Source organism: Salmo salar, chromosome ssa02, assembly GCF_905237065.1.
Source record: "Salmo salar chromosome ssa02, Ssal_v3.1, whole genome shotgun sequence".
NCBI classification, from domain to species: domain Eukaryota; kingdom Metazoa; phylum Chordata; class Actinopteri; order Salmoniformes; family Salmonidae; genus Salmo; species Salmo salar.
This window is the reverse complement of record NC_059443.1, coordinates 39,140,736-39,429,093: the sequence shown is the minus strand read 5'-3', so window position 1 is coordinate 39,429,093 and position 288,358 is coordinate 39,140,736. Positions and strand designations below refer to the sequence as shown.

The 288,358-nt window shown below is 43.7% G+C and overlaps 1 protein-coding gene and 1 non-coding gene across 2 annotated transcripts; one reads left to right on the top strand and one right to left on the bottom strand.

Moving 5' to 3' along the window:
• Positions 1-63,570: 63,570 nt before the first annotated feature.
• Positions 63,571-282,271, bottom strand: LOC106582899 (mannosyl-oligosaccharide 1,2-alpha-mannosidase IA). The gene is made up of 12 exons (XM_014166496.2): positions 280,550-282,271; positions 184,032-184,128; positions 150,109-150,224; positions 130,206-130,286; positions 84,881-84,975; positions 80,872-80,995; positions 80,258-80,351; positions 78,741-78,856; positions 76,579-76,798; positions 70,455-70,627; positions 67,678-67,793; positions 63,571-65,686 (listed from the first exon to the last, which is right to left on the bottom strand). The coding sequence occupies exons 1-12, from the start codon at positions 281,117-281,119 to the stop codon at positions 65,542-65,544; spliced, it is 1,947 nt and encodes a 648-aa protein (XP_014021971.1). The 5' UTR covers positions 281,120-282,271; the 3' UTR covers positions 63,571-65,541.
• trnav-uac (transfer RNA valine (anticodon UAC)) lies at positions 259,722-259,797 on the top strand. The gene has a single exon. It is a non-coding gene; the product is annotated as a tRNA-Val (tRNA).
• Positions 282,272-288,358: the final 6,087 nt, after the last annotated feature.

The following is a 288,358-nucleotide window of genomic DNA, read 5'->3' as shown; positions in this document are numbered from 1 at the left end:
TGCCTGACTCATTACACTACGATCAGAGCCGGCTGTAGACAATGATCAGCTAGGAGGAAATCAGATTTTAATCATTTTGATGCAATATTTATAATTATCTAAAATATATGCAACACATTTTTCACCAACAGCTTTCTGTGCCAATGCACCACACAACCAATAAATAAAGCATACTGACTTTGGGCACCCCCATATCATGGTTTGTATTCTGCCACCTCTGGTCTCTTGGCCCTCTCACCATCTGAAAACGTACCTCTTCAAAGAGTATCTTAAATAATCCAACAGCACCCTTCCTTGCATCACATCCTCACCTCCTCACCCCCCCCCCCCCCCCCACGAGTAAAAATAATTATAAATAAATGCATTTCATGAACTAACAATTGCACTTGAATTGTCCCCTCCTTACTGGCACTGACTTTGCTGATAGCTACTTTATTGAGGAAAAATGTACATACATGAAGATGAATGCACGAACAGTAAATCGTTCTGGATAAGAGCGTTTTCTAAATGACTAAAATGTTTAAAAAAATAAAATGTTTTAGGCTGAGGCTATCGAATGTAACAGATGTCTCTTTACATTCATCAATGGAAAGAGACACAGTTTGTATTGATTTATTGGCTGATTTTATTTGTCAGTCAAAAAAATACATATATAAACAATCAGTGGCGACCCGTCATTCAGGGCAGGTGGTCTCTTTTTTGTTTTCTTGAGTAAGCTCCAAAATGCAGGTGTTTCAGCGTAGCATAGTGCTTTCTGTGGTGTTGGGGAAAGCCAGCAGAAAATACGGAGTGTTGCGCCGTGATTGGCTCAGTATTCTGTCACTCATGGGGACACTACATCACCACTAAGTCTAAGGGTAGAGCTCTAAAATTCTAGGCCCTTGGGTGCTGCCATAGGGTTACATTAGAAGTGCCCATCCAAGAAGGCTCAAGGTCATTGGCCACAGATAAAATTACGTCAAATCACGTTATATCTACAGTAACTTTGATTGGACTGATCATGTCAACATCATACTTGAAAAATCCTAGCTAGCAGTCATCATCACGAATCAAGTCGACTATCTACTGGAAAATACTTTTTAATCCTTTTCATATGAATAGAAATAACGAAGAGAAATTAAAGATAAAACATGTTGGTGCTCATCAGCCATTGGACATAAAGATTACACAACAAGTTGGAAATCTCAAATTCAACAATGAGTGGTTTGGAAGGAATCAGTGGCTAACTGCAAGCATTGCAAAGTAATCATTCACCTGCTATTCAGTGGAATGGCTGTGTGGTCCCAAGTCTAAGATTAAGGGTCTCTTTTCCTAGTTTAAAATTATAAACATTCAACATTGGCCATGGTGTCAATGAAGCGTGATTTGTGCCGCACTCAAAATAATTGTTAACTCGGAACTGCAAAATCTGTTCAACTGGGAACTCGTGAAAAACGAGCCACGACTGGGAAAATAAGTTTTGAACTTTCATCCAACTCGGAACTCAGGCCTCTTTCTAGAGCTACAACCTGAAGATCACTGACGTCATCATGATTCAACCTTTTTTTCTTCGAGTTACCAGTTGTCTTGAATGTACCATAAATCCAGAGAATGGCAGACTTTGATGACAAAATTTGCCCTTGAAGGACCGCCGCACCACCTTCCTGTTCAAGTGAGCACAACACAACAAGGTGAGTCCAAAAACGTCTTGCATGCTGCTGCATAAATTATGTAATATGCCAGGGATATATGTATATAGTAGCTAATAAAGTAATACTAAGTGCATGTTGTGTAGTAAGCTGTTAGTAGCTTGTGTGCATCACCCTAATAATTTGGTCTATTTTCACCTCTTAATTTTGCCTACTGTTCTGACTTGGTGGTGCACATGTAGCCTATAACCTGTTTTTGAGAAATGTAATCATCAAATATTGTAAGAGCTTTCGTTGTCTGCTTTTATGCCCCCTTTATTTATCCTACAGTTCTGACTTGGTGTGCAGGAAGAACACTGTAAGAATGGCCCATGTTCTGAATTCTGTCGCTGTACATTTCAAAAGCGCTGAACAAATAGTTATATTGACTACGTCCGTCCAAGCTCGCTCATTAATGTCAATCAATCGAAATTACGGATTTCCTCTTATCGTCCCCTTTATGCCATAGTTTATACATCTCAATTGTCAGTAGAAACCACATTTGTTTAAGCAAGTCAGCCATATCAGCTATGTTTTAAAAGGCAGTAAATGAGGCTGAAGGAACTGTTTCGCTGCCAGACAAGGCTACGCTGATAGCCAGGTGTAGCAGTATTAAGGTGTTGGGACTGCTGTTGGGACTTTATGTAGGCCTTAACAGTTTGTGGGCACCGTTTGTCACCTTTATAGTGCAATTAATGTATTGTTTCGTGTTGTGTTGTGCAGTGGCTTTGCTGCCATGCATCCCACATAATTTATTTTGCCCCACCAAGATTTAAATGCTAAAATCGCCCACTGTACACAATACAAAGATTTTTAAAAGTGACCGAGATTGCACAATAAAGTCAGGGACTAATTTCCTTTGTGGTTGCAATTTCTTACATAACTACGCATACAATTACATAGATAGACTTGAGTCTTTAAGGTGTCTATAGCTAGGTTTCCGTCCAATTGGCGACAGATTCTCATCTGAATATTCTAAAATCTGCATAAAAACAACATGCAAATGTTCCCATCAGAGTTGTGTTTCCATCAAATGTACTTGTTGCGGTTATTGTCTGTGCGTAAATACGTAGTGCACATAAAAATAACTTTTGCAATTAAATTCCCATGTACCGAATACTGCCAATACCATGTACTGGTATTGGCACATGCGCTGTAGCCAACAGCTCGCATATACAGTACAGTGCAGGTATAGCCTACTACATAATACAATTATTATGGACAGAAGTGTGAGATTATGACAGCCAAGCTTCATTTATCAGCAGAATAAGACCCTCAATATTTATTGAAAGGAGCATCAAGCTCATCACCGTACACTTTCACCACCCTGTGAAGTTCATCATTTATTTCATCTGTAGCCTAATAAACTGCATGCCTTCTCATGATGTCATGACATTTTTTATCCAACATGTACTCACATAAAAAGGTTGGATGGAAACCTGGTTAATGCCAAGCCATTTCGAGGACTCTGGAATTACATTTTGGACGAACTTGCCCATGCCTACAGGAGATTTCTGAAGTAGCCGAATCAGATTCAAAGATTGTGACTGGTTGTGTTTATGCCACATATACAAGGTAATACATTTTAAAAGTTAAATAATAAATATTTAGGCGTTATTGAAGCATTAGGTTCTAGGTGTGCAAGGAATAGGTGCTCTGTTTGGAGGGGAGGCTGAGCTCAAGTTAAGCTTTCCTGAATATCTGGGCCTGCCGGGAGCGTATGCGGCCACATTATTAAAGGACGACTTGGGAGAATAATGATCTGCAACAGACAGCTCATCTCAGTGTCAGAAGTAAAAATGCAGCCAGTCTGGCCTGCTACTGTGCCTTTCTAGACCTTATAAACTGTTGAGAGTAGACCCACAACTGATCCAAATGGAATGAAACATTCAAATCATAGGGCTTTTACACTTTTATTCAAATGTTGTTCACTGCAGCCTAGTGTAGAATTTTGTACTCACTTAAAAAACACTAATGCAATTATTCATTGCGTTGTGGTGTTGTAGGATAGTCTAGGTAGGATAATTGTATTGTCCCTGAACAAGATCAAAAGCTTTTTGAGCAGAGTGTCTTGTGTCTTTCATGCTCAATGAGGCACCTGGCCTCTCCGCTGCCTATCAGCTATTCCTATTTGTTCTTGAGGATTCATATTGAAAATTGATGCAGCTTTGAATGCTTTTATGTGTGGTACGATTGCAAGTTAGCCTATCGCAGACCTGGACAAATGATCCACCTACCACTATTGTCACTACGAATGGTGGATAAAGGGCAGGATAGACAGTTAGACTGGTAGACTATATTGATCTGTGGTATAGTTAAGCAATAAGGCCCGAGGGGGTCATACTGTAGCATTCACCTGGTCAGTCTATGTCATGGAAAGAGCAGGTGTTCCTAATGTTTTGTACACTCAGTGTATAATGTACTAACTGATGAAAAGGCAATTGAGAAGTGAAGATGCTCTGAGATAACAAAATTCCCAAATTCATCCCTAAATTAACATACTTTTGGGGCACTGCCTCCAGTAAATAAAAGAAATTGCACTTGAGTTAGCCAACTGGCACTTTCATCTACACACCCTTAGGAACAGCTAAGGACTGTTCCCAAGCACGACGCAACGCGGAGTGCCTGGACACAGCCCTTAGCCGTGGTATATTGGCCATACATCACAAACCCCTGAGGTGCCTTATTGCTATTATAAACTGGTTACCATACCCATGGTATGCGGTCTGACGTACCACAGCTGTCAGCCAATCAGCATTCAGGGCTCAAACCACCCAGTTTATAACAAAAGTTAATGCGTGGAAAAGTAGATGAGGAAATTTGGCTTGGACGGAAGAAATGACATAGTAAAAGCTGCAAAAGAGTGAATGTAAACCAGGGAAAAAACGCCCTGTGCCCAATAAAAAAACAACACAACCCTCCCCATTTCAATCTGTCCCTTATATACAGTTGAAGTCGGAAGTTTACATACACTTAGGTTGGAGTCATTAAAACTCATTTTACAACCTCTCCACAAATTTCTGGTTAACAAACTATAGTTTTGGCAAGTCAGTTAAGACATCTACATTGTGCATGACACAAGTAATTTTTCCAACAATTGTTTACTATCAGATTATTTCACAAATAATTCACTGTATCACAATTCCAGTGGGTCAGAAGTTTACATACTGGGCCTTTAAATAGCTTGGAAAATTCCCAAAAATGATGTAATGGCTTTAGATGCTTCTGATAGACTAATTGATATCATTTGAGTCAATTGGAGGTGTACCTGTGGATGTATTTCAAGCCGTACCTTCAAACTCAGTGCTTCTTTGCTTGACATCATGGGAAAATCAAAAGAAATCAACCAAGACCTCAGAAAAAAAATTGTAGACCTCCACAAGTCTGGTTCATCCTTGGGAGCAATTTCCAAACGCCTGGATGTACCACGTTCATCTGTACAAACAATAGTACACAAGTATAAACACCATGGAACCACGTAGCCGTCATACTGCTCAGGAAGTAGACGCATTCTGTCTCATAGAGATGAATGTACTTTGGTACGAAAAGTGCAAATCAATCCCAGAACAACAGCAAAGGACCTTGTGAAGATGCTGGAGGAAACAGGTACAAAAGTATCAATATTCTCAGTAAAACGAGTCCTATATCGACATAACCTGAAAGGCCGCTCAGCAAGGAAGAAGCCACTGCTCCAAAACTGCATAAAAAAGCCAGACTACGGTTTGCAACTGCACATGGGGACAAAGATAACACTTTTTGGAGAAATGTCCTCTGGTCTGATGAAACAAAAATAGAACTGGAGGAGGCTTGCAAGCCGAAAAGGAGGAGGCTTCCAAGCCAAAGACACCATCCCAAATGTGATTCACGGGGGTGAAAGCATCATGTTGTGGGGGTGCTTTGCTGCAGAAGAGACTGGTGCACTTCATAAAATAGATGGCATCATGAGGCAGGAAAATTATGTGGATATATTGAAGCAACATCTCAAGACATCAGTCAGGAAGTTAAAGCTTGGTCGCAAATGGGTCTTCCAAATGGACAATGACCCCAAGCATACTTCCAAAGTTGTGGCAAAATGGCTTAAGGACAACAAAGTCAAGGTATTGGAGTGGCCATCACAAAGCCCTGACCTCAATCCCATAGAAAATCTGTGGGCAGAACTGAAAAAGCATGTGGCCTACAAACTTGACTCAGTTACACCAGCTCTGTCAGGAGGAATGGGCCAAAATTCACCAAAATTATTCTGGGAAGCTTGTGGAAGGCTACCCGAAATGTTTGACCCAAGATAAACAATTTAAAGGCAATGCTACCAAATACTAATTGAGTGTATGTAAACTTCTGACCCACTGGGAATGTGATGAAAGAAATAAAAGCTGAAATTAATAATTCTCTCTACTATTATTCTGACATTTCACATTCTTAAAATAAAGCAGTGATTCTAACTGACCTAAGACAGGAAATCTTTACTAGGATTAAATGTCAGGAATTGTGAAAAACTGAGTTTAACTGTATTTGGCTTAGGCGTATGTAAACTTCCGACTTCAACTGTATCTTGTAATGCTACTGAACTCTGACAGTTTCAGGACGTGATGGGAAACCAGGGGATCGCACTGAAACATACATCTCAGACATGATCTGAAATATGAAATGCTTTGCTCCAAAAACATCTATACGGACATAAATCTCGGTATCGGCCAGCTACACCAGTTCCAATGTTTTATACATTGCCTATGATGTCCAAATAAATGTTTCAACCTTTCAAAGACGCATAGCCAAACCTTCCAAGCACACCAATACACACTCATAAAAACAAAAGCCTCTATATTTTACCAAATGTTCTTTAAAAGCCAAATTCAGGCATTCTGCACCAAAATATACAGTAGGATATTTCGCCATTAAACTATTAGTGCCTATTTCCCAGGCAGAGATTAAGCCTAATCCTGGACTAAATGCTCTTTCAATGGAGAATCTCCACTGAGAATGCCTTTTAGTCCTGGACTGGGCTTAATCGGTGTCTGGGAATCCATCCCTAACGGTTTCCACATGGTAACTGCGAAGGTATAGCTAAGCCCTCTCGTTATTAACTCCTCTGGTACTTTCCTAAGAAAGGAGAACTGGATTTAAATGTCAGTTCCCTAAAATACATACACACAATGAAATCACTTGAACAACGCTTTGCTTTCACCTTTCACCCTGTTCCTTTTGGTCAGGGTTATTACAGTACAGCCAACTGACACCTAATTAGAGCACCATCTGTCCGCTTTTTCCGACCATATTTAAAACACAACAGCCATTTGATATTTTCCACTCCATACTGCTTTCTGAGGGAGAGGGAGAGGGATAGAGAGCGAGAGCAAGAGAGAAATGCACACGCACATGCACAAACACACACATGTCACCTACACACGAAGGCAGGCAGGCTTGGGGCATGTGTTTTGCAAAATAAAGTGGTGGTGGAGTAATTTAAAATTACAGAGTCAGTGATCTGTTAACAGGGAGGCCTCCAGTGAAGTCAAACCCAGCACAGTGTTTGAAAGCTGGGCTACTGGGGACTGGCTGTCCCCCTAGCATAAACAAACCCGGTTGTCACCCAACCACAACAACACAACTGAAGAGGAGAGCAGGCATAGCTTAAGAGTAGCTGTAGGGTCCTTAAACTGTGTAGATGAAAGTGCCAGTTGGCTAACTCAAGTGCAATTTCTTTTATTTACTGGAGGCTGTGTCCCAAAAGTATGTTAATTTAGGGATGAATTTGGGAATTTTGTTATCTCAGAGCTTCTTCACTTCTCAATTGCCTTTTCATCAGTTAGTACATTATACACTGAGTGTACAAAACATTAGGAACACCTGCTCTTTTCATGACATAGGCTGACCAGGTGAATCTTACAGTATGATCCCTTATTGATGTCACTTGTTAAATCCACTTCAGTGTTGATAAAGGGGAGACAGGTTAAAGAAGGACTTTTAAGCCTTGAGACAATTGAGACGTAGACTGTGTATGTGTGCCATTCGGAGGGTGAATGTGCAAGAAGATTTAAGTGCCTTTGAACTGAGTATGGTAGTTGGTGCCAGGCGCACTGGTTTGAGTGTGTCAAGAACTGCAACGCTGATGGGTTTTTCACACTAAACAGTTTCCCGTGTGTATCAAGAAACATCCACCACCCAAAGGACATCCAGCCAATTTGACACAACTGTAGGAAGCATTGGAGTCAACATGGGCCAGCATCCCTGTGGAATGCTTTCGACACCTTGTACAGTCCATGCCCTGACGAATTGAGGCTGTTTTGAGGGCAAAATGGGGTGCAATTCAATATTAGGAAGGTGTTCCTAATATTTTGTACACTCAGTGTATATCTTTTTGTCTATTAGACCTCTGACAACTTTGAGTGTGTAGATGAAGTTAAACTTGACGGCAAGAAATCTGAATATACAGTACAAAAGTGATTGACTTTGTTATGTAGTTTACAGCAGTTAAGGCCAACTATGCCAATGGCAATAAGTACACCCCAAGTGACAGCTTTATTCTGTGTGTTCATTATGTTAACTTCCATCTCTTACCTTCCCAGTGGAAATTATCTCTTTGATAAATCTAATGGGAAATTCCAATTAGAAAATCTAATCGTTTCAACAAACACAGGGGATACAAACTAGGTGGAATGAATGTGTAAATGATGTGAGAGTGATGCGCAGTATCTATCTATGATGCCAGTTCTAATGACTCATCTGACTCGAGAGCAGCTATCTAACAGCAGAGAGAACATATCAGTTTACCAGACAAGTCCACATCCAACTCTAGTGGTTTATCTCTTTGCAGGAACTCGGAAGGACAACGATGGACCTGAGGACAAAATCGCCATGCCTCACGGTGTCCATGCCTTACGCTGTCCATATTAGGACATCATCACACGTTCACGGCAAAGTATAACTTTTCCAGACACCATTTCAGGATGGCTTCAAATATTTTAGCTATATTGTTACGTACATAGTTTACAGCAGGTATAAAAGGTGCAATAATCAATATCAATAATGAAAAAGTCAAATAAAAATGTACAAGTAACAGGAGAAAGTAGCATGCATAGCAGTAAACTGATATGTACACAATGGGATATACAGTGCAGATTATGACTGTGATATAGATGCAGGATCTTAATTTGATCCAGTTTGCTACAGAAGGAAAATAATCCTGCAGTAACAGAAAATGTGAATTATTATGTGGATTATAATTAATGGACATTTTTGCAGGGGTTGATACATTTGTATCAACGCCGAACAAGGGCACTCACAAGTAAAAACATTCATGATTTGTTATTCCAAACGGGAGGTGGTTCGTGTGCAAGGTATATGATTCATGGGAGAATAGTTATAGAATGTGTTCACGATAAGTGTCCCTTTTTCTCTGTCTCTCTCTTTTTCCCCCTCTCCATCTCTGTGTAATAAGTTGTCATGGGCCTCCCGAGTGGCACAGTGGCCTAAGGCACTGCATCACAGTGCTGGCTGTGCCATTAGAGATTCTGGGTTCGAGTCCAGGCTCTGTCGTAGCCGGCTGTGACCGGGGGACCCATGGGGTGGCGCACAATTGGCCCAGTGTCGTCCGGGTTAGAGGAGGGTTGGGCCGGCAGGGATGTTCTTGTCCCATAGCGCACTAGTGACTCCTGTGATGTGCCGGGCGCAGTGCACGCTGACACGGTCGCCAGGTGTACGGTGTTTCCTCTGACACATTGGTGCGGCTGGCTTCCGGGTTAAGTGGCCATTGTGTCACGAAGCAGCGCAGCTTGGTTGGGTTGTGTTTTGGAGGACACACGGCTCTCGACCTTCACCTCTCTCGAGTCCGTACGGGAGTTTCAGCGATGAGACAAGACTGTAATTACCAATTGGATACCACGAAAAAGGGGTAAAAAAATAAAAACAAGCCGTCATATTGTCAGTCCGCTAGGGACTTTCTTCTCATATATTAAGTGTGTTTGTTATCCTGTTTTGTCATTTTAGTTAGCTAGTAAATAAATAATTAAACCAATTGGTGTAGTACTGAATCATGAGCAAGGCTGGGTTTTTTGCAGATGCATGACGTTACGACTGTTCAGAATGATGATATGATAAGAGGTAATGATTAATAAGATGACTGTTTATCGATGAAATAGGTAAAGACCTTATAGAGTTTAAACAACCTCTTCCATGGTGCCCCAAATCCCAATGAGTTAATTGTTACATGATTCATTTAATCGGGTAACAATTAAACATAGTTAGTGTATTAAATAAATAACAGTCATCAGATTAATGAAGTAAAGTATTCGTTTCAGTCTATGGATCATTAAAACACAAGAAATGACATAACCTGCATTATGGGTTCTCTATGCTTGCCCACTGTGACGCACACTTGCATGCCTTTAGACGTTTTTGCCCAATATGAGTGTGGGCTTCATATTAGGGATCCTTATTGCAATAATGAACAAAACGAGAGGTTGAGGTATTTTGTAGTCTCAGGATACCATTTGCCTACATCATTTGCCTAACACTAATCCTGGAGGCAGCACTAAACGATTTCAGCTTGATGTGCCAAGTGTTAAATGAAAATTGCCTATATTGTAAAAATGTATGATGTTTTTTGTTGTTGCTTTTCGGTCTTGATTTAAGGTTAGGGTTAGACAAAATCTGATTTTAGGAATTTGTGGCAGTGCCAGCTAGTGGCCACTGTAGAGCTGCCTCCAGAACATGAGTCCTCCCAATAAACGATAACCTGCCATCATAGCATGGTCCCATGGAATACCATATTACCATAATACCATAGAATATGTACATGTTCAGTGGAGGAAGTATAATTCCCAGCAAGACCATATCATAGACAGTACAGTATGAAGATATGTAGAAACTGCTTCTCCAATAGAAATCCCCGATCACACTTGTAGATGATGTCATGGCTACGTTAGCTAACATAGCTCATGCGCAGAAACACGTCATTGGGTCTAACAGGGTTTGTCTGAAAGGGATACAGCTTTTGTCAAAATGTACTTTTCGTTACATGTTTAGGAGAACTTATGCAGCAGGTTACAGGAATTAACGTAGAAGGTTAGGAGAATTGGGTTTAGGTTAGGAAAAGGGTTAGGGTTAGCGAAAATGCACCCCAATTTTTTTTTACGTTCAATTGGACAAAAGCGGTATCCCATCTAGGCCTGACCATCTAACGGTCGTGTCACGCTGAACTGCGCATGTGCAGGCCATCAAATGAAAAGCACTCCTTCGGTTTGTCACTTTCACGTCGTGCCAGGCTTCTTTCGCTATACTCGACCTGAGTGGGCTTGTGCTGTCCTTGAGCTTGTGTGGCAGGGGAGATTTTTGTGGGCTATACTAGGCCTTGTCTCAGGGTAGTAAGTTAGTGGTCTGTTGATATCCCTTTGGTGGTGTGGGGGCTGTACTTTGGTAAAGTGGGTTGGGTTTTATCCTGCCTGGTTGGCCCTGTCCGGGGGTAACTTTGGACAGGGCCACGGTTTCCACCAACCCGCCGTCTCAGTCTCCAGCATCTATGGTGCAATAGTCTATGTGCCGGGGAGCTAGACCCAGTCTGTCATATTTGGTGTAATTCCCCTGTCTTATCTGGTATCCTGTGTGATCTTAGGTATTCTCCCTCTAATTCTCCCATCTCTCTCTCTCGTCCCAGAGGACCTATTATTTGACCCTGCTGGTCATTTATGAACGTTTGAACATCTTGAAGAATGAACTGTCCTTAATGGCCATGTACTCTTATAATCTCCACCCGGCACAGCCAGAAGAGGACTGGCTACACCTCAGAGCCTGGTTCCTCTCTAGGTTCTTTCCTAGGTTCCAGCCTTACTAGGGAGTTTTTCCTTAGCCACCATGCTTCTACATCGGCATTGCTTGCTCTTTGGGGTTTCTGTATAAGCTCTTTGTAACAACTGCTGAATTAAAACGGGCTTTATAAATACATTTTGATTGATTTGATTGATTGTAGTAAAGACACGTTTAGCTACTTAAGACATTGGCACGAATCTAGGTTTTGCCTTTAGAATTCCAGACAATTAACAACTAAGGATACTTTTCACTTCTCCCATTGACTTGCCAAACCCCAAATCTGGTCTGCCGAGTCTGTCAAGTCTGCTTCTCAACACGTTGCCGGAAGTATCGCTATGATGTGCCTCTGGGTTTGAAAACTCTGTGACCATATTGTGTATGAATCTATCAAAGCAGTATGATCTTGGTATTAAGAAAAAGTGAAAAGGAGAGCTGCTGTTTGAATTGTCATCATTCTTATACTCTCTCTCCCTCCCCCTCTATCTCTCTCTCATTCCCTCTCTTTCTCTGTTCTTTTTATTTAATTCATGGAGAGAAAGGGGTGAAGGTAAGAAATAACCTCTAGCTAGCAACTGACTGTAAATAATGTTCTTGTCTGAAAGCCTCCAATAAAATAATGATTTTATTAATATGTCTGATCCTAAAATCTCTGCACCAGTTTTGAAATCCAGAATCGTCATACCAAGTGAACTGAACCCATTGGCCCTACTCAGTGCTTCATGTTTTATTGCTGGAAGGGGAAAGAAGAGCCTGGGTGGAGATAATGCTCTGTGGCGTACTCTTTTCTTGGATTTATTCTTGTTTTTATCTTCACATTTTTTTATTGAATCATGTTCAGCTTCCAAAACTCTTCAGTATGGTGGTCACAAGTTGCAAAATAATTTATCCTTCTGGCCAGCCCTGTTCCTATACCTTTCTCACTATGTTCACAATCATAGGCATAGTCATTATCTATTTCCTCAACATAGGTGACCTTCTGTGTGTTAAAGGTCCCACACAGTCATCCTATTTCTCAAGCCTTTGAATGACCAAAACATCACCCATAATATTTGTACAACATTAAAACACTCAGAATTGAAGACATTTTAGCTATTCTCTCATCTTTAACTACCAGGACGCCTGAAAGAACAGGCTGAGTGGGCGGAGAGCTTATCTTCATGATCTTGCCTTGATTGACAGCTCTGAAATGCACTTGTGGTCGTTGCCAGGTAACAAGGTAAACAATGGGCTACAGGATGTAGATGAAAACAGCATAAAACAGATGTATAGGACCATTTGAAACATGCAATATTTGGTTGTGCACTTTTTTGTGAAACTTTTGAATGTTTGTATTTGGAAATGTTTGTCTGCCTGAAATGCTCAACTGATGTAGATTTGAAATGAACGACTATAACTCGTATATGTTTTCACAGGCTTCACAGCATAACCCCTCGTCTTTGGCTGTGGGAAAGCTGGTTTTGTATCACAGCATTCCTGCTGCAGTGATTGCCTGGGAAGCTGTGCAGATAGACATTTTAGAAAGTTCAACACATACTCTATCATTACTGCTTGATGGTAGTAGAAAGACAAAAGGAGATGGAGAGTGAAATAATAATCCGAAGGGTTACATTTGAAATACTATACACACTGCAACTCCTTTTGTGGACAACATTCCTTTGTGCCAACTGTGTGCTGGCAGTTTTCAGACTCAATGTAGGGGCTTATGGATGGAGGAACAAAAAACATATAGGTGTGTTATAGAAAATATACAGTTCACAAGTCAAAACAGCCACAGCCACTGCTGTATTATCTAACGTTAGCCCCCCACCCTTCCCCCGATCCCCCCAAAATGTTGGCTACCGTGTCAGACAAATCAAACTCTGATACTTACATTATGGTCACCGCTTGCAAGATCCGCTGTCAAGGATGGTACAGCATCCGTCTTCAGGATTAGCTTCCTGGCAAGACAAAGCGAATGTGCTTCCCAATATATAAAGCAACTTCGATTGAAATGTGCACTGCATACGCATGACATGATCGTAATTTTCGGTGCAGCCCGTCCACCCTGAATGAAATGTCAGATGTCTTCATTCTTCAGAAAATAGTGCAACGTTAAATCTACATTACACAGTGTGCTTTAGCTGGCATGCTGGTAAGTAGCTTGCTCGCTAACAGTCACACCACAGATGAAAGGTTACCGATATCTTTTGTACTACTAATTTACGGTTTGTAAATAAAGCAAGGCATAAGCGCAAATGTGCTACCATTGGTACATTACATTTCCAGCTTTATGTGACGATGCATAAAGGCGGAATTAAATCCTTAGTAATAACTGCCTCCTGAATCCAAGTGTTTGACAAGGGGGAGGGGACCAGTAACTTTATGATCAAACTTTATCAATGTACAGTACCAGCTACAGTCATTTTTCATCTCTTGTGTCACCCTACTTTGAACTGGTTTCATCCAAATATCATCCAATTTGATGAAAAACATGATTTTCACTGTTCAGGACCTTTAAGATACTGTTACATTGCAGAAATCCCTAAATTCATCAAAATACCAAACTATTATGTATAGGTAGCCGTTTATTTGAAATAACCCATAATTGTGATGATTACCAACATAATATTTCACAGTAAAACCATTACAACAGACTGTGATCCTTAGGTAAATGATCTCTTGGGACAGACACATTTATTGATTGTTTTTCCAGAGCTCGTTATTGTCATGTGGGATAATAATCTAACCTTTATCGTTCATGTAGAGGAAATGAGTATGCAGCAAGATGGTTATAAACATTTAATCAACTTCATACATGTTTGTTTTTTTCTGGCTTGGGGCTTGCAGAATTCTGCAGCTCTGGAGGCAGTGCAGCAGCCTTGCATAAATCAATTTCTTGGGCTCGGCCACATCAAATTGGTCCAAGTCCAATTCAGGCTTTGGGTGACACACATCCCTGATATTCTTCTTCCACTTTGATCAATGAGAGCTGGGCTCCAGTGAGTGTGGGACACTCTTAGAAGAGCATGAGAAGGGGAGAGAGAGAAAGAGAGAGAGAGGTATACTTGAAAATACCTTCGGTAACCAACAAGTTGCATTAAAACTGTCTAGTCAAATCACTGCATGTATAAAACATCAGGAACACCTTCCTAGTATTGAGTTGCATCCCCTTTTGCCCTCAGAACAATCTCAATTCGTCTGGGAATGGGCTCTACAAGGTGTCGAAAGCGTTCCATAGGGATGCTGGCCCATGTTGACTCCAATGCATCCCATAGTTGTTTCAAGTTGGCTAGATGTTCTTTGGCTGGTGGACCATTCTTGGTACACACGGGAAAGCAGCATTGCAGTTTTTGACACACTCTAGTGCACCTGGCAGCTACTACCATACCCTGTTCAAAGACACTTAAATCTTTTGTCTTTCTCGTTCAGAGACGGGAGAAAGAGGAGGGGCAGAGAAAGAGAGGCGGAGAAAGAGAGGCCGGAGAGCAGGCTGCCTTCTGAGGATTCAGAGGCGATCGAATAAATATCCACTTCCATCAATTCTGCTAGCAAACATGCAATCTTTGGACAATAAAATTGATGAGTTACGAGGAATATTAAACTACCATTAAACATTAAAAACTGTAACATCTTATGCTTCACGGAGTCGTGGCTGAACGACAACAATATCAACATACACCTGGCTGGTTATACGATGTACCGGCAGGATAGAACAGCAGCGTCTGGTAAGACAAAGGGCGGCGGACTATGTATTTTTCTAAATAACAGCTGGTACACTATATCTAAGGAAGTATAGAGCTAAAGCTCGCCTGAGTTTGAGTATATCATAAACTGTAGACCACACTACCAACCTGTCACGGCTGTTCGAGGGAGCGGACCAAAATGCAGCGTGTTCGTAGTTCCACATATTTATTAAAAGTGAAACTGGATGCAATACACTGAAATACTTAAAAAAAAAAAACCGTGACACAGAGAGGACGACACACTACTGAAAAGACAATAACCCACAAACAACAATGAGAAAAACCCCTACTTAAATATGATCTCTAATCAGAGGCAATGAGGATCAGCTGCCTCCAACTAGAGATCAACCCCAAACAATCCCAACATAGAAATAGACAAACTAGAACCCAAACATAGAAATAGAAAACATAGATTAGCCCAAAAACACCCCCTGTCACGCCCTGCCCTACTCTACTATAGAAAATGACATCTTACTAGGGTCAGGACGTGACACAACCAAGAGAGTTCTCATCTGTATTCTTTGTAGCTGTTTACATACCACCTCAGTCAGAGGTTGGCACTAAAATAGCATTGAATGAGCTGTATTCCGCCATAAGCAAACAAGAAAACGCTCACCCAGAGGCAGCGCTCCTAGTAGCCAGGGACTTTAATGCAAGGAAACTTAAATCAGTTTGACCAAATTTCTATCAGCATGTTAATGTGCAACCAGTGGGAAAAGAACTCTGGACCACCTATACTCCACACACAGAGACGCATACAAAGCTCTCCCTCACCCTCCATTTGGCAAATCTGACCATAATTCCATTCTCTTGATTCCTGCTTACAAACAAAAATTAAATAGGAAGCACCGGTGACTAGATCAATAAAAAAGTGGTCAGATGAAGCAGATGCTAAGCTACAGGACTGTTTTGCTAGCACAGATTGGAATATGTTCTGGGGTTCCTCCAATGGCATTGAGGAGTACACCACATCTGTCATTGGCTTCATCAATAACTACATAGGTGACGTCGTCCCCACATTGACCGTACGTAATACCCCAACCAGAAGCCATGGATTAACAGGCAGCATCCACACTGAGCTAAAGGCTAGAGCTGCCGCTTTCAAGGAGCAGGACTCTAACCCGGAAGCTTATAAGAAATCCCGCTATGCCCTCCGATGAACCATCAAACAGGCAAAGCGTCAATACAGGACTAAGATCGAGTCGTACTACACCAACTCTGATACTCGTCAGATGTGGCAGGGCTTGCAAACCATTATAGACTACAAAGAGAAGCACAGCCGAGAGCACCATAGTACCTGTGCCCAAGAACACTAAGGTAACCTGCCTAAATGACTACTGACCCATAGCGCTCCCATCTGTAACCATGAAGTGCTTTGAAAGGCTGGTCATGGCTCACATCAACAGCATCATCCCAGAAACCCTACAACCACTTCCTGACGGGCCGCCCCCAGGTGGTAAGGGTAGGGAACAACACATCCGCCACGCTGATCCTCAACACAGGGGCCCCTCAGGGGTGCGTGCTCAGCCCCTTCTGTACTCCCTGTTCACTCATGACTGCACGGCCAGGCACGACTCCAACACCATCATTAAATTAGCTGATGACACAACAAAAGTTCAGATGATTGTGGAGTACAGGAAAGAGGACCAAGCACTCCCCCATTCTCATCAACAGGGCTGCAGTGGACCAAGTTGAGAGCTTCAAGTTCCTTGGTGTCCACATCACCAACAAACTAACATGGTCCAAGCACACCAAGACAGCCGTGAAGCAGGCATGACAAAACCTATTCCACCTCAGGAGACTGAAACAATTTGTCATGTGTCCTCAGATCCTCAAAAGGTTCTACAGCTGCACCATCGAGAGCATCCTGACTGGTTGCATCACTGCCTGGTATGGCAACTGCTTGGCCTCCGACCGCAAGGTACTACAGAGGGTAGTGCGTACGGCCCAGTACATCACTGGGGCCAAGCTTCCTGCCATCCAGGACCTCTATACCAGGCGGTGTCAGAGGAAGATTAAAGCCACCCTAGTAATAGACTGTTCTCTCTGCTACCGCACGACAAGCGGTACCGGAGCGCCAAGTCTAGGTCCAAGAGGCTTCTAAACAGCTTCTACCCCAAGCCATAAGAGTCCTGAACATCTAGTCAAATGGCTACCCAGACTATTTGCATTGCTCCCCCCACCCCCTTCTCCACACCACTGCCACTCTCTGTTGTCATCTATGCATAGTCACTTTAATAAACTCTACCTACATGTAGATACTACCTCAACTAACCGGTGCCCCTGCACATTGACTCTGCACCGGCACCCCCCTGTATATATTGTTATTTTTTTACTGCTGCTCTTTAATTACTTGTTACTTTTATCTCTTATTCTTATCCGTATTTTTTTGGGAAACTGCACTGTTGGTTAGGGGCTCGTAAGTAAGCATTTCACTTGTAAGGTATTCGGCGCATGTGACTAATACAATTTGATTTGAATGGCACACATACACAATCCATGTGTCAATTGTCTCAAGGCTTAAAAATCCTGTCTCCTCCCCTTCATCTTCTCCCCTTCAATAGTGGATCATAGCCTTCCCCTGGATTCACCTGGTCAGTCTGTGTCAATAAAATAGCAGGTGCTCATAATGTTTTGTACACTCAGTGCTTACTGGAATGTGGCAGTGATGCATCAAGACAAAAAATAGAAAAAATGTCAGAAAATAATTATAAAACCTCTGCCAGAAATGCACAGATAAATACTCAACAGTTCTAAGGTCATTTTCATCAATGAGGTAATATCACAGCAAAAGTTTTTGGCTTAACATAACATTTCCCGCAATCTTGGCTGGTGCAATAGACATGATATTGGATTCAAACTTACAAGTTTTACCATCCATGCTATTAATTGGCTAATTAACAGGGAGAGCACAAGGATAAGGCTTATGATTATTAAAGATTTAGTAAATCTGATGTCTCCTTTTGAACTCTGAATTAAAATACTTGAAATAAGGCATACAACACTAAAGGCATGATTTAGGAAACTGTCTAACCCCATTTTAACATCTAAAAACCACAAAGTTTCATTTTTGGTTCTGTCTCGTTGAGCGTTTCAGTCATTTCAGAAAACACTGTAAACGTCCTGCTGAGACTAAAGCTGATGTCATGCAGTTTTTAAACTGTTAAAGGGATTGAACCAGGACTCCATGAAAATGAACTGGACTGAAAACACATGAGTCTTCAGTGTTCATAAATCCCTCACATGTTCATTCTTTTCTGTATATCCATATCCAAAATCCAGCCTTATTCATTCAAGAGCAAACGTTGACTTGACAAGAACATCTGTTCCAACTTCTGAATGTCGAAACAGTTTACTTTCCTCTCTTATCCTTGTCACTCTTTCCTTCAAAATGAGGACATTTTGCAAGCTATCAAAACTCAGCCTAAACATTATCTTGTAGAGGTATTATTTTATGAATGAATAACAAGATAAAGCGTGATAAATTGACTGTCAGTGTTTGGGTCGTGTGCTTATAGCGCAAACGCATCTTTCCCCCAAGGTTTAATAAGTCATACAAACTTCACCCGCTCACAGTGCACTGCACAGCCTCCCCATAATGAATACATACCAGATATTTATCTTGCTTTTCGTACTAGCTGCCATAATTGCAGTAAATATTGATGCAAATGGGAATTTGAAAAGTATAGTCACCACGGCATTTCCGCGAGCAAGAGATCAAACCATGAAAAATAAGACTGCAGTTTGCAATAGGAGAAATGCTGATAGTCTGGCTTGTCTTAAAAGAGTGAGTTATGTTTGAAACTGTGCCTTCAACTGTCTGGGTCAAAGGTGATGACTTGAAAACCAGACACCGCCTCACACAACAATAGTTCATTTTGGAACCAAATTCTCTCATTGAGCCTTGATATTGCAGAGTTCAGTCAGCCAAAGTGAGATCCAAAAAAGTTTCCCTGTGGCTCAGACTTAAAATGCCAACTCATGATCTGTAAAATCCTAACTTAATAAAGATTGATTGGGGCTCTATTCAATCCGCATTGCGGAAGTTCAGCTTTAAAGTCCGCTGTAAAACTGAACTTCTGTGAAATTTAAAGGCAATGAACTTCCGTGAAAATGAAAGGCAAATAACTTCAGTTTCAAATTGAAAGGCAATGTTCCCGCTTTAGCAGAGACTGCATTCACGGTTAACGCTGCATATGTCGGCTTAATCGAAAATAACCTTTACATTTCTATTGTGGAATCTGTAATGCTTCAGCTTCACAGATTTAAATAGAGCCGTTGATCAATTGATTGGATAAGGCAGGTTCATGACTCAGTAAAGTAACAAGGTCCTAAGAGACATTGCTTTGGATCACCACCAAACCCAGTGAGATGATGTCAATAAAGACATCAGGGCTAATGTTAGTCGATCGATCGTTCAGCGCGCTGTTGATGTCTGACTGCTGACATTTTCGGTAATTCTACATGTAAAATCGGGTTACACTCGGTTCGCATGTACATACTCTCGGCAGGCAAACACTATTGGTGTGTTCGAGCCCTTACTCTGTCAATCTTCAATCTCCTCTTCTTAGGCAGGACCAGCCCAACTGCATCCCAAACAGTACCTACTGTATGTTGAAGACATGTCAGAAACTCCACTCAAAAATAATATTGTGTTATTTTTTTATTTGTCCACTGTTGATACAGTTCCAAAATGGAAAATGCATCATATGATGGGAAACGCATCATCAGGATGATGTGGCAAGGGACACTTTGTTTCTTGAAAGGCCAATATCTTGAAATCTTGACTGCTTACTAATAAAAAATATATATATGCTGTATATATTGTTTTTGAGTGGATTTTTCCTTTAAGAGATCAGGCAACAATAGCAGCCTTGCCTGTGCCCTAGTGTGGTTTCTAAATGACCCTTCTTCATGCCTTGTAATTTTTTTACCAGCATAAAACCCTTACTTACTCATATCTTACTTGTATCTTTTTGGTTTTGTTCATGGTACACCATATCATTCTTTAGAGTATACTGAAGGAATTACTATCTGGTGCAATGGTTTTAACAGTGAATCATCTCACAACCAGCTGATAGAACAAAATAGGAGAAAACACCCATGAATTAAAAACAAGGCCACCAGAGGAAGTAACAGAACAGATCTCAACATATATCAATACCTGTTTAAAGTGAAAAGAGGAACGCCTACACATTAGAGTGGAGGTCTGGAGAGCTAGGCTTCGCAACCTTGGCAGATTGAAAAGGCTCGATGGCATGAACTTTCCCGAGACTTGTATTATTTAATGCTTGAGTATTTACATTGAAAGTCTGAGCCCTGATAGCTGCTCAAAGCGGCAGCTTTGGAAAGCACAACAGGGGCTGTTTGTCTGATGAAAAATGCTCCCAGGGACACAGACAGGGGTGGAAGATGTAGTGGGAGACTGGGAGTGGGGGGAATGAACGAACGAACAAACGCATTATGAAAATGAAACACCAGAGTGTTAGGCTGTCTGGTGTGACCTTTAGCAAATAGATTTCTGTAAACTATGAGAAATGAAAAATAATGACTGTGACATTCTGATTAGGGAGTTATATTTGTGTGGCCTAGGAAAATGTAACACACGTTCAGACACTCATACACCGCTTCTGATTGAAGAGGGCTCTTGTGAACTCACACCACGTTATCATGGTCACTGTCACCACATTTCCTGGTAAAGGGCAAGAAAGGATGCAGTGTTGACATTACAATTAGCCAAAACTCAACTTGAAGTTCAGGACCTGCCTTCAAGTCGAAACAGTCCTAGGCCCACGGTGACGGACGAGGGATATGGCTTGAAAACGTATCTCAGTCCATGGATGGAAGGTGTCGCTGTACTCCTAATTATCCCATTATCCAGGCCACGAAATTGAGAAGATTAAAATACTGTTTTTTAATAAACTGCCTTTTTCATCAGCATGCTAGGCTAGCTAATGCTTAAGCAGCCTATTGGATTCCACAACACTTTTAGCAGATATTTATTTAAAAATACAGAAATACAGATGGTATGATGCATTTTGCATCATATGATACTGCATTTTGCATCATATGATGCATTTTGCATCATACCGGCTGTATTTCTGTATTTTGAAAGTTATATATCTTGATTGCTGACATGCAAAACATTTTGGGACTATATAAACAATGGACTAATGAAACAAATACCAAAAGCTAGTTTTTGGGTGGAATTATCCTTTAAATCAGTTCCATTCAGATCTTGGTGGTTCCCTCCTGCTGTGTTTTGAAGAGCTCATGAGATAGAGAGCGAGGCAGAGACAGAAAAAGAGACAGAGAAAGAGAGAGAAGGAGGGTTAGAGACAGATGGAGAGAAATAGAGAGAGAGAGAGAGAGTGAGTGTGAGAGAGAGCGAGGGAGCGAGAGAGAGAGAAAGAGAGAGATAAAGAACGAGAAAAAGAGAGATTGCTCACAGGCACAAGACAGACAACACTTGACTGGAAACAGCGGGAGTCCTGGGGAGACGTAAATAGTAGTGGCATTGCACAGGAGACGGCTGCCAATCTGTCTGAGACTTTGCCTGTCTTTCTGTCCTCCCTCGCGTCTGTATGTATGATAGGGAATCTGTAATTACAAGCCATTCTAGATAAAGTATATGAATAATGTGAATAATACTAAAGGCCCATAACCAGTAAATCACTAGCTCTCCAACGCAGATTCTGTTACACTTGGTATCTAACTTCTTGCGATACATGTCTCAGACCACCCCTCCGCACCCTTCGCCCCTAGCTGCCTTTACCATTTAAACTAGCCTGTCAACTCAGGGTGGCATTGCTGCAGTGACCATAGTGATAGTCCCATTGACTGACGGTAGCTGTGGATTCACCAGGCTCAGTGGAGTGGACATTTCTCCGCTAATGCGCCAGAGCCCTGGTCAGAGGGCGGCCTACTCCAGCCTCTCTATTACATTAAGTGGATTGAAGTGGGCTGCTCAGAAGAGCCCATCTCGTAGCGCTCTTTACTACTCTGCCAGGACCAGGGCAGCATTCCAGCGGCTGCAAACAGGCGGAGAGAGAGGCGCATAAAGAATTCTTAACAAGACCCAATTATCCTGCAAGAAAAACTTCCTCCAGACTTACCTACAACTACATGAGCTCAATGTACACCAGCACTCCTTTATACCCACATTGGCCCTGTATTCACAAAGAGCTTCAGAGTAACAGCACGTATATGAGATAAGATCTCCCCTTTACATCCTAATGAATAGGATTATATGGACAGATTGGACCTGATCCTAGATCAGCACTCCTACTCTGAGACTGCTCCTCTGTGAATAACAGGTCATTCTCCTTAGAACTGAGTTCAGTGTATACCAGCACTCCTGTATACCTTCATGCTCAGATGCTATACGAGTACAGTATACCTTATTGGGTGAAGAAGTGGGAACTGGAGAATAAGACAATCTAGGTAAACAGAGGGACATTGATTTACAGGCATGGAAGATCAGGGAGGATATTGAAGAATAGAATGTAGTAGATAGTGCATTTTCATGGAGGGCAAGTGTGTTGTGGGGGGGGGGGTGGTCTTATAAGTGCTTGTGGGGTCATGTGTGTACCTATGTGTGTGATGTCATCACACTATGTGTCCAGAGAGAGGATCAAGTTCCTCGTCAAGCGGAATTCTAAGTATGTATGGCATGGGAGGACAAATGATGATGCTCTCTATGAATAATGCAGCTCATGAGGGAGGTGCCGTGTACCCTCCTTAGCATTTGCTTTGCTGACACCTGCTGGTGCATCAATAACAAAAGCAATTAGAGCCGTGGCCCTCTAGGACATCCTGGCACGGTCTCAAACCCAGTCAAGCAGCTTTTTGTGTCCTCTTTCTCTCGCGCTCTCTTCTCCTCTCAGTGAATGTCTCTCTGTCTTTCTAACTCACACCCTTTGTTCCACTCTCAGAGTGTGCCTCTATCTCTCTCTCCATCTCCCACTTTCTTCTCTCTCTCTCCTGTTCTCTCTCTTTGTTCTTCTCACAGAGTTTCAGGGACACAACTTTCCCTCAAAAGATTTCCCTGCGGTCGGTCACCCTATTGTTGTTTATTTGATTGGTGGAATCGAGAGACCATCCTGCACTCATTTCACCGCTGTCTCTCCTAATTCAATTCCGCACTGTTTCCCCGAAAACAAACATTGCCTAGAATCTTAAACTTCTCTCATATATCCAGAATATGGTGGAATTCGTGTTCCCCTTGTAGACGGGATTCCTGTAACATGAGGTCATGGTCAGCATTTACTACAAGCTCTTTTTGATATTATCGCAAGACTGAGTTGAAATTGATAAAGACATTATCATCTTCTCTCTTCACCCCTTCTACTAACATCTTCTGACCTCTCAGTCAAATCTTCTCTACGCAAAAATTGGGTAAATAGACACGTTTCCAAGTGCATACTTGTTGTCCTTGGCCATTTAAAAACTTTGGAATAGACTGTTGGATATGCAATTGCCAATTGCCAGGATAGCCAGCAAAGTTTTTCAATGGGATCTCTCCATAGGGGGAGCTGGGCAACTGACATGTCTGACCTTTTCCAACAGGGAGACATAGATGCTTTTTACGTAAGATTTTCACATAATCATAGTGGTGGTGCTGAGGGTGCGGCAGCACCCCCTGAAAAAAAGATCTATATATACATATATATATTTTTTTTAAATAAAAAAAAAAATCACAAAAGTAGTGCTGGGCCTTTAATTGCACATTTCTTTAATAGTCCTGCATTAACAGACCGATATAGCTGTCTGCAGCTTGAGCAAAATTGTATTACATTTTGAGTTTGCACTTTATATACATCACAGGAGACTAAAATATAACAAAACTATTTGACATAGAAATACCAAAAAAACCTTGATTGATTACGAAATTCTGAAAAACAATAACATTCCACCCATGAGGCCAATGAGGGTGATTTTTGGTCATTGACTGCAGGAAAGCTGTCACGTCCTGACCAATATTTAGGTATTATTTGTATTATATTTGGTCAGGACGTGGCAGAGGTATATTTGTTTTGTATTGTGGGGTTTTGTGTGTGGTGTAGTGGGGTGTGTTAGTTTTGGTATAGGTTCTAGGTTTGTTTTTCTATGTGTAGTTTTGGGTGCTGGACTCTCAATTGGAGGCAGGTGTTTCTAGTTGCCTCTGATTGGGAGTCCTATAAGTAGGTGTGTGTTTGTTTGGTAGATTGTGGGTAGTTGTATTTTGCACTGCGTTTATTCTGCCTGTAAAACTGTCACTAGTCTTTATTCGTTTTCTTGTTTTTTCGCCGTGTTCACATTCATTTAATAAATTAAGATGATGAGCACTAACTCCTCTGTGTATTGGTCCACGTTCTCTGACGATGATTTCGCTATATCGTCTGACGATGAAGATTTCTGTGACAGAACTACCCACCAAACCAGGACCAAGCAGCGGAGGAAGGAGCAGGTCACGAAGAACAAATATATGGACTACGCTATGAAAAGGGATTTTGACATGGACAATCACGAAAAGTGGACATGGGAACAGATTCTGGCCGGAGAGGGCCCGTGGAAGAAGGCTGGTGAGAACCGGGAATGCTACCGGGGTACACGGCTGGCGAGGAAGCCTGAGAGGCACCACCAATAATTATTTTGGGGGGGCACACGGGTAGTTTGGCTAGGCCAAGGAAGAGCCATAAGCCAGCTACCCGTGATTATGTGGAGGAGCGTAAGGAGTGGAGGGCGCCATGTTTCGCTGAGGTGCGCACTCTCCCGCCCGCCAGTCAGGAGCTGCCAGAGCCGCCCGCCAGTCAGGAGCTGCCAGAGCCGCCCGCCAATCAGGAGCTGCCAGAGCCGCCCGCCAGTCAGGAGCTGCCAGAGCCGCCCGCCAGTCAGGAGCTGCCAGAGCCACCCGCCAGTCAGGAGCTGCCAGAGCCACCCGCCAGTCAGGAGCTGCCAGAGCCGCCTGCCAGTCAGGAGCTGCCAGAGTGGCCCGTCTGCCCGGAGCTGCCAGAGTGGCCCGTCTGCCCGGAGCTGCCAGAGTGGCCCGTCTGCCCGGAGCTGCCAGAGTGGCCCGTCTGCCCGGAGTCTGCCCGTGACCCGGAACCGAAGTGGTCTGCCCGCGACCCGGAACCGAAGGGGTCTGTTTGCGACCCGGAACAGAAGGGGTTTACCTGCGACCCGGAACCAAGGGGGTCGGCCTGCGACCCGGGACTGAGGGAATCTGCCTGTGACCCAGAACCGGGTGAGTCTGGCTACGATCCCAAAATATAATTAATTAACTGTGAATGTAATGAGTCTGCCTACAGCCCGGACCGAAGGAGTCGGCCTACAACCTGGAACCGAAGGAGTCTGCCTACTGTCCAAAGCCAAGCAAGTCTGTCTACGGTCTGGAGGGCAGTAGGCCAGAACCGGAGCCACCTCCAATATAGGTGGGTTGGGGAGGGGGGGTGTAGCACAGTGCCGTCGTTGACGGCAGCCACCCTCCCTTCCCTCCCTTTAGTTTAGGGGGTTTATTTTTGTATTGGGTTTTCTTTGTGTTGGTGCATTCGGTGTATGCACCTTTAGGGGGGGTAATGTCACGTCCTGACCAATATTTAGGTATTATTTATATTATATTTGGTCCGGACATGGCAGAGATATATTTGTTTTGTATTGTGGGGTTTTGTGTGTGATGTAGTGGGGTGTGTTAGTTTTGGTATAGGTTCTAGGTTTGTTTTTCTATGTGAAGTTTTGGGTGCTGGACTCTCAATTGGAGGCATGTGTTTCTAGTTGCCTCTGATTGGGAGTCCTATAAGTAGGTGTGTGTTTGTTTGGTAGATTGTGGGTAGTTGTATTTTGCACTGCGTTTATTCTGCCTGTAAAACTGTCACCAGTATTGATTCGTTTTCTTGTTTTTTCGCCGTGTTCACATTCATTTAATAAATTAAGATGAGGAGCACTAACTCCTCTGCGTATTGGTCCACGTTCTCCGACGATGATTTCGCTATATCGTCTGACGACAAAGATTTCTGTGACAAAAGGGCTACAGGAAATACAGTTGAAGACGGAAGTTTACATACACCTTAGCCAAATATACTGCTAAAAAAAATACAGGGAACACTAAAATAACTCATCCTAGAGTCACACTCAAATTAAAGTGGAAAACCACACTACAGGCTGATCCAACTTTGATGTAATGTCCTTAAAACAAGTCAAAATGAGGCTCAGTAGTGCGTGTGGCCTCCACGTGCCTGTATGACCTCCCTACAACGCCTGGGCATGCTCCTGATGAGGTGGCGGATGGTCTCCTGAGGGATCTCCTCCCAGACCTGGACTAAAGGATCCTGGACAGTCTGTGGTGCAAATGCAACTCAGATGGTGGATTGAGCGAGACATGATGTCCCAGATGTGCTCAATTGGATTCAGGTCTGGGGAACGGGCGGGCCAGTCCATAGCATCAATGCCTTCCTCTTGCAGGAACTGCTGACACACTCCAGCCACATGAGGTCTAGCATTGTCTTGCATTAGGAGGAACCCAGGGCCAACCGCACCAGCATAACAGTCTCACAAGGGGTCTGAGGATCTCATCTCGGTACCTAATGGCAGTCAGGCTACCTCTGGCGAGCACATGGAGGGCTGTGCGGCCCCCCAAAGAAATGCCACCCCACACCATGACTGACCCACCGCCAAACTGGTCATGCTGGAGGATGTTGCAGGCAGCAGAACGTTCTCCACGGCATCTCCAGACTCTGTCACGTCTGTCACATGTGCTCAGTGTGAACCTGCTTTCATCTGTGAAGAGCACAGGGCGCCAGTGTCGAATTTACCAATCTTGGTGTTCTCTGGCAAATGCCAAACGTCCTGCATGGTGTTGGGCTGTAAGCACAACCCCCACCTGTGGACGTCGGGCCCTCATACCACCCTCATGGAGTCTGTTTCTGACCGTTTGAGCAGACACATGCACATTTGTGGCCTGCTGGAGGTCATTTTGCAGGGCTCTGGCAGTGCTTCTCCTGCTCCTCCTTGCACAAAGGCGGAGGTAGCGGTCCTGCTGCTGGGTTGTTGCCCTCCTACCGCCTCCTCCACGTCTCCTGATGTACTGGCCTGCTCTGGACACTACGCTGACAGACACAGCAAACCTTGCCACAGCTCGCATTGATGTGCCATCCTGGATGAGCTGCACTACCTGAGCCACTTGTGTGGGTTGTAGTCTCCGTCTCATGCTACCACTAGAGTGAAAGCACCGCCAGCATTCAAAACTGACCAAAACATCAGCCAGGAAGCATAGGAACTGAGAAGTGGTCTGTGGTCACCACCTGCAGAACCACTCCTTTATTGGGGGTGTCTTGCTAATTGCCTATAATTTCCACCTGTAGTCTATTCCATTTGCACAACAGCATGTGGAATTTATTGTCAATCAGTGTTGCTTCCTAAGTGGACAGTTTGATTTCACAGAAGTGTGATTGACTTGGACTTACATTGTGTTGTTTAAGTGTTCCCTTTATTTTTTTGAGCAGTGTACATTTAAACTCAGTTTTTCACAATTCCTGACATTTAATCCTAGTAAAAATTCCCTGTCTTAGGTCAGTTAGGATCACCATTTTATTTTAAGAAGGTGAAATGTCAGAATAATAGTAGAGAGAATGATTTATTTCAGCTTTTATTTCTTTCATCACATTCCCAGTGGGTCAGAAGTTTACATACACTCAATTAGTATTTGGTAGCATTGCCTTTACATTGTTTAACTTGGGTCAAACGTTTTGGGTAGCCTTCCACAAGCTTCCCACAATAAGTTGAGTGAATTTTGTGCCATTCCTGCTGATAGAGCTGGTGTAACTGAGTCAGGTTTGTAGTCCTCCTTCTCACACACGTTTTTTCAGTTCTGCCCACAAATTTTCTATATGATTGATGTCAGGGCTTTGTGATGGCCACTCCAATACCTTGACTTTGTTGTCCTTAAGCCATTTTGCCACAACTTTGGAAGTATGCTTGGGGTCATTGTCCATTTGGAAGACCCATTTGCGACCAAGCTTTAACTTCCTGACTGATGTCTTGAGATGTTGCTTCAATATGTCCACATAATTTTCCTGCCTCATGATGCCATCTATTTTGTGAAGTGCACCAGTCTCTCCTGCAGCAAAGCACCCCCACAACATGATGCTCCCACACCGTGCTTCACGGTTGGGATGGTGTTCTTCGGCTTGAATTGAAGAGGGCAGTCCATAAGAGAAGATGGAGGATATCAAGGATCTGGAAAGATTCTGTATGGAGGAATGGTCTGTATGGAGGAATCCCTCCCAACGTGTTCCACAATCTCATAAAACATTTAAGAAAAAGGCTCAATTTTTGTATTACTTGTTAAACAATATCTCTTACTCTGATTGATTGTATTACTATAAAATAATATAATTTCCCAATTTTTTGGCTTCAATATAGCGCAGTATTTCTATTATTAATTTTACACAGTATTTTTTGGTCATCTTTATCAAGGGTGCCAATAATTATGGACCTTACTATATTGAATGTGCAATTCAATTACTAGCGCTGACACAAAATTGTTGACACTCCAGACAATTATGTCTCCCTCTTTCTGCCATTCCGAAACATTGGCTTGTAGTTGAAAGCAACGCCAATTTCAATGCATAGGCATCCTTCAAGTTTGGACCCCAGAGATCCTGAGCCATTCAAACTAAATGCATCCCATCCATTTGATGATAAGATCTGTTTGTCCCTGCAAGCCTGAAGGGTTTTATTTTCTCTGCATAATTAGCTCAAAAAACATCCCGAACAATCTGACCCTTAACAGCTCCCACCGCATGAGATATATGCTTGTGGGCTGTGGGAGTAAGACCCAAGGCCTTTGAAGATTTTTTGCACTCTAATGGTTTCACCCAAAAGGGAAATACCCCATGTAGATACAATGGTATGCCCCAGACTAAGAAAGCCTATTAGAACAGTGAAGAGAACAGCGGAGACACTGATAATTATAGTTAATAAAGCCCACTGGATTAAGTAATGGATTTTATGTGTGTGTGTGGTTGGGTGGGTGGAGTGGACTAGACATTTCCTAACAGATCATTCATCTACCCTCTCTAATGATGGATGCTGGTTCAATTAGAATTAGTTGAATGTGTGCTTGAGTTTATTCAATTGAAATGTGACAAACTTGATACCTACCCAGTTGTGAATGATTCATGATTCCTTTAGTTTTTTTCTAACCCAATGAATTAGAGTGAAAGGAAAGGACATGAAACACTTTCCAATTTCAGATACTGATCTGCGGTCTGTTACACAACGATCTAATTTGAAACACCACTTCAACCTGATTGACCATAATATTCCTAATCTAAAGTTGTTTTTACTGTTGAGCTCAAATGAACAGATATACGTTGACTGCACTTGATGGCTCAATCAGACCAGAAGTGAATTACTTTGTGTCAGCTGGAAGGTAACTCATACAGAGTTGGCGTCCTTAGACTAGGGCTTGGATACAGCGCTTCAGGGTCTACTTAAGTGCACACAGTACGAGTAGAGAGATGGGAGCGCCAGGCTAGTGGGTGGCAGCCTGGTAGAAACCTTATGTTGAGGCAGATGAAGTCCTTCAGTAGGTATTTGGGACCACAGGGCACAATGAGCATTACGGGAAAGTGTTCTCCTCACAACAGTGTCCAACATAATCAAAGGAACAGCAATAGGCGACAAAATAGAAACCAAATCAACAAACAATCGCCCCCATCGTAAATCAAATAAATCACGTTGTGTTGAAGAAGTCATGGTGGATAAGGGGACTAGACGAGTAGTCAGCAAAATAACTTTCATCTGGGTGCCTGAAAAATGTGGATTGAACACGAAGAAGAAATCATTCATTTCTTCCCATTGGCAATACCGTGGAACTGTGCAATTTTTAAAAAGTCCTTTGATTCCCGTCCTCTCTCAGTTTCCCAGGGCCCAAGTGAGAGAGTTCCTTTTCTTTAGAAGAAAAACTGTCTGAAACAAACAACAAAAAAGGTTACATCCGCTCCACTTAAAGGCTCCCTGAGGAAGGTGCCATTTAGTTCCCCCCTTGGCTGTGCGTGTTTCAAAAACTGTATTGCTTGTTCATTTTAATGCTATTTGCCTTTTTAAAAATGTTAATTGCTTTTTGTCCTTAAAGGACTTGGTGGCATGACAAGGTTGCTCTACTCACCCTACCGTGGCTTGCTTCTCTCCTGCTTTTATTCCACAAAGGCCACATCCTGTTTTTGAGAGACTTACAGTACTACAAGCTGGTGTTGATTTAGCTTTCCGAACATCAGATAAGGAACAAATAATGGGGTCAGAGAACCAGTGGTGTCTGCAATATTAAAATGAATAAGTGAACAGCAGGTGGCTTTAATCAGATTAAAGGCTTGTTGAAGCCTCCTTCTGTGTGACATTTGATTTATTTTTGATGAAGTTCTGGAATTGGCATTTGTTTATGAAGGAGGCTTATATTTATACTTTGTTTTGAGAATAGTGTGCTCTTGTTATAGGATTGTCCTGTGGCTAATTACTATCTGAACAGTGTGTTATGTTCGTACTCGCTACGGTTTATTAGGGAGAGCACATCATGATCATGTCTTATGAAAGTTCACCATGCAGCTACAACCGTAGAGCTGTGCTCCTGTCAAAGGGAGTCCTTAAGTGTGTTTGCTAGTAATACACGTATAATGGCAATGGACGCTATGAAGACTATGAAGGCTGGTGCAGTCTTGTGCCCAATACCGAAACATGCAGAGACGTTTGTCAAGACATTGAGGGGTACCACGCCCAACTATCAATAAGACGAAAGCCTTAGATAAGGAGGGCAATGAAGGACCATGGTGCCTTACTGTCTCTTCCCTTGCCAACGTGCCCAGTAGGTGCCCACTGTCCAGGCTCACTGCTGGCTTTGGGCACTTGGAGAGAAGTATCAGAGGGCTTTGAGAGAGTCCCACTCAGGCCCTTGGGAGAGGGCCACTTTAAAGTCCACATCACAGACCGGATCAAGCCGCCATCAAGCCTTTGATTAAGGTTCAGTTCTGTGGTGCTAAGTCAAGATGACACCATTCAAAGCACAGCCGGACACCCACATGAAAAGCACTAAATTGATCCTTTCCCCCGCACTGATGAAAACTCAGGGCAAAGCTCAGTTTAGATAAACAGCCGAAAGGCACAGTGCACAACCCTTAGTGTTCCACACAAGCGCTCCATAAAACCCACTCCGTTCTTTCAGAAGTAGCTGATGTCCTTGTTTGATATTTGGTTCTCGGAAAACAAAATAGATTTAACTATAAAGGTTGTAGATGAGGAGTTTGAAAGTGTTTGGGGGTTAATGAAGACTGTGGCACCGTGACCTGATAATTACAGATATTAAGCGAAGATTGAGCTGTTAACCAAGTGTCAGCAAATTCAGTCCGTTTTCTTGATAGTTTTTTTAAGCAATTATTTATGTATCACTGGAGTTTTACATCACTGTAGCAAAAGTTGATGAGAGGCTGTGTATAAAAGTGTGTGTGTGTGCACGGGCATGTGTGAGCATATCACCCTGACTAGTTGTATTTGCTGAGTCATAGTGTGGGTTGTGGGGCCCTGGGGATGGTGTGTGTGGGATGCTCCATCAGTTGGCATCATTGATGGGGTGCTGGGCTCATTAAATCCCCAGATGGCGCATGCACAGGCGTGGTGCAACAAATGGCATTATCACCCAGCGGGGTGAGCTAAGGACCACATGGGACCCTGCTCTAGCAGATGACCACTGACCACATGGAACCTGTTCTTGCTGGGAGCTTATCTGTTGTGACGGATCAACAGAAATAGAATGACAAAGGGCTGGCAGTATCTTTATTAAGTTTCTTAAAGCAATAGCCTAATTAAGTATTGTGACAGCATAACTAAGGGATTATTTGCTGGCAGTTTGTACACACACACACACATTTGGGTGCACTATTCAAGGAAGTATCAGATAAAAAAAAAAAACCTTGGCTTTAAATGTAGCTGTGATTATAGAGTAAATTGTGTACCCTCGTTTGAACTAATTTCACCCTGCATCCCGCACTGCATGTTTTGGATGTAACCCCCCCATTCAGACTGCTGAATCAAAGAGGATGATATGATCACATTTTACAGATGTGGTCTGGTAATGACTGAATATCATCCAGAAACAAAGCCGTTTCCCTCCTGACTCACTTCCCACTTAACGCGCCCTCCTATGAACAGACAAAGGCATCAATCCGTGATCAGTGGTCTAAAGAGAGAGATAATCAGATTGTTTTCCAATATCAACTCCAAAAGCCTGCAGTTTAACTCACTTGTGGACTTACCTACCTCTTACAGTTTCCCCAGAGACAACAGAGCCATTCTGAATGTAAACAAAGGAAACATAAGCTTGTTTTCCATTAAAAAGTCTCTCTCCCAGCTAATGCTCATTACCGTGGGTGCTCTTATTGAGAAGAGATGTGTTTATTTTATACATTATACTCTGCCGGAGATAATCAAAAGACAGGAGAAAGGGGGAAGAAGAGAATAAGAAACAGAGAGAGAGAGAGAGAGAGAGAGAGCAGAGTGGGTTTTGCTAACTCCAAGACTAAACTCAGGAAAAGCTCATAAAACCAGGGTAAATTATATTTGGCTTCGTCTTTATCTGTGGCAAGCAGGCAGTCTGGGAAGATTGAGAGGTTTATGGGTAATGGAAAGAAGAGAGCAGCCGTGTGGCCCGCCTTTATGAACAGGATTAAGCCTGAGTCGTCAGGCTGTAGGACAAGTGAGTGGGTCTGGTCTCACACATTTAGTAACTGTACAGCAAGATTGGCTGTCACTGCTCTCTCTCTCTGTCTGGTTTTGAGTATGCTGCACAGGGAATCATCCTAATTAGTGTTTGCAGTTGTCACCTCATCATCTTGGCTTGAACGTTTTGGTGTATGTCTGATTTTGTTTAGCCTATTAAGTCTCTCTGTCTGTGTCTGTCTTTCTTTCTTTCTTCGTTGATGATCCAACCCAAATTGAATAGCGTAAAAACTTGATGAGAGAATGTCGTCTATTTGCTTCTCTTGGAGGTAAGTCTTCTATAACATCTGTGGTGAGTGGGAGGGTCCCTGCCATCAGTGATCAGACACACCTCTTTCTCTTGGAGCATCACCGGGGCTGCCTGTGTGGCTGGCTCATTACAATACCAGCATGAGACACCAGGATTGAACTGGGGTGGCACTAATGTAGTCGTCAGGAACTGCAGACCTCCTGGTGACATCCACCACCATGAATACTGCCATACTACTGCCAGGCTAGGAGATTATATCATATTTCCATATTGAAAATACATAATTAAATCTTGGGCAGTTGGTTTAGCTAGCTAAATTGATGTCGGAACATAATTTTATTGACTGTATCACACTATCATACATTCTTTATCTCGGTCTTAAGTGAAAGGAGGCTTCGAGATGTTGCCACCGAATGTGTTTCCTTTAAAATGCTGAATAACACTGTGAATACTTGGTGACAGGAGCAGTATAATTAGTAGTGGCAGCTCATCAACTGTTTCCCTTTCACTCTCTGGCAACTTCACTATATCTGCATTCCTGTCATACACCTGATGAGACAGGAGTTACTAGGAAACAAAGCGAGACAGGCTGCTATATTAATTACCCAAGAAGATGGATGAACTTTGTCAAATCAAACCCATTTCATAAACGTTCCATCTTCAAGAGCTTGTTGCTGATGTTGGGCTATGAAAGGAAGTGAATGAGCAACAACATACTGTTATGGAAAAGCAACTGATTTGAAACTCGTGTTCTAATTTGAAAGCAACGGCACACATTTTGGGAGGGAAAAATGCATATCAACTCTGTTCAATGTTCTTTTGTGTAACCAATGTCATAATTGTTCAATAGGCTCAAATTGTACTGGTATGATTGAAATGTGAAATAGACTCTTTGCATGATTTTAATATATCAGTTTAGTCATTCATCGTTTGTCTTGGCATATTGTGAAACTCAGTGTCTGCTGAATATTCCTCTACTGATAGAAAGAGAATGTGATCAGGTAAGAAAGAACTCCACAGCGTTTGTGCACAATGTGTATTGTTCTTCGAATCCAGTGTTTTGTGCCTGTTGCCTCAGTTCTGTTTTCTAAACTGCGCCAAGCCGGCAACCACACACATACACACCCTCATATACCAAGCCCTCAACCACACACACGCGGGAACCACCTGCTGTAAAACTGATTAGTAAAGCATTGTCCTCCTGGTCCTGGAATAAATGGCTGATTGGATGCTTAATGAGAAAGGGAGGGAGGGAGGGCATGTAGAGGTTAGACAACTGCTTCTATTGATACTTCTCCTTTCATGAACTAATTTGTACGTTTTCTCAGTTTAAAGATACATTTCCCTTCCCTGGAATAAAGACAGTGGAACATTATTGCGAAATTATCATTATTATATGCCTTCTGTTATCAGAATGTTTGATTGTGGAAATCTTCTCTGCTTCTCTTTGAATGCTACCCAGTAATAGTAAATGCAAGCCTCATCACGTACCAAGTAATAGCTCATAATATAGTAATATACGCAGTTTGAGTTGGCTCCGCCAGGTCTGTCCAGGTGTCAACCTGTTCGAGTTAGCTTTGTCGGCCTACCTCTGGAGGGTGCTGATGTTGTAAAGCAAACAAACACTAAGTAACAGACTAGGAAGAGGTAGATTAAATAGTAGGAACCTGGTTTTCAACAGATGCTCACCATCCATCTGTTATGACAAGCTGTACTGCTAATTAAGCTAGCGGAGACGTCTATTGCATTTTAATGGCCTGCATGCAGCTGATCTTCAAGGCCCTCTCACACATGCGTTACAAGTGAACCCCGAGCCTTGACTTGTGAATAAATCAGAGGAGAAGCAGCCCTGACAGCCTTGCGCTCCACTCCTTTCACAGGAAAGACAGCCCTGGGAAAAGCAGACAGCGTAGCCGAGAAATGTTATATGGATACGAGAGTTGGCAGAGAGAACACGAGCCAACACAACATACTGATAGGAGGCTAAGAAATGGAAAGAATGGGCGGAAGAGAGAAATAGAGAGAAGTTGGAGTGGAGAGAAATGGATTGTGGAAGAAAGATAAAGTGAGAGAAGAGGGGAACAGGGAATGGAAATTAGAAAGAATGTGAGGGAGAAACAAAAAAGAGTGAAGGAAAAGGAGAAGAGAGAGGGTGAGAGACATGAGGAGAGAGGCTTGGAGCAACAGAGAAACACAAAATGCCTGTTCCACTTGACTCCAGTTCTTCTCTCCCCACAGTGATTTAATGGTGGTGTCGCCTGCTATCCCTTCTATAAGCCGAGTGCTTTATCCCAACAGTCAGCCCAGAGGTGATGAACGACCTGTTGTGGTTAGATTGCTGGCATGTCTGCAGCTGGAGCCCCTCAGAAAACAAAGCATTACCTACCCAAACAACCATCCCCAGCACAACACAGACAGATAGCAAAACAACCATAGAGGTTTGATGGCCAATACATCTGACAATTTTTCAACTTTGAATAGTTGCTAACTGCATGTTTCACTATGTAGTCATGCATATTCATAAAACATATGTCAACAGCCATGTACTCTACAGCATTAGCGTTGGACTCTGACATAGCCCCTATACATACGTTTTTTAAATGTACCAACCATGTAAAAATATTTGTAAGGTTCAATTAGGCAGGACAAGATGGCCTCCACAATCCTAATTAGAACCACAATTGACTATACAGTCAGGTCACCACAACATACTCCCTTATTTAAAAAAAATATTCTATGTGTGCCTGGCAGTTCCATAACATTGTTGAGATGGATTGTCATTTCAGTTATAGGTTCAGACAACTTTAATTCATAACATTCATGACCCCATCAATATGAGATTCCAATGTTGAGATAAAAATGTACAGTGCCTTGCCAAATTATTCATCTCTCTTGGCGTTTTTCCTATTTTGCTGCATTGCAACATGTAATGTAAATAGATTTTTATTTGGATTTCATGTAATGGACAGACAAAATAGTCTAACTTGGTGAAGTGAAATCAAAAAATTACTAGTTTCAAAAAATTCTAAAAGGAAAGGTGCATATGTATTCACCCCCTTTGCTATGAAGCCCTTAAATACGATTTGGTGCAACCAATTACCTTCAGAAGTCACAAAATTAGTTAAATAAAGTCCACCTGTGTGCAATCTAAGTGTCACATGATTTGTCACATGATCTCAGTATATATACACCTGTTGTGAAAGGCCCCAGGGTCTGCAACACCTGTCACGGTTGTTGTAAGAAACGGACCTAGGCGCAGCGTGTGTTGAGTTCCACATATTTAATTACAGTGAAACTTCTTCAACAAAACAATAACAAGCAACAAAACGTGACTACGTGGTGCAACAAGCACAAAACCAAACAATATCCCACAAACACAGGTGGGAAAAATGGCTACCTAAATATGATCCCCAATTAGAGGCAATGATTACCAGCTGCCTCTAATTGGGAACCATACAAAACACCAACATAGAAATATTGAACTAGAACACCCCCTAATCGCGCCCTGACCTACTACACCATAGAGAACCAAGGGCTCTCTATGGTCAGGGCGTGACAACACCACTAAGCAAGAGGCACCACCAAGCAAGCAGCACCATGAAGACCAAGGTGCTCTCCAAACAGGTCAGGGACAAAGTTCTGGAGAAGTACAGATCAGGGTTGGGTTATAAAAAAAATCTGAAACTTTGAACATCCCACGGAGCACCATTAAATCCATTATTAAAAAATGGAAAGAATATGGCACCACAACAAACCTGCCAAGAGAGGGCCGCCAACCAAAACTCATGGACCAGGCAAGTAGGGCATTAATCAGAGAGGCAACAAAGAGACCAAAGATAACCCTGAAGGAACTGCAAAGCTCCACATTAGAGATGGGAGTATCTGTCCATAGGACCACTTTAAACCATACACTCCACAGAGCTGGGCTTTACAAAAGAGTGGACAGAAAAAAGCCATTGCTTAAAGAATAAAATAAGCAAACACATTTGGTGTTCGCCAAAGGGCATTTGGGAGACTCCCCAAACATATGGAAGAAGGTACTCTGGTCAGTTGAGATTAAAATTGACATTTTTGGCCATCAAGGGAAACGCTGTCTGGCGTAAATCCAACACCTCTCATCACCCCTAGAACACCATCCCCACAGAAGCATGGTGGTGGCAGCATCATGCTGTGGGGATGTTTTCATCGGCAGGGACTGGGAAACTGGTCAGAATTGAAGGAATGATGGATGGCACTAAATACACAGAAATTCTTGAGGGAAACCCGTTTCAGTCTTCCAGAGATTTGAGACTGGGACGGAGGTTCACCTTCCAGCAGCAGGACAATGTCCCTAAGCATACGGCTAAAGAAACACTGGAGTGGTTTAAGGGGAAACATTTAAATGTCTTGGAATAGCCTAGTCAAAGCCCAGACCTCAATCCAATTGAGCATATGTGGTATGACTTAAAGATTGATGTACACCAGTGGAACCCATCCAACTTGAAGGAGCTGAAGCAGTATTGCCTTGAAGAATGGGCAAAAAAACACAGTGGCTAGATGTGCCAAGCTTATAGAGACATACCCCAAGAGACTTGCAGCTGTAATTGCTGCAAAAGGTGGCTCTACAAAGTATTGACATTGGGGGGGTGAATAGTTATGCACGCTCAAGTTCGACTTTTTTGTCTTATTTCTTGTTTGTTTCACAATTTTTAAATTTTGCATCTTCAAAGTGGTAGACATGTTGTGTAAATCAAATTATGCAACCACCCCAAAATTCATTTTAATTCCAGGTTGTAAGGCAACAAAATAGGAAAAATGCCAAGGGGGGTGAATACTTTCGCAAGCCACCGTAGTACTGACTTAATGTTAACATTTTAGATTCTGTTTGGCTCTTTGTGAGAAATAACTATAGTGCGCTTTTGCAAACCTTGTATGCCTAATCCACATGGGGTTTTATGAAAGTTTCCATACTTTGGAGACTTGTACATAGTTTTTAAAGCCCAATTCTGGATGCATCCTCATGGAGTAGCACTGTGCCCACATTTTTCAATATTTGGTACAATTCACTGGCTGCAGTCGTAGCTTGGCAGTTTCTTGTTATTGAAAAAGTAGCACATCTGGTGTCTGTGAAAATAATATTCCATTGTGCTCGAGGAGGCAATCCAGCTTCTGTCCTATACTCTGGAGAGATCATAATGACCATAATAAAAGACATAGCTCTAAGGTCTTTTAGCAGCATCTCCATCGAGGAAGCAGCACAGGCCTGGACTACTGCTTTCCAACTGTTTTCCAGTTAGCGCAGCAGTCAAAGGAGAAAAATTGTCTTTCTGTCAGATAAACAAGAACATGCAAACAGCAGAGTCACTGGAGAAGCCAGGACTTTCCAATGCCTAAGAAACAATAAGGACAAACTTGACGTAACACAGACAGTCAGATAAACAATCCCGCACTTCATGTTTTTGATTTAACCAACCTGGAAGACCAGGTGTGTTGAATGTAGGCAATCCCTGAACTGATCAATAAGCTCAGTTGGTTATGTGTGACGGCTAGTTGGGACAAAATCCTGCAGCACCTGCGGCACTCCAGGAACAGGGTTGCCTACCCCTGACCTATTGAATAAATGGACCGCACAGGCCTTTGACTAACTTTATAGAGACATTGTTTCAGCTCAATAGACAGATTGGCAGAGTGCTGTTATAATGAAAGTCTGGTTGTTCAAATCAAGGATTTGTTTTTGTTCTGAGAGACTGTGCACACACTGTAAAGTTATGAGCACAGACAAACACACTCAAATCCCAGATGTATTAATCCCGCGATAATACTATTACATTTCAGCCTTCATTAACCCACATAAGTGTGTTCCTTGATTATGATTATTATGGCATGATTTGTTTTTTGATGAAACAAGATTTTATTTATGAGTAGTAATTATTGTACATTTTAACGTCTATTCCACATTGGTTCAACATAATTTAATTGAAATTACATGGAAAAAATGCTGAATCAATCAGTGTGTGCCCAGAGGGGAGTCTGGTAGAATATACCAAATCAAACAAGGAGACTGCAAGTTCTAGTGTACTGTCTGTGTTACGTCAAGTTTATCCTTATTGTTTCTTAGGCATTGGAAAGTCCTGGCTTCTCCAGTGACTCTGCTGTTTGCATGTTCTTGTTTATCTGACAGAAAGACGATATTTTCTCCTTTGACTGCTGCGCTAACTGGAAAACAGTTGGAAAGCAGTAGTCCAGGCCTGTGTTGCTTCCTCGATGGAGATGCTGCTAAAAGACCTTAGAGCTATGTCTTTTATTATGGTCATTATGATCTCTCCAGAGTATAGGACAGAAGCTGGATTGCCTCCTCGAGCACAATGGAATATTATTTTCACAGACACCAAATGTGCTACTTTTTAAATAACAAGAAACTGCCAAGCTGCCAAGCCAGTGAATTGTACCAAATATTGAAAAATGTAGGCACAGTGCTACTGCCATGAGGATCCATCCAGAATTGGGCTTTAAAAACTATGCACAAGTCTTCAAAGTATGGAAACTTTCATAAAACCCCATGTGGATTAGGCATACAAGGTTTGCAAAAGAGCACTATAGGTATTTCTCACAAAGAGCCAAACAGAATCTAAAATGTTAACATTAAGTCAGTACTATGGTGGCATGCGAAAGTATTCACCCCCCTTGGCATTTTTCCTATTTTGTTGCCTTACAACCTGGAATTAAAATTGATTTTTGGGGGGGTTGCATAATTTGATTTACACAACATGCCTACCACTTTGAAGATGCAAAATGCATTTTTTTTGTGGAACAAACAAGAAATAAGACACAAAAAATCTGAACTTGAGCGTGCATAACTATTCCCCCCCGAAATGTCAATACTTTGTAGAGACACCTTTTGCAGAAATTACAGCTACAAGTATCTTGGCGTATGTCTCTATAAGCTTGGCACATCTAGCCACTGTGGTTTTTGCCCATTCTTCAAGGCAAAACTGCTCCAGCTCCTTCAAGTTGGATGGGTTCCGCTGGTGTACATCAATCTTTAAGTCATACCACATATGCTCAATTGGATTGAGGTCTGGGCTTTGACTAGGCCATTCCAAGACATTTAAATGTTTCCCCTTAAACCACTCCAGTGTTTCTTTAGCCGTATGCTTAGGGTCATTGTCCTGCTGCTGGAAGGTGAACCTCCGTCCCAGTCTCAAATCTCTGGAAGACTGAAACAGGTTTCCCTCAAGAATTTCCCTGTATTTAGCGCCATCCATCATTCCTTCAATTCTGACCAGTTTCCCAGTCCCCTGCCGATGAAAAACATCCCCACAGCATGATGCTGCCACCACCATGCTTCACTGTGGGGATGTTGGTCTCGGGGTGATGCGAAGTGTTGGGTTTACGCCAGACATTCCGTTTTCCTTGATGGCAAAAAAGCTCAGTTTTCATCTCATCTGACCAGAGTACCTTCTTCCATATGTTTGGGGAGTCTCCAACATGCCTAATCAAAGGCCTGTGCGGTCCATTTATAAAATAGGTCAGTGGTAGGCAACCCTGTTCCTGGAGTGCCGCAGGTGCTGCAGGATTTTGTCCCAACTAGGCACCACACATAACCAACTGAGCTAATTGATCAGTTCAGTGATTGCCTACATTCAACACACCTCGTCTTCCAGGTTGGTTAAATCAAAAACATGAAGTGCCTGCGGCACTCTAGGAGCAGTGTTGCCCTAAGTCATCCTAAACACAATGCAATATCAGAATATTAGTACCTAAAAATACATCCTTGGCTGGAAAAGCATATCAATTTGTCTCTGACCCCATTGTGCTTCAAATATGAAAATGCGAGACACAGTGTGAGAGCTGAAGCAGAAAACAATCGGATACAATGTGGTCAGAGCTCCAATTGAGCACATCATTGCTTAATTGACTTTGCTCAATGTATTCGTAACTGTCCATTCCAACTCACCCAAGTGCTTTTTAGCCAGCTACTGTGAAGTCAGAATTTACCAAATGTGGCCGATGGAAGTTTTCGACTTTAGGAAATATCTTACTTTCACTTTATTGTAGCAAATTTGAGATTTCAGGATATAATATTTCATCGTCATTTTCTGATTTGAATATCTGTTTCAATAAAATAATATGCATATGAGCTACCTGTTCTGTTTGCCCTAAGATACTAGTTCGATGAGGCATTGAATTCAGCACACGTCTGTCCTTATTTTGGCCCCTGGGTGCAATTACTCAAAGACACTGTGCTCATTTGATTAGTCCTGTGTGACAGATAGGGCCCTCCTCAATCAACGGTGCCACATTATTTATGGTAATGATTTCAAGGGCAATTAACAGCAGAAAATTGAATGTGGGCTGGAAGTCGTCACAATTATTTTTGTTTTTGTGATTCGTAATTATGAAAAATGTCTAATATCTAATAAAAACATGGAATCGAGTGTCATTCAGGCATGTCGTGCCTTTGTTGTTTGTTCTAACAAGCTTGAAAAAACAGGGATAATTACCACTCTTAACATAATAATGATGTATGGCTTGCATATGCTTTTAAAAGTTCCATGAATAAACTGTAAAGAGTCATTCTTTCATATGGAACATCTAAACAATTACATTTCCATGTTTGCCCCCAGAAAGCGCGGCCCTTATCTAGGTCTACGTGCCAAATGGAATCCTTTTATTGGCATACTGGGACAAAAGTAGTGCACTATAAAGGAAATAGGACATCGAAATACTCCATATGATTTTATTACAAGTATGCAACGCTAGCTGTCATTATATTTTACTTAACCTTGTACAAAATGTAGCACTATACATTCCTTTACAATTCATCAGCTGAGATGAAGCACTCCAGCTGTGGAACAACATGTAATCATAAACTTCAGTACAACCATCACAGGGACATGAGCTTCAGTACAACCACCATAGAGACATGAGCTTCAGTACAACCACCATAGAGACATGAGCTTTAGTACAACCACCATAGAGACATTATCTTCAATACAACCACCATAGAGACATTAGCTTCAGTACAACCACCATAGAGACATTAGCTTCAGTACAACCACAATAGAGACGTTAGCTTCAGTACAACCACCATAGAGACATTACTTGTAGCTTCAGTACAACCACCATAGAGACATCAGCTTCAGCACAACCACCATAGAGACATTACATGTAGCTTCAGTACAACCACCATAGAGACATCAGCTTCAGTACAACCACTATAGAGACATCAGCTTCAGCACAACCACCATAGAGACATTAGATTTAGTACACCCACCATAGAAACATTAGCTTCAGTACAACCACCATAGAGACATTAGTTTTAGTTCAACCAACACAGAGGCATCCTTTCAGTATAACCAACAGACATTAGCTTCAGCACAACCACTATAGAGACATTACATGTAGCTTCAGCACAACCACCATAGAGACATCAGCTTCAGTATAACCACTAGACACATCAGCTTCAGTTTAACCACCGTAGAGACATTAGCTTTAATACAACCACCATAGAGACATTAGCTTCAGTACAACCCCATAGAGACATCAGCTTCAGAACAGCCATATAGACATCAGCTGTTGTACAACCACCATAGAGACATCAGCTTCAGCACAACCACCATAGAGACATCAGCTTTAGTAAAACCACCATAGAGACATCAGCTTCAGTACAACCACCATAGAGACATCAGCTTCAGTATAACCGCCATAGGGACATCAGTTTCAGGACAACCACCGAAGAAACATTACCTTCAGTAGAATCACCATAGAGACATTAGCTTCAGTACAACCACCATAGAGATATTAACTTCAGTAAAACAACTGTAGAGACATCAGCTTCAGTACAATCACCATAGAGACATTAGCTTTAGTACAACCACCATAGAGACATTAGTTTCAGTACAACCACCAGAGAAATCAGCTTCAGTTCAACCACTATAAAGACATCAGCTTCAGTACAATCACCATAGAGACATTAGATTTAGTAAAACAACCATATAGACATTACATGTAGCTTCAGTACAACCAATAGAGACATCAGGTTCAGTACAACCACTATAGAGAAAAAAACATCAGCTTCAGTACATCCACCATAGAGACATTAGCTTTAGTACAACCACCGTAGAGACATCAAAACATCGGCTTCAGTACAGCCACGATAGAGAGACAAGATTTAGTACACCCACCATAGAGATATCAGCTTCAGTTCAACCACCATAGAGACATCAAAACATCAGCTTCAGTACAACCACCATAGAGACATTAGCTTTAGTATAACCACCATAGAGACATAAGCTTTTGTAAAACCACCATAGAGACATCAGCTTCAGATCAACGGCCATAGAGAATCCAGCTTCAGTACAACCACCATAGCGACATCAGCTTCAGATCAACCGACATAGAAAATCCAGCTTCAGCACAACCACCATAGAGACAGTAGCTTCAGTACAAACACCATAGAGACATTAGCTTTAGTACAACCACCATAGAGACATCAGCTTCAGATCAACCGCCATAGAAAAATCAGCTTTAGTACAACCACCACAGAGACATCAGCTTCAGTAGAATCACCATAGAGACATTAGCTTTAGTATAACTACCATAGAGACATTAGCTTCAATACAACCACCATAGAGACATCAGCTTTAGTACAACCATTATAGAGACATCAGCTTTAGAACAATCACTATAGAGACGTTAGATTAAATACAACCACCATAGAGACATTACATGTAGCTTCAGTACAACCACTATAGAGACATCAGCTTCAGTACAACCAATATAGAGACATCAGCTTCAGTACAACCACCAAAGAGACATTAGATTCAGTACAACCACCATAGAGACATTAGATTTAGTACACCCACCATGGACATCAGCTTCAGTACAACCACCATAGAGACATTAGATTTAGTACACCCACCATAGAGACATTAGATTTAGTACACCCACCATAGAAACATTAGCTTCAGTACAACCGCCATATAGATATTAGTTTTAGTAAAACCACCATAGAGGCATCAGCTAAAGTATAACCACAATAGTAACATTAGCTTTAGTACAACCACTATGAGACATCAGCTTCAGCACAACCACCATAGAGACATTAGATTTAGTACACCCACCATAGAAACATTAGCTTCAGTACAACCACCATAGAGACATTACATGTAGCTTCAGCACAACCTCTATAGAGACGTCAACTTCAGTATAACCACTAGACACATCAGCTTTATTTTAACCACCGTAGAGACATTAGCTTTAATACAACCACCAAAGAGACATTAGCTTCAGTACAACCACCATAGAGACATTAGCTTTAGTACAACCCCATAGAGACATCAGCTTCAGAACAGCCATAGAGACATCAGCTGTTGTTCAACCACCATAGAGACATTAACTTCAATACAACCACCATAGAGACATCAGCTTCAGTACAACCACTATAGAGACATCATCTTCAGAACAATCACCATAGAGACGTTAGATTAAATACAACCACCATAGAGACATTACATGTAGCTTCAGTACAACCACTATAGAGACATCAGCTTCAGTACAACCACTATAGAGACATTAGCTTCAGATTAACCGCCATAGAAAATCCAGCTTCAGCACAACCACCATAGAGACAGTAGCTTCAGTACAAACACCATAGAGACATTAGCTTTAGTACAACCACCAGTAGAGACATCAGCTTCAGATCAACCGCCATAGAAAAACCAGCTTCAGTACAACCACTATAAAGACATCAGCTTCAGTAGAATCACCATAGAGACATTAGCTTTAGTATAACTACCATAGAGACATTAGCTTTAGAACAATCACTATAGAGACGTTAGATTAAATACAACCACCATAGAGACATTACATGTAGCTTCAGTACAACCACTATAGAAACATCAGCTTCAGTACAACCACCATAGAGACATCAGCTTCAGTACAACCACTATAGAGACATTAGCTTTAGTACACCCACCATAGAGATATCAGCTTCAGTACAGCCAATATAGAGACATCAGCTTCAGTACAACCACCAAAGAGACATTAGATTCAGTACAACCACCATAGAGACATTAGATTTAGTACACCCACCATGGACATTAGCTTCAATACAACCACCATAGAGACATCAGCTTTAGTACAACCATTATAGAGACATCAGCTTTAGAACAATCACTATAGAGACGTTAGATTAAATACAACCACCATAGAGACATTACATGTAGCTTCAGTACAACCACTATAGAGACATCAGCTTCAGTACAACCACTATAGAGACATCAGCTTTAGAACAATCACTATAGAGACGTTAGATTAAATACAACCACCATAGAGACATTACATGTAGCTTCAGTACAACCACTATAGAAACATCAGCTTCAGTACAACCACTATAGAGACATCAGCTTCAGTACAACCACTATAGAGACATTAGCTTTAGTACACCCACCATAGAGATATCAGCTTCAGTACAGCCAATATAGAGACATCAGCTTCAGTACAACCACCATAGAGACATTAGATTCAGTACAACCACCATAGAGACATTAGATTTAGTACACCCACCATAGAGACATTATATTTAGTACACCCACCATGGACATCAGCTTCAGTACAACCACCATAGAGACATTAGATTTAGTACACCCACCATAGAGACATTAGATTTAGTACACCCACCATGGAAACATTAGCTTCAGTACAACCGCCATATAGATATTAGTTTTAGTAAAACCACCATAGAGGCATCAGCTAAAGTATAACCACAATAGTAACATTAGCTTTAGTACAACCACTATGAGACATCAGCTTCAGCACAACCACCATAGAGACATTAGATTTAGTACACCCACCATAGAAACATTAGCTTCAGTACAACCACCATAGAGACATTACATGTAGCTTCAGCACAACCTCTATAGAGACGTCAACTTCAGTATAACCACTAGACACATCAGCTTTATTTTAACCACCGTAGAGACATTAGCTTTAATACAACCACCAAAGAGACATTAGATTCAGTACAACCACCATAGAGACATTAGCTTTAGTACAACCCCATAGAGACATCAGCTTCAGAACAGCCATTGAGACATCAGCTGTTGTACAACCACCATAGAGACATCAGCTTCAGCAGAACCACCATAGAGACATCAGCTTCAGTACAACCACCATAGAGACATCAGCTTCAGTACAACCACCATAGAGACATTAGCTTCAATACAACCACCATAAAGACATCAGCTTCAGTACAACCACTATAGAGACATCAGCTTCAGAACAATCACCATAGAGACGTTAGATTCAATACAACCACCATAGAGACATTACATGTAGCTTCAGTACAACCACTATAGAGACATCAGCTTCAGTACAACCACTATAGAGACATTAGTTTTAGTACACCCACCATAGAGATATCAGCTTCAGTACAACCAATATAGAGACATCAGCTTCAGTACAACCACCAAAGAGATATCAGCTTCAGTACAACCACTATAGACATCAGCTTCAGTACAACAACCATAGAGACATTAGATTCAGATTAACCGCCATAGAAAATCCAGCTTCAGCACAACCACCATAGAGACAGTAGCTTCAGTACAAACACCATAGAGACATTAGCTTTAGTACAACCACCATAGAGACATCAGCTTCAATACAACCACCACAGAGACATCAGTTTTAGTACAACCATTATAGAGACATCAGCTTTAGAACAATCACTACAGAGATGTTAGATTAAATACAACCACCATAGAGACATTACATGTAGCTTCAGTACAACCATTATAGAGACATCAGCTTTAGAACAATCACTACAGAGATGTTAGATTAAATACAACCACCATAGAGACATTACATGTAGCTTCAGTACAACCACTTTAGAGACATCAGCTTCAGTACAAGCACTATAGAGACATCAGCTTCAGTACAACCACTACAGAGACATTAGCTTTAGTACACCCACCATAGAGATATCAGCTTCAGTACAGCCAATATAGAGACATCAGCTTCAGTACAACCACCAAAGAGACATTAGATTCAGTACAACCACCATAGAGACATTAGATTTAGTACACCCACCATAGAGACATTAGATTTAGTACACCCACCATGGACATCAGCTAAAGTATAACCACAATACGACATTAGATTTAGTACAACCACTTTGAGACATCAGCTTCAGCACAACCACCATAGAGACATTAGATTTAGTACACCCACCATAGAAACATTAGCTTCAGTACAACCGCCAAATAGATATTAGTTTTAGTACAACCACCATAGAGGCATCAGCTAAAGTATAACCATAATAGTGACATTAGCTTTAGTACAACCACTATGAGACATCAGCTTCAGCACAACCACCATAGAGACATTAGATTTAGTACACCCACCATAGAGACGTTAGATTCAATACAACCACCATAGAGACATTACATGTAGCTTCAGTACAACCACTATAGAGACATCAGCTTCAGTACAACCACTATAGAGACTTTAGCTTTAGTACACCCACCATAGAGATATCAGCTTCAGTACAACCAATATAGAGACATCAGCTTCAGTACAACCACCAAAGAGACATCAGCTTCAGTACAACCACTATAGACATCAGCTTCAGTACAACAACCATAGAGACATTAGATTCAGTACAACCACCATAGAGACATTAGATTTAGTACACCCACCATAGAAACATTAGCTTCAGTACACCTACCATAGAGACATTAGATTTAGTACACTCACCATAGAGGCATCAGCTAAAGTATAACAACAATAGAGACATTAGCTTTAGTACAACCACTATAGAGACATTAGACTTAGTACACCCTCCATAGAAACATTAGCTTCAGTACAACCACCATAGAGACATTAGTTTTAGTACAACCACCACAGAGGCATCCTTTCAGTATAACCACCAGACATTAGCTTCAGCACAACCACTATAGAGACATCAGCTTCAGCACAACCACTCTAGACACATGAGCTCCAGTATAACTACCATAGAGACATTAGCTTCAAAACTACCACCATAGAGACATTACATGTAGCTTCAGCACAACCACTATAGAGACGTCAGCTTCAGTATAACCACCGTAGAGACATTAGCTTTAATACAACCACCATAGAGACATTAGCTTCAGTACAACCACCATAGAGACATTAGCTTTAGTACAACCACCATAGAGACATCAGCATCAGAACAGCCATAGAGACATCAGTTGTTGTACAATCACCATAGAGACATCAGCTTCAGTACAACCACCTTAGAGACATTAGCTTTAGTACAACAACCGTAGAGACATCAGCATCAGTATAACCACCGTAGAGACATCAGCATCAGTACAACCGCTATAGAGACATCAGCTTCAGTACAACCACCATAGAGAAATTAGATTTAGTACACCCACCATAGAGACATTAGCTTCACTACAACCACTATAGAGACATTAGCTTCAGTACAACCACCATAGAGACATCAAAACATCAGCTTCAGTACAACCACCATAGAGACATCAGTTTCATAGCAATCACCATAGAGACATTAGCTTCAGTACAACCACAAAACAGACATCAGCTTCAGTACAATCAATATAGAGACATCAAAACATCAGCTTTAATACAACCACCATAGAGACATCAGCTTCAGTACAACCACTATAGAGACATCAGCTGTTGTACAACCATCATAGAGAAATCAGCTGTTGAACAACCACCATAGAGACATTAGCTTTAGTATAACCACCATAGAGACATCAGCTTTTGTACAACCACAAAGAGACATCAGCTTCAGCACAACCACTCTAGACATCAGCTTCAGTTCAACCACCATAGAGACATTAGCTTCAGTACAACCGCCATAGAGACATCAGCTTCAGTACAACCGCCATAGAGATATCAGCTTCAGTACAACCGCCATAGACACATCAGCTTCAGTAAAACCGCCATAGAGACATCAGCTTCAGCACAACTACCATATAGACATTAGCTTTAGTACAACCACCATAGAGACAATACATATAGCTTCAGTAAAACCACTATAGAGACATCAGCTTCAGTACAACCACTCTAGACACATCAGCTTCAGTACAAGAACCACAGAGGCTTCCTTTCAGTATAACCACCAGACATTAGATTTAGCACCACACCTAAAGAGACATCAGCTTCAGTACAACCACAATAAAGACATCAGCTTCAGTACAATCACCGTAGAGACATTAGCTTTAGTACAACCACCATAGAGACATTAGTTTCAGTACAACCACCAGAGACATCAGCTTCAGTTCAACCACTATAGAGACATCAAATTCAGTACAACCACCATAGAGACATTACATGTAGCTTCAGTACAACCACCTTAGAGACATCAGCTTCAGTTCAACCACCGTAGAGACATCAGCTTCAGTGTAACCACCATAAAGACATCAGCTTCAGGACAATCACCAAAGAGACATTAGCTTTAGTACAGACACCATAGAGACAATAGTTTCAGTACAACCAAGATAGAGACATCAGTTTCAGTACAACCAACATAGAGACAATACATGTAGCTTCAGTACCACCACTATAGAGACATCAGCTTCAGTACAACCACTATAGAGACACTAGATTTAGTACACCCACCATAGAGATATCAGCTTCAGTTCAACCACCATAGAGACATTACATGTAGCTTCAGTTCAACCACCATAGTGACATTACATGTAGCTTCAGAACAACCAATATAGAGACATCAGCTTCAGTACAACCACTATAGAGACATTAGCTTTAGTATAACCACCAGAGAGTCATCAGCTTTTGTAAAACCACCATAGAGACATCAGCTTCAGCACAACCACTCTAGACACATCAGCTTCAGTACAACAACCATAGAGACAGAAGCTTCAGTACAACCACCATAGAGACATTAGCTTTAGTACAACCACCATAGAGACATCAGCTTCAGATCAACCGCCATAGAGAAACCAGCTTCAGTACAACCACCATAGAGACATAAGCTTCAGTACAACCACTATAGAGACATTAGCTTTAGTACACCCACCATAGAGACATCAGCTTCAGTACACCCAGCATAGACTTCAGCTTCAGTACACCCACCATAGACATCAGCTTCAGTACATCCACCATAGACATCAGCTTCAGTACATCCACCATAGACATCAGCTTCAGTACAACCACCATAGAGATATTAGCTTTAGTATAGCCACCATAGAGAAATCAGCTTTTGTAAAACCACCATAGAGACATCAGCTTTTGCAAAACCACCATAGAGACATCAGCTTCAGTACAACCACTATAGAGACATCAAAACATCAGCTTCAGTACAACCACCATAGAGATATCAGCTTCAGTACAACCACCATAGAGACATTACATGTAGCTTCAGTACAACCACTATAGAGACATCAGCTTCAGTAGATTCACCATAGAGATATTAACTTCAGTACAACCACCATAGAGTCATCAGCACAACCACTATAGAGTCATCAGCTTCAGTACAACCACTATAGAGACTAGAGGTTGACCGTTTAATCGGAATGGCCGATTAATTAGGGCCGATTTCAAGTTTTCATAACAATCGGTATTTTTGGCCACCGATTTGCCTAATTGAAAAAAAAATGTACAGCTTTATTTAACTAGGCAAGTCAGATTATTAAGAACACATTCTTATTTTCAATGGCGGCCTAGGAATGGGGGTTAACTGCCTTTTTCAGGGGGGATTCGTTTTTGCAACCTTCGGTTACTAGTCCAACGCTCTAACCACCTGCCTTACATTGCACTCCACGAGGAGCCTGCATGGCAGGCTGACTACCTGTTACGCGAGGGCAGCAAGAAGACAAGGTAAGTTGCTAGCTAGCATTAAACTTATCTTAACATAATCACTAGTTAAACTAGTAATATCATCAACCATGTGTAGTTATCTAATGTGTCCTGCGTTGCATATAATCGATGCGGTGCCTGTTAATTTCTCATTGAATCACACCCTACTTCGACAAAAGGGTGATGATTTAACAAGCGCATTTGTGAAAGAAGCACTGTCGTTGCACCAATGTACCTAACCATAAACATCAATGCCTTTCTTTAAAATCAATACACAAGTATATATTTTTATACCTGCATATTTAGTTAATATTGCCTGCTAACATGAAATTGTGTCACATGTCTAGCGTTCATTGCACGCAGAGTCAGGGTATATGCAACAGTTTGGGCCGCCTGGCTCGTTGCGAACTAATTTGCCAGAATTTTACGTAATTATGACATAACATTGAAGGTTGTGCAATGTAACAAAATACGGAACAGTTCCGTATTTCACTAAAAGAAAAAACTTTCGTTTTTGAGATGATAGTTTCCGGATTCGACCATATTAATGACCTAAGGCTCGTATTTCTGTGTGATTATTCAATTATAATTAAGTGTATGATTTGATAGAGCAATCTGACTGAGCGGTGGTAGGCACCAGCAGGCTCGTAAGCATTCATTCAAACAGCACTTTCGTGCGTTTTGCCAGCAGCCCTTCGCTGTGCTTCAAGAATTGCGCTGTTTATGACTTCAAGCCGGGTGGGTATAATTTGTGGAACGTTCCAACAGGAATCTATTCCAAAAACGTAGTAAATAACAAGGTTGCCAAAAAACAACGCATACAAAGTTGTATAGCGGCAGAGTAAGATTTTTCACTCATCACGTTTATTCCGAAATATGTCTGTCCTCACTCTGGTTGCCTATGGACAAACATTAAGAATAAGCTACGTGGTGAGTTGATGCCTATTCGGCAGCTAGTTAGCTAGGTTTGTATGCGTTGCTACTTTGTATGCGTTGTTGGTTGGCAACCTTTTACTTTACATTTTTTTGGAACAGATTCCTTTTGGAACGTTCCACAAATTATACCCACCCCTTCAAGCCTATCAACTCCCAAGATGAGGCTGGTGTAACCGATGTGAAATGGCTAGCTAGTTAGCGGGGTGCGCGCTAATAGCGTTTCAAACGTCACTCGCTCTGAGACTTGGAGTAGTCGTTCCCCTTCTTCTACATGGGTAACGCTGCTACGAGGGTAGCTGTTGTCGATGTGTTCCTGGTTCGAGCCCAGGTAGGAGCGAGGAGAGGGACGGAAGCTATACTGTTAATCTGGCAATACGAAAGTGCCTATAATAACATCCAATAGTCAAAGGTATATGAAATACAAATAGAGAGAAATAGTCCTATAATTCCTATAATAACTACAACCTAAAACTTCTTACCTGGGAATATTGAAGACTCATGTTAAAAGGAACCACCAGCTTTCATATGTTCCCATGTTCTGAGCAAGACATTTAAACATTAGCTTCGAATCACCACAGAGACATTAGCTTCAGTACAACCACCATAGAGACATCAAAACATCAGCTTCAGTACATCCACCATAGAGACATTAGCTTTAGTACAACCACCATAGAGATATCAGCTTCAGTACAACAACCATAGAGACATTACATGTAGCTTCAGTACAACCACCGTAGAGACATCAGCTTCAGTACAACCACTATAGAGACATCAGCTTCAGTACATCCACCATAGAGACACACCTTCGGGCTAGTGCGGGGAGCAGGAACAGGATGTACTGGGGTATGGTGGCGCACTGGAGGAAGAGTGCGCGGAGCAGGCAGAGGGTACACTGGGTCTTGGAGGCGCACTGGAGGTCTTGAGCGCACGGCCTGCACAACCCGCCCTGGCTGGATGCTCAACTCCGCTCGATAACTGTGGGGTGCGGGAAAAGTTCACACCGGCCTTTGAATGCGCCCTGATGACACAGTGTGCTTCACCGCAAAATACGGTGTCTATTCCATGACTTGCTCCCCACAGTAAGCACGGGAAGTTGTCTTAGGACTCCATCCTGACTCTGCCCAACTCCCCTTGTGCCCCCCTCCTACATTTTTTGGGGGGGCTGCCTCTCAGCCTTGCCTTTCGGAGCATATAGAGCCTCATAGTATCGTCGCTCCTCTTTCGCTGCTTCGATTTCCTCCGTCGGACGACGATACTCCCCAGCCTGCCTCCAGGGTCCTTTACCATCCAAAATCTCCTCCCAAGTCCATTCCTCCAGATACTTCTGCTGCTCCTTACCACGCTGCTTGGTCCTTCTTTGGTGGGTGATTCTGTCACAGCTGTTAGAAGGAGCGGACCAAGATGCAGCGTTTTCGTAGTTCCACATATTTATTTAACCAGTGAAACCGAATGCAACAATTAAACACTTCAAAATATACACTAAACAACAAACCGTGACGCAGGAGGATCAAATACACTCACAACGAATAATCACCCACAAACACATGTGACACAAGCATCAACTTAAATAGGACCTCCAATTAGAGACAACGACAACCTGCTGTCTCTAATTGGAGGTCATGCCAAACAACACCAACATAGAAATGCAAAACTAGAAACTGAACATAGACATACAAAAACAGATAAACACCCCCTGTCACGCCCTGACCTACTCTACCATAGAAAATAACCACTCACTATGGTCAGGATGTGACATAGGGGATCAAATATATACTTCTAATTTGGAATCAAACGTTTTATTTAGAAAGCTGTAGGACAATATTTCACAAGATAAACATCCCCCTCATGAATTATTCGCGCAATAAAAAATATCTAGTCAGTCCCATTTTGTTTGCATAGTCTGGATTTTCAATCTGTAGATGCTCCACAGATGGTCACACTACCAACAAATGATCTGTTGATAAGCAACTGCTTGCTAAGGTTACAGTTAGGGTTAGGTTTAGAAAAAGGGTTAGGATTAGGGTAAGTGTTAAGTTTAACTTTAGGATAAGGGTGAAGGGTTAGTACATAGTTAGTTGAAATGTTACTGATAGTCTGTAGAGCATCTACAGATGGAGTATCCAACTAGTGTTAGCCTGCCAAATAGTCTGTCAGAAAATTGGTTACCATGTCTTATCTTGCATAATACATCATTTTGTTATTTGGGCTGCCCTTGCTTCCCGAGTTAATAGACAGATTGATATTAAATATATATATATATCAGGAAGGAGCACAAGAGAAAAAGCTGTTAAAGGGGTGTAAAAGTTATTTGTGCAATAAGACTTTGTTTGGAACGGTACCCAGCTGCCTCTCCATTACAATTATCTTAATTGAGGCCCTTTTTTATGAACTGTGTGTTTCAATCACTCCAAAGTGTGGTGATTGAAAGAGCCCGACTGTCAATCAACAGTGGCGGCCCATTATTACCGTCTGCTTTTGCACAGAAGAGTTTTCCTATTATGAATCCCCTTCAACAGGAATATACTGCTTTCAAAGCACTACCTGGCTCTTTCGATTAGCACACTCTTGATTTTCAAACCGTGCCTGGCCTTCTCCACCCACTTCCGCAACAAACTCCCAGAGCTGCGTTAATGATCTATAAACTCCCCGAGACTTATACGCAAACGTGTTTGCAACTGCACTAGCACCAGAAGATTATTTTGAAGCCACTTGAAGCTAAAAATCAAGGAAAACGTTCTAAGGTACAAATGTGGTCTTACTTCGTTTCATACCAGTGACTTCATAATGTGCATTGCAATCTGCTGTGTACAGTTAGCCATCTAGAAATCAACGATAATGACACAAAAATTATGGAAAAACATAAAATCACAGCTGTGATTCAGATCTGAATAAGGATAGTCCTCATTACACTTTGGCCATTGTGATATGCAAAAGTGATTAAAGTAACATTAAAAAGCAATAATGCCAGCTCTTTGGCTTTGCATGATATGTTCGTTATGGACTTTAATAATAATGAAGGAGAGTGGGAAAAAAAAGTCCTGCAAATCCTAGGCTCACCATAGAGCAGCAAGTATGCCCCAGTCATCGTCTAGCTTTAATTAATCAGTGGTATCACTTATACAAATGAACGAAGCACAATAACAATTAATCTGTCTTGATGTTATAACACCATAGAACAATAAGCAGAACATCACTTCAGCATATTGCTACAGATGGGCTTGATAACGCCACACTGAAAGTAAACTGCAAGCGTATCATCACAGTATACTGGGAATCCCTTTGTGAATCGTCCCTATTTTGAATTAAAATAATATTTAGGATAAACATGAAAGTAGACATGATAGCATTCCGTTCACCTGATCCATCATCAAGGTGTCTAGTGCAGAATTCATTCTCTGTGTATTACGGTGTCCATATAAGGACGCCACGTCCATGGAAGTTGTGACTCTGTTCTAATATGGACACCGTAGAAGAATAACCTCTGACTGATGCCCTCAGGTGGTGACAGAGCCAGAGAGGTTCTGCCTTCCAACACAATCAGCAGTCAATAGAGCTCCTGTATTCGGACTATAAAATGTTCTGGTCCCCCCCTTGTTCACTACACACTAAATCAAGCCATTCTGAAGGTTTTTCATCCAGGTGTGAATCAGCTATTCATAAAGTAGAACACAAGTGCAAAAATAACTATTACACCTGTAGATGCAGGTGAAATGATCATCTGCCAAATTAATAACTAACTAATAAAAACTGCTCTCAGGTGGCTCTATTGGACGGTAATGGAAGCAGGTGGAGGGCCATTGGTCAAACACCGGGGGGAAGGAGTCCTTGGAAAAGAAGCTAGACATGAATCATGCAAATGTTTCTTTCATCAAATTGCCACCGGAGAGCAGGGGAGTCCCAGGCACGGGACAGCTTGGAGGCTCAGAAGGGCTGGCGTCAGGCCCAATGTCCACAACTAACTCTATATATCCCATCTCCGGAGTTGTCTGGTTGGTCAAAAAAGGTTGGGATGTAGAACTGATATTATTATGGTGGCAGTGGGAATTTGTGTTTGAATGGGAGTTCACTGACTGTTTGGGTTGAGATTCATTGCATGGTGGCTGAATTTTGTCACAGGGACTGAACGACAGTTGTACAATTACAGATCCAGAATGAAAACAATTGAAAATGCAGTGCAATGGTCTCCCAGGTGTCTAATGTTGTATGATTGTCTTTTTAGGTATTGCACAACTGATTTCTGGATGACTGTGGGTATTGAAGTGTAACTTCACTACAGAAACAAACTGCACCCCTTTGGAGGTAACTCAAAACAGAAGGTTTCAACTCTAGGCCAACCTTGGCATTTATACTTCTGTAGAACTCTCTTACATTTTGTGTGGAAACTTTTAACCCTGAAACTACCAAACTAGACACTCTAATGTACTTGTCCTCTTGCTCAGTTGTGCACCGGGGCCTCCCACTCTTCTTTCTATTCTGGTTAGAGACAGTTTGCGCTGTTCTGTTAAGGGTGCAGTACACAGCGTTGTACGAGATCTTCAGTTTCTTGGCAATTTCTCGCATGGAATAGCCTTCATTTCTCAGAACAAGAATAGACTGACGAGTTTCAGAAGAAAGTTATTTGTTTCTGGCCATTTTGAGCCTGTAATCGAACTCACAAATGCTGATGTTCCAGATACTCAACTAGTCTAAAGAAGGCCAGTTTTATTGCTTCTTTAATAAGAACAACAGGTTTCAGCTGTGATAACAGAATTGCAAAAGGGTTTTCTAATTATCAATTAGCCTTTTTTAAATGATAAACTTGGATTAGCTAACACAACGTGCCATTGGAACACAGGAGTGATGGTTGCTGATAATGGGCCTCTGTACACCTATGTAGATATTCCATTAAAAATCAGCTACAATAGTCATTTACAACATTAACAATGTCTACACCGTATTTCTGATCAATTTGATGTTATTTTAATGGATAAAAAAGCAGCTTTTCCTTCAAAAACAAGGACATTTCTAAGTGACCCCAAACTTTTGAACAGTAGTGTAAATACTTACTTTTATTGACAAAAAGTTATTAATTGATCCTGAGCGACAATTAGCATTAGCATCGCTGCCAGTGAAACAATTGGAATGGTAGGGCGTATGGCAGGATGTTTCTAAACGTATGCCCAAATCCTCAGTCACTTCAACCAAATGTTATAGCAACCAAAATCCCAAAACAAGTTGCACATATTGAATATTGGAGGGTATTATACGAATTCAGGTATTTATATAACACTTCCCATTGAATAAATATTTAGTTCGTAGGTTGTTTTGATCCTGGACTCTGATTGGTTGATAGCAGGGAGTTACATCACCAATATCCCTGTATTCTCCGGCTAATGCCTGCCATAGATCAGGTGAATATTTTTTTCATTGCATTGTATGAGGTTTTTCTTCTTATCTAAACTTGGGAGGTGACTTGATGTTGTGCAAGGTTGCAATGTCTTCAAATGTTTTTGTGTTATTTCCTGTTTTACAGCTTCGATGCTCTGGAGCCTGGTGTTGTTGTCGCAAAGGAGCGTTCGGACTCAATCGGGACCAGGTTTCACCTGCTGCGCAACGCTGACATCCTTCCTCCCATAGATGGTATGCCTGTACAAGCACCACCTGGACTGGACATAGCAAGGTCAGGGAGTTTTGCAACGAAGAGGCTATAGACATCACATGCCCTGCACCAAAGTCAAGGGCAGGACAGAAACAAGCTCTCCGAATATAGATTCCCTTGTTTATGTGTGGTTCAGACGGACCAGTCATCAGCACTGTCTGCAGTTCCTCTATTCACGTGACTCTCTCCTAACACACGCCATACGTTGCTGCTACTATTTACTGTAGGCTACTACCACTTTTAGTCTTAATCTTTACTACACTACTCACTGTTAAGCACATGATCTCACATGTGAATCCTTAAAGAGATGGGTGGGGCTGGTTTAAGAGGGTGTGAACAATGCTGAATGGGTGTAGACAAAGGAGAGCTCTCCAGTAGGTACCAAAACATTCAAAGGATCTTTTCTCAAAAGTGAGTTTACAAGTGTATCAACTTTCAAAGCAGAATGACTTTCCCATTGTTCCTCAAAAATGCAGTGTATGATAAACCATTTTGTAGCTCTGAGTCTCTATTTTTACCAACGTAAAAAAAAAAAACATTTCAAATTTTGCTACATAAGACCGAATCCAGGTGGTGAGTCACATATCTCTATAGATTATCTGTCTACCTGGTCAAAATCACTGATACAAACCCCCCCCCTCCCCTCCAGAGAAACCTAGATTCAAATAAAGGTCCTATCTATAACATTTCTATAGGCATAAATATGTATTTTTGTTTGGGGTCAAAATGACCACAAAGGAGTTTAATTTTCTAAAACAAAATGATTTAAATGCATTAAGAACAAGTGGATTGACAAAGTCATGAAAAATTGAAAGAATTTAAGAAACCACCTTTGGGCTATGAGATCTACATTATGCCTATTGGGTCAAAATGATCCCAGTCGATAGTTTGAGAGTTACAAAGATGATAAGATTTCTCCAGAGCTCCACTCAGGGCTCAGCATCTGTACATTGATTATTGCTGCTCCTCAGTTGAAGAGGTCCATATAACTATTTAGAGTCTAGACATAATGCCAGCACACAATTCAAACTAACCCTGCAAATGTTCATGTAAAATCATTGGTGAGTGTTATTCTTCTCAAGGATGTGGTACTTAATGCTGTTCGAACCTGGTTGAATCATTAGAATTGCAATAAGTGATTGCAACAACCTTTAAATCAAGCATAGCCTGCCTATTATCCTGTAAAACACAACAGAATCTAAGAGCAATGAGTTTCATTTCAATCTTCACAAACAAAAACACATTTCAGTTTAAACAATTATCCTGTAAACATATTTTGTATTCTAGAGCGTCGTCAGTCTACGTGCGTTCCAAAAAGCTTTAGCACATTCCCATCAGAACACACATAATTGAGATGTGTTAAAAGCATAAGGCAGGTTTTCCTTTAACAAAATTGTTATGGCTTGGAATAAACTAGGCAAAACTCACACCCATGTTGATTTTAGTATACTCCTGTTAAAACAAAACAATGGTATGAAGCCCATTCAAAAGCACCTGCACAATAACAAGACAAAACTATCTCCTATATGAAAATCCATAATATCTGAAGAGAGAGATAGAGAGATCCCTCAAACCATTGTCAAAACACCACCTGCTGAGAAAATAGGGCTCATTCCAAAGTTTTTAATGCCTTAATTCTCTTCAAGCTGCGGTCACTGTAATGTCACAGAGAGGGCGATATGCATAGTATACGGCGCTGTGAGTGACAACTGGATATTAATTACAAAGAACTTGGTAGACAAAATTTGCGTTCGATTAATCAGGACAGACATTCTGAAATAAGTTCTCTGATTATTCAAAGCCTCAGGAGAAAAAAAATTCAACATGAATTGGTATAAGAGCCTGCTTCACTCTGGCAACTGCTGACAGACCGCAAATCACCAGCTCCAAACACAGCATAAACAGTCACTGACGTTTACTGAGGCAGAATAATTCCACATTGTTATTTCGCCCACATTGTTTTCTCTGTAATTTTAACCCTGAACCGTGTGACCTTGAATTACCATGCAATCCTGCAAACTACAGTACGAATCATACAATAGTTCACTGAATAGACTTTTGAACAGATTCCTTCACTGGATGTCTTCTTCTGTTGAACTCAGTATTCATGAGGGTTGTGTTCACTAGTAATAAAATGGAAGGAAACGTTCCGAAACGAGGAGGTACTATCTGGAATTGTCCAATAAGAAAGGTTTATTTCTGTTTTCGTTGTAAAATATTTTGCTACACTGTGCTCTAATGAACATGAGGTCCAAGTGCTATTGTGGATGTCTGTGTTAGCAGCTGATGATGCAGCTGTGATTGCATCCTCTCCCTAACAAGGTGTTGGTAGCTGGGTGACCCAGGACTATTGGACCTTGAGAAGTGCTGGCGATGCAGTTTTCTGACAGACCAATCAGCACACCGTTGTCTGGGGAATCTGCTCAACACACACCCACATGCACCCAGAGTCACGAGCGTTGGGCCAGTAACTGAAACGTCGCTGGTTCGAATCCCCGAGCCGGCATGGTGGAAAAATCTGCTGTTCTGCCCTTGACTATGGCAGTTAACCCCCAACAACAACTGCTCCCCGGGTGCCGATGATGTGGATGTCGATTAAGGCAGCCCTCCACACCTCTCTGATTTCGGTTAAATCCAGAAGACACACTTCGGTTGAATGCATTCAGTCGAGCAACTGATTAGCTATCCCCTTTCACACGCACACAGTTGGGGAAAACACAAATCCTTGTCTCCTCTCACAAGCTGGGTGACTTGGAAGACACCATGGAAAATTCCATTCTATTATGATAATGTTGAACAGAAATGTGAGTATGCCTGTATGCCCTGGAAAAATAGGATAATTTCCCAACATCATACAATTTTGACATTTAGATTTGCTAATCATGAAATTGGACAAAAACATCAGTTTTCATTAGCAACGTAATCTAATCATGAAACCTTTAAACTCGTCAAATAAAGTGTAATTATCTCCTAAAGGTATGTATTTCATTCTCTTGGCCATGCATTCGAATCAATATCCTTCTCACTGAATGCAGTTCTGTCTTCCAAGCAACAGCAAGCGTCAGTTCTCCCCACCCAAATAAAGCAGAGTTAGATTAGAGCAACGCTTGTATCCAATACATCAACAGATGCTATACTATAAATGGTGTGCTCCATTTTCATCGTACTGTAACAAAAGCAGCCATTAAACTGCTATATCTCCAACTGAGGGAAACACAAGAACAGAAGAATAGAATTGAGCGAGGATAGAGATTCATTGAATCTGAAAGGAAAGAGGTTCATTAGAATTTGATAATGCTTGGGGAAATGCTTAATGTTTTTGCCTCCATTGTTTGACCTTTAGTCTGTCATATTCAGGCCTGCTCTGTGTCTTCCATCTTTTTCTATTGAACAATGACATGGAATTGTCTGCCTTTGGAGTCCGGCCTTTGGAAAATTGGCCTTTCACCGCAAAGAGCGGTCAAAAACTAAAACAGACCCGTCCTTTCACAAGATTAGATATGTGCAGTTTCTTATCTTTTGTTGAAGTATTATCCTGAAAATTGTTCAATTGTTTCTCATTTTTTACTCTTCAAAACCCTGAGAGAAAATAACCACTTAACAAACCATGAAGGTGCGCACAGACAAGACACAGGGAGAGAGAGGGGGCGGGGGTAAAAGCCATTGAGCATGAAGTCAAATCTTGATCTTAATTTCATCCCTTGAAGAGGGAGGTTGAATAAGGAAACAGCCTTGAATTATAGTCTGTCTCGCTGCCTCCCTGGTCATCGGAAGAGACAGAGGGAAGTGAGCAGACATATGCTAATACAACACATCTCCCGCCCCTCTTCTTTACAGTGCACACTGACGATAATATAAATCCCCTGCCATTCCCCTTTGTTGTCCACACGCACACCATGTCCACGCCAAGCGTTGTCGGGCCTTCCTCTGCGAGGCGGCCATATTGATCGCAGTACATGCACATAGGGCCCCAGCACGGGGAGAGCGATGGAGGCCGTAAGTGAGCCGTGTGGGGCCGCCGAGACCAAGCTGTGAGAGGAAGATAACGATGGCCTCTCACTAAGCAGCAGTGGCTGGCCCCCACCGTCTCCTCTGCTCTGTTTCACTGGAATTATTACGGGGGGAAAAAGACAGGAGGGATTATCAGTATCAGTCCCAGGTGCATTCAAATGTACAGTAATCCCCCCCATCCGTAGCCCCCGACACCGAACAGGGCTGCTCATGGATGCACACCGTGCTCCCTTTCTCTCACCTTCTTTCTATCTAAGACCTTAAATCTAAGGCATCTCTTAGTATGTCAGCATGTCTTTGTCTCTGTTTGAATTAAAAAACATTGTGTAAAGGTAAGAAAGGGGGAGAATTTCAGGCATTTGTTAGAAAAGACTATTGTCTGTGTTTTTGTCTGCTTGACTTAAACCATTACCTAAGCAACGTACATTTACTCTGTTGACAAAATATAATACAATTCTAATAACTTGATTTGGATGAGTCCTTCTGGTTACATGTGAAGGTATACTATTTGGAGCAGAATGAAATGAAATTGGCCCTCCTGTGTTCCATTGGTGTGATGACTAAACCCACATTATTCATTTTTGATTCCTAATTGCTGGAACCTTACCTATCTTGGAGACTCCCCCCCCCATCAATTAAATCTGTAATGAACTTCCCCTGTGCCAACAATTAATCATATTTCATCACTCAGTGAGCACCTCATCTCCTCTCATGAAAATCAATGAGGAAAAATTCCATTAAAACACAGACTGATATACTAGCAATGAATCCAAGCAGCATAAAACCAGTGTTGGGGAAGCTACTCTGAAAATATAGTTTACCAAGCTGCCAATTACTTCACACTGGAAGAAATGTATCTACATTAAAGCTACCCTGAAGAATATGCAGTTTACTCAAAGTTACTTTGAATGAGTTCATTACATCCAAACTATTTTGTGATAAATGATCATATATAAATCGGAAATGTCATAGACAACAAATGGCAAGAACCAATCACTTTGGGGTTATATGTTAACAGAAGGTGTAATTTAGCCTATTAAACACAAAAATGATTTTTCCAAGTGAAAATGTTCCAGGTCTAATGCCAAAAAAGAAAGGGAATTATTTCCTACTTCACCCATATTTGTTTTTTTTTTTGCCAAAAAAGTAGTGTGTAGTTCCAGTAGTTAGCTACACCGCTACATTGTGAAAAAGTTAACTACTGAAAACACATTTGAAATTTGTTGAACTACCACTAAGCTACTGCAAAATGTAGTCAAATTACTAGTTGAACTGCATGTAGTTCACTACTCCCCAACACTGCGCAAGTTGTTGAGTCTTTGAGACATAGATGGCATAAAGTATGTCTCGATGTTATGCGAAGAACTACCTTCACAAGAGTTGTACTCAATGTACAGACTGCTTGAAGGCTTAGCTGGCGTGCCCTTCTATGTTCGGATCACTCTTTCACACTATACCTTCTGGCTTCATTTAACCAAGCACCCACTGACTTCACTCAACCAAACACCCATTCCCCTGCAGTGGTTTGTGTACTTGGGCCCAGATTCACAAACCACTTCTTACGCAAAAACTTAAAAAGCTTCTTAAGAAGGTTTTGTGAATGTGGGCCCTGAACTACAATGTGAACAAATATTTCTAACCTTGATGTTATGGAGAATGATCTTGTCTGATATTGATGTTGACAGCCTTGGTTGCTAAGGTATAGGAAACGTTGTATTGGTAGACCTGGAGCACAAAGCTACAGAAAGCAGAGCTTTGCCAATTGCAGCATTGGTGGTACAGATACGTGATGCGGTTTCATATGTGAAGTATGGCGAAGATCTTAGGTTTTCCATATCAATAGGTTAAGTTGACAGTGTATTCAGGAAATACACTCAGTCAATGTGTTGGAAGGTGAGGTCAAACATAGATTTAACACTCCATACAGTAAAAACCATAAGCAGTAATATTAGGGACAGACAAAAAAAAATACAGACAAAGCAAATGAAGTTGCTTTAAATGTACAAAGTTGCACAGGTCTTTTATCAGTATTTGAAAATATTCAACAATGAAAGATAAGTAATAACAATAATTCATATCAACCAGAACTAAAATTAAAGTCAAACATTTTTCCTCTTTTACAGAAACACCTGAGGGAAGCAAATGAAAAAGCAATGAAAATAACGATGTAATTAAGTAAAATAAATCACAAAAGAAACTGAAGATCAGCTAATACAGGGGACCCTTACATTCATCCAGGTATGTACAGCACATTCTCTCTGTATTGGACAGCTGTGATGATACGTATAAGGATGAAATAGGAAAGCGCTGTTCACATTCCCCTCTACGGAATGCATTTTAGGAAACCCTTAGCCTCAAGCCTAACTTTCCCCACTGTGGATTTGAGAGAGCTGGAGCTCTCGATGAGGGCTGTTAACTTTGGCAAGCATATTTGAGCCCAGTCATACTAAGCGACTGGGACAAGCTGTGGTGATCTTGCCTCTGGGGTGGTTGTGAGTGCTTGTGTTACAGTAGCAGGACTAACACTTGTGTTGGAGTCACAGAACTGACACTTGTGTCACAGTAACAGGCTGAGACCTTCTGTTTTAGTCACAGGACTGACACTCGTTCTATAGTGTTACAGTAACATGACTGACACTTGTGTTAAAGTGTTGGTCACAGGACTGACACTCGTTCTGTAGTATTACAGTCACAGGACTGACACTCGTTCTGTAGTATTACAGTCACAGGACTGACACTCGTTCTATAGTGTTACAGTAACATGACTGACACTTGTGTTACGGTGTTGATCACAGGACTGACACTCGTTCTGTAGTATTACAGTCACAGGACTGACACTCGTTCTGTAGTATTACAGTCACAGGACTGACACTCGTTCTGTAGTATTACAGTCACAGGACTGACACTCGTTCTGTAGTATTACAGTCACAGGACTGACACTCGTTCTACAGTGCTACAGTAACATGACTTACACTTGTGTTACAGTCACAGGACCGACACTTGTGTTACAATAACAGGACTGACAGTTGTGTCACAGGTCACAGGTGAGTCACAGGTCTCACAGAATGTGAAGTTACGCTGACTTGCCCTGATGAAAATATGTCACCAGTATTGTACTCTAAACAAATTATAAAGACAAACAATGTATAAAAATGGTCCCTGGACATGTAAGACACTCCCTCTCCCCAACAACCTCTTCAGTTTTCAATTTTTCCCATGCCTGTTATTATTCATTTAACCTGTTTCTGCAAGGAAACTCTGAATAAACAATCCTTTTCAAGGTGGATTTTGAGTATTACATTTCACAATTGTCTATACATTTAATATTCAACACCATTCAAACCTTCCTATTAGTCTGTCGTCTTACTATTGGTCAAATCTCACCACAGAAATGATGTGTTAAGGGAATTATGAGGGGGTGAACAAAAAAACAAACAACTTTGGTCAAAGAGACAGAGAAAAAAGCCATAACAAGATCAAGTGAAATCATTAATTGATTGCGGTGAAAAACGGAATCAAAACAAAAGCTCAGTGGTTCTCTCTCTCTCTCTCACACAATATGGCCCATAATACAGCACTCTTCCCATTACACTTGGGTCTGCAAGATACTCTTGGTTTCCTCACAGAGGAAAGAAGAAAAGAAAAAAAAGGTGCTCTTTTCATGAAAATCATGTTCGTCCTGATTGTCCACAGAAAGTAACGCCGGCAGGAAGTAGTCCCGACCCGGCTCAAGATTATACAATCACAGCGTATACGACAAGATCCTTTACTGGAAAGGAATTGAGAGTCTGTGACAGGGCCCAAGGGACGTTGGCCCTGCATCTTGTTGTGGTGTTGTTACCTGTGTGTAATGTTGTCATGTGTGTGTCTATGTGTGTGTTCGTATGCATGTGATGTAAGAATACGTGTTACTCTGTGTCTGTATCCAGGTGAGTTGTGCAGTGGTTGTACAGTAGGTTGCTACTCCGAGGTCGTCTTGTCATGTGTCCCTCCCTCCCCCTGTAGGCAGCTCTTGCGGACGACGGGCAAGGGGTGAGCTTCCGTGTTGAACACCCAGTCCTCCAGAGGCAGCAGGTCATCGTCAGAGAAGAGCAGGTATAGATACCTGAGAGGTACAAACAGAGTCAGTGTCTTGGGGAAACGAATGGCTAGAATAAAGGATTGGCTGGCTAGTTTTCTCCCAGACTACGGGTATCTAAACAAATACATCATGGCTATAATGCTATTGTAGGAGCCAATACAATTTTTTTAAATCATGGTTGGGCAGTGATAGATTAATTACTGATGAAACAAGTCTCTTTTGTAATGTCTCACACCTATTGAATTAATTATTGACGAATACAATACGTGATGAACAACAGCAAGGTGAAGCGTGTGCTTTATTTAAAGCCTGTGTGGAGATTTTCACCCCCCCAAAAAATCGAAATTATAATTCATCTTATCTCTCCTGAAAAGATTTAGTATAAAACACAGCTTTTTCCATTTTCCCACCAACGTTTTTACGGGTTCTTAATCTAAGGGGGCCCAGACGACACTCACACGTTCCTCACGATCTGAAACAACATCACTATGTGGATTGTCCACATCACTTAACCAGCCCAGAGCAAACGGAGTCAGAGAGGGGGGCTAAATGGAGTCTTTCAGCTGAATCTGAGTTCCTCAATTTCTATTCCTTTCATGATAAGGTTTATCTGTAAATGTTGAAATTAAGATACTGTGCTTGAGTGCACTCAACATATTGTGTGAATATCTTAGACTAATGTGAGTGTTCTCACGATAGACAGACAAGTCAATAGGGTGGAAAGTGTATACCATAGCTAACGAGAAAACATTTCTTCATGCTTTAAAACCCTATGGAGTCTAAGCCAGGGGGATGGGGGGGGGGGGATCTACTAAGCTAACGTATGGAATTGTTTTAAGATGGTCATACCATGGATCATTTATCTATTTGATTTTAAGTTTTAGGATCCTTTAAGGTATAAAAATAAAACTATTATTTGATGTGTAACGGTTGCCGTCGGATAAAGCGGACCAAGACGCAGCGGGGAAATGTGCACTCATCTTCTTTATTAAAGAAAAGAAGGGAAACCAAAATAAACACGTACACAAAAGACACAACGACGAATAACAGTCTGGTAAGGCACAAGGCTATACACAGAACAATCTCCCACAAAACACAAACAAAACACATACCTATATATAGGACTCTCAATCAAAGGCAACTACAAACACCTGCCTCCAATTGAGAGTCCAACACCCAATTACCTAACATAGAAATACTAAACTAGAGAGAACATAGAACATAACCCAAAACCCGGAAATAATAAATCAAACACCCTTCTAAGCAAACCACCACCCCGAACCACATAAAACAAATACCCTCTGCCACGTCCTGACCAAACTACAATACAAATAACCCCTATTACTGGTCAGGACATGACATGATGAAACATTGAATTTAGCCTTACTGCTATTAACCCATAGAAATGCATTGAATAACAGCTTCATACATGGACTAACAAAGAGATAGTTCCCCCCAAAATCTAAAGGAAGTTTGTTCTTAACTGTCTATCCTATATCTGAGAGATATAAGGAAGATCAGGAATTATTTTATTTTTTATTTTCTTGTGAGGCTTGTGGGCGTCCTAGAGCAAAACAACCAACATGTACGCGTTCATGAGAGTATCATCTTCCCATAGAGGGGTAAAACTACTACAGACGTCTTCGTGAGAAGACAGATTTTTCGGGACGTCTCATGGTCTGACAAACCCCGCATCTAGCTCTGCCACCTTTCATCGGAGATGCGGAAGGGTGACATCGGTGGATGCAGTGGATTGAGAAGCAGCCCGTGCAAAAAAGATATCTCGAGCTTAAACTAACGGATTTTGATAGGGATTTTTGTATTATGCTAATTCGATCGACTCTAGGGGGCTTTAAACTGCAATTGCCATTTACTTCTTACTACTTCTCAGAAACTGTAAATGCCACTTACACTTAGTGGAAGAAGCTCTGTAGCCATTTACAAATCAAAAAAAGCTAAGTGTTTGCTGGTATATTCTCAGTAGGGGGGATGTTGACTGGCCATGTTAGACTTACTTGAGTGTCTCGGAAAGGAAAAAGCTTTGTTGCATGTTATCATGGCTGACTGTCTGGGCGTACACGTCTCGGATCCCAGAGAAACCAGCTTCGACTCTGCAGTGTTGCTCCAGAGCCTGGGGAGAAGAATAGAAAGAAGAGTGCAGGAGGGATGTTAATGTCAAAATGGGCATGTACTATACCAGTAGTTAGCCAATGGGCACAGACCGTATCTTCCTACCTATCGATGTAATGACCGCAATTCATATCAAATCAAACTTCCAGTAGTAGGACTGCAGCTCTCAAGTACTGGACTTGCGCAACCCTAATAAGGGAACATAAGGTTGTTTACGGAGAGCCAGAGACAGATGCATCAACCTAGTACCATGTCCTCAAGCACCCTCTTTTACCTCACAGCACACTCACCTCATACGACACCAAACATAAAGCCTACTTATATTAAGGTCTTGTCTGGGGCACCTTATACAATATTCAACGGCATCCAGTAGCACGAGTGAGAACAAGAGTTTGGGGTTGAGGTGGTGAATGGGGGCAAAGCTAATAACGTGGCTCCCAATCCTCTTAGCCATTACAACGAGGGGTTGGGATGTGTGATCAGACTGACACATGCATTAATTATGGGGCACAAAGGTTGACAAAACCCACACTTTGCTTCTTTCTCGTGCAGATGCAACAGTAAGAACAGGGGTCTGTGTTAATTATGGTGCATTAGTCTGCTTTTGTCAAGGGGCAGTAATATGCTAATCAGCCTGGCTAGTTCTGCCCTCACACTGCCTTGTTAGACGTAGCATCGAAGGACATTGACCATGTTCAATTATATGTGCTGTACATTAGTTCCTCAAGAGAATACGCATGGACAGAGACCAGTACAGATGTCAGACCTCAATTTGAACCCTTTCGTCGTAGGGGGGAAATCTGATTTGTTTTTTTATCTAATGATTGGTTTTCTCAGTGCCTATGTGGTCCAACGGTTACAGCCACTAACCCCGGCACACATATGCCAGAGTCGGCATGGCTTTGAATCCGGACCAGTACCCTTTGACTCATGGACGAATGTCTTTTTTTGACGCATTAATTCCACGTGTTTACAGGATTCATTCCGCAGGGTTACAGCACAGCTGTCAAACTCATTCCACGGAGGGCCGAGTGTCTGTGGGTTTTCGCTCCTCACTTGATTGATGAATTAAGGTCACTAATTAGTAAGGAACTCCCCACACCTGGTTGTCTAGGGCTTAATTGAAAGGAAAAAACTCAAACCTGCAGACACTAGGCCCTCCATGGAATGACTTGGACAGCCCTGGTTTACAGGGTTAAAACCGAAACAACTCGAAGGTTAACAGTTTGGGGTAGGCAACCCTATTCCTGGAGAGCCGCAGTGTATGCTGGTTTTTGATTTAACCGACCTGGAAGACCAGGTGTGTTGAATTTAGTCAATCACTGAACTGATCAATTAGCTCAGTTGGTCAGCTCAGTGATTGACTAAATTCAACACTCACGGTTGGTATTGTAATCAGAACAACTTACCGTAATTTCCGGACTATTAAGCGCACCTGAATATAAACCGCACCCACTGAATTATTTTTTTTATTTATTTTGAACATAAATAAGCCGCACATGTCTATAAGCCGCAGGTGCCTACCGGTACATTGAAACAAATGAACTTTACACAGGCTTTAACGAAACAATAGGCTTTAAGCACGGCTTGTAACAAAAATAAATAGGCTTTAACGAAACACGGCTTGTAACAAAAATAAATAGGCTTTAACGAAACACGGCTTGTAACAAAAATAAATAGGCTTTAACGAAACACGGCTTGTAACAATTTTTTTTATAATTAGCAGTAAACAGTAGCCTACCAAGAAAGTCATTGGTCACTATCTTCCTCCTCCTGTGCACTGAAACCATCTCCTTCGGTGTCGGAGTTGAATAGCCTCAGAATTGCTTCATCCGATATTGGATCGTTTTCATTGTCGCTCTCGTCACTTTCATCCGGAGGCAAATCCCCCGCTGAGCCCTCTTCAACACGCAGCAGTCCAGCCTTTCGAAACCCGTTGATGATAGTGGATTTTTTGACAATGCTCCACGCTGTCAGGACCCACAAATTTGAAAGCGGGAAAAATCCATATATTAGCCGCGTCATTGTTTAAACCGCGAAGTTCAAATCGTGGGAAAAAAGTTGCGGCTTATAGTCCGGATTTTACGGTAGTCCTTTTTGAACAGAAGGGCGATGTATCTATTTGACAAACATTCCGTGCAATAGAAATAAAGTTTATAATGGTTTACCATGGCAAATCTACTATGGCAATTTACCCGAAACTGTATGAATGTAAACTGTTGGTGTAGCCTATTGTTATTATTTTATTTGTTTCCTATTTATGTTATCCAAAAGTGTCTGGTATGGTCATTTCTTAACTGCTATTTTTCAGGGACTCATTTGAATTTCCTGATGCAACAGGAAAATTCTCTGCCACAAGAGTGATCAAGTTAAGATCCAACATCTGTATGTGGGATATGATTGTCTCTATTGAGGTTTTTAATCATATTTCAAAAACACATTCTAGAATCACGGTTTTATTGTTCTTTACACATCCTTGTTAAATGCACTTTAAGGATAAGCGTCAGATCTCCACTCAGTTTAAACTCAATGCTAATCAAAATGTAACAAATAAAACCAGAAGATAATTTGGAGATAAAGCACCAGAGTAACAAGTCATTAGTTTAGTGACATTATGGCTGCATCATGAAGACTGTGCAACGTTAACGTCTGTGTGACTCACCTCCACTGCCTCCCAGCCCCACTCCCGGTACTTGGGGTCATGGGTCAACCTCCACATGTACATGTAGCTCTCGATGACCTCCGGCCGCAGGATGTAGTATCTGTCACTCAGTCTGGTCGCTGTGGCTTCCGCCCCACCGTCGAATCGGAATGCCTCGGGCCCTAATTTCGTAGCTAAAGGGAGATTAGAGAGACACAGAGTGAACAGATTAAATTATGTACTTAAAAAAAAACATGGGGGATGAGGAATTTTATTTGAGTCAATTTATTTTTAAGTTAATAGTTTGTTCAATCAGTCTGAGGTACTGAAACAAATCAAAACGAACCACATAGCTGTGGGTGAATTAGCAACGCACTATAAATACTATAGCCCTGGCACAGAATCGGGATTCCGACATTACGCTCTAAAACGTCATGGAAAATGAGCTCTACAATAAAGACCTGTTCCCCAGTTGGTCTTGTAATCCAGACGGTCTACACATTCTGTCTCTGCCACTCTGGAAGGACATAGCAACAGCATGTGAACAGGATTCCCATCTACAGTAGCACAATGGTTGCCACTCTGGGTAGCAATTTCTTTTAGATTTGGAGTTCAGGGTAAGACCATTGGCATGGCAACATTTCACATTTTGAATCTCAATCAGGATGAGTATGTAGTACTACATATGTCACATGACGCATGTTTTTTCCCCAAACAGTAGTAGGATATTTGCCAGGTCGTTTGCAGAACCCTTACAAAAAAAACACGTAAAATGTGCATTTTCACATGTGAAATCACACGTTGAGCTTAAATTTCACATGTGAAACCATATTTTCACATGTATTAAATTTAGAGTTCACATGTTAACACGTGAGGAGAATAACACCTCACATGTGAATTGCAATTTGGAATATCGGATATGCAGTTATATTTCACATGTGGAATTGCAAGTTCACATGTGGGGTTGAAATAATGTTATTCCCCTCACATGCGAAAAGATGGTGTTACATGTTGCAGTAGCAAAGCTTCCACTGGTGGAATTAGGGTGACCACATGTAAAAAGCCCAAATGTGGGACAAGGGAACGATTTTGCAGGACAGTCGCGGGACAGTGGACAGAATTTAAAAAAAATCTTAGAGGTTTATGGATCACGTTCAAATGGGGACATAGTTCTGCCTGTTAAAGGGGCAATCCTTAGTAAGTACATACATTTTTGTACTTACTCACTGCAGTCACAACATCCATCTGGCAGGAGAGGAATGAGAGCAGCCATGGCAGCAGTGGCATTTCACTCCTTGACATCATCTGCTTTCTACTTCAGTACACACGACTAACTCCAACTTTCTCAACACTTTTTAGGACAGAGAGCCCATCTGTCTTTTGAACTTTTGACTGTTTTATGTTTCTATACATCAACCTTCATCTCCTCCCCAACAGCGAGGCACATTAGCCAATGACAGAAAAAGTTCTGACATTTTCTCTCGTCTGAATTGATATAGGGATGTAAAGATGGTGACGGAGGGTAGGGCTGCTGTCTTAACGGCTCTTAACCAACCATGCTATTTAAAAAAAAAATGTTGCGTTGTGCGTAACTTGTTTTATACATAATGTTGCTGCTACCCGAAAATAGTTTCTGGACATCAGAACTGGGATTACTCACCTCAAATTGGACGAGGATTTCTTCTTCAATGAGTCAGACGGGAGGGATATACTACAGACACCGGACCATGCCCAGATCCCCGTGATTCGTTGGAAAAGGAAACGTAGGTTTCGCGGAAAGAGATCAGGATGCCTTGTAAGGATCAGGCAACAAGTGCCTAATCTGCCCTTGCCTTCTGTTCTGCTAGTTAACGTTCAATCGCTGGAAAATAAATGGGACGAACTGAAAGCGCGTATATCCTACCAACGGGACATTAAAAACTGTAACATACCACCACAGACCGAGGCTGGCACAAAAACCCCACTCAATGAGCTGTATTCTGCCATAAGCAAACAGAAAAACGCTCACCCAGAGGCAGCGCTCCTAGTGGCGGGGGACTTTAATACAGGGAAACTTAAATCAGCTTTACCTAATTTCTATCAGCATGTTAAATGTGTAACCAGAAGGAAAAAAAATCTAGACCACCTTTACTCCCTCACCCTCCATTTTGCAAATCTGACCATAACTCTATCCTCCTGATTCCTGCTTACAAGCAAAAATTAAAGCAGGAAGCACCAGTGACTCGGTCTACAAAAAAAAGTGGTCAGATGAAGCAGATGCTAAACTACAGGACTGTTTTGCTAGCAAAGACTGGAATATGGCATTGAGGAGTACACCACATCAGTCATTGGCTTTATCAATAAGTGCATCGAGGACTTCGTCCCCACAGTGACTGTACGTACATACCCCAACCAGAAGCCATGGATTACAGGCAACATTCACACTGAGCTAAAGGCTAGAGCTGACACTTTAAAAGGAGCGGGACTCTAACCTGGAAGCTTATAAGAAATCTCGCTATGCCCTCCGACGAACCATCAAAAGGGCAAAGTGTCAATAAAGTACTAAGATCGAATCATGCTACACTGGCTCCGGTGCTTGTCGGATGTGGCAGGGCTTGCAAACTATTACAGACTACAAAGGGAAGCACAGCCGAGAACTGTCCAGTGACACGAGCCTACCAGATGAGCTAAATAACTTCTATGCTCGCGTCGAGGCAAGTAACACTGAAACATGCATGAAAGCATCAGCTGTTCCGGATGACTGTGTAATCACGCTCTCCGCAGCCGATGTGAGTAAGATTTGATTGGATTTGATTTGACCTTTAAACAGGTCAACATTCACAAGGCTGCTGGGCCGGATGGATTACTAGGATGTGTACTCCGAGCATGCGCTGACCAACTGGCAAGTGTCTTCACTGACATTTTCAACCTCTCCCTGTCTGAGTCTGTAATACCAACATGTTTCAAGCAGACCACCATAGTGTTCTTGGGCACAAGGACTAAGGTAACCTGCCTAAATGACTACCGACCCGTAGCACTCACGTTTGTAGCCATGAAATGCTTTGAAAGGCTCACATCAACACCATTATCCCAGAAACCCTACCGCACTCCAACAGATCCACAGATGATGCAATCTCTATTGTACTCCACACTGCCCTTTCCCACCTGGACAAAAGAAACACCTATGTGAGAATGCTATTCATTAACTACAGCTCAGCGTTCAACACCATAGTGCCCTCAAAGCTCATCACTAAGCTAAGGAACCTGGGACTAAACACCTCCCTCTGCAACTGGATCCTGGACTTCCTGACCGGCCGCCCTCAGGTGATAAGGGCAGGTAACAACACATCCGCCACACTGATCCTCAACACGGGGTCCCCTCAGGGGTGCGTACTCAGTCCCCTCCTGTACTCTCTGTTCACTCATGAATACACGGCCAGGCACGACTCCAACACCATCATTAAGTTTGCTGATGACACAACAGTGGTACAGTAGGCCTGATCACCGACAACGACGAGACAGCCTATAGGGCTTCAAGTTCCTTGGCGTCCACATCACCATCAAACTAACATGGTCCAAGCACACCAAGACAGTCGTGAAGAGGGCACGACAAAACCTATTCCCCTTCAGGAGACTGAAAAGATTTGGCATGGGTCCTCAGATCCTCAAAGGTTCTATAGCTGCACCATCGAGAGCATCCTGACTGGTTGCATCACTGCCTGGTATGGCAACTGCTCGGCCTCCGACCTTAAGGCACTACAGAGAGTAGTGTGAACGGGCCAAGCTTCCTGCCATCCAAGACCTCTATACCAGGCGGTGTCAGAGGAAGGCCCTAAAATTTGTCAAAGACTACAGCCACCCTAGTCATAGACTGTTCTCTCTGCTACCGTACGGCAAGCGGTACCGGAGCGCCAAGTCTAGGTCCAAGAGGCTTCTAAACAGCTTCTACCCCCAAGCCATAAGACTCCTGAACAGCTAATCAAATGGCTACCCAGACTATTTGCATTACTCCCCCCCCCCCATGCGGCTGCTACTCTCTGTTATTATCTATGCATAGCCACTTTAATAACTCTACCTACATGTACATAATTACAACAATTACCTCGACACCGGTGCCCCCGCACATTGACACATTGACTCTGTACCAGTACCCCCTGTATATAGCCCCGCCATTGTTATTTACTGCTGCGCTTTAATTATTTGTTATTCTTATCTCTTACTTTTTTGGGGGGATTTTCTGAATTGTTGAATTGTTGCTTGAGGGCTTGTAAGTAAGCATTTCACTGTAAGGTCTACACCTGTTGTATTCGGTGCATGTGACAATTAAAATTTGATTTGATTTGGCTAGAAGACGGGGGCCAGCAGGCCCTGTTGTGTTGATGGCACAGATCCAGACAGCAGAGAGGTGCAGCAGAAGGAGAGACCATTTTAACATCCTTTCTCACTCCAAAGGCATCCAATCCAACAGAAGCTAAGAGGCTCGGAAGTGAAATATTGAGCAGCCCTCTGATGAGAAGGGGGGAAAATGAAGAAAAAAAGCAGAGGATGGCAATAAAAAGGAGGAGGTGCCTTTTGGATGGGGAGATGAAAAGTCTTCTAAGTATATCAAGAAACCTGTTATGTGATGAGTCGCATCAGCTGTATTATCAGGATGAAACCGGTCTGCTCACCCTGTGGTGGAAACACTCAAAATTGATTCCCGAATAATATATTTCCGTTAAGTTTCAGGGCCGAGGACGAGAAATCAAGTTCAAGCAAGTTTTTAACCCAAAAGTGAACACAACTCATTTTTTTTTATCTCTCAGTCTTTTAGATTCCCTCGAGTTCATTCTCCATCCAAGACAGTGCACAGTAAATAAAGGATAGTTGAAAAGTGTTGGGTTGAATTGACTCTACTGGGAGTTTTCTTAACCATCGGGAGTGATACGCTCCCTGAGTTGATTGGGACGCAGTACCTTTGCCTCCATTAAGAGTAACTATAATGTTACACAATAAACATTTAAATAAGGCTTTATACCCTTATAACTCAAAGGAAGTAAACTGAAAGAGAAGTTTACTCTGCTGGAGTTGATTATTAGTTTTAAACAACACAGAAAAGTGAAAAATGGTAAGGGAGTTGATAAAAAATTATACTGAAAATAATAAAATGGCAATTAGAGTTAACTCTTTGCGAGTTGGATATTTACTCCTTTTAATGTAATTTTTACTTCAAAAATATGAACAGCATGACTAGAATAGCTTGAACAATATAAATAGTTAGAATAGTTTTAACAACAATATACCATATAAACCCCAAAATAGTGTAAAATGAACTGTGTGTGTGGAATCTCATCAAGACTGGAGGATCTGGCTCTTGTTTGATCTTCGTCCTCTCCAGGTTGAGTTGTGCTACAAATCATTTGCCTGTGGTCCTTGTGAGACTCTCATTCTCCGTTTATTTTACAAATGACAGACATCTTGGTCTTTCTCTCCATTCTGAATCACCACTGACTGCCTTCAAATGATTACTGCTTTCAAAAGAGGTCTGGTAGGACAGCATGAGTGCACATTGAAGTATAGAAAGATGATAAAGAATAATTTGGAACAACTTTTATTCCTCACACCACAGACATGAGGTTCTGAAGCTCCCTATTAAGCCTTACATCCGGCTTTTGAGGTGTAGCTGCCAGCTAGAAGTGATTCTCTGGTTAATTCAGGGGGAAATTAAATGTAAATTGACTGCAGATTTTTTTTATTTGCAATATGACTCAATCTCTCCCTGATGAAGGCCATGCAGCCGATACGCTTCAGAGTTTTAAATCTCTGTTTCCATTGAACATGCCATACAAATAAAGGCATTTAAATGAATTATATGAAGAGTGACTTGGTCCCCCATTCTTTTTGATGACCAATTTACCTCTTTTACCAAAGAGAACCTTCTATGTACAAAAACCTATTATGATCTTTCTATTTTTCTATTTCTCTGGGGGTCACCAAATTCCTTCACTTAACAAGATAGTCTAACGGCATTGTAATTTCACTGACAATAACAGGAAACGCTATAATTGCTCTGAATACACAGAGCAACATCCAGCCATTGGATATCCAGTATCCTTAAATACTCATCTCATACCTGTCCTTGGTCACATAGATGTCCTATACTCAATGCATTCCCAGTCCTACTCACCAGATCTACTATAGCTCTCATGGCAGGTGTGTGTAATCTCTGCAGCCAGGTCCAGGTAGTGCTGCCTCTTCTCTGGAGCGCCGTCGTCGGCTCCGATCACCACCATGCCCCCGGAGAAGCAGGCCAGGTGCCCCATCTTGTGGTCCAGGATGCCCCCCCTCCACTCCGCCATGTAGGTCAGCCCACCAGGGGACTTCTGCACCAGGTTAGCCTCGATAGCCTGGGGGACGATTGACATTTATAAATGGGTGAGACACAGATAAATCTATATTAATTCACTGCATACTGAAGCATTTTTTTCAACTCGGTGTTGCTCTGAATCCTGCTGGAACTGTGATGGGGAAACATGGTTAGCATTTATACTAGCCGGGGGGGGGGGGTGAGAGACCAAGAAAACATACACAGACAAACCTCCATTCACATACAGTAGAATACAGATTTCGACCTTAGAAATAGAATCCAGGCTTTTTATTCCAGTCATTCTATATGTATGATTTCAACTCTGTGGGTTCTGAATGCTTCTGTTACTCTGAAAATGAGATGGCGAAACACTGACAATAAAAAAAAAAAAAGGCCGCAATAGTTTTTCAATTTAAATCTGATCTAAGAAGAAATACTGGAGAAGCAATTGGAAGGTCTGGAATACATTTCTATCTACAGCACATGTGCCATGGCAGTGCTGGGATGTCAGCGGCTTCAATTTGTGTGTACCCAAGTTGTTGTATGGCTTGTCCTATCCAAAATGGTCTGTGGATAAATGTTTTGTAGACGTACTATCTATGCACATTACCAACGTGAACAACGTGTCCATATTGGTATGTGTGTCTGCATTTATGTACGGAATTATTTATACATCCTATAACACATTCTATTCTGATTCCAGGAGAGAGAGAGAAGTGGAAATCTGGTGGAAACAAAGGAGAGATAGAGGGAGAGTGCGAAACAGGAGAGAGATAATAGGGACACTTGAAGTTTCTCCCACCCCTGTTGCAACGTCTCCTGCCAGAGTTTGTCTTTCTTTGGAAAGCTCTCTCTCTCTCTCTCTCTCTCTCTCTCTCTCTCTCTCTCTCTCTCTCTCTCTCTCTCTCTCTCTCTCTCTCTCTCTCTCTCTCTCTCTCTCTCTCTCTCTCTCTCTCTCTCTCTCTCTCTCTCTCTCTCTCTCTCTCTCTCTCTCTCTCTCTCTCTCTCTCTCTCTCTCTCTCTCTCTCTCTCTCTCTCTCTCTCTCTCTCTCTCTCTCTCTCTCTCTCTCTCTCTCTCTCTCTCTCTCTCTCTCTCTCTCTCTCTCTCTCTCTCTCTCTCTCTCTCTCTCTCTCTCTCTCTCTCTCTCTCTCTCTCTCTCTCTCTCTCTCTCTCTCTCTCTCTCTCTCTCTCTCTCTCTCTCTCTCTCTCTCTCTCTCTCTCTCTCTCTCTCTCTCCTCGAAAGTTAATCTTGCTTCTAGCACATGACATCGATCCCCATCATTGTCATTTTTATGGGTGGCACCAGCGGGACTCAAACCCACGATCCTAAAACCTAGCAAGTATTTCTTGTACTAGCTACGCTAGAGATACCAGAAAACTATAACTCTTTTAAATACCAGGCCACAGGCGAGAGATTGTCTATAATTAATGTATTTGCCTCTGGCTTGACCCTCCAATGAGCAAATAGTCTCATCAGCCTAAAAGACTATTGTCAATGGTATTTAAGGAGAAGATATTGTGCTAATTGATGGCTGAGGGATTAGGTGTGCGTGTGTGGAGGAGGTTGTGTGTTTGTGTGTGTCGTGCCATGTTTTGTGAGTGTGTATGTGTGGTGTGAGAGTGTGTGTGTGTAGGGGTGCCATATTTGCATGTGCACGCTTGCATGTATGCGTGTGTTAGCTCATGTGCATGTTTGTGTGTATGTTTGTGACTTTGTGTGCACACTTACACGCGTGTGCATGTGTCGTGTGTGTGTCTGTGCATCACAGGTTGCTGATACTTGTTATGACATACCGTAAAAGGACACTGAACTCTAAAACTACAGCGATAACAGACCCCAGTCCTCCTTTCCTTTGTTCCCTCCATCCATATATCCCTCCATATTGCATATATCCATTCTCAACAGTGCCTGCTGAGATAGAGCGGCCCCCTGACGACAGCAGTAGGTCCCTCTCTGCGTCCTATATGGAATTTCTCCTACCTCCAGAGCACTATAGTACATCGTCTTAGCCTCCTCATCCGTCTTGTCTGACATCAAATATGATTTGATCAGATATTCGTAGAAGCTATCCCCCAGGCCGCCAATGGAAACGTGATCTGGGAGAGGAAAAAGAGAGAAATCTGACATTATCTCATTATCTCCACACGGGGGGGGGGGTCTTTTTCACAAACATTACTCTGCAGTCTCACAGGCAGGCGACCTTGGGTTTACTAAACCCAATAACCAACCAGTCAAATAGAATCAGAGTGTACGTGAGAATCTCTTGTGGGGTATGACAGACTGACTGATTTGTAGATTCATACTCGGGGTAGCCTTAGCACAGAAAATAACATGGTCATTATGGCTAGCTTTATCACGTACCCACACAGTTGTGGTTATAATTTAAATAAAAATAATAATTGATTAGTACAACTTCAGATATACATTTTTTCCCCTCCCACTCAATTTCATGCTAATTTAAATACTCTGGATAAGATACCGGGTTGGAGACGTTTTTGTGCTCTCACACATCCACACACACATCCATGCAGGCACGCCCGCCCGCCCTCCACCACCACACACTCCTACACACTGTGAAAGGTTATCACGCAGCGTTCTGTTAGCCCTTGACAACAGAACACCAGAGACTGTGGGAGAGGTCTGTGTGAATCCGTGCTTTCTGCTCTGTGCCCCATGTGCCCATGCTGACAAAAACACAGGCTGGGCTGAACACCCACTGTCCCTCTCCTTCCTCTCCTCCTTATCTACCTGCTTCATTAACCATTCACCCACAACAACAATTATCCCCATAATCAGCCAGATTAGGACTTTCAGGCCCACATCTTCAGATGCCATCTCGGCATCTCCCATTCCTCTGCCTTTCAGATGAATCGGAAAAGATTCAATTTCTCGACGTAATTGGATTCATTATTATTTTAATAACCCTGAGCGAGGCGATTTACAGCACTGCTTGAGACTGACATTGCTAGTGAAAGAAAGAAAGGAAGAAAAAGGGATGGACGGATGACAAGGATGCCCCAAAGGATTTAAATAGGAGCGCTCCTGCAAGGTCGGAGGAGTGTGTAGAAAGTTAGAAGATCAGTTCACGGGCGACTACGGGGTAATAATATGGAATTCTAGTGTTCCTGTACAGTTTAAAAACGTCTACGATTTGCCTTTGACTGGGTTAACCAAGGACGTTCTTTACTGCTGTACTACAATTACAAAGGAGGTGCTTGTATAGTGGCAAAAGCTTTCCTGTGGATACAGTAAGTGAAGTGTGGTGATCGAAATGAAGCTAGCCCGCTAGCCAGATAGCACTTTTTAGACCAGGCTAGTAGAGAATGTGGAGTGAAATGTTGTCTTCCCAAATATCGCATGGCACAGATTTTGTACCTTTGGCTAGTAGAATGCCCCTCAGGCTGTTTAGTAGACATTCTAGTTCCATTCTAGATCCCTTATGTTCCATGATAATAATATAATAATGTGTATCTCCTTCGGTGGAGACCAGTACTCACGTTGGACCCAGTTGCCACTGACGGGACTCAAGAAGTTGGGATAGAGACCGTGAGGCTTCTCGATTTTGTTCAACAGCTTTCGGATATTCATAACCTGCAACACCACACAGTAAAAAACACATTAGCTCTGAACGAACAATCTTTCTGTAAACTACAAATAACTGTAGAGAGGATTTCAACTTTGGCATCACATATGCTTCTAAATTGATTTAAATGTCCTTGTACCCTGAAGTTGACACTTACTGACAAATTAGAAAGGAAACGTTGTCGTCCAATGAAAGTTACCATTATGTTCAGTATGCCGATTAAAAACATTCACAAATATCCATTAAATGAATTGAAAGTGAAGTTCTTAAGAATAGTAATGACTGCAGCAAGAAAAACACACATTGATAATGACTGATAAGCATACAATGTTAACGGTTTAACATATTTTACCTAGTCAAATCTGATATTCTGTCGTAGACCGTCACACATATGGTTGCAAAATGGCAAAAACGTCCCCAAAGTTCCCAGGTTTTTGAGAAATTCCTGTTGAACGATTCTAACTGGGAAAGTTTCTGGATTTGTGCAACCCAAGTCACTCACAGTATTGTGGGTACTGTAGTACATACCTTCTCTGTGTAGATGTCATTGTTGGAGAGCTCTGATAGGTGGACAAACTCCAGGTGCAGGGTTCCAAACTCCGCCAGGATACTGCTCCCGGCTGACGCCCAGCCCCAGCTCCAACTGGTGCCACTGCAATAGAAACCATACAGCGCCAAGTGAGGACAACAGTCAACACACACTGTTATACACACTGGGAACAGAAACCATACAGCGCCAAGTGAGGACCACAGTCAACACACACTGTTATACACACTGGGAACAGAAAACATACAGCGCCAAGTGAGGACCACAGTCAACACACACTGTTATACACACTGGGAACAGAAAACATACCGTGACAAGTGAGGACCACACTTGGCACAGTGTTACACACACTGGACATTACAGGTGTCACAGCACATACCACACCAAGAGAGGACCACAGTCAACACACACCATTACACCCTGGTTCACACTCAAGACAATAAATCCATGCTAGCGTAAAAAAAAATCATTACGTTCTGCAAAGTTTTAATTCGATTGTAATAATGGGCAAATAAACAGTATTGCAACTTGATGTGATGCTACAATTACACTTTGTCCTTACAAAATGTAGGCAGATTGTACAGATAAACACTCAACACCAGTGTCAGTTATGAAAAACATTCCATTTTCACCTCAGTGTGGTGTCACTTTCAGCAATTCCACGGTTTGTCTTTGAGGCAATTTAGTGTCTTGGAGCCAAAGCGTTATACGGTTCTAGTGCACCAACACCTACAATATCTCCAAAATGTGTTTTCTTTTATATCCCAGAGCAACGGCCCATCATTTGTTTCTTTCTTGCTTTTCAGAGGGCACTGAGCCGAGGAGACAGATATCCAGTCAGATATTACAATTGTTCATCACTCTCCAGAATTGTGTATTTTGGTGCTGAAGAAAGTACAGAGACTAAGGTGTGTCCCAAATGGCACCCTATTTAAAACACAGTGCACTACTATTGACCAAAGCCATGTGGGCTCTGGACAAAAATAGTACACTATATAGGGAATAGGGTGCCATTTAGGGCGCAGAATAAAGATTAAGCAGGTCTGGATCTGTTTGTCCCTCTTGGGCACCAACCCAGATGCTAGCTGATACACCGCATCATTTGTCTGGGGATCAGAGTGGGAGGCTTTACCACCCTCTGTAGATCAATAACACCGTCTACCTCTGCAGACTTGAGGAAAGCGTTAAGTTCATCTTAGAGACTTAAACAAGAGTGTCAACCAGGATCACCAATAAACCATGCCTGCGTCCAAAATGGCACCCTAGTTCTTATATAGTGCAATAATTTTGACCAGGATCCATAGGGTTCTGGTCAAAGTAGTACACTAAAGTGAGTAGAAGACTATATAGATAATGGGGTGCGGTTTCAGATGCAACCCATATCCTTTTGTCTTATTTCTCTATGAAAGTAGTGCACTGTGAGGATGATATGCGCAGCCGTCTCAGAATAACAGTGTGTCTATGTCTAAATTACGACTTCAACGACGTGCTAATACACTATGCCTAACCTGATCAGAGGAGGTGAGATGGAATGTCATTACATTACATTATAGTACATGACCTAATCCTACATTAATAGAAAGTGATAAAGTGATGAATGGAACTGAACGTATTAGTGGTGGATGGAAAGAAAAAAGAGAAACTATAAAGAGATGGAAGCAAAGAGAGATGTAGTCCTGATGAATATGCTTCTTATTAGTTTGGGGCTACACCATTAGCTGCTCAAGCTAAAGTAACATCAGGGCCCGTAGATTTGGAGTGAATGGCTTTAGTGCCTTATTGCAAACAGGATACATGTTTTGGAATATTTGTATTCTGTACAGGCTTCCTTCTTTTCACTCTGTCATTTAGGTTAGTATTATGGCGTAACAATGTTGTTGATCCATCCTCAGTTTACTCCTATCACAGGCATTCAACTCTGTAACTGTTTTAAAGTCACCATTGGCCTCATGGTCAAATCCCTGAGCGGTTTCCTTCCTCTCCGGCAACTGAGTTAGGAAGGACGCCTGTATCTTTGTAGTGACTGGGTGTATTGATACACCATCCGAAGTGGAATTAATAACTTTGCCATGCTCAAAGGGATATTCAATGTCTGCTTTTATTTTTTTAATCTACCAATAGGTGCCCTATTTTGCGAGGCATCGGAAAACATCCCTGGTCTTTATGGTTGAATTTGTGTTTGAAATTCACTGCTCGACTGAGGGACCTCACCGATAATTGTATGTGTGTGGTACAGAGATGAGGTAGTCATTAAAAAATCATGTTAAACACTATTATTGCGCCTCCGGGGTGGCGCAGTGGTCTAAGGCGCTAGCTGTGCCACCAGAGATTCTGGGTTCGAGCCCAGGCTTTGTCGCAGCTGGCCGCGACCGGGAGGCCCATGGGGCGGCACACAATTGGCCCAGCGTTGTCCAGGTTAGGGAGGGTTTGGCCGGCAGGGACATCCTTGTCTCACTGCGCACTAGCGACTCCTGTGGTGGGCCGGGCGCAGTGCACGCTGACCAGGTCACCAGGTGTACGGTGTTTCCACCGACACATTGGTGCGGCTGGCTTCCGGGTTGGATGTGCATTGTGTCAAGAAGCAGTGCGGCTTGGTTGGGTTGTGTTTCGGAGGACGCATGGCTCTCGACCTTCGCCTCTCCCGAGTCCGTACGGGCGTTGAAGCGATGAGACAAGACTGTAACTACTACCAATTGGATAGCATAAAATTGGGGAGAAAAAAGGGAAAAAAACCCAAAAAAACGCTATTATTGTACACAGAGTGAGTCCATGCAACCGTATTATGTGACATGTTATTAAGCAAATGTAACTCCTTAAGTTATTTAGGCTTCCACTTTGACATTATGGAGTATTGTGTGTAGGCCAGGGACAAACAATTTAAATTGAATCCATTTTAAATTCAGGCTGTAACAACATGTGGAAATGTGGAAAAAGTCAAGGGGTGTGGATACTTTCTGATGGCACTGTAAATTGGTACATTGCACACTTTAGGAAACTTGCAAAAATAATTCTCAGCTTTTGCATTCAGGAACTTGCAAACAAGTGTTCAACGCTTTCTCTATGCATTATTCATTGTGCTCCTTGTATGAATTTGTTCGCATCGCTAACTACAAAGTATTTACCTTGAGGTTCTTCAATGTGTTGAGGCCTTTTGGGAGCACATGCCGTATTCTATAAGTAGTCCCGATATACTGTATGAAAGTCGACATGGGACATGCTACATATACAACAGAAGACTTCGAAGACTTTCAAGTCAGCCCATAGGCAGCATATTAATTGTGTTATACTGAATTCCCTTGGTGTTTGTGTGTTTGAGGACATTAAAGATCTAGTACTTGTACATAAGTGTACTACATTAGGGGCAACATTGTTTCTCTCTGAGCTATAATGAAATCCATTGCTGTGTGGGTGTAGGTGTGTGTGTGTGTGTGCGTGTGTGTTCAATATGCGTTGTGTGTGTGTTTGTGTAGTTTCTGTACATGTAAGTTCCTTTACCTATGTCGCTGTAATTTATAATGGGTATTGTTCCTCCCTGCCCATCTGCACTCAGGGTCCATGTTACCCATCTAACTGGAATTAGCTCTGGAATCCGTTAATTCAATTTGCCAGCAACTGTCTGCTTAGACAGGCGGGTTAATTGGAAGCAGGTGGCAGGCAGAGGTGACAGAGAGATGTATTTTTAGAAGATAAGATAGTGAAAAGATGTCATAAAAAGTGTACAGTATCTAAACTATGTAGGGTTGGGGGGGTCTTGCATATGGGGATCCCGATAAAACCGCACAGATCAGGGTTGAACTCATTATTTCATTTGTGGCTCCAACACGAGGCCGCAAATTTCAAAAATTTCGAATGCAAACAAAAGTAAAAAATGGGCACCACCTTCTTATTGCAATGAAATCCAGCTAAATGTGTTGGTAAGGTCTCATACAGTATGTGTTTATAATAGGATACTGTAGCTAGGGAGTCATGGGGACTGGTAACTAGGCTCACCTGCCCAGGTTGATGACTCCACGTGGGATACCTGTTGGTGTGTTGAAGGCCGGTAGCAGCTTCTCCCCAAGCACCATAACTTTCCGCTTGAACATCTACAACAAGAAGGAAGGAGGGACACTTAGTAAACATTCACAGAAACACACAAAGACAGATGTACACACACCTGTGCAAAAACCAGCCCCAACCCCACAGAGGTCCACACCACCCCCACGTGACATCAACACAGGCATATTTTCATCTTGGCCCCTGTAAGAAAAATATTGTTGCTTCCAAGTACAGAACCTTTTCACCCAACAAAGGACCGTCAAATAACTCTTTCTGTCACGACTTCTGTCGAAGTCGATGCCCCTCCTTGTTCGGGTGGTGCTCGGCGGTCGACGTCACCGGTCTTCTAGCCACCATTGATCCATTTTTCTTTTTCCATTGGTTTTGTCTTGTCTTCCTACACACCTGGTTCCAATCCCATTAATTACATGTTGTGTATTTAACCCTTTGTTTCCCCTCATGTCCTTGTCAGAGATTGTTTGTTGTTTTGTGCGTGTTGGCATTTTTTTGGTGCGCAACAGGGTTTTGTTCCCATGTTTCTATTTTATTGTACTTCGGTTTTTGGAGTTTGTTTTACTTTATTAAACTACTCCAGTTCCACCAAGCTTGTTTCTCCTGCGCTTGACTTCTCTGCCACCTACACACACGCCTTGACACTTTCTTCAGATGAAAAAGGTTTCATGTAGAACCCTTTCATGTAGTGTACAGTCAAACACAGAGAGTAGAATTAAAGTGTAGCTCCAGCCCCAATACTTTCCAGATGGCTTCCCAGCCTCTCTCAACAAAGCTAATTATGTAGAACATAACAAACCCAGGGACAACGGACAGACGACGCTGCTCTGAGAAGGAATAAAAGCAATCTTATTGATGTAACCCAAAGCAGTTCAATTAAAACTACACTCTGCTGCCTGCCTCTTGAAAGCAGGGCCAAGGGAGGGTGAAGCACTGTCTCAAAGTAAGATTAACAGGTCAGATTGATCTGCATAACCTGCGAAGACAGAGTTAGAAGGAGAGAGAAGTAGAGAGAGGGTTAAATAGTGAGAGACTCAGAGTGCTGGTATTAGAATTGCGATGCAAGGCTGCTAACAGAGATAACTAGAAAGAGGGAGAGCGATATTGTTTGTGTGTGTGTGGTTGCATACGTAATTGTGTGTGTGTTAGGGTTGGGCAGTATCCAGATTTCATAACGTACCATACCAGGGTAAACAGTATTACTGGCAGTGCATACAAAGGGTGCTATTTCTTTCCAAGCGTAGAACATATAGTATATATACAGTACCAGTCAATGTTTGGACACACTTACTCATTCAAGGGTTTTTCTTTATTTTTACCATATTCTACATTGTAGATTAATAGTGACGACATCAAAACTATGAAATAGCACATATGGAATGATGTAGGAACAAAAAAAGTGTTAAACAAATCAAAATATATTTTATATTTGAGATTCTTCAAAGTAGCCACCCTTTGCCTTGATGCCAGCTTTGCACACTCTTGGCATTCTCTCAACCAGCTTCATGAGGTAGTCACCTGGAATGCATTTCAATTAACAGGGCTGCCTTGTTAAAAGTTAATTTGTGGAATTTCTTTCCTTCTTAATGCGTTTGAGCCAATCAGTTGAGTCGGGACAAGGTAGGAGTGGAATACAGAAGATAGCCCTATTACGTAAAATACCAAGTCCATATTATGGCAAGAACAGCTCAAATAAGCAAAGAGAAACGACAGTCCATCATTAATTTGAGACATGAAGGTCAGTCAATACAGAAAACTACAAGAACTTTGAAAGTTTCTTCAAGTGCTGTCGCAAAAACCATCAAGCGCTATAATTAAACTGGCTCTCATGAGGACCGCCACAGTAAAGGAAGACCCAGAGTTACCTCTGCTGCAGAGGTTAAGTTCATTAGAGTTACCAGCCTCAGAAATTGCAGCCCAAATAAATGCTTCACACAGTTCAAGTAACAGACACATCTCAACATCAACTGTTCAGAGGAGACTGTGTGAATCAGGCCTTTATGGTCAAATTGCTGCAAAGAAATCACTACTAAAGGACACAAATGAGAAGAAGAGACTTGCTTGGGCCAAGAAATACGAGCAATGGACATTAAGCAGGTGGAAATCTGTCCTTTGGTCTGATGAGTCCAAACTTTAGATTTTTGGTTCCAACCGCCTTATCTTTGTGAGAAGCAGTAGAAGGTGAACGGATGATCTCTGCATGTGTATTTCCCACCATGAAGCATGGAGGAGGTGTGATGGTGTGGGGGCGCTTTGCTGGTGACACTGTCTTTGATTTATTTAGAATTCAAGGCACACTTAACCAGCATGGCTACCACATCACCCGAATCAACCCAGATGGTTTGGGATGAGTTGGACTGCAGAGTGAAGGAAAAGCAGCCAACAAGTGCTCAGCATATGTGGGAACTCCTTTAAGACTGACTCCAGGTGAAGCTGGTTGAGAGAATGCCAAGCGTGTGCAAAGCTGTCATCAAGGCAAAGGGTGGCTACTTTGAAGAATCTCAAATATAAAATATATTTTGATTTGTGTCCAAACTTCTGACTGGTACTGTATATATATATATATATATATAGCTAAATATATAGCTAAATTCTAACAAGCGCAAACAACCATAAACTAAATGCAAGGACAGAGAACCCAGCTCATAAAGTTATACAACTATCTCAAAAGGCTGCTCACACTTGATCCAGGAGGGGATTGATTTTCTGTGCAGTAACCAAGAAACTTGGTCTTGCAAACTAGCTACCTATAGCTAGCAAGTTAAACCAAATGCATAGCTGGAGCCCTTAGCTGGAGAAAATGTATTTGGCACTAAGATGGTTAACTTATAGCTAGTTATAAGATATTTATCTGGCATACATTAGTAGTGAATTTCATGTGTAACTTGATCACCTCTCTTGTGCTGCTCAACAGTGGACGTCACGTAACGAAACTTCAGTTTGCTCCATTTTCTCTTGATAAACAAACTGGCTAAATAAAATGTTTTATAAAAAAATCAAGATGCCCCGGTATACGGTATAGAGTATCACAGTATGAGTCATAATACCCATAAAACCTAGCAGTCAAACAGGGAAATGGTTCCAATTGTTTTATTCCAACATTCATTTTCCCCATAGGGGATTTTAGAAACACATAAAATAAGGGTTGTGGTAATTAGCTGCTAATGTAGCAATCATAAAGTACTACAAATACCACGGTGATCTAGACAGACTGCCGAATCGAGGCAAAGGTAAAAATCTCTGGATTAACTACCTAATGTAATGTAAATGTATTCATTAATAAATTGACAAAATATCTTTAAATTGACAATTCTGTGAACTGTCTTGTGCACGTTTTAAATTGACACAATATCTGTTAGCAAAGGTGTCAGCTAGAGATGACGTGCAGAGATTTGTGGTCTTGCATGATGTCTACTTTGATGCTAATTAGCGTTTTCGAATCAGAGTAAATAGAGCCGAATATATTGATAAAAGTCTCCTTGTCCGAAAGAGAATTACATGGTTATCAAAACGTCACCCCAGGGTAAACCTACATGAAACACAACCCTTATTCTTAGTGTGTCTAACATTCCCTATGGGAAAAATGAATGGTGGAAAAACGAATGGAACCATTTCCCTGTTTGACTGCTAGGTTTTACAAGTATTATGACACCTCCACTGTGGGGCTCTATACCGCCCAAGCCTAGTGTGTGTGTGTGTTTGCAAAGTGTCACAGTGCTCTTTGGCAGTCTCTCCGTCTCACCGCGTGGTAACTCAGCTAAAAGAAAGAGTGAGTGAGAAGGAGAGGAGGCGGCGGGTAGAGCTGAGTGTTCATATAGTCTGTAACCCAAATGGCACCCATTTCCTATATTAGTGCACTATCTTTGACCAGGGCTCTGGGAAATAGGGTGCCATTTGGGACGCAATAATAAATGCATGTCAGAGTAACCAGCCATTAAATTATGATCATCAATAATGTCAATATGAGTTGCCCGTGTCCTTGTCCTACAGTAAGTGAATGATACAATGTCTCTCCTGCCTCCGGCACTCGAACTGCTAGCTCTGAATGCAGCTGAGAGCCAAGGAACATTCGTTATCTCCATTATCTGAAGGAAGCGCGTGGACACGGTCCGTCTGGGCGTTGACGGACCGTGTCTGGGCACCCTTTCTGGGTCTTTGTTTTTGTGACCAGGAGGCAGAGTGGGCTACAGACAGATGTACTGGCACATGACTGATTTGGACACATTATGTGTGTGGATATATATGTTTGCACTCACATGCATGTTCTCATGTGTAATGTGCAGATATGCACACGATCTTCCTTGTCATCGGTAACATGCGCGCGCGAACAAATCCTTCCACCTATTTACCCACCCACATGCAAAGCTCAGGTGCTACCCGTGCCCTTGACAAATGCCCATTTACTGCCAGCTGCTACAGTGTCATCTTTACAATCCAATTACCTATAGTTATCTACATGTTACAGTCCGGCACAATCCACACTAGTTCAAATGACTCAGATTCACAGGGCATTGACACCACACAGAGACATAAAAAGCCCAGTGAGGCCACAGTGGCCCGAGTAGTCATCGCTCCATCTAGCAGCTGGGGGCCCAGTCCCTTGCTGGCCCACTAGCCCTCCAGAAGTCCCATAATTCCATTCCCTCTCAGCATACTGGGAGGGCATGGGAGACCCAGGGTGGATTTACACACAGAGGAAGCTCATTAATCCATACTGTAGGATCCACGGCTAAGATGAGTGTGTGTGTGTGTGTGTGTGTGTGTGTGTGTGTGTGTGTGTGTGTGTGTGTGTGTGTGTGTGTGTGTGTGTGTGTGTGTGTGTGTGTGTGTGTGTGTGGCGGGAGCTGCAGATTGCCCCTCTGGTCCCCGAGCTCCATCTCTTATCAAAGAGATTACTAATGACCCTCTCCACCGTCCTTACTCAACCAACCTAGCAGTTCATGGGCATCATGTAAACACACGCCCACAGTCATTTTAAAACCTGTGCACACACACACACACACACACACACACACACACACACACACACACACACACACACACACACACACACACACACACACTGTTATGGGAATTTTGAATCCCAATGATAATTCAATAAGCTTTGACTAATCCCCAAGGTTTGTAAGACACTGGGATAAGAATAATTAGGCAAGGACTCAGCTTTCTGCAAAAGGTCTGTACAGTTTATTCAGAGAATGTTCTAAAGTAAAAAATTAGGACTCAGTCGTTTTATAATAAACACATATATTCCTATCTTTAGACCATTCCCTTCTCACACAACCAGTACTTTTCCACTCACCACAAAGAACCATAAAAGTTGCCACATTCTTCAAGGCTTTCACCTGCCCTCCCCCTTTATGACCCTCTTGGTTTGAAACCCTCCAATGATTTTCTATTACCTACTCTACAACTTCACTCTGTTTACATCCCTACTAAAGGATATAACCTCAAAGTTTTACAATCCTAACCAATCTCCCCATATCCTGATTTTATCTTCCCATGATTCTCAAACATATCACCCTATTCTATCATTTCAGAGTGGAACAGTTAAGTCATTTTCCTAACACATACAAATTATTCTCACACACACACACACACACACACACACACACACACACACACACACACACACACACACACACACAGCCATATTAACGCACATGCACACACATACTCACACACTAACAAGAGTGCACAAACTCCAATTATATCCCAGTTATTAAGCCTCGTTTACGCGCTTAGAAATTCCTTATATATTAATTACCGCAAGAGCCCTTCTGAGGACAGCTGTGGTATGCTTTACCGTTGAGCACATGCAAAGTTGCAGGCCCCCTTTCACATCTATCTAAATCTACCTCCCCCTTCTATAGTGCAGAGCAAGGCTTCAGTACAGCTCCAGCTAATCTGCATCTCACTCACGCCCTCCTCTCCTTCTCCCTCGGCTCATTCATCCCCCCCTCCTCTCCCCTGAAACTATTCCCCAGGTCGTTGCTGTAAATGAGAAAGTGTTCTCAGTCAACTTACCTGGTAAAATAAGGGTAACAAAAAATGTTACAAAATCACAGAAGTGCCTATAGAGACGTGCTGCTGCTTCATATGCAGCGCACGCTATCGTCTACGCATACTTCCCAACCATCCCACGTGCATATCCCGGAGCTCATCCACAATCCTTAACCCAGCCATCGGAAGAACGAACAAGGCCACGGCACGGAGGACCATTGATCCGCTGTAACAGGAGACGGCTCGCTTACTTCACTTTGAGTTTGGAATTATGCCTTGGATGTTGGACACGACAGCCGCAAACTGAATGGCTTTTCTCTTTTAAGCACAAGAGACGTGTAGCGGCGACGCAGTCACCTCTCCCTGATTTAACACTGTCAGGGACCAGTGGAGACAGATTGAGGGGTAGAACTCTGTATGTATGGCACCCTCAGTTACCATTCAAACTTCTCAATTGTGAGTCAAAGAAACACTTGAAGTGTGAAAGTGAAAATGAGAGGTTGTTGCTCTTTTGGTGGAGTCAGTTTTCACTCCTGTGCTCTAGCTGTTGTCCCGAAAAGTCTTTTTTTTTTACCCACTCCAGTGGCGAGATTCTTGGTTAAGTAGCATACAGGTGTAACAAGACCTGACATTGGCAATAATGTACATACAACAGTTCTGTTTCAGTGGGATATAGACCAACTGGAGGCTATATATCAGAGTGTCAATGGAACTCACGAAAACTCTCTGCACCTACCTAATGCAGTGTTTCTCAACTCCAGTCTTCCAGTACCTCCCAACAGGATACCTTTTTGTTGTAGTCCCAGACAAACTCACCTAGTTCAGCTAATTGAGGGTCTGATGATTAGTTGACAAGTTGAATCAGGTGTGCTTATCCAGGGCTACAGCAAACATGTGTGCTGTTGGGGGTACTCAATGAATGGAGTTGGGAAACACTGGTCTAACGATGCAGACCATTTGCGCAAAATATACACATGTATTTCCAATGTCATGCTGGCTGTGGCTGAAAACAGCTTTTGCATGACAGGACAGAGAACAACTACAAACCCTTATCTGAGGCCTGATAATGCCAAGCTTGCCCTATGGCACTGGTCCATTATCGTTTTTTTTACGACTCAAATTTTGCACCTCCTTGTGAACACTTAAAAAAAGCTGTGCTTTTTACGACCCTGGATGAATGAATTATTCCTGTTCGCAAGCTGTGCGTGATGAAAACCAAGCCCAAAACACCCTCTCTGACCTTCACAAACCACCAATACCCCACCAGGATGAAAACATATCATTTTTTAACCACGTTTCCTCTCCTGTCTCATTCCTCCATCTGTGATAGGCTTTTACTCAGGGTAGCAGCTGACTCTAAAAGGCTGTAAAAAGGCTGAGGAGATCGAAGCTGTCCACATGGATCGCTCACCCAGCACAAACCAGCATAACCCCCATATGTTGTTTTTCTCTGGCGTGCACCAGGCTGCCTGGCCTCAGTTCCGAAAGGCCTTGACTGAGTTGACCCTTTGCTCTGTCCGTGGGTCACTCACAGTGTCACTCGGTGTCACACAGTGTCCTGAAAACGGTGACCTAATCTAGGAGTTCATTGAGGTCAGAGGAGGACCTGTAGACCAGACAAAGCCTGTGAAAACACAATGTTCGGGAGCATGGTTGGTTGTTCCTGTGACATCTTTATGTAAGGCGACCGTTCTCTTCTGCCAAGGTTAGAGTTGGCTATGTCATGATGTTCTCTCTGTCGTTATGCAATACCCAGAGGTTGCTCTGCAATCCTATAGGGGCGATCAGAATCAGACACACTATTTGCGCGTGACCTCTGTGTGGTCTAATGTTTACAAACAGCCCACGTCACCACAATGTAAAGGTGGCAGGTAGCCTAGCGGTTAAGAGCGTTGGACCAGTAAGCGAAAGGTTGCTGGTTTGAATCCCCGAGACGACTAGGGGGAAAATCTGTTGATGTGCCCTTGAGCAAAGCCCTTAACCCTAATTGCTCTGGATAAGAGATATGATAAAAATGTTACAGTGGATGATCTGTGCTCTGCTAGTTGGAATTGCACAGCTGAGTAAGACCCTTGAGGCCAGGGTATAAGAAGTGCCAGTACATGGTGAACCACTGAATTGTAGCATGTATACCAGGGCTATGAGACATGTAGCTCGATTAGCTAGAAAGAAAATGGCCAGAGGGAAAGATACTGGCATGTGCTACCCATCTTTGTAACTCAACATTAGTCATCAGACAACATCCTGGCCAGAATTAGCTCAGTGCACTCAGCAGCCTTCTCTCGTCTTACAAGGTGTGTGTGTGAGAGAAATGCACAAAGCACAGCACACATGGTTGAAAGCCTGCTGCTGGGTGCCAGCTGCCAGATATCTGGGTTGTAATACTACGGTGCTGCCCTGATAAGAATCTAATTTGCTCAGTATGATTTAACTGGAACAATCGGTCGATTCTTATAAGCAGTGGTCTGCCCTGGCTGGTTTTTGCCTCTATCCCAGCGGTTTACATCATTATTAGCATCTGATGGTTTTACCATTGATTCTTACGGACAGTCTGGGAGTCTTGTAAATACTACTAGAGTCTTTAGAAGAGAAGCCACAGACCATGAGCTCAATTTACTAAGTGTTCGCACCAGGTGCAAAGAACACCAAAAACAAAAGCTACGAACATGTATTCATTCTTTATCTGTAGATCTTATTCTTTTTACTAGCTAGTAACTTTTTGTTCTGTCCTCATTGTTTAATTCCATTCAAATATATTTTTTAAAATAGGTGCCGACTTTGATTCGCACTTAGTAAATCTCCGCCATGTGTCTTTGATTGATACACTACAATAAAGCCAAGGAAACAGAACACGTACTTTTATCCTTGCTTCTTTTCACCACCGTCCAAAGATAAAACCGTCCAAAGACCCCTTCCGTCTCTGTCAGTTTCATGACATTCTTTCTTTCCATTCTTCATTTCAACACGGCTGACCGCAGGAGACGCGGAGGAGTATGCAGGTTAGGGAACTGGGTGGTCTCAGAGCAGGGAGTGCCAATCTTTTGCCTTATTTGTCACGATGAATAGGATTACATGGGCAGGAGGGACCTGATCCTAGATCAGCACTCCTACTATAGGTCGCTTCATGAATACAGGCCCTGGAATTGCATTGGATCTTCAATGTTAGGAGGTTGAAGTTTCATGCAGTAAGAGATGAAGCTATATACATTTGAGCTAGGTACTTGAGTTGGACGCAATCCATAAATACCCTACAGTATTGATAATATGAACATATACTGGCTGGGTAATTCCAGCGGAATGCTTCTGGAAAAGATTGGATAAGTGAAGCTTGTCTCCAAATCCTGATCATATCATACTTAGCTTTGAAGTGAAGCTAGTTTCTCTAAAGCGGTTATCATAGCTTGTAATTCAATCCTGTATTTCCAAAGCATGTAGTCTACACCAAGGGACTTAGTATGGCTTAAGGCGGTGTCACCACTGACTCGATTTCCGTGTGATACTAATACAAAATGAAAAGTGCTTTAAAAAGTCCAGTTGTAAACTTCCAAGATATTGACAGTTATTTGCCTGACAGAGCAGAGGTAAAACAACATGTTCTTTACTTGAATGCGTTCTGCAGTAGCATTGATCAACACGCGTGCCTTGAGCATGAGTGTCTGATCTGACACAGGTGACACAGTGACACAGATGTATGTATCTAGAGCGACTGCTGACTAGCAGCATGAGGCCCTCCATGCGTCTCCATTCGCCGTGACGTCGTCTGAACTAGAACACGATGTGTATAATTTATGCTGAGTGGCATCGCCTGAGACCGAGAGGGAGCGCTAAATAAGGTAATCAAATAAATAAGATATGAAGACTTCTCTGGGGGGGGAAAAACGGACATGGTTAAGAATTCCACACTGAACCCCATTGGAAAACAAACAAGCGGAAAGCAATCGTCTGCTCTTAAAATCCTCGGAACACTTTACATTATAACTAATAGTAAATTACATTCATCTGCCCTATGTTATTCTCAGTAACGTTATTCTCGGTGACGGAATCGTTGTGACTGACAAACATGATTCCACGGTTCCACAAAGTTCTATGCTTCCCCCACTCTGAGCCAACATAGTGGAGGTAATCTAAATAACTTCACAGTTTGTTGACTGGGTGTAATGCGGCTGTCATGCCTTGTTTTTGTTGCGCCGGCCATGATGCAATTACAGAGGTTTCGGCTCCAGCGTTATCCCGGGGAAGCCGACAGTGAGCTTTTTATGTTCCCTATAGTCAAATTACCTAGCCATGGAAGGCATACTGTGCCTATGAAAAAATGCCAGGCTAAATAACATAAGTCTCTGGAGGGGGATTGGACGTTTCAGCTGAATGAAGCTCGTGTAGACGATCAATCATCACTAAGAGTAGATATAGTATTGTAGATGTAGATTCAGCTCAGTTATAGCCTCAGCCACCAAGTGGCACTGTATACTGCCTTATGTCTTGGGTCTTGAGAAGGGAGGTTTGAAAGTGAGTGTTAGTTACAATGCTGACTTTTACATCGCTTGCATTCCCCACCAATATAGACACGTAACAGTCAAATGTGTTTGAATTCCCATACAGGAATATGTGTAAATTATAGTTTTGGTGGTTGCAGGAATAAAAAAGATTTTTTTTTACTACACCTCAACACACCTGAAAGGAATGTGTTATTTCTCCTGAAGTGAGCCAGCAGTCACATTGAATCAACTCCTACCATCCATGTGAAGGATCCTGGAGAACCCAAACAGAGTGTATTACTACTACACAGACAGGAGGTTCTATCTATTCAGTTATCACAGTTACCAGTACAACACTATCACAAGCTCTATCACCAGCCACCGACCTTTCTACCAAAGTCGAACAATATTAGGAACCCCGATGTATCCGTATCAGCTAGCACGGCGCCCTCCTTACATAAGACGAACCATCACGCACCACCAGTCACCCAGACTTCCGATCCATCAATAATACAGCTGTGAGCTCCATCCATCCGTCGGCTGGGTCGTCTAGCTCGGCCTCATCGCTGGGGTTACAGTGGCGTTGGCAGGGGAACAGGGGGTGATGGGATGTGGAGCGTCCACAGAGGTTGGAGGCTGTCAGGTTCATTTCTCTTCAAGGATGTGACAGTTTCTTCACAGCCCTGGCTGGAAGGAGGGGACACTGGGTACATGTGGACTTGCTCCAGAGGCAGACGGAGATTGAAACTAACAAGTGTCCTTCTCGAGGAGATGAGACACAGAGAGGGAGACGAGGAGATGAGACACAGAGAGGGAGACGAGGAGATGAGACACAGAGAGGGAGACGAGGAGATGAGACACAGAGAGGGAGACGAGGAGATGAGACACAGAGAGGGAGACGAGGAGATGAGACACGGAGAGACACTTAAAATCTGGAGAGTCTCGTTAAAAATAAGAATGAACTAAGGCATGGTGCACTAGACCTGCATAAAACTTTCCAATAATACTTTTTTTATTCCAAGGTTAGCAACAGCTCAATGACAAGAACAGAATGCAGAAAAATCTGCAAAAAACAACATGTATTAATTAACAACAACATTTCTTTGGACTTCTGTAATGTTCAGAGTTTGCAAATAGGCGAACAGTCATAACAGTCTAAGCCAGACAAATGGTTATCTCTTTTAGTATTTAAACACAATACCTGTACACAAACAGTATTTCTCAAGGTTTCTGCATGACTACTTCATCACACTGTAAACAGGGAAGAAAGAAAACCGAGACCTGTAGATCATGCTGTATGTGCGTAGCCAGGGAGAGACAGAGGAACCAGGGGATTGAGTATCCTCCGTAATGAGATTGAGTAGAGCAGAGTGGTGGTGGTGGGAGGGTACAGCCTGTTCCTGGACACAAAGCAGAAGAGGAGTGGGGGAACAGAGGCATCTTGGCCTGTCTAAGAGACCAAGAACAATTCTCTGGACTATACACTGGCTGCTACAGAACCAGAGAAATACGACGGGGCTAATTTACAGTAGCACTGGCTTCAAAGCACTGCCTCATCAAAGCGGAAGGAGAGGATACGGTCACACTTATGACGGTGTGTGTGTGTCGGGGGGGGGTGGGGTGGTTTGTTATAATGAGAAGATCTGACGATACGTGATTGTCCAAGATAAATCACAGTATTAACTATGACTTTTCTTTGTGTATATAGTGTCCTCTATGGGGGGGGCGACGACAATAAGGCACTGTAACACCTTGGTGTCCAGTCTGTGGCGTTCATCCACTTGATCCTAAGTGATGTACCTCTTGATTTATATATTCATGCAACTGAAGTGTTACGTCGTTGCCGTTAGCGGCAGTTTTGACTGACAAATACTGTGTGTAATCCGCCCTCTAACTGTTGAGTGGAATCACTCACTCCCCATATACATTTGAACAGGCAACTTAACACAGTGATGGGGCTGCACGCCTCAGATAACAACCATTCAATCCCCTTAAAAGGTGTTCACTTCCACCCCAAAAATGGCAAAGTGAAAACTCTCAATAAACACCATTTTCACAGCTCTTCAAAGGGAGTTGCAATGAGCAGGTTTCATCTGGCTGGTGGTTTATGTATAACTATTTAAAAGCTCTTGAAATGGATCCATAAAGACATACACAAAATATAGCTATAGTTTTATTGTCATATTATACAGTCATAGATGACAAGAGCTGCATTTTGCTTTTGCAACAAAATCATTTAGCTGCACCTGGTTTAACATCTGCTGATCTGTGAACGCGACAAATAAACTTTGATTTGATTTCATAGATGTAAAGAGCTGCAATGCCTTGGTCTGAGTGGGTGGGAATTCAGACAACGGCGCACCTGTTTGCTCGCATGGTGCAGCAAGGCATTAACAGTTGTCTTCCCCTAGCTATGAGAGTTGTGTGGACAGGCACAGATGGGGAGGAGAGAATGAGAACAAGAGGTGACGGAGAGTTTTTAGCACATTGAAAGCATGCGCTCCTGTAAACTGCCATAGACGCGGTAGGAGAACATCTGCGCCCAGACCCGTGGACAGCTAATGGCAGGCGTGATTCCACAAAAAGACAAGAATGTGAAGACACGGGTCATATATGATTCTATTACCCACGGTGTGGAACTGAAGTCTAAAAATACCAGACCTGATGTGAAACATTTACATGCACTCAATGCCTCATAAAAATAAACACAATGGGTTCGCTGCAGGTTGGCGACACGAGCATGCTGCAATCTGCTCCTTTTTCCTATCAGTGCTGCGTCAGCACGTTGTATTTGACCGACCCTGTGACCTTGCTGCTTCGAGGGTTACATTAAAGGTGTGTGCTCCATATCTGAATCCGATGACTCCGCTATGTAAACCACTACTGGTTTTGTCTAGCCTGATGAAAAGACAATGACCTTTCTTTTCCAATAGCAGTCTGCCGTCTGCAGAGGCTATTTCTGTTTTATCTCCACATTCTATATTGCTAATAGAGACACCTAAAGGGCATTTGGGCGACATCTCATTTGCACCTGCTTTAGAGTCATGGTTACATTCATAGCACATTCACAGCTCAAATAATCTCTCTTCTTCACATGAACGTCATGCGAAACAACAGACATGACTGGGCCAACAGTCACAATTCACAATTTCAAACGATCAAACAACGGTTTCAGTTTCAGTTGGACGCACAAACACACCTCGAAGCATTTCCTTGAAGCAATCAGTGATAACCTCAACCTTTCTTGTCAGTCAAACTCCGTTTAACTAATGGTTGTTGCCAAGGAAGTGTCAGGTTGCCAAGGACCTATAACTACTACAGCTCTCGGTTCTTTCACACTGTATGAAGTCATCACCCTCCAGACACAAATGAACATATTCCACACGATGATCTAAGGGAGTGATGGCTCCTCCCGGCTGGGATCCTCCTCACTCCATTATTTCCTGTGAGTGTTCCTCAGAGACAAAGTGCCATACGCGAGAAACATGCCTCCCTCCTCCGATTGGCCTTACTAGTTTCCTGGTTGCAGAGCACACACTGTTGCTATGGTTTCTGCTCAGGCCGCGCTAACTCCGTCTGTCTTCGATGTCGGCTGGGTAAAACGCAGCGATTCCACGCCGTTTTTTTCTCAACGGGGAGGCCATCCATCCTGCCACTCTGTCACCCAGGCCGACACAGATCAACATAACTCCCAGCTCTCTAGAGACGATACACAAATCAACAATACATACCGTTTCCATAGGTGAATATCTTCTGTCAATATGCAACGTAGAGAAAAAAATTACAACAAAAAAACAATACAATGAATTTGTTGCCTGAAGAAATAGCTAGGTGTAGTAAGCATCAGTTGCTATATCAATAACAAAGTAAAGTATACAAACACACTGAACAACTTGGATAAAGCTCATGTGCTCTACAATTTATACAGTACTGCAGGGTGACTACTGAGGCGACGCTACACCAGTGTCTTGCTTGAGAGCATAGAATTGTAACTTTGACACCTGGGGTTTGAGCTGGCCAACCTGTGGTCAGTAGCCCTTGGCCAATGCCTGGCATTAATTTGAAGTTGCACTACACTATTTAATAAATATCTGACCCCATTTTCCCCTCAGTACACGGTATATCGCCAAGGTTACCACTGGACTGGAGGCCCGAGCAGCTCCACAACCCTATCGTTTCACATGAATGCATAAAACTTGGCCAAAGTAGACAAATACAATTCCAGCTCATTCGCACTGTGTCACTTGGAGATATGTCATATGAAGGGGAAGGGCTGGAGGGGAATGGAAAAGAGAGGGTTTACTTATTCATTCGCTCCCTCTATTTTTCTGCCTGTGTGTTTTTTTCACTCAGAGATCTCTGTGGAGTGGCTGTGGGATTGTGTAGTGTTAGCTTTAACATTAGCGTTAGCTGGCTAACATGGTATGTGGAAGAGTGGTGTTAGCATATGCTAGCTAGCTAACATGCTATTGGACTGGCACATGGTAGCAATATAGTGTGACGCTAAGCAGCGTTAGCGTGACTAACATGCTGGTGAGCAATGCCGTCTGATACCGCCAGAACCCCACTGTGAAGGCCTGGGTCAACTGAGGGATCCCCGTCTCTTCATACAAATGTCACTGCTCATGGGTATTGCATCGAGCCTGGCCTTTTGATGCTAATTAAATGTTACTGTTAGCCTAGCGTTTAGATGAAGAGGCTCACAGGAGGGGAGAAGGGGGGACTGCAAGAGAGCAAAGGCACCCACGTCATTTAGGGAGTGGGTGGTCTCTCTGAACTCTCTCTTCCACTCTTATGTGTGAGACCAATATCCTTTTCAAACAGAACACATTTGTCAGCGTTGTCAGATTAAATATACACCATAACAGCGCTTTTCTCCATTGGTGTGGTTGCTTAATCAGTTGGTCTCCCTCTGGCATTAGCCTGATGCTACAAAGTAGCTAACCAAAGTCAGGTGGGCAGATGCTGGCTCACAACATCGCAGCTAACGTTCTAGGCCTGCGCAGGCTAATAAAAGGAGAGTCTTTGGGATGTGTTCTAAAGAGGTGTTGTATGTCGTGTCTGGGTCTAGGGCAGCGGGGGCAGTTCGTTCTCTGAGGCATTCTCTGACCCTGACAGCTGACGCTTCAGCAGAGGCACAGTAGGACTGGACTGACAGCTGTCTGTCGCATTGCAGGCTCTCCAACCGATATGCTCCACACTGACAGGTCAGACGGAAACATGGGCTACTCTCCAGCAGAGGAACACACTGAAACGACCTCAGGGTGTAACAGGGAGGGGTGTGTACGGACGTATTAGTGTTGTAGTTTGAAGTGTCAAGAGCACACCACGCATTGTGATCTGGCTAAACTTCAGTACAGAATGGACCAAACTGGGTAAGTTGTAGGCCTGTTCAAACAAAATCATTATACCAAGGACAGAAAAGTATATCTTGATTAACTGTCACGCATATAGTAACATACTTTACTCGCACATAAAACAAGGCTAGAACACATTTGCCTTCATGATCACACTGCCCTTTGAAAATCCCCTACTTTACCTCCATTAACAACAAACATGCAGGAATGACCAGGCTGACATTAGCAGTTGTTCTGTCATTCACAGAAAGAAGTCAAGCTTTGTCAGGAAATTCCTGGCGCTGTTGCCTCTGCCTTCCTGAATAAGGCTGCTGTCCCCTGTCCTGCACGTGGTGCAGGCTGTGGTCACCTTGCATTAGTTGCATCCCGCTGCTGGGACAGCATGCCCACGGTGACAACCGCAGAGCCAAGATGCCTCCCACACTGGCATTCGATCAATCCAGTCAAAGCAATGTTTACCCAATATCTATCAATAAATAAGTCCTGCAGGGGCCAAAGTGTCTGAAAGCATCTGTGAGGGGAGTCCGTCTGCTTGTGTGTGCGTTTGTGTTTTGTGTGGCTATAGTTTGCCAGCTCCCTTGTGTACCCAGCCTGTGGTGACAGATGTGCCACAATGAGTCTACCTGCCCAGCAGCTGAATGTCACTTCACTATAGTTTGCACTCTCCTATATCTCCTGTTCTTCCTTGCTCTCCCCTCTCCTGTCCTTCCTTACTCTCCCCTCTCCTGTCCTCCTTACTCTCCCCTCTCCTGTCCTTCCTTACTCTCCCCTCTCCTGTCCTTCTTTATTCTCCCCTCTCCTGTTCTCCCTTACTCTCCCCTCTCATGTCCTCCCTTACTCTACCCTCTCCTGTCCTTCCTTACTCTCCCCTCTCCTGTCCTCCCTTACTCTCCCCTCTCCTGTCCTTCCTTACTCTCCCCTCTCCTGTCCTCCCTTACTCTCCTCTCTCCTGTCCTTCCTTACTCTCCCCTCTCATGTCCTCCCTTACTCTCCTCTCATATCCTCTTGAGGATACCGTAGGATAGGGGGCGCCACAGCGCATTTTGAAAAAAATTGTTCCCATTTTCAACGGCCTACTAATCAAACTCAGAAGATAGGGCATGCATATACTTATTATATATGGATAGAAAACACTCTAAAGTTTCTAAAACTGTTTGAATGGTGTCTGTGAGTATAACAGAACTCAAATGGCAGTCAAAACCCCGAGACCGATTGAAACAGGAAGTGGAATTCTGAATTGTGGACTCGACTTCTCATCTTTCCTTATTAATCACACCGTTAACCATGGTTCAGTGAGCACTTCCTATTGCTTCCACTAGATGTCGCCAGTCCTTTCACAGTGGTTTGAGCCTTATAGAGTCAAAACTCAGTGAATGACACGAGTTTGAAATTGGTCACAGGGGATGGGCCATCACCATTATGACACCGGCGGCCATGTCTGCCCCCACCTTTGGATACGGTTTTAAAGGCCATGACATCATCCCCCTCGAATCTTATTGGCTCTCTTGGTGTTACAGGCCCTGAAGATTTCTTTTATACAACGTTTGACATGTTTGAACGAACCTACATGCGGGAGCATTGCGGTTTTTTCTGAACTTCAGCCCTGCGCTTGGAGAGAGCCATAGGACGCGCTACCAACATCAGGCTAATGGAACGTGAAGTATGGACTTTTTGACCGAAAATACATCTGTTGTGGACCTGGGATGCTTTCTGATGAAGACAACTAAAGGTAGGCGATTATTGACAATATTATACAAGATAAGATGTGACATGCGATTCTTTCCAAGATGGCGCCGAGCTCTGTATATTAGCTAATTTTCTGAGTATCGCATCTCCTTTTATCGCAAAGTGTGATTACCCAGTAAAGTTAATTTAAAATCTGGTATGACGGGTGTTCTCAAGAGATATTCATCTATAAATGTTAGATTGACAATATACATTTAAAAAATCGTTACAGGATAGTAATTTAGGGAAATGTAGCATTGTTTACCGGGACGCTTTTGAGGGGAAATTATGTAGTCAACCTCAGACAGAGATGTAAAATGCTGTTTTTATATATAAATATGACCTTTATTGAACAAAAGAATGCATGCATTGTATAACATGATGTCCTAGGGGTGCCATCTGATGAAGTTTGTAAAAGGTTAGTGCTGCATTTAGCTGTTTTTTGATTATATGTGATGCAAGTGGTTGGTCGGAAAATGGCTATGAAGCTGCTTTTTACGATGGACTCATCTAATATAATCTAATGATTTGCTTTTCCTGTAAAACCTTTTTGAAATCGGACGACGTGGGTCGATTCAGGAGAGGTGTATCTATAAAAAAAAAAAAATGTTTTTTTTTTTATTTTAATTATGATTTTTTTTTTAATGCTAATTGGCGATATGATTTTTCGCTGGATTTTGATCCCGGTGACGGGATGAGACGCTGAAGAGGATATTCTCTTCTCTTCTCCCTTTCCTCTCTCTATTTCAGCACAGTTCTCGTAGTACTAGGGCAAATCTGCCATTGATCCAAAGATTCCAATTAGCACACACAGATAGAAAACGACTTAGCTGGTGCCTCAAACTAAAAAGTAAAAAAAAAAAAAAAAAAGAGAGAATGATTAGCCGATTGGGGTAAATGGAGTGGAATATAAAAGATGTTGCTTTCACAAGAACAACGTTGAGCAGCAATTAGAGTGGCCTTATTGTGTTGCAACCAGACAAGCACTGTACCTGGGTATATAACTTTCCAATTACAACTTTAATACTCCACGAGCCACTTTATCTCTGGCTCGTACGAACACACACGCTCGGGCGCACCAACGCACGCCCGCGCACACACACACTCACACTCAATAAGCAACTGCCATCCCTAAATGTGTGGGTGTGCTCGAGCATGACATCTGTACTTCTGTACATCTCATACTGAAACTAAGGGATAAACCTTGGGAATTACCGGTGTGCTTTTGACCTTTAATTACCCAGGAAGAAAGGGCAAACTACGGGGTCAAAATCAGGCCGCTGTGCAGCGACACGCCTGCAGGAGGGAGACTTGGGCCGACATGAAAGCGCTTTCTCCCCGGGGCGTCCGTCACACACCGCGCCCCACTCCAATGCCAGAGCACAGAAGACGGACCAGACCGCGGGGCTCCGCCGCGGAGCCAAGCCTGGCTGAGAGGGAAAGGAAGCCCCGTGGACGGTGGTGGCACGGTGCCCAATCACGCTTAGTCGCCGCCACCATGGAGTCTCAGCTAACACTCGGCTTTGATGCAGCAGTCCCCCACTGAGCTAACACACAGAGACAGGTTAACTCGATCAGTGTCATCACGCTCAGAACGGTGAGAAGACACGATTACCCTAAAAGGGTTTCATTAAGGCTTCATTATAGCATATGCCTTCAAAACACAAGGCTCTGATTGGCTCTGATTGATATCATTAGGGGCGGAGTGATTTTTCCATGTAAGAGTACTTATGCTGCCAGGAAAACAAAGTCAATTTGGTGGCGAGAAAGGAGGAGAAAGGGTGACCTGACAGAAGGATGTATCGAAACTGAAGGAAAGGGGCAGCATGTCCCTTATTTTAGGTTGTGATGGGGTTCATTCTGGTACACAATTGGCCTCTCTACCTCCCAAAGCTGTTAGGTTGATGGGAGAGGGATCGGAGGAGAGTGAGGAGAATGAGCATGGCGGTTGACAGAGAAATTGGCCGTAGAGAACTGAGGTGCATTGGATTCGCTTAGTGGAGCTGATGAGCGGGTAAGTGGACAGGGGAGGAAACAACGCTCATTCTCCACCAGAGGCCTCAAATGTCGTTACAGGCTAACAAAGCATGGTGCCCGCGGATGCCCCCCAAACCTCCCCTACCTCTTTTACCATGACAGCCTGGCACCGAGCTGGTCCCAGTCCGTGTCTTGTATTTGTGCTTGCCGTATAAATCAGACATTTGCACTACACACATACTATACCACACAACACATTCTCCGGGGGGTTCGGTACGAATCATTTAACTGTTCCAGGAGCATCTTCTATTGTTGTGTTAGAGGGGGGAGACTCCCCCCCCCAGTTCACCCAGAGTAGAGGAAGTGTGTTTAAATCACTATTTCTGAATATGCTGAGTGAGTCATTGGAACTATGTTGCAATAGTAACTTATTTATTTAGACGGTTTGTTGATGAAATGTGAGAAAATGTTACTTTGACAATCATTGACAAACCCCTACTTGGTTGGTTTAGTTCGGAGAGGGCAGAATGAGCCACAGTATAAAACTACCGGTCCTTGTTGGCGGTAGGTGGCAGGCCATGAACACCATGATTGAAATCCATGCATAGCCCCACGTGTCCCGTGTGGCTCAGTTGGTAGAGTATGGTGCTTGCAACGTCAGGGTTGTGGGTTCGATTCCCACAGGAGACAAAGGAAAAGTATATAAATGTATGCACTGTACTGTAAGTCGCTCCCAGTAAGGCGGTCTGCTAAATGAAGAAAATGTAGATGTCTTGCTCACAATTGTCTTTGTTTTGTACAAAGTTCTTTGGCACATGTAAATAAATCCACTTCAGAGGCTAATGGTATTTCTGTCTCCTGCCTCCTCTCTGAACACCTCTACCAATAAGGTCACTTTAGAGGCAGACTGGGGTATTGGGTTGGGTAGCATGTCCTTCATATGTTTGTGTTAGCGACCTGCGCTAGCCCTGTGAGAAACTCCATTGGAAATCCTATAGCCTGCTAGCTTGTTAAATATCAGATGAGTTAATATATCAGCACTTTGTAATTGCTCAAGAATTGCTCAAGAATTCCCAGGAGACCCTTGTCTAAATAACTAGCTTTCAAATGTCTAAAATACAGATTATTTCAAGGATATAAAACCAACAAGACCTAACACAAATGAAAGAGCTGTGGGTAGAATAATCATACTTTGACTTTGGTTCGTTTCTATTTTCTTTTAAATGTCACCGACAGGAGAGAGGAAAGGTGGCCAAAGGCAGAGACGTGTCCCAGCGCATCATGGGTAGACGCGCTAGACAGATGTTGTCTTGTTCAAAGCATTGTGGGAAAAATCAAAACAAATATGCCACAGTTCTCTTCCTTCATTTCCAATCCCTCTCTCTCTCTCTCTCTCTCTCTCCCTCTTTCCAAGTTGCCATGGACACAGGTAGTCAGACAGTGTGCTTCAGAACAGAGAGCTTGACCACTGGGATCACTTTGGCTTAAATGTTCACCCTGCCTTTAGCATGAACTGAATCATCCCTTTCTAGGACGTACAAATACAATGGGGAATAACACAGGCCATTATGATAATTGGCAGTAAAGATATGCGTTTTCTGTAATAATCATGTGGAATGTGGAGCACCATCACAATGACTATTCCCACAATTACCTTGAACACAGCAACCGTATAACTAATACTCCTGTTGTGGATAGAATCCGTAAAAGCCATTCAAATCGCTCGCTATCCCATCGTGAAAGTCAAGGATTATTTTCCAATTTCCACCATCTCAGTGATGGAGTGTTCTTCAGGCTATTCGCTAAAGTAAATGTCACTGCAAGAATGACCATGAACCTATTCACAATCTTCACAAATTACCCATCTTGCAGGTAATAAAGCCTTTCCATTTAAACACTATTTGATTGACATCTGCCAAATCCCTAGCTAGCACACGCCAGACCAATCCTGTGAGGCACTTTGTGTTTTCGTGTGTAATTGTGTAATTGTGTGATTGTCTGTGGGTGAGTGCAATTGTGTGCCTGTCTATGTGTGTGAGGGGTGTGAGTGTGTGCGTCTGTGCTTCCATCTGTCCATGTGTGTATGTGTGCATCTGTGCTATGCGTGTTGCCTACACGGCTGTGTGTGTCCGCTAGTCAGTACTTCTGCAACTCATCCATCACCTTGGTGAGGGGGAGGGAGGGATGAGGGGTCGTGATGGCAGAGCATCAAGGCTGAGCAGGCCCAATCAGCAGAGCCCTCGGTCTCTAATGGAGTGATAGATCGGCCCGTCTGCCCCATGTTAAACAGCCCCGCTCCAGCTGGAGCCCAAAGTCACGGGCACCATGCCCACCCTATCCGCCAGGCCACTGTCTGCATCGCAGCAGAGAGGAACCAGAGCGGGGTGAGGGAGGAGGGGAAGACAGGAGTTGGCTGGCAGTGACAAAGAGATAGATGGGACACAAATTATTGATTTCTTACTTTCCTAGAACTCCGCGTGTGGGGAATGTGGGTGGTTTGAGCTTAAGTGAGTGAGTGAGATATGCGAGAGAGCGAGAGAGCATGCGCACGCTCACACCCTCACACATTGCAGTGCCATTCATTTGTACCACATTTGTACACACTAAATATGACATCTACCACTTGGCTTCTGTCATTCTATGATAAAACAGCTTACTGTTAGGGTGGCAGCTGGCCCAGTTTCTAGAAAACCAACTCCATCCATGCTAGCTTTCTGCAGAGTATTGCTGAACTGTACACACGTCTCCACCCCAGAAATAGCCCGGAATTACGTGCTTTAGCCTAAGTCTCCACGCATATTAAACAAAAGATACACTTTTTGGGGCTATCATTGTGCAATAATCCTATTTCTAACAAAACTACAATGATACATTCCCTGTCCGGGCCTCCAGGGGAATCGAAGGAAAACATCCCTTTGTGAAGTCAGCAATTACCTCTCCTTGACCAAGGATGCATCCCAAATGGCAGACTTTCCCCATAATGCACTACCAATTTCCACCATCTCAGTGATGGAGTGTTCTTCAGGCTATTCGCTAAAGTAAATGTCACTGCAAGAATGACCATGAACCTATTCACAATCTTCAAAAATTACCCATCTTGCAGGTGTGGCTCAGTTGGTAGAACATGGTGTTTGCAACGCAAGGGTTGTGGGTTTCGATTCCCACGGGGGACCAGTACGTAAGAAAAAAAACAAATGTATCAAATGCATGAAATGTATGCATTCACTACTGTAAGTCGCTCTGGATAAGAGCGTCTGCTAAATGACTAAAATGTAAAATGTACTTTAGACCTACAGTATACAGGGGATAGGTTGCCATTTGAGACGCACCCCCAAGTGATTTTCTGTGGACTGAGGGAGAAGGTGAAACGCCCAGTGAATAAACCCGTACAGTACATGCAATAGTGAACACTACGCAGACAATAAATCAATATCAGCCTCTTGGGGACATGCACTCTACAGTGTTTGGAAAAAGCATGTGAATAGCCTTACAATAAGCTAGTATCCATTAGTGCATCACTTACTGTGGTGAAAATCACCTTGGAAATGCATGTATTTTTCCAAGAGAGTAATTTGGTTCCAACACCTCTGCCTCCAGCTGTGCCTGGCTACCTCCCGTGGTGTTAATGTGTTGGCTGCCTTGAGTTTCACCCAGAATGACAATATTACCCCACAAACTCACATAAAAAATGAGGAGGCTTTAAGGAACAACCAATCAATAATGGACCGTGATTTAAGCCCGTCAATCACGCTGGCTGGGAGCTACATACAATATAATTTAGCAGCCCTCCTAGAGATGGTAATGTCATCAAGTAGATGAATTCGCCACAGTGCATCTACAAAACCCACTGACAGGTTGTGAGCCATCAATCAACAGAAATCACATTAGAAAATCTTTATTCTGTCATTTAGACCACTTTGCATGTATGGATGATCAGAGAGAACTAAAATATGCATCCATATTCATGAAGAGTTAAAAAGATGGGGGGGTGGCAACAACTCATCCACGTTTGTGAGTGGGAATCAGGATAATGTGAGTGGGAATCAGGATAATGTGAGTGGGAATCAGGATAATGTGAGTGGGAATCAGGATAATGTGAGTGGGAATCAGGATAATGTGAGTGGGAATCAGGATAATGTGAGTGGGAATCAGGATAATGTGAGCATCAAAGAGTCAAATGGAGCATTAATTCGACAGCTTCAGAGCCGCGACAGAGACGTTTTCATTGGTTATTTCCTTCTACCACATTGTCCCTACTCCTGCCCCAGGCATCACGTGTGGAGAGGACAACTAAAGAGTGTGTAAGAGATGAGAGGGGAAAGAAGGAAAAGGCTTTGACTTGGGGATTAGAAGACTTCAACCTGAACCTGGACTTTCATTAGACTGCATACTCTCGAACGCTATCTATGATCTTTAAATGCTCCCAGAGTGAGAGCGAGTGAGAGAGAAAGAAAGAAAGGGAGAGAGGGAGAGGTGGAGAGAATGTGTATAGTTTAGTATGAGCTCCTTGCCCGTAGGAAACATAGATCAGAGAGCGTCCACAGGTCCTAAATGTGCTCTCTCCCCTAACACCATGAAGTCTTACTGCCCTAGGAAGAGCGTTTGTGAACGGACTCCTTTATCTCACAGACATCTTGGTGGTATAAGCTTGGTCAAGCTTATAGCAGAACCAGCAGGGAGGCCAGGGAGTGACGGGAGAGCAAGGGAACCCATGCATTTAGCTGGGGAGGACACGAGCAGAGTAACAAAACCAAGCAGACAGAGAGAGAGAGAGAGAGAGAGAGAGAGAGAGAGACAGAGACAGAGAGAGAAAGAGATAATAAGCTGAGGAGGAAAATAACAGAAATTGACATTTCTGGAAAAGAAAAAGGGAGAGAGGAAGTGGGTCATGGTCACCAGCTGCTTTAGTCCAGACGCTCCTGTCAGAGTATCTAAACTCTGTAGTGTGGAGTGCTGAGTGAAGGACAAGGCTCCATTACCCTACGGCTCTGTCGAAAAGCAGACACAAGCAGCGCCTGCACACACACGCCAGCGTTGTAATGATACATTCAAGTCTGGCTGGGGCTATTTTCTATATCCAAGCTTCCCGCCTCTGCTTTGTGGTCGTTCACCCTTCCGAATCATCAACTCCAGGGGGACCGCTTCCAAATCTCTCCTCGTACTGCTTGCCTGCTGCCTGCTAAAAGGCCAGCCCATTAGCTAATTGCGTTACACTAAATAAGAAAAACCAGATCAATTAGAGTCGGCCTGTGCTTGATCGCCTGTATGTGTGTGTGTGTGTGTGTGTGTGTGTGTGTGTGTGTGTGTGTGTGTGTGTGTGTCTGAGTTTGTCTGTGTGTGTTGAGGGTAGGTTGGTGTGATACACAGAAATGCAGGTGTGGAAGCCCTAGTGGGTAATCCAATAACATACCTGAGCGATTGGACCGATGCGAGATCTCCCGCGAGTCAGGAGTGAGATAATAGGTGATTGCTATTCCCCAAGCTGGAAAGCTTCATGCCATATTATTCATCTGGTAATTCACTACTGCACTCAGGTCTTCTACCTGTCTGGCAATTCACGTGTTGCTTTTATGGCGCTTAATTAATAGCGCACTGCATCTTCATTACATCTTAAATGAATGTCAGAGAATGGCTTCCGCAGCGTTTCACTATGGTAACCAGCCACCGATGACATCGAAAGATTATTCACGGACAGGGAGATCAGATAAGAAAGAAATACTCTCCTTGACGAAACACACGCACGCACGCACACACACACACACACACACACACACACACACACACACACACACACACACACCATAACCAATTCCATAACACCTTATTTGGAATAAAGGACAATGAGACCAACTGTGTCTGAATTCACAAGGCCTTCTTGACCTCACGAATTGTGATGTCTGTCATGAGGATGAAAACAAGACGCGATCAAACTTACTTCCCCTTTGTCTCTATCTGTCTTCGACTGCGAAACAAAGGGCCAGACCCCTGGCAGCTCTACACCGTTCTACTCTTCAAACTTTTCTCAAAATCTGCACGTACAGTATATGTAAAGGATAAACAACAAAGGGTTATGAGTTCTCTGGGAATGATGCATGATGGGGAAGGTGCGCCACGACACACAGCCGAGATATGACAAGGCAGTTTCCCACCCAGACTGAAAACGAAGCAGACATATCGAGCGGCTGGAGCTCTACATGGGAGAAAGAGTGACTGACTTTAATTCATTAATTCAGCTGTGTTCCACAAGGCTGTGTGTGTGTGTGTGTGTGTGTGTGTGTGTGTGTGTGTGTGTGTGTGTGTGTGTGTGTGTGTGTGCACGCGCGTGTGCGTGTGTGTGTGTGAGAGAGAGAGAGAGACCTAACATCTTAATCTCCTCAGTCACAAATCAACCACACTCTCCCCACTTCGGAGAAAGCCTTTTTCCTGCAAGACATATATCACTAGCCAAAGCCACCAGGATCAATACCACACACTGTTTAAAGATGTGGCCTTTGACCCGCAAAGACTGTTATATACTGTGGCCTATAAAAATACACTTTACAATCCTTTTTCTTAATTATGAAAACTAAGGGGCCATACTTTGAACGGGGTTTATTGTTGTAGTAAAACTGTACAGTGCTGTAAATGTGTTTCTATTCAGAATATACAGGGTAGCCATCAGAATATACAGGGTAGCCTACAGAATATACATGGTAGTCTACATAATTGTCACGCTCTGACCTAGGAGAGCTGTGTTTTCTCTGTTTAGCAAGGCCAGGGTGTGATAGGTGGGTGGGCATTCTATGTTTTGTTTTCTATGTTTTGGCCGGGTATGGTTTCCAATTAGAGGCAGGTGTCTATCGTTGTCTCTGATTGGAAGTCATACCCAGGCAGCCTGTTTTTCCTTTGTGTTTTGTGGGTAGTTATTTTCCATTTAGTTGTAATGTACCTGACAGAACTGTCTGCTGTCATTTTTTGGTTTAACTTTTAAGTGTTCTTCATTCTTCTTTCATTAAAACTACAAGATGAACATATTCCACGCTGCACCTTGGTCTACTGATTTTGACGCCTGTGACAGAACTACCCACCACAAGAAGACCAAGCAGCGTGCACTCTCCAGGAGGAGGAGCGGGACCAAGCAGTATGGCTCAGAGGAGTGGACCTCGGAGGAGATCCTAGATGGAGCAGGACCCTGGACAAGACCTGGGGAGTATCGCTGTCCGCAATGGGAGATAGAGGCAGCGAAGGCGGAACGACGATACTGTGAGGAACGGCTAGGCAAGCAACAGGAGGCCGAGAGGCAGCGCCCCCAAAAAGTTTTGGGGGGACACACGGGTAGATTGGCAAAGGTGGGTTTAAGATCTGAGCCAACTCCCCGTGCTTACCGTGGGGAGCGAGTGACCAAGCAAGCACCATGTTATGCGGTGATACGCACTGTGTCGCCAGTGCGTACTCACAGCCCGGTGCGCTCGGTGAAAGCTCCTCACTGTTGTCGTGCTAGAGTTGGCTGGCAGCCAGGAAGAAGTGCGCCGGCTCAGCGTATCTGGCTTCCAGTGCGTCTCTACGGCCCAGGTTATCCTGCGCCTGCTCTACGCACGGTACCCCTCATTCACCAGCACAGCCCAGTTCGCCCTGTACCAGTGCTCCGCCCTTGCCGGGCTATAGTCAACATCGAGCCAGGACGGGTTGTGCCAGCCCTAAGCGCCAGAACTCCAGTGCGCCTCCAAGGCCCAGTGTACCCTGTGCCTGCTCCGCGCACTCTCCCTCCAGTGCACCACCATAGCCCAGTATGTCATGTGCCTGCTCCGCGCACTCTCCCTCCAGTGCGCCACCATAGCCCAGTACGTCCTGTGCCTGCTCCGTGCACTCTCCCTCCAGTGTGCCACTTTAGCCCAGTACGTTCTGTGCCTGCTCCGCGCACTCTCCCTCCAGTGCGCCACCATAGCCCAGTACGTCCTGTGCCTGCACCGTGCACTCTCCCTCCTGTGCGCCACCATAGCCCAGTACGTCCTGTGCCTGCTCCGTGCACTCTCCCTCCTGTGCGCCACCATAGCCCAGTACGTCCTGTGCCTGCTCCGTGCACTCTCCCTCCTGTGCGCCACCATAGCCCAGTACGTCCTGTGCCTGCTCCTCGTACTCTTTCTCTAGTACCCCCCCATAGCCCAGTACGGCCAGTGCCTGCTTTGAGCACGCGGTCCTCAGTGCGTCTCCCCAGTCTGGTGAGACCGGTTCCAGCCCCCCGGAGGAAGCCTCCAGTGATGATCAATGGTCCGAAGCCTCCAGTGATAATCCAAGGCACGAAGCCTCCAGTGATGATCTGTGGCCCGGAGCCTGTAGTGATAATCCATGGCACGAAGCCTCCAGTGATGATCCATGGCCCGGAGCCTGTAGGGATGATCCATGGCACGAAGCCTCCAGTGATGATCCATGGCCCGGAGCCTGTAGGGATGATCCATGGCACGAAGCCTCCAGTGATGATCCATGGCCCGGAGCCTGTAGGGATGATCCATGGCACGAAGCCTCCAGTGATAATCCATGGCCCGGAGCCTCCAGTGATGATCCATGGCACAAAGCCTCCAGTGATGATCCATGGCGCGGAACCAGTAGTGATGATCCATGGCACAGAGCCTGCAGTGAAGGTCCCCAGTCCGGAACCTACAGAGACGCTCTCCAGTCCGGAGCCTCCAGCGACGCTCCTCAGCCCGGAGCCTCCAGCGACGCTCCTCAGCCCGGAGCCTCCGCGACGCCCTCCAGTCCGGAGCCTCCAGCGACACTGCTCAGCCCGGAGCCTCCAGCGGAGCTCCTCAGCCTCCAGCAACGCCCTCCAGTCCGGAGCCTCCAGCGGAGCTCCTCAGCCTCCAGCAACGCCCTCCAGTCCGGAGCCTCCAGCGACGCTCCTCAGTCCGGAGCCTCCAGCGACGGTCTGCAGCCCGGACTCTTCAGCGACGGTCTGCAGCCCGGACTCTTCAGCGACGGTCTGCAGCCCGGACTCTTCAGCGACGGTCTGCAGCCCGGAGCCTTCAGAGACGGCCTGCAGCCCGGAGCCTTCAGAGACGGCCTGCAGCCCGGAGTCTTCAGAGAAGGCCTGCAGGCCGGAGTCTTCAGAGAAGGCCTGCAGGCCGGAGTCTTCAGAGACGGCCTGCAGCCCCGAGTCTTCAGCGACGGCCTGCAGCCCCGAGTCTTCAGCGACGGCCTGCAGCCCCGAGTCTTCAGCGACGGCCTGCAGCCCCGAGTCTTCAGCGACGGCCTGCAGCCCCGAGTCTTCAGCGACGGCCTGCAGCCCCGAGTCTTCAGCGACGGCCTGCAGCCCCGAGTCTTCAGCGACGGCCTGCAGCCCAGAGTCTTCAGCGGCGGTCGGCAGTTCAGAGCCTCCGGCGCTGATCCACGGTCTGGTTCCTCCGGCGACACAGAAGCGGGGGGATTAGCGGGTGGTGTGGGGGCTACGCCCCGAACCAGAGCCGCCGCCAAGTATAGATGCCCACCCGGACCCTCCCCAATAGGTTCAGGTTTGCGGCCGGGAGTCCACACCTTTTGGGGGGGGGGGGGTACTGTCACGCTCTGATCTAGGAGAGCTGTGTTTTCTCTGTTTAGCTAGGCCAGGGTGTGATAGGTGGGTGGGCATTCTATGTTTTGTTTTCTATGTTTTGGCCGGGTATGGTTTCCAATCAGAGGCAGGTGTCTATCGTTGTCTCTGATTGGAAGCCATACTTAGGCAGCCTGTTTTTCCTTTGTGTTTTGTGGGTAGTTATTTTCCATTTAGTTGTAAAGTACCTGACGGAACTGTCTGCTGTCATTTTTTGGGTTAACTTTTAAGTGTTCTTCATTCTTCTTTCATTAAAACTACAAGATGAACATATTCCACGCTGCACCTTGGTCTACTGATTTTGACGCCCGTGACAATAATATACAGGGTAGCCTACAGAATATACAGGGTAGCCTACATAATATACAGAGTAGCCTACAGAATACACAGGGTAGCCTACAGAATATACAGGGTAGCCTACAGAATACACAGGGTAGCCTACAGAATACACAGGGTAGCCTACAGAATACACAGGGTAGCCTACAGAATACACAGGGTAGCCTACAGAATGACAGGGTAGCCTCCAGAATAAACAGGGTAGCCTACAGAATATACAGGGTAGCCTACAGGCTACAGAGGCTATAATTTCCATTGCGTCAGTTTTCTTTCTACTCTCACTCAAACACAAGTTGCACTGAACATGAAAAATAGATTGACTTTCTTTGCTGTAAAGTTTAAAACTGACTTCTCTGAACAATTCTTCCTCTGAGAATGTTTTTCCTCCCTCTTCATTAAACACTTTCATGTATATTAATTGGAGGGACTACATGAGCAGCCTGAAGGACAGAGGCTAGGCTAACTGACAAACAGAGTGGATGATTTGTAAAAACTACTGCTCCTCTGGAAAAAGGGGACATGACTGGTCAGTCCAGGTGTGGACTCACTACTAGCCAGTAGCTCACTTCAGCTTGATGGCCTGTGCGCTCAGCTTAAAATGTGATAGAGATAGTGGCCGTGTCCGAATACCCATACTTGCGTCCTAAATAGTAGGCCGTTTGAGTGTGCGGAAAAATTAAGTATTTCTGTTTTCTCATTGAAAAGTTTTTTTTTTTGTTCTCTTGGCCTTCGTCAGAGCTTTTAAAACTCAATACAAAACCATGTGTTTCATTTCTGAATGTGTCTACACCAGGGACTCAGGATGTATCTGCATTTTTGATTTACATGCTAATCAGGCCTTTTGATTTGAACATAGCCTATTGCTTGTTTTAGGTTTGTAGGCTAGGCTACCTATTTAATTATTTAATTCATGGATCAAGCGTTAGCAGACATTCTGATCTCGTTCCCAATGATCAGTGTTTTAGTTTATTATGTTGCTGACCAGCGGTTCTGAATTTGCGATTCACCCGTCTGTCCAAGTTTTTCTGTGCAATAGCTTATTGATTTTAACATTTGAAAAGTGTTGGTGTGTGTAGTAGGCTATTCGATTGAAATTATACATGCTACAGCACTTTGGTTTCACTAATAAATATGTTCAAAAGGAACCAAATCATCTGTTTCTGTCTTTAGTCCTTTTTTATTTAACAGGATAGATGCTATATGGCCACGGTATAGGTGGAATGGGATAGTCTGCCTATAACCAGCCTGAGTAGGCATATAACTCCATTCCTAATCTTTTCAGAGTATAGAGAAATGAATCAGATTGGTAATGAGTTATTATCAGGCTGGTTAATGCGATGCATGTCTGTTGAATAAGGAAAAACCCACCCGCACTCGGCCCCGCCCCACCTACTGAGCCAGTCAGAAGCCGCTACCGTGTTGCGGTCGTGGCATACTGCGGCGATGAGAACATAGTATGCAGTTTAAGTATGTAGTACGCTAGTAAGGGTATTCAGACACGGCCACTGTGTGCACGTGCGTGTGTGTGTGTGTGTGTGTGTGTGCATGTGCGTGCTGGGACTATTAAACTAATGATGCTTTGAAAATGGGATGCCAGGCTGTTATGTGGGCTAGGCAGAGTCAAAAGAAAAGAACTAGAGGCCTGGATTCCTCAAAGCCCCGCATCATTAAAGGCAGCCTAATGATCTGAAAGATTCCATTTTGTTTGCTGCCATCAATGTTGTGACTTGTAAAAACAAGGAACCAGGATTCATCAGACTCTCTCCTCAATAGGGGTTGGGTTGGGGTTAATTTGGGCATGGGTCAAAGCCTGGGTTGTATTCATTAGGACACACTGTAGCAAGAAGCAGCATAACATTTTGCAACGGAAAACGAAAATGTGTTTCTTATTGGACAATGTCAGGAAGTCCCTCCCTGCTCCAGTCAGTTTTCCTCCATTTGGTGCCTAATGAATACACCCCTGCCAAATCCCACTGTCCTTAAACCACGAGCAGTGCAAAAGCTTTTGAGACCACTAAGAACTGCAAAAATACTAATTGAAAGAGACAAAAAAAGGTTCTCCCAAAAATAAAGAGAGCGGAGGCAAATAAATGATCGGGGCTGTTAAATATCAAAAGGGAAATGAGAAAGAGAAAAGGCCCAAGGTTCTTCTTTGTTTGAATTCTCTTTCTTCTCACATCAAATTGACCAATTACATTCTTAGCATCAATGGCAGCTCAACTTCTTTTATGCTCTTCATCAACAATATGTCAGTATTGATGATTGACAGAATTATTCTGGAATGTAGAAGTGGAACAGAAAGAGGTTTATAGTATAAAGCTGAGCTATTAAGTCTACAAAAGATTTAGCATACATAAAATGCATGCTGTAATTATACATGGGAACATAAAATACATAATACATTTAGTAGTGATGCTACTACACAGTACGCGTCTTGGTCCAATGCTTTCTTACTATATAATGATGTAGCTTGTAAGAAGTCCCACAAATGGGATTAAATGTTTGTACATATACACACAGTAGAAGGAAGGTCTGGAGCAGTGGAATCGAGAGTTTTCTTCTACTACTAAGCCCACAGCCCAGATACAGAGCACAGCAGGTTACAGTGTGACTATGATGATCCACCTTGATCTGCAGGAGATTAAATGTCTTTTTAGACTTTTAAGCTGCTGAGCGAAGAAAGACACACATGCACAGAATTTCTACATGTATACAAACACATGCACAAACGCACACACACACACACACACACACGTACACACACACACACACACACGCCATCCTCCACTGTAAGTCTTTGTAACCCGAGAATTGTGAATTAGAGGGCTTTGTCTAAATGGAATGGGATTTACAAAGACATATTGCGAGAGGCAGAGCGGCAGGATTCATTGATTACATTGGCAAGAGTCGGAGATCTCTCTTTTTTTTGGTCAATAGCGTAGTAAATATGGGTTGACACAGTAGAGTTTTATTCCCCATAGGATCTGCTAACTCTCTGAATACAACAGGTTGGGAATGTTGAGGCAGGGACAGAATCAAGGACATTAACACGCCAGCTTAAATTCTGAGGAAAAACATGAACGCTTATAGATACTGTGTCAACGTGTGGATGGAATCAGGTCAGTGCTCATCAAATACACGACAGCTGAGATTAAATGATGATTTATGTCTGACCTCTCAGAAAGCCGCCATTGGAAACACTCCAGACATATGACACATAAATTGTAGTCTAGCAGTTGCTATGTTGCCATGGACACTACTGCTACAATCACCCACAAGTCATGGCTGAGGACTATATCGGCAGACTGTGATATGGCCATTTCTAGGAGTGACTCCTTCCTTTCCAGAAGACTGTCAAACATGATGACAACACCACCCCAACGGGTGTTGCTGGGCAGCTTCAATGTGGTGCTCTTATTCTTCTCACTTTGCTTGGTGAGGTAGATTGCTGTTATAACTTGATGACCCTTCACATAGCTAACCAGTTCCTCGGCTCTCTTGTAGAGTGTATCCATTGTTTTCAGTGCCATGATGTCCTTGAGGAGCAGATTCAATGCAGGAGCAGCACAGCCAATGGGTGTGATGTGAGGGTAGGACTCTTCCATTTTAGACCAAGCAGCCTTCATGTTCGCAGCATTGTCTTTCACCAGCGCAAATACCTTCTGTTGTCCAAGGTCATTAATGACTGCCTTCAGCTCATCTGCAATGTAGAGACCGGTGTGTCTGTTGTCCCTTGTGTCTGTGCTCTTGTAGAATACTGGTTGAGGGGTGGAGATGCTGTAGTTAATTGTTCCTTGCCCACAAACATTCGACCACCCATCAGAGATGATTGCAATACAGTCTGCTTTCGCTATGATTTGCTTGACCTTCATTTGAACTCTTTTGAACTCTGCATCCAGCAAATTAGTAGAAAAAGCATGTCTGGTTGGAGGGGTGTATGCTGGGCGAAGAACATTCAGAAATATCTTCCAATACACATTGCCTGTGAGCATCAGAGGGGAACCAGTTGCATACACAGCTCAAGCAAAACACTCATCAGCATTTCTCTGACTACGTTCCTCCATTGTGTCAAGAAAACTTCTGATTCAAGGAGGACCATGAGGTGTTGCTATTGATAAGGTGTCTGATTCATAATTTTCACCTCGAATAGAAGTAGAGGGACTTTTGCCAGAGGTTGCTTGTTGTGAGCGCTGAGGGAACTTTACGCACTTGGCCAGATGATTCTGCATCTTTGTTGCATTCTTCACATATGATTTGGCACAGTATTTGCAAATGTACACAGCTTTTCCTTCTACATTAGTTGCAGTGAAATGTCTCCACACATCAGATAGTGCCCGTGGCATTTTCCTGTAAAGATTAGGGAAAAAATGAGTAAAAAAACAACAAATACAATTCCATGTACAGATAAATAGTTAAGCAGTTAGATTAAACAACTCCTTCGTAAGATAAATGTTTTAAAATGAAACATGTATGGAAACAGGTGAATTAACACTCCAGGCTAAAGCAAGCTAAAACCCACATGGTAGCAAAAACTAACTAGCAGAAATTGTTAAACAAGTTAGAAATTAATTAAACACACTTTGCTGTAGGCTACTATTTACTAGTTAACAAAAAATCATGTATGTCATATAAAATATATTCACCCCACCCAGTTTTGTAACCAAAACTTACCAGAAAGCATGTAGTCCTTGGCTCAGACAGTGTAGTAGTGTGGGCTCAATAGCATCTCATTAGTGTGCAAGATCTTGAAAATCAGCTGTACATGTGATGGAAGAATGCACTGCGCATGTAGAGGGTTGCAATTCCATAGAATTGGGGATAGTTTAACCAATGTATGCCGCAAGACCTAGAATTGCCTTATGTGTATCCCACAAAAAAGGTTCACTGTTATAAGCTAACTTTTTTGATGAATTTAAGCAAAATTCCCAAACTTCCTGGGCTTAACTTCCCATGGAAAATGTCAAATTCCGGAAATTTACCGGAAAGTTTATGACCCTTTCCAGCCCAAGTATGATTGAGGTCAAAACTCTCTCTCTGTCCTCAGCTCACATGAGTGTGTATCCTTCGCTCTCCCCCCAGGTCTGAGTAGACAGATCCCTGTATCCACATTCTGATGGATATAAGGAGGACTCCTTGTACCACAGCGGTTGATATTAATTAAATTCCCTCCACCAACTTGCCCTGAAGAAAAATCACCTGGAGGATATTACACACACACACACACACACACACACACACACACACACACACACACACACACACACACACACACACACACACACACACACACACACACACACACACACACACACACACAGGTCAGCTCCAGGAAGGTGATATATGTTCTACGGAGTGGATGGGTGAGAGAGAGCAGAGAGAAGACGAATAGCAGAGGGAGTGAGACAGATGCAGTGGAGAGGGTAAAACCTGAGGGAGGAAAAAACTAGAAAGAGCATTGTTGAGAGGGAGAGGGAGAGCGAAACAGCAGTCTGTGAGGGGAGAAATTGAATTCAACACGGAGGAATTCTCAGCTCTGTGGTGGTGTGTTCAGCGTGGAAGCAAAAGTAGGTCACCCAAATAAAAAAACATTCTAAATAAGGCTTTAGCTACAGAGAAATTCCATCCCCTGCACCGACACTTTCTGAAATTGTGGTAATTCATTGACACTCACAGGACTGGAGGCTGGGGGACCTATTCTCCTGTGACACCACTGACGTGGAGCCCCGACTGGCACAGGAAGAAACTGACACTAGGTCAGTGAACCAGGAGAGGTGGAGAAGACTCTCTTTCTCTCTCTATAACATCTCTCCCACACACTCTCTCTCTCCTGAACAAATTAATGTACTTCCATCCCCACTTCCTCTTATGGCTGCCACTGCCTCTCCTTCTGCCTGCCTGTCTGTCCTCCACTCTGCCCACTGCAATTTTCACACAAGGTTGACTGAACCCAAAATGGTTCTACCTGGAACAAAAAAAGGCTTATTCAAAGGTTTCTCCTATGGCGACAGCCGAAGAATCTTTTAAGGTTGTAGATAGCACCCTTTTTCTAAGAGATTACAGCAGTATACTAACAGAACAACCTGAGTGAAACAAGAGCTTGAAGAATACAGCATATACCATAAAACAACGATTCAGCATTGCGGTTAGAGCACTGACCAGAGAAAGCTCTTTATGCAAGGTACTTAACCTGGGGGCAGTGGTCTAACTGTAAGCCAAGGACCCCCATGGGTCTCTATCTGCCCCAGCAACAGACACAATCATACCACCAGCATTATTAATGGGCAGGTGTTACTCTGGCCTAATCTAAGCACTTCTCACCTCAATCCCGCCAGGAGTCATCATTGTTCTCCAACATCAATTTACCATCAGGTGCTGCTGAATGTCCTCCAGTGAAACTGGTTCTGCTGTCCCATAATATGTACACACCAGGGTTTGACCGGCAGCATTTTAATTTACTGGACATTTAAGAAATGTACTGGACCCATATGCATTGGTTGAATAACCTGATTAGGATGTCCACCCACGGTGCTCAGAATGATGGAAATGAAATGTAGTTTATGGTAATTCATCTTAACAGAACATGCAACTGGGATGCAACGATGTGCGTCATTCTTACCGAATTCCTACGAGCAATTTGAAGATGTTAGAATACATAGGTGGAACACCAAAATGATATAGCCTAATTAGCTCAATCCTGTCTATACAGAAATCAATAAAATCATTCAAAATAGGCTACTATACCAGAAAGCATGATTCGGCCTGTCACGTCCTGACCAGTAAAAGGGGTTGTTTGTTATTGTAGTTTGGTCAGGGCGTGGCAGGGGGTGTTTGTTTAGTGTGTTTCGGGGTTTGTTGGGCAATGTTCTATGTTAGTCTATTTCTATGTGTGTGTCTAGTTATTCTATTTTTATGCTTAGTTTATTGGGTTGACCTTCAATTGGAGGCAGCTGTTCCTCGTTGCCTCTAATTGAAGGTCCTATTTAATAGGGGTGTTTTTCTTTGGGATTTGTGGGTAGTTGTTCCGTGTATAGCGTTGTGCCTTACAGGACTGTCTTCGTCGGTGTTTATTATTTTGTTTCAGTGTTTTTGTATCCTCTTTAATAAATAAGAAGATGAGTATACACATTCCCGCTAGGTTTTGGTCCACTCACTACGACGAACGTGACACGGCCCCAGAGGATCATTAGCTTCTGTGGATTGTTTTAAAATCGCATAGCCTACAGTTGGAAGGGCCTGGAATTTGGGAAGAGAGCGCGGCAAATACCAAATAGATGATTGTTAAGTTGAGACGGTCAGTTAAAGGCAGAGAGACACAGCCAGGCATATCTCAATATTTAAAAAATACAATTGTGGACAAAGTTTTTGTTTAAGCCCACTAGCGGAGAACATTGGCCATATCCCCGGTGAACGTGCATATTGACTGTCTTTATCATTAGGGCAGTGACACTTTTCTGGGGGGGGAGACAATTTTCTCCTCCAGGTTAGATGGATGTCATATTGTATTTGTGTCTCCGCTGTTCGTAGGCCTAACTTATGGATATTTTTATTGATCTTTTTGTCAGTGTGAGGAGAGTTGGCTACCCTGTAATTTGTGTCGTATTCAAAAGATTCTATAAATGTCTCCAGTCATAAAAAGTGGAGGAGAATTGCAAGAAATTTGTTTATAAAAGGCCAACATTTTCCTGTGCAAAGAAAGGAGAAGAAATGTAGGCGATCTGACATGGACTAGGCCTACTCTAAGCCGCTGTAGTCTTTTTTGAGAACAGTGATAGAGTTATATTATTAAAAAGCAATAAGGCTCATGCAACAGATCAGAACGTTTAGCATAAAATGTTGATAAACAATTATTTCTTCAAATTATAAGTGCAGCAGTGCAGCAGTGCAGTTCCGTCCATAATGCAATTGGCAGGAAAACAAGATTGTGAGCGGTTTCATGTGACAGAGATGAAAATATCCGTTAGAAAACAACAACTAGCATGGGTTGCTAATATGATTAGGATTGTGCATTTGGCTACTGGACAATATAAGAAAGTTGATTTGAAAACCAATAGAACACGAGAGACAACGACTACTGCTTTCAATAGTATATGGAAGTCTTTATAAAATAATTGCCTGCACGTTTGGTTGGATTTTGGCAAGGCTACTTTGAGGCAAGGTAAGATATGCCTCATAATATATAGTAAAATGTTCAAGTTTCAAACAATGAAGTATATGTTTTCAAAATGCATACTGCCTCCAGCTCTTTGCAAAGTGGTGTGTGACGTGCTGAAGCCTGCCTAGTTGCCTATGCACTTAAATGACGAATGGGAAGCGCGCTTCAATTACCAGTTTATAAATAAAAATAGTAGCTTTTAATCGTGGACAGTTTTATTTTTGTATTTTTTTTACACGCAATTGCCTTTAGAATCGTTGTGCAGTGATTGTGTTTATTAAAGCACATGTTTCACTCCAGTAGCAACAAACAGCTGTTTGAGCTGCATCAGCATCTCTCGTGCTACAGTACATCGACTTATTTCAATCAATGAATATGCTAAATATGCCAGCGCCAATTTGACTTATCGGCTTTTCATTTTGGCTATTACCAGCTAACGGAAACCATGGTACACACACACACACACACACACACACACACACACACACACACACACACACACACACACACACACACACACACACACACACACACACACACGCACACACACCTGTATTACCCCCTGTTAACTGTCTAAAGTGATTTACGTTCCCTGCTAACTCGAGAATGGTTCCAGGAAAAGGTGGCTTCTCAATTTGCCTCTCTTATCATGTGTGGAGGGAAAAACAGCGGTTGGAGACCGAGACGATAAATCTCGCTCCAGCAGATCCGTTGTCGTGGGCCGGGCAGTGTGGAATGGGATGGCACACCGTAACCCAGTAGCACTACACAACCTCAAACGAAGAATGAGAGGGAGAACACACTTCTGTACTTCACTCAACTGTATGATGTGGTAACTGCCAAAATAAAGGAAACATTTGAGTTAATGAGGGATACAAAGTAAATTGAACGTAGGTGCTTACACACAGGTGTGTTTCCTGAGTTAATACGTGTCATCATGTATAAAAATGCTGGGCAGGCCATTATTTTGCCCATTATTTTGGCTACCATGGCTATTGATGACAATGCCCCCATCCACAGGGCACGAGTGGCCACTGAATGGTTTGATGAGCATGAAAACGATGTAAACCATATGCCATGGACGTCTCAGTCACCAGGTCTCAACACAATTGAATACTTATGAAAGATTGGAGCGGCGCCTGCTTTGCACCACCATCAACAAAACACCAAATTATAGAATTTCTTGTGGAAGAGCGGTGTCGCATCCCTCCAATAAAATTCCCGGACACTTGTAGAATCTATGCCAAGGTGCACTGAGAAGCTGTTCTGGCTCATGGTGGCCCAAAACCCTACATGTTGGTGTTTCCTTTATATTGGCAGCAGTTGTGGTCAGTGCAGTTTATGATGAGGGTGGACAATTATTATTTTTTATGAGCATGGCCTTATTTATATTTCGGCAGGTAACTTGGTGGTTAGAGCGTTGAACTAGTAACCGAAAGGTTGCAAGACCAAATCCCGAGTTGACAAAGTAAAAATCTGTCGTTCTGCCCCTGAACAAGGCAGTTAACCCACTGTTCCTAGGCCGTCATTGAAAATAAGAATTTGTTCTTAACTGACTTGCCTAGTTAAATAAAGGTAAAATAAAATAAAAAAAATAAAAGATGATAGCATATTAGATGACTGTCATTCATATTCCATTCACCCAGTTCAACGTAACAGCGATAGGTTTAGGATATTACATGATACTCGGATTTTCCTTATACCCATCATGACGTTGCTACAACCCGGCCTATGAACGAAAGTTTACAACGTAGGTACACAAAAGGCAGAGAGAAAACTTTGAAGTGACAGACAGTGGGTTTATTAACTAATGTGTTAATAAACCCACTACAATCATGCAGTAACGTTACAGTGTATAGTCAGTAAGCAGTTACACCGGCAGGCCCCGGTGGCAATAAATTAATAAAACCAAAAGCTTACCTTGACTTGGAAGAGTTCCAGTGTTGTGTTGGATAGTCATAGCCAGCTAGCTAACTGTTTGAGCAGGGTGTTTGAGTAGGCAAAACTCGCTAGCTGCATTTGCTAGCTAAGTAAGTGAAACTGTAAAAAATTGATGACTCTCTCTCTCGCTTCTCCTTCATTTTGGAAGAAATTAATTTGTTAAAAACTGTTCAACTATTGTCGTTCTCTCTTTTTTAGTCAACTACTCACCACATTTTATGCACTGCAGTGCTAGCTAGCTGTATCTTATGCTTTCAGTACTAGATTCATTCTCTGATCCTGGGTGGACAACATGTCAATTCCTGCTGCAAGAGCTCTGATAGGTTGGAGGATGTCCTCTGTAAGTTATCATAATTACTGTGTAAGTCTATGGAAGGGGGTGAGAACCATGAGCCTCCTATGATTTGTATTGAAGTTAATGTACCCAGAGGAGGATGGACACTAGCATCCTCCGGCTACACCATTGTGCTATCCTAGGCTACTGTAGACCTTCATTGCAAAATAGTATGTTTTAATCAATTATTTGGTGATGTGATCATATTTAGTATAGTTATCTAAAAAGGATAACTTTTTAATTGTAAAAAAAAATTCTGAAAATCACTGAGGATGGTCCTCCCCTTCCTCCTCTGAAGAGCCTCCACTGATTGGCAGTTACCTTGTACAGTATGTGCTAATATGTACTTACGGCACCAAGAAATGGCACGGAAAACAAACACAAATGCCAATGTGAACCCCAATGCAGCTTCAGGAGTGACAGACTATGAGAAGGGATGTAAGGGTGCTGGATGTAAGGGCTGCCTATAGCAATTTTACTCATCTGATCGCATTTGCATTTCACAAGGTGAATTTAAAGTGCATTTCACAAAGTCTAATCAGATTCTATCCTCCTCATCTCCAAACATGAGAGAGAAATGAGGGAAGATATGAGGAACGCTTCCTAGGCAAACAATTTGTTTACCAACTCATGATTAATATGAACATTTTCACTGTATGCTCTTTGAAAGAGCAATTTACTATAAGAAGTATAACCATTAATAATTGCAATGGGTATAAACAATGATGACAGTTGTGTGTGAATGAATTGAAGCTCAAGCAACAGGCATCCACACCAAAAATCTAAACTGAGCTTAGTGCTATGCGGGCTGTATGGTGACATAATGTGACAATATTGATTTTACACACTGTTCTTTTCCACGTACACTACTGGTCAAACGTTTTAGAACACCTACTCATTCAAGGGTTTATTTTTACTTTTACTATGTTCTACATTGTAGAATAATAGTGAAGACATCAAAACTATGAAATAACACACATGGATTAATGTAGTAACCAAAAAAGCGTTAAACAAATCAAAATATATTTGAGATTCTTCAAATAGCCACCTTTTGCATTGATGACAGCTTCACACACTCTTGGCATTCTCTCAACCAGCATCACCTGAAATGTTTTTCCAACAGTCTTGAAGGAGTTTCCACATGTGCTGTGCACTTTTGGGTGCTTTTCCTTTACTCTGCGGTCCGACTCATCCCAAACCTTCTCAATTTGGTTGAGATCGGGGGATTGTGGAGGCCAGGTCATCTGATGCAGCACTCCATCACTTTCCTTCTTGGTCAAATAGCCCTTACACAGCCTGGAGGTGTGTTGTGTCATTGTCCAGTTGAAAAACAAATGATAGTCCCACTAAGCCCAAACCACATGGGATGGCGTCTCGCTGCAGAATGCTGTGGTAGACATGCTGGTTAAGTGTGCCATGAATTCTAAATAAATCACAGACAGTGTCACCAGCAAAGCACCCCCACACCATAACACCTCCTCCTCCATGCTTTACGTTGGGAAATACACCGTGTCTCACAAAGACATGGCAGTTGGAACCAACAATCTCCAATTTGGACTCCAGACCAAAGGACAAATTTCCACCGGTGTAATGTCCATTGCTCGTGTTTCTTGGCCCAAGCAGGTCTCTTTTTCTTATTGGATTCCTTTAGTAGTGGTTTCTTTGCAGCAATTTAACCATGAAGGCCTGATTCACACAGTCTTCTCTGAACAGTTGATTTGAAAATTTGATCATATTACTCCAGTGCTTGCCTCCCTACACTGGCTTCCTGTTAAGGCAAGGGCTGATTTCAAGGTTTTACTGCTAACCTACAAAGCATTACATGGGCTTGCTCCTACCTATCTTTCCGATTTGGTCCTGCCGTACATACCTACACGTACGCTACGGTCACAAGACGCGGGCCTCCTAATTGTTCCTAGAATTTCTAAGCAAACAGCTGGAGGCAGGGCTTTCTCCTATAGAGCTACATTTTTATGGAATAGTCTGCCTACCCATGTGAGAGACGCAGACTCAGTCTCAACCTTTAAGTCTTTACTGAAGACATATCTCTTCAGTAGGTTCTATGATTAAGTGTAGTCTGGCCCAGGGGTCTGAAGGTGAACGGAAAGGCTGGAGCAACGAACCGCCCTTGCTGTCTCTGCCTGGCCGGTTTCCCCTCTTTCCACTGGGATTCTCTGCCTCTACCCCTATTACGGGGGCTGAGTCACTGGCTTACTGGTGTTCTTCCATGCCGTCCCTGGGAGGGGTGCGTCACTTGAGTGGGTTGAGTCACTGACGTGGTCTTCCTGTCTGGGTTGGCGCCCCCCCTTGGGCTGTGCCGTGGCGGAGATCTTTGTGGGCTATACTCAGCCTTGTCCCGGGATGGTATGTTGGTGGTTGGAGATATCCCTCCAGTGGTGTGGAGGCTGTGCCTTGGCAAAGTGGGTGGGGTTATAGTTATATCCTACCTGTTTGGCCCTGTCCGGGGGTTTCATCGGATGGGCCACAGTGTCCCCTGACCCCTCCTGTCTCAGACCCAGTATTTATGCTGCAGTAGTTTATGTGTCGGGGGGCTAGGGTCAGTCTGTCACATCTGGAGTATTTCTCTTGTCTTTTCCGGTGTCCTGTGTGAATTTAAATATGCTCTCTCTAATTCTCTCTTTTTCTTTCTTTCTTTCTTTCTTTCTCTCTCTCGGAGGACCTGAGCCCTAGGACCATGCCTCAGGACTACCTGGCTTGATGACTCCTTGCTGTCCCCAGTTCACCTGGCCGTGCTCCTGCTCCAGTTCCAACTGTTCTGCCTGCAGCTATGGAACCCTAACCTGTTCACCGGACGTGCTACCTGTCCCAGACCTGTTGTCCCAGACCTGCTGGAACCCTGACCTATTCAACGGACGTGCTACCTGTCCCAGACCTGCTGTTTTCAACTCTCTAGAGACAGCAGGAGCGGTAGAGATACTCTCAAAGATCGGCTATGAAAAAGCCAACTGACACTTACTCTTGTGTTACTGACTTGTTGCACCCTCGACAACTACTATGATTATTATTATTTGACAATGCTGGTCATTTATGAACATTTGAACATCTACGCCATGTGCTGTTACAATTGCCACCCGGCACAGCCAGAAGAGGACTGGCCACCCCTCATAGCCTGGTTCCTCTCTAGGTTTCTTCCAAGGTTTTGGCCTTTCTAGGGAGTTTTTCCTAGCCACCGTGCTTCTACACCTGCATTGCTTGCTGTTTGGGGTTTTAGGCTGGGTTTCTGTACAGCACTTTGTGATATCAGCTGATGTAAGAAGGGCTATATAAATACATTTGATTTGATTTGATTTTGATGTTGAGAAGTGTCTGTTACTTGAACTCTGTGAAGCATTTATTTGTGCTGCAATTTCTGAGGGGCCGTTAACTCTAATGAACTTATTCCTTTGGCGGTCCTCATTAGAGCCAGTTTCATCATAGCCCTTGATGGTTTTTGCGACTGCACTTGAAGAAATCTTCAAAGTTCTTGAAATGTTCCATATTGACTGACCTTCATGTCTTAAAGTAATGATGGACTGTCGTTTCTCTTTGCTTATTTGAGCTGTTCTTGCCATAATATGGACTTGGTCTTTTACCAAATAGGGCTCTCTTCTGTATACCCCCCTACCTTGTCACAACACAACTGATTGGCACAAACGCATTAAGAAAGAAAGAAATTCCACAAACAAACATTTAACAAGGTACACCTGTTAATTGAAATGCATTCCAGGTAACTACCTCATGAAGCTGGTTGAGAGAATGCCAAGAGTGTGCAAAGCTGTCATCAAGGCAAAGGGTGGTGTCACGCCCGGACCTTGGAGATCCTTTATTCTCTATTTTGGTTAGGTCGGGGTGTGACTAGGGTGGGCATTCAAGTTTCTTTATTTCTAGGTTGGCCTGATATGGTTCCCAATCAGAGGCAGCTGTCTATCGTTGTCTCTGATTGGTGATCATATTTAGGCAGCCTTTTCCCACTTGTTGTTTGTGGGATCTTCTTTTTGGTACTGTGCTGTTTAGCCCTACTTACGTTACGTTACGTTTCGTTTGTATTTGTTGTGACTGTGGAGGCGCACTGGAGATACAGCGCGTAGCGCCGGTGCAGGATGTTCTGGACTGTGGAGGTGCACTGGAGGTCTGGAGCATAGAGCTGGCACAACGTGTCCTGGACAGATGACCACACTCACACGGCAAGTGCGGGGAGCTGGCACAGGACGCACTGGGCTGTGAAGGCACACTGGGAACACAGTGCGTATAGCCGGCGCAGGATATCCTGGACCGAGGAGGCGCACTGGAGACCAGGCGCGCTGAGCCAGCACCACCCGTCCTGGACAGATGCCCACTTTCGCACGGCAAGTGCGGGGAGCTGCCACAGAAAGCTCCGGGCTGTGGATGCACACTGGAGACACCGTGCGTATCATCGCAAAACATGGTGCCTGACTGGTCACTCGCTCCCCACGGTGAGTACGTGGAGTTGGCTCTGGTTCAAACCCTGGCTCCACCAACCACCCCGTGTGCTCGGTGTTCATTTAATAAAGAAAGATGTACACCTACCACGCTGCACCTTGGTCCAATCCTTCCATCAACGAGCGTAACAGGTAACTATTTGAAGAATCTCAAATATAAAATATATTTTGATTTGTTCAACACCTTTTTGGTTACTACACGATTTCATAGTGTTGATGACTTCACTATTATTCTACAATGTAGAAAATAGTAAAAAATAAAGGAAAACCCTTGAATGAGTAGGTGTTCTAAAACTTTTGACCGGTAGTGTATATTCATATTTCACGAACATTCCGCCGTAGAGAAATGTTGTGCTTTCTCTCCCTGACTCACTCAGCCTCAAAATCAATGTCCATTAAGCCGACTCAAGCTCTCATATGTCATTGGACTTGTTTTCCATTAATTTGGCGTCAGCATGGATTGCCCCACTTCATCTGAACAGCCAAGAGCATCATGGCATGTACCATGCTTGGGCAGATGTTATTTTATATAGCATGCTTGACCTCCACTCTGTTCATAGTACATTGGTAATAGATTGGTAATGCAGAGGGTCACATGTGGGTCAGTGCAGATGTGTGCCTGCGCTATATGTCTGTGACAGCAATGTGGTCATGCCGGGAAAAGGGCATGTGGGAGTTATGTGAGCTGAGAAATGTTTTACACACTGACTATGTGATGAGATTTCCTGTTTCTGTTTGTGTGTGTGTGTGTGTGTGTGTGTGTGTGTGTGTGTGTGTGTGTGTGTGTGTGTGTGTGTGTGTGTGTGTGTGTGTGTGTTTTATGACTTTGCAAAACTATTCCACACAACTCCTTCATCATTCAAACTGCAGGGCCAAATCTCAATAATGGAAGAGACCAGTTCTTCCTGAATCGAGGGGTATAATAGACATTAATGAATCTTACCTCCTCTCCTGTCAGGTAGTACGCAGAGAGCAGCCCACCGACGTAACGGATATTCACCTCGAAGAGAGAAGCCTCGCCGTTCTGTAAGAGAGAGATCACACTGCATCAGAGGTGGAATGCTCCATTCAGGACACAGCCCAATCTCATAAATGATTAGTCAAAATAACTCATATTTCTATCAACAGTCGCATGGCAACACCAACCAATCAGTCGTGTGATGAAATAGGGGTTAAAAACATCATCAATAATGAATAAATAATAAACCTACATTTTTAATTGATCAATAATAATGAATGAGAATTTGATGTTTGCGCTCTTGAGCCATAGAAGTACATCAGAAATCCATATGTGAAGATCTCCAACGTGTTTCCCATTGAAACAGTGGAGTTATGCATACTGTTAAACAGTAGCAGTTAGCTAGAGAGTAGGCTTGTACCATCTTAGAACTAGTATTGCTTCCCACCCACAGCCCTATAAGATTCCATTTATATACGTTAAATAAAGACTCTAGAAGGGAACATTTCAATAAAGCCAGGGAAGAGAGTCAAAGGCTTGCGATAATGTTAGCTGCATTTTACTCACTCTTATGTCTAATGTTTAGAACCACGGCAGACTATCGATTCTCCTCTGGCAGCCTTAGAAAATATACACCGTCTAGTTCACTGATGACTCTCCACTCTTAACTATTTTTCGCGTTTTCTCATCACGTTTGCGGCCTTTCCAATTCTCTTTGTTGTGAGTTCCAGGATTTGAAAGTGACGAAATGGTGCTAGGCTTTACTTTTCCCATCTCCCGATATGTCTGCTTCGACACAACTATCAGGATGGTGCAACTGGGTTAAGATTAAGCTGTCAGAATACACCATCTCAGAGTGCAATTAGTGCTCTGTCAAATCTATTATTATAGCTCCTGGAGCGATTTGCTGTTTGCCAAAGTTGGACAGAGTTTATCAGTGCACTGCTCCATATGTTATGGGAATGAAGTTAAGAGGTGTTAAGGACTAACACGTGCCCGTGAATGAGATGGGGGTATGTCACCATAATTACAGACACTCATTCTCACCCAAGGTTGAGGTGATGATGGTGCTTATTGACTTGGAGACCCCTCAAGAAGGAAATTGCTATCTCAAGAAGCCACGATAAGGAAAGTGTAATTGGGTGGTGCTGGAGAGGGTAATTACATCCAATCTAGAACCAGAGTAAAGATGTGGAGCGACTTTCTCTGGCATCATCCCAACTCTATCGTTTTCCACCATACATTTGTATACACTGTATGAGAAACTCACAAAGTAAAGTCATGTACTTTTTTTTTAAATTTCAAGAGATGAGTGCTATAGTTTGACATTCTTCACAGCTGTTAAATTCCAGCCTTGCACTATGTAATTATTAGGTAATGACTGCCGGGCTAATGTGCGACTGAGAAGTTGGCCACGTCTCTTTCAAGACAGTTTAACCACTGACATTCTGTAAGACAAACTGCCAATCCTCTGCCATGGTGACCCAGCGGAGTCGTCTTGCCAACCCGTAGATGAGTGGCCGTTCTATAATGGACCTAAAATGATGGTGATTAGGGACAGACTTTTCATTTGTCACCAGTGATGGTGGCACTTTGGCAAGGACAGCCATAAGGTGCAATGAGGGGACCGTAATGGCGACTACGGTTCAACTGATCTGACTCATGCTACCAAACACAAGCCTTGTAAATCACTCTTCAAACGTCTCATAAAAGTTCATTTAGTACGAGTGGTTTACTCCAGAGCCTTCAATGCTGATTGGGTCCATTGATAACGAAATCATATTATATAAGCGTTTCAAAAACATGTAATTAAAATACATTGTTGTGCTTAATTTGCAATTTGTTCTGCCAGATGTTTTCAGTAATTTATTTCCCAATATAACATTGTTAATTTGCATCACAGGGAATTATTAGGTCTTGCATCTATGTCCAAGACCACACACTTTGAGTCTCCACTGCAAACAAAGCAGATCGCCGTGGGAAAGCTCAACTCTAAATCCACTGTAACCACTTCACCTGAAAAGAAATGTGATAAATCTCAGCATCACACACATACAGTATTGTCATGGGTGAAACAATAAACAACTAATGAATCCAAAGTCTCCCCAGAAGGCTTTTCACACGAATAAATAAAAAGCAATGTGTGCACATTTAATTGCTCCACTTTTCCAGTGCTATGCAGAGTGGAAAATAAAATCAGGTGAAGGAAGGAATAAAGGCAAGCCTGTTGTTTTTCATTCCCTGCCTTTCTCTCCTCCCTCTGCTCAGTAGTGCGTCTAATTAGAAGACAACACGGGGCTGTCAGAGTTAACACGCCAGCTCTAACTGCCTCTGTTTCTGCCACCCAGAACAAAACCTTCCTGCTTATGATCCTCTCTCTATTGTACGAGCACCCCCACCTCCAGTACTATTCATACTGTATAGAAGGAGTTGCACTATTCAAATAAATGATTCGTCTGGGATCGGGCTGTGTCATTACATTTTGTCAGCCGGTATTGTCATGCAAAAGCCTACCGCTTTCACCGTAATTGATCGTTAATGAACATAAACACCTTTAGCATCTCCAGGCCTCCACACACACTAGTCGCATACAAGCCGCCTTTATGATATCTACATTTTAAAAAGTCTAATAAATCAATTGAAGATACACCCTCACAATGAATCCATGATTTATTTTAGGCAGGTCTAAAGAAACATTATGACATGAAGAAAATGTATTTCAGAAGGACAGAATATGAGTTGGCCTACTGAATATGAGTTGGCCTACTGAATATGAGTTGACCTACTGAATATGAGTTGGTCTACTGAATATGAGTTGGTCTACTGAATATGAGTTGGTCTACTGAATATGAGTTGGTCTACTGAATATGAGTTGGTCTACTGAATATGAGTTGGTCTACTGAATATGAGTTGGTCTACTGAATATGAGTTGGTCTCCTGTATGTTATCTGGCTATGTGCCATGCCATAGGCTTGTTCATTTAGTAGACAAGATATGCTTATAAGTCCAGTGTCATTCTTTTATATTATATGATTAGGTTGCATGATTTCATAGTAAGAAGAATATAACTGAACTTAGCTGAATAAAACAGAAAGGATATTTTCCCCATTCCGGAGCGAGAGCGCGCATTTGAAGTGGCTACTGTATGTTGAGCATAACAGGTATTATTTGAAACAGGGCCTACAGTATACGCTAGATTTAGAGTTATTTGGCAACTTTCCTTGTGAACGATACAAACCTTAAAATGCATTAGAAATCAAAAGATATATGGGATGCATGATGCGTCAATAGGCTATTAACGATTTGAGAAAGTTCCTTGCCTCAGGCTGCACACACTGTTTTCTCTTGAAGTGATCATATTTTCACCCATCAGACTATTCTCAATTTAAAATTGTCTTTACTAATATGTAAAATTAGTTTAGATGTAGAATGGCCCATTATCAGGAACAGGGGCAAGAGAAAAAATACATGTCATCCGCATTCACTCGAATAGCGAATGGAGGTCACTTTCCTGCCGTTCGTTTCACTCACGTTGGGTAGGCTACTCTGGTTATTTCTCGGCGTGACAGGTGATATTCAGCGCAAACTCTGTATGCCATGAGCTCTCCAACCCTGTTGCCGCAGCTACCCAGTGCTTCATTTGGGAAACCAAGTGAAATCGGTTCGGGAACATTGATAGTAACATGCTTCACAACGAAACATATTTTCATGAAACTGTTGACAATCGCTCTCTCTGCACCTGGAGAAAGGAATGAAGGAGAGAGGAGATGGAAACGCACAGCGGTGAGATATTCTGTAGGTAAAGGTAATGCCTATTAATATTTAAAAAATGCCCTATTACTTGGCTATTCAAAATCAAATACACATTTGTAGGCTAACTCTGGATTTGCTTAATTTAGGGTAGACCAATTACATACTAAAGATATCGGTTTTTTTTACGTTTATCTTCCAAGCGAAATATGTGGTAGGCTATATATTGTATAAGGGCAAAATAAATATTTTAATTCCGTTTTTTGTTTGGGCTTGGGCTCATAATAGGCCTATGTGTATGCATAATCTATAATATTCATAATTGTGTTTTGAATGAATCATCACCTTAGAAAGCGTTGTCCACTTCGTGGCGTTAAGGCTTTGAAACAACATCCACAACGACCATGTTTCCCCACTCAGTTTCAACCTGTTGTTAAACTTCTTTCTTCAAATTGATCAATCACAGTGAGGTGAGTTTTAAAAGCACAATACTGTTTTGATGATGTGATTTTCGATTGCATTTACGTCAAAGTGGTTAAAGGGACAATAGAGCCCTGAATACCAGGCCATTAGGACCTGATGGTCGTTAGCGACTTGGGTACTACCAAAGCATGTCCAGTGTGCATGAAAGGAGAATACCATGCCTTAGCGGTCACATAGGATTTTACTGTGGTCATGACTGCCGGTGTGGCAGTTAAACGCTCACTGCAACAGCCCTAGTCTTGGGAATGTTCTTATATGGTCATGTACAGGTCTGACTCTTTGTCCCTCACTGCATATTCCGGAGGGCAATTTTATTATTTCATAAAGCAGCTGACCAATAATGAAGCCACACAACAGAACATGTCATCCAATGTGGATTTAGGGGCTGTGTGTGTGTGTTGTAAATGCTACCAGATTGGCATCCAAAAATGGTGCTATATATATATCCCACAGCTGTGCCAACGTGCCTGAAAGGAGGTTATGAAAAAGTTAGTCTAGTGAATCAAATTATCTATTGGGGAAAAAAGTACATTGCTGTTGTGGCTTGTTGCTGTTCTGCTTCAGTGTACAGTGTACAATGTTGTTGTCTTTGATTGATGCTTGCTTTTCGGTTGGTGAGCATTCAACAAAGCATGGCACTGGTTTTGATCACTCTCTCTGCCAAGATTAGACTGGGACATAAGCCTGATTGGCACTTCCCGCTGTGCTTTCGGTGTGCAAGAGGGGCAAATGAGACTGTTATTGAGGCCTGCAATGGACTGCTCAGGCGCAAATATAACATTAATGGTATGATTTAATCCTAATCCGGGGCTATCAGAGCCATTGGGTACACAACACACTGCACGTCCAGACTCTCGGATTCAAACCTGTGGCAAAATCAGCACTCGGAAACCAAGCAAATAGATTGAGTTTCGTGGGAAGCTGAACAGACAAGCCAGTATTTAAATAGAGGAGTAGATCATGCCTAAATCAAAGTTGGTGTTAAACCAACAGAGCTGTGATTTAACTCAACTTCACTAATTAGCGCGGATTGATTATGAAAGGGACCAATTAGGTGGTGTCACTCAGGTACTGTTTCGTCCACAACCTGGGAGCTGTAACTCTGCTAATACCGTTGCTGTGAACAGAAGTTCCTCAGAACTCCTTCCTTTCCTGTCACCAACAGGATGTAAATCCAGGGCTGTTTTTGAAAAATGTACAATAATTATGGGCTTGATTAGCATCAAGTCCATAATTAGGCTGTCCTAGACACCGGAGCTTTAATGACTGCTAACCTCTGGAGCATGCTAAACAGCATGACCTGGGGAAGGAGAGCTCGCGCTAAGGAAACTACTAAAAGGGACACTTACAGTAAGTAATGTTGGGCCTTTACATCTTGTGACAGTGGTGACATCATCATACATTCAAAGATCGGTGCTGGCACAATGCAGTTTTTCCTAGCCACCGTGCTTCTGCACCTGCATTGCTTGCTGTTTGGGGTTTTAGGCTGGGTTTCTGTGCAGCACTTTGTGACATCAGCTGATGTAAGAAGGGCTTTATGAGTAAATGTGATTTGATTTGATTAGTAGATTACATTGCTGATTAGTTAGTTGACATTGAGATTGTCTTTAAACCAAAATTTGAGTCTGAGCAAAGCATGAGGCAACTTCATTTCATTTAAGCACATTTGCGCATTTACTGTATTATCATAAACAATGTTATATAACGGCTGCTAAGGGAGGCTTCTCCAACGGAGTTAATGGAGATCAAAACAGAGTATGAGGTCCATTATTATTAGTAGGCTATGTTCCCAGTAGTGCATTATTCTAATAGGCATCAGTGGAGGGCAGCTTTTTGAACTGGAGCTGAGACACAACAAAAACACAACATATCAAAAAGGTCTTGGGTTGTTATGGGTGGGAGGACACTTTTAACTTTTCTTTAGTCATCAAAACAACACAGGTCAAGAGTTCACGACCTTCCTGTTTAGTCTAGATTTGTTTTATCTTTTATGTAAATACTGCCAGCCATTTTTACTGCCAGCCATAAGACTGTAAGCGGTGGAGTAGATGTGATAGATCAGGTACTTTGATTTCAATGCAACACAATCATTCTGCTACCAGAGTTCCATTCTCTCCATGATGCATTTTTAAGAGGGGGCAATACAGAAGGCGCCGCCACAAATCACTAAAGTCTTACAGGCCAATACATTCTCGAGAATACACAGGCAAAATGGTTGGCTGCATACTTTATGAAAGTTCAGATTTCTGAACTCATCAGGGAAGGTACAGAAAACAATCTATCCCATAGTGATAGGCTATTCCATATCTTATCCAAAATGCATCCATCCATCCATCCATCCATCTCTGTGTCCCTAACACATACACCCCCATGACACTGTCTTGTACCACATCTTCACTGAATACATTATGGCAAAATAAGAGACTGACTAATAATAAATTAATGTCACTAGGGTGATAACTTTGAATTACAGCCCCTCGTCCTCCTCTTTCACTCACAATCCCTCCATCTCTCCCATTGTCTGGGGAGTAGAAGGCATCGGAGAGGGGGGAGTTACTGAGAAAAGAAGGTTTGGCGAATGCACCTCAAAGCTGTTCTCTTTGAGTGTACACACAAAGGCACTCAGACACAAATACACACACAAACAAGAACACGACCGCAGACGTGTCTCCAGGAGTTCACAGGCAAGGAGAACGCTCTCATAATGCAGGTCTCCCATTTATCTATTTTTATTTCACCTTTATTTAACTCATGGGACACTCCTCCACTCTCTCTCTCTCTGTCTCTCATTCCATCTCTCCCTCCTTGTTCAGTCCATTTTTCCTCCACGTCCTTGTTCCTGTGTGTGTGCCAATGGTACATCAGATCAATGTTTTCATCCAAATCTCTAAATGGATTCCCGAGCCCTGTCACTATACTGGCTGAAAGGCCAAAATACCATTCTGTCTTATCATTCCTCTAATCTGATGTTCATCTCAAAAATCCTATAAACACATCTGTGCAGAGCATACAAGGAAAACATTGTTTGCCATTCATCACAATTAATCTCTGATCATCAACCTAATGGCATTGAGCCAGTGCCAACCTCTGCCTACCTACGTCCAGAGCTAAGGCTAGAGAAGGAATTCAAATGTCACTGGTGTTACAGTAAATAACAGTATGTAGTATCTGTAATAAACCCCCCACACATTGTTCTCCTCCAGCAGAGATAGGATGTCAGCAGGATGCCTTGACCTCATGGCTGTGGCATGGCATCTTCAGTCAAGCAGCCCCTCATATGATACATGCCCTCTGGTTTCAGCAGCCCTAATGACTGGAGCCCTGTGGAGCCATGTTCACTGTGGACATGAGGCCAGATCAGGTCAGCCAACAGGCCTACTGAGGTAAACAACAAGAGCCTGATCCAGATCTAGACAGCTGCAAGGTCTACTAAGCTTGCACAGTGAGCTTCCAGAAATCAGATAGCAAATGCCAACCTACTTAAACCAACTGATAAACAAGGAAGGAAAAACAAGTTTGTACCCATGGGTGGTCTTCCAGTTTAGAACAGCCGGGAGTCGCAGATGAATGAATACAACCTACTTGTCTTTGGAGCAACAATTCATGTTCTGGCAGAGTAAGTGTAGGGTACAGTATGCGATTGCTCGGGGAGATGACAGAGACAAGAAACATTTTGATTTATTACCCAGCATTGTTTAGAATAAAAAGCTCAAAAATGTTTATCAAAGCATACCATGATCACATCTTTCTTTATAAGCAACACATTATTAAATCTGCATATGAGCTGTTTATCATATTACTGATTGCCAGAAACGCATTATGCAAATGTGAACTGGTAAACTGAGTCATCTCATACTGAAGCAATTCTAATTGAAGTAACATGTCATTTCTCACAATTAAGGCATTGTTTTTTTGTGAATAGGGGTTCAATAAGGGCACTACAATATATCAATCAGTATGTGATCAAACAGGCCAATCTCTGGGGGGTTGATAAAGCGAATCCCTGCTCTCGGCTGACGGTCACTCTATTGTCAGATGAAAGTTTCAGGCCAATTATACAACTTTACGGCACAGTTTTGGCCTGAGGTTCCAATATTTCTCTGAGGGTGAATAGAACAGCTATACTCTTCTTCCATCATCTGCATTCGCTAACAAAAGTCAAAATATTTGTCAACTACCTTTGAAGAAATTAATGTCTGCTTTTCTGGTCAGATAATCAACGTGTTCTTTCGATCTTTTCTGCATGACTGGATTTTATTAACCATCTCTTGACCGTAAGCTGACCTCTGGGGACATTACGGATCTATCGTAGGATATAGCGCAAGTAAGAATGGTGCACTGGGTTTCAATTCATAATAGATATTCTCTTTCCATCTTAATAGAGACACATATACAGTACCAGTCAAAAGTTGACACACCTACTCATTCAAGGGTTTCTTTATTTTTACTATTTTGTACATTGTATAATAATATTGAAGACATCAAAACTAAATAACACACATGGAATCATGTAGTAACCAAAAAAAGTGTTAACTTCACTAGGGTAGGGGGCAGCATTCGGAATTTTGGATGAAAAGCGTGCCCAAATTTAACTGCCTGCTACTCAGGCCCAGAAGCTAGGATATGCATGTAATTGGTAGATTTGGATGGAAAACACTCTAGAGTTTTCAAAACTGTTAAAATAATGTCTGTGAGTATAACAGAATTGATATGGCAGGCGAAAACCTGAGGAAAATCCATCCAGGAAGTACTATTATTTTGAAAGGCTGTTTTTCCATTGAAAGCCTATCCACCATACAAAGACTTAGGACCTAGTTCACGATCTCTATGGCTTCTTCTACATGTGGCCAGTCTTTAGGCATTGTTTCAGGCTTTTACTCTGAACAATGAGGGAGATACAGCACTTTCAATGAGTGGACAGTGGAAATTTCCAGACATGAGCCCAGCGCATGATCGGGAGCGCGCCTTTCTTGTTTCTCCTTTTCTATTGACAAAGCTTTTGTCCGGTTGAAATATTGATTATTTATGACAAAAACAATCTGAGGATTGATTTTAAACATCGTTTGACATGTTTCTACGAACTTTTATTGTACTTTTTTTACTTTTCGTCTGGATGTTGAGAGCGCGCTTTGTGCCTTTGGATTACTGAACTAAACACACCAACAAAATGGAGGTTTTTGGACATAAAGAGGGACATTATGGAATAAAACGAACATTTATTGTGTAACATGGAGTCCTGGGAGTGCCACCAGATGAAGATCATCAAAGGTAAGTGATTCATTTAATCGCTATTTCTGACTTTTGTGAGTCCTCTCCTCGGCTGGAAAATGTCTGTATGGTGTTTTGTGGCTAGGCGCTGTCCTAACATAATCGCATGGTGTGCTTTCGCCGTAAAGCCTTTTTGAAATCTGACACAGCGGCTGGATTAACAAGACGTTCATCTTTAATCCTATGTATAACACTTTTATCTTTCATCAATGTTTATGATGAGTATATCTGTAATTTGATTTGGCTCTCTGCAATTTCACTGGATGTTATTTGAGACAATGCATTACTGAACATAACGCGCCAATTTAAACGGAGGTTTTTGGACATAAAAAGGGACTTTATTGAACAAAACAAACATTTATTGTGTAACATGGAGACCTGGGAGTGCCACCAGATGAAGATCATCAAAGGTTAGTGATTCATTTAATCGCTATTTCTGACTTTTGTGAGTCCTCTCCTTGGCTGGAAAATGTCTGTATGGTTTCTTGTGGCTAGGCGCTGTCCTAACATAATCGCATGGTGTGCTTTCGCCCTAAAGCCTTTTTGAAATCGGACACTGTGGTTGGATTAACAAGAAGTTGATCTTTAAAATGGTGTATAATACTTGAATGTTTGAGGAATTTTAATTATGGGATTTCTGTTGTTTGAATTTGGCGCCCTGCAATTTCACTGGCTGTTGTCGAGGTGGGATGCTAGCGTCCCAATGATACCAGAGAGGTTAAACAAATCAAAATATATTTTATATTTGAGATTCTTCGAAGTTGCCAACCTTTGCCTTGATGACAGCTTTGCACACTCTTGGCATTCTCTCAACCAGCTTCATAAGGTAGTCACCTAGAATGCATTTCAAATAACAGGTGTGCCGTGTTAAAAGTTAATTTGTGGAATTTCTTTCCTTCATAATTAATGCCTTTGAGCCAATCAGTTGTGTTGTGACAAGGTAGAGGTGGTATACAGAAGATGGCCTTATTTGGTAAAAGACCAAGTCCATATTATGGCAAAAACAGCTCAAATAAGCAAAGAGAAATGACAGTGCATTATTACTTTAAGACATGAAGGTCAGTCAATACGGAACATTTCAAGAACTTTAAAGGTTTCTTTAAGTACAGTCGCAAAAACTACCAAGCGTTATGATGAAACTGGCTCTCATGAGGACCGCCACAGGAATGGAATGCACAGAGTTACCTCTGCTGCAGAGGATAAGTTCATTAGAGTTACCAGCCTCAGAAATTGCAGCCCAAATAAATTCACAGAGTTCAAGAAACAGACACATCTCAACATCAACTGTTCAGAGAAGACTCTGTGAATCAGGCCTTCATGGTCAAATTGCTGCAAAGAAACCATTACTAAAGGACACCAATAACAAGAAAATACTTTCTTGGGCCAAGAAACACGAGCAATGGACATTAGACTGGTGGAAATCTGTCCTTTGTTCTGATGAGTCCAAATTTTTGATTTTTGGTTCCAACAGAATAGGTGAATGGATGATCTCCACATGTGTACTGTACTTCCCACTGTGAAGCATGGAGGAGGAGTTGTGATGGTGTGGGGATGCTTTGCTGGTGACACTGTCAGTGATCTATTTAGAATTCAAGGTACACTTAACCAGCATTGCTATCACAGCATTCTGCAGTGATACGACATCCCATCTGGATTGCGCATAGTGGGACTATCACTTGTTTTCAACAGGACAATGACCCAACACACCTCCAGACTGTGTAAAGGCTATTTGACCAAGAAGGAGAGTGATGGAGTACTGCATCAGATGACCTGGCCTCCACAATCACCCGACCTCAACCAAATTGAGATGGTTTGAGATGAGTTGGACCACAGAGTGAAGGAAGAGCAGCCAACAAGTGCTCAGCACATGTGGGAACTCCTTCAAGACTGTTGGAAACGCATTACAGCTGAAGCTGGTTGAGAGAATGCCAAGAGTGTGCAAAGCTGTCATCAATGCAAAGGGTGGCTATTTTGATTTGTTTAACCGTTTTTTGATTACTACATGATTCCATATGTGTTATTTTATAGTTTTGATGTCTTCACTATTATTCTACAATGTAGAAAATAGTAAAAATAAAGAAGAACCCTTGAATGAGTAGGTGTGTCCAAAATTTAACTGGTACTGTAGAAGAACCATTAGGAAAACACAGTAACATCTAACCTGGTGTGTTTGGGGCAACCAACCAAGCAGGATGGGTCCCTGAAGTGCTTTGCCTGGTCCCGTTACACATTAATCTCTTGGCCAAATCAGGGAACACATTAAGTGTTTTCTCACATCACACGTCACTCGCTTGACCTTTCAGTGTGACAACAGCCTGCGGGAACATTGCAAGGCTCCCCTCTCTTGCCTCTCAGTTTTGCCCCTGTGCTTCTGGCTTGTTTACAGACACTTTGCTTTGATATGCAAGCATCTGCGCTCCCTCCAGGCAGGGAAAAGCGACACACTACACAAGAGATAAACAAAGCTCCTTCCCCTCAGCCCTCTCCAAAACGACACCCATGAGAGACTCTCTAACACTGAAGTCTCAATTCAGACATCTTGCTGGAATTGCAGGGCCTGGATGTGCTAATTATTCAGCCAGTTGATGGTCTTTGTTAAGAGCATTGGTGTTTTCTAGTGTAACTTGAATTACCGTGCTAATAATGGTTAGGTTGTAGGTGGTTGGGAACCTTTCCTATTTTAGGTAGACCTTGAGGGAGAGACTCATCTGTCATTGGCCTAGAAATATTAGTGTAGATTATAGGCCTATTCCATTGATGTACGAAGGAATGCGCATACTGAAATGTCACAAAGAGGATAAGGATATAGCTTGTCTGTGATCACTTGCAGAGTTACCCAGTTGGCCCTCAGAATATCTAAAAGAGTGAAAAACCGATGCGCTGAAGCCACAAGAGACAGCTGCTCTGTCTGGATAGATCAGAGTGGCCTGTTCTCTTTGAAACACAATCACATACCTCACTGCAACTTTTCCTCTGAGAGACGAAATCCGAGCGATGTTAGAATAACTACGATGGAGAAACGGCGAGCTGAGAAAGGCAATAGAGAAGAATTGAAGGCGAGAGCCTCGAAGGAGGGGTAATTGGGGATGGATCTGTCAATAGGGGATAAAAGCCAACCGGTAAGAGTTCATTAATCACTTTCTATTAGCCACCCTGATGAGAGACTGAGACTGGAGACCTGCAAGAGGAAAATACAATTTATCCCCCCTTTTTACCCACAGCATTCGCTAGACTAACCAAGGGACTCGAAACCCGAAGAAAACAACCCCTTGAAAACTAATATGGGGCTATAAGAGAAGGACCGAAATCCCTATCTCGGGCAGCCAGAGACCACCAAACCCCAAAACACTCATCAACACTGACATCTCCAACTATTAATTCAGGCTTGAAACGGATAAACAGCCTGTGGAATTTTGCAAAGTTAACAATAGATGGTGGCATTCCGAAGTTGCTCTTGTCTTTCTAATTGGTTGAGTCACTGGAGAAAAGTGTATGATCAGAGTATTTCATCTCCATAGGAACTCGTCAGGATTTGCAGAAGGATTTTGGGGAGTTTGTTTTAGTGTCGACAGCAGAGGAGAGAGACATTCTACCGACTTAATTAATTCACTCAGCAGCACAAAGACAAATACACTTGACTTTGAGTCTGCCCTCATACATCTCTATTTCCCACAGCATTAAGTGTAGCCTTGTATACTTCACTCGACTTTGTGGAGAAAATCAACATGGCTTCTGGTGTTTCTGTCACTCACAAAGCTCTTCAGTGGATCAATCTGAAAACCGAGCAACCATCTACACTGAACAAAAATACAAAAGCAACATGCAACAATTTCAAAGATTTCACTGAGTTACAGTTCATATGAGGAAATCAGTCAATTTAAATCAAGTCAGTAGACTCTAATCTATGGATTTCACATGACTGGGAATACAGATATGCATCTGTTGGTCACAGATACCTTAAAAAAAAGGTAGGGGCGTGGATTAGAAAACCAGTCAGTATCTGGAGTGACCACCATTTGCCTCATGCAGCACAACACAATAGAGTTGATCAGGCTTGTAACGGCTGTTGAATGGAGTAGACCAAGGCGCAGCGTGGTTAGTGCTCATCTTGTAATTTATTAAACAGAGAAACACTATAAACAAAGAAACAAAACGACAGCCCACAGTTCTGTCAGGTTAGACAACTAAACAGAAATTAACCACCCACAAAACCCAAAGGAAAACAGGCTACCTAGGTATGGCTCCCAATCAGCGCCAACGATGTACAGCTGTCCCTGATTGAGAGCCATATCAGGCCAAAACAAAGAAATACAAAACATAGAAAAAAGGACATAGAATGCCCACCCTAGTCACACCCTGGCCTAACCAAAATAGAGAATAAAACCCTATGGCCAGGGCGTGACAGTACCCCCCCCCAAAGGTGCAGACTCCGGCCGCAAAACCTAAACCTCAAGGGAAGGGTCCGGGTGGGCATCTATCCAAGGTGGCGGCTCAGGGGTGGGACGCAGACCCCGCTCCACCACTGGTTCACCCCACTTTGGTGGCGCCTCTAGAGCGGGGTCCCTCGCCGCCGACCCCGGACTGGGGACCCTCACCGCGGGCCCCGTACAGGCGGGCGACTCTGGCGGCGCCGGACTGGCGGGACTTGCAGTAGGCCTGGCTCTGGGCGCAGGCACAGGATTCACCAGGCTGGGGAGACATGCAGGAGGCCTGGCTCTGGGAGCAGGCACAGGATCGACCGGGCTGTGGGGGAGCACTGGAGATCTGGTGCGTAGGCTTGCCACCACTCTTCCAGGCTGAATGCCCACTTTCGCCCGGCACGGAGACACAGTACGCAGAGCCGGCGCAGGATACCCTGGGCTGAAATGGCGCACTGGAGACCAGACGCGCTGAGCTGGCACAATCCACCCTGGCTCGATGCCCACTCTAGCATGGCACTTGCGGGGGGCTGGCCTATAGTGCACCGGGCTATGAGCGCGCACTGGAGACACCGTGCGCTTCACCGCATAACACGCTGTCTGACCAGTACCACGCTGCTTCCGGTAAGCACGGGGAGTTGGCTCAGGTCTATCGCCTGACTCTGCCAATTTCCCCGTGTGCCCCCCCCAAAAAATGTTGGGGGCTGCCTCTCAGCCTCCTCTTGCCATGCCAGCCGATCCTCCCAGAAACACTGTTCTGCCTTCGCTGCCTCTATCTCCTCCGGCGGGCGGCGGTATTCTCCCGGCCTTGTCCACGGTCCTGCCCCATCCAGGATTTCCTCCCAGGTCCATGACTCCTTTTTCCCACGCTGCTTGGTCCGTTGATGGTGGGTGGTTCTGTAACGGCTGTTGAATGGAGTAGACCAAGGCGCAGCGTGTTTAGTGCTCATCTTGTAATTTATTAAACAGAGAACACTATAAACAAAGAAACAAAACGACAGCCCACAGTTCTGTCAGGTCAGACAACTAAACAGAAATTAACCACCCACAAAACCCAAAGGAAAACAGGCTACCTAAGTATGGCTCCCAATCAGCGACAACGCTGTACAGCTGTCCCTGATTGAGAGCCATACCAGGCCAGAAAAAAGGACATAGAATGCCCACCCTAGTCACACCCTGGCCTAACCAAAATAGAGAATAAAACCCTCTCTATGGCCAGGGCGTGACAAGGCTGTTGATTGTGACCTGTGGAATGTTGTCCCACTCCTCTTCTACGGCTGTGCAAAGTTGCTGGATATTAGTGGGACTTGTGCAAGAATTGAAAAAATATATTCAATAATACAAATAATAATAATTAAAACATTATATTGAAAGGTAAGCGCCACACTGAAACTTGTATTTTGAATGGATACTGTCACATCGCTTATTGTTGCTGACTTTACACAACGTTGCGGCTACAGACAGGCATGCGTACGCTGCATTTCTTATTGTTGCCGACTTTACACATGCAGCGCGTCCGCAGAGGTGAAATTTCGCGCTGCACACACTCACTGACCAGTACAATAACGTTCTTGCCCCCTCCCCCCCCACACACTGATCCAATAAAATGACAGATTTCTTGACACACACACACACACACTGATCCAATAACATTTTTACTCTGCAACACTGTTTTATTTTAAATGTGAGACGACGAGATAATACAGATCATCTTCTGACAGCTAGCTTGATTGACAGCTAACTACGCAGTTGTGTTCTGCAGGCATTGCACATGTGGATAGTTAGCTGTCATTTAACTCACGTAGGCTAGCTGTCAGAGTAAAATCATGGACACGTTTCTAAAATGTGCAGCTCCCTCTTCATCTACTGCTGCTTCCAATGTCAACAATAAGGCAGACAACCCGGTCCCTGTCGAGAGGAGAAAATACGACCCCGACTTTGTCAAATATGGTTTTATATATAAGACAGTGAGTGTGGACCGCAGTGCATCCCATGCAACGAGCTGTTAGCTAATGAGAGCATGAAACCCCTCCAAAATGAAAAGGGATCTGGACACCAAGCACCCAAGACACAAAGATAAGACCGCTGACTTAAAAACAGTAAAATATCAATATCTGGAGGCCTCACAAGATTCATTGAAGAAAAGGCACTTCGCATCATACCTTGTGGCCCAGCGCATTTCTAAGTGCAAAAAAAGCCCACGCCAGCACAGAGGATCTCATACTTCCTGCTGCGATTGATATGTGAACTGAAATCTTGGAAGAGTCAGCCGCCAACAAACTTAAAACTATACCCCTATCAAATGACACCGTGAGGAGAATCCAGGACATGTCTGAGGACATAACGTGCCAGACATCAGAGCGCATCTGTAAAAATGGCCATTAATCACTGCAGCTTGATGAATCCACAGATGTGGCTAACCATAAATTCTGATGGTCTATGTCAGACACGTCTGGGATAATAACTTCGAGGAGCAGTTCCCTTTTAGTGCTGATTTGCCCACCACCACCACTGCAGGGGCTATCTTTAACACAATGGATATGTACCTGGGCTCCGTGGGACTGGCCTGGGATGGGTACGTCGGTGTGACCACTGCTGCTGATGGGGCAGCTGCCATGACGGGAAAGCACTCCGGAGTAGTAAAGCGGATCCTGGAGAGAGCACAAAGTGCGACGTGGAACCACTGCTTCCTACACAGGGAGGCATTGGCAGTGAAGGACATGGTGCCTGAGCTCCACACCACTCTCCAGGATGTGATCAAGTGTGTCAACTATATCAAAAAGAGTTCCACGAAAAGCAGGTGTTTCCAGGCCTTCTGTAGGGATATGAGGAGCGAGCACCAGCAGGTGCTTTATCATGCAGAGGTCAGCTGGCTTTCCAGGGGTAAAGTGTTGGGTCGCTTTTATGAGCTTCGAGCGGAGATTGCTGCGTTTCTTTCAGAAAACAAGTCACCTCTGGCTGAACATTTTGATTGTGAGGAAAACGCTCGCACAGGTTGCCTACCTGGTGGATATGTTTGATCGTCTGAATTCTCTCAAAGTGTCAATGCAATGGAGGGGGCACAATCGATTTGAACAGAGGGGCGAAATGGATGCCTTCAAGATGAAGCTTACCGTTTGGGCAAATCATGTTTCTAACGGGAGTATTGACATGTTTCCCAATACTGATTTCGAGATTCATAATCTGATCAACAAAGAGCACGGTGACACACTGAAAAAAACCTTTAAACAGCATCTTGTCAAGCTGCAGGGAAAGTTTTGCCACTACTTCCCGGAGGAGAACAGGAAACAAGACGACTGGATACGGGACGGGACCCCTTTCGAGTGGAGATGGGAAGCGTCACGTTGCCAAGCAACGAAGAGGATCCGCTGGTGGAGCTGTCATTTGATCACGGACTGAGCATGCGCTTACTGGAAATGACACTGCCACAGTTCTGGTGCAGCGTAGTGGGAGAATATCCTGCTCTCGCATGTCATGCAATCAGAATCATGCTGCCGTTCAGCACTACCTATCTGTGTGAAAGTGGCTTCTCTGCTATGGCCGTTCTGAAAACTAAAAGCAGAAACAGCCAGCATGACCTCCGAGTTGCCCTGTCAACCATCACCTCAGACTTCAATAAACTTATCAAACTAAAGAAACACCCCCAGCTTTCCCACTGATAGGCCACACACACACACACACACACACACACACACACACACACACACACACACACACACACACATACACAACACACACACACACACACACACACACACACACACACACACACAGGTTAATGAGTTATTGTTCAATATGTTAATTATTGTTGTTAATTAATTCTGACATTCATTTGACATTTTATTGAACTGGTTAAAAACGTACACCTTAAAAGGTTGTGAAGCTATTCACATGGTAATTGCTGATTAAGAATTCCTAATGATTGTTGCTTTTTCTATTGTAAACACTGGTATGTGTTACTGTTCGTTTAACATTATTAGACTGGTTTTGTTTTTTCTATTGTAAACACTGGTGTGTGTTACTGTTCGTTTAACATTATTAGACTGATTTAGTTTTTTCTATTGTAAACACTGGTATGTGTTACTGTTCGTTTAACATTATTAGACTGGTTTTGATGTCATGTTCTGAGTGATAATGTATTACACTCCACTCCTGAACTGATCACCTAATTAAATGGCTTATTCTCTTCAATTGGTACATGTTTTATCAGTTAATATGGCTGTGTAATGACTTTCTTTAATACCACAACTGAGACAGAGCCTATTTTGCAAGTGAAGCCTGCCCAAGAAGGCAGCTGCAATACAACATTACTCAATTGTCATTGTCAAATTTGGGTCCCCAGCCAAAACCTCAATCCCAATATGTCAATTAGATCCCTGACCCAGTTCCCAAAGTATGGTGACTTTGACCTAAAGTGGCCTGGCGTCCATCACAGGACAGATTTCCGTCCACTCAGATGAGGAGACTCTCTGGGACAACTGATCAGAGGAGTTGGAGAAGTGAATGGTGACAGATTGACTTCGCTAGCCCAGTGACAAAGTGCGGCCGGGAGTGTAAATCCTCCCTGGGTGTCTTTATGATGCTGACGAGGTTGCTGTTTGTCATGGGCTGCCATTACTGAGTGTCTCTTGCCCTGGCTTTCTCTGCCAAGACCAGGAGCTACTCATCTTCATTCTGCCCAACTGCTGCGAGGGAGAGACTGAAAAACTGGGTGTGTGAGCGCATGTGTGAGTGAGAGGGAGAGAGAGGGAGAAGAAAGAAAAACAGAGGAAGAAAGGGAGGGAGTAGAGAGTTAGAAAGGAGCGAGATATGGCTTGCTTTGTGTGTCTAAAATGGTATCAATGTTCTGTGCAAAAATTGTACACATGATAACGTCTTATGCATGTCAAAATCTATCTAAGCCTAGCCCATCTAAGTTCACAGCAACTATTAAGAGCATATCAAACACGTCACTCGGGAGGTTCGAGTAGATTTCAGTATAATTTCCTAAGAGGGACAAAGCCGAAGTGCTATAGGGATCAATGAATAATAGAAAATAATAGAAAACAATAGAAAATGCTGACCTCAGACAATGTTTCACCTTAACACATTAAAGACATCTCTTAGCCAGTAGATGTCAGAGAGACGATATTTGATTAGTAACTAAACCAAATAGCCTTTTGACAAAATGAACTCTCAATGGGGGACTTACACAAAGTGTGGAAACAGAGTGGAATGGAGGGCCTATAACTAGTCCGTTAGCAACAGGACACACAAAGCCTGGCGGCGCTTACCTTGCTGGCTGGCACCATCACTCTCACTCACTCACTTTCCACATAATGTCCAAACTGGCAGACCTCTCTGTTCCCGACCCCGAGAAGAAGTCTATTATCATGGAATTACACAATGGGGAGGCCATGACCTCCTCTCTCTCGCTCCTCTCTCTCTCTCCATGCTTCCACATACATTCTCTCTTAGTCTGTCCCTCTTTTATTCATCCAATCCCACAGCACACAGAGTTCTGGGAGAGTTAAAATAATCCCATGGCACAGTAACAAAGCGTTAGAATGGATCAGTTGTTCAGGGTTGGCCCCACAAGACATTCTTTATTCCATCTGGAATGTCCTTTATAGCTCTGGCAAACTGTCCCACTCCCTGGACAGGACTTTGGGTCCGTCAGGGGACAATCGGCTTAAAATCAACCTGGCACACTAAGACCCTGGTGAGAACTTTATTAAGTGTATGTCAACCTAACAAGGGCCAAGTCAGACAGCCTACTTCGAGTGTTGGGTTAGTTGATTGGTACTCCAACATAAATGGAGTAACTATCCAATAAAATTGAGGGATTGAAAACTTGGTCAATCAGGGGAAAATATATGGCCTAAAATCAATCGAAGCACTAAGACCACTACTGAGAGTGTTTGTGGTAGACGATTGGTCCTCCAACATGAATGGCAGAGATAATATCCAATGAGTGAGTTTGATCTTACCGAGTTCAGGTCCAGGCTGGTCTCCACCCACTCCTTTGCGTCATTGTATTCGTCCATTAATCCCATTATATACAGCGTGTCCAGAGAATCCACGATGGAGGCTCCCCTCAAACCACCTGCAAAACACACAGAACAGTCAGAACCATGGGGTATAGGGACTTGTAGTGCCAGACATCATACAGCATTCTTGTTCTGGGTGAAAGTAGAATGACTAGAGTTGAGGCTCAGAGACATAAAGCAGACAGAAGTACCAAGACTGCAAAGTAAAGTTAAGCAAAACCCTGAAATGCCAAACTACAGTGGCACAAACTACAGCTATCACGTCTGCATTTTTAATCCCGAATTCTGGTATGACATTGTGTAGGCTGGATGAAAAGCATTTACCTCCTAAATGAACAGTAACAGTCTAGCCTGCTGCATTCCTAATTGTATCCAGGACAGGAACTGTGATCCCTATGCTCCAATGGCTGGTTTTAGCTGCACTTCATTTGAGGTTATTAAATTCCCTTCACAACCTTAATAAGAAATGTTCAGAGGCTTTTATTCAATCCCACAGCCCCTAAGAGCAAGATTGGATGGTCTTTTTCTTCTCATATGAAGAAATATGCGGTTCGTGGCTGGCTGTAATGGAAAGAGCTGTGAACAGAGGAATATGTGTCCTTATTGTGTTATTGAGCAAAATAGTTGCAGGAGAGACACACCAACTGAAAGCCTGAGAATGGAGTAATAACAACAGTAGAAACTAGGCCAACATATACCGCAGGAATGGCCATTACATGCACTGTAGGGCTTGAAAACAGAACTGTAGGTACAGTAACCGATTCTGCTGAAAAATATGATGTACACCTTCATGTTCACCCCTAAACAGAGCTCAACACAGAGACTGTGTCTATCTGACGCAACAACACAGCAACACAGCAACCTGGCACATGAAAGTGGTGCGATTCTTATAAGCAGTTATTGTGTAGCTCGGCAGATATGCAAATGAAAAATCGTATCTTGAGGCGACAAAATATTCATGAAGCAGAGGCAAAAGAACACTGGAGGCGAGAAGGGGAGCGATTCTAGCTGATAGTTTCTCTAACCCGAGTCATTTGAATTTGGCCAGACTGTGCAACGCAGTGGGCGGCTAAGACGGCAAGGGTTTGGCTTGTCTGATGTGGTTTGGGTGGTGGAGACAGACGTCAAACTCTCTTATCGTCACGCTAGCCTCCTCCCTGCAAACCCCAACTCAGCTTTCCTCTGCCCTCGATTACAATGGCTTGCTAAAGTATTCACCCCCCTTGGAATTTTTCCTATTTTGTTGCCTTACAACCTGGAATTAATATGTATTTTTGGGGAGTTTGTATCATTTGATTTACACAACATGCCTACCACTTTGTAGATGCAAAATACAAACAAGAAATAAGACAAAAAAAAAACAGAAAACTTGAGCGTGCATAACTATTCACCCCCCAAAGTCAATACTTTGTACAGCCATCTGTTGCAGCAATGACAACTGCAAGTCTGTTGGGGTATGTCTCGATAAACTTGGCACATCTAGCCACTAGGATTTTTGCCCATTCCTCAAAGCAAAACTTCTCCAGCACCATCAAGTTGGATGGGTTCCGCTGATGTACAGCAATCTTTAAGTCATACCACAGATTCTCAATTGGATTGAGGTCTGGGCTTTGACTAGGCCAGACATTTAAATGCTTAAACCAATCCAGTGTTGCTTTAGCAGTATGCTTAGGGTCATTTCCTGGTGGAAGATTAACCTCCGTCCAAGTCTCAAATCTCTGGAAGACTGAAACAGGTTTCCCTCAAGAATTTCCCTGTATTTAGCGCCATCCTTCATTCCTTCAATTCTGACCAGTTTCCCAGTCCCTGCTGATGAAAAACATCCCCACAGCATGATGCTGCCACCACCATGGGGATGGTGTTCTCAGGGTGATGAGAGGTGTTGTGTTTGCGCCAGACAGGGTGTTTTCCTTGATGGCCAAAAATGTTAGTCTCATCGAACCAGAGTACCTTCTTCCATATGTTTGGGGAGTCTCCCAAATGCCTTTTGGCGAACACCAAACTTGTTTGCTTATTTTTTTCTTTAAGCAACGGCTTAAAGTGGTCCTATGGACAGATACTCCAATCTCCGCTATGGAACTTTGCAGCTCTTTCTGGATTATCTTTGGTCTCTTTGTTGCCTCTCTGATTAATGCCCTCCTTGCCTGGTCCGTGAGTTTTGGTGGGAGGCCCTCTCTTGGCAGGTTTGTTGTGGTGCCATATTCTTCCCATTTTTTTATAATGGATTTAATGGTGCTCCGTGGGATGTTCAAAGTTTCTGATCTGTACTTCTCCACAACTTTGTCCCTGACCTGTTCAGAGAGCTCCTTGGTCTTCATGGCGCTGCTTGCTTTGTGGTGCCCCTTGCTTAGTGGTGTTGTTGACTCTGGGGCCTTTCAGAACAGGTGTATATATACTGAGATCATGTGACACTTAGATTGCGCACAGGTGGACTTTATTTAACTAATTATGTGACTTCTGAAGGTAATTGGTTGCACCAGATCTTATTTAGGGACTTCATAGCAAAGGGGGTGAAAACAAATGCACGCACCACTTTCCTGTTTTTAAATTTTGTAAATTTTTTGAAACAATTTATTGTTTTTATTTCACTTCACCAATTTGGACTATTTTGTGTATGTCCATTACATGAAATCCAAATATGATATTAGCCTACAGTATGTGCTTTTCAGATTACCCAGAAAGCCTCTCACATTGTTGACCTTTCACTCACATTGCCAACTGAAGTCAGCTGATAAGGTCAGTGGAGAGGGCGGAGGGTGCAGGGATGAGGGTCCGTAGGTGACATGGTTGAGTGATTGGCGTCATATGCCCATGGCCTCGCCGGCTGATACAGTACAGTCAAGTTACACACTATCAGCCCCATGTCACATACAGTCGAAGTCGGAAGTTTGTGTGTTGTCTCTCCCCTGCCAAGGCCAGTAGCCTCCTATCTAATACATGCAGCCACCCACCAACCACACAGCTAGTCACCTCCCATCAGCCACACACCCCTACCCACCAACCACGCAGCTAGTCATCTCCCATCAGCCACACACCCCTACCCACCAACCACACAGCTAGTCACCTCCCATCAGCCACACACCCCTACCCACCAACCACGCAGCTAGTCACCTCCCATCTACCACACACCCCTACCCACCAACCACGCAGCTATTCACCTCCCATCTACCACACACCCCTACCCACCAACCACGCAGCTAGTCACCTCCCATCTACCACACACCCCTACCCACCAACCACGCACCTAGTCACCTCCCATCTACCACACACCCCTACCCACCAACCACGCAGCTAGTCACCTCCTCCCATCTAACACACATCTCAGCCCACCTCAGCTGGGTTTACCTTGACAGGGATTCACCTTACATTGACACTGAGAGGGCACTGCTACCATCCAGCTATAGCTAGGCCGATTCAGAGTTGAGATGAGCATGCATAACTTGGGCACTGCTACCCTCCAGCTAGAGTCACTGCCCAGTCACTGCCCAGTCATGGGAAATCCATAGATTAGGGCCTAATGAATTTATTTCAATTGACTGATTTCCTTATATACTGTAACTCTTATATTTTGTTCAGGAGCTTCACATACGCTATGAAGGTAGGGTACGTCACTGACATCTTGCAGACACTGTGAAAACTCTGTGAAACAAAGTTAACTTTTTCCTGTCTCGAGCAGATCTCATTGCTAAGTCCATTGCCAGCAAACGAAGACTCTCAAAAGCATATTCTCCATTTCCGTTTGTGAAGGACTCTCACTATGCTTAGTGAGCACTTGACTGTACTGTTGCAATTTGATGACAAATCATGTTCCAGAGCACACAGAGAAAAAAAAAAGCGATAGCTAATACCCCTCATTACCAATCCGGTGGCGGCGAACGTCGGGGAGCAGTGGAGTGTGGGAAATTCCTATTGAAAACAGCAGCAACAAAGCACAGATGATTGATGAACTCAGTTGAGAGAGGTAACAGATCAATCCATCACACATTACTCTCAGGGTTCCTTGGCGTGGCCCAAACATAGACATAATTATTCCAGAGGCCCTTCCCCTGGAGGGGTCCTACCCTTGGTGGGGGTATGAGCACTTGGTGCAGGTAGGGTTACTGGGGTATTTATCAATCCATTTTACACACGGGAGTGGCTTTGTTCATCACATTCAGGTAGTACCGACCATTAACCATCAAAGCTTAAGTGAGGAATCTATAATCTAACCTTGTGACAGTCAAGCACAAAAACAACCCCATCCAACCATCTATAGATTCTTGGTGCTGTGAGTGCCACACGTGAGTGCTTGGAGACACAAACAAGCCAGTAGAAATGATTTTGTAATAACAGTTGTTCGCCAAACTGAAACGTAATCACATATCATGTGAAATGCTGTAATCAACTGATCCTGTAATGAACTGGTTTGATATGCTCCCATATTCCAAATTGATAAGAAGAAGAAGAGAGTAAACATTGCAATTGCTACGCAACTGTAATTACTTTAACATTCATTTAAGCAAATATTATTTGGATGTAATTCCTTCCCCCTAGCAACTAGGGAGCTCCTGTACAGGAACTTGTCACAGTAGAGTCATTCATATCATGTATTGTGAGTGTGAGTGAGAGTGAGAGTGAGAGTGAGAGTGAGAGTGAGAGTGAGAGAGAGAGAGAGAGAGAGAGAGAGAGAGAGAGGCGTGTGAGTGTGTGAGTGAGTGTGTGAGTGAGTGTGAGAGAGAGAGAGAGAGAGAGAGAGAGAGAGAGAGAGAGAGAGAGAGAGAGAGAGAGAGAGAGAGAGTGAGTGAGAGAGAGACAGTGTGTATTTGTGTGTGTGTTTTCCATAATGTGTGTATGTGCGTGTGTGTTCATCGGTGTGTATTCTATGTTGGAAATGAGTGGGAGAGATTGTATGTGTGTTACTGTGTATTGTGTGTACAGAGTGCATAGAAACCTATTGGTGAAACATTGGCTGGTGGATGTTCAATTATCAAAGCTGTCACTGGTAAGGCAACAGGGTCAGGGTGGTCCTACTAGAGAGCCTATATACACATGATCAATCAATCAACTCGCTCACGCACGTCCACAGACACACACACAACCACATACAGGCCTGCACGCACACAGAAACACACTCACGCACATGCAAACACATGCACGCACACACACCCGCGCACACCCAACACACATACATGGCATGGCAACAAATTCTATCAGACTGAAATCGTGTTAACCATTGAGGCAAACAGCATGCTAGAACAACATTCCCTCTGAGCAACCTCTTACCCTGTAGGGCTAATCAATAAACAAACTGTTCTGCTCATTCAAGTTACAGAAACAAATGGACGGTTTGATCACCTCTTTGCATTGACAACGATGAAATTGCATTCAATAGGCTATAACTTCATTAACCCTCACAGGGACAATGTTGAAGGCATTGTTGGAGAACCCATACATACTGTATACACTGTATGGAACATTGGCCACCATTCAGTGAGGACCATCAGTAGTTACCACTGACGAAAGAAGAAGAACCAGAGACCAATACAATGATCTACACTGCTAATTTGTTCCGCAGTCTTGTTCAATTAAGCTCTCAAACGTATACCATAAACCGTGAGAGAAATAGCCCGGGTAACATATCAAGGTGACTTTAATAGATAAGAGACTCTGGTAATATCACATTAATTACACCAGTCTTTTATTACTGAGTGTGGCTGTCACCAGGGTTACGCTAGCCTCGTTGACGTCAACGCACGTGTCCTCGTAGCTTACCGTTCAGGTCCCGGTGAGGGGTATCTGGGGTTCACATTTAGCCGTGACATGTCAGTGTTCAGGAATCAAATTTGTTGAATGTACATAAGAGGTGTCTGTGTAGCATGGAACTGCTCTGAGGGTAAGGGGGTTGGTGAAGTTGAGAAGAGAAGTATAAGAGCATATTGGAGAAAAGCCAGGGAGGGTAAAATGTGTTATGAACGTGTTCCAAGAAAGAGAGGGAGCTGTTAACAGCAAAGAGAAAGGTGAGGAGGAGGGATGTAAGAAACACCAAGGCTATCAATCAGAGTGGAGTTTTCAGCATTATTTCAGCCTTCCCTGTGGCTCAGTTGGTAGAGCATGGTGTTTGCAACGCCAGCATGGTGTGTGCAACGCCAGGGTTGTGGGTTCGATTCCCACGGGGGGCCACTACAGAAAATAAATAAATAAATGCATGGTATGAAATGTATGCATTCACTACTGTAAGTCGCTCTGGATAAGAGCGTCTGCTAAATGACTAAAATGTAAAAAATTTACATTTTATTTCATTTTTATTTAACCTTTATTTAACTATCGGTATGGAATATCATTGTCACAGTTTAGCCTCAGACAAACACCTGACAGTAGAGTCAATTAAAATCAAATAGGGACGAGTGGCCAAAATGTATTTGACCTATCCGAGCTGACGATAGTTAAACCACGAATATACTTTTTCCTATCAGGATTGAGGTCACGGGGTAATTGTTGCAATGTTATATCCTTAGTTGGTCTTTCAAGAATTTCTGTCCCAAAAATGTTTTCTTTCCTTTCATGTCATGTGGTGTCTGTCGCAAGTGTGACATTCTTCTGGATCGTAAGACCTTTGTGTTCTTGGTGGTTTGCCAGCTCACCCTGGATATTTGTAACACAATAATTATTTTTTCGTCTACAGTTCCCAGTCAAGAGTAGCCGTCTGGGGCCCAGTGAGTTTGGCCCTCTCAGGAGAAACATCCTCCTCCAACTACTGCTGAAACCACCTAATGTGGCCAAAACAACCACAGGCTGTAAGGGAAATGTCTGGCTCACCACACTTTGTTTCAGTCTACTAGGAATAAGTCAGAGAGACTGGTGACAATGTAAAAAAAAAGTGCTACTTTTGACAAAACACACTATTACTTGAAATGGATATTGGTACTTTCGAAATAGTTTCCTACCCACTTCAATCTCACGGAACCTCCCCAAGAGAGCATTCAACCCACACAAACCTAGATCCCTTGGACACACTGAATCCAATGAACTCTCAAACCTCCCTAATGGTAAACGTCATACATTCTCTGGTCACTGTAAGTAAACTGTGAGATGATCAGCAGTATATAGGCAACAGCAGTAGAGCTTCTGTTTGAATCAAACATAACAACTACATGATTGCCATGGAGACAAAGCTGTTGTGATAGGAGCTGTTTACTGATGCACATTATCTAATCCTCAGCCTGAGGGGAGCTGTGTGTCTGTGCATGTGTGTGTGTGTGTGTGTGTGATGCTACATCACTGTCAGACACGCATGTCTGACAGTGACGTAGGACTCGTGGGAGAGGATGAGGCAGGGAGAGAGTGTGAGACAGTGTGTGTAAAGTCTACCTCTCGGTGTAGGGCCACACAGAGTAGACACACAGCGGCTGGTGACCTGCTCTAACGTCCAGCTGGATGCTGATTCAAACCATTTATCAGCATAGAAAAATGTCAGAAGTGGGAATGTACTTCAGAAAGCTTCAAGGCAATAATACCTGTTGACAATCAACAAAAAATGAATTACCTCTCATAATACAGAGTAAACCTCTGGTCTGACAAGGTCCATTACACTATATCACCTCCAAACAACCGTACTGACTGCAGTGTCTGCCTGTGTGGCTGTTGTTACAGTGGGTATCTATTCATCATCATCCGAGTGGCCACCAAGGAAGCAGAACCCAGACCACAACACAGAGAACCAATAATGTGATTCCCTCTCTCTTCGAACAACTAGACAAACCCTAATGACATGAAGTAGACTATCCCTGTAACGGATTGGCCTCGTCTATTTGGTGTTATGTTTTTCAGACACCGCAGCCAAAAAACTAGACCCAGCCAATGAGCTTAACAGGCCTAGTTCCTCAAGTTGTCCACCCTGATAGCCCTCACAGACAGAGAGAGAGAGAGAGGAGAGAGCGCCAGCTTTCTCATTTATATCCTCCTCCAATTAATATTTTTTATTTTGCACACATGAAAACATACTGTATACACATACACACACGCACACAAAAGACAGATGCACACAAGCAGGCACACACATAGAACCCCCACCCCCACCCCCCCCCCCACACACACACACACACACACAGAATAACCAAACATGATTAGAAAGGCTACAATCATGGTGTAGCATGCACATACAAGATGAGTCAAACTGACATCATCTAATTTGCCACTATGGGACCGCAAGACAAGCACAGAGTATCTCAGCCCCACCCAGTCCTGTCAGATGTTACAATATCTCCAACGAGATTACAGACTGCATACTGTGCTATCGAACCCCTCTGTCCATCCATCCACCCCCTCCCACTCTCGCCACCATGGATTGACACATAGCCACTGTGGGGTAGAAGATTATATCTGATGCTATATTAACCGTCAACCCACCACATCTGATTGGAGGTGACAACTGTGCCATGATTGGTCAGTTATTTCAGACCAGGATGGGCCGATGGTGCCAACAATTCAATGACATTGATACCAATAGTAAATAGCTATAGCAGAAAGAGCCTACAACACAAATTGGAGGCACTCAGAGTCTGCAGCTCGGTAAACTAATTGACAGGTCTTCCTGTTTCCAGACGGAGATGCGGAGGGCAGAGTGAAGTTAGCATTGGTTCTAGCGCCCGCAGGCTGCGGCTCCAGCAGTCTCCCCATCTCTCCTGGAGATTAAACAGAGCAGCCTGGCCTGTCAGCTGTGCTATACACACACAGACAAACACGCGCGGGCACGCCGCACACTGATGCGCACCGACACACGCGCGTGGAGAGAGACACACACACACACACACACACACACACACACACACACACACACACACACACACACACACACACACACACACACACACACACACACACACACACACACACACACACACACACACACACACACACACACACACACACACCTGAGTAATGTTTGCCTGGGCCAATTAAAATGGGTTAGAATAACCTGGCCAACCTGCTGATGGAGAGGACCCGTCTGCTGGAGAAATGAAAGCAGAGTCGTTCAGCATCGTTAGTGCACACAAGTGTAGGCGAGGAGGTTACCCAGAGGGAGGAAGAGGGGGTGGAGTACGTGAGGGGGATAGTGTGTGTGTGTGTGTGTGTGTGTGTGTGTGTGTGTGTGTGTGTGTGTGTGGATCCATCCTACTTTATAAACAAACTGCCCCAAAGTATAGACTGTATATAGACTGTATATAGACTGTATATAGACTGCCTGTACGTTGTGATATGGGATATTAAAAACAGTGGGAAATCATTTACATCTGTCACGTTCTTACCAGTAAAGGGGTTATTTTGTTATTGTAATTTGGTCAGGCCGTGGCAGGGGGGTATTTGTTTTATGTGGTTCGGGGTTTGTTAGTATATGTGTTTATGTAGAGGGGTGTTTGGTTAAAGTATTCCGGGGTTTTTGGGTTATGTTCTATATTTCGTATTTCAATGCTCAGTCTATGTTGTGTATTTCTTTTTTGGCCTGGTATGGCTCTCAATCAGGAACAGCTGTACATCGTTGTTTCTGATTGGGAGTCATACTTAGGTAGCCTGTTTTCACTTGTCCCTTTGTGGGAAGTTGTGGTTGCATAGCTGTGTGTTTAGCCTGCAATCATTTTCATTCGATCGTTTTCTTGTTTTGTTTGTTACGTGTTCAATAAAGTTACTATGAGCACTCAACCCGCTGTGCCTTGGTCCACTACGTACGACGACCGTTACATCTGTAGAATATTAAGTTATACAGCCTTTTTCAACAAACCAAACATTTTGTAAAGAGAAGTATTTGCACACTGTGTACATAGCAATGAATTAACAATCCACCAATAATTGGTTCATTTAAAAACTCAGCAGGCGCACTCACCTTTAATTTCATGCAGTCACCTGTAATTTCACAGCAAATTGCAAAGGTCAAAAAGCTGTCATCTCTTTCTAACATTTGCTGAACTTCAAATCCTTAACTCATCCAACAACCTTTAAACACCAGAACAAAACTTTGTCCCTCCACCTTTCCAAACTCTCCTTTACTCACTCTGAGAACTCAATTAATTTCTTAAACTCCAACATTGCTCTCTCTCTCTCTGTTCTCTCTTTTCTCACTTTCTCTCTGTTTGTAGTTTCAGGAATGCCATGGGCTCTTGGCACAGTTATCCTGTTCCCCCCTCTCTCTGAAGTGTGGCCCAGACTGTAACAGTGGTTTGAAAAGTTTCAATGACCCCTCCGGCAGGATACACCAACACAAAGCATTCATTTCACACCTTTTATTTATTCATTCCCCCTTTCCTCTCCACACAGGGGGACGGAGAGACAAACCACTATGCAGTATCCACTCTCTAATCATGCTCCGTCTGGGGCTCCGAGTCACACCTTTACCGCCCAATTACCAATGGATCCCTTGGATACCTGAGCAGGTCGACCAATGAATAACCTGTATGCACAGACACACTAGTGGTGGAGTGTGAAGAAGAATGATTATAATTGGTTCAAGGAGAGAGAATGTGTGTACTAGGCCTATTAGTCAGCGAGGGCCCTTATCTGTTGAAACTGTGTGGTGGTCACCACAGTAACAAAAAACACTTCTGCTGTGTTAATGGGTAGGGAGGGATCGAAAATACTGTGAATGCTAGCTGTGAATAGGAACTGTGAGCTGCATTGTCAGTGTTCTTTCAAAGAGCAAAAACCTATATCGTATATCAGGGGATTTAACAGAGCATAAATTAAGTAAGGAGACATACATACAAAGTATTCCAGTCAATACTCCACATAGAAAGTAGGTCTACACTGAGAATAAGGAGAGATACTATATACAGTATACCATGGTTGTGGATATAAATGGATTATATAGAAGACTAAGTAGAGGCAGGAACAGACTGATTGGTGGATGTATGATGGGGAAATCGCAAACACTTTGTAAGTATTCCATTGCACTCTGCATGGCTACGGGGACTCGCAGTGGCCTAGAGTGAGCCAAGGATGGGATATAAATAGAAAAAATGAGAAAGAACCAAAAATCTGTTCCTTAATGCGACCGTGAGCTTAGAGGCTTTAGGGAATGACGGCTGGTAATTAAAGTGCCAAGCTGATTACCTACACCCCACGGCCCATGTCACGGACCATGTCATCGACTCAAATAGCCATGAGGACGTCATTATCTGGGTCACTGTGTCTTCGACGCGACACGTACAGCACGTCGGACGACTCGGACAAGACTGACCGGTTTACATAAACTCTGGGTCCGGGGCCAGTAGACGGGATGAATCGTGGAAGGGAATAACAGACATAAGAATGCGATATAAAGTTGTAGGTCTGGGTAAGTCAACCCCTGACCTTTGACCCTAACTATTTCTCTCTACGATAGAGTACAGTACAATCCCTTTTAATCCCCCTGCTTCGTCGTACATTTTGCTACCAGTTTTCCATTATCTTGACTGTGTAATCCCTATGGCGAGGGGCTTGTTGATGCGCTCATGTTCAGTACAGTGGGGTTTTATTTGTTTGTTTTAATCAAAGGATGGGGAAAGGGGTAGTCTGTGGTGGTGAGGTTTAAAAGAAATGAATCCTTCCCCCTCTGTCCTATCAACTACTGTATGTCCTCACCGTGGAGCTGGAAGATATATTTGCATGGCTCAGAACAGTGTAGTTGTCACAGCAGAGACTGGCAACATAGCAAGACCATGACGAGCATCGTCAGCTGAAGATGAGCTTCCACTGGATCGCCGTCTATTCTTGAAGTGATGACGCAACATACTCCCTGCAATCTCAATCAGCTAGTGCAGTGGTTCCCAAACTTTTTATAGTACCGTACCCCTTCAAACATTCAACCTCCAGCTGCGTACCCTCTCTAGCACCAGGGTCAGCGCACTCTCAAATGTTGTTTTTTGCAGTCATTGTAAGCCTGCCACACACACACTAAACGATACATTTATTAAACATAAGAATGAGTGTGAATTTGTGTCACAACCCGGCTTGTGGGAAGTGACAAAGAGCTCTTACAGAACCAGGGCACAAATAATAATAGAATAATAATCAATAATTTTGCTCTTCATTTAGCCATCATACATATAAAACCTTATTTGTTCTTCAAAAATGGTGAATAACTCACCATAGGTCAATGAGAAGGGTGTGCTTGAATGATGCACATAACTCTGCAATGTTGGGGTTGTATTGGAGAGTCTCAGTCTTTTTCCACACACAGTCGGTGCCTGTACTTAGTTTTCATGCTAGTGAGGGCCGAGAATCCACTCTCACATAGGTACGTGGTTGCAAAGGGAATCACTTGTTGCAATTTCGATGAGGCTCTCTTGTTCAGATATCGGTAAGTGGACTGGAGGCAGGGCATGAAAGGGATAACGAATCCAGTTGCTTGTGTCATGCGTTTCGGGAAAGTACCTGCGTAATTGCGCACCCAACTCACTCAGCTTCTTCGCTATATCCCATTTGACATTGTCCGTAAGCTTGAGTTCAAATAATGTGTCAATACTTTGCCCCTTGATAACCAGCGCATTTCTGCATGTTGTAAAAGCGTTACATGGTTGATGCCCATATCATTGCATAGTGCAGAAAATACATGAGAGTTCAGGGGCCTTGCTTTAACAAAGTTAACCATTTTCACTGTAGTGTTCAAAACATCTTTCAAGCTGTCAGTCATTCCCTTGGCAGCAAGAGCCTCTCGGTGGATGCTGCAATGTACCCAAGTGGCGTCGGGAGCAACTGCTTGCACACGCGTTACCACTCCACTATGTCTCCCTGTCATGACTTTTGCGCCATCAGTACAGATACCAACACATCTTGACCACCAAAGTCCCTTTGATGTCACAAAGCTGTACAGTACTTTAAAAAATATCCTCTCCTGTTGTCCTGGTTTCCAGAAGAGGATGTCTTCCTTAATTGACCCTGTCATGCCCTGACCTGAGAGAGACGTTTTATTTCCTCTATTTTGGTTAGGTCAGGGTGTGATGTGGGGTGGGCATTCTATGTCATGTATTTCTTTGTGTTTGGCCGAGTATGGTTCCTAATCAGAGGCAGCTGTCTATCGTTGTCTCTGATTGGGAATCATACTTAGGCAGCCTTTTCCCCACCTGTAGTTGTGGGTAATTATTCTTTCTGTGAGTGTTTTGTGTGCGCCTCAGTTGCGTCACGTTCATTTCTGTTTATCCTGTTTATTGTTTTGTTCGGTTTCACTTCAAAATAAAGGATGTGGAATAACCGGCACGCTGCGCCTTGGCTTATTTATGACAGGGAGTTTGAGGACAGTGAACGTGACAGACCCCCCATAAATGAACCGGACATATACCAGGAGCTGTGCCAGGCCCGTCACATCTGTTGACTCGTCCAGCTGTAACGCATAAAATTAATTGGCTTGTATGCGACGCAGTAATTGTTTCAAAACATCTCCTGCCATGTCACTGATGCGTCGTGAAACAGTGTTGTTTGATGAAGGCATTGTCTGTATAGTTTTCTTGGCATTTTCCCCCGAGAATTGTCTCAGCCATATCCGCAGCAGCAGGAATAATTAAGTCCTCCACAATAGTATGGAGCTTGCCTGTCCTAGCCACTCGGTAGCTCACCATATAAGACGCTTCTAGCCCCTTTGTAACGGTTGTCGTCTGGAATGGAGGACCAAAACGCAGCAGGAATGTGGATGCTCATCTTGATTTATTTTAAACAAGAAAACACCAAAATAACAAACAACGAAGAACTAACGATCAACACGTCAGGCTTACATACGCAAAACAAGAAACAATCTCCCACAAACACTAAACCAAACACATACCCATATATAGGACTCTCAATCAGAGGCAACGAGAAAGCACCTGCCTCCAATTGAGAGTCCAAACCCCCATTAACCTAAACATAGAAATACAACTAACTAGACTAAACATAGAAATACATTAACATAGAACAGTGCCCAAAAACTACGGAATACATAAATCAAATACCCTTCTACAAAACCACCACCCCGAACCACATAAAACAAATACCCTCTGCCACGTCCTGACCAAAATACAATAACAAATAACCCTTATACTGGTCAGGACGTGACACCCTTCTTATTAATGGTATCTGTTGCTTTTATACATGTCTTACTACTCAAAAGTCGTCTTAATTCTCGCTCAAAAAACTTCTGTGGCTTATTTTTCAAATTGGCATGTTATGTTTTTAAATGTCTGTGCAAGAGTGAAGGTTTCATCGAGTTGTGAGATAGTACTTTTGCACATATAACACACTGTGGCTGAGAAAAGGCACTACTACCAATATAAGTGAACCCCAAATCAATGTAGTTCTCATCATATTTGCGCCTCTTTGACGGTCCAACGTCCCTGTCTGTTGTTCGGTGCTTTCCCAGGTAAGGGGGCAGTAGCTCTTCCGCTGCATCAGATTCACAACTGTCAGTGTAGAGTTACTGATGCTAGCATTGGATGTGCTCATGGAAGCAGAACAACTTGTGTCGTCGACAGGTGCAGGTGTAGTACTGCTGGTAGTAGCAGTACTACCAGTGAAGCTGGTATGTCTCTATATGGACGCGGGCCTTACTTTTTCTAACCATTTATCAATTTTTTGAGCAAACGGAATGAGCAGCAGCTACGTTTGGCTACATACGGACCGTTAGTGCAATTCCCGAGAGAGAGTAACTGTTAATGTGATTGGATGATAATTATTTGACTAGGCTACCTGTATTTGACATTGTGTTGTTATTTCGCTGAACACTAGATGGTGTGAGGCTACTCAGGCGAGAAAAAAATCTCACCCAGATGTATAGCCCCATTGGAAAATATAAATGGACTGTTTGAAAATGCGAAGAGATGTTTTTTTTATATATAAATAATTATTATATATGTATTTTTAAATGTGAATCACCTTTTTATTTGGCGTACCCTCGACGGCAATGCACGTACCCCAATACCTGAGCTAGCGCAATCTGCTAACACACTTGGCTGATTTACACCTCTACTGTGAAGCAGTTCATGTTGGGATTTTTTTATTTTTTTTTTACTTGGTTCGCTCGCTATTCCTATTCCTACTGGCTCTCGGCTAGCTCACTTGGTACCCCTTTCTGCTAGCTCTAGGCTGGCTCACTGGCTGGCTCTTTCTGCTAGCTCTAGGCTGGCTCACTGGCTGGCTCTTTCTGCTAGCTCTAGGCTGTCTCACTGGCTGGCTCTTTCTGCTAGCTCTAGGCTGCCTCACTGGCTGGCTCTTTCTGCTAGCTCTAGGCTGGCTCACTGGCTGGCTCTTTCTGCTAGCTCTAGGCTGGCTTACTGGCTGGGTCTTTCTGCTAGCTCTAGGCTGGCTCACTGGCTGGCTCTTTCTGCTAGCTCTAGGCTGGCTCACTGGCTGGCTCTTTCTGCTAGCTCTAGGCTGGCTCACTGGCTGCCTCTTTCCGCTAGCTCTAGGCTGGCTCTTTCTGCTAGCTCTAGGCTGGCTCACTGGCTGGGTCTTTCTGCTAGCTCTAGGCTGGCTCACTGGCTGGCTCTTTCTGCTAGCTCTAGGCTGGCTCACTGGCTGGCTCTTTCTGCTAGCTCTAGGCTGGCTCACTGGCTGGGTCTTTCTGCTAGCTCTAGGTTGGCTCACTGGCTGGGTCATTCTGCTAGCTCTAGGCTGGCTCACTGGCTGGCTCTTTCTGCTAGCTCTAGGCTGGCTCACTGGATGGCTCTTTCTGCTAGCTCTAGGCTGCCTCTTTCTACTTGCTCTAGACTGGCTCACTGTTTGGCTCTTTCAGTAATCGGTACCTATTCCTACCAGCTCTTGGCTAGCTCACTAGGTACTTTTCGGCTAGCTCACTCAGCTAGCAACTTTTTCTAGCACACCCCACTAGCTAGTTTCCTCTGCTCCCCCTGATGTCCATGCAGGTCTGTGGACCCCAGCTGAGTCTCCAGAAAGGAGCCCTGTGAAGCTGTACTAGAGGCTGGAGCAGTGCATAGGAACCTGTAAGGGCCTGTAGGCTCCAGGCTGTTGTATTTGCTCCAGTGCCAGCAGCAGCAGAGCAGTGCAGCCAGGTCTGCCATCATCCAGCGCAAGGAGAAACCTGTTCTGACAGGCGGTCTTCTCCCACAGTGCACAGTCAGAGACTAGCTGTGGAGCTAATCTCTCCTTATTGTACATACTATCACTGTACCTCTTACATACTGTTATCACCTACAGTACAGCAGGGACAATGCTTACCTGTTGCACCCCTGCACCTAATATAGGAAGCAGTGAAAATATCACTGTATAAGACTTGGATAATCTTTTGATAAACATCATGAGCTACTATATGTGTCATTTTTACAAAACGTGGAACGCCACGTCTTTATTATCTCACACATGGAGAAACAGTAGAACATACATGTTTCCCCCCACAGATTTTCCTCCTAGAACGTGTGCAAGATTTGCTAATGAGACGAGTGAAGCAGGTGGCAACTCCCATTCAATAGATGGTCCCTTGACAATAAGATATTAAATAATAAGAAACTGTACTCCAAACTGTGAAATCTGAATTCATGCATTAACCTCTCTGGGATATGTGGGACGCTAGCGTTTTTGGAAATGTTGGAAATTGCAGGGCGCCTAATTCAAACAACAGAAATCTCATAATTACAATTCCTCAAACATACAAGTATTACACACCATTTTAAAGATAAACTTCTTGTTAATCCAGCCACAGTGTCTGATTTCAAAAAGGCTTTACGGCAAAAGCACACCATGCGATTATGTTAGGTCAGCGCCTAGCCACAGAAAACCATACAGCCATTTTCCAAAGAAGGAGAGGTGTCACAAAAGACAGAAATAGCGTTAAAATTAATCACTAACCTTTGATGATCTTCACCGGATGGCACTCCCAGGACTCCATGTTAGACAATAAATGTTTGTTTTGTTCGGTAAAGTTCATCTTTATGTCCAAAAACCTCATTTGAAATTGGCGCGTTATGTTCAGAAATGCATTGTCTCAAACAAACATCTGGTGAAAGTGCAGAGAGCCACATCAAATTACAGAAATACTCATCATAAACATTGATGAAAGATACAAGTGTTTAACATACGATTAAAGATAAACTTTTCCTTAATGCAACCGCTGTCAGATTTCAAAAAGGCTTTAGGGCAAAAGCACACCATGCGATTATGTTAGGTCAGCGCCCAGCCACAGAAAACCATACAGCCATTTTCCAACCAAGGAGAGGTGTCACAAAAGTCAGAAATAGCGTTAAAATAAATCACTTACCTTTGATGATCTTCATCTGATGGCACTTCCAGGTCTCCATGTTAGACAATAAAAGTTTGTTTTGTTCCATAAAGTTCATCTTTATGTCCAAATACCTCCTTTTTGTTCGCGCGTTTAGTCCAGTAATCCAAATGCACAAGGAGCGCTCACAAAGTCCAGACAAAAAGTCAAAAAAGTTCCATTATAGTTCGGAGAAACATGTCAAACGATGTATATAATTAATCTTTAGGATGTTTTTATCATAAATCGTCAATAATATTCCAACCGGACAATTCCTTTGTCTTTAGAAAGGAAAGGGCTGCACGCCATAAACAACTCAAGGCTTTCAGCCAGACCCCTGGTTCAAATAGCTCTTATTCGTTCCCCTTTTACAGTAGAAGCCTGAAACAGCATTCTAAAGACTGTTGACATCTAGTGGAAGCCTTAGGAACTGCAATCTGACCCCAATCTGACACACTATATTGGATAGGCAATCAATTAAAAAAACTACAAACCTCAGATTTCCCACTTCCTGGTTGGAGTTTTCTCAGGTTTGGGCCTGCCATATGAGTTATGTTATACTCACAGACATTATTTGAACAGTTTTAGAAATTTTTGAGTGTTTTCTATGCATATTCTAGCTTCTGGGCCTGAGTAGCAGGCAGTTTACTCTGGGCACCTTATTCATCCAAGCTACTCAATACTGCCCCCCGTTCCCAAATAATTAATTGCTGTATATACAGTGCATTCGGGAAGTATTCAGACCCCTTGACCTTTTCCACATTTTGGTACGTTACAGCCTTATTCTAAAATGGATTAAAAAAAGACAAAATTCTCATCAATCTACACACAATACACCATAATGACAAAGCAAAAACAGGTATTTAGAAATGTTCTTCCTGGAGCTTGGTGGTTCCAAACTTCTTCCATTTAAGAATGATGGAGGCCACTGTGTTCTTCGGGACCTTCAATGTTGTTGGCCTTTTTTGTTACCCTTCCCCAGATCTGTGCCTTGACACAATCCTGTCTCTGAGCTTTATGGACAATTTGCTCTGACATACACTGTCAACTACTGTCAATACTACCCACCACTGCGACCTGTACGCTCTCGTTGGCCGGCCCTCGCTTCATACTTGTCGCCAAACCCACTGGCTCCAGGTCATCTACAAGACCCTGCTAGGTAATATACCACTGGTCACCACTGGTAATATCTCAGCTCGCTGGTCACCATAGAAGCACCCACCTGTAGCACGCGCTCCAGCAGGTATATCTCACTGGTCACCCCCAAAGCCAATTCCTCCTTCGGCCGCCTCTCCTTCCAGTTCTCTGCTGCCAATGACTGCAACGAACTACAAAAATCTCTGAAACTGGAAACACTTATCTCCCTCACTAGCTTTAAGCACCAGCTCACAGATTACTGCACCTGTACATAGCCCATCTATAATTTAGCCCAAACAACTACCCCTTCCCCTACTGTATTTATTTATTTATTTATTTTGCTCCTTTGCACCCCATTATTTATATTTCTACTTTGCACTTTCTTCCACTGCAAATCTACCATTCCAGTGTTTTACTTGCTATATTGTATTTACTTCGCCACCATTGCCTATTTATTGCCTTTACCTCCCTTATCTCACCTCATTAGCTCACATTGTATATAGACTTATTTTTCTACTGTATTATTGACTGTATGTTTGTTTTACTCCATGTGTAACTCTGTGTTGTTGTATGTGTCAAACTGCTTTGCTTTATCTTGGCCAGGTCGCAATTGTAAATGAGAACTTGTTCTCAACTTGCCTACCTGGTTAAATAAAGGTGAAATAAAAAATAAAATAAAAACAACTATGGAACCTTATATAGACATTATATCGACAGGTGTGTTCGTCCTAATATTTATATATTTCTCGTCCTAATATTTACAGATTTCTTTATTCTTGTCCTAATATTTAAATGTATATATTTCTTTATTCCATTCTTTGACTTTTAGATTTGTGTATTGTTGTGAATTGTTAGATACTACTGCACTGTTGGAGCTAGGAACACAAGCATTTCGCTACACCCTCAATAGCATCTGCTAAATATGTGTATGTGACCAATTAAATTTGATTTGATTTTGGTTAAAAAAATAAATGTAATCCATTTTAGAATAAGGCTATAAAGTAACAAAATTTGGAAAAAGTCAAGGGGTCTGAATACTTTCCAAATGCACCATATATAATGAAAATGCTTTGTTCATGACAGCCAATAGAAGGTCATCATAACACAACCCTTCTAACATGTGTCTCTTGGGGAAAATCTTCTCCATATGCTAGAATAGACATCTCAAGCTAAGTCCTCCTATTCCCTGAGACCTAGCAAAGAAAACATTGAAAACATTGTGTAGAATGTCTGCCTCTAAGACAACTACTGTACGTTCCCTTAGAAAATGCAGGTAGAATAATGAGAGCTATACATATCTACTGCATCTCATAACTGGTGTTTGTTTAATAACCTCTACAGGATCGGTGTCCCGCCCGCGAGATGGTTGAGTTAACATAGGCTAATGCGATTAGCATGAGGTTGTAAGTAACAAGAACATTTCCCAGGACATAGAGATATCCTGTATGGGCAGAAAGCTTCAATTCTGCACTGTCCAATTTACAGTAGCTATTACAGTGAAATAATACCATGCTATTGTTTGAGGAGAGTGCACAATTATGAACTTGAAAATGTATTAATAAACCACTTAGGCACATTTGGGCAGTCTTGATACAACATTTTGAACAGAAATGCAATGGTTCATTGGATCAGTCTAAAACGTTGCCCATACACTGCTGCCATCTAGTGGCCACAATCTCAATTGCGCCTAGATTCCTAAGTCATATATTGGCCCTTCTCTTGCATTTCTTTGTATTATCTTTTACCAGATTTAATGTGTTATATTTTCCTACAATCTTCAAAGTGTTTCCTTTCAAATGGTATCAAGAATATGCATATCCATGCTTCAGGTCCTGAGCTACAGGCAGTTAGATTTGGGTCATTTTGCCATTTTAGGCAAACATTTAAAAAAAGGGTCCGATCCTTAAGAGGTTTTAACAGTGGGAAAAGCATCACCTTTTAATGACACTGTATGTGTAAAAGATAATATATGCCCATCCCCCAGCACACACAAGACAGTGCATGAAAAAGACGCTTCACAGCCTATAATTATGATTATTTGTGTCTTGCTGGAGAGAACGATGGAAACCTCATTGGTTCAACATCAGATCCGTGAGATTGAAAGGAGGGTTGGGACTGTGTCTCCAGGGTGAGAGAAGTGACAGGGGAAGGGGGTTGGGAAAGTGACTTGTCACCTGGGGCTTTGTCGCTATGGAGATATACAGTAAATTATATCTTCCACACTGTATGGCATCCATAACAGTGCCTGTGGGATGAGGGGGAGGTAAGCGGGATGAACGGGTGGAGTTGACCCTTCGCTCTGCTTGAATGTATTATTTGACTGTCAGAGTAGAGGCGTCATTTGCCTAGCCCTTCATTTAACCTTGACGAAAAAGGTCCTCCCACCTCATTTACCACTCCCTACTGGCACCTTCACTGAATGCACACTCCCCCTGAGACCAGATGCACTCTGGGACATAATTGCAGAGTGGGAAAGAACTGTGTGCTCTCTGTACAGGTGGGAGGGCGGTGGATAGAATGGCAATAGCGTTAGGGTGCTTCCCAGTTCAACGCCTTTAATAAAAATGTTCTCCGGATAACAGAAAAGGAAGGACCGTGACTGAAAGGGCTTCAAGGTCGACTTGGCGCCAGTGTGTGTCTCCTGTATGGTTTTATTCACTGTGACAGTATGTATACAGACTGGCACTCTCTAAAGATGCCTTCAGAATCTCAGGCCTCTCTATGGCTCATAGTTTTTTCTCCTACTCACATCATAATAATTCACCATGACTAGCTAAATTCTTATCGATCAGATGGAAGGGATCGATCGGCTTCCATTGAGCTTCCACATGGCCTTCTCAATGCTCCATGCTGCTTTTACGACGACTGAAGTGCTTGTGAGTTTTTTCAATAAACGCCTCTGGTTTAAATGGTACCTGGGTGTGCTGTGCGCAAAAGGTCAAGGGGTATTTGGTATTTATTAGGATCCCCATTAGCCACTGCAAAAGCATCAACTACTCTTCCTGGGGTCCACATAGGGGCCGAGGGGTAGGCCCGTGTCTCATTCTGGGAAGGCTGGTGCTCTTTAATTACATCTCATGAGGGGAGAGAAAATAAGAAAAGAGGAGAAGGGGCGGCAGAGGTGTAGAGACTATCGAGGGGGGATGAAACGAGGGAAATAAAAATATATCTTGAGAAAGGACACAACAGCGATAAGATAAAGGGCAAGAGGAAATTGCAAAGAATCCTGCAGAAGGGAGTGAGGAGAGAGTGGGGCCTTCCGTCTCTTTGTGTTGGGGAGAGAGAATTTCCAAAACACTGCCTGTGGACAATCCCATTACTAGCCATAAGACATCCATTGTTTAAGGACAGAACAACTATTGGAGGACAAAACTGTGCTCCACAGGGAAAATAGATGCTGTGACTGCTAATGTTATGTTCCTTTCTCCAGTACTGTCATGACCACTATGTCCTCCTCAGCATCTGGCTGCGTTGGGTTTGCTCTGTATGATACAGTGTGTGCTTAAGTTAGTGACCCACATATTCTAAAGCTGTGGTAATGACATCACTCACAGTGGATGAACATCCCTTTAAGCCCCTATTAAGGCTCGGGGGTGGTTCGCCTCGCATTAGAGAGTGTGATATTGTCACTATTTGTTTTAATGAAATACAGGAATGACTTGCATCATTTTCTGATCGATCCACAACAATAAAGCTCAGGGTTGGAAGGGGACAAAATAGGCAGAGGCTAAAAAACAAGCCTTACCTTTTCAAAAAGATAAATGAGAGTCATGGTGCAAAAATCCAAAAAAGTACATCATCAGAACTCATCGAGTGGACACCTATTGGTATGAAAGACATTGTCAAGTTACTGTACACATTAGGGCCACGTGTGACGATCTAGAAAACTGGGACTTCATCTTGGTTAGCATTTCCATCACCGTTTTTTGTCTCAGTAAGCAGAGACACAAAGGAAGGATTTACTCGTGGGTTTATGTGGCAGTGTTGGCCTGAAGCAACGGTCTGTTGATGAGCAGTTTACAGAGAGCTTTCAGCCGACCGTTCCTGGAGCTTGCCGCCTAATCCTATTCCTTACAGCAGCTGGAGATCTCGAAGGGTGTTTGAAAGTCAGCCCATGTTTTCTTTCTTCCATTTATTCTTCTCGCTTTGGTGAAGGCCAAGGTTTCCAAGGACACATAATGGGCAGACGGGTTTGACATGAAAAATATTCTATCCTCTTTAGCTGCTGCTTCTCAGCCAAGGTCAAAGGCAAGGAAACAGCTCTGGAGTCGAAGAGCCCAAGCCTTGATTGTTGTTCACAATGGAGTGATACCGAATTGTTACCTTTCTTTTGAAATTGGAGGGTTTGTAGCCTTGTTTGTTTGCCGCAGCCGTAGAGGTTGAACAACATGAACAATCAACTTGTCCTCTGAAATTTGGTTTGAGTGATCTGGACGCTGAATGATAAGGTATTAGGAGTCTGGGGGAGCTAGAGGGAGAACACTAATGACAACAACAAGATTAAGCTATAAACGACTTCCGTCTTTAAAAATCCAAACGCCTTATGTCTTAGCGAATCACTGCCTGGGTGAATTCAAGTGAATGCTAAAGGCTGTATTCAATAAACTTGAAAGAGTGAACTCGTACACCTTAACGTGATATTAGGTACATGGAGCTAAAAGTATACTATTAAAAAGAAGAAAAACTCCAGCACAACGGGAATCTTGATGCTTCCCAAAATAATATGGATCTGTTTTTCTTCTTTTTAACAGTATTCAATAAACTAGATGGAAAATAATAATACTGCCTTCCCCAGGGTTTCCCAACCCCAGGGTCCCCTTTGCTAGTGTTTGTTTGCACTGTTCTTTGCTATGTTTCTTCTAATCTTTGCTTTGCTATATCATTAGACGCACAGTACGTGTGTGGGATTGAGAGTTGATCCAGTACATCACTTTCACCTCCTGTTCTTCTTTTTACATCCTACTCTAGCTCAAGTTCCAGCTCTGTTCAAAGATAGGGAACACCTGCTGTTTGATGCTTGCTTCGAATCAGCCTCACAGATAATATGCATGCTCGAAGACGAATGTCACAAGATTATTTTTCGTTTAAACACTATCATAAAACTTGGGCACCAGCGAGAGCTGTCGAGCCAAACTCTCAAAATTATTCAATGTGCTTAAGTGTTTTCTCTGGCAATTCTCTAAATATTAACAAGTGTCCCTGCATGACTTTATGTTACCCTCCCTACTCAGAAAGATTCTCTCCATATCTATACACATACAAGTCCTTTCCTAGCCGCAAGCCTCGGATGTTATGATACACCTGAAGCCTTCTCATCATCCCTTACTCCAGGAGATCTACTTCTTCTCTTAGAAGGCAGTGACAGTTGCTGCACATGTCCTTGCCCTTGCCGACTCTCCTGTCCATCAGTTATCCCCCTGTAATGATGCGTGTTGGCTGAGGCACAACTCTCAAGCACCGATTCAGACTACAGAAATCTTCTGTCTGCCAGCCAGGGAAGTCTTAACTACCTGTCCAGTTAAATGAGCACTTCAAGCTGACCTAAGATAATCACTGCACAGTGTGTGTGAGAGTGTGAGTGTGAGTGTGAGTGTGGGAGAGAGAGAGAAAAAGAGAGAGAGAGAGAAAGCGAGAGAGAAAGTGAGAGAGAGAGCAAGAGAGAGAGAGAGAGAAAGAGAGAAAGGGAGAGAGAGAGAGAGAAAGAGAGAAAGGGAGAGAGAGAGAGAGAGCAAGAGAGAGAAAGCGAGGGAGAGAGAGAATTGAATTTGAGAGAGAGCGAGAGAAAGAGAGAGAGAGGAGAAAAAAAGAGAGCTAGAGAGAGAGAGAGAGAGAGAGAGAGAGAGAGAGAGAGAGAGAGAGACGTATGGGAGATAAAAAATACATCAAGCAGAGAACTGAGTGCCAGAGATGAACAGAAAGTGACAGTATGAGAGTGGGTGAGGCCCTGGAGTGTCCACGTGCAAGATCATACACAACAAGATCCAATACTGTGTTCTGAACATCCAAGTGACCCTTGGAAGCCTTCAATCTATTGAGTCTGTCTTTCCAAGCCACTAAAGCAAAAGCACAATTTCACATGCTGGTAATATATTATTAGAATGTAACTTCTCCTAAGAAATGTCAAACTACATAGGTGGGTGATTGTGGCTGCGATGAATACATTACACACACACGCACACGTTTGTTGTATTATCCTTGTTGGGACAAACAATTGATTCCCATTCACAATCTTATTTTCCCAATCCCCTAACCCTAACCCTTAATAACATATTACTGCAGTGGGCTAAATCAGGGACACAGAGTGATTCTTGGTAGTCTTAAACAAATCTACTTTGAAACAAAAGTATACACCTCACATACATGGTTATGGGCTTAAAAAAAGAAGACACCTTTACCATGTCAGATATAGAGTTGAAATGATTTACATTTTACGTTTGCATCCCGATATTACCCTTCATATACATCACAGAGGACTAAAATATAACAAAACAGTTTGACATAGAAACACCATACGTTCTGCGTTAAAAGTAATATTATTATTAATTATGAAATTATGAAAAATATGAATAACATTCCACCAATTAGGCCACTAGAGCGCACTTTGGTCATTCGACTGCAGGAAAGGGCTACCCTAACCCTAATTGTAACCCTAAAATAGCCTTTTTCCTTGTGGCGACCAGCAAAATGCCCGCACTTGTCTGAATGTTCCTTGTTTTACTATCTTTGTGAGGACTTCTGGTTCCCACAAGGACAGTAAAACCAAAAAAACACACAAGCTAATCTGCCAGTGTGACACATTATGTCTCTCCTTTACCAGTCAAAGGCATTACATGAATAACAACATTTCTCATACCACATTAAAGATTAAACCAACCCTCCATACCATCATAGGGATTTCAATTCCATAACACATCCAGTTTCAATGTGTCATGTTTGAGTATGTTAACATCAGTCCTCGATTGTACTCGGCATATCAACAGCACTCAATTCATTTCTCTAAGCATCCGGCCATGACACATTTAGAAGACTTGTTGTCCAATTAGCCTTGTCTGTGTAAATAGAAAGCTGAGTAAATAGATGTCTGTCAAATATAACAATACTAACAGAGAACCATCTGAGGCTCAGAGACCAAATGAAACGTGACTTGAAAGTGATAGCCAATTAAGATGGGCGGCTGTCGATCTAGAATAAGATCTGATAGCATTTTTTTGTTTACTATGCTAAGCACAATCTGTCGTTTAACCTCTAAAGTCTAAGCCGTTGGGGGGGGGGGGTGCACTAAGCTAACATAAGAAATATTTTTAAGATGGCCATACCATGGATAACACCATGGTGTTTGTGAGGGTCATCTTTCCATAGAGTGGTCATATTAGTTTTGTAGGCCAAACCGTTCGGCCGTTACAGATGTTTTGGTGAGAAGACCTGGTCTAACAAATAGAGCTGTAGCTCTTCCACTTCCCACCGCAGATGCGAAGGACAACATAGGCAGATGCGGAAGGACAACATAGGCAGATGCGGAAGGACAACATAGGCAGATGCGGTGGATGTAGTTGCAGCCCATGCAAAACAACAGATACACTATACATACAAAAGACTGTGGACAGCCCTTCAAATTTGCGGATTTGTCTATTTCAGCCACAGCCATTGCTGAGAGTATAAAATCTTTTGTCGGGAGCTTCATGAAATGGGTTTCCATGGCCGCACACAAGCCTAAGATCACCATGCACAATGCCAAGCGTCGGCTGGAGGGGTGTAAAGCTTGGCGCCATTGGACTTTGGAGCAGTGGAAACGCGTTCTCTGGACCGATGAATCCTGCTTCACCATCTGGCAGCCCAACAGACGAATCTGAGTTTGGCAGATGCCAGGAGAACGCTACCTGCCTCAATGCATAGTGCCAACTGTGAAGTTTGGTGGAGAAGGAATAATGGTTTGGGGCTGTTATTCATGGTCAGGCTAGGCCCCTTATTTCCAATGAAGGGAAATCTTAACGCTACAGCATACAATGACATTCTAGACGATTCTGTGCTACTTTGTGGCAACAGTTTGGGGAAGGCCCTTTCCTGTTTCAGCATGACAATGCCCCCGTGCACAAATGTAGATCCATACAGAAATAGTTTGTCGAGATAGGTGTGGAAGAACTTGACTGGCCTGCACAGTGCCCTGACCTCAACCCCATCGCACACCTTTGGGATGAATTGGAACGCCGACTGCGAGCCAGGTCTAATCACCCAACACCAGTGCCCTACAGCACTAATGCTCTTGTGGCTGAATGGAAGCAAGTCCCCCGCAGCAATGTTCCAACATCTAGTGGCAAGCCTTCCCAGAAGAGTCAATAGACTCTTAAGGATTAATCAGCAGGTCTAAGTAAACAGTGCTTTAAGCTCATCCACCTACGACAACTGCTTCAGCATTCAACAATGTGATATATCACATTCATGATTCAACTTTACTGTTTTTTTACATCAGAGCAACCTATGATACAACTAGGAGTTAGAGATTATACTGCCACTTGTCCTTCCCTATATTTCAAAATGAGCATTGGAACAACATAAAATTGTACCTACAAGTGTATAATAATCATAATCAAAAAATGTGAGTGGTATGAATTGTTCTCACCTTGTTCCTGTCATAGGCCACTTTGTGTAAAGTGTTACCTACTTAAAATTCTGAAAGTTATAGCAAATATGTGTGGGTCTTGGAAAAAATGTTAATGTGGAATTATAATGATTAAATGCTTTTAAAAAGTTGCAAATGAGGTGTAGTTGGTCAGAACAAATCAATGTTCTGTAAACTCCCACGTGAAGTTCACTCCCACACATGAACACAAGAGCCTTCAGCACTTACTCTAGAGTTCTACTGTGCCATTACTTGTGAAAAAAAATTTGAGAATGAACATGCATTTCATATTTTTAAGTAAATGTCTCTGTGTAGTTGTCCAGCAGCACTACAACCTTTTCGTGGGCAAAGAGGGGAAAGCGTGACGTCTTAAACCATGACTCAAATTTGTAAGTCGCTCTGGATAAGAGCGTCTGCTAAATGACTAAAATGTAAAATGACTCACAAAGAGAGAAGGAAAAGAAGAGAAAAAAATAGGAGGATGCAGAGAAAGAGGATGGCGAGAGAAGAGAGGCAGCAGCAGATGTGTTCTACCTCTCGATCAGGAGCTTTGACTGAGTCTGGAGTGAGAGAGAGCAGGAGGGATGTTCCAGTGACTTTCAGCATATTTATAACATGCTTGTGACAAGTAGGCTAACCAAGGATCCAATCTCACCCCATCTCTGTTTACTCATGGGATTAAATTAAAGAACACAGCATCCAATTTCACACCTGGCTTCCTTCAACATAGCACTCCTCCAGCACAGTGTGACAGTCACCCACAGCACAACCTCTCGGCTCTCTTCCCTTCCCACATGTTCCTCAGTATTAGCAAACGGAGCGTGGAGAGAGAAAACCATGTCAGATTTCCAACGGAATGGAAGTTCATTTGTTTAGTGGGATTAGCGATATTGGGTTGAAGTAGTAAGCCGATCTCTTTTCCCAGAGATTTGAAAGAATAGAGACAATTTTGAGAGACAAATTTACTGATTACTGATTTCTACAGCTATCTTCTCTGCGAATATCTGGCTGATCCATATAGGGGGATACTTATTTCACAGAGGCTAATTACGCTACTCAGATAAAGGAAGCAATTAAAAGATAAACACCAGCAGGAGTTTGGTGACCTCTAACCTCTAATAGCAGCTGTCTGTGTTATTTCTACATTTCACTGCATAATGGTACCTTAGTGGTACTGTGTAATTAGGTAGAGCAAAAATGGCAATACTATTTAGAAGATGTAAGATCTTCCCATGTGTTACAGTAGGTCAACACAGCTGCTGTAACATAGAATATACCGATATTTCTTTAAAGGATCTTTCAGGCAGCTACCATTAGGGTTCCTTACCAGAATGATCATATTGATAACCCATACACAGATGGTTACTGTTATTCCGGAGTTCCAAATTGAGCAGCAGCTGCTGAAATAATGAGCTCCTACATATTGAAATTAACATGTTTTTTTTTAGAGTTTTTTAGAGTGAAGTACATTGGAAAAAAAGCAAAAGAAAACTGCAAGACTGAATTGGAGACAAAACAAGCAACAAACAAAGAAGATAGGCTTTTGAAAAAGTAACTATTTTTCATAAAATTGTACAGTTATCTTAGCTAGCTGAATTGTTTACCAGTTGCTAAGCAGTTGCTAGGGACTCTCCTGGAAGAAGCTAGCTAGTTAACAAAGAATAACAAAGAATATCTAGTTAACAGAATAAAAGAAAGACAAAATAAGGCCAGAAGAAAAAGGACATCAAAGTGAAACAGTCCTCTAAAGACACAAGAGACAATAGTACAAGAAACAACGCTTCTATTGCGTTTATATTCTATTTCTATAGCTTCTTCAAGGTTTCCAAGATGGCGTAGCACAGTCAGATGTCCTTTGTCCTCCTCTTGTCCCGTGTGTATGTATTTTATGTCTTTTTGTCTTTTTCTTCGCATATCTTTTTGTATTTTTTCTAGAAACTCAACTTCAAAACACTCTCCTGCAACCCGCCTCACCAAATGTGGTGCTGATCTTATTTTTTAAAAGTTTTTTTCAAAAGTATTATTCACCTCGTAAAGCTACAACGCGACTCAGACCAGAGCATACCGGACCTATTTTCTCTCCATATCCCCGAATTCTACCGCAAGCTCTGGACATTTACACCTGGATTGCAGCTAACTAGCTGCTATCCGAGTGACTATTGCATAAGGTCGATTCCGGAGCAAACACCAATTATCCCGGAGCTAGCCAGCTGAAGAGTTCCATCAGCCACTCCTGGGCTACAATCACCTATCCGGACCCGTTTTACTGCCGATGCGGAGCCCCACCGGGCCTTCACGACTGGAATTCCGACGCTATCTGCCCGAGGGAGTTATTCAACTGGCCCCTCCATCGCAACGTAACCTGAACGCCCATCTGCTAACTGCGGCTCGCTAATCGTTAGCTGTCTTGAGCATATCGGCTGCTGTCTGAACAGGTCTATCGAACAATCTTCTTGGGGCACTATAACTATAACTATTTTGACAATTGGATTGGTCCCCTCTACCACACGGAACCCATTAATCTACCGACGTAAACGCACGGGGTGGCTAAAAACAGACTCCCATCTTCTGCTAGCTTGCTACCCATGGCTCGGCTAGCTGTCTGAATCGCCGTAACCCCAACCAACCTCACTACTCACTGGACCCTTATGATCACTCGGCTAAGCATGCCTCTCCTTAATGTCAATATGCCTTGTCCATTGCTGTTCTGGTTAGTGTTTACTGGCTTATTTCCCGTGTGGCTCAGTTGGTAGAGCATGGTGTTTGCAACGCCAGGGTTGTGGGTTCAATTCCCACGGGGGACCAGTACGGAGAAAAAAATGTATGAAATGTATGCATTCACTACTGTAAGTCACTCTGGATAAGAGCGTCTGCTAAATCACAAAAAATGTAAATTTCACTGTAGAGCCTCTAGCCCTGCTCATTACACCTAATCCAACCCTTCAGTTCCACCACCCACACATGTGATGACATCACCTGGTTTCAATGATGTTTCTAGAGACAATATCTCTTTCATCATCACTCAATGCCTAGGTTTACCTCCACTGTATTCACATCCTACCATACCTTTGTCTGTACACTATACCTTGAATCTATTTTATCGCCCCCAGAAACCTGCTCCTTTTACTCTCTGTTCTGGACGTGCTAGTTGTCCAATTCTCATGGCTTTTAGCCGTACCCTTATCCTACTCCTCCTCTGTTCCTCTGGCAATGTAGAGGTGAATCCAGGCCCTGCAGTGCCTAGCTCCACTCCTATTCCCCAGGCGCTCTCTTTTGATGACTTCTGTAATCGTAAAAGCCTTGGTTTCATGCATGTTAACATTAGAAGCCTCCTCCTTTGTTTTATTCACTGCTTTAGCACACTCTACCAACCCGGATGTCTTAGCCGTGTCTGAATCCTGGCTTAGGAAGACCACCAATAACTCTGAAATCTCCATCCCTAGCTACAACATTTTCAGACAAGATCGAACGGCCAAAGGGGGCGGTGTTGCAATCTACTGCAGAGATAGCCTGCAGAGTTCTGTCCTACTATCCAGGTCTGCACCCAAACAATTTGAACTTCTACTTTTAAAAATCCACCTCTCTAAAAACAAGTCTCTCACCGTGGCCACCTGCTATAGACCACCCTCTGCCCCCAGCTGTGCTCTGGATACCATATGTGAACTGATTGTCCCTCATCTATCTTCAGAGCTCGTGCTGCTAGGTGACCTAAACTGTGACATACTTAACACCCCGGCCATCCTACAATCTAAGCTTGATGCCCTCAATCTCGCACAAATTATCAATGAACCTACTAGGTACAACCTCAATGCCGTAAACACGGGCACCCTCATAGATATCATCCTAACCAACTTGCCCTCTAAATACACCTCTGCTGTTTTCAACCAAGATCTCAGCAATCACTGCCTCATTGCCTGCATCCGTAATGGGTCAGCGGTCAAACGACCTCCACTCATCACTATCAAACGCTCCCTGAAACACTTCAGCGAGCAGGCCTTTCTAATCGACCTGGCCCGGGTATCCTGGAAGGATATCGACCTCATCCCGTCAGTAGAGGATGCCTGGTTATTTAAAAAAATGCCTTCCTCACCATCTTAAATAAGCATGCCCCATTCAACAAATTTAGAACCAGGAACAGATATAGCCCTTGGTTCTCTCCAGACCTGACTGCCCTTAACCAACACAAAAACATCCTGTGGCATCCCGCATTAGCATCGAATAGCCCCCGTGAAATTAAACTTTTTAGGGAAGTTAGAAACCTATATACACAGGCAGTTAGAAAAGCCAAGGCTAGCTTTTTCAAGCAGAAATTTGCTTCCTGCAACACAAACTCAAAAAAGTTCTGGGACATTGTAAAGTCCATGGAGAATAAGAGCACCTCCTCCCAGCTGCCCACTGCACTGAGGATAGGAAACTCTGTCACCACCGATAAATCCACTATAATTGAGAATTTCAATAAGCATTTTTCAACGGCTGGCCATTCTTTCCACCTGGCCACCCCTACCCCAGTCAACAGCACTGCATCCCCCACAGCAACTTGCCCAAGCCTTCCCCATTTCTCCTTCTCCCAAACCCAGTCAGCTGATGTTCTGAAAGAGCTGCAAAATCTGGACCCCCACAAATCAGCCGGGCTAGACAATCTGGACCCTTTCTTTCTAAAATTATCTGCCAAAATTGTTGCAACCCCTATTACTAGCCTGTTCAACCTCTCTTTCGTGTCGTCTGAGATTCCCAAAGATTGGAAAGCAGCTGCGGTCATCCCCCTCTTCAAAGGGGGGGACACTCTTGACCCAAACTGCTACAGACCTATATCTATCCTACCCTGCCTTTCTAAGGTCTTTGAAAGCCAAGTTAACAAACAGATCACCGACCATTTCGAATCCCACCGTACCTTCTCCGCTATGCAATCTGGTTTCAGAGCTGGTCATGGATGCACCTCAGCCACGCTCAAGGCCCTAAACGATATCTTAACCACCATCGATAAGAAACAGTACTGTGCAGCCGTATTCATTGACCTGGCCAAGGCTTTCGACTCTGTCCATCACCACATCCTCATCGGCAGACTCAACAGCCTTGGTTTCTCAAATGATTGCCTCGACTGGGGTTAAATTCTTGGGCCGACTCTCTTCTCTGTATATATCAATGATGTCGCTCTTGCTGCTGGTGAGTCTCTGATCCACCTCTACGCAGACAACACCATTCTGTATACTTCTGGCCCTTCTTTGGACACTGTGTTAACAACCCTCCAGACGAGCTTCAATGCCATATAACTCTCCTTCCGTGGCCTCCAACTGCTCTTAAATACAAGTAAAACTAAATGCATGCTCTTCAACCGATGGCTGCCTGCACCTGCCCGCCCGTCCAGCATCACTACTCTGGACGGTTCTGACTTAGAATATGTGGACAACTACAAATACCTAGGTATCTGGTTAGACTGTAAACTCTCCTTCCAGACTCACATAAAACATCTCCAATCCAAAGTTAAATCTAGAATTGGCTTCCTATTTCGCAACAAAGCATCCTTCACTCATGCTGCCAAACATACCCTCGTAAAACTGACCATCTTACCGATCCTCGACTTTGGTGATGTCATTTACAAAATAGCCTCCAACACCCTACTCAACAAAAATCTCTGAAACTGGAAACACTTATCTCCCTCACTAGCTTTAAGCACCAGCTGTCAGAGCAGCTCACAGACCACTGCACCTGTACATAGCCCATCTATAAATAGCCCAAACAACTACCTCTTCCCCCTAGTGTATTTATTTATTTATTTTGTTCCTTTGCACTCCAGTATTTCTACTTTGCACACTCATCTACTGTCAAATCTACCATTCCAGTGTTTTAATTGCTATATTGTATTTACTTCGCCACCATGGCCTATTTATTGCCTTTACCTCCCTTATCTCACCTCATTTGCTCACATTGTATATATACTTATTTTTCTACTGTATTATTGACTGTATGTTTGTTTTACTCCATGTGTAACTCTGTGTTGCTATATGTGTCGAACTGCTTTGCTTTATCTTGGCCAGGTCGCAGTTGTAAATGAGAACTTGTTCTCAACTTGCCTACCTGGTTAAATAAAGGTGAAATAAATAAATAAATAAAATAAAACTTACAGACGTAAGATCTTAAATTGAGCCAGTTTGCTACTGGAGGAAAATAATCGTGCAGCAAAAGGAAATGAATGATTATGTGCATTATGATTAATGAACATTTTGGCAGGGGTTGATACATTTTTCATAAGGGAAAATCAAGTCTAAACTTTCTAAATGGAAATGACAAACTTTAGAAGCCTTGCTAAAACCTCCAATACACTACACATTTTAAATGTCCTGCATTGCAGGAAAGTTCTCCATACTGATCAAATTAAAATCCGACATCTGTAGGGCTATGAAATACAACCAGACATCATACAGAGGTTGGATAAGGTCTCTTTTGTAGGTCTTAATTCCAGCACATGGGGAAGAGAGAAGGCTGAGTTATCACCCTTTTTGCATAATGTATGGCATTTACATGAATACTACAGTACAATTCACATTTACATGTATTTCTATTCGGGAAGACACATTATCTTATTACTACTACATGATGAGAGACAGAGAAGAGATGCCATCAAACCTCTGAGAGAAAGGTGAGCATTGTTTCACACAATGGCCTCAATACTCCACAATCCCAGTAGACAGGATGTGGAGGAAGTCAGGCGTGTCAGACAGACAAAGGCCCACCAACCCAATCCTCATTAAAAGATGATCTCACTTTTATTAAGAGCTTTATCACCGGATATCCTGTCACTCAGATGTACATGACTGTTTTTGACAAAGACTGTAAGACCTTCGCGAGCAGCTCCCCAGTAACCTGTGGGGGCCTATGGGGCCTATGGGGCCTTTTAGCTTGGGGACACAAAACACTACTCACCAAACATGTTCCCAATGTGGCCATTCCTGGTCAGGGGCCGTAGCTCGTTCTTGCCCCAGGCGAAGCTCTTGTAGTTGTCCCAGGCAAACTTCATCATCTGAAACATAAAAACAGGTGATGGGGTTAAGAACACAGGTCAGTCACTAAACTGATGGCAAACCACCTGATTCACAACAACAGCCTTAATTAAACTGGAATGGTGGCCTGCAGTAATGTCAATGACGGATTATTGTTTTGCTGTGGATTTAAGACAGGCATGCAATTATCACACATAAACCACACTGGTAAACAACGCCATTGACAATACCCCCAACTAACCCTGTTAAATCAAATTAAAAACAAGGTGGATCGCCATTCTCCTTCCAAAAACCTTCCAAGATCTCCTCAATTAAAAATAATCATGTTTTTTCCCACTGACTGATATGGTCAAAGTGATTTAATTGTGTTATGCCAACAATAAAAGTAACCAAGTTTTCTGCATTTTAGGCAGTGTAAAATGAAGTGGTTTAGGGTATCTCCAGAACAACATTTTTTATTTATTTAACTAGGCAAGGCAGTTAAGAACACATTCTTATTTACAATGACGGCCTACCCCGGCCAAACCCAGACGACACTGGGCAAATTGTGCACCGCCCTATGGGACTCCCAATCGATTCGAACCAGGGACTGAAGTGACGTCTCTTGCACTGAGATGCAGTGACTTAGACCGCTTCGCCACTCAGGAGCCCAATTGAATGATTATGACTGGAAGAGCCCATGCATCAAATGAATGCATAAATTCATGACTAGGCAGAGACTGACAGCAGCCGAGGCAATGTTTCAGGCAATGTTCTTGTTTGTTTTCTCTTCTCTAGGAGGCGATACACTTAGAGAGTTTATTTGTTAATATGTACTTTTTGTTTTGACGTTGAGTAAAGGCTATGCAAGTTCGTGCTCTGTGTGGCTGAGCTCTGTGTGGCTGAGCTCTGTGCGGCTGAGCTCTGTGCGGCTGAGCTCTGTGCGGCTGAGCTCTGTGCGGCTGAGCTCTGTGCGGCTGAGCTCTGTGTGGCTGACTTTCTGGAAACCTCCAGTACAATCACCTGGACGTCTGTCAGAGCGTTTTTTTCTGCAGTGAAATATATTGTACTATCAACGAGGATAAGAATATTAAAAGCAAATGATCTTCTGAATATGAATCAATCATAAAAACACAAAAGGAAGAGTTAAGGCCACTGATATACATGTAAATATTGAAACCAAAGCATAATTCCTACTTCCTGTAAATCTCCCACTGAGGAAATTGGCTAACCACCACACCAGAATTTGATTTGGTTGACTGACACAACAAGAAAATATTTTTTCAGAGGCGGAGTGGTAATATGATGTGATTTATATCGTGAACACTGAATGAGTCTGTGGTAGTCTCCAGAGGTTAAGTGAGAACAGGCTAGCAGCATCCATCTAAGCCCAAGACACACATGCAACATATACTGAACCAAAATATAAACCACAACATGTAAAGCGTTGGTGCCATGTTTCATGAGCTGAAATAAAAGATCTCAGAAATGTTCCATATGCACAAAAAGCGTATTTCTCTCAAATTTGGTGCACAAATTAGTCTATGACAGAGTGTTCTCACATATAACAGCGAAAAGCCTCCGTAACAGAGAGGGAAGACATTCTTCAGATCTAAAAGCACTAGCAACTGGTGAAAAAAAGGGGTCAAGGTTCAAGAAAGGCTGAGAGCTGAGCTGGTGCTACCTGGGCTTGGTGAGTTACAGCAGTAATGGAGTCAGCTCGGCTAACATCAATGAAGGTTGGGCTTTCAGAGACCATGAGAGCAGAGTGAATGGTAGAAACAGGCAGAAACAACAACATCCTGCTTTGTGGCTTAATGCAGGTTTAAACACACGTACACAAACGCTTGCTCACTCATCCACACACACAGGGATGCGACAGTCACCACAGGTGCACACTCAGTGTCATTGTTGAGCCTTTGCAGAATAGTCGTCCCAGCCAATTTGAGTGGGCATTATTTCAAAAGAAGCTTTCTTGCCTAGAGATATGCCAATATTAACGCCAATAATTTATGCAGGACCACATCCAGTGAAAGTAAAGAACTAGCTTGAGACATGATTTAGGGATTAGCATCAAGGATATTGATGGTGCAAATTTGTTTGCATGGCAATAACTCTTCAGGCAGGGCCAAAAAGACTAGCATAGGTTTTGGGTTCAAAAGAGGACACTAAAGTTTACAATACCAGACAAAATTACTTTTCCTCAGAGCAAAGGATTCAGGTTTCAGTTGAAATACACTTTTTCTAAACGCTAGTCTTGCTCTACTCCCCAGAGATAAAACATTTATTTGACATAAATGCTAGGGTTTGTAAACGTTTGAACTCTGTTAACTCTGTTAACCTTATCTGGACTGGGGAAGCTCTGCAGTTAAAGCACAAAATAACTGAGTGTGTAGAGATTGCAGAATGCAATAATTATATCCCCTGACAATGTTGTGATCAGTAGGGAGGCGTGAGATGACCAGGGTCGGAGACCGCCAGGATCACAGGCCTAACATGCCATGATGATCATCATCATCATCAGCAGCAGCAGCAGCAGCAGCAGCACACACACACACACACACACACACACACACACACACACACACACACACACACACACACACACACACACACACACACACACACACACAATCAGAGACCACACCAATCGATAGCACCCACTACAGCCCCCCCCCACTACAGCCCTAGCACACTTCCACCCAGACAACCTTTCTAGGAGAGCGAATGGATGGGGCCAAACTGTTGCCAGGGGTAAATACGCTAGACACACGGCGCCTGTCGTAACTGCTCTTTGGCTCATTAATTGGCTGGTTGTTGGGCAAAGCAGTTCAATAGCAGCCAGTGATTAAAATGAATCACACATTTATCAGGATGCAATTTGCCAATTCCATTCCCTGAGGTCGGAAGTCAATGCTTTCCAACCTGATTCTCGAGGATTTTCGCACGACAACACTCGACATGAAAAACAAGATGGCTTAGAGCGCTTCAGTGAACATACTACCACCCAACAGCTTTATCAAAATCTCCTGGGAAAGATGCAGTATCACCGGGTTTTGATCGTAGCAAATACAACAAAATGATGAGCAAAGAAAATCATTACAGAGACATTTGTTTTCCTTCCATTAATGAGAAAACTCACTGTCTGATCATTTGACGAAAGGCACTGAAAGACTTTAGGCTTTCTAATCAAAATCAGCTGTAAATAAGCAGCAGCTGTAGATAAACAGCAAACGCCACAAATACACCATGGACATGCCAAGCCTGGTATGAGGTCCATTTTAGGACACCCTCAGCCTCAAGGAGGGTTGATGATTGACACAAAAAGGGCTGAGGCTGAGGGTGGCCTAAAATGGATACCATACTCTAGGTCACAACTACCCTCTCCTCTGTAAAGGGTTAAGAGAGCAGAATATTGGCCAGCAGGAAATACAACGAGCCCCTAGTGTGTAAACCACTACCCTTGGACCAGATTAAAATAAGGGGCAGCCATTAATAACTGGCAGCTGGTTCTCTTCAGCCTATCAGCCCAGCACGAATTCTCAGCAGGGCACACACTGGCCTGTCTTTACTCAGCTCTGGACAGACAGCATGGCATGCTGGGAAGAAAAAGGGCTTCTGTAATGGAGCAGGGCACATGAAGAGAAGGTGACAACAGGACCTTTAACCCTATGGTTTTTCCTGAACTAAGGCTGGGCAACGGATAGAACTGGCACTGAATGTCCTAAAGGCTAAATGATATGGTGTCCATATTAGGACAGCCTCATCCCCAAAGACTATATACACCTTCTCTTCAATTTCTTCCAGTACACACCAATCAACAGTTTGCTGTGCTGTTGCGGCTGCAGAGACAACATTTCGAGAGCTTGTGACTACAAGGTTCCATCTGCAAAAGGAAGATTCTGAGATAATTGGCTTTAAAGTTCCGAACCCTCATTGGTTTGAATGGTGTATTCTTTTAGACTTAACAACATGAATTGGGGTATTTAGAGTACAATATAGGTAGACAGCATTCAAGGTTACATCAATAACTCAATTGTAGATAGAAACGTATAGCATATGTGTTTGTGCACTCTCCAAGGTGATTCATACCTTACCCTTATTATGAATTATTAATCATCACGGCATAAAATAATGCTAGCAGAAAAACAAGCTTAAACGTTTGTATTGAGAGAGCCTGTAACGTCATGTACTAAATGGAGGGGATTGGGAGCCTGGTGGTCATTAATATAGACCAGATCTGTTGTGTTAGAATGGACATGCAACAGCAGCTCTGAACATAGCTTGTGTACCCCTGTAGCAGGGTTTTAACACACAGCTTAGCAGCAAACTGCAGTCTTTTTTTTGGGACTGGATCCCATATAGAATGTTGCTATATAAAAGTCATCCATACATTATCTGATTTTGGATAATGTATCCAAATGTATTCATTCCAAATGCTTTACTCAAAATACTCACATCAACTCGGCAAAAAAAGAACCGTCCTCTCACTGTCAACCGCGTTTATTTTCAGATAAACTTAACATGTGTAAATATTTGTATGAACATAACAAGATTCAACAACTGAGACATAAACTGAACAAGTTCCACAGACATGTTACTAACAGAAATTGAATAATGTGTCCCTGAACAAAGGGGAGGGTCAAAATCAAAAGTAACAGTCAGTATCTGGTGTGGCCACCAGCTGCATTGAGTACTGCAGTGCATCTCCTCCTCATGGACTGCACCAGATTTGCCAGTTCTTGCTGTGAGATGTTACCCCACTCTTCCACCAAGGCACCTGCAAGTTCCCTGACATTTCTGGGGGGAATGGCCCTAGCCCTCGCCCTCCGACCAACAGGTACCAGACGTGTCCAATGGGATTGAGATCCGGGCTCTTCGCTGGCCATGGCAGAACACTGACATTTCTGCCTTGCAGTAAATCACGCACAGAATAAGCAGTATGGCTGGTGGCATTGTCATGCTGGAGGGTCATGTCAGGATGAGCCTGCAGGAAGGGTACCACATGAGGGAGGAGGATGTCTTCCCCGTAATGCACAGCATTGAGATTGCCTGCAATGACAATAAGCTCAGTCCGATGAAGCTGTGACACGCCGCCCCAGACCATGACGGACCCTCCAAATCGATCCCGCTCCAGAGTACAAGCCTCGTGTAACGCTTACTCCTTCGAAGAAAAACGCGAATCCAACAATCACCCCTGGTGAGACAAAACCACGACTTGTCAGTGAAGAGCACTTTTTGCCAGTCCTGTCTGGTCCAGCAACGGTGGGTTTGTGGTGAGGACCTGCCTTACAACAGGCCTACAAGCCCTCAGTCCAGCCTCTCTCAGCCTATTGCGGACAGTCTGAGCACTGATGGAGGGATTGTGCGTTCCTGGTGTAACTCGGGCAGTTGCTGTTGCCATCCTGTACCTGTCCCACAGGTGTGATGTTCGGATGTACCGATCCTGTGCAGGTGTTGTTACACGTGGTCTGCCACTGCGAGGACGATAAGCTGTCCGTCCTGTCTCCCTGTAGCGCTGTCTTAGGCGTTTCACAGTACGGACATTGCAATTTATTGCCCTGGCCACATCTGCAGTCCTCATGCCTCCTTGCAGCATGCCTAAGGCACGTTCACGCAGATGAGCAGGGACCCTGGGCATCTTTCTTTTGGTGTTTTTCAGAGTCAGTAGAAAGACCTCTTTAGTGTCCTAAGTTTTCATAACTGTGACCTTAATTGCCTACCGTCTGTAAGCTGTTAGTGTCTTAACGACCGTTCCACAGGTGCATGTTCATTAATTGTTTATGGTTCATTGAACAAGCATGGGAAACAGTGTTTAAACCTTTTACAATGAAGATCTGTGAAGTTATTTGGATTTTTACAAATTATTTTTTAAAGACAGGGTCCTGAAAAAGGGACGTTTCTTTTTTTGCTGTGTTTACATCCCATTACATACAAAGAGATTAGGACTGTATCAAGCATATTTGGGCTAAAGAGAGCTTTTATTTTTGATTGGAGAAGCAGTGCATCACATTGGAAATGTATCAACTGCATTGAATGTAATTCTTAGAAACCCAAATGGTGCTTCCAGCGTAGATTGGATCACTGAGCTGGTGCATAACAAACACGTTATCGAACACATGGCATCGCAAGCTGTGCAGGGACCAACATGTGTACAGTCTGCACCCAAAAGAGGTAGAGAGAGAAAGCCCGGGCTTCGACTGGCAAGCCGCAACGCTTTGTAGCCTTTTCCGGATGCCTAACTATGGCAGATCTCCCACTTAGCCAGCACAGTGAGGATCCTCGTCACAATGATATTTAATCGATACCTTCATGGTTATGTGAGACCCTTCAAAGTGCCTGCTCTTAAATTATAAATCCCTCCGCATCGCAAAGACTGAAAGAGGGAAAACATTTGACAGGCATTCAGTACCCAACTACAGAGAGTTAGCATGTATGGAACGATGGAGGTGGAGAGAGGGCTAAATCAATTAGCAGGATGGCTAAGTAAAACCACTTCTTTGGCAGAGGGTAAGATTGTAGGAAAGGAAGGAAAACGTACAGTATGGTACATCCGTCAGTATCCGTCGGCGTGAAAGCTGTAAGGTGAGAGAGAGAAGATGGAAGGCGGGAGTGAGGGACGACGCATAGACTGATTAAAGAGGGTAAAACTGAACTAACAGCCATCCAGGAGCCAGTGAGGGAAGAGGAGCTTTTTTTAGAGAGCAGAAGGTACTGTACACTGGTGTAAACACCCTTGCTATTGCTGACAGAAAGACAGGAATCGGGAATATTATTAATATAGCATAGGAAACTGACAGAAAGCTTTCCAGATCACACTTTTGAAGGTTATCAGCCCTTTAATGGCACTGCATTCCTTCAAAATCAGGTTCCTGGAAATCCAAGGTATATGCATGCTGATTGCCGAATAAGGACACTCACAGTGACACCATTTTTCACATCCCTGATAACAGAGAATAGAGAGTGAACAAGACATTTTTCATATGGAAGGGTACTGTGGGTTAACCACTTCCACCGTGCTGGCTAAAATAGCTCCCACCTCACCTCCATGCAGTTACAATTGTCTATTGCTTCAAGAGGGGTTTGCCTTCACTATTAAGCCCAATATCTGAGGTGAAAGTTATAGTGAAGCAAATGCCAACCTGCACTGCTCTCCTGTCTACCCCATACCTTCCTCAAACCATTCTGCCCAGCAACAGGGTAGACTTGTTTGATATGAAAAGCAATGGTCTGTGAGCCTATTGAGCCTATTCAGTCCATGTACAAGTACATACGGTCCAGAATGCTCAGTCGGTTGGAGCATGTTGCTGGAGGAGACATCAAGGTTGTCAGTTAAATTTCCACCTCACATATGTCATAAAAACACTTGCTATGTGATAATAAGTCATTTTAGATAAATGTACATTAGATGAACACATCATAATACATGAGAAGTAACAAGTGGGTTCTCAGGGGATGAATAAAGGAATGAATAAGTGCTAGCCTATTCTACACTGATACACACAAGACAGCGTCAGTCAGGCAATCATCTATCCCACGTCTTAATCCTCCATCTCCTACAAAGCTGTCAATCAAACCATCATCCGCTCTCCCTCCCGGTAAGAATGGTACAGTTCCCATCCTATCTCATTAGGCCACCCACTGCTCCCAGCGGGAATGCTGCATTATTCAAAAAAAAAAAGAGATGAGAAAAATCCCCAGACGTATCAATCCCCACTCTGACAGTTTCCATCTTCTATGTCGGGCTTCTAGCCATACATCCTCATTTGGAGGGAAAATGCGAGAATGGGGAAAAAACAGTGCATGTGCATTAGTGGAAGCTTGAAATAGATAAACAAAAGAGTGTGGAATATGGAGATTCATTGTGTTTCTTCACACACACACACACACACAAACAGCAACCCATCACAGCTCAGTGTGCAAGGCAGCCATTTAGAAGTCACTTGCTTTAATCACACTCAAGTGCTGAACAGACAGTATTCAAATCCTGACAAGGCCGTGCACAATGAGAGGGACTCTGATCTCTGAAGACTCCAATGCCAAGCTACCCTGACTTCAGCAGTATCTGTCTCTCTCTGTCTGTCTGTGTATCTTTCTTTCTTTTTATCTGGTTGATACTGGTTTTATCTCTATCTCTCATACACTATTTGTCCCTCTCTCACCAATAACTTACTTTGAAGGACTAAGAGCTGGAAAATCTCTTCCTCCAAACCCCTACAACACATTGTGAGTGACAAGGAAACTGCATTCAAGATGATGTGTATAAACATTACACTTCTACTAAGAGAGGAATTGTATTTAATCTGAACGAGGTGTAAGCCAGGGGCCTCCTCTGGGTCCCAGCACAGAGGGCGTGTTCACCTCTATCTCCACGGGGCCCTCGAGAGCCTAACTGTCCCACTGGGTGTAAAGAGTACCATTAACAATTATAGAGCTGGCCCTACAGTGTAGAAGACTGAGCACACACACACATACTGAACACACACAGGGCAATACGCCCTCCAGTGGATCAGACAGACAGACACAGACAGAGACACAGAGACACAGAGACAGAGAGACAGAGAGAGGGAGGGAGAGAGAGAGAGAAAAAAAACTATACGTCACCAAATAATGTATTAAAACTTATATAGACTTACACAGTTATTATGACACCTTCCTGAGGACGTCCTCCAACCTATCAGAGCTCCTGCAGCATGAACTGACATGTTGTCCACCCAATCAAAGGATCAGATATTTAATATAGTACCGATAGCATAAGATACAGCTAGCTACCACTGCAGTGCAACAAATGTGGTGAGTAGTTGGCTCAAAGAGAGAGAAAGACAATAGTTTAACAGTTTTCAACAAATTAATTTATTCAAAAATGAAGCAAATTTTGTTCACTTTCAGTTTCACTTACTTAGCTAGCAAATGCAGCTACCTAGTTTACCCTACTCAAACACCCAGCTCAAACAGAGGGATGCAATGTTAGCTAGCTGGCTATGACTATCCAACACAACACTGGAACTCTTCCAAGTCAAGGTAAGCTTTTGGTTTTATTAATTTATTGCCACTGGGGCCTGCCGGTGTAACTGCTTACTGACTATACACTGTAACGTTACTGCATGATTGTAGTGGGTTTATTAACACATTAGTTCTATTAGGTATGTTGACTAGGATGTTACTTTAGCTAATATGGTGACAACGATGTAGGCTGTGTGTAGCGGTTAGCAGTCATGATATGAAGGTTTGGTTTGGAAAGGTTTTTTCGCCTGGTCACATACAGCTGATGTGTTGTGCATTGAAGTCCACAAACGAAGGGAAAAGGTGAGAGGGGGAGAGTGCATAGAGGAGAGAAGGAATACAACGTGGCTGCTATGAAAGTGAACTGCGTTTACGCGTGATCAGGGGTGTATTAATTCTGCCGATTCTGTTGAAAAACATTTCTTAAACAGAAGCAAATGAAACAGGGATAAAAAAAATGCCTACATTTGTCCATAAAAACTATTGTTTGTCTGTCTGTCACCTACTGACAGCTAAATATAGTGAGAGCAGAAGGGACACAGTACTACTGCGGTCTCTTGCCGCTAGCAATGTGTGTGTGTGTGTGTGTGTGTGTGTGTGTGTGTGTGTGTGTGTGTAAATGTGTGCATTGTTTATGTGTCTGTCTCTCCAAGAAACGCATTGAAACATGCGTACCACTCTATTACTGACACATGCAAGCACACACATACAGTATATACAAATACACACACACACACACACACACACACACACACACACACACACACACACACACACACACACACACACACACACACACAAGCCACCAGGGTGGCACATTTCATCTCAATAAACACTGAAGCAGAATAACTCTGAATAACCTTTCGTTCAAATACAGTACTAGGTATGCAGTTATAATACTAGCCTAAATACAGTAGGGGTGTGTACGTAGGTGTTTATGCAAATCCCTTCCCTCCCATGTGTCTGTGTGTGTGTGTGTGTGTGTGTGTATCTATGGCTGCGTTTACACAGGCTAATTGGTCTTTTGACTAATCAGATCAGCTTTGAAAAAGATCTGATGTGAAACGATCTGATGTGATAGGTCAAAAGACCAATTTGTGGAAAAAAGATCAGAATTGGGATGCCTGTGTGAACGCAGCCAATGTGCATTTGTGCAAGTTTTTTTGCCCACCATCCAAAGCCAGCAAAAATACTTCACCTTTAAACAGTCCCCAACCAAATAGTATAATACTGTTCAATGTTGACCACAAAACCTCCGAAAAAAAGGATAATTTCACACCACATACAGTAAGAAGGGGGCTCCTTAAATATTCATATAGCGCGCCTCCAAGAGCTCGCTGCTGTCCGCCTTCCCTCCAGACACGTTGTGTAATGCAATTGTTATGTTTGTGCCACGAGCGGGGAAGTGTCTCTTTAAGCTGAGAAGGGTAGGGAGGATCATTGGTAATAAATCACCCCTCCACCCTGGCGTGGCAGTTCCAGACAGGAGGCCTTAACGAGGTGCTGTGTCATCACCTGGAGGGGGAGGAAGAGGGGGAGGAAGAGGGGGAGCCGATGGGGACCTCTGGCAGAGAATGCACCGCATCAGCTCCACACCTCTTCACACCCTACCTCTCCCCTCCTTCTCCCCACTCCCCTCACCAACTACCACTGGCTCCTACATCAGTGAGGAGCCATTTCCTCCCAGTAAAAAAAAACACATTTATATGGAGAGGCTCGAGTAGCCTACTGTAGCAGGACCCTGAAGGCCACCGGGGGGGGGGGGTCTAACTCAGCCGCCCAACTCAGCACAATCCTGCGGTCGATTATCACAAGACGAAAATAAAGGAGGCACCGCGACAAAGGGACAGCGGGATATACAGAGAGCTGTAAAGTAGCTAGTTCGCATAGAAATAATGGCTGTCTGCTAGCTCCACTTGGCTACTGAACGACTGAACACAGCCCTAATGGCAATTAGAGGGAGTGATTTGTTTGAGTCATACAGGTATATATTCAATGGAATAAAAACAGTGTGACGGAATGTTTGTTTGGGTAAATGTATTGAAATTCTAATGGTTCAGATGGCTCTGCATCTGACAAAAGGGATGCTGGGATATGCACAGCATGCTTGGAAATAATTTACCTTGTCAAATGGTGTCAATAGAGAACATGTATTCAATACAGAATGTTGAACACCCTGTCTCCTTTGGCCGCAATGCTAAGTTCACAGTAATTGTATACTTGGAACATAATAGATTTTTCTTTGCCATGGAAACATTTAGCCATCTTTTACAAGCACAACTAATTAAAAGTACATGGTCCTTGGTTTTCGCCGTCCAATTTCGTCGAACTAGAGTACTTATTTGAAATATTATCATTCACCTTATTAATGAAAAACAGGGTGGAACATTTCTGCAAATCATTTTTTTTATATGAAATCACTTTGAAACACCATTAAATCAGTCCTTCCACTGAGTATTTGCTCTATCTCTCTTAATCTCCCCCTCTCTCTCTCTCTCTCTCTCTCTCTCTCTCTCAAACACACACACAAGCATATACACTACCTATCATAGAGAATCTATTAGTTTATATCAAAATACTGCATCCCGTATTCCTATCCATGTCAAAAGGATAAAACAGCCTAATGAGCAATTTGAAGATTCTATGAGGTGACTCTCCTCTGTGTACGTGTGTGTGTACCTGTGTGTGTGTGTGTGTGTGTGTGAGCTGTGAGTGTTCGCCAGCCTCTGTGTGCGTGCATGTGTTTGCTCCTGCCTGCCTGCGTGTCTGCTCGTCTCTACCTCTCTCCAGCAGAGAACTTTACCCACTTTGCTTCCAATCGGATCATTAGGAGAGTGTGCATGGCCTGCGCCAAGAGGCCTCCAGAGTCTACAGACGTTAAGACTCCATGAAAGATTCATGCCGGGAGAGTAAAATAGCCACAAACAGCCTATTTAAATGGCTGGTTTGGGGTCCTGGGCCCTAGTGATGGTGCTGACCCGGGTTTCGGTCAGCTATAACTGCCCCCATTAGACCTCATAGGGGAGCAATGAGGAGAGAAAGAGAGAGGCACAATGGAGCTCTGTCCGATATATAAAATAGCCATGCTTATTTAAGAGCAATAGTCATTCAGTAATAAGTCCTTGTATTAAAGGCAATGACTAGGTGTAACGATATTTAGTCCAATTGGTAATTGAGGCGTTTGTTATATCTTCCCTTTGATGTGATTGGCGTATATTTTCCCTCTGGCATGCTTTAGTTATCTCTGTGAAGTTCTGTGTGGGCCGTGCCCGCCACTTTCTGCCCGCAGGACACGGAGGCGGCACTGGCTGCCTCGCAGTGCCAGTCAGAGTGGGCAAAGAGCAGGCACAGGGGAGGCTGGGGAGATGGCAGGACAGGGGCCCAGGTTCCCTGGCCTTTGTTCATCAGTGTACCCTTAACATGGTCAACTTGCCCAATGGGCACTAGGCTGCTGGACAGAGTGGGCAGACCACCAACCACTAATGGGCATGGGGATGGAGAGAAGGGGGCAAGGCTACGGAGGGAGGTCCAGAGCCCTGAAGGCACAGCAAAGCTACAAGGGGGCTTGGTGGTCATGGACAGTCATAAGGGACACAGAGATCAGGGATCGCTGTACTGGTGAGTGGGGACCCCTAGGGAAGGGGCTGTTGACCAGTGAGGCAAAATTCTATATGTGAGGGTAGAATTTCTGTAAATTCCCTGAAATGATTGTATTTGCATAAACAAATGCTAGTGTAATCCCAAAATCCACATACTGATTTATAGGATTTAATATGCAGAGGCATCAACACAACATCTTTCCTTTAGATTCCGTCTAAGCCGAGGGAGAAAGACAGTGCGTTAGTAGTGGGTAAGGTAAGACACTTCAGAATACAGTATATCATGGTTCAAGTGAGTAATTTATTTCTCCCACAACTTCAGTGGAGTTACATACTGGGGACTGTAAGGTTGCAGGTTGACAAATGCACAAAGCTAAAGTGAAATAGTCCGACTTTCGCTTCTCTTTTCCTTTTCTCCGGATCACCGGGCTGGCCCAATCGATAATCGCTGCAAGAGAAGTTGATGAACTTTGAAGCGGTGAATGTCGGTGGAAGTCAAGTGCTAGCTCTCTGAAGTTCTCTGAAAAAAAAACAATGTTCACAAAAAGGCTAAGGCCACCCTCTCTTCTCCCCTCCCCACCCCTCACCTGAACCATCTTCCTGACCACAGCTCTGAGCTCTCCCTCCCGTACGCCAACGCAACAATAAAGCATACATCAAGGGGACGAGGTCCAAAATGGTGGGCTCGTGAAAATAAATACAAGCCAATACCAAACGTGTATTATTTGAGCGAGGGAAGAGGAGGAGGAGAGGATGGAAAAAGCGGGGATAGCAGGACACGCACGGAGGAGCGGAAAGTAATTTGTGAGCAAGAAATTGCCAATTTGAGTGTGCTGCCTGGGGATATGGTTCCTCTTTATGTTCCCATGGCATGTGTTCTGTGGATAATGACAGTGAGAGGCCACGCTTATTAGAGCTCAATCCGCCAACAACCCATAACTTCAAAAGGAGTGTTTTTCATGGGGATCCACAGGTGTTTCTTTCCACTTACGGTAAACATTTTTAGAGAAGGGTGGAATGCAGCGGTCTTGTTTTAAGAGAGCGGGAGAAGTGCAAGGAGAGCAGTTTTATGTCTGGGAGGGTGGAGGGTGAGGAAACGGGACGCTGTTAATTGCCTTCCCAAATCAAGGTAATGCAAGGTGAACTGGTTCTAAAATTAGGAAGTCATCAAACTGGAAGGTCTGTCTGTCTGTCTGTCTCTCTGTCAGTATGCCTGCCTGTCTGTCATTCTGTCTCTCTTTCTGTTTGCCTGAGCAACTAGCTTTCTACCCTCCCTTACCTGTCTGAATATCACATAGCACATCACTACCCCAAACTGTCTCAACAGTTCCACACCATCCATTCCACTTACCAAATGACAGAATTAATCGTTTCATCGTGTTGACCAGCTGTCACAGTCTGACAGGCAGTCAAGTGACTGAGATCGTCAAGGGTATGACAAAACACCGCTTTCCGATTTTAGAGCAATCCACATAGGTCCTTCTATCAAAATCCAGTCAAATTGGTTGACAGATCTGAATTGGTTCAGCAATCTGTCAATCACCAGACCAGCCCATGGTGAGGTGAAAGTGTGTCCATCAGGACTTCTACCAGACACAGTTGGCATCAGTCGGTGGGCTGTTTATACCCTGCGCTGTGCCAGTCTAGCTCCTCAACCAACACGGTATGTGTCCACCATTGCTGACATCCCTAAATCAATATGAATATGGACAGCCTTGGTACCAGTCCTTGGTGTGCTTTCCCCAGACATTTAGACTATAATCAATGTGGTCTGAAAGGCATATCTGACTAACGGTTTATTACTTTAACAGTGCCATCCTCTGAACAGGTTCTCTTATTCTACCTGTCGGGTCTAGAGCCCTTTGGGGCTGCTAGCTTCAAAACACCTCCCTGCCTCACACAGTACATCAAACCCCAAGACAGCCCCTTTGAACTCTGTGGTGTCACCAGCCCAACCACTGCTTTTATCCTCAGAGAGAGAGAGAGAGAGAGAGAGAGAGAGAGAGAGAGAGAGAGAGAGAGAGAGAGAGAGAGAGAGAGAGAGAGAGAGAGAGAGAGAGAATGCGTGTGGGTGCGTCTGCGTGTGTGACTTATCCTGGGAAATGACAGAAAGTCGTGAACACTGCCATCATCTCTCAGTTTTGCCTTATTATTACTGATGGCCCGTGATGGCATTTCCAAGGGAAACAGTGTCCTAGCTTCATTTCACGTAAGAAAAGCCAGCTCGGTAAAAACACAATTTCCCTGGTCAAATTTTTCTTGTAAACATTACATTTGCATATCAGAAAAGTTCCTAAAATAAATAATTATAAAGAAAGGAGGGAATATATTCAGTCTACTGTATATAAACATTGTTTTTTCTCAGCGTGCACTGCGCTCAGCCTGCCACAGGAGTCGCTAGTACTCAATGGGACAAATCGGCCAAACCCTCCCCTAACCCAGACGACGCTGAGCCAATTGTGTGCCGCCCTGTGTGTCTCCGGGTCGCGGCCGGCTGCGACAGAGCCTGGACTTGAACCCAGAATCTCTAGTGGCACAGCCAGCACTGCGATGCAGTGCCTTAGACCACTGTGCCACTCGGGAGGCCTGGGCTGCTAATCTAAGCCTCAATCCAGGAGGAGCTTTAATAATAGATGATGTCTTTGCTCAGTCAAGGTCTCTATCATGGAAACACAGAGCCAGGTTAGTCATATTAATCATCTGTGCTAAAAAATATCTTTATGTGAATAGTATCCAACAGTCACTACAATATACAATCACATTCTGCACGTATTCCTATGACATCTACAAATCGCAAAATGCCAAAAATAAAATGGACTCATGATGCATACCGTGGTTTGGATGTACGACCCAAACAATTATTTTGAATGGTTGCCGTGGAGATATTGATTGTTGAATTCTACAGGAGAGGAAAATAGCTTTCTCGGCCTGTTCTGGCCTTTATTAAAATCAAGAGACTGATGGATACTGTTCACTCTCCATTCCACAGACATAAATGGAGGAAATCTATGTGGTTCAATATTCCAGGGACTCTTAAACCCCAAGCTGAAAGACATGTAATTGGCTGATGAAATTGACCATATGCTGGCATATTGATCCAGTTCTAGGGATTTTGTTTTTGTTCCACGGTTAAGGAGGGCTAGCTGATTTAGCTCTGCTGCTACATTGATGAATGTGTGTGTGTGTGTGTGTCCTGTGCTGATAGCATCGCTCTGCGCGGTGGCTGCAGGTCATTTCTGGAGAGCAGTTCAATCATATACTGTTTATAGAAAGATAGTGAACAATAATTAAGCATGGTGACCTGGCCGCTACATCATAACCATCATAACCATCATAACCACAGTGTTGATACGCAGCTTTAGAAACTACGCCACACACACACACACACACACACACACACACACACACACACACACACACACACACACACACACACACACACACACACAAAGAAAAAAGTGTCTTTCGTGGCCGATACATACAGTCGATCTGTAGAAATATAGATCTGACATCAACGTTTCGACTCTAACCAGATTGTTGTCATCGGTTGGCCCACGGTTATGGAGAAGACGGCAGAGACAGACGCCACTCTAATGATCTGTTGAATATCTCTATGACCTGAAGGCTCCTCCTCCGCGCGGTGGCCTTGGGAAGAATGCCACCTCCCACTCACTCTGCGGTTGTTGTCATGGCATTAGACTGGAGGTTGGACAAACACTATTACAACCTTGGACAAACAGTAAAAAAAAATTAAAAACTCAGCAGTCGTGAGAAAATAATCTTTGTCAATGTGAAAGGAAAAGTGTCGGCTCTATCCTTCCAACACATTTAATTCCACCTGTGTAGCGACAGTCTCTGACTCCCACACACTGGAAGGCAACAGGGAAGCAGGGAAGCAGGGAAGCTCAGAGCCACCAAACATAACAGAGTAGTCAGGGGCCGCCAGACCGCCGCACACTAAATGCGCCGAGAAAGTAGTTATCTGACGACAAATGGTTCCTTGGGAAGCCTATGGGCTGTTTTTGGATATGTCCACTCCTAGACTCCTAAATTGTGATGTGATGGGGGAGTTGGAGAGAGTGGCAGAGTTACAGTTTGTATAATGCCTCTCAGAGTATGTCCATTACGGCAGATCTGGAGAGACACAGAAAATAAAATAAAAATGGGAATAACATGCACGATCCACCGTGGCAGTTTTGGAACATCACATTATGTTAGTCCCTCATGCCCGTCTCTCAACTTGAATAGACTGTTCCCTCTCCTCTCCTCTTCGCTCCTCTCCAATCCTGTCCTTACCTCTCTGCTCTCCTCTCCCCTCCTGTCCTCTCCTCTCAACTTGATGCCTTTTTTTGGCAGACAACCAGTCTGTAACAGTCTAAGGTGCATTTAGCCAAAGAGAGGTATTAAGGCCATGGCCAGCCCATAACTCTCCATCTGTTGTCTATGGGCTCTACAGGTGGCTAATGGTTCTGGCACAGGGTGAACCAAGCTCAGACCAGGGCCCGTATTCACAAAGAGTCTCAGAGTAGGAGGTCTGATCTAGGATCAGTTTTGCGTTGTTGATCATAATGACTAAGATTATATAGACAGGAAGGACCTGGTCTTAGATAAGCACTCCTACTTCTACTCTTATTAAGAGAGTTTTTACAGTGACGAGAGTTGAAGGAGATTCGCGAGAGGTATAAAAATAGAAATAATGAGAATAGACCTTTTATTGTAACGAGACAATTCTGTTTACACTGCCCTGCTTGGAGAGGGTCAACTGTTTCGCACGAACTGGCCCGACAGTTGGCCCCCTCCAAGCAGGGCCGTGTAAACAGAATTGTCTTGTTGAGGCCAACGCTCCTACAGTAAAAATCGTAGTAGCATAGCAATACTTTTGAACAGCTGAAATGTGTAGGCATTTTCCTTATACTATAGACTTGTTTTACTGAGTTTTTATCTGAAATAGCAGTAAAATCTACGCCGTAGCGAAGGTAATCGCAGAACAAAAGTGAGCAGGAACGTAAGCATCAACTGCCCAGTGAATGAACAACAATTAGCTTTTCTTTCATGTAATGAAAGCCCGATGGTCAGCGGGACCACGCCTGCTCCCGCTCTCCCTCTCTGGCGCTCGAGGGCGCCAGACTGCCTATCATTACGCACACCTGCCACCATCGTTACGCGCACCTACGCTTCACTGGACCCACCTGGACTCCATCCCTGTGTTGACTGCCCCTCCTTTATCTGTCTGTTTCTTTGGTTAGATCCCTATGTCAGCATTAACGTCATTGTGTGTTCCAGTCCGGACGCCGTCCTGTGCTTTTCCATGTCCGTTGGTAATTAAAATGTTCACTCCCTGTACCTGCTTCTCGTCCCCAGCGTTGTTCCTTGCATCAATGATAATAATCTCTTATTATTGTGCCATATCCAAACCAGAGTTGGGGATGGGATGCCCCTGTTTAGTTATTAATCTACCTGGCGACAGTAGGTGTTTTTGCTTCTGCCTCTGTGTTCTTTATTTGACTTAGCAAGCGGAGAGGGTGAACCCACAGCTATTCCCAGGCAACATACTGTATTTTATCACAGAGAGTAAACAGGCTTGGCAAACAGGCTTGGCCCTGATAGTATATGTATAATATGTCATGTCTCCTTGTGTTACCCTGAATGACTCTGGATGTCGCTCACCTCTAGGAAATAGCAGCGTTAGTGGTAGTGACGACAAACGGATATCTGACAGCAGTAGATGCAGGATCTCGGTGGTGGTAAAAAGACATGGATGTTTGTGTGGTACCAGAGTTCAAAGGTGATGATATTAGGGAAGCTTACAAGCCTCTTAACCATTCACCCATTTTCATTACTCCAGGTCATCTCTCATTTGACAGTGTGTTACCTCCTGTCAAATGGCCCAATGTTGATCTATGGGAATTATGGCTGTAGCCAATAACATCAATCAGATTGATCCTGAGGGACAGGACTGACTGAGAGGAAGTTGATTGGAAGTGAAACAACAGGAGACAGAAGCTCTGCTTTGTGGCCTGAAAGTCACTATGGGATTCGTATTGGATTTTTCTCTCTAATTTCTTTCATTATCTCTCTCTCTCTGTTTCTGTCTCTTTCTGTTCATCAAAGTGCAGGGCAATATTGCATCAAGGCTCATCAGTATTCACATCAGGCCCTCATTGGCTGGGCACGTGGATTGAGTTCGCATTGATTTGACCCGGTGAAAAACACATTGACAAGCGTAGAAAAGACAGAGAACAAGGTCCTCTTCAGTCGCCTCGCCCTCACGCCTTCACCCAAAGACATCCCCTTATCCCTCTCTTTGCCGGCAAACTGAAGAGGGAAAATGATTTAGATTCATAATTAATTTTTCCCATTAGCATCACCCATGTTCTGTGCACACAAGCGTTTTCGAGCGAGGAGATAGAGAGAGAAAGGGAGAGGAAAATAGGGAGAGGGAGAGAGATCTTTCTCTAGTGTCCGCTAGCTTTTCATTTGAATCTTACATGAATCCAGACCTCCCAATGTTAATCACGGTCCACAGGTTTTCATCATCCTGTGACTCTGACACTAAAATTATTTTCTTTGATTCCTGGGCAGGATAAAGAGAAAATGTGTGTGTGTGTGTGTGTGTGTGTGTGTTTGCGACAATTGGAAAGAGCACACTGAAGGACGCTGACGGGATGACCCACACAAATCATTTCTATCAGGCACGTCAGAGTAGGCCTCGACGCCAGGCAGAGGGGTCCTTGGAAATGAAGAACAAAGACTAGCCTGGCGTCATCAGCCTTTTCATTTCACCTCATGACACATATAAAGAAAGTGCTTCAAAAATGTTCCGAGAACAGTGGGAAAGAGCGAAAGTCACAGGAGAGAAACAAAACATCCGTCACAGAAAAGAATGGATGGGAGGACGGTAAGATGAGTAGAGCTCATGTAAGTGAAAGGCATAAAGAAAAAGAGCGAAGAGAATATAGATGGCTACATAAATAGATGTACTGTAACAAATGGGTTGGTAATGAGTTAGAGAAAGTCAGGAGGAAACATCTCAATCTAATAGGTTTTCGTTGATTGAACCAGCCGGTGCGCCGGAATCTTCTTGAACAACCCATATCTCACACATGCTGAGTTATAGCAGCACATCGAGAGAGTTATAGCGGCACATACAGAGAGAGAGAAACACACACACACACAAACACACAGTATAATCAGACACCAACACCCACAGACACAGTCACACCCACACACAGACACAGCCACACTAGCAGACACACACACAGACACCAACTTAAATCACATCACCACATGCGCCATTTAACGACCACAGCGCTAATTTCTCTACAGTTGTGGATATGACGGTCGCGTAAGCACCAGTTGGAATCATACCCAATTGAGTTACAGCCACATTGAATGCTGGATAGTCAGGAGGGAAAAAGAGAAAACGAGAGGAGAGAAGGAGAGAGGAGAGACTGTACAGGGGGAAAGAGAACAGGATAGGAGAGAATGAGAGAGGAGAGACTGTACAGGGGGGAAAGAGAACAGGATAGGAGAGAAGGAGAGAGGAGAGACTGTACAGGGGGAAAGGAGAACAGGATAGGAGAGAAGGAGAGAGGAGAGACTGTACAGGGGGAAAGGAGAACAGGATAGGAGGGAAGTATCGTCCCTGGTAAAGATTTCTGGTAAGCATCGCCATAGAGGAATCGATAAATTCCAAATAAAAGATGACCTGCCTGAGCAGATGGGTATAACAGGGTCCGTAAATAATAAAAAGATGGCTCCCATGATGGCGGCATATGATTTAACTCCTCTTTAATGGGAGGGAGATAAAGATGTCTGAGGAATTATATGGCGGGACGTGGGGACTGCTTTTTTGGCAAGGGGGTGTGGCGGGAGGGGAGGTGCAGGGCTAACTGTCACATGCTGAGGCACTATGGGTAATTTAGGAGCGGGTGAGTGATGCAGTGACACTGACTCTGCCTAAGGCACTTTAAGTTACAGAGAACTGTCGCAAAACCCAATGAGAGAAATACTGTACAGAGTCAAGTCCCTTCACTAACCATGGAGTAGGGCTGTGGATCTGTAGGGCTGTGGATCTGTAGGGCTGTGGATCTATAGGACTGTGGATCTGTAGGGCTGTGGATCTGTAGGGCTGTGGATCTGTAGGGCTGTGGATCTATAGGACTGTGGATCTGTAGGGCTGTGGCTCTGTAGGGCTGTGGATCTGTAGGGCTGTGGATCTGTAGGGCTGTGGATCTATAGGGCTGTGGATCTATAGGGCTGTGGATCTATAGGGCTGTGGCTCTATAGGGCTGTGGCTCTGTAGGGCTGTGGCTCTGTAGGGCTGTGGATCTGTAGGGCTGTGGATCTATAGGGCTGTGGCTCTGTAGGGCTGTGGCTCTGTAGGACTGTGGCTCTGTAGGACTGTGTATCTGTAGGGCTGTGTATCTGTAGGGCTGTGGCTCTGTAGGGCTGTGGCTCTGTAGGGCTGTGGCTCTGTAGGGCTGTGTATCTGTAGGGCTGTGGCTCTGTAGGGCTGTGGCTCTGTAGGGCTGTGGCTCTGCAGGGCTGTGTATCTGTAGGGCTGTGGCTCTGTAGGGCTGTGGATCTGTAGGGCTGTGGCTCTGTAGGGCTGTGGCTCTGTAGGGCTGTGGCTCTGTAGACCCAATATTGTTGGGAGGTGGGGATACACGGCACAAAGGAATACAAAAATACAAGGCAAAAATAGATGGCTAGCACCACACAGAATGACTGCAGGACGAACACACATATGCACCTTACACACAAACACCTTCATCATGGGTATTTGCTATGACTTCTATAGCCAAGGCAAGAGGTGGTTCAGAAAGCACACAACAGGCCACACAAACACACACAAAGCCCTGCGCTCGAATACAAACAATATTTCCAGTCCCTAAAGACCCATATATGAGTTAAAGTAGTTGTCCAGTCAGTCACCACAATTCATCTTTACCGAGTTAGAGTTGGTCTGGGGCCCTGGGCTCTAGCCTGCCTGCCTCCTAACCCTGGCCCTCCTTGGCCCGCCAGTATGACTTACAGTGATTTAAATGACTGTCTGGGGAGGAAGACGAGAGAAGGAGTGTAGACATCATACCAGCATTCCAAATGGAACCCTATTCCCTATATACATCAGTGCCCTACTTTTGACCAGAACCCTATCAGGCCCTGTCAAAAGTAGTGCACTATAATGGGAATAGGGTTCCATTTGAGACACGGGCCATAAGCCATTAAACAGATCCCTATCACAGGAGGGTCAAGCAAGGCACTTTACAAAGCCAGAGGGGGGACATGAAGTGACAAGCAAGGGAAACACTTGAGTGATTTTACTGATCGAAAAAAATAAAACAATGGAACGGAGGGTGAGTTGTGCTTGATCGGGTGGAAGGGCGTTTGTGTGTGTTGGGGGGGGGGGCTGTACTGTGTATGTACAGACCCCAGACATGTATGACTGTTTACGTTCATGTGAGCGTGCATACGCTCCTCCCTCTGATAACAGTGTGAGTCACCACAGTCCATATAACGACTGACTGCTCTCACCCATGAAGGTAACCCTACCTTCTCCTCCTCCCTTCCTGTTCCACCTCTACCTCTCCTCCACCTCCCCTCTGTCCCCAACGCCTCGTTTACTCCCTATGAATAATACAGGAGCTCCAGGACCAAGTGCCCACCGCCGGCTTCCCTGGAAACCCAGCCCAGCGCCTCACCTCCTCAGCCTGGCTCGGCCCAGCCAAAGGAGGCCAAATCAATAAGCACTATGGTCGTCTAGGCAATGTGCCCACGCATGCCTGATTCCGCCCGCTACAGGCCTAGCACTTTGTGAAGGACACATGCCCCCCGGTGAGTGACACAGATCTAACATGCCAAGGTTCATACACACACACACACATACACGTGCAGGCAGACACCTGCCCACAGTGACACGGATCTAACACACAACTAGCACGCAGACACAGACTCCTCCTCTGTTTCTTCTGGTCACTAGCTGTCACTCATATCGATCACACCATAGAGGCCAGAGGGAAAATAAAGGCTATCATGAACATTATGGACCACTCAAACCATTCAAAAACGTCTTGAGATTCTTGACTTCACTAGGTCATGCTAGCATTGTAGGCTCCTATCCAGGCCACTTGCTTTATAAAAAGAATGCGTCCCAAATGGCAACCTATTCTACATAGTGCACTGCTTTTGACAGGGCTCTGGTCAACCATAGTACACTAAATAGGGTGCCATTTGGGATCCAGCCAAAGCTAATAGATCCTATTGCCTTTGCAGCGTCCATGTCTTTGTAATATGCACCAGCTCCATCGATCATGTGACTCAGGCCCTACGTGACAGTGCTCTATGAATAAACAGGCAGTAATGGATGTAAATGTGAATTGACTTTCTGTGGGTTTAGCGACCGTGGTGCAGTGTATATCGCAGCCTACGTCACAGACGCAATCTGGTCGCTCTCAAACCAGAGTGGCTTCATGTAATCCAATGTCAGTGGGTATCTCTGTGTGTGTGTGTGTGTGTGTGTGTGTGTGTGTGTGTGTGTGTGTGTGTGTGTGTGTGTGTGTGTTTGGGGGTTGGTTCTTCTATCCTTGTAGGGACCTAAAATCCCCAAAAGTCCCTACAGGTTAGGTTTAGCATTACAATTAGGGTTAGGGTCAGGGGTTAGTGGTTAGGTTTAGCATTACAATTAGGGTTAGGGTCAGGGGTTAGTGGTTAGGTTTAGCGTTACAATTAGGGTTAGGGTCAGGGGTTAGTGGTTAGGTTTAGCGTTACAATTAGGGTTAGGGTCAGGGGTTAGTGGTTAGGTTTAGCGTTACAATTAGGGTTAGGGTCAGGGTTAGTGGTTAGGTTTAGCGTTACAATTAGGGTTAGGGTCAGGGGTTAGTGGTTAGGTTTAGCGTTACAATTAGGGTTAGGGTCAGGGGTTAGTGGTTAGGTTTAGCGTTACAATTAGGGTTAGGGTCAGGGGTTAGTGGTTAGGTTTAGGGTTACAATTAGGGTTAGGGTCAGGGGTTAGTGGTTAGGTTTAGGGTTACAATTAGGGTTAGGGTCAGGGGTTAGTGGTTAGGTTTAGGGTTACAATTAGGGTTAGGGTCAGGGGTTAGTGGTTAGGTTTAGGGTTATGAGTTGGGTTTAGGGTTTGGGTTAGGGTTACGGGTTAAGGTTAGCGTTATGGTAAGGGTAAGGGTAAGGGAAAATAGGATTCTGAATGGAAATACATTTTAGGTCCCCATGAGGGTAGAAGAACATAACATGTGTGTTTCTGTGTGTTATGAAATGAGGAACATCACTTTTCCTTTGTGATTTCGTTTTTGTATTCATCCTTTATTCAAGATCTTTTCATCAGAGTGATGAAGCAAGCCCACTGCTCTGGGGTTAAGTTCCCCCTAGTAAAGATCTAGGAACAGCATCCCCTGCCCCAATCCTAACCTTACCCATTAGTGGGGGGAAATTAAAAACTGACCCAAGATCAGTGTCTAGACCCTGTTGCAAGGTACAACTTCACCCTAATCCGTTGAGTGGTGCAATACTGATTCCAAATCTGTGTTTGATAGGCTTTTTCCTCCTATGATGATCACAATCAAGATCAAAGTGATTGTCAGGGTCATTGAGCTCTTCCTGTTCTGACTGTACTACACACAGTGAATATGGAGATCATAGAGCTATCAGAGAGACAGAATAGAGGAGGCTGGGTGACTCATCATGCATACAGAGGCGCACAGGCACACACACACACACACACACACACACACACACACAAAAGTAAGACAATATTATGCATACTGTGTCATACACAAGCACACACACTCTCTATCTCTCTCACACCACCACACCCTCCGCTGGGGTGTTGGGTTTACGCCAGACATAGCGTTTTCCTTGATGGCCAATAAGCTCAATTTTAGTCTCATCTGACCAGAGTACCTTCTTCCATATGTTTGAGGAGTCTCACACATGCCTTTTAGCGAACACCAAATGTGTTTGCTATTTTTTTTCTTTAAGCAACGGCTTTTTTCTGGCCACTCTTCCGTAAAGCCCAGCTCTGTGGAGTGTACGGCTTAAAGTGGTCCTATGGACAGATACTCCAATCTCCACTGTGGAACTTTGCAGCTCCTTCAGGATTATCTTTGGTCTCTTTGCTGCCTCTCTGATTAATGCCCTCCTTGCCTGGTCCGTGAGTTTTGGTGGGCGACCCTCTATTGGCAGGTTTGCTGTGGTGCCATATTCTTTCCATTATTTAATAATGGATTTAATGGTGCTCCGTGGGATGTTCAAAGTTTCCCACATTCTTTTGTAACCCAACCCTGATCTGTACTTCTCCACAACTTTGTCCCTGACCTGTTCGAAGAGCTCCTTGGTCTTCATGGTGCCGCTTGCTTTGTGGTGCTCCTTGTTTAGTAGTGTTGCAGACTCTGGGGCCTTTCAGAACAGGTGTATATGTACTGAGATCATGTGACAGATCATGTGACACTTAGATTGCACACAGGTGGACTTTATTGAATGCATTATGTGACTTCTGAAGGTAATTAGTTGCACCAGATCTTATTTAGGAGCTTCATATGCACGCACCACTTTTCATTTTTTTTCATTTCACTTCACCAATTTGGACTATTTTGTGTATGTCCATTATATGAAATCCAAATAAAAATCTATTTCAATTACAGGTTGTAATGCAACAAAATAGGAAAAACACCAAGGGGGATGAATACTTTTGCAAGGTACTGTACATAAAACATGCAACAGTAGGAGATGAACGGACGGACGGACGGACGGACGGACAGACATTGCATAAAAAGGGGCGGCAGGTAGCCTAGTGGTTAGAGCATTGGGCCAGTAAGTGAAAGGTTGCTGGATCGAATCCCCGAGCTGACAAGGTAAAAATCTGTCGTTCTGCCCCTGATCAAGGCAGTAAACCCACTGTTCCCCGGTAGGCCATCATTGTAAGTAAGAATATGTTCTTAACTGACTTGCCTAGTTATGATTAGGACAGGGATGGTGTATGGGGGAAGAGAGACAGGAAAGAGACAGTCTCTACTGCCTCTACAGTGGCAGATGTGTGCCTCAGCCAGCCAGTCAGCCACCACACATTCCTGCCCTAGCAGACACACTCTGCTGGCCCTGGCCCTTTCACTCCCATAGGGGAATGGGATATATGATCTGGAAGAATGGCCTATTCCACCCAGGTAATTACTAGGTGCAGGAACAGCGCTGACAGATGACGGACCAGTCATTCAATCATCACATCGATTCTTCCCCCCCGGCCCATACAAACTCGTTTCGATCATCCCCCATGACACACATAGGAGCATACACACGCACAAGAACCCACACATACACACTCACACCTTCATACATGCACCCACCACACACTCATGAACGTACACAGTCACACAAACACACCTTCATGCACACACAGATCTCTCCCATTACCGAGTGCCACTCCTTGGTTCTTAACCCCTGCGACCTCCAGACACCTCAGTCTTCAGCATGATTTCCCCCTCTGTCAGTCAACCAACCGTAAAGCAACAGGGAAGGAGGAACACCAAGGACAACAAGCCATTTCCTGCTCTCCTCAAGCAGAGCGATACAGAACACCTCTCTCTCCCTCTCTTGTGTTTTGTGGTATATACCTCCCTCTCTCTCCCTCCCTCCTGTTTTCATTCCCATGTGCACTCCGCTGGGGTATTGTAGTCTCCCTGATAACCGAGGCTGGCTGAGAGAGACCGATTACACCGCTGGTTCATTAAACGCTGTTCACCCCCATCTTCTCCCCACTCTCCGAACCGCACACAGTCGACAAAAGCAGGTGCAAAGTTTCACACCCCCAGGTACAGTACAAACTCCCATGGAGGATGAAAAGCGTTCGGGGAGGAGGGGAGAGGATCAAAGGTAGAGGCGCGCGGATCGGCACCGCAGATGCCAATAGCTAAGGCCCATTGGAGAAAGAGAATGATAAGGTCTTATCTGAGGAAGAGAGAGGGAGGAGGAGGAGGAGAGGAGAGAAGGCAGAGAGGAAGAGATGATCCTGTTAAATAGTCCCATTGTTGCTGCAGATGATATTGGGACTCATTAACGAGATTCCTTGAAATGATTCCACATTGGTAGGAAGATAATGAGCAATTAAAAAGGGTATTTTAAAGAGGTCGGGATTATGAGTGTGTGTGTGTGTGTGCATTGTGGGTACTTTGTGTATGTGTGCATGTATGTGTCTGTGGGTAGGAAAGTATATTCACCTGATGGAAAACCAGTGTATTCGGGAGCCAGAATTTGGAGTAATCAATTTGAATAATCACTATTATCAATATATCTTTTCAGCACTGTTACCTAACTGAATAAATATTTTCCTACGTGTTTGAGTCTAACAGAAGCCAATGTGATGAACACATTAATAAAAACGATGTAGGAGTGTGAAATATGGCAAGTACGGCATTTAGCTCTTGTTCTATTGAATAGTTTCTTTGACAGGACAGGTATAACTAGGTAACGATGAGGAAAGTGTCCTCAGCATGTCCCACACCAGATGGTGGTGACAGCTTCGCAACTGGGTAACACCGCAGACACAAACACATCCACTCTCACATGCACGCACGTGCACACACACACACACACACACACACAGCACACACAGGAACGCTCACACACACACTGTAGCTTTCCATCCCCAGAAGCATGACAGTTTGCTGATATAATTGGGTGATTTGGGTAAAAGTTGGAACAGATTCCATTAAAGACGTCTACATGCGTTGCATGACTTTCAGACTAAATACGTCTAAAGCCACACACACAGTGACAAAGAATTGTGAGAACAGCACTAATTGGGGACCAATGGCTGGTTGTGTTAACTGAGAAGTCAGCCAGAAGACACTACTACGCCAGAAAATCCTTCTCTCTCTCTCTCTCTCTCTCTCTCTGGTGTAGAGGGCTCTGTCCTAAAAAAAATTCTTGATTCTGTTCTTGGTCTTTTCTTTCAATTTTATTTTCTATGGTGGAGAGTTAATGCACTATTTGTTTTAGCGGTATCCACAGGTTTTTCAAAGAAAGGGCGAAAGAGGACAGAGTTTATTTCCTGGGGTTTGGAAGGTGTGGTGTGCGCGATGGCTTCTCAGCCTAGCGCGGAGGAAACGCTGTCGATACGGCATGGATTCAGGTGTGTTCCTGAGAATAGAGTTAAAGTGGAAGAGGTTCTGATCGCAGTCGGTGAACAGGTAGGAGCTGAATTTATACATTCTGCTTCTAGAATGAACAAAGCTGTGGTTGTGTTCATGAAAAGAGCAAATTTGGTTGGTAGGCTAATTGCTAGTGGAATATTTGTAAGAGGTGAGTTGGTGTCAATTTTGCCTCTTTCTACCCCTTCGACAAGGTCAGGAAAGAGCTGAGTCGTTTTGGTAAGTTTGCTAGCGGTTTTCGTGTACTGTCGGCAGGTTTTCAGGTAGATGCCGTTAAGCACGTTGTTTCGTTCCGAAGGGAAGTGTTTATGTTTCTGAATAACAATGAGTAACAGCTAAATGTGCATTTTAAAGTGAGGCATGGGGAGGAGCTCTACGCAGGGTTTTCCAGCACAGATAGTCTACAGTGTTTTGAGTGTGGGAATTTGGGGCATAAGAGCTTTGCGTGCCCACATAAAGGCTGTAGACAAGGTGAGGGCACAAGCGCCAGTGAGGGAAATCGAGGTCAACGTGCAGGGGGCAATGAGATGCAGACAGCAGAGTCTGGGCCTAGTCATGCCAGGGATGGTGGTGTAGATGAGCCTGGGCCTAGTTATGCCAGAGATGGTGGTGTAGATGAGGCTGGGCCTAGTCATGCTATGGATGGTGGTGTAGATGAGGCTGGGTCTAGTCAGGTTAGAGATGGTGGGGTAGCTGAGGCTGGGCCTAGTCATGCTATGGATGGTGGTGTAGATGAGGCTGGGTCTAGTCAGGTTAGAGATGGTGGGGTAGCTGAGGCTGGGCCTAGTCATGCTATGGAGGGTGGTGTAGATGAGGCTGGGTCTAGTAAAGTTATGCTAGTGGATGAGGAGAGTATAGTGGGGAAGTGTAAGAGACTGGGGGGAGGAGGAGGGTGTCAAGCAGAAAAGGAAAAAGGGGGAAAAGAAAGGAGGTGGGAGGGGAGAGGCTGGTGTGGTCAAAGGAAACATGGAACCTTTGCCTGGTGCTGGGGGGAGGCCCTGACCAGAGAGGATGGGCAGGTGGTCAGGATGGGAGATGGAGATGAGGAGGAAAGTGAGTCTGAGGAAGAGGATGATGAGGAGTTTTCTTTTTCAGACTCCTCTTCAATGGGTCCAGAGCTGGCAGCCAGTCAAGCAGAGGGGTCAAAGTACACGTTGAGGGAACTAACAAGGTTCTTGAATGAGACCAAGGGGAAAAAAGTTAATCTTGAGGCCTTTTCTTCTGATCCGAGGAGGTTTCTAAGATCAATACTGCATGCTATGAAAAATAAGGGGCATGGTGTCCTCTCACCCAGGAAATGGTTTAGGTTGAGGAAGTGGGTCACAACAGTGCGTAGGGGTCTACCTTCAGACACTGTTTAGATGTATAGTTTCTTTCTGTCACTGCGGCTTTTTGAGCTTTGCTATTGGTCTCTTTCTTTGTTGGCTTTTCTCCCACTTCTTATGGAGACTGTCACAGTATCTAACGAAGGTGGCGCCCCTCCTCGGTCGGGCGGCGCTCGGCGGTCGTCGTCGCCGGCCTATTAGCTGCCACCGATCGTTGTTTCTGTGTCTTTTGGTTTTGTCTGTCTATCCCGCACCTGTTTTGTGTCTGTAATTAGTGGGGGGTTATTTAGTGTGTATTTTCAGTTGGGATCCTCGTGCGGGATTGTTTATTGTCTACTTTAGACAGTTGCAAGTGTAGCTGTTCTTTTTCGCTGGTTATTGCCCATTGTATTGCCGGGCTGCGCCCCGTGCACTTTTTCCAGAGTGTATTATTTTTTGGGAATGTGTTTTCCCCTGGCGGACTTCGTCACGCGCCCTGTGCCCTACGGCTATTGCGTTTTGCATTTATCATTAAAAACACTGTTGCTCCGGCCCTCTGTCTCCTGCTCCTGATTTCACATCTCCACCGGTCCTAGACAGCCGTGACAGAGACTCTTCGGGTAGGCTCGCTCAATATAAATAGTGCCAGAGATGCGAGAAAGAGGAGTGTGTTGGGTGAATATGTAAAACCAAAAAAAGTACAGGTGTTGTTTCTGCAGGAGACACATAGTGATGTGGTGAATGAAGTCGACTGGGGGCTCTGGTGGAAAGGGGCAAGCGTGTTGAGCCATGGGACAAATTTTAGTGCAGGGGTGGCAGTCCTTTTTGTACTGGGTCTGTCTGTAAGGAGGTGTGTAGGGGTAGGCTGCTTGTTGTAAAAGCAGAAATTAACAACATGGGTTTTGTCTTTATAGATGTGTATGCGCCTAACACAGGGAGAGAGAGGGGGGGTTCTGTTTGGTTGTCTTAGACAGGAACTCTCACAGGAAGCGCCTGAGGAGACGCTGGTGGTCGGCGGGGACTGGAACTGTACAATGAATTTTACGAAAGACAGAAATGGGTAAGAGCCTCATTCAGTGTCAGTGGGAGTGTTAAGGGACATCATTAATCAGTTCGACCTAGTGGATGTTTGGAAAACTAAACATCCCAACACAAGACAGTATACATGGGTGAAGGTTTTAGGGGCTAGGGTGAGTGCAGCCCGACTTGATCATTTTTACATGTCCAGGAATCGGAGCAATATGCTGTTCGGTGCTACCATTCTCCCGGTGGGGTTTTCGGATCACCACATAACCATGGCTCGGCTATCTATTTCATCAGGGCCCCGGCAGGCATCCTATTGGAAGTTTAATGTAAAGCTTTTACAAGATGCCACTTTCTGCTTAGGTTTCCAGACCTTTTGGGAAAGGTCTCTGAGTCAATGGTGGGATGTGGGGAAAGTCCAAATTCGGCTTTTCTGTCAACAGTATACAGCTCTCTTATCCTCAGAGGCTAGGAGAATATTGGGGGATCTAGAGCGTAGTATTAGTGAGATGGAGGTAGAGATGGTGGGGCAAGGCAATGTAGGCCTCCAGGCTAATTTAGCTGAATTACGTAGGGACCTGGGCAGTTTTTTCCCAGGTTAAATCAAAGGGAGCACTTGTAAGAGGTAGGTTCTCCATGCTCAAGGAGATGGACGCTCCCAGCTCCTTCTTCTTTGGTTTGGAAAGACAGAGCGGTGAAGCCAAGTGTATGCATTGTCTACGGCTGTCTGATGGGTGGGTGACCTCTGTGGTGGGAGAGATGCGGGAGCGAACTGTGGAGTTTTATACTGAGTTGTATAGGGCAGAAGTGTGTGATCCTATGTGTGCTCAGGTCTTGTTCGCAGAACTCCCTAAGCTCTCTCTGGCACAGAGGGATGAAATTGACATTCCTCTGTTGTCCCATGAACTGGCAGAGGCCGTAACCCTGAAGTCCCCCGGTCGTGCAACCGGGGTCGATGGACTCCCAGTGGAGTTTTATAAAAAATTCTGGGGAATAATTGGACTGGACTTCTTTTGCGTGTTGCATAATCGCGTTGTGGTAAGAGAGTTGCCGATGAGCTGCCGTCGGGCGGCTCTGACTCTCCTGCCCAAAAAAGGGGACTTGTGTGAACTTAAGACGTGGCGACCTGTGGCATTGCTCTGTGCGGACTACAAGATATTTGCCAAGGTCCTCTCTAACAGACTGAAGTCCCATCTGGACTCGATAGTACATAAGGACCAAACATATTGTGTACCGGGATGCTTAATCACGGACAACTTGTTCTTAATCAGGGACATTGTCGAGAGGTTCTAATGTGAACTTTGGACTGGTCTCTTCAGATCAAGAGAAGGCTTTTGATAGAGTGGACCATGAGTATCTGTTTAATGTGATGTCTGTGTTTGGGTTTGGGAAGAGTTTTTTGACCTGTGTGAAGCTGTTGTATGCTGGGGCGTCATGTATGGTCAAGGTGGGAGGGGGGACCAGTAGGCCAGTCTGGGTGAGACCGGGCATTAGACAAGGATGCCCTCTATCGGAGCAGTTATATACACTAGCCATTGAGCCTTTTTTGGGCCTGCTATGCAGGAGACTGCAGGGAGTGTGCTGGACAGGCATGGGTGTGGTGAAAGGCATAGACGTTTCTGTGATGGTCAGGGATGGCCAGGATATGCAGGCACTAGAGACAAGTCTAAAGGTGTACGAGGGAGCTTCATCAGCTAAAGTAAACTGGGGCAAGAGCAAAGCTCTGTTATGTGGGGCATGGGGGGATAGGGCCCCTCCTCTGCTTCCAGGGGGTTTGCAGTGGGGTTGTGAAGGGCTTAAAATGTTGCGGGTGTACATATAGAGGGGGGGTGCTGATAATCAACAACCTGGTGGCATCTTCTCTGTGGCATAAACTGGCTGTCCTCAACCCCCCTGCTTGCAGACCTGCAACGCAAGCTGGTGGACATTTTCTGATCGGGCCATCACTGGCTGAGGGCGGCAGTGTTGTACATGACCATCCACGAAAGAGGACAGGGCCTGGTGGAACTGGAGAGCAGAGTGGCTGCGTTTCGACTAAAGGCGGCGCAGAGACTGCTGTACCACACTGATGTTGGCCAGAGAGAACCAGCATGCGCACTGCTGAGGAAAGCTGGCGGATTAGGGTTGGACCGGCAGCTGTTCCTCATGAGGCTGGAGAGGCTGAGTACAGCAGGTCTCTCTGATTTTTACTCTGCAGCTGCTAAGGCCCACACAAGAAGGAGGTGTGGAGCCTGGGCTGTGGGTGTGGGAGGTGCCTATCTTCCACAACCCAGCCATCCCTTTGAGATCGGTTAAGTCGGCCACCCTGCAGAGGCAACTGATGGCAGCGGGCTTACTAAGGCTGGGTGACCTGCAACTGCTGGGGGACGAAGGGTGGAAAACCCAGGAAGTACTGGCAGAACGAACAGGAATAACGTCTCTTAGGCTGCTGGAGAGATTCCTGGAGGAGGTCCAGGAGGCACTGTCTGAGCCGGTGGGGGGGGGTCACCAATGTTTCCGGATATATTTTGGTGTTGAGGGGGGTGGTGAGGTTTGGAGGCTGGGGGAGGGAGAAATCAGAGGTGTGTGGAGATGGTACATTACCTGAGAAGAAAGTACTGTCTGACCCAGTGGAGGCTGGGGGAGGGAGAAATCAGAGGTGTGTGGAGATGGTACATTACCTGAGAAGAAAGTACTGTCTGACCCGGTGGAGGCTGGGGGAGGGAGAAATCAGAGGTGTGTGGAGATGGTACATTACCTGAGAAGAAAGTACTGTCTGACCCAGTGGAGGCTGGGGGAGGGAGAAATTGGAGGACAGGCTCAAAAGTGACACCAGCGTTCACTGATCAGCACACTGTTAGGAATAACACTGAAGTCCATAACGTTACTGGATGCTGCGGATTGACTGACAGATGTATGTCATCATTGAAAATCCAGGTCTTTAGGTCACAGGGATGACCCAGCCAAGTTGGGAGTATGTTGAAGTTGCCCCTAGATGCTGAACTGGGGTCAGTTTTGCATGTTGCCCATTAATGGTTAAGGTTAGGATTGAGACAAGGAAAGCTGATCCTATCCGGCAAGTTGCAGTTTACCAAAGCCCTCAATGGAGGACAATGCCCCCAAACAACGTGACGGAAATCTGGTACGGATGGGAAGAGGATTGCCACTCGCCAGACTGCTTTATTACCCCATAGGGATAAGTAGGGATAATCCCAGATGCTTAGCTCACTGCCGTTTAACCCGGAATCTTCCCTCGTTCCCTGATTGACTCAAATGAATCATTGGTCCGTAATCTTTCACTCCATCATGATAGATAGGAGAATGAATACTGCTAAGACAGTTGTGGAGATGGGCTCTTTCCCAAGATGAGGTCCTTTTTCATTCATTTAGCTTCAAAGGCAGAAAGAGTGACATGCAGAAACACACATAGCCTATAACAGCATCAGTGGTACACACACACACACACACACACACACACACACACACACACACACACACACACACACAAACAACAGTGTTAACACATATCCAATGACAGTCAGTTAGGGTAAATTGTGTTGTCATTTGGAATGCGTTAGCAGGCTACTGGGTATAGCTGTGTGCAATAACAACAAAAACACAGGCCTGAGAGAAATAAAAAGTGGGAGGTGGGGATGAGAGGGAGAGAGAAAAAGGCAACACAAAACACAACCGGAAATGAGCGGCACATGACTGGACAGGAACAGACAACACTGAATATTGAAACGTAACAATTGACTTCCCTGATGTAAAACCGCAGTGAGAAAAATAGCCTCTGTACACAACTAACACTGTTTCTGCACCATCACTGTCACCAGCTCAGGGATGCCATTCTCCACCGAGCACCAGAGAGAGTCTGGCAGCTGCGTGGGGCGCATCAGTAGCCACCCACCCTGAATGTGATGGGACTCCCTTCTGACACCCTCGTAACTCTCTTCATCACTCCTCACTCCTCCCTCGCTCCGTCATGATAATACAGAGCGACAGCGCCAACCACACAAGTCGGGTAAAGTTTTGGAGACGCCCAAAAAAAAAAAAAAACATCCAAACTTAGCGAGGCTGTGGGGGCTGAAGAGGAGTGCCATTAAAACATGGAACAAATAGAACTGGAGTGACAGGAGAGAGGAGAAGAGGATGGGAGGACAAAGAGAGGAGGAGGGATGGAGGGGCGACGGGGGAGAGAATGGTGTCAAGAGGACATGTATAAAGCCAGAGCTGATTACAATAGCTCCAGGCCCCAGAAATACATGGTAGGGGTGGATTATTAATGCAGAGGAGAAGGCGGGGAAGAGAGGAGGGGAGGAATAAAACAATAACACTAACCGTGCTGGTGGTAGAGAGAGAGAGAGAGAGAGAGAGAGAGAGAGAGAGAGAGAAGAGACCAGGGGATTTAAACATCAGCAGTTGTGAATGAGGGCAGTGTGACATCTACTCATATCCCACACACCCTCCCCCTCTACACACACATACATACAGTACACACACACACCAGATGGGCTTTTAGGGATTAAGGCGACGCTTCTCCATCTTCTCTGAGCCTCACACAGACTAGCAGAGTCCACCAGAGCAGCTCTTCAGGCTAAAATGAGCATGTGAAAGCTGGAGAAAAGCTTTTTTTTTAGGCCGGTGACTCCAAAAAAACAATGCCTCGATAATGCCCCCATAATTCCCCGCTTGGGTTTACAGCCGCCGTGTGTCAAGTGTCAAGGTTTTACTCTGGCACAACATGCAGTCTGGATTTGTGGCTGCAAAACCTGAGGGAGGCAGTAAGCATACTGTAGCTCGCTGTAACCCCCAGGGATTATGAACGTAGAATTATCTGTATGGGTTGAGTTGTTCATCTGTTGCTTCCTATTGTACAGCTGATATTCCAAAGAGGTGTCTTTGTGTTGGATATTGGCAGGATTGAGAGAATGAATGAGTGAGGGAATGGCCGGATCTAATGACATGTGTACACCTGTCTACCACTCTCACTGAAAGAGGCCACAATTAGTGAAAAGCCACAATCCTTTCATAGTACACATGACTGCTCTGTATGGGGCCTTGTTGTGGCTCAGAGTTTGGTGAAATGGTTTGAACCAATTCTCCCCAAACCTTGGAGGCAACAGCCTTATCAGAACCCATGAACTGCACTGAAACACACATGTGGATGGTTAATGTGTTGCACTGAAACATACTGATAAAACACACTGATGTGGATGGTTAATGTGTAGCACTGAAACATACTGATAAAACACACTGATGTGGATGGTTAATGTGTAGCACTGAAACATGCTGATAAAACACACTGATGTGGATGGTTAATGTGTTGCACTGAAACATACTGATAAAACACACTGATGTGGATGGTTAATGTGTTGCACTGAAACATACTGATAAAACACACTGATGTGGATGGTTAATGTGTTGCACTGAAACATACTGATAAAACACACTGATGTGGATGGTTAATGTGTTGCACTGAAACATACTGATAAAACACACTGATGTGGATGGTTAATGGGTTGCACTGAAACATACAGATAAAACACACTGATGTGGATGGTTAATGTGTAGCACTGAAACATACTGATAAAACACACTGATGTGGATGGTTAATGTGTTGCACTGAAACATACAGATAAAACACACTGATGTGGATGGTTAATGTGTTGCACTGAAACATACTGATAAAACACACTGATGTGGATGGTTAATGTGTTGCACTGAAACATACTGATAAAACACACTGATGTGGATGGTTAATGTGTTGCACTGAAACATACTGATAAAACACACTGATGTGGATGGTTAATGTGTTGCACTGAAACATACTGATAAAACACACTGATGTGGATAGTTAATGTGTTGCACTGAAACATACTGATAAAACACACTGATGTGGATGGTTAATGTGTTGCACTGAAACATACTGATAAAACACACACATGTGGATGGTTAATGTGTTGCACTGAAACATACTGATAAAACACACTGATGTGGATGGTTAATGTGTTGCACTGAAACATACTGATAAAACACACTGATGTGGATGGTTAATGTGTTGATGTATCTTTCATTAACACAACAATGACTAGTCAGCACTAGAGTAAGAGCCTTGTCATTACCTAGCTGTCATGTGACCGATAGTGGTGTGGAATCATATCGACGTGGATTAATCATAAAGCACAAGCTTGATTAGGTCAGGCGATTGGAAATAAAACTCTTACGCACTCATGTTTGTTTAAAGTACGATCTTGTGCCTTGCTTAGCGCACTGGTTCCATGCAGACCTGGGTTCAAATACTATTTGAAATTCTTTGAAATACTTTAGATTGGCTTGATTGAGCTTGCCTGGCGCAATAGAACCAATAGAATAGTGGCAAAACTGCAAACCACACCCTCTGACAGGCTAAAGCAAATGCAAATAGTATTTGAACCCAGGTCTGGTTCCATTTGATACCAGTGTTTGTGTTTATGGTAATGTCAAGAGCCTTAATACCAGGCAAATACAGGGGAGACAACCTACAGTGTTGTAGTGTCAACACTGACCTGCACAGCATATTGTCAATACCAAAGCCTGAGCTTATTCAGTTTCATACATGGGTTTTCTCTATGTGCCTGCACTAGAGCATAGACAGAAACACACACACACACACACACACACACACACACACACACACACACACACACACACACACACACACACACACACACACACACACACACACACACACACACACACACACACACACACACACACACACACACACACACACACACACACACAGAGAGAACCTACACACACACACAAACACATAACCCACACCACACCTCTCACCCACACAAACACACTGAACCCTGCCACATGACACACACATACAGACCCCCCCCCACCTACCTACACACACATCCAACATATGAAGACTAAACTCTGCCCTAGCCTCTCCTTGGCCTGTCTGTTGATGTTTGTTTGCACTCCTCCATTCTACCCCATTGCCTCTCCTCATTTAATGGAAAAAGTCAGAGCTCTGTAGGGGGGGGTCTTTTAGTGCTGCATCACAGGGCCCAATCAGGGCCAGGCTGGGCCACAGGACCCCCTTAACCGAAACACACACACAGCCTCACTTGACTGGAGGAAAAGGCAGAAAGATAGGACTGACACGAGAGAGAGTCAAAGAGACCCACAGACAGACAGACACACATGGAGAAAGATCTAGGACAGATAGAAGTGTCTGACTGAGATCACTAGGTACTGTGGGCCTAGCTACCCTCTGCGGTTTGGAGGATCAGACCAGCTAGTTACATCATAGAGATTCTCCCACCGCTCAGATTGAAATTCCATGGACATAATAGGACCAAGAGGCACTGATCAGAATGTTTAAAAGCAATGGAACAACTGAACACAGATTAAGGACATGCCTGGGCTTGTACTCATTAGTAGAATCTATACCATTTCTCTGGCAGGCATCAAAAGGAAAAGGAACCCACTGAACCCACTGTGGGCTATCACAATTCTCCAACCCACTTCCCTGTGAAAACGCATTTCAATCGGAAAGCCCTATTTGCTATTCAGAGGGGACTCTTAAATGCAAATGATTAAGATGACGAGAGAGAGCGGGGGAGTGGGTACAATAAGCCAGCTCTCCCCTAGAATTAACTTAATCTCATTTGGCTTACTTTCGTGGCAGAGTGCACACACACACACACACACACACACACACACACACACACACACACACACACACACACACACACCAAAGCACTAAAACCAGCCCAAACAGACAGTACAACAGTAGATGATTTACCTAAATGACGTCTAGGAAGTACATACAGGACCACTGCACCACTAGAGCCCTCCATACCTCAGCTACAAAGAGCTATTGACGCCAGGCCAACATTAGCTAATGCATTGATAATGAAAACGTCTCCTGATAAAGACTCCATACTTGAGAAAAAAAGATCTATTTTCATGTTGAGCATTGAGTCTTCTCATGTTACGATAGTGTTAATCCATTTGATGATGTCTGACGATGGCTTTTTTTTTATAGAGGCTTGTGATGAAAGGCAATCGTAACAGAAATGAAGATGTGATTTACGTCAGGGCCGGGTTTTGCGGTTGTCAAGACGGGCGCGTGAAGGTGGTGGTGAAAGCCTGTCCAAATACGACGACAAAGTGTTTCGCTTTTGAAGAGTGGTAACTAGTGGAGGGAAAGACAGATAAGGGTGCTGCCAGTCAAGCTCTGGTGAATTACATTTAAAAGGTTCCATGCCTCGAGGCTACTAAAGTTATATCTGAAATAATAGCTATTTCTTCTCATGTGTACTTTCGCTATAGTGTTTGAATAACACTGGTTGGAGAGGATTTGTGTGTTTGATAATCCTGTATCAAACACAGACACTACTTGGACTGGATGTAGTAGTGGATGCCGGTAAATGACTCTATAAACTTCACATTCTGGAGCGCCCAGTCAGTCCACTATGTATAGAGAGGACAGGAGTGAACAATTCCCTCTGTCTTTCTTTCTGCTGAAACACCTCTCCCAGCAGTCAGAGCATGTTCCTCCCAGCCAGCCATGCCACAAGGTGACATCATGCTTTACAATAACATGTAATAGTCCTCTGTTCTCTGAGATTGGATGGTTACTTTAAAACCAGTCAGCCAATAAGAAAAGCCTGTCCCGCATCATTTCCCCCGTGCCTCCCCTCTCTGAAACCAAGGTGACACAACCTTTGCACTTTCAGCAAATAGGACTTTCAGCAAATAGGAGAAGAAGATGGTCCCAACAAACTAGAGTTCGACCGATTATGATTTTTCAACGCCGATACCGATCCCGCTTATTGGAGGACCAAGAAAGCCGATAACGATTTATCGGACGATTTTTTAAAATGTATTTGTAATAATGACAATTACAACAATACTGAATGAACACTTATTTTAACTTAATATAATACATCAATAAAATAAATTTAGCCTCAAATAAATAATGAAACATTCAATTTGGTTTAAATAATGCAAAAACAAAGTGTTGGAGAAGAAAGTAAAAGTGCAATATGTGCCATGTAAGAAATCTAATGTTTAAGTTCCTTGCTCAGAACATGAGAACATATGAAAGCTGGTGGTTCCTTTTAACATGAGTCTTCAATATTCCCAGGTAAGAAGTTTTAGGTTGTAGTTATTATAGGAATTATAGGACTATTTCTCTCTCTACGATTTGTATTTCATATAGCTTTGACTATTGGATGTTCTTATAGGCACTTTAGTATTGCCAGTGTAACAGTATAGCTTCCGTCCCTCTCCTCGCTCCTACCTGGGCTTGAACCAGGAACACATCGACAACAGCCACCCTCGAAGCAGCGTTACCCATGCAGAGCAAGGGGAACAACTACTCCAAGTCTCAGAGCGAGTGACATTTGAAATGCTATTAACGCACACCCACTAACTAGCTAGCCATTTCACATCGGTTACACCAGCCTAATCTTGGGAGTTGATAGGCTTGAAGTCATAAACAGTGCAATGCTTGAAGCACAGCGAAGAGCTGCTGGCAAAACGCACGAAAGTGCTGTTTGAATGAATGCTTACGAGCCTGCTGCTGCCTACCACCGCTCAGTCAGACTGCTCTATCAAATCAGACTTAATTATAACATAATAACACACAGAAATACGAGCCTTTGGTCATTAATATGGTCGAATCCGGAAACTATCATCTCGAAAACAAAACGTTTTTCCTTTCAGTGAAATACGGAACCGTTCTGTATTTTATCTAAGGGGTGGCATCCCTAAGTCTAAATATTCCTGTTACATTGCACAACCTTCAATGTTATGTCATAATTACGTAAAATTCTGGCAAATTAGTTCGCAACGAGCCAGGCGGCCCAAACTATTGCATATACCCTGACTCTGCGTGCAATGAACGCAAGAGAAATGACACAATTTCACCTGGTTAATATTGCCTGCTAACCTGGATTTCTTTTAGCTAAATATGCAGGTTTAAAAATATATACTTCTGTGTATTGATTTTAAGAAAGGCATTGATGTTTATGGTTAGGTACAGTCGTGCAAAGATTGTGCTTTTTTCGCAAATGCGCTTTTGTTAAATCATCCCCCGTTTGGTGAAGTCGGCTGTCTTTGTTAGGAAGAAATAGACTTCACAGTTCGCAATGAGCCAGGCGGCCCAAACTGCTGCATATACCCTGACTCTGTTGCAGAAGTGACACATTTTCCCTAGTTAAAAGAAATTCATGTTAGCAGGCAATATTAACCTGTTGGGGCTAGGGGGCAGTATTTTCACGGCTGGATAAAAAAACGTACCTGATTTAATCTGGTTACTAATCCTACCCAGTAACTAGAATATGCATATACTTATTATATATGGATAGAAAACACCCTAACGTTTCTAAAACTGTTTGAATGGTGTCTGTGAGTATAACAGAACTCATTTGGCAGGCAAAACCCTGAGACAGATTCTGACAGGAAGTGGATATCTGATGTGTTGTATTACCTTTAAACCTATGCCATTGAAAAACACAGGGGCTGAGGAATATTTTGGCACTTCCTATTGCTTCCACTAGATGTCACCAGCCTTTACAAAGTGTTTTGAGTCTTTTACTGTGAGATCTGACCGAACAAGAGCCATGGAACGGTGATGGCCGATTAGACTCTGGCGCGCAAGTTCATGTTGGGTACCCTCGTTCCAATACGTTATAAAAGAGAATGCATTCGTCCACCTTGAATATTATTCATGTTCTGGTTAAAAAAGGCCCTAATGATTTATGCTATACAACGTTTGACATGTTTGAACGAACGTAAATATATTTTTTCCCCCTCGTTCATGAAGTGAAGTCCGGCGGGCTTAGATCATGTGCTAACAAGACGGAGATTTTTGGACATAAATGATGAGCTTTTTTGAACAAAACTACATTCGTTATGGACCTGTGATACCTGGAAGTGACATCTGATGAAGAGAATCAAAGGTAATGGATTATTTACATAGTATTTTCGATTTTAGATCTCCCCAACATGGTGGCTAGTCTGTATCGCAACGCGTATTTTTCTGGGCGCAGTGCTCAGATTATTGCAAAGTGTGATTTCCCAGTAAGGTTATTTTTAAATCTGGCAAGTTGATTGCGTTCAAGAGATGTAAATCTATAATTCTTTAAATGACAATATAATATTTTACCAATGTTTTCTAATTTTAATTATTTAATTTGTGGTGCTGACTTGACTGCCGGTTATTGGAGGGAAACGATTTCCTCAACATCAATGCCATAGTAAAACGCTGTTTTTGGATATAAATATGAACTTGATAGAACTAAAAATGCATGCATTGTCTAACATAATGTCCTAGGAGTGTCATCTGATGGAGATTGTAAAAGGTTAGTGCATCATTTTAGCTGGTTTTATGGTTTTGGTGACCCTGTCTTTGAATTGACAAAACATTACACACAGCTATTGTCAATGTACTCTCCTAACATAATCTAACTTTATGCTTTCGCCGTAAAACCTTTTTGAAATCGGACAACGTGGTTAGATTAAGGAGATGTTTATCTTTCAAAGGGTGTAAGATAGTTGTATGTTTGAAAAATTTGAATTTTGACATTTATTTGGTTTCAAATTTGCCGCTCTTGAAATGCACCTGCTGTTGATGGAGTGCACCACGGGGGGGACGCTAGCGTCCCACCTAGCCCATAGAGGTTAACTAAATCTGCAGGTTTAAAAATATATACTTGTGTATTGATTTTAAGAAAGACATTGATGTTTATGATTGGAGCAACGTGTACCTAAGCGATTATATGCAACGCAGGACAGGCTAGATAAACTAGTAATATCATCAACCATGTGTAGTTAACTAGTGATGATGATTGATTGATTGTTTTTTATAAGATAAGTTTAATGCTAGTTAGCAACTTACCTTGGCTTCTTACTGCATTCGCGTAACAGGCAGGCTCCTCGTGGAGTGCAATGTAAAGCAGGTGGTTAGAGCATTGGACTAGTTAACTGTAAGGTTGCAAGATTGAATCCCCGAGCTGACAAGGTAAAAATCTGTCGTTCTGCTCCTGAACAAGGCAGTTAACCCACCGTCATTGAAAATAAGAATGTGTTCTTAACTGACTTGCCTAGTTAAATAAAGGTAAACATTTTTTTTACAAAAAAATATAAATAAATAAATATCCGCCAAATCGGCGTCCAAAAATACCGATTTCCGATTGTTATGAAAACTTGAAATCGGCCCTAATTAATCGGCCATTCTGATTAATCGGTTGACCTCTACAACAAACCCAATACTGCCTGGGAGGGCACAGAGGAGACTGCTTCACGCTCTGTTTCTCCTACAAGATAGTGTGTGTGTGTGTGTGCTGTCTCTCAGCTGTGGACTACAGGGAGCAGCATGCTTTATTCGGTTTAGAAGCGGGAGAGGCGTCACGCTCATCCACAGGCCTTTCATGTTCGCCAGTGACACTGCCACAGGACCTGCCCTCCAGGCTTGCAGCTCGTCCTCACAGAGCCCACTGTGCACTCCCAGCCAGAGCCGCAATCCCATCACACAAGACTACATGTACTCTGTGGTAGAAGACAAACTGTACTGTACTCTATAGAGTAGCATAACACAACAACTACTGCACTGTCGTCCTATGTCTGCTATACAAAAGCGCTGTAGCATGAGGCCTGCTCCCAGATCAGTTTGTGCTGTACAGTCAACTATCATTGTCGTTGTCATTACAGGATACTCAATTGTATTCTATACAGTAGCTTGACACAAGCACTACTGTACTCCTATGTCGGCTATAAGTGCTGTAGCCCAAGCCTGGTCCCAGATCTGTTTGTGCTGTGTAGCCAACTCCTATGGTCATTTTCACTATAGCACAAACCGATCTGGGATCAGGCTACACTACCCCTGCCCCTCTCTGCCTATATAAATAAGGCTGTGTTAAATCTGGGCTAAATCATCAGTTACTGACCACTTTTAACGAAGGCCTAACTGATCCAATAAACCCATTAAGGATTTAGATGAAATGGGAAAACAAAGGTCTAAAGCCCAACGCACCAGGGACTGAGCTACTTACCCTGCCTTCATCAATAACCTGGCTGAAGAGAGTCAAGGGACACCATGGGATTCAGATAAATGCATAGTTAGGGCCCATGCTTCTCAGTAGGAGTCCTAATCTAGGATCGGTTTTGCATTTTAGATCATAACGAATGGACAGCGGGGGGCCTGATCCTATTCTAAGACTGGTTGTAAATACAGGCCCAGGCATTTACAGGAGCCTATTCCAACAGACTTCAACCAGCACTGAAGCAGTTTAAAGAACCGCCTAGGAAAGGGCTTTGTGCAGCTAAAACGTCAAGTTGACAAAAACCAAACAAACTATTTTTAGCCCAGACAGACAGACAGACAGACAATTTAAGGCAATCAAACATTTTGGTCAAAAGGAAACGGTCTATTTCTTGAAGGGATGTCCATCTAAGAACAATACAACTCAGATGAAGTCTCTCTCTGTCAGCGCTGGAAACAAATCTGTTTTTCAGCCAGTAGACTGAGACTTTACATCACGTTGTTGAAAACAATGGCGTCATCCTCATTTCATTTCATATGAACATGTTTGTTGGGCTTAGATCCACGACACGCTGAAACAGTCCAAATCCGCCGCCATTAAGGATTTGTACATTGTTGCCACTGAGCTAAAAAGCCAAGGCATTGCCTGTACCGGCATGATATGTGTGTCACCATCTGTATAAGAGAGAGGGGGTGGGGGTGGGGGTGTGACCTTTGCTCCCTCTATCCTCCATCCCAACCCTCTCGGGAGTGATAAACCATGGGCAGAGGGACAGTCAAGACACGAATGGGAGAGAAAGTTATCGATATGCCGGTCAATCCATCTACATCCACAGCCCAGCCATCCATGCCAGGCCACGTCATCAGAGCCATTAAGACAATACGGTCTCCATCAGCCAAATGGACAACCAGCTACTACCAGGGTCAAGATGGTTTATTGAGGAAGATGGTGGGGGTGGGTCATAGAAATAGAATGACTAGAATAGACAAAGCCCCTCAGACCACAGCTATTTGTCAGTACCATACACTCATGGGCACACTCAAAAGATTATATTTCTATGGGGTGGAAGAGGGAGGGTGATCTGTGGATTGAAGATCTCTGATATGAATCAATGAGAATTCCCAAGCAGCTGTGTATTATTCGGATGCCTATGATAATGTGCCTCAGAGACATGGCTTACTTGGGGGGGGCTGATAGTGAAGGGTGGAACTCAAAGTTCTAAATATGACACTGTCATATACCTATATATTCCAACCAGCTCTCACAGTCTCACGTCAGAATTAGACTTTCATAAATTTTTCTCAAATGTCAAATTTCGAAAGTTGTTCCAAATGTCAAATTCAAAGTGTTTAAGGTTAACTTTAGCCATTAACTCCACATTTTTAAGGTTAGGGTTCAGTTGAGGCATTAACTCTGAATACCTTAAGGTTAGGCATGAAATCTGAATGGTTAAGGTAAGGGTTAAGGTTTGGGATGGGCTTAAATTTGTATTTCAAAAACAACTTTCTATCTCTGGATTCAAACGTGTAACGTTCTGAACCAGAGGCAGATGCTAACGCTCATCCGCCATCCCAGTCCACAACGCCCTAGCAAAAACTAAACCTACCTGAAGGTAACAGCTCGGACTGTTGTCTTGACGTCCTCAGACATGGATGGACGTCACATACTGACTTGTAGCATGGGTGACCTGCCTGGTATATTCATAGTTAAAATCTAGCAATAAATGAAGTATGCTTCATGCAGTCAGCGCCATGATATGGGGGGGAACTACAATGAACGAAGCTCTGTCAGATAATGCTCTCTCTTAAAAAAGTACAATCTAGGATCTTGGACATTACATTTTCACAGCCCCACCCGTCAGCTGCATACTTTACTTACTTTACTATCCATCAACTGTATACTTTACTTACTTTACTATCCATCAACTGTATACTTTACTATCCATCAGCTGCATACTTTACTATCCATCAACTGCATACTTTACTTACTTTACTATCCATCAACTGTATACTTTACTTACTTTACTATCCATCAACTGTATACTTTACTTACTTTACTATCCATCGACTGCATACTTTACTTACTTTATTATCATCAGCTGCATACCTTACTTTACTATCCATCAGCTGCATACTTTACTTACTTTACAATCCATCAACTGCATACTTTACTTACTTTACTATCCATCAGCTGCATACCTTACTTTACTATCCATCAACTGCATACTTTACTTACTTTACTATCCATCAGCTGCATACCTTACTTTACTATCCATCAGCTGCATACTTTACTTACTTTACAATCCATCAGCTGCATACCTTACTTTACTATCCATCAGCTGCATACTTTACTTACTTTACTATCCATAGCTGCATACCTTACTTACTTTACTATCCATCAGCTGCATACTTTACTATCCATCAGCTGCATATTTTACTTACTTTACTATCCATCAGCTGCATACTTTACTTACTTTACTATCCATCAGCTGCTTACTTTACTTACTTTTCTTACTTTACTATCCATCAGCTGCATACTTTACTTACTTTACTATCCATCAGCTGCATACTTTACTTACTTTACTATCCATCAGTTGTATACCAAAACAAATGGCAGGGCTACCGATTTGCTGCGAGATGAATCCCAGATGGAAGCTTTAACGTGACAGTCAGGAGACTATCACTAACTCAGCCCGTGAGAGTCATGTGGGATCAGCTCACACCTCAGTCTTCACTCCATATCACAGTCAATATGTTCAACACGCACGCACGCACGCACGCACGCACGCACGCACGCACGCACGCACGCACGCACGCACGCACACACACACACACACACACACACACACACACACACACACACACACACACACACACACACACACACACACACACACACACACACACACCTCCTCTGGCTGCTAAGAAAGTCATGAGAGCCCTGAGGAGAAGATGTCAGCTCTGTGACAGAAGCACTGGCAGTGTGAAAAACATGATCTCCTAGTGAACATCATAGGAGCATGAAGAGGGTTAGGTGTGATACACATGTCCTGCCAAAGAGGTTTGCTGTGACTGATGACGTGTCAATCAGCAATCAGACACCTGCACAATAGACAGACAGACAGACAGACAGACAGACAGACAGACAGACAGACAGACAGACAGACACACACACAGACACACTCAAAAGCCTCCAAATGTATCCAATAACCCTCCCAGCCATACTACAGACCAGAGAGTACAAACTAACAGTATTGTAATGTAATGTCCAATAGAAAAAACAAGAAGAGAAGATATCATTGAGACTGTAATGTAATGTAGACTCTAATCAGCCGCACAGCAGACTCCATCCATGCTGCGACGTCTGGTCCTCTTCCTGTAGGCAGACTCCATTACCCACAAGCCCCGCCATCAGGCCCTGCAGACGTCAGGTGACCCCTCACGCAACCCAATTATGCAGTTAAGACTGCGGGCTGAATGAGATCTCCGTTCCTTCCTGTCCCTGAGCTAGTGGATGATGAGGAGTATAGTACCGCACGGAGCAGCACACACACACACACACACACACACACACACACACACACACACACACACACACACACACACACACACACACACACACACACACACACAGCGCAGTACAGCCCCAGGACTTGACTCAGGCAGTCAGAAACTATCTGACTCATGCATGGGAATCACATTACCAGCCTCGGCTCGCTGGTCTCTGATTCCACAGCAAACGGGATGATTCAAAAAGTCCTGACTTCTATCCCTGGGGCGTTAGTGGAGGATGGGGGGGGGGACCAAAGGCCCACACATATATGCATATAAACACACACACACACAAATAAATACAAGCACATATATAAATGCATGCACACACACACACACACACACACACACACACACACACACACACACACACACACACACACACACACACACACACACACACACACACACACACACACACACACAGTCTCTGTGGTCTGTTGCCTGCTCTCTCTCTGTCTGAGTTCATTCAACGCACCGTGGATGGACAGAGAGGGCAAGATGTCGTAGGTTATGGGTACAAAGCTCTCCTGTATCCCTGGAGGGAGAGCATTAACTGGGGTGTGGTTACCACTACTGACAGAGCCATTTCTCTTCCCCCTCTTCACCCTACTGCACTAATATCAGTCCTTCACCATTTGTTTAGTGTCTGAGCCTTTGGCCCCCAGGCTACCGGAGCCCTCACTTACCGGTGACCCACATCCACAAAGACAAACTTGCTGGAATGGAAGAAGAACCATGTATCCTCGTTATGAAGTGTTTATCTCATCCACTGCAAACAGTCGAAATGTGGTGTGGTGGTGTGGTAATGTAATGGGGAGTTACGACAGCCCTTTTCAGTTGTAATTGACCTTTGACCTAAGTAATGGTCCTGGGTTAAGAGGCAAGCAGGACTAACAGGCTAATGATGCCTTTTTGGTGTGATGATTAATGGATCTCTAAAAGCGGACAGAGGCAAGGACAGAGGCAGGACCCACAATGACACAGCACACAGGAAGGAAAGACGATGAGAGTTGTCTAGCAACTGCCTGACACTAAAAACATTGATTACTTCAAGAAAGGGGCACGGTATGAGCGTTAGCACTATTCTAGATTTCCCCATCTGAAGCCAAAGGGCTGCAAAGTAATTGTAATTTGAACCAGTGAAAGGACACAGACCATTTACTCGTAGCACCATCTACTGCGCAGTTAGCATTTGCGTGTTTGCTTTTACAGAGAGACTTCGATGAACACTCTTTACCAAAGCCGGTGGGAGGTTTGCTTCAACCCACTCAACCCATTGGACCACTAGGTCCTCGAGGCTAGTTGGATAAGAGGGGGAGAGAGGGGGAGAGGGGGAGGAGGGATGGTGGGTGGCTAATGTTTGTCAGCTGCGGCCAGTCTTAATTGATGACCTGCTGTTCTGTGTGATTGTAGACATGAGGCGGGTGCAAAACGCTGATTAACACGGTTTGGTCGGCCCAGTGTAGTCAATGCAGTCTGTTTCCTCGATACCACTCCCAGAGTTCCTGTTTGTTTGTTTTAGCGAGATGGTGGGAAGTTTATCTTCTATAGGCTCTACTTTGTCATGCTCTGTCTCTCTCTCTCTCTCTCTCTCTCTCTCTCTCTTTCTATTTCATCCCTCAGACATCTGAGTGACAGCCATACCAACAAACATTCCGTTGAGATGATTCAGACCAGGGGACAGTGAGGTTGAGCGCCCCACTTGGTGTCCACATTCATCTACCTGGAAGGACATCAGCCAAATGCTAAACAGCTGATAACACAGATGAGCTAGCAGCTGGGAAACATATTCAAGCGATACATTGAGTCAAATAAAATACACATTGCAAGGATTTTTCAGTATCAATGCAAATGGGCCTTCCTCAAGGGCAAATGAAATATTCTAAATAAATGGAGGCTTCTCATGCGAAGGCCCTTGTTCAACTCTACAGAATAGAATCCCATCTGGGATTTTGGAACACATAGGCAAGGTTAAGGTTCTAGCCAATGAAACGAAAGCACACTGACTTAATCATTAAAAAGAATGACAGTTATTTTAAATATTGAGAATATACAACAATACAACCTATTTCATCAGATACAGTATAACAGAGTTAGGTGTGGCAGGTAATATGCACCTTTAATGGATGAAATGCAGCACCCAAGTTCACATTTTTATTACACTCACATAGCAGTCAATACAAATTGAAATCCATGAGCATTAAAAAATAAGAATAAATGAATCACTAATTCGAGAACAGGAGTATGGTATGGGTGAGAGTTAGTTTTGGCTGCGGGTGTTCCTTCCCGTCACCATGTTTCGGTCACGCACGACTCAATGTAGGCCAACACAAAGATCTGTATATTACCGCAAACACACACACAAACCGGTGACTTGTGTCTCCTCTCTACCAAACAGCATTTAATGGGTTATTGACATTCCGCCTGCTCTGGCTTTCACTCCTGTCATTCACAATCAACTCCCAGATGAGGGAGAGTGAAGGATAAGCTGCGTTTAAAAGCCATAAAGAGGGAGCGAGCGAGAGGCGGAGGGAGGACGTGAAAGATAACAGTCAGAATTTTTTTTTGGTCCCCTGCTAAATACAAATTCCAGATTTTTGCGGTCACGGCGACTTCAAAATTGAAGCCATCTTTTCATTTTTCACAGTGAACAGTGATAATGCATCTTCATCAGCGAGAGAGAGAGAGAGAGAGAGAGAACTCTGACAAGCCACTGCAGAGTCACCTTAGGGAAGAAAACATTGTCTACAAAACGTCTACAACTGACTCCAAGTGACTCAACATTTTAGGAAACTCCAGGAATTATTCCAGCTCTCCTAATCGTCAGACAAAACTCCCATCTGAGATTGGAAATTCCATTCTTTTAAAGGAGCAGAGCTGGGGATTTTAGAGAGTAAAAGCACTTCCAGATCAGTGCTCAGCCCTGCACACACACACACACACACGCTCCCACACGCATACACACATGCACGCTTTACATCTGGGACAAATTATGCAACCCACCGACCAACCTCATCTGCCTGTATAACTAATCAGTGTGACAAGCCGAGCCTCCAACCGAGACGTCTGAACACCGGGAGGCACCGAAATCCCCAAACCTGCCGCCGTCCCCTCAAAACACACACACACACACACACACTAAACATCACACACTCTCCTCAGGACAACGACTGCCGATCTACACACACACAGACACACGCATACACACACAAAACCTCTGTGGAAACCTCCGTAGTTCCATAGCTTAAACAGGCAGGTTTGAACAAATACTATTGTTGATGGTTTGTCTGTGACGCTCAGAGATTTCTGTCACTGTCCGTTTGTGAAAAGCCTGAATGTGGCAAAGCAACAGTCCATTAACCAGGCTATTGTGCCATAAGAGTTTGTAAAAAAAAATCCTGCAAAAGACTGATGGTGTTAGCTAAATGCCCCTCAGTTCACCCCAGAGTTGCTCCATTCACCATGGTGTTGACTCAGTGCTCTGAAATGGGGCTGCTCTGTTTCTGACATGCTCAGTCATGCCAAAGTTGGCCCTGTCATTGAAGCTACACAAACAGGCCTGCGGGGGGAGCATGGAGGACAAGGAAGCAGCAGTGGTAGCCAAGCCCAGAACAGTGCTCCTCAGTGGGGCTCTTATCTCACTTTATCATGGGGCTCCCCTTGGGAGCTGGGGCTGAGCACAAACCCCATGATGCATGAGTATTTCTGGCCCAGCCAACACGGCAACCTTCACAACAACCCCGGTGTCGGGAAATCTTGATGAATGACTGCATCCACGAAAGAGAGAGAGAGTGTGTGTGTGTGTGTGTGTGTGTGTGTGTGTGTGTGTGTGTGTGTGTGTTTTTTTTTTTGTGTTTGTTTGTTTGCATGAATGTAGTGAAATTGAAAGTGGCTTGATCTATACTATGTTCTTTAGCACAAGAGTGCAATCGAAACAAGCAAGAGGTCAATAGTTGACCGATTACATTCAAATCAAATCAAATTGTATTTGTCACCCGCTTCGTAAACAACGGGTGTGGACTAACAGTGAAATGCCCTTCCCAACAATGCAGAGAGAAAATAACAGATATGTTTTTTTAAATAACACGAAGAAGAAATACAAAATGAGTAACGTTTACATACACCTTAGCCAAATACATTTAAACTCAGTTTTTCACAATTCCTGACATTTCATCCTAGTAACATTCCCTGTCTTAGGTCAGTTAGGATCACCACTTTATTTTAAGAATGTGAAATGTCAGAATAATAGTAGAGTGAATGATTTATTTCAGCTTTTATTTCTTTCATCACATTCCCAGTGGGTAAGAAGTTTACATACACTCAATCAGTATTTGGTAGCATTGCCTTTAAATTGTTTAACTTGTGTCAAACGTTTCGGGTAGCCTTCCACAAGCTTCCCACAATAAGTTGGGTGAATTTTGGCCCATTCCTCCTGACAAGAGCTGGTTTAACTGAGTCAGGTTTCTAGGCCTCCTTGCTCGCACACCCCTTTTCACTTTTTTTCTATAGCATTGAGGTCAGGGATTTGTGAGGGCCACTCAAATACCTTGAATTTGTTGTCCTTAAGCCATTTTTTCACAACTTTGGAAGTATGCTTGGGGTCATTGTCCATTTGGAAGACCCATTTGCGACCAAGCTTTAACTTCCTGACAGATGTCTTGCGATATTGCTTCAATATAACCACCCAATTTTCCTTTCTCATGATGCCATCTATTTTGTTAAGTGCACCATTCCCTCCTGCAGCAAAGCACCCCCACAACATGATGCTGCCACCCCCGTGCTTCAAGGTTGTGATGGTGTTCTTCGGCTTGCAAGCCTTCCCCTTTTTCCTCCAAACATAACGATGGTCATTGTGGCCAAACAGTTCTATTTTTGTTTCATCAGACCAGAGGACATTTCTCCAAAAAGTATGATCTTTGTCCCCATGTGCAGTTGCAAACACTAGGCTGTTTTTTTTATGGCGGTTTTGGAGCAGTGGCTTCTTCCTTGCTGAGTGGCCTTTCAGGTTATGTCGATATAGGACTTGTTTTACTGTGGATATAGATACTTTTGTACCTGTTTCCTCCAGCATGTTCACAAGGTCTTTTGCTGTTGTTCTGGGATTGATTTGCACTTTTCACACCAAAGTACATTCATCTCTAGGAGACAGAACACGTCTCCTTCCTGAGCGGTATGACAGCTGTGTAGTCCCATGGTGTTTATACTTGTGTACTATTGTTTGTACAGATGAACGTGGTACCTTCAGGCGTTTGGAAATTGTTCCCAAGGATGAACCAGACTTGTGGAGGTCTACAATTATTTTCCTGGGGTCTGGCTGATTTCTTTTGATTTTCCCATGATGTCAAGCAAAGAGGCACTAAGTTTGAAGGTAGGCCTTCAAATACATCCACAGGTACACCTCCAATTGACTCAGATTATGTCAATTAGCCTATCAGAAACTTCTAAAGCCATGACATAATATTATGGAATTTTCCAAGCTGTTTAAAGGCACAGTCAACTTAGTGTATGCAAACTTCTGACCCAGGAATTGTGATACAGTGAATTATAAGTTAAATAATGTCTGTAAACAATTGTTGGAAAAATTACTTGTGTCATGCACAAAGTAGATGTCCTAACCGACTTGCCAAAACTATAATTTGTTATCAAGACATTTGTGGAGTTGTTGAAAAAGAAGTTTTAATGAGTCCAACCTAAGTGTATGTAAACTTCCGACTTCAACTGTACATGGGGTACCAGTACCGAGTCGATGTGCAAGGGTACGAGGACATTGAGGTAGATAATACACTGAGTATACCAAACATTAGGAACACCTTCAAAGTGGATTTAACAGGTGACATCAATAAGGGATCATAGCTTTTACCTGGATTCACCTGGTCAGTCTATGTCATGGAAAGAGCTGTAATGTTTTGTATACTCAATTTATGTACATATAGGTAGGATGAAGTGACTAGGCAACAGGATAAGGTATTCCTCTGACAACGCCTGGTATAGAGGTCCTGGACGACAGGGAGCTCGGCCCCAGTGATGTACTGGGCCATACACACTACCCTGTAGTGCCTAAGGGTCAGATGCCAAACAGTTGCCATACCAAGCGGTGATACAGCCAGTCAAGATGCTCGCAATGGTGTAGCTGTAGAACTTCTTGAGGATCTGAGGGCCCATTCCAAATATTTTCAGCCTCCTGAGGGGGAAGAGGCGTTGTTGTGCCTTCTTCATGACTGTGTTGATGTGTGTAGACCATGATAATTCCTTAGTGATGTGGACACCGAGGAACTTGAAGCTCTCGACCCGCTCCACTACAGCGCCGTCGATGTGGATGGGGATGTGCTCAGCCCTCTGTATCCTGTAGTCCATGATCAGCTCCTTTGTCTTGCTGACGTTGATGAAGAGGTTGTTGTCCTGGCACCACACTGCCAGGACACTGACCTCCTCCCTATAGGCTGTCTCATCATCATCAGTGATCAGGCCAACCACTGTCGTGTCTTCAGCAAACTTAATGATGTGTTGGAGTCGTGTGTGGCCACGCAGTAGCGGGTGAACAGGGAGTACAGGAGGAGACTAACCTCACACTCCTGAGGGGCCCCTGTGTCAGCGTGGCGGATGTGTTGTTGCCTACCTTCACCACCTGGGGGTGGCCAGTCAGGAAGTCCAGGATCCAGTTGCAGAGGGAGTTCAGTCCCATTGTCCTGAGCTTAGTGGTGAGCTTGGAGGGCACTATGGTGTTGAACGCTGAGCTATAGTCAATGAACAGCATTCTCACGTAGGTGTTCCTTTTTGGCCAGTGTGGCGTACAATAGAGATTGCGTCATCTGTGGATCTGTTGGGGCGGTATGCGACAGGTTACTTTGGCGTTATTGGGCACAGGGACTATGGTGGTCTGCTTGAAAAATGTAGGTATTACAGACTGAGTCAGGGAGAGGTTGAAGACACTTGCCAGCTGGTCATCACATGCTCTGAGTACACATGCTGGTAATCCATCTGGCCCCACGGACTTGTGAATGTTAACCTGTTTGAAGGTCTTACTCACAGAGGCTATGGAGCACGAGATCACACAGTCGTCCGGAACAGCTGGTGCGCTCTTGCTTTGAAGCATGCATAGAAGGAATTGAGCTTGTCTGGTAGGCTCACGTCACTGGACAGCTTGTGTCTGGTTTTTCCTTTGTAATCCATGATAGTTTGCAAGCCCTGCCACAACCGACGAGCATCAGAGCCAGAGTAAAAGGATTCGATCTTAGTCTTGTATTGACGTTTCACTGTTTGACTGTTTGCTCGTCAAAGGTTGTAAGCGGGATTTCTTATAAGTGTCCGGATTAGTGTCCCGCTCCTTTAAAGTGGCAGCTCCAGCCTTTAGCTCGGTGCGGATGCCGCCTGTAATCCATGGATTCCGGTTGGGATATGTACGATACTGTGGGGACGAAGTCGTCGATGCACTTATTAATGAAGCCGGTGACTGGTAAACTCCTCAATGTTATTGGTTGAATCCCGGTACATATTCCAGTCTCAGCTAGCGAAACAATCCTGTAGCTTAACATCTGCTTCATCGGACCACTTCCGTATTGAGAGCATCACTGGTACTTCCTGTTTGAGTTTTCGCTTGTAAGCAGGAATCAGGAGGATATAGTTATGGTCAGATTTGCCAAATGAACGGCAAGGGAGAGCTTTGTATGCATTTCTGTGTGTGGAATAAAGGTGATCTAGAGTTTTTTCGCCTCTAGTTGCACAGGTGACATGCTGGTAAAAATGAAGTACAACAGTTTCACTGCATTAAAATCACCGGCCACTAAGAGCGCTGCCTCTGGTCGTGCATTTTCTTTTTTGCTTATGGCCCTATACAGCTCGTTGAGTGTGGTGTTAGTGCCAGAAGCGGTTTGTGGTGGTAAATAGACAGCTACGAAAAATTGTATGAAAACTGTCTTGGTAAATAGTATGGTCTGCAGTTTATCATGAGTAGATCATCTTTAATAATATTGCAGATAGATTGTAGGTTATATCAGTTCAATTGTTTGCATCCTTTTCTAATACTCCTTATTTACATTTATCCCCTACCCTACCATCCCTACCCTAATTGGAGTAAACTCATGGACAACAATCCTTCTGCTGCTACTGAGAGCTATTTCACTCACATCTACGGTACCTGTAGTTAAATAATTATACATGTATTCCTTATTTCCTCTTTCTTCAAGTGCTGGATTTTCACCCACAGCGGCCAATCCACCATTCATTCTGATCTTAACTCCAACCCCTCCGATGTCCACAGATTAATCCATCTTTCTCCGTATAATGGCATTTTGCTATTTCCTTCGCAATAGATCCTTCCATTTTACTATGATGTCTATCGAGGGTTCTGAAAATGTTTACCGATATTTCTCTAAAAATAAATACTTTACCCAAGTGTAATGATATTTCCCACACCAGCCTTAACCTTACTCGAAGCTGCCGTTCGGTCTTGACGTTGCATAGAAAAACCAGCTAGATGTACTGTATATTATCCATGTCCTTGTTCAGCCAAGACACAGAGAAACATAGGATATTACATTTCTTCAGGTCCCATTGATAGGATAGTCTCGAACGGAGCTCGTCCAGTTTGTTCTCTAGTGATTGTACGTTCGCCAAAAGAACGGAGGGTAGAAGCGGTCTATTTCGTCCTCGGCGTAGTCTCATCAGGGAGTCCGCTTGTTTGCCTCTCTTGCTCTTCCGAGTCCCGGGGATTCGGCCTGGTCCGGGATGAGCAGTACACCCACAGCTGCTGACTCTTTAAAGTAGACATTTTCATTCAAATCGAAGCTGTCCAGAAACTGTTTTCGGTCATTGGAAATGATGGCGTAAATATTATGTACAAAGAAAGTTGAGATCAGTGTAAAAATAAACACACAAAATAGCAGCATTGGTCAGGAGCCCGTAAGACGGAAGATATCCATCTCTGCAGGCCGTTCCTCTCCACAGGATGGAAGTACTTGCATGTAGAGCGGGCTAGCGTGACATAAATGATGTCAATAACAATCCAGAGCTGCTGTTCTCTTGTCAGCTGCACAGTGATTACCGTACAGGTAATGAGAGAGAGGCCGTCCTCATTTGTCATGCTTTGTGGTGGGGGGCGTCCATGCAAGACCGATAGAGCCATCTCACTGTCTGAAGATACAATGCTAGAGGAGCTCCTGGGTCCACAGAGAAAGGGAGAGAGTGTGTGTGTGTGTAGGGGGGGGGTTACTGAGATAGTTGTTCATATTTCTACAATTAAGCAACAATACAATATGTTGTGATATGCAATTGGCCACTCATCTGGCTTATTGTTGCAACTCTGCCAGTGTTAGTGAGTTCAGTGTAAAACTGACTTTACATGATACAGACCACATCCATTCATTTCCCTAGTTTTCATTGTCATGGCAATTCTAAATCGTTAAAGCACAACATCAACCAAAGTAAAGTTGATATAATGTTTGAATTTAGAATGTGAAGGTTGATAAGAGCGACTTGCGGATTTGAAATCCATTCTATTTCATTGTGATGGTGATTCTATTGATAAGAATAGAATACCATTTGAATATGATGACATCACAATCTAAAACAGCAACTTTAGTAGAATTTAAAGTCTAATAATGTTTAGATGTTCGGCACCAATGTTGATTTGTAAATCAGTTTTGGTGGCAAAAACCCCAAGGCTAGACTAGACTAGACTTGCTTCTGCTATCCAAGATTATAATTTTAGAAAAAGGAGCTTCAATACCCAGCGATTTCACCAGTCCGGACCATTGATGGCACACGGACATCCGGATTTTCTTGCAAATCTATCAACTACCATCATCAATGGTAAGAATCAGATAGAAGATTCTTACCTAAATGTGGTGCTTACTTTTGTTTATTTCTCAACATTCCATGTTTAGAATGTACTGTATTTAGGTTTGTATAGAACTGGTTCTATGTGTGAATTTAGGTCAGATACTCCCAAGTTTCTCAAAGATCTTGCTTTGTGAGTAGCACTGGAAGTCCTGGACCCTAAACATGGCCAGATTCCGCTACCTCAACCAGCACCTGCCTGAGCATGAGAAACTCAAACTAAACACATGGAGATGAGGTGCAAAGTGGAGTTTAACAGGAAAGTGAGGAAGGAGCTCTACGAGCAGCGTGTGAGCTCAGGCGACCAGTGGCTCTTTTCTAATGACGAGAGGGAGAAACTGGAAGAAATTCCGGAGGTGTTGGACTTGGCCGCAGAGATGTGGTTCCTGTCAATCTCTGATTTACTATGTTGACATAGTAAGATATGATAGAATAAGATAAGGACGGTAGGTATAGTAAGGTTATTGTCTATTTTTCAGCAATCAAAATAAATCGTATTTGAAATATCAAAATTGTGTTGTGTCTTTTGTGTGTGTGTGTGTGTGTGTGTATATGTGCCTGTTCGTGTTCGTGTGCATGTGTGTGTGTACACTGCCATGAAAGTTAGCTAAATAAGATTGTCAATTTTAGGGGAGAGCTGGTTTATTCCCAGCTAGGACATTTGGTTCCTTGGATGTTGTGCGAACTTACATTTTTTGTTTCCTATTGGTTCGGGGAACGAAGCCATAACTTTCCTGACCAGTAAAACTGAACGTTTTTTAAACGTTCGGAGAACGGAAGAGAAAATTTCGCCTGTTCTGGGAACGTTAATCATTTTTATTTAGGTTGCAGGGAGGTTCTGACAACCTTTTACTATGATTCCCTGAACATTTTCCTGGGAGGTATTATAACATTCAAAGAACGGAAATTATAGGTTATGAGTCATTCTATTGATAACAATACACTAACATTTGAATATTATGACATCACAATTGAAAATAGCAACTTTAGTAGAATTTAGAGTATTATAATACCCAGCGATTTCACCAGTCCGGACCACAGATGGCATGGGGACATCTGTATTTTCATGCAAGGCTATCAAATATCATCATCAATGGTAAGAATCAGATAGAGGATTCTTACCAAAATTGTATTCCTTGTTATTTTTGTGTATTTCTCAACATTCCATGTACTGTATTTAGGTTTGTATAGAACTGGTTCCATGTGTGAAATTAGGCCTCGGTGACTGAACAGCATGACTGGATGTATTTCACACATATTGAAACACAGACATGCAGAGATTAAACCAGGGGTGGAATTTTCTCTAGGGACCGGACGCCCCGACATTCTGTAATTTAGTTTCTGTTTGAGTTTTATAATTTCACTGTGAGACAAAAATCAGCGCCGGTGTGCTTTAGGACCATGCGGACGCCTCAGCAGGCTGTTTAGCGGTTTTAGAGGGCTGGATTTAGAACCACGCGAAAGGACGACCAGGTTGTGTCCCTCCCACTTCTAAAACCAAAGTTCCGCACCTGGATTACACACCTGGTCTAGTAGTCCAGAGATCGCTCTATTCGTAAAATAAAGACAGAGATGCACCTCAAATACTCTCACACAGACATACACATGTACACCCGCAAGGAAAACATCTGCTTGATCATTTGGGCCCGGAGTCGGAGTGGGTGAGACGTACAGAGGAACTAAAAGAAACAGAGTGATGCAGATTGAAATGGGGGGGGGATGGGTTTCAATGAATGTTGGGTTTCGTGACTCTTTAACTGTTCATGTTCCATGTCGATCCTCTGTATCTTTATGTTATTCAAAGAGGAGATAGATAATATCCCTAAGATCGAGTCTCTCCCTGATCTTGGGTGATGTTTAGCTTTTTCCTCTCTGAAATGATTAGGGTTAGAATGGAGGGTTAGAAAAACCGGTCCTAGATCTAGGCCCACTATAGGCAACTTCTATCTCAAACCCATTTCAGATAAGATGAGAAGTATGAAGGAGTGTTACTTGGGTCACATACAGAGTGTTTTGGGCTCGGCAGCTATTTTCTCTTATCCTCCTCTGTTGAATAAGAGACCTGTCAATAGGAAACTTGTTCCCTTAATAAGATGTCAGTCAACCATCCACCTCCTAAACTAAGGGAACTAACAGACACTTCCTGGGGACCGTCTCTGACAATGACAAGGCCCTCCTTCATTCTGCACTACACCACGTTGCAATGGCAAGCTAAGCACTGGTGTAACAAAGGGTACTTGAGGTCAAGAAGTTTATCCAAGGAATAGTTTGGAGAGATGCAGGTGTCAAGGTCTAGTGACGAGTGTGAATTAGTGATCCCCACAGAGTATAGTAGCTTTGGTCGTTATTAGTTGAAAAATATTATCTCATACGAACAGAAATAGACGTGAATGTATTAGATTGCTTCTTATCCTCGGTAACAGAAGCAAAAGTTGATATGGTATTTTCTGATTGGCTCCAATAACTCCAAAAACGGCACAACACTGTGGTTACTTCCTCATCCTCCGCTGCTGGATAGTCCAATGGGATATCAGGAGTTAACAAGAAAGGGGAAGCTGCAGTTTGACTGAGCGCTAGGAAAAAAACGTTCTGCTTTGCTAAGAGGAGATAAAACAGAAATCTAAACTAATACTTAAAAAAATGCCTGAGGCTTCAGAAAATATATATTTAGATATTTATATTAGCCTAAAGCAAAGAATAGGGAGGGAGCTGCAAGTGTATTCTAACACCCTTGTAAGACCAATGTTTAGGCGACGGGTGTCAAACGTGCCTGTGTCCATTTGCAGTCCAACAATTGATTCCATACGGCACCCAACACTAGCCTCTTTGATCGTTCGAAAATATGTTTTTTAGCTGCTGTCGACTTTACTGCCAATGTCCCTCTTGACATTTCCAGAGATAACCCCTCAGGCAAGATGATTGCTTTAGACCATGGCCAACGTCATCTAATCTCAAAGAGACTAGTCTGGTACCGGCTTACTGGATATCCTCATGACCTGGTGTCTCAGTCGGCGGGTCAAAAATCACATCGCAACTTCATTGAACTCTGAACAGTATTACAGACTCCATTGGGTTTACTGTAAACTCAAAGTCAATGTTCCATTGGTGCCAAGCTGAAGAACTCAATGTCCCCACAAGGACATTGAGGCTCTATTGAGGCTCCATTGAGGCTCCATTTCACTCCAGTTACCAAGGACACAGAGAGAGAGGGAGAGGCAATCAGAGAAAATTGCCTTCTCTATGTTGAAGATTCAGGGAAGTGCTTTCTATGGTAATGGAATCAAGGTTAGAGGAAACGGACGCTACAGACGACGGTCTCCTTGAAATTGGAGACGAACGACAAGCGACATCATCACCACCCGCCAATCAGAGAGGCCGTTCAATCTCATCGGGGTTGGGAACGAGATGGTCTGATAGTGACGTGTGAGAGCGAACTCAGATACTCAGATACTGTGATGAATCCACTGCATGTGGTTGACCTCTTTCAGATGTGTACTCACACACAAGGGTTCTTCATAACCCAGCCGAGAGCGGCAATCGTAAGTGTCCTTTAAAATAATCTCCATCAATCCCTAGATTAGACAAAGAGAGATGTGACTGGAAGTCATGATGAGTGGATGATTCAGACAGACAGAACGTGGGAAACTGTGATACATGACAGCCAGTGCCATGGAGAGATAATTGGTGGAAGTACATAATGGCAAACAACATGCCTTATCATCAGCCACACAACAGCCTATTTTTCAATAGGGTGGGCCCCACGTCAACAAATCAAATCAAATCCAAATCAAATCAAACTTTATTTGCCACCTGCGCCGAATAAAACAAGTGTAGACTTTACCGTGAAATGCTTACTTACAAACCCTTAACCAACAGTGCTGTTCAAGAAGAAGAACATATTTACCAAGTAGGTTCAAATAAAAAGTGATAATAGAAAGTAACACAATAAGAATAACAATAACGATGCAATATACAGGGGGCACCTATACCGAGTCAGTGTGTAGGCTAGTTGAGGTAATCTGTACATGTAGCTGGGGGCGAAGTGACTATGCATAGGTAACAAACAAACAGCGAGTAGCAGCAGTGTACAAGACGGGGGGGTGTCAATGTAAATTGTCCGGTGGCGATTTTTATGAATAGTTCAGCAGTCTAATGTCTTGGGGGTAGAAGCTGTTGAGGAGCCTTTTGGTCCTAGACTTGGCACTCCGGTACCGCTTGCCGTGTGGTAGCAGAGAAAACAGTCTATAACTTGGGTGACTGGAGTCTATGAAAATTTTATGGGTTTTCCTCTGACTCCGCCTATTATATCGGTCCTGGCTGGCAGGAAGCTTGGCCCCAGTGATGTACTGGGCCGTTCGCACTACCCTCTATAGCGCCTTATGGCCAGATGCCGAGCAGTTGCCATACCAGGCGGTGATGCAACCGGTCAGGATGCTCTCGATGGTGCAGATGTAGAACCTTTTGAGGATCTGAGGACCCATGCCAAATCTTTTTAGTTTCCTGAGGGGGGAAAAGGTTTTGTTGTGCCCTCTTCACGACTGTCTTGGTATGTTTGGACCATCATTGGTGATGTGGACACCAAGGAACTTGAAACTCTCGACCCGCTCCACTACAGCCCTGTCGATGTTAATGGGGGCCTGTTCAGCATGCCTTTTCCTGTAGTCCACGATCAGCTCCTTTGTATTGCTCACATTGAGGGAGATGTTGTTGTCCTGGCACCACACTGCCAGTTCTCTGACCTCCTCCCTATAGGCCGTCTCATCGTTGTCGGTGATCAGGCCTACCACTGCTGTGTCGTCAGCAAACTTAATGATGGTGTTGGAGTTGTGTTTGGCCACACAGTTGTGGGAAAACAGGGAATACAGGAGGGGACTAAGTACACATCCCTGAGGAGCCCCAGTGTTAAGGATCAGCGTGGCATACATATTGTTGCCTACTCTTACCACCTGGGGGCGGCCCGTCAGGAAGTCCAGGATCCAGTTGCAGAGGGAGGTGTTTAGTCCCAGAGTCCTAAGCTTAGTGATGAGCTTCGTGGGCACTATTTTGTTGAATGCTGAGCTGTAGTCGATGAACAGCATTCTCACATACAGTTGAAGTTGGAAGTTTACATACACTTAGGTGGACTCATTAAAATTAGTTTTTCAACCACTCCACCAATGTCTTGTAAACAAACTATAGTTTTGGCAAGTCGGTTAGGACATCTACTTTGTGCATGACACAAGTAATTTTTCCAACAATTGTTTACAGACAGATTATTTCACTTATAATTCACTGTATCACAATTCCAGTGGGTCAGAAGTTTACATACACTAAGTTGACTGTGCCTTTAAATAGCTTGGAAAATTCCATAATATACTGCTCCAAAAAATAAAGGGAACACTTAAACAACACAATGTAACTCCAAGTCAATCACACTTCTGTGAAATCAAACTGTCCACTTAGGAAGCAACACTGATTGACAATACATTTCACATGCTGTTGTGCAAATGGAATAGACAACAGGTGGAAATTATAGGCAATTAGCAAGACACCCCCAATAAAGGAGTGGTTCTGCAGGTGGTAACCACAGACCACTTCTCAGTTCCTATGCTTCCTGGCTGATGTTTTGGTCACTTTTGAATGCTGGCGGTGCTTTCACTCTAGTGGTAGCATGAGACGGAGTCTACAACCCACACAAGTGGCTCAGGTAGTGCAGCTTATCCAGGATGGCACATCAATGCGAGCTGTGGCAAGAAGGTTTGCTGTGTCTGTCAGCGTAGTGTCCAGAGCATGGAGGCGCTACCAGGAGACAGGCCAGTACATCAGGAGACGTGGAGGAGGCCGTAGGAGGGCAACAACCCAGCAGCAGGACCGCTACCTCCGCCTTTGTGCAAGGAGGAGCAGGAGGAGCACTGCCAGAGCCCTGCAAAATGACCTCCAGCAGGCCACAAATGTGCATGTGTCTGCTCAAATGGTCAGAAACAGACTCCATGAGGGTGGTATGAGGGCCCGACGTCCACAGGTGGGGGTTGTGCTTACAGCCCAACACCGTGCAGGACGTTTGGCATTTGCCAGAGAACACCAAGATTGGCAAATTCGCCACTGGCGCCCTGTGCTCTTCACAGATGAAAGCAGGTTCACACTGAGCACATGTGACAGACTTGACAGAGTCTGGAGACGCCGTGGAGAACGTTCTGCTGCCTGCAACATCCTCCAGCATGACCGGTTTGGCGGTGGGTCAGTCATGGTGTGGGGTGGCATTTCTTTGGGGGGCCGCACAGCCCTCCATGTGCTCGCCAGAGGTAGCCTGACTGCCATTAGGTACCGAGATGAGATCCTCAGACCCCTTGTGAGACCATATGCTGGTGCGGTTGGCCCTGGGTTCCTCCTAATGCAAGACAATGCTAGACCTCATGTGGCTGGAGTGTGTCAGCAGTTCCTGCAAGAGGAAGGCATTGATGCTATGGACTGGCCCGCCCGTTCCCCAGACCTGAATCCAATTGAGCACATCTGGGACATCATGTCTCGCTCCATCCACCAACGCCACATTGCACCACAGACTGTCCAGGAGTTGGCAGATGCTTTAGTCCAGGTCTGGGAGGAGATCCCTCAGGAGACCATCCGCCACCTCATCAGGAGCATGCCCAGGCGTTGTAAGGAGGTCATACAGGCACGTGGAGGCCACACACACTACTGAGCCTCATTTTGACTTGTTTTAAGGACATTACATCAAAGTTGGATCAGCCTGTAGTGTGGTTTTCCACTTTAATTTTGAGTGTGACTCCAAATCCAGACCTCCATGGGTTGATAAATTGGATTTCCATTGATTATTTTTGTGTGATTTTGTTGTCAGCACATTCAACTATGTAAAGAAAAAAGTATTTAATAAGATTATTTCATTCATTCAGATCTAGGATGTGTTATTTTAGTGTTCCCTTTATTTTTTTGAGCAGTGTAATATGTCATGGCTTTAGAAGCTTCTGATAGGCTAATTGACATAATTTGAGTCAATTGGAGGTGTACCTGTGGATGTATTTCAAGGCCTACCTTCAAACTCAGTGTCTCTCTGCTTGACATCAAGGGAAAATCAAAAGAAATCAGCAAAGACCTCAGAAAAAAATTGTGGACCTCCACAAGTCTGGTTCATCCTTGGGAGCAATTTCCAAACACCTGAAGGTACCACGTTCATCTGTACAAACAATAGTACGTAAGTATAAACACCATGGGACCACGCAGCCATCATACCGCTCAGGAAGGAGATGTGTTCTGTCTCCTAGAGATGAACGTACTTTGCTGCGAAAAGTGCAAATTAATCCCAGAACAACAGCAAAGGACCTTGTGAACATGCTGGAGGAAACAGGTACAAAAGTATCTATATCCACAGTAAAACGAGTCCTAATTGACATAACCTGAAAGGCCACTCAGAAAGGAAGAAGCCACTGCTCCAAAACCGCCATAAAAAAGCCAGACTATGGTTTACAACTGCATATGGGGACAAAGATCATACTTTTTGGAGAAATGTCCTTTGGTCTGATGAAACAAAAATAGAACTGTTTGGCCATTATGACCATCGTTATGTTTGGAGGAAAAAGGGGGAGGCTTGCAAGCCGAAGAACACCATCCCAACCGTGACGCATGGGGGTGGCAGCATCATGTTGTGGGGGTGCTTTGCTGCAGGAGGGACTGGTGCACTTCACAAAATAGATTGCATCATGAAGCAGGAAAATTACGTGGATATCTTGAAGCAATATCTCAAGACATCAGTCAGGAAGTTAAAGCTTGGTCGCAAATGGGTCTTCCAAATGGACAATGACCCAAGCATACTTCCAAAGTTGTGGCAAAATGGCTTAAGGACAACAAAGTCAAGGTATTTGAGTGGCCATTACAAAGTCCTGACCTCAATCCTACAGAAAATGTGTGGGCTGAACTGAAAAAGTGTGTGCGAGCAAGGAGGCCTACAAACCTGACTCAGTTATACCAGCTCTTCCAGGAGGAATGGGCCAAAATTCACCCAACTTATTGTGGGAAGCTTGTGGAAGGCTACCCGAAACGTTTGACCCAAGTTAAACAATTTAAAGGCAATGCTACCAAATACTAATTGAGTGTATGTAAACTTCTGACCCACTGGGAATGTGATAAAATAAATAAAAGCTCATTGTCTCTACTATTATTGTGACATTTCACATTCTTAAAATAATGTGGTGATCTAACTGACCTAAGACTGGGAATTTTACTATAATTAAATGTCAGGAATTGTGAAAAACTGAGTTTAAAAGTATTTGGCTAAGGTGTATGTAAACTTCCGACTTCAACTGTAGGTGTTCCTTTTGTCCAGGTGAGAAAGGGCAGTGTGGAGTTCGATTGAGATTGCGTCATCTGTGGATCTGTTGGGGCGGTATGCAAATTGGAGTGGGTCTAGGGTGTCCGGGAGGATGGTGTTGATGTGAGCCATGACCAGCCTTTCAAAGCACTTCATGGCTACCGACGTGTGTGCCACGGGATGGTAATCATTTAGGCAGGTTACCTTCGCTTCCTTGGGTACAGGGACTATGGTGGTCTGCTTGAAACACGTAGGTATTACACACTCGGTCAGGGAGATGTTGAAAATGTCAGTGAAGACACTTGACAGTTGGTCCGCGCACGGTTTGAGTACACGTCCTGGTAATCCGTCTGGACCAGCCTCTTTGTGAATGTTGACCTGTTTAAAGGTTTTGTTCACATCGGGTACCGAGAGCGTTGTCACACAGTCATCCAGAACAGCTGGTGCACTCGTGCATGCTTCAGTGTTACTTGCCTCGAAGTGAGCATAAAAGGCATTTAGCTCGTCTGGTAGGCTCGCATCACTGGGCAGCTCTCAGCTGGGTTTCCCTTTGTAGTCCGTAATAGTTTTCAAGCCCTGCCACATCCGACGAGCGTCAGAGCCGGTGTAGTAGGATTCAATCTTAATCCTGTATTGACGCTTTGCTTGTTTGATGGTTCATCTGAGCGCATAGCGGGATTTCTTATAAGCGTCCAGATTAGTCTCCCACTCCTTGAAAGCGGCAGCTCTAGCCTTTAGCTCGATGCGGATGTTGCCTGTTGGGATATGTACTGTGGGGACGACGTCATTGATGCACTTATTGATGAAGCAGATGACTGATGTGGTGTATTCCTCAATGCCATTGGATGAATCCCGGAACATATTCCAGTGTGTGCTTGCAAAACAGTCCTGTAGTGTATCATCCGCGTCATCTGACCATCAACAGACTATACTCTGATGCCTTTCTATGAGACACAGATATAGCACAACATAGCAAAAGGTTTTGCAAATGACATTTTCCCAAGATGCCGTCGCAGTGCAGACGTGGTTTGTCGTCCTCTCGTTTACTTTTTCTATTTTTTGTCTTTTTTGTATATATTTCAATTTATTTTTCAATCTCTTTTCCATTTTTAAATTAAATATACATTCCGGTAACCCGCATCACTCAATGTGACACAGATCCGCTATTTTCAGAAGCTAACTAGCTAATTAGCTACTAGCTATTTAGTCATTGTTAGCCACTGCTAGCGGCCTTTACCCTCTGCACAGGCACCAGCCGTTTTTTTGCCTGGATAATACCTGCCAACCTCGGACTGTTTTTCTCCACTACAATGCCGGATTCCTGCCATAAACCCTGGACCATTACTCCTGATCATCACAGCTAGCTAGCTGCCACCGAGTGACCCAGCCCCGAAGCTAGCCCTGAGCCAGGCGCATCTCGCGGCTAGCAAACTAAATTACTACAACTACAATACCTCTTTCACCATCTGGCCCGGTCCCTTGTCGACACGGCGCCCCGCCGTACCACCACGACTTGCCGGACGTCGGAGCAGACGCTTCTACTTACCCTGACCTTCTAACTTTAAACGCCATGTCTATCGCGTGCTAGCGTAGTAACGACTACCCTGCAACTTCCCTATTCCATCTATTGCTGTTCACTGGACCCTAGGATCACTTGGCTACATAGCGGATGCCTGCTGGACTGTTCATTTATCATGGTACTCCACATTGTTTACTTTGTTTATCTGTCGTCACGCCATTTGCACACACTGTATATCGACTTTCCTTTTTTTTCTATTGTGTTATTGACTGTACACTTGTTTATTCCATGTGTAACTCTGTGTTGTTGTTTGTGTCGCACTGCTTTACTTTATCTTGGCCAGGTCGCAGTTGTAAATAAGAACTTGTTCTCAACTAGCCTACCTGGTTAAATAAAGGTGAAATAAATTAAATAAATAAAGTAAGCCTTTGTTATTGGACGAGTCCAGGTAGTCCCTCCCTGTTTCAGTCCGTTTGGTGCCTAATGAATACTCCCATGGAGACTGGTAGAGGGAGGGGCTGTTTAACTGGCACTCAGCAGGGTAGGGAACAAGGAAGCAGTAATGTCACCCAGGCATGTCTGTCACAGTGAGACCATGGGGACGGCTCTAAGCCCTCCCTGACTGTCACTAGCCTGTCCCCAGCCCCCCAGTGGTGGTGATGATGCCATCCATCCCCCCTGCCCCCTCTGCCCAATACAATGGTCCTCATCCACAGCGTGCATCTGTGACCCCCAACAATAACAAAGAGTGACACTGTTCTCTCCAATGAAAAGACTCTGTCCATGTCTGTCTGTAAGTGCGTAACCCCCTCCCTTCTCCATCCCAGAATCCTTTGCTCTAATAATTAGGTTGTCATTCACCCTATTGGGTGTCAGCTCTGCTTTGAGGCCTCCCCTATTGCTGTTTTGCTTTTTTGAGGGGTACGCTATCGTTCCCCAAAGCTGCCCAAAAACAATGGATCTCTTTGTTTTTCTCTGGGGTTCTTCATCTATGGGGCGCTGGGCAAGGAGGGGGGGGGGGTTAGGATTCTGTCTCAGACTTGGACAAAACAAAAGGCAGACTTATTCATTCATACCCCATACCACCCAGTAATGTCTTTATAGCGAAGCACAAAGAATGCGATAGTGCTTTACAGAAGACAGACTAAGGCTCATGGTGCTATTACCTTCTCTTCTCTCTCAGAGCACAGATCACTAGAGACTTATGTTTACTCTTTTCTCCCAAATATGATTTCAACCGCCCCCACCTCCATCATCATCCACTCCTCTCTCTCTCTCTCTCTCTCTATTTATCTCTCTAGGTGGGAGACACTGTCTTATACCGTAGCAACGATTCCCATACTACAGCATCTCTCTCTCTGCTATGTGGATGCCTCTTTCTGAGATAGATATAGACTGTCAACATTATTATGCATTTACACATGTAGTTAATGCATAATTTGCGCAACGGGTGGAAAGGGGAATGACAAGAGAGCTCATACACACACACATGCATGCACGCCGCAAACACACACACACACACACACAAACCCATACATCATACTAACGAGATACATTTGTATACAGGTACAAAGTCCCAACCTACACCGGGTACACTGCACCCACTGACACACCTTAACCAAAGGATATACACACGCACACTCTTATGCGCTCACACAAAAACACTCTAACAAATGACTCAAGTGATTCCATTTGACAGACACTCCCAATTACATTTGCAATGAGATATGATCCTCTAAGAAAAACAAGGCCCGAGAAAAAAAACACAAGGCAGACAGCCTGCATTATGAAAGATGAAACAATAAATCAGCACTAATCATCAGACATCCTAATTACACTTGAAGTGCATCCCAAATGGCACCCTATTCCCTACCTGGTGCACTAGTTTCAACTAGAACCCAATGGGCCCTGGTCAACCGTAGCAAACTATGTAGGGAATAGGGTGCCATTTGGGAAATACCCTTGGAAATGTAGCATTACTGAGTACCTAGCCTGGCTTAGACTAAGACCCATCCAGCCACAGAGACAAAGCGAATCAGCATTCGTTCCCTGCTCTTTCCGACACAAGGCTTCTTCGCCTCGCCGGCGTCCTCGTCTAGCGGAGCGTGCCATCCCCGATGCGCCTCAACAAGCAAATAGGCCACCAGCCTACTGTGGAATTGGGGAAAGAGATGGGTCAGATTGTGGGGAGGACACCCGGCCCGGGTGGCGCCACAATGTAATCAGATGGAGTCTCCATATAGTCCTATGTCTCCATTGTAGATGCATAGACAGTCGTTAGACTCGTCACTCATGTCTACTTTCCACTAGCATGCCTGGTGTTTCTCTTCACTATAGCTTAAGGGGTGAGCTTACATACCTGAGCCACATTAAAGACTCCGTATCCCCCCCTACGGTATCAGTCAAGCTTTCTGGGTATCTGGTGGAAATAGCAAAACAGACATCTGGCAGCCAGACCACTTAACGTGAGCGTTATGACGTGACGCGATTGCTGAACAATCCCATCACCAGTCGGAGTACATGGGTAGAATTAGTAGCAAAAACACTGTCGCATTAGTTCCATTCAAAACATATCATCACAGTTACGGTTGTGTGGTCTGAAGGTCCTCCAAAACCGCACTGATGTTCGTAATTTGCGTTGTAGATGCGCTCGGGCAAACTTGGATCTTCAGGAGCTACAACGAGCTATGTGATGGGGGGGGAATTAGAGACACCTAATATTCCGAACAACTTTTACTATCTAAGAAGTAATTCACAGCTGTAGTAATTCATGAGCTGCACATAAATCTCCTGCTGAACTCAAGTGTCCTCGGAGGATTCCAATATCCCCACAGAAACAGGAGCGGGTCTATATCCCGGCGTAGTAATCCATCCTGGGGCGCTACCTCATTAAAATAAATCCCGAGAATGAGAAACACAGCATGCTCGCTCACCCCCCCCCCCAACAACCAAATGTCATCCCAGCAATGTCATCCCATGGTAGGACACAAACCAAAAACGCCCAGTGCACACCACCACTCTCACTCCTGCATGCCTTGATTAATCCATTAGGAATTTGTCATTGTTGCTCTCTGTGGCATTTCCAGCTCGCGACCAGTCAGCCACAGTATGCCACTCTAGAGAGTGCCACTCTAATTGAATTAGGGCTGACCCCATTTAATCGACAGGTCGATTGTTTGGTCGATAGGCTGTTGGTCGACCGAGATTTATTTAGTCGAGCAGTAGCAAAAAAATCCTATTTTTTCATGGGGGGAGGTCGTGGGGATGGCACAGTCCATCACTCTAAGACGTACTACTGTACTACTGAAATTGTATATGGTTAAGGACAATGGCGCAACACTTAACACAAATAATATGATTTTATAACAAATGCGCATTTGATAGTGGTCGCTGTCCGTGGTTCTGAAACATCAGTGTGCTGTTGAATTGGCGCCTTTTCCTAGACCATGTTGCTATGTGCATAACAGCAAAGTCAACCAGCAAATTGGTGTTAAGAACAGTGTGGCGGAGGCAGCACAGGAGTTAGGAGATGAGAAAACCGCCCTTGCCTTAATTGGCTAAGAAAAGTGAGAGAGAAAAACCCCAACTTAATTAGGTCTATAATCAATAGCCTAACTGTAAAACGCGCCTGGCTTTATAAATCATCCAAATATATCTAAAGAAATAAGACAGATCCTGCTTCTGTTGCCTGTTTGAGTGTTTAATAGCCTGCTGATTCTGTGAGCACCAAGCCTCAGCAAATCACAACATGTCGGATAAACAATTTCACAAATTTGGCAGTTTTTATCCTTTGCAGTGCTGTAATAAAGGCTTTACACAACAGCCTCTCTGTTATTACTAATCATTTATTTAGTGTAGTTTACACTATTCATAATATTAATCCTCATTTTCCTTGATCTCCTTCTTATTGTTATTATTACTATTAGAATTATTAGGATCATTATAATAATAAGTCATGTAATTGTCACTAGTAGGCTTAGTATCAGAGCCTGGTATAACTACCATCGAGCTGTAGGCCTAAGAGCGCTTTCTGTTTAGTCTTAATACCGAGTGGCGCAGCAGTCTAAGGCACTGCATCTTAGTGCTAGAGGTGCCACTACAGACCCTGGTTCAATACCGGGCTGTACCACAACCGGCCGTGATCGGGAGTCCCACAGGGTGGCGCACAATTGGCCCAGCGCCATCCGGGTTAGGGGAGGGTTTGGCCGGGGTAGGCCGTCATTGTAAAATAAGAATTTGTTCTTAACTGACTTGTTAAGTTAGTTAAATAAAGGTTAAATAAAAATAAATACCGGAACTTACTTAGGCCTGTGTTTCAATACATAGGCTACTGTATCAATCTATCATTCATGTCATCACACAGCATACAAGTCATTCATGATTTGAAATGCAATCAAGCATTTCAGTTTTTAAATAAAATAACAAAGAGGCTCCTGAATAATTAGCTTAAACAATAAATAAACCGTTCCATTTTGGAAATAGCATTCACGAATGAATGAAACTGTTTTAGTCATTGCTGTAAAAAAGGCTTTACAAAAACAAAAAACAAAAAAACCATTACAACAGACTCACTGGTACGCCTATAATTTATTTAGCGTTGTTTACATTGTTCCAAATGGTAAGAAAATGATATTGTCATCAAACAGCACCTGTTTGGCACACATAATATGTACGCAGCACTTGCTCCTTACCTTATTTTCTTGATCTCCAGTCAAATTTATTCCACACATCTGATTTTCCCTTTACCTCCTGAGCAACCAGTTTCTATTTTTTTTGTCACATCCTCTGCATCCATTTTTCTGTCACATGTGTTACGGTGTTCCGAGTTTGTTATAACTAATTTATGAATGTGATTATGATATGCTATAGGTCAGGCCCAATTAGTCACGTGCAGGCGATGCGTACATGTGTCATGTAAAGAGAGCAAGGGTTAAGGGAATAGGGAATGTTTTTCCGAAACAAATGAGGGATTTAGGTAACAGAACTTTTCAGTCAGAAATGTCTGTAATTATGTTCCAGCTTTAGCAACACGGCCAGCGCCATAAACACTGTTGATGTTCTGTGGTGGTTGCTGCAGCAGGGAGGAGAGAGAGACAACGGGTGCTAGTCACACAGTCGCTCGCTGCCATTTGTTTTACACAGCGCAGCAAGACTGAGCCTGGCCCGGCACAAAAAAATCAATTGCAGTGGGACTCCCTCTAGTCATTTATGTGTCTTAACTATTTAATCAAACAGTGCTCTTAAAGCATCAGACAAGCTCAGTGCATATAGTTGAATTGATTAAAACACATAGGATGTGTCTATACACGGACAAATACGTTTTAACATTTCGACCAATTGATTGGTTGAAAAAACAGACGACTCTCGGTCGACCAAGATTTTTTGGGGGTTGGGGACAGCCCTAAATGTAATAGATGTGCCTGCTAGCCCTGTTAGCGTCCCGCACTGAAGCTAAGATAACTGAGTTTGCGCTTCATCCTCAATACAGTCCTAATCTAGCTGTACCTCCTTCCCTAAGACTATAGGCTAGTCCTATCCCCCTCTAAAGCTAGGCTAGCCTGTTAGCTTACCACCCTGAAGCTAGGCTAACTCTGAATACAGTTGTAACCTTTACCCCACACACAGAGATGCGTACAAAGCTTTAGGATAACTCTATCCTCCTGACTCCTGCTTACAAGCAAAAACTCAAACAGGAAGTACAAGTGACACGCTCAATATGGAAGTGGTCCGATGAAGCAGATGTTAAGCTACAGGAATGTTTTGCAAGTACAGACTAGAATATATTCCGTGATTCATCCGATAGCATTGAGGAGTTTACCACATCAGTTACCGGCATCATTAATAAGTGCATCGACGATGTCGTCCCCACAGTGACCGTACGTACATATCCCAACAAAAGGCCATGGATTACAGGCAACATTCGCATTGAACTAAAAACTGGAGCTGCCGCTTTCAAGGAGCGGGACACTAATCTGGACGCTTATAAGAAATCCCGCTAAACCTTCCGACGAACCATCAAACAGGCAAAGCGTCAATACAGGATGAAGTTCTAATCCTAATACACCATCTCTGATGCTCGTCAGATGTGGCAGGACTTGCAAACTATCACGGATTACAAAGGGAAACCCAGCCGCGGGCTCCCCAGTGACATGAGCCTACCAGACAAGCTAAATTCCTTCTATGCTCGCTTCGACTCCAAACAACACTGAAATATGCATGAGAGCACCAGCTGTTCCAGACGACTGTGTGATCACGCTCTCCATAGCCGACGTGAGTAAGACCTTTAAAGAGGTTAACATTCAGAATGATTACCAGGATGTGTACTCAAGGGCATGCCCTGACACTGACATGTTCAAACTCTCTCTGACTCAGTCTGTAATACCTACATGTTTCAAGCAGACCACCATATTCCCTGTCTAAATCTCTGTAGCACTCCCATCTGTAGAAAATGAAATGCTTTGAAAAGCTGATCATGGTTCACATCAACACCATCATCCCAGAAACCCTCGGCCCACTCCAATCCCCATCCTGCCCCAAAAGATCCACAAATGATGCAATCTCTATTTTACCCCACTCTGCCCTTTCTACGCGAGAATGCTGTTCATTGACTACAGCTCAGCATTCAACATCATAGATATCCGAAGATAGTGGCCAGCAGAGATAGGTGGGATGGGATGAGGGAAACTGAGGGTTGGAATATGGAACTGTAGATGAGTGGGAGTGAAGTTGCTGAGTGTGGGGTAAAATTATGGTTTGCCTGAGGCTGATGCCACGCAAGTGCTCACACGCACACAAGCACACGTAAATAGTGCCACACATACAGCTGGCCTTGCTGTTTTTTTAATTGTCCTTGATGTCTTTTGTTTTACATTGTTGTTTTGTTGTTGTTTTCCTTTGTTCTTGTCTGTTTTTCATAGTTGTTTGATTGGATTGGACAGGGTTGGTGGCTTGGATGAGGTGGAGACGGGGGGGGGGGAGACGGGGGTTGGGGATGGGGAATGGAGAGGGAGGGTTTCAGGGGGACTGTAGGGGGGTCTTGGATGGTTGGGGGTGGCAGGTAGCCTGGCAGTTGGGAGCATTGGGACAGTGGCTGAGAGGTCGCTGGTTCGGGTCACTGAGTCGACTGGGTGTGAGATCTGTCAATGCACCCTTGAGCGGGATACTTGACCCTGATTGCTCCCGTGGGTCGTTCTGGATGGGAGCCATCATGGTCCAAACACAAACCAACACAGTCATGAAGTCCTCAGGAGGCTGAAAAGATTTGGCATGGGCCCTCAGATCCTCAAAAATGTCTACAGCTGAACCATTGAGAGCATCTTGACTGGCTGCATCACCGCTTGGTATGGCAAATGATTGGCAACCGACCATAAGGCGCAACAGAGGGTAGTGCATACTAGAGGTCGACCGATTAATCGGAATGGCCGATTAATTAGGGCCGATTTCAAGTTTTCATAACAATCGGTAATCGACATTTTTTGACACCGATTATGGCCGATTACATTGCACTCCACGAGGAGACTGCGTAGCAGGCTGACCACCTGTTATGTGAGTGCAGCAAAGAGCCAAGGTAAGGTGCTAGCTAGCATTAAACGTATCTTATAAAAAACAATCAATCTTAACATAATCACTAGTTAACTACACATGGTTGATGATATTACTAGTTTATCTAGCTTGTCCTGCGTTGCATATAATTGATTAGTTAATATTGCCTGCTAACATTAATTTCTTTTAACTAGGGAAATTGTGTCACTTCTATTGTGTTCTGTGCAAGCAGAGTCAGGGTATATGCAGCAGTTTGGGCCGCCTGGCTCGTTGCGAACTGTGTGAAGACCATTTCTGCCTAACAAAGACCGTAATTAATTTGCCTGAATTGTACATAATTATGACATAACATTGAAGGTTGTGCAATGTAACAGCAATATTTAGACTTAGGGATGCCACCCGTTAGATAAAATACAGAACGGTTCCGTACTTCACTGAATAAACGTTTTGTTTTCGAAATGATAGTTTCTGGATTTGACCATATTCATGACCTAAGGCTCGTATTTCTGTGTGTTATTATATTATAATTAAGTCTGTGATTTGATAGAGCAGTCTGACTGAGCGGTGGAGGGCAGCAGCAGGCTCATAAGCATTCATTCAAATAGCACTTTCCTGCATTTGACAGCACCTCTTCGCTGTGCTTCAAGCATTGCGCTGTTTACGACTTCAAGCCTATCAACTCCCGAGATTAGGCTGGCAATACTAACGTACATATTAGAGCATCCAATATTCAAAGGTATATGAAATACAAATGGTATAGAGAGAAATAGTCCTATAATACCTACAACCTAAAACTTCTTACCTGGGAATATTGAAGACTCATGTTAAAAGGAACCACCAGCTTTCATATGTTCTGAGCAAGGAACTTAAACGTTAGCTTTTTTACATGGCACATATTGCACTTTTACTTTCTTCTCCAACACTTTGTTTTTGCATTATTTAAACCAAATTGAACATGTTTCATTATATATTTGAGACTAAATAGATTTTATTGATGTATTATATTAAGTTAAAATAAGTGTTCATTCAGTATTGTTGTAATTGTCATTATTACAAATATATATATAAAAAAATATTTAAAAAAAACGGCCGATTAGTCGGTATCAGCTTTTTTTGGTCCTCCAATAATCGGTATCGGCGTTGACAAATCATAATCGGTCGACCTCTAGTGCATACGGTCCAGTACATCACTGGGGCCGAGCTCCCTGCCATCCAGGACTTCTATAGCAGGCGGTGTCAAAGTAAGGCCCTAAAAATTCTCAAAGACTCCTGCCACCCTAGACATAGACTGTTCTCTCTGCTACCTCACGGGAAGCGAACAGCTTCTACCCCCCCAAGCCATAAGACTGCTAAACAGTTCATCAAATAGCTATCTGCATTGGCACCCTTTTTTTTTTTACAGTCTCTTGCGCTGGCTCCATACACACTCACTGGAATCTACACACTCACATATACTACACTGACACTCCAACACACACATACACACACATACTACTTATGCTCACACACACGAAAACACACACACACGCACACACACACACATGCTTATTGACACCACACACACACACACACACACACACACACACACACACACACACACACACACACACACACACACACACACACACTACCACATAGACACACTTTCACAGTCTTCACATACGCTACTGCTACTCTGTTAATTATCCATCCTAATTGCCTTGTCACTTTTACCCCTACCTGCATGTACATAGTTACATATTATTTATGCCTTCCCTGTAGCTCAGCCTTCCCTGTAGCTCAGTTGGTAGAGCATGGTGTTTACAACACCAGGGTTGTGGGTTCGATTCCCACGGGGGGCCAGCACAGAAAAAAAAAAAATGTATGAGTTGTATGAAATGTATGCATTCACTACTGTAAGTCGCTCTGGATAAGAGCGTCTGCTAAATGACTAATGTAAATGTAAAGATTTATTATTACCTCAATTACTGTACCTCAACTACCTCGTACCCCTGCACATTGACTCGGTACCTGTCGCTGTTTATAGCCTCGCTGTTGTTATTTTATTGTGTTACCAGTTCAATTTTTATTTTGTACATTTTTCTTACTTTTTAACTCTGCATTGTTGGTTAAGGGCTCGTAAGTAAGCACTTCACGGTAAAGTCTACACCTGTTGTACTCGCCGCATTATTTCATTTAGCCTAACTGACTGTATCTCCTTCCCTCAGGCTTACACATAGTCATGTTCTCTAATGCTAGGCTAGCCCTGTTAGTGTCCCACCTCCAACCTAGGTTAACTCTTTTTCAGAGCCTCATTCTCAAACGAGCAAAGCTATAGGCTTCCCTACTGTAGCTCTCACCTCCCCTCAGCCTATAGGCTAGTCTTGTTGTTAAGAGTCCTGCTCTCTAAAGCTAGGCTAGCCCTGTTAGCATCCCTCCTTAGTTCCAGTGGGAAGCTGAGCTCAACGCAGGGATCAGAGGGATTAGCTCAGCCCCGAGACAGCTGTCCCACACACGTCCCGCTTCCCTGGGTGAATACTTGCCGTGCGCGACCCCCGCCGCCTGCCTGCAGGCCATATCTGCTCCCACGCCTGCCTCCGGGGAATCATGACATGAGTAACATTATCTTTCTGAGGGTTTTACTTCTGCAACTGCATTGGTGGCACAGTCAGCTAGAATGACACTCAGAGGGTCCAATGTTCACGGCGATGTAGGAGGAGAATAAGGTGTAAAATGCTGCCAATAGGTACCCCAAAATCTCAAGATGTTCCTCTATTGTAGGCTATTCCTGTTTTGTTGTTTTGGCACATCCACGACCTTGCACACATAAGTAGACCTACATGTTACAACAACAGCAAATACTAACATTCCCCACCACACGCAACACACAAACATTCCCTCCAGCCTGCAGAAACATTCCCTCCAGCCTGCAGAAACTGAAACATTCCCTCCAGCCTGCAGAAACATTCCCTCCAGCCTGCAGAAACATTCCCTCCAGCCTGCAGAAACATTCCCTCCAGCCTGCAGGCAAAGAAAATGCTATTTGGCGGCAGGACCGAGGCAGGGGACTGGGCTGGGGTCATGTCTGCCTGTGGCTGGACACCACAGTGGCTGTTCGTCATGTTTAAAAGGTACTGAGGGAGTTAGATAAGCAGGGTAATGTGTCTACCCCCCCACCCACCCACCACCTCCAGAGTAAATAACTGGAGTGTCAGCAGCTGACCCGCACCAAAATTGCCTTATTGATCCCAGGGCGCTTTTCCTGCGTGTTGTTTGTTCATCCTCAGGTCTTGCTAGAGCAACACATTTCAACACTCCGAGGTCCAATATGAAGGAGAGTAAATGTGGGGCAAAACAGATGGGAGGTGTGCTAGAGCGGTGAAGAGTTTAAAAAACATCGGGGGTGGAAAGGTTAGCCGTCAGACAGACCTGCTTTATCATTTGGTGGGGATGTTCAGGAAACAGCTTTTTCCTGCAATATTCAGCTGAAGTGGTGTACATTTTGGAGGAAACTAAGGCTACAGGGCAAAGAAGGTAAGGAGAGTACAAATTCCTCTATTGGACAAAGACTAAAACAAATATACACACACAAACACACATACCCGCAGACACACATACACATGTATGTACACACACACACACACACACACACACACACACACACACACACACACACACACACACACACACACACACACACACACAATGTGTGTGCTGTACTGAGCTGTAATCTAAAGGGGGTCCCCGGGGGTAGACTGTGTCTCAGACACAAGAGGCAAAGCAAGGCAGAGAGAATAAGGCCTGTCAGCCTCCCAGCATGCTCAGCCCCAGAGTATGACTCCTACTACCTCTGAAGGGGGGCGGCATCAGACAGACACACACCTCCCGCTGGTTGCATTTGTTTGCCCCCCTCTTTCCCCCCGCCCCATGTGCTTCACTTAAAAATGCTTCACTTGATCTGGCATTCAGAATACCAAGACTCTTGTTTACACTCTATCTGACAGCACTGCTGGAAGAGGGAAGGGAAAAAGGTTGGCTGCTCTGAAATACACCCTTTCAATAAACCCCAAAACGTTCCCCTTTTAGCTCTAAATGTTTCGGGGAAAGTCAGAACGGTGTACATTTCATGCCTTTCAACTCGCGGCAGCTAGTGAGCAAAGGTGCTCATTGGAATGCCGGGATAATGGACCTAGAGTTTTGTGTGTTTCGCAGCTCTCCGAGAGTACTGAGCAAGAGTGTTGATTGTAACTACTGCAACATGGAGGAGGTTGGAAGAAAGGAGAGGAGGAGAGGGGAAGGGAGCTTCGTACTAGAGGATTGTGGAAAATGCAAGCTAGGAAGTGAGGGGACAGCATGGTGAGAGAGCAACAGCAGGGAAAGAGCAGTGACTTACACCTCACCCCTAGCAAAGGAAACAAGAATGCGAGCTGAGCAGGGCCACGAGTCATACATCTCTATTGTTTTCCTTCCCAGCTTCGAGAGGCATCCCAATAAAAGACCCTGGTTGCCTCGGTCGAAGGGGTGGGAGTCAAGAGAGGGGCTGAGAGCGCATTTTCCAAGGGCCAAGAGGGGCCAATAGGGAGCCCTCCCCAGGAGGCGTCAATAACAAGGCAGTCGGGTCAGGCCACAGGTTGCCAGGATGTTGTGGCTCTGGTTCCTGTGGCTCCGCTTATATGTTTGCGTGGCTGGGCGCCATATGAACTTTCACCCTGATGTGCCTGAGCCGGGGCCTGCAGATGGATGACAGTGAGAAACCACAGGGCTGAGGCCTGCTAATGATAACCTCTCTGCTCTATAGAAACACAGCTGAGCCAGCTTCCTGTTTCCTGTTTGAGGCACAGGAAATGGAGAGTGACACCTCATCAAAACAGACAACCCTGAAAAACAAGGGTTGGCTCTTTTTGGTTCTTTTGAAAAACCCTCCTTTCAGCAATTTGCTGAAGAGTAGCTAAGACTCTTATCTGTCACACAGGGCTAGTTTGAGTCTTCATAGCCTAGCCCAGCTCATTGATGTCTCTATAGCTTATGGAAATTAGCTAGCGACACCTATTGAAAATTACAGTAGGAGATGAGATCTGAGAGAGGACACAGCGGGATGTAAATCCGCTCTCGCCACACTACTAATTACACATATTCCACAGCAGTGCCTGGAGGTGAGGCGAAGGGAGAGAAAGACTGGGAAAACTGCTTCCCCTTAATCAGGAGCCATGGACTGCTTAATGTATTCCAAAAGCTTTGGGATGAGGTTTGTGTGTGTGTGTGTGTGTGTGTGTGTGTGTGTGTGTGTGTGTGTGTGTGTGTGTGTGTGTGTGTGTGTGTGTGTGTGTGTGTGTGTGTGTGTGTGTGTGTGTGTGTGTGTGTGTGTGTGCATGTGTGTGCTTGCTTGCCTGTGAGTACTTTTATATATGTATGCACCAGGTAGTATATGTATATAAACTGAGTGTGGTGCACAGTAAATCCCCCTGTAACCACATGAGAGTTGAGCACCCCTCACCCCATTAAAGACCATTCAAAAGGCTGCCTGTTCTGGCTGTTCAGAGCGTTTACTGTAGAAGACCCCCCCGTTTATGATAAAGCAGTCAGTAGACTGCAGGTACCCTGAGGGGATGACCGCGTGTGAGGGAGAGAGGGGGTTGAAAGTTAGGGGACAGACTGACACGGCGAGGGTTTAAGACACTCTAGGGACACCGGGAACTCAATAAGGGTGGGAAACGGGGAACGGTTTCATCGTAACACAGTCATGTTCATAGACGTAATGGTAACAGCTGGAACTTAGAGACAGCACGCGTTGGCATAGCCAAGAGGAATATGCGTCCGATGAACTCTTGTTCGAACCCTTCGGAGTTACCGCCGTGCCATTGGCTGCTGGGCGCCGGTGCGTGACCCTTACAGGACGTGCTCGACCCCCTCCATAGTAACAGGGCTCTACGACAGCCCCTCCCTACTCATGAAGATGTTCTCTCCAATTCAAACAATCTCCGTAGGAAACAACCACTACTGTTTCAATAACCGTTCATCAAGGCCAAAGGCAAAGTCCACAGACTACTATTGTGTCAGGACAGGGCACATTCCTCAAGCGCAAAGTCCCTTAAAAAAAAATCAGGGCCTCAAATGCACTGAACATTCACGCATTGAACTTTACAAGACCTTCCAGAAACAAAAAGCGAGTTAAACAAACAGTCGATCTACACGCAGATGGTAAATACAGAGAGGTTAGGCCCTGAGGCGTACACCAAGCTAGGCTATCCCGTCATCTCCTGTAAATGTGAAACATCAAAACAGCCTGCTACAGCCATCAATATGCCATGACAATAATCATAGCCCGTGTCATCAGCAGCAGCAGCAGGAATGGACTTGGTAGAAAGACGCAGTTATGAGAGAGTGCACTGCATTGATTATCACAAAGATTATAGTGAGTCCCTCTAGGTGTGTGCGTGTGCGTTTGCGTGCATGTGTTTCATCAGGTGGTGCTGTGAGAAGGGAGAAGTGCAAGAAGAGAGAATCTCATCCCTCTCTCATTCCTTCAAAGGCAAAGTAGTGACCCGTCAGTGCTCTGGGGAAGCTGGTATATCCAGTACACTCAGGTAGTCGGAACAGCAAGCTGCCCCAGCGGTAGTGGTGTAAAGTAAAAATACTTTAAAGTACTACTTAAGTCGTTTTTTGGGGTATCTATACTTTACTTTACAGTTTATATTTTTGACTACTTTTACTTCACTACATTCCTTAAGAAAATGTTGTATTTTTTACTCCATACAGCTTCCTTGACACCCAAAAGTACTCATTACATTATGAATGCTTAGCAGGACAGGAAAATAGTCCAATTACGCACTTATCAACAGAACATCCCTGGTCATCCCTACTGCCTCTGATCTGGCGGACTCACTAAACACACCTGCTTTGTTTGTAAATTATGTCTGAATGATGGAGTGTGCCCGCAGCTTTCCATAAATAAATAAAAATATATAAAAAGTATTATACTTTTACTTTTGATACTTATGTTTTAAACCAAAATACTTGTATACTTTTACTCAAGTCAAATTTTACTGGGTGACTTTTACTTTTACTTGAGTCATTTTCTATTAACTTTTACTTGAGTCATTTTCTATTAAGGTATCTTTACTTTTACTCAAGTATGACAGTTGGGGACTTTTTCCACCACTTCCCAGCAGAGGGAGGGAGTCTAGGGGGGAGGTAGGGAGAGAGGGAGGGGAAATGACTATTTAGCAGTAAAGGGACAAAGGGAGAGATGTACAAGGATGGGAGAGATGCACAAGGATGGAGGGATGGAGGAGAGGAAGACGTGGCCTACAGCCAGACCTCTCCGCTTTACTCACACTCACTATGAATTATTCATGAGTTCACAGAGCAAATGAAGTCAGAGGAGCCGCTGGCACAGGGAAGGGAAGATGAATCTCTTCACCTCCAGAGAGAATGAGACCCCGCCTGGCTGTACACGCAGTACTGTACATTCTGGGTGAACATACTGTGTAGACATTTGACACACACACGCACACGCACACAAACACCGTATGAAGTGTGCATTCTCCGTATACATCCTCTTATTCTATGGTAATAGATGCTATAGCCAAGTACAAGCTACCAAAACATTGTTGGATTAAGTTTTTTTTTAAGTTGCTGCAAGTTATTCCCTACAGAAGTTTCTGAGAAGAGGGTCACTTAGTTGGACAGCTCTGTAAAATTGGCCAATTACAAACGGTGCACATTCTGTCAGGTAGAAGCAGAGAGGCTGTTGGGATTGAGCTAGCTGATGAGATAACCTAGGGGATAATGACACTCCTTAAAGACACCGTTTCACACAGACATGACAGAGCCATCCTTCACCATGGCAACAACTACACTGATAATCTTGTCATCGTGACATCTTCATGGCACCCTATGCTTAACGATGGCAATTTGTTTGTCTTGGTTGAGGGTTTTATGCTCCGTTAGTGTTTGCATTTTCCCTCCAAAAAAATAAACGAGGCCTTCAGTCACAACCCCTGCAGCGTGTGATGACCGTGCTAGTTCTGGTTTAGACGTTTACTCGGGAAACCCAACGGTGCTCAGGTTATTAGAGAGACAGAGTTGCAAAATAATGCAGCGCCACACACAAACACTCCCCCCCCACCTGCAGGCCTCTGTAAATACCAAGCGTTGCGCAAATATGTTTCCCCATCCCAGGCTCCCTTTTAAGATGGAACTCTATTTGGAAATGGACCAGCGCAACGAGACAATGCATTACAGTAAATGCACGGCTGCGGCCAAGAATGTGACATGATAACACTGTTAACCATAATTATTGAAACCTAGCCATGCAATACGCCGCTAGCCGGGACAATAAATAGTACTAATCTCGACAGCGAAGAAAATAGAAAGCTTTCAAATGATCACACTTCCACAACAAATCCCCCCCCGCCCCATCGCCAACTTTCTGTACCGATCCATACTTTCTTTACTCAAATATTTCAAACGCTAATAGACAAACGCTCCCACACAGAGACTCAAGCACAAACAGGAGCCCACACACTGAGAGAGGAGGGAAGAAGAGAAAGAGGGAGATAAAACCTCATTAAAATGACCATTGATCTTACTCTGGTCTGGCTCAGTCTCTGGTGTGTCTTTGGAACTTTTAAATAATACTCTCAGTTTAGTTTAGTTTGGAACACCAGCCTGGCCTCAGAGCCATACGCAATATACTTTACGTATTTCTGAGCGCCTCCACGATGTATGATACCTAATTATGGTATAGTTTTATTGAGATTAGGAACTATATTACGGATGTTGTTCTTAGAGGATTGGTGGGGGTAATCCAAGACAGTCTAGCAATCCAAAGGTTGTATGTTCGAGTCCCGTCGAGGACAACTGTAGCATTTTAGCTAAACCTTATTCTAAACATAACCCAATTCCCCTAACCTGCTACGTAAATTCAACTAACCTTCGTCGTTTTAGTTCTCCTAACTTTTGTTGTTAGTTCCCCTAACTGCCAACGTAAGTTTTCCACATAACTCTCTTTTAATGGTACGGCGCCACAAGCAACCTGGTCTCAGATAAAGACATGCAATACTATAATTTCTCCAAGAAGCATGATAAGTTATGTCAGCCTAAAGTTTATACTAATGTTCGACCACTATCCCATTCAGAATGTAACCTAACGTAACGTAGCATATCATACTACATATCATACTTGGTTTCTCAAATGATTGCCTCGCCTGGTTCACCAACTACTTCTCTGATAGAGTTCAGTGTGTCAAATCGGAGGGCCTGTTGTCCGGACCTCTGGCAGTCTCTATGGGGGTGCCACAGGGTTCAATTCTCGGGCCGACTCTCTTCTCTGTATACATCAGTGATGTTGCTCTTGCTGCTGGTGATTCTCTGATCCACCTCTACGCAGATGACACCATTCTGTATACTTCTGGCCCCTCTTTGGACACTGTGTTAACTAACCTCCAGACGAGCTTCAATGCCATACAACTCTCCTTCCGTGGCCTCCAACTGCTCTTAAACGCAAGTAAAACTAAATGCATGCTATTCAATTGATCACTGCCCGCACCTGCTTGCCCGTCCAGCATCACTACTCTGGACGGCTCTGACTTAGAATACGTGGACAACTACAAATACCTAGGTGTCTGGTTAGACTGTAAACTCTCCTTCCAGACTCACATTAAGCATCTCCAATCCAAAATTAAATCTAGAATCGGCTTCCTATTTCGCAACAAAGCATCCTTCACTCATGCTGCCAAACATACCCTCGTAAAACTGACCATCCTACCGATCCTCGACTTCGGTGATGTCATCTATAAAATAGCCTCCAACACTCTACTCAACAAATTGGATGCAGTCTATCACAGTGCCATCCGTTTTGTCACCAAAGCCCCATACACTACCCACCATTGTGACCTGTACGCTCTCGTTGGTTGGCCCTCGCTTCATACTCGTCGACAAACCCACTGGCTACAGGTCATCTACAAGTCTCTGCTAGGTAAAGCCCCGCCTTATCTCAGCTCGCTGATCACCATAGCAGCAACCACTCGTAGCACGCGCTCCAGCAGGTATATCTCACTGGTCACCCCCAAAGCCAATTCCTCCTTTGGTCGTCTTCCCTTCCAGTTCTCTGCTGCCAATGACTGGAACAAACTGCAAAAATCTCTGAAGCCGGAGACTCATATCTCCCTCACTAGCTTTAAGCACCAGCTGTCAGAGCAGCTCACAGATCATTGCACCTGTACATAGCCCATCTGTAAACAGCCCATCTATCTACCTACCTCATCCCCATACTGTATTTACTTATTTATCTTGCTCCTTTGCACCCCAGTATCTCTACTTGCACATTCATCTTCTGCACATCTACCATTCCAGTGTTTAATTGCTATATTGTAATTACTTTGCCACCATGGCCTATATATTGCCTTAACTTACCTCATTTGCACTCACTGTATATAGACGTTTTGTTTTCTTTTGTTCTACTGTATTATTGACTGTATGTTTTGTTTATTCCATGTGTAACTCTGTGTTGTTGTATGTGTCGAATTGCTATGCCTTATCTTGGCCAGGTCGCAGTTGCAAATGAGAACTTGTTCTCAACTAGTCTACTTGGTTAAATAAAGGTGAAATAAATAAAAATAAATAAATACTAAATGGAGTGCCACAGATTTACCTACAGAATCATGTGAACTGCCCTGAGACTGCGTTGGGAACACAGAGCAGAGTAGAGCACAGAAACAGAAACACCAATAGCAAATCAAAAAAGTGGAGGGAAAGTTATAGGCGGCGGGCAGCTCTGTGTGTACCCATTGGGAGCTGGCCTCACACACACACGCACACGCACACAGTCTCTTAGGAGCGAGAAACTTAGGGCTGAGCCCTTGCTGTTATTAACTGACAGTATGTTGGAAGGGTGCGTTAGTTGGGGTATGGAGAGGCCATAGGGTTAGAAGAAACACACACTCTAGTTCTCATTCTACTGACACAAAGAATGTTCCTGCCACACACATTCAATCTCCATCTGTCACGATACTGTTCCTTTCTAACACCTGGATACGTTCAGAGTGACCAGAATGTGCATTTCCTAATCTAACTCTGATTCTAATCTAACACTGATTCTAATCTAACACTGATTCTAATCTAACACTGATTCTAATCTAACACTGATTCTAATCTAAAACTGATTCTAATCTAACACTGATTCTAATCTAAAACTGATTCTAATCTAAAACTGATTCTAATCTAACACTGATTCTAATCTAACTCTGATTCTAATCTAACACTGATTCTAATCTTCCACTGATTCTAATCTAACTCTGATTCTAATCTAACACTGATTCAAATCTAACTCTGATTCTAATCTAACACTGATTCTAATCTAACACTGATTCTAATCTAACTCTGATTCTAATCTAACACTGATTCTAATCTTCCACTGATTCTAATCTAACACTGATTCTAATCTAACTCTGAATCTAATCTAACACTGATTCTAATCTAACACTGATTCTAATCTAACACTGATTCTAATCTAACTCTGATTCTAATCTAACTCTGATTCTAATCTAACGCTGATTATTTTGGCATCATTCTCCTTTGTCCTTTTCGCGGTCTTCCTTTCCTTTGAAAATATCTCATCTGATTTAATTACATATGCAAGAGGGAGAGTCTGACAGTGAGATTCTGGGGTCTAATGAAATATGAATAACATAAATTACAGCTTATGTTTTATGTGAGAGCAGCATGCCATTTGAACTGTATCAGAGAGCATTAAGACTATGAAGATTTACAGCACAGACGTGCAATTCACTTTATGTATCTGGAAAGCAGCTGTTTCAGTATTGTCCGTAAGTCTAGCTCAGTCATGCCAGACTTTCCTATACACACACACAGTGCAATCTTCCTCAACCATTTCCAGTCAGAAGGGTCGAGGGCAGTATGGATGAATCTCCACTAAGTGGCCTGGCGTGACATTGCAGAAAATACCAATGCTTTGGATCTAGTACCTGGAATCTCATTGCTTCAACAGCCAGCAAAGCCTCAGCCGACCCCCTATGAAGGAAGCATACCTCAGACTCCCCCAGGGGAAACAGCCTTTAATGGATCCAGACCGGGCCACTGCTGAACCCAACTGAGACAGACAGAATCACTGTGATTGAAGCCAATGCCTTCTGATATATTACCCGCCTCCCAGCCTCCAAGACTCCCAGACTCACTCCAGAGAGAGAGGGAGAGTGTGCAAGTGAAAATTCTCCCCCTCTTTCTCTCCCTTGACTCACTCCCTGTTCTTCTCTTCCTCTTTCCCCCTCTCTCAAGTGCCAGCTCTCTACTCTCTCTCCGTCTCTTTATCATTCTCTCTCCCTCTTTCTCTCTCTCTCTCTCTCTACTCCCTCCCTCCCTGGCACTTTAAGCTGGATTGTGCTGTGCTCGGCTCGTTGGCTAATGGTCACCACCAAATTAATTGCGACCATCCATCTCGTTTAACTGGGGGAAAAACAAGGTCAAAGTTCCTGCCACAGTATCACTCCACCCCCCCCCTCTCTTTTTCTCTTTATTTTCTGCCAAAAAACAAGCAGACTCTATAGTATTACGGTACAATTGTGCTTCTCACTTGCCTGTAGCCTACACTTCAAATTGTTCCATCTGCCAAAGCTAGACGGGCCCAAGGACCATATAAGACTTGAATGTAAGACAGTCCGCAGGCGATTGGTTTTCATATTTACCATATTCTCTGAGGCTCTGCTGGCTTGTAAACTATGGATTGGCAACAAGCCTAAAATCTCAGACCAGCAGTTTGCGAAACTTTTTGGCACATTGACCCACTTAAAGCCTTTCAGATGTTCCTCAGCTCTAACTAAATAAACCAAACTATGTCTACTGCCACAACCCAGTCTTTAGACGTGACGCAAGACAAACTGGCAAACCATCGAACCACCAACGTGTCACGACCAACTATTTGGAAAACTGTATTAAAGTACTTGTTAGCCATAATAGTACGCAGGCCGAGATACTGACATGACGCCATATCAATACTCAGTCAATTGGCATTGTAAATGACAGGTGGTGAAGGTGAATCCGGGTTGTAATTACAGATGGAGAAAAGCTTTGACTTTGAAATCCGTTATAGATAGATCACTGAAAGTTAAATTTGCACCGTCATCATTAGACTAGCAGTGAGTCAGCTGTGTGGGCCTGGGCCTGAGTCAGTACAGAACCAGTTATGACGACTACCTACTGTACTTCCTGCATATTGGTACACTCAATATGTCTGCCTGTTCACCCACAACATACGCTTAACTCGAATGGGGATTCCTATTCTAGTCATTCTATTTCTATGGATGAGCCATCCTCCAGTCTGGTCTGGAGTCAGATCTTCAGGGAGAGCTTTGCTGTAGGTCAGCAGAGTTCCACTCAAACAGGGGAGGCAAAGAGTTCCACACAAACAGGGGGGCCAAAGAGTTCCACACAAATAGGGGAGGCAAAGAGTTCCACACAAACAGGGGGGCCAAAGAGTTCCACACAAACAGGGGGGCAAAGAGTTCCACACAAACAGGGGGCCAAAAGAGCTCCTGAAGATAGAGGCAGTTTTCACGATGGCTCAGTCAGGTGTTTAGTCTTGTTCTGAATATGAGAGCTCAAAAGTTGGGATGCGGTTTTGAAAGAGAGAAAGGGGTAGGGGCATGAGTTGTAACTGTTTCACACACAACCACAATATGTACATACACACTCTTCCGGTCTTCAAGACTGTTCCTTCACCTCCAGGAGTTTCACCATAGAACATGTGATCAAGCCACAGCCCCATACAGTACTAGAGCTGGGCGATAAGGGCAAAAATCCATACCGCGATAAATTGCCTGAATTGATGCGAAACGATAAATAGAACAAATCGTTCTTAACATTAATGTGCATTAATTATCCTTTAAACTACTGCTAATAGTTTCATGTTTATAGACATCAACTGTCCTATTAACAATCACCCATATTAGCGAACGTATTTCATTTAAAACATCACATTTCTCTAGTACAGTCTTGTCAGTGACATACACTACAGTGCAAAGGCCTTTCAGCAAGGCTCTTTATTTAACACAGCAGCAGAAACAGGCAACAGGTGATGAAACCACAAGGACACAACAGCCACTGTGAAACCTTGTATAATCATTTGCATCGTGACGTGTCATGCTGAAGTACGGAAGGGGATTGAGAGGTACGACAGAGAGTGTGTGGAATTGTTTGCCGAGAGTGGTTCTTTGCTAAACTGGCCACTATGGCTTAATAATTTCCCTGCAATTCTTATCGGTTTATTAATCTCCTCATTACTCCACACCAAGCTGTCTTCCAACCACATACTTTGCCTCTTCTGCCGAAACTGCATAAACACTTGAGGCCTTGAGGTTTGGGGTTCTTTCCGAAACCAACTCCAGCGCTGAACATACAAGCTTCACTCAAGAGTCCTACGACGCCCCTGTAGTCGTTCTCCGTTACTCCCAGACATCACCACCACTGCTCTGCTCAGCTAACTCCACTGAGCCTCCAAGGCATCAAAGACTTTCGTTTTTCATTAGAAGTGATTCACTGCTGCATTTCTCACCCGGTTTGTTCACGGCAGACCTTCTTATTTTCTCTCTCCAGTCAAGATAAACAAGCGAGAAGACACCGCCGTTGCCGAGAGGGGTTGGAGTTGTAGTTTCAGGAGTATAATTTTTAACCTTTATTTAACGAGGCAAGTCAGTTAAGAACAAATTCTTATTTACAATGACGGCCTACACCAGCCAAACGCTGGGCCAAACCTCACTGTGAGTAACCCCAGCTAATAAAATGTTAGTTTTCCCTTCCATTGAAGTTAGAGAACTGAGGTTCAGCCCCTTGTCACGTACACTTAAGAGTGTAATTAATGATCCGCAATCTGGCTCGAACACACACACACACACACAAGCATAAACAATTGTTAGTCGCTTATCGAGGGTGTTTATTTCTTGTTTGTTTTCTTTTTCGACGGACACAGCAGGCAGAGAATTGGAAATTGCCTTTCCAGAGCCAATCATGCAAACTCAATGGAAGAAAGGGGAATCTGTGCTATGGTCCCTAATGAGTAGAGTAACATTACCTCTGTTTGACTAAGAGCTTAATTGTGATTATAATTAACAAATATAACCTCATCTGGCCACAACGGCCTTCTAAGTGGCCAGTAAATTAAAGGGCTAATTTCCAACAAATGTTGACAGAGGTGAAAATCGCTCCGGAAACGCTCGGGTGGACCGGCGTTATCCATTTCCTTGTTCCTCATTAACGGAACTGTGTCACACGATGTAGAACTGGAGATCGAGACAGAAGACAGTGTAGCTTTAAGAAGCTAGTATTGTCCCCCACAGCACTGCATAATGTATTTCCCCATAGAGGCCCTATAACCTGATTCCCTCACAGACCCGGTCTCTCAGAGAATAGGCTTATTCAATAGGAATACAGCTTCCATTCTGACGTGAAAGCATCTTTGTGTATCCTTGGGCAAGATGCTTGAGCTGTATGGATGAATGATTTTTGGAATATGAGTTATTACGGTAACAACATATGGTACAGATGGCAGACCCATTGAAAACATCAGAGAACAGAGGTTTAGCCTTGTCCATTGTAGTCCCTGGTTCAAATCCAGGCTGTGATTGGGAGTCCCATAGGGCGGTGCACGATTGGCCCAGCGTCGTCCGGGTTTGGCTGGTGTAGGCCGTCATTATAAATACGAATTTGTTCATCACTGACTTGCCTAGTTAAATATAAAAACTGTAGAGAGCTGCCAAGGTATGTCCCTGTAAATATATCTGGGGCAGCACAGAGCTAAAGACCCGAAGAGAGAGTCATGGTAAGAGGACAAGCAGGAAGTGAGAGAGAGTTATGGGGACTGGTGACCCTGGCCCTCTCTAGTGTCTCTTCTTTGACCTGCGCGGTTCAGAGATGTGCCAGATTTACACACATCTTGTTTCTGACCAATTAGACAGGAATAAAAGCTGGGGCTGCAGGGCCGCAGGTTAAAACTGGACAACTTTACACTCATTCTCTCCCTCTCTGTTCGTTTCTCTTTCTGGCATTTACAGGGGAAGGGAGGAGAAGATGAAGACAAAAAAGAAAGCAGTCTCATTTGGCACCTAGTAGAGATGTCATACAGGGCCTGGGTATTGTTCACACACACTCATGCATACACATGGGCGCCTGTGTGAGAACTGACCGGTCAGAAAGCATGTGCAGTGTGGCATGACAGTTCAACTGTACGAGCACACACAGAGGCAGAATCCCATGTATTGTATGACTCCGTCTGTCTCCTCTCGCACGGTAACCCGTCCTAGACAACACAGGAGGGAAATGTCAATTTTCTCTCTCTCCCTTTTGCTCTGTCTCATTGCTTTGTCTCACTTCCTCCCCATCTCTCTCTCTCTCTCTCTCTGTCTCTCTCTCGTCAATGGTAATAATGTCAGCGATAGCAGCAACAGGGTGCAGCTAATGACACAGAGGGGAGGGAGATGTGCTCATTAGTCCTTTCTGCCTTAGTGTGCAACATGGACGAGTCTCTGCCTGAAGAGGGAAGAGAGCTAAGCCTTAGGCCTGGGAGAGACAGATATGAGAGAGGGAGAGAAAGAGAGATTACAATGTTGTTTTATGGGAATAAGGAATAGTCTAATAAGTCAAATAGAAGTCTAAAGAACTAAAAACGCAAAAACATCATTTACTCCGACTTCAACGCGATTTAAAATCCAAAATCCGTGTACCCCTCTGTGCTCGCGTGGCCCCAAAAACAAGGCCAACACTGTGAGCGAACTGGAAGACCAGGTTGCTTTCACTGGAAAGTGACACAACACACAGGCTACGGTAAACAAGTAGGGGTGCATGTGAAAAGTACAACAAACAAACTGTTTCTGTGTAATTTGGCGACACATCTGTGGAAAGTCAAAATGGTCAAGTCAGCCACGTCAGCAAATCCCTTTTTTCTACCACTACATGTGACTTGTGGACTCTCAGGCCGTTTAATTCTAAAGTGAGCTAAATGACTCTCTCTTACACATACGCACACCACAACACGCACACTCAAAGCTCACAAACCTCTCCCTGAAATGAGAGAAAATAAGTTGTGTAATAAATAGGTCTTCCTTCACTGGTGTTTATGAAGTAGTGGGCTACTCTCTAACTTAAACAGTGAGGGACGGATGACAGCCTCAAAGTGCCTACCCTGGAAGAGAGGCCAGGCAGAAACCTGTGACTAGGGTCTGCTTTCAATTGCAGACTCTTTCGGCAACTTCGATACGGGGGGGAAAAAAATTGTTCCGAGTTGGGTCCTCTTCAAACAGACAACTCTCCCAACAAATCACAAGACAGACATGCCAGAACGTCGCGATTCAAAATCAAACTTTGCAGTCAAAGCTTTTGCAGTGGTTTTAATAATGGTAGTTGATGCAAACTAGCCACTTGTGAAATGCACTCATTAAAAAGAACCTCTGGGATCTCCATCTTGCTAGCTACTATGTAGTATTTATTCAAGCAGATAAAGTAGTGACCTAGGCAGTGACGTAGTTCCTCTATGCCCACAGAGTCCATCATTGAAACCAGACCCTAGTCACTGTTCCCTGGAGTCGGCTTTACCAGACTAAGGCATACAAGATGTGCTGGATCATAATATTTTACTTCCAGAGAGGAAGCTTCCCTCCTGGCTCCCAACACACACACACACACACACACACTATCTATATTTACACACACACACAAAGGCAAGGTAATCTAGGCCTTGTGATTTAAGAGGGAAACACACTCACATACCTCTTGAAAAGCACGCCTCTACAGAGACTTTCCCCGGAGCTAGTGCCCTCTGTACAGAGGGGGGTGGGGGGGACTGCCTTGATTGCAAGAAGGATGCAAGCTAACAGCTCCTCTCCAATGCTATCCTTCCTTTCCCCTCTCCTGTTCTCTCGCTTCGCTCGTTTTCTCCGGGCTGTTTCCTGTGGGGAAGCGCATTCACCTGACGTTGTTCGACTTACATCTCATCCAACCACCGTGACTGCACTCTGCTTCAGGCACAGAAAGGTTGCTTTGTCTGTGCAGAGGCCTACACAAACAGAGTAGGCATCGCATTGACATGTCTGTAATATCACACTCAGCTGCTATCGACTTACGCAATATTCCAATACCCAAAGGGTTCCGCTGCGAACTCCTCCACATGCGCGGGCCAGAGAAAACAACGGGCTCACATAACAAAACGCCAGCGTCTGACATTTGCACTTATTCCACCGAGCCAGCGACGAAACACAAACGTTTCCCGCTCCTCCACCCCCACAGAGACCCGCAGGGAGGGAGAAAAGAAAAAAGCATCCTTCCTGCCAACCTTCCCTTGAAGTCATCACAAATCTAATCGGTTGGATTGGTGAAAGCAATATAGGAGGGTAACATTGCTTGGGCTATACCGATCCAATCGATTATAGACCTGTGCTTACCTCAAGGAAAGGAGAAAGGAAACCAAGAAGGAAACAAGGAAGGTAACAACAAAGGATGGATTTCTAAAGTATTCCAACAGGGGCATGGCCCCCGCTCGGTAAAGCGGTCATTTCCCAGCCCAGGGTGAAGTCCTCTCGTGCACCTGGCCCTTAGCTGGAGACAGGAACATGAGGTTGAGGGAGGTCATCGCACCCAGCTGGTTGGAGGACAGCAGCAGAACACAGCGTCTATTTTTAACAGGAGCTTCTAATTCAGCCGGTCGCCCATTTCCTTTTCACAACTCGTGGGGGTTTTCAGAAGAGAGACAGTCAACATATATTCAGAAGTTGGCTGGCGGTGTTTCTTTGGGGGGAAGTGAGGGGGTGGGAGACTGATAAGTGTTGGAAGTGAGTGACAACAAAACAATATGTTTTGCGATGAACAACTTCCCTGTGGTTCACCATGACGCTCCACTGGTTTCTCTGGTAGAGAACAAACTGTTGTGGGCATATTTCAAGAACGCCCTCAAAAGTACTCGCTCAGAGTTTTCGTTCTGAAAAGGAGAACTGATTTGGCCTTAAATGATCTGCCGTCTCCGAAAAATCTGACAAGGCAGATGAAGCTTATATGCTGGACTGGTGTTTTGGATTTTCAGTTTGTTATGACAGTTGTGGCGACCCTTCAGAACACAATTACATCTTATTCAAATGACAACCAACATGGTCAAAACACACGCAGAGATACGCACCCACACGCACGAGTATGGGCACGCACGCACGCGCACACGCACACAGAGCCCTGGGGGGGAACTGTAGCCTTATCGCAACATTGGGAGGCTCTCTCTGCCACAGAAAGCCTGCAAAGTGTCTGTCCCTTCGCTGCAGTACTCTGAACAGCAAGCAGTGAAGCTGATCCCCCTTCACTGCGTTACGGTGTCCCCATACAAATATCCCTTACCGAGGCAAACCACACACACATATACACACATACACTGTGTCCTCACGTTGCAGTCGTACGTTCAGCATACGCACATTCCCTGCCTGTACTTGCCTGTGCCGACACATCCAGCTCTCGAAAAATACACGGAGAGCAAAGAGCAACTCTTTGGGTGGGAGACATTTTTATAGGAGCTGCTTGATGTTTGGTGTGTGTGTGTGTGTGTGTGTGTGTGTGTGTGTGTGTGTGTGTGTGTGTGTGTGTGTGTGTGTGTGTGTGTGTGTGTGTGTGTGTGTGTGTGTCAGAAAAAGACGTGTGTTCCTCGATTCATGTCACACGTTCTGGTTGCTCTGACGATTGTGTTTGTTGCGATGTAGCGCTGCAGCAGCCCCCTGCACCATCACTACACTGGGCTTTTCTACACCGACTAATAACATTGTCGGACGGTAAAGTAAGGAAGATATTAACAATTTAAAAGAGAAGAGAGGTCATCTTCCCGTTGATTCAGCAATGACTAGAACAGACTTGGGGTAATCTGCCAATAGCCCCCCTCCCTGATATCAGCTCTTCAAGAGCCAATGAGGCAGCAGCAAAACCATACAGGAACCCAATGAGGCAGAATATCAGATAGTTAGAAGAATACAGAGGGAGGAATTTCCAAATGGAGGCCATTTCCACCTGATGAGGACTCGCAAAGGAGGATAGACTTGCTGGGCTGTCCAAACAGAAACATGCAAGCACACACACACCTGAACAATTGGCTTTGTTTAGAGGCATCGTGTCCGTTTTGGCCAGGAAAGAGCCCTCCAACATTTACCTGCCATTGTCTCCTGTGCCATCCTGTGCCACCTTGTCTTGGCGGTTGGCACACACAGGGGGGGTGCCACTTATCGCCTCGGCAGTTTGTTGAGAAACTGAAGCCCATTCATATTTGGTACGACATGAGCTCAGCGGGAACATCGGGGCCATTTCTTTGGGCTGATCATTAGATCGCAAGGCAACCCTCTCGCTGCTCTCGCTAGTTATTTTCCCCTCGAATATCAAGTGTTTGCAGCCCTGCTGTTGCAATGTCCGCCACAGCACAGTCAGACAGCAACACAATATAGCTCGTGGGGATCATTTGTTACAGCTCATTCTTCATCATTCCGGAATCAGAAGGGTTTGGAGGCATGTTGTGTTTTGTGTTTATTCTTAAATCTCCATGACTATGAAGTCAGACAAACCACAGGGATGGTCTGCGTCTGGACTGGCACCCTATTCCCTACACAAGTGCACTACTTTTGACCGGGGGCCCGTAGGTTTCTGGTCAAAAGTAGTGCACTGTGTAGGGAATAGGGTGCCATTTTGGGATACACCCATGGGATTGGCATTGGGAATGTGAAGCACCAGGAATAGAGACGATGGTTCTGGAACTCTGCCAAAAGGGCTGAAACTGTGGAATCTCATGTAACAATGGCAAACAGCAAGAACAGAATCCACTCCAGGGTTCCCCAATAGGCAGCCCGCTGTCAGGCATAAAAGACCGTCAAACCACCAGAAGCTCAAAGTGATTTTAATTTAGGACATCTGTTTCAAAGTATTCCCACGCATAAATAGAGAGGCATATGTGACCGTATCCCAACGTAATCAAGGTTTTTGTCAAATACTAGATCTGTTTGGGATTCTTGCGGTCAATTTGCAGTGTAGAAATGATTTAGAACTATGTTCCGGCCCAGCGACCACCAACTCAAGGACAAATTGGCCCATGGCTGAATGTAATTGGGGATCCCTGCACTATGCTATACTGTAGATAGCCAGCCACTTGAGCCAGCCAGATAGTTGTTAACCTCTATGCTTTTCTCAACACAAAGTTTTTTGGGGGGGAAATGATTCATTCAGTGCTTCTTTCAAGGTTAGTGCAACTGAAACACACACTAGACTAGAGTGGACTTTCCCGCTGATTCTGACGATGGTGTGGGACTGTTGGTTATCACTTAACAACATGACCACCAGATAGAAGGGAGGCATGTGAGGACATTGAGAGGGTGACGACAGAGTAAGTGGCAACGACAGCATGCCACATCCCTGTCACATGCAATGTCCCAAAGCCATCCATGCATACTGGACACTGCCTGTTTGTCCCAACACTATCCCATGCCTCCTCTGCTCTCTCCCCTGTCTCCTCTGCTCTCTCCCCTGCCTCCTCTGCTCTCTCCCCTGTCTCCTCTGCTCTCTCCCCTGCCTCCTCTGCTCTCTCCCCTGCCTCCTCTGCTCTCTCCCCTGTCTCCTCTGCTCTCTCCCCTGCCTCCTCTGCTCTCTCCCCTGCCTCCTCTGCTCTCTCCCCTGCCTCCTCTGCTCTCTCCCCTGCCTCCTCTGCTCTCTCCCCTGCCTCCTCTGCTCTCTCCCCTGCCTCCTCTGCTCTCTCCCCTGTCTCCTCTGCTCTCTCCCCTGTCTCCTCTGCTCTCTCCCCTGTCTCTTCTGCTCTCTCCCCTGTCTCCTCTGCTCTCTCCCTTTCTTCCTCTGCTCTCTCCCCTCTCTCCTCTGCTCTCTCCCTTGCTTCCTCTGCTCTCTCCCCTGTCTCCTCTGCTCTCTTCTCCTCTGCTCTCTCCCCTGTCTCCTCTGCTCTCTGCTCTCTCCCCTGTCTCCTCTGCCCTGAGTCGGTGAGGATGTGTGATACAGTACAGACATATGCTCTCACTCTCAGGCATTACTGAACTTCACAGAGCTGAACAGCAGGCTGCTGCCATACCCCTGGAGGTAGTCCTGTAGCAGTCTGCCCAGAGCAAGTTGGTTAGACAAACATAATAGTAGTTGGTGTGTAGACAGTGCTGTGTGTGTGTGTGTGTGTGTGTGTGTGTGTGTGTGTGTGTGTGTGTGTGTGTGTGTTTGCCCATAAAATCACCTTCATTACCCTCAATGCCTCATATCTATAACCATTGTTATGCACTAAAACAATGACACATTCCATTTTGCATAGTCACTAACAATCTGTGTGACTAAGATGTCTAGCCTAAAACCTCATCAGAGATCATGTTCGGACCATCTTTTCCATCTTACTGGAAAGTGAACCCTCCTGGCCAGTGGCCACATTAAAAACCTCATTTTTGTAGGGAGCTTGATGCATAATTACTGCACATGTTGATTACTTGTATTACATTGCAGTGGCATTTCGTATTGTGACAATTGGTCTGCAATGATTTGACAGCTTAGGACAGGGATCCCCCAGCTGTTGTGTAGATAACTGTATTACACTGTGACTGCTTATCGTCTTACCTCCTTGACTTTCTCCCGACGCTGAAGGGTCTGAGGGTCGCTCGGCTTGCCATGTTCGATCCCCAAGGGCGGCTTTAGCAGACATTTTTTAAACTTGTTGTAATCGAAAGAAGTATCCGTGTTGGCACCCTGGTTTGAAGACGAGGTCACTTTCTCATCCTTAGAAGCCGACTCCGTTTTAGATCTCGAAAGCGTCATGTCCTCCAACGCTTCCCCGCCAGCGTCTTTCTTATCCGTTTTAGCCTCATTGGTGACAGAGGGCTTGCGGCTCAAGGCTTTGAGTTTCGTGCTTGTCTCCCCTTTGGCCGAGGTGATGCCCCGGAGATGTTCGGGGTCCTTTGCTCCCTTCTTAAGATGCTCCCTTACATCATTCTCAGACCCTACGGTTACTGGTTGGCTCTCCGTCTTTGAGAGAAAAATACGTTTCAAACGTACAGAGTCAGGTAAGAAGAATAAGGCCCCGAAACACAGAGTTACCAAGCCGGAGAGAAAAAGTAGAAAGACGAATTTCTGGGATAGGCGAAGACCCATGCCCGATGCTGACACACCGGGCAACTTTCTGAAAACCATTGAAATTGTTTTTCTTTATGATTGCCTTGACTTATTCAGCAGTAGGCTATAGGCTACAATGGATGTACAACACTCCACTCTCACACTATCTCTGCTGACTACCTTCCCTGTGTGTCTTGTTTCATGTGTAAAAGTTGACAAGGGGGCTGAAAAACACACGCCTGTGACAAACTGATCGCCACAACTCTCCTTATCGTGCAATCGATTGGACCTGCATAGGTAAAGTTTACCTTTGAAATGTAGCAATCACGTTTGGCAATGAGATCAATAATGTGTGCCTTACATTAGCAGGTATAGGTTATGACAGTCATAGCATATGAATTTTAAGTTTTCTATTTTTCAATATCTCACATTCACAAAGAAAAAGACAGGTTTGTAATAAATGCCACTTGTGTTTGCGTAATCCGCACTAAATCTATGGATGTAAAATAACGGAATATGCGGAATCTACGCTAAAATGACACAAGATGTTTCGTTACTTTACGTAGTCTAATGATCCTAAAATGCACCCATCACAAAGCTAAAGTAAAGTTGATCTTATCTTCATTATTCCAAGGCGTGCCAATCATTGAAAAATACTTCACCAGATGGTAAAAGCATGCGTAGAGCGTCTTTATCGGCAGGTTCGTTCATAGCGGTCCCCGTTGCAGGTCACAGAATGATGTGTAAAAGCGAAGAATCCCAAGCATCTGGTTTTGTATCCTGTAAGGTAGGCGGATGCTGCTGCTGTATGAAAACGTATATTTATTCATGCCGCCACCGTCCGTTAGAAATCTGCACGTTCTTCAGTCTCTCATCATATCTAAATACGCAGCACACAACCCACACAGCGAAGGTAAACGAATACGGTGTCGCGTACACGCACGAATTTGTTTTGGGCTTCCAAAAATACGTAGAATGGAGACTAAAAGACAACCATCCAAGAGAAATAGCGCAGTTTGCAGTTCAATCCCATCAACACATCGTCTATGGTTTGTCTTCCCGTGCGCACCCTTGTTGTACAGTGTTCGCCCGCTTGCTCGCCATCAGCGCAGAGGGGGAGAAAGAATACATCAAATATAGGCTAGAGTGAAACGAATACCGTTGCTAAACCGACTGGGTTGGTCGGGCTCTCTGGATGGATACACGGTAAAGGCATACGAACCCACAGTCGAAGGAAGGACCAGCGGCAGGGGGTTTATCGGGCTCTCTGGGCAGTCAATTATGAACCAAAGGGGTTGTGGGTCCTATTGCCAAAAATGCAGTATTGGATCATCTAATTTTAGCCTACTGATTGGGTGGGGCATATATATCAATAAGATTGTAGATATTAACCTATTTTTTTGCCATTTAGTTGTTTTTTTAATTTATTTTTATTTAGGGACATCATAATCCATGGCACCGTTCACCACTCCATGCATTAAAAACTCAAAGTATGTCAAAATAGTCTTTATGATGAATAGACTGCCAAAATGATGTTTAGGTCTATAGACATTATAAGACAACATCTAATATGAAAGGTAATAACATTGACCAGATTCAACATGGGATGTGTAATGAAGAATTGTACGCTTCCGTTTGGAAAGTTTGGAAAGTTCTAGCTCTGCATGTAAGAAGAGAGGGGAGGGCAGATGATAAATTGCAGACATGCTGTTGTCCAGAGACAAAATAAGATAAATGGTCCCAATTAACATGGTGGTAGCCATTAACTGAAGAGCTATGCACAGCACTATCAAACCAAATGGAAGATGGAGAGGGAGTTGTGAGCACCATCAGAGAGTTTACAGCACACCTATAATGCATGGAGAACAAAAATACATATTATAGTCTCTCTCTCTCTCTCTCTCTCTGCAGAAACGTGGGTACATCTGCTTAAGTGGCTTTGGGCTCAGGATAATGTGTTCAAATGTGTGTTGAGCAGTTGTTTATGTAATTCTCACACTCTATTTGACCCCAGAGTCTGACTGTCAACACATCCCACTGTAGATGTAATTCAATCAGACTAGCTGCTTGTAATTTACAGCGAGGAAAGCAAAAGAGGAGAATGAACTGTTAAATCACCCCATGTATTTCTTTGCAACATGGTCTCAGAGCATTTCTTATTATTCTGTAGGTAAATCCGAGACACTCCATTTAGTATGATATATTACATTTCGTATGGTATGTTACAAATTACAATTCGTTTGATATGTTACAAATTTCAATTCGTACAATATTTTACAAATTGCAATTCGTACATGTTACGAAGTGGGTTGTGGTACAATATGGTACAACATTTGCTAAGTTACAAATTCCAATTTGTTGTTGCTCATGTTAGCTAGGTGGCTAACGCTAATGATTGCTAGCTCTAAGTGTTAAGGTTAGGAGTTAAGTTAAAGGGTTAAGGTTAGAGTTAGGGGAAGGGTTAGCTAACATGCGAAGTAGTTGCAAAGTAGATAAAAAAAAGTAGTAAGTAGTTGCAAAGTTGCTAATTAACCAAAATGCTAAAGTTGTCCGTGATGAGATTCGAACACACAACCTTTGGGTTGCCAGACGTTCATAAGGTGTCATAACCAGCCATAAATTAACACAATATGTCACAACAGGTGTAAATAAAATGGTCATGACAGTGTAATGACCATATTGACAGGTTATGTCAGCTGTTATGACAATATGACATCGCAATTACTGTGTCATAAATTATTATGACACTGGGAGTCAAGTAAAATGTTACCAATCAATGTGTCTCAATGGTACGAGTTGCAGCTGAGTTGGCATGGAGATCTGTAGGTCAGCGACAGGCTAGTTTATCATGAGGATAAACGAGATACATAACACACTCCCAGCTCTCTCATTGCAAGCAGATGTATCATTCAGTGTATCCTTGAAAGTACATTTCTTTGTGCTTTGCTTTCTCTCGTCGTTGAAACAGTACAGTTCTGAGTGGATGGGTTCGCTGCGTGGATATCATGTCATACATAGTGAATTTTGGTGATCCACAAAACAGCCTTGACACATGGAAAACAGTGTTATTGGCTGAATAAGGAACACATTGGATCACTAGTGCGTAGAAAATACATACTGGACCTACATTCCTCACTTTAGAGGGGAATCATATTGTCCTTTATAATCATTACCCACTGGGCACACAATGGTTGAATCAACGTCGTTTCCACGTCTTTTCAATGAAATGACGTTGAGCCAATATGGAATAGACGTTGAATTGACGTCTGTGCCCAGTGGGTAAACAACTATATAAACTTCTTCATGATATAGAAAGAATTGAGTCTTCTGCTTGTTAGCCTTCCTTTTCCTGTTCCTCTACATTTAGATCTATGATTTGGCATGCGGACATCACCGTACAATTGAGGCTTATTTAATGATCCATCAATGCGTCTATCCTCCAGAGTCGGGCCGTTCTTCTGTTTGACTAGAAGACGTACGTACGCCTTGTTCTCGTATTCAAACATTCATCATTCCTTTACCAATGATGCAAGGTTTTAGTCATTGTTCAAGCGAGGCACAAATGAAAAAGTCCATCTCGGTGTCGTGTTCGTTCTAATACATCAAACAGTTTTGTTGTGGAGACGTATTGGCCTGTGCCAGTGTTGTCTGGATTAATAATATCACAGTCGCTGCTATTTCTTTTTTTAAGCACCCGGGCAAAATGAACCCTGATACTGGAACTAATGGATATGGAGCACGTCTGATGTTTGCAGCTCAACTACACCAATCAATCCTGTGGGGAGTAAAGAGGCCATTTTGACTTGTTGCACAGGGGACAGACAGATAGAGATAGTGGTGCTGACTGCACGGTCTCGACGTGTGAGAGAAGCCAGCAAGGGCAGCATGTCAGGACAACTATAGAGGGTGAACTAAAGGAGATGTTGTGAGAGAGTCAGAAAGTCCTTAATATATCCAACATTGTGCGATTCATAACACGGCTGTGGCTGCGCAGACATCTAACCGTTATGTGTCCAGATTTTCCAAGGACAGGTCTTAAGTTAGGGGTTTGTAGGCCTACTGTACAGTATATGTTGATAATTCATGGCCATGTGCAAATCTCAACACGCTGATATAAAATGATATGTGAGTCAGGATTTTCCTAAGTGGACTACGAATAGCAAATAGATGTTACTCTGCAGGCCTATTCATTCAGGTCACTACACGCTGGACTATTAGATAACTGAGAAGCTGGGAACTCAGCTGAAGTCCAGTGCATGTTTAGCTTGCTCAAATGAATTTCAAAACATTATTTTGAGGAGAATGGCTTACTGTTTTTAGTACCTAAACAACCATTAGTCAGCCATACATTACAGCGGGTATATGGACCATGGAAATGAAAAATGCCCAAATGCAATTGCAAACCACTAATGCTATTGCCAACAGACCATTAAGCAAATGGAATGAACCTTATTACTTCTTAACTGCAGTGGTTATATATCCTTATGTGCTAGCCAGTCAGTTCTCAATCAAACAAACCAGTGGAATACAATGGAATATCATTTTAAAAAGGTCTGCTCTGTGATACTAGGATAGGGCACAGCACCATCTTCTGGCTGCTCTTGCCTATGTCTTTTGGAAAAGTGGTCGCTTGCTGCCATGGCATTGAGCCTGCCTGGATGAATGCTCTCTCATTGGACATCACTTTGTTGGCCTGGCTTCCTCTAGACTCACTGACCTTGCAACCTCACTGCACATCAATGTGTATTATTCAGAGAATGTGCTTGCTTTGCCCCTGACTGCCCTACAAAAAGTGTATTTGTTTTTATATCCAAAAGTACAATAAAACTTAACTGGTTCCAAAGTAGCACCCAGAGGGGTATTCCAGGAATGACAAATAAAACCCTCTAAATTATTTTTACTCCATCCCTTCGGCTATGTTTGGAAATGATGGGAAATAAAAATGACTTCAACAGCCTATGGTATTATTCCACATGAAGGACACCTACTCCCAACATTAAAAGGTGATCAAGAGGAAATAAACACAAGTATTCATGCAAATAGTGCACATTTATCTTGTCCCACTATATTAGAGAGCATTGTGGGTCCTCATGGCAAGCCGTTTGACAAGCAAATGAGTCATGGCGATTTAACTGCTGCATTATGAATAAACAGATTGATGGAGCCTAAATGTGTCGCTGCTTTCGGTCTAGGCCCATTTTCACATTTACATTTTAGTCATTTAGCAGACGCTCTTATCCAGAGCGACTTACAGTAGTGAATGCATACATTTCATACATTTGTTCTCCGTACTGGTCCCCCGTGGGAATTGAACCCACAACCCTGGCGTTGCAAACACCATGCTCTACCAACTGAGCCACAAGGGACCGTGTGCATATTTGGGTCATTCCACGAAATGAGTGCCTTTTGTGTCCCTTTGATATGTTAAGTAGAAATTGTGTACCAATATTTAAATTTAAAAGCCTGTTATATGGTCTATATGTGGTCTATATGTTTAAAATAGACCACAAGGATAATTCAATACATCTGATTTTCAATATGAATAAAGACTTGCTAAAAGTAAAAAGAATGTCCTTCCATGCACCCTCTGTGAATTCTAGGAACATTTTAACCCCCTTATCCCCAAAATGTCTCCAAGTTTTCACCATAATTGTAAAGCCCTGGTTATTTCGTGGCTTTCACAAAGTCATTTCTGGAGATTATTATTCCTATGTGATTAGTGATTAATTTATGTCTGTCCCTCATTTTAAAGTCAACCCTGTTATGTGAACTGAACTCCCGTTTTAATATGGTGAAACGATTCCTTTTAAAATCTATATTTTTTTAAATAAACATTGAACATCTAATAGTCAGATCATAGTGTAAAAGCAGGTGAGCTGGTTCTATTCTTTTTGGCTATTTTCTGGCGGAAAACTGAGCTGGACGAGCATAACACGTCAACCCTGTCACCCATAGATAGACATGCAAGAAATGTTTTAACAATTTAAACTTTTCGGCTTGCATTCAATCGCCCCTCCCTGTTGCACACAACACATCAAATCAAATCACATTTTATTTGTCACATGCGCAGAATACAACAGATGTAAACCTTACCGTCGAATGCTTACTTACAAGCCCTTAATTCTATTTCTTGAACTGCATTGTTGGTTAAGAAAATATTTACTAAATAAATTAAAGTAAAACATTTTATAAAAAGGCCAAAAAGATCATCAAGGACAACAACCACCCGAGCCACTGCTTGTTCACCCCGCTACCATCCAGAAGGCGAGGTCAGTACAGGCGCATCAAAGCGGGGACCGAGACACTGAAAAACAGCTTCTATCTCAAGGCCATCAGACTGTTAAATAGCCATTACTAGCACATTAGAGGCTGCTGCCCTATATACATAGACTTGAAATAACTGGCCACTTTAATAATGGAACCCTAGTCACATTAATGTTTACATATTTTGCATTAGCCATCTCATATGTATATACTGTATTCTATTCTATTGTATCTTAGTCTATGCTGCCCTGACATTGCTCATACAAATATTTATATATTCTTAATTCCATTCCTTTACTTAGATGTGTGGGTATTGGTTGTGAAATTGTTAGGTATTACTTGTTAGATATTACTGCAGTTGGAGCTAGAAACTCAAGCATTTTGCAATACCCGCAATAACATCTGCTAAATATGTGTATGTGACCAATACAATTTCATTTGATTTTGATTCCCTCTGTCATAAGGGAATTTTGGGCTGATTTAAGATGGAATCGTCAACCCTGTTATTTTATTCGGCACTTTCTATAATCCTTTTTTATTTAACCTCTTGAGATGGGGGAAAAAAAACATTTTATGAAGTTGAACATGAGCTCTTTATCACAGAATGTTAAATGTGAATTAAAATTGTTTTTATTTTTGCTTCTTCAAGTTACACTTCTCAAAAAAGCACAGAATCGGTGAAATGACCCATTTCACACTCCAAATGTGAATTGGCTGTGCTATGCCAGGATGCCAGTTAAATTTTGGCAGGGCAGCCAACACAATCTGGGTTTAAATTCTGAGTGTCAAAAACAAATATAGGGCACATCAAATTAGACTAAGTCAAGCATCCACAGTTTGTTCCAAAAGTAGGAACTTTATTGAACTTTTCAAATGTTTCCAAAACTCGAAAGTTCACAAAAGTCACTATGAGTGACTGGGCTATCACATCATATTCACCCCTCTCTTTTTTCTTACCGCTCCCTCTACACTCTCAAATATGCAGGGTTAAAAACAACAGAACTTGGGTTATAGCCACAATCTCTATTGTGAAATTCCATAAGAAATACACTC

Coding starts and splice junctions, on each gene's coding strand:
- LOC106582899 (XM_014166496.2), bottom strand. CDS start 281,119: ATGGTTTTCAGAAAGTTGCCCGGTGTGTCAGCATCGGGCATGGGTCTT. Junction 76,799..78,740: donor TGTACTATAGTGCTCTGGAG/GTAGGAGAAATT, acceptor ATCGTCCCCCAG/GCTATCGAGGCTAACCTGGT. Junction 70,628..76,578: donor TGAGAGCTATAGTAGATCTG/GTGAGTAGGACT, acceptor ATCTCCCTTTAG/CTACGAAATTAGGGCCCGAG.